Here is a 288,358-nt window from a genome sequence, read left to right as displayed (position 1 = left end):
CCAGGTACTTAGTTGAATTGACAGCCTTGAGAATTGTACTTACGAAGCTTTTTGCTTCAAATGATCATTCCTACCATATCCCTAATTTACATTTTTATTTACACTACTGGCCATTAAAATTGCTACACCACGAAGATGACGTGCTACAGACGCGAAATTTAACCGACAGGAAGAAGATGCTGTGATATGCAAATGATTAGCTTTTCAGAGCATTCACACAAGGTTGGCGCCGGTGGCGACACCTACAACGTGCTGACATGAGGGAAATTTCCAACCGACTTCTCATACACAAACAGCAGTTGACCGGCGTTGGCTCGTGAAACGTTGTTGTGATGCCTCGCGTAAGGAGGAGAAATGCGTACCATCACGTTTCCGACTTTGATAGAGATCGGATTGTAGCCTATCGCAATAGCGGTTTATCGTACCGCGACATTGCTGCTCGCGTTGGTCGAGATCCAATGACTGTTAGCAGAATATGGAATCGGTGGGTTCACGAGGGTAATACGGAACGCCGTGCTGGATCCCAACGGCCTCGTATCACCAGCAGTCGAGATGAGAGGCATCTTGTCCGCATGGCTGTAACGGATCGTGCAGCCACGTCTCGATCCCTGAGTCAACAGATGGGGACGTTTGCAAGACAACAACCATCTGTACGAACAGTTCGACGACGTCTGCAGCAGCATGGACTATCAGCTCGGAGACCGTGGCTGCGGTTACCCTTAACGCTGCATTACAGACAGGAGCGCCTGGGATGGTGTACTCAACGACGAACCTGGCGCCACGAATGGCAAAACGTAATTTTTTCGAATGAATCCAGGTTCTGTTTACAGCATCATGATGGTCGCATCCGTGTTTGGCGACATCGCGGTGAATGCACATTGGAAGCGTGTATTCGTTATCGCCATACTGGCGTATCACCTGGCGTGCTGGTATGGGGTGCCATTGGTTACGCGTCTCGGTCACCTCTTGTTCGCACTGACGGCACTTTGAACAGTGGACGTTACATTTCAGATGTGTTACGACCCGTGGCTCTACCCTTCATTCGATCCCTGCGAAACCCTACATTTCAGCAGGATAATGCACGACCGCATGTTGCAGGTCCTGTACGGGCATTTCTGGATACAGAAAATGTTCGACGGCTGCCTTGGCCAGCACATTCTCCAGCTCTTTCACCAACTGAAAACGTCTGGTCAATGGTGGCCGAGCAACTGGCTCGTCACAATACGCCAGTCACTACTCTTGATGAACTGTGGTATCATGTTGAAGCTGCATGGGCAGCTCTACCTGTACACGCCATCCAAGCTCTGTTTGACTCAATGCCCAGGCGTATCAAGGCCGTTATTACGGCCAGAGATGGTTGTTCTGGGTACTGATTTCTCAGGATCTATGCTCCTAAATTGCGCGAAAATGTAATCACATGCCAGTTCTAGTACAATATATTTGTCCAATGAATACCCGTTTATCATCTGCATTTCTTCTTGGTGTAGCAATTTTAACGGCCAGTAGCGTAGTTACATTTATCCGTTGCCGTAATTCATAGTGAACGAACGATATCTCCAGCCTCGGCGGCAGACTGGCTGCGGTGGGTCGCAGCGCACGCACGCGGACGCCTCAGAGCCGCGTGTCGCTGCTGCACTCGTCGGCGCAGCGCTTAATCGCTTCTAAAAGGCTTTCTCCCACAAGGCCGGAATTAAACTGCGCTGTGTACCTTGGCGCCGCGCCGCAGTCGGGCTAGTCCGCGACTGCCTCTGCTCAGATTACACCAAATTGCGAGTTCCTCGCGCGGATCCCTCTGATGGAACCATTTTACTGCCTACGGATTAGGCTTCTCCCCGAAGGCGGGCGCACTCGCCGAGAAAATACGTTTCAAACGAGCTTCTATTCCGAAAATAAATTGCTTCTAAACATCCTCCTCCAGGCGTTGCTGTCAGCGGACACACGTCAGTTAAGTTGCTGTGAACGCTAGAGGCTTGACACCTTCCGTCTTGCAATTTATTACATCTCAGGCAACATGATTAGTTCTGACTTAGAACTATTCTTCACCATGGGACATATTTGCTAAGTCGAAAAAATGGCAAACGAAGAATCACAGCTAGAGTTTCTCCAAAGAAATTGATGCGATTTAAACGAGTATAATATGGTTCAAATGGCTCTAAGCACTATGGGACTGAGGTCATTCGTCCCCTAGACTTAGAACTACTTAAACCTAACTAATCTAAGGACATCACACACATTCATGCAGGAGGCAGGATTCGATCCTGCGACTGTAGCAGCAGCGCGGTTCCCGACTGAAGCGCCTAGAACCGCTTGGCCACAACGGTCGGCTTAAACCAGTACATCCTGCACCCATGTGATGTCTGCTTATAGCGGCTGTCAAGAATGCTGCCCTTATTATTGTACAATCAAAGTGCTATGCTAATATCATATATAAATGATAAGATTTCTACGCTACAGGTATGGAATATAACCCGTTCTATTCGTCTCTGCTGGCTACTGTGGCCGAGCGGTTCTAGGCACTTCAGTCCGGAACCGCGCTTCTGCTACGGTCGCAGGTTCGAATCCTGCCTCGGGAATGGATGTGTCCTTAGATTAGTTAGGTTTAAGTAGTTCTAAGTCTCGGGGACTGATGACCTCAGATGTTAACTCCCAGCCGCCCGGTGTAGCCGAGGGGTTCTAGGCGCTTCAGTCTGGAACCGCGCGACCGCTACGGTCGCAGGTTCGAATCCTGCCTCGGGCATGGATGTGTGTGACGTCCTTAGGATAGTTAGGTTTAAGTAGTTCTAAGTTCTAGGGGACTGATGACCTCAGATGTTGAGTCCCATAGTGCTTAGACCGATTTGAACCATCTCCGTGACGCTGTTGTACTTACTAAACGAACCTGTAACAAAACTCGCGAATGAGTGTCATTTTATAGATTTCCTCCTCAATGTGTGCAACAGTTTTAGATATTTTATCCGCATTCGTTTGTTTTAATGTTTGTAAGGGCGCTGAGCTCCAAAGACACACACACACACACACACACACACACACACACACACACACACACACAAATACAGAACACGCTGCTCGTATTTGGAGCAGAGGAAATTCTGTACCACTCGTTGTACAAGGAATTACCATTGGAAGCTGTGATCACTGTTGCATGCTTTGGGACAGTAATTGACCCGGACATGAAATGTACTTATAATACCCCAAATTAAAAGTAGGATGGGCGCTAATGATCAAGTTTCTGAGCGCCACAAAGACAAAGTGAGGCAGATGTTGGCCTTGTTACGGCAAGGCTGTGGCTATATCATCGTCTAGACATGGTGGTGTAGGTTGTCCACGGTTCACCTCGATCGCCTGCAACAATTGCAGGGATGTTTGATCAAACAAATATACAGGCGTCTTTCTGTCCCGTGCTCTTCCAGTCCGCAATTGTGCTCCGATTTAAGTGACCACAACGTAGACCAGACATTAAACTCCAACCTTCCTTTCTAAACCTAAATCATCACTGCCACCACCACCCACCACAACCGAACTCCAGTATCTCGCCTACAACGTCGCCGCGGCGACCTGGATTCGAACCTGCGACCTTCCGCGAATGGGCGGCAGGGTGTGCTCGGCCTCCTTATCTAGGCCGTGGCCGCCACAGCGTTGCTGGATCGCTTCCAGGCGGATAATTATTAACCGGCGCGCCAGAATTTCCCGCTTACCGGCAGCTAAGTCGGTCCGCGCCCACGGCGGACCACGCCCGTCCGCTTTCTTTCTTTCCTCCTTTCTTCCCCCCCCCCCCTCCCCCCCCTCTCCCGGTCCAGCGCAAAACTTCTGAATACAACGCACGTCATCGGGACCTGCTCGCACGGCGGAAACTGCGGCCGATTCGCCTCAGTACGAACTTGGACGCAACTTGAGCCGACGCTGAATAAAACATTGACTTCGTCCGCATAAGACTGCCTGCAGAAAACTAGTAGAAACTGTGACGATTTACGCGAGCCGAGAGCCTTGACGGTGACGCCCATATCGCGGAAAACCAGTTTATAACTTCCTGTCAGTCGCGGTTATAACCGGACGCACAAAGGCATATATTTACGACAGTTGAAATCAAATATGTAAGTTCTTTCTTTATTTTCCCGCATTCATATTCCAAAGAAACAACAAAAGTTAAATTTATGGAATCTAATATATGCCTTTCCCTATATCTGCATTTCTATACCAAAAGCAAGAGCAAATTGGAACCATTTTACTCCTCTCTTTTTCTAGCACGTACGCTTCGGTGCACTCATTATTAATTCTCTGGCTATGGCTTTTGATCTGCCTGACATACTGATATTTTGATTGTAATTTTGCAGAATTTTCACGCCTCACGCCTCTCAGTACTACAAAACAAGTAAGCGAATACTTAATCGTAGGTGCTTCCCCTTTCAAAATGTCATGTCGGATATATTATTCTGATATAGAAGAAACGTACTCTTAATTCTACTCTTTGCTTATCACATCGGAAGTTAATAATATGGCGCAAAATAGAGTAAAGGTTAAATATTATTAAGCGGACATGTGCTTTTAGAAAAAGAAGATTATGCCGACGGTGATGGAAAGATTATTTATTTGAAAGTGATCTTTAGGAAAACAGGAACATATGTTTCAGAAACCAAGAAAGTAAAACTCATGTATATCTCAAACTGAACAAGGCAATTACTTTATAAAATATTTTAGTCGTGATGTTATAATCGGTAAGTACTAGTTCTGAATGTACAGTTAAAATTATTACTTTTTAGATAAATTTGAAATTAATAATTATTGACACACTCAAAATTTCTATTATTAATTATGCAAATCCTGTACTGTTTACTATGTTTATTTCTGGATTCATTTACGAAATATTAATCGAAATTAAAGCTAGTAGAAATTCATTTGTTAAGAAAAATTGTAAACCCTTTGGAATATGGTTATTTCCGCAGCGTGTAGGAGTCATAACCATGCCTCTGGCGTCATCGGACGTATTTTTGTGCTAACAAATGTTAATGTGAAAAATCAAAATGTTAATGTGAAAAATCAAAATACTGTATGATATACTAAAAATGTGAGAAAATATATTTACGTAAAAAAGCTGCAACAACAATCTTCAGATTTATTTAGTTCAAACCAACTGTGAGGACCTGATGTGACAATTTTCAGCTCCAAAAATCAGATCCCTAGACAAGAGGAACTGGAGCCAACTCAGCATGACAAGCTACGTAAACTGCAAAGTATACTGTACTCTTTGCTCCTCTCAAATGTTCATAAATGACTTTAATGTGGACAATAGATGGAATCAGGAAGGAGGGGGGAGATTACAAATTCCCTCCAGATGGTTATTCCTAGATCTTTTACGGTAGTCTGCAGGTCCAGCAGTTTGTCACCAACAACGTAATTGTAGAGCAGTAGCTTTCTTCTCCTAGATATACGCAGTATCTTATATTTATTTACGTCCAGGATCGACTACTTACCCCCGAAACCATTCGTCAATCGTCTGCAGGTCTTCCTCCAAGTCCTCCACGATAATCTGTTTTACGGATTCTAGCTCTCATCTGCAGCTACAACAGAAGTGCAGTTTGAAAAATGACGATTAGCTACACCGAACGCTCATTACCTTAAAACATTACTCAAATCGAACGACGTCTCCATTTCGATCAGATCTTGTGAATAGTGGCGGGTGTCATCGCGTCGCTCGTAGGGGACGAAAGAGACGAGGGGACGGAAGACGGACTTGGGTGTCCGTGATTTGGAGCGAAGCGGACACCACGCGGGCGACGTGTTGGGCTCGGCGGCCCGGGCTCCGCCGGACTCGGCAGACAATTTACAATGGAGAGCGCGGCCTGGCTGACTCGCTTCCGGTCGGCCACAGCCCGGGCTGCCGCTGTCGGAACTCCGCAGACGGTGGCGCAGCTGTCTCAGGTCTCTCGCTTCCTGCTACCGTCCGCTGTAAACGTGTCACACACAGCGAGTCTACACGGGACGTTCATGATTTGATTATTAATGTTAAAACATTTATTTGAAACAGTTATGGTAAAAAGTATTCACACACCCCTGTACATGTAGAGTAACTGTACTTACTGGTACTAAAGATCACAGCTAGAGACGTTATTTGGTAAACCAACATACGATTTGTCCTTTATAAAGTGTACATACACTGAAGAACCAAAGAAACTGGTACACCTGCGAGCACGCAGAAGTGTCGCAACACGACGTGGCATGGATTCGACTAATGTCTGAAGTAGTGCTGAAGGGAACTGACACCATGAATCCGTCAGCGTAGTACGAGAAGGTGGAGCTCTCTTCTGAAAAACGCATTGCAAGGCATCCCAGATCTGCTCAATAATGTTCATGTCTGGAGAGTTTGGTGGCCAGCGGAAGTATTTAAACTCAGAAGTGTGTTCCTGGAACCACTCTGTAGCAATTCTGGACGTGTGGAGTGTCGCATTGTCCTGCTGTAATTGCCCAAATCTGTCGGCATGCAACAATGGACATGAATGGAAGCAGGTAATCAGGCAGAATGCTTACGTACGTGCCTCCTGTCGGAGTCGATCTAGACGTATCAGGGCTGCCATTTCACACCATTGCAGAACTTGAACAGTCCCTTGCTGACATGCAGGATCCATGGATTCATGAGGTTGTCTCCATATCCGCACACGTCCATCCACTCGATACAATTTGAAACGAGACTCGTCCGACCAGGCAACATGTTTCCAGTCATCAACAGTCCAATATCGGTGTTGACGGGCACAGGCGAGGCGTAAGGCTTTGTGTCGTGCAGTCATCATGGGTACAAGAGTGTGCCTTCGGCTCCGAAAGCCCATATCGATGATGCTTCGTCGAATGGTTCGCACGCTGACACCTCTTGATGCCCCAGCATTGAAATCTACAGCAATTTACGGAAGGGTTGCACTTCTGTCACGTTGAACGATTCTAAAAAATGGCTCTAAGCACTATGGAGCTTAACATCTGAGGTCATCAGTCCCCTAGACTTAGAACTACTTAACCTAAGGACATCACACACATCCATGCCCGAGGCAGGATTCGAACCTCCGACCGTAGCAGCAGCGCGCTTCGGACTGAAGCGCCCAGAACCGGTCGGCCACAGCCGCCGGCTGGACGATTCTCTTCAGTCATCGTTTTTGGAGGATCTTCTTCGGGCTGCAACGATGTCAGAGATTTGGTGTTTCACCGGATTCCTGATATTCACGGTACACTCGTGAAATGGGCTAACGGGAATATCTCTACTTCATCGCTACCTCGGAGATGCTATGCCCCATCACTCCTGCGCCGACTATAAATATCGTTCAAAGTCACTTAAATCTTTATAACCTGCCATTGTAGCAGCAGTAACCGATCTAACAACTGCGCCAGACACTTATTGTCTTATATAGGCGTTGCCGACTGCAGCGCCCTATTCTGCCTGTTTCCATAGCTCTGTATTTGAATACTCATGCCTATACCAGTTTCTTTGACGCTACAGTGTATAAAAGGATGAACTGCATTAATCATTTGCAAATAATAATATTCTATACCGTCTGATGCAACACAGTGGGGAAAGAAGTATTCATACATACAATGTACACAAATGTAATGGCAATGTTAGTACTTCGTAGGCATTCCTCTTCTGTGTATCACTTCCGAAGCCTCTGTGGCACTGACTGGACCTGTTCCGGTAGTGTGTGAGGTAATATTTTGCCATTAGTGGTGCAGACGTTGTTTCAGAGCAGTCTTGCTTCATATTTCATGTTTTCTGTCCATTCTTTCAAGTGTACTCCAAAGATGTTCAGTGGATGAAATTCTGCTCTCTGTGCTGGAAGTTTGAGAACATGGGCAGTATGATACAACAACCATAAACGAAAAATTTCCGCTGTATGCTTAGGGTCATTTTCTAGTAATCTATGCCTGACCCCAAGCTACCAATACTTTTTGACAGATTTTTCCTTTAGGATATAAAATATTTATATCTAATCATGTTACGTTCAACAGAAACAGGTTGCTCAACACGAGATATAGAGTACATCTCCATTTTATGTTCAACAAAAACAGGTTGCCCAACACGAGTTATAGCAGTACATCCCCATACTACTCTGTTTTACTGTGGGTTGAATGTTTGTGGGATCCAACTCTGTACTTGATCCGCTCGGCACCAAAATTCTGCCATCATTTACTGCTATGTATTGATAAATGGCAACGACTATCAAAACAGGTTCAGCCCATGTCACAGTGGTTAACAGAAGTGGTATATAGAAGATTGCTGGCTGGAGACTCCCATGGAAGTACACGCATTATCATCATATCGACAGATATGCTCTATGGGTGACAAATCAAGGCCACTTCAGTGGCCTCTGTATTCTTAAGGCGTTTGTTGTGTGAACAGTATTGTGCTGTTGGCATATGGTCGGTCGTGAAGGATGTGAGAACAGGACTTCTTATTCTGGGCCTTCCTGCAACAATTACCAAACCAGTCCTGTTGTCATCTCCAATAGCTCCCCACACCACAATTTCAGACGTTGGAGCGGCATGGGCCATGGAAATCACTGATTCCTGTAACCTTCTACCATGTTCGTTCACGGACACGTTGGCATCGATCTGACCGCCATGAACAGAATGCTCTAGCCATCACTGAACACCACATAACAACAATGTCCCAGTTGACTCTGGCTTTAGCCTATGCAAGGTTCTATTGTCAGCAGACAGTTTCAGCGGTAAACGACGCAGAACAACTTGAGGTCTCAACCTATCTTCCAGTTATGTTTTCCTGACGGTTCGTGACGACACAATGCCCGTAACCTCTACCCGGGTTCAGCTGTTCTCATCCGCCTGTTCGTCTGAGCCAGTAAAACATGGTGAAGATGGGATGAACTAGACGTTTGCGTGACATCGGTACTCTTCGTAGCCATCTGCACTGAAAAGTTCCAGTTACATCATACATACTTAGTAACCTTTCTGAATTCGCGCCATTCCTTATCTGTAGGAATGACTTTTCGTATGCTGAAAATACTAGAGTTATCTCGCGAAAGGATGAAATTTTAATCAGACTATCCCACAGGACTGGATATACTGGACCTTCAGCGTAATAGCGTTCGGTCCAGGTTATCGTGGTTTAACGCTTTCCACTTGTCAGCGTACGTCCCACACAGAAATCCTCACGTAACTGTCAACAGAGAAGAATCTTCTCATAACAACGTAATACAAACGGCGAAGGCTACATATTTTCACGCAGCATTAGGCCAGGTTCTATCTGTCACCTATTGAAAATGACTTGCCAGTCGAAACTGGTATAGCCACTGAAAATTTTTAGCGAGTATTTAAATGCAATGTACGTTATTACCTAAGAAATGTGCTCTCTGTTGATATCCGTCAATAACGTGGCAAGCGTCTACTCTATAAGTTTACTTTGTCTTCCATAACCGTTACCATTTGGTGATTATAACATGGTTTAAGCCTTAGCGATGATTATAAGATGGTTTAAACCTTACTTAGTTGTGATTCACGATAAGGCACTGTTTTAAGTCACAAATAATGGGTGCACCGGGGGACGTGGCGCAGTGGTTAGCACACTGAACTCGCATTCGGGAGGACGACGGTTCAAGCCTGCGTCCGGCCATACTGATTTAGGTTTTCCGTGATTTCCCTAAATCACGTCAGTAGAATTCCGGAATGGTTCCTTTGAAAGGGCACGGCCGATTTCCTTCCCCTTCCTTCATTAATCCCAGCTTGTATTCCGTCTCTAACGACCTCGTTGTAGACGGGACGTTAAACCTTAATCTCCTCTTCCTCAATAATCGGTGCTGCTAATCTCCAAGTGTGCCGTGCAGTTTTGTTGCTGACAAATATTTAGTGTAGACAACGGTGCACAGGTTGATGCCGTGTCCCTTGACTTCCACAAGGCAGTCGTGCAGTTCCCTGCTGATGTTTGGTGAACAAAATACAAGCTTAGCGAGCATCGGACTAGTTCAGTGATTAGATTCAGGACTTGCCTCCAAACAGAGCTCAACATGCCTTTCTCAACTAAACAAAATCGACAAGTGACGGTACTTTCGGGAGTGCCTACATGATTGTGATACGCCTGTTACTGTTCACGAGTAATGGTCTGGTGGATATCGTGGGATGGTTTCTAAAGCTATTCGTGGACGATGCTGTTATCTGTAGGAAGGTTGGAACTTCAGAAGACTTTAACGAAATGGACGAAGATCCGTAGTGAGTCAGCGGTTGGTGCAGGAACGAGCACTTGACACTCATCGAAAATAAATGTAAGATACTGCACATACGAGTGTTGTTTGAAAAGTCTGGTTAAAAACAAAATTGTTTCGTTGACAACTCACCTGATCCCTCGACATAGCGTCTTTTGAAGGACATACACTTGGTTCAGCAATACTCCACCTTTTTCGTCTCATTGGAAAAATAGTTTCTATCAAACTCTGCAAGATACATGTTGACTGCAACTATCACTTCATTTAATGAAAATTTCTTCCCAGCGAGCCAATGTTTCAAGTTAGGGAAGAGGAGGAAGTCACTAGGGGCTAAGTCTGGTGAATAGGGTGGATCAGGAACAGACTCAAAGGTCAGTTCATGCACTTTCGCCGTTGTTATCGCTGATGTATGGGATGGTGCATTAACGTGGCGAGAGAGCACTTTTTCGTGCCAACCGTGGTCTTTTTCAGCCAACGCAAGTTTCAAAGAATCTAACAATGAAGCATAATAGGGTTCACTTATGGTTCTGGCTTTTTCCAAATAATTTATGAGGATTATTCCTTCCTAATCCCCAAAAACAACTGCCGTCATCTTACTTCCTAACAAAATGGTCTTTGCCTTCTTCGGTACACTTTCACCAGCCTTTGGCCGTCATATCTACATCATACCCCAAAAGCCACGTAATGGTGTGTGGCGGAGGGTACATTTTGTACCACTAACTGAGCCCTGTCCCACTCGCGAATAGCGCGTGGGAAGAATGATTATCGGTAAGCCTCTGTATTGGCACTAATTTCTCAAATTTTTTCCTCATGACCATAACGCGAGACTTATACAGAGGGAAGTAATATGTTGTCCGACTCTTCCCAGGAAGCGCTCTCTCGAAATTTCAGTAGTAAATCTCTCTTTTAAAGTCTGCCAATGGAGTTTGTTGAGCATCTCCGTCACGCTTTCGTGCTGGCTAAACAATCCCGTGACGAAACATGCCGCTCTTCGCTGGATCTTTTCTACCTCTTCTATCAAAACCTATCTGGTAGCGATCCCAGATAGACGAACAGTACTCAAGAATCGATCGAACAAACGCCGTATAAGCCATTTCTTTCGTGAATGAGTTACTTTTCCTTAAGATTCTTCTTATGAATCTGGCATCTGCTTTTCTCACTATTTGTTTTATATGGTCATTCCTCTTAAGGTCGCTCCGAATAATTGCTCCTAGATATCTTAAGGCAGATACTGTTTCCTGCAATTTTGACTCTGTTGTGTAATGATGGATTCAAGTTAAACCAACAGTCGCAAATCGGAGCAAATAGTCTTGCGGATTGCGGTTAAACGTCGCTAGACACTATGTTGAAACGTATCACAGGATGCGCTTTTGATCGACTGTGAGCAAATATCTATGCGGGATATTATACACTTGCTCAGTTGAGATGCCTACTGTTTCATCAGTCACACTAATTTTAATGTGGCGGTCTTGCATTATCGCATCAAGGTTTTTGTCAATGGTTTCCCTTGCGGTGGCCTCAATTGGGCGGCCGGAGCGCGCTTCGTCTTTGATGTTTGTCCGACCACGTTTAAAATCATTAACCCAAAGTAAATGGTCTTCAGTGATGGTGCAGAGTCCACGTGTAGTTCATCCACTCCTGTTTTGATTTATACGGCAGTCCAGATTTTCAATTGAAAATGTTTAATAACCACATGACACTCGGTTTCCTCCATTTTCAATCGCAGTTGACACACTGACCAATTCAGACGGCTGTCAACAATGAACTGTTCGCTGTACATTGTTGAAATTCTTTATACGATCCTTGGAATAAGCACGCTTATCAACCATGAAAAAAAAATTCACTTCTTTCATGGAAATTTACCAGACTTATCAAACCACACTCGTAAATAGTCGAAGAAATCACAAATTTTTGATTACACTATTGGCGACATATAACTGGAAACAGTAACTGTGGTAAAACACATTAAAGTAACTATCAAGTGATCTAAAATTGAATGCCCACGTAAAATAAATAGTAGGAGAAGCATACCCCAGGCTGTGATTCATTGGGATAATCTGAAAGAAAATAAATTCATTCACGTATGAAGTAGCTTACAAAACATTTATTTAATCGATTTTTGATCAGTGCTCATCAGTCAGGGATCATTGGCACGTTATACTAATAGAAGAGACAGAGAAGATCCCACGAAAAGCGGCATGTTTCGTCGCGTGTTGATTAGTCAAGTCGAGAGTGTTATGGACATACTCAACAAACTCCAGAGGCAGACGCTAGAAGAGAGGTGGTTTACATCACAGAGAGGTTTATTGTTGAAATTTCGGGAGCGAGGGTTGCAGGAGGAGTCGGGTAACGTATGACTTCCTCCGACATACGTCTTGTACCAGCACCCCTCCCGCAACACATCGGATGTTGCTTGAGGCGTATAGATTTAGACGCTGATGTATCCTTCGAATAACACGCTAACAAAGGATTGCTACTAATGTGATACCTGAGAGGCCGCAGCACTTCCTTCATGCGCATTCTGCGCCATACTGGAGCATTCTGCCCTTTGAGACTGCGACGACGGTTCGCTGTGGGTTACCGAAGAGCTTTGAAAGCTCGTCCCTTACTGACTCACTGTATTACGTCAGCCCCGACGGTGTCCAAATAACACATGCGAATGCGTTTGCGAAGTTTCTTGAGAATCGATTGACACTCGTTCCTTGAAAGGAAGCCACGTTATCGCCATCGGTTACAACTAGCTCCCGGAGATAATCAACTGTATTCTCGGAAATCATGTATATTTAACTTTCTCTTCCCGCAGCTTTGTACTTCAAGATCTGATGTCGCCATGCTTAACAAACGCTGCGGTTTTTAAGTTAGGCCAGCCAAGTTATTCCAAGAAAAAGGCGTCAATGATTCTAGCATGTCTACTTAGTCAAGAAAGTCTTTTGTCTGATGCAGCGTGGCTGATAGATAAACGATATAGCTTGTGATGTAAAAATGTATTTCAGAACCGCCTCTGCGGCCAGACATCATTTACTTAATGATGCTCACGGAATGATATTACAGGAGACTTCAGGCAAAATCGTCAACAAAAGGAAATTATTCCGTTGCTAGGTATACACAAAATGAGTCCTCTTGCATGGGCTATCCTGCCACGTTCCTATTTCTTTGCAGCTGACGGAATCAATTGTCCCTGAAAATAAGCCAGCCAGGGTGGCCGAGCGTTTCTAGGCGCTACAGTCTGGAACCGCGCGACCGCTACGGTCGCAGGTTCGAATCCTGCCTCGGGCATGGATGTGTGTGATGTCCTTAGGTTAGTTAGGTTTAAGTAGTTCTAAGTTCTAGGGGACTGATGACCTTAGAAGTTAAGTCCCATAGTGCCCAGAGTCATTTGAACCATTTTTGAACCCTGAAACTAAAGGGGGATAATACAGTGTATTTTTAGCTCAAATGAAAATGACGTTTCAGAAATCAATACTTCAATTACTCCATAAAATTTACACTGAAAATGGTATAAACTTCCTTTAAGTTTCAAATAAGTACTGCTTGCAGTCAATTTCATTACATCTCTCTTGCACACTGGCGCACCCCCACATATTTTTCAGTGACAAACAAAAGATTGCCTTTTCTGACTTGTCACTTTTCTGGCCCTGTTGCGATGTATTCATGTACTGATTTCGTTATGTTTTACAATTGTTGTTCACGCTAAATCGCTTGTATGAGATTTTAAAGAGCTCTGCTGCCACTTCCGAACGACGTATAGCCTATATCGTATTTCCTAACTAGTGAGTCCGCTAAAGATGGGAAACTGCCCATTTGTGTTCTGACAACATTTAAACTGGTTTAGTCGACATCGCTGCAGCTACTCTCTCTATTTTATTGACACAAAAGAATTTATTTTAACAATAGGCGTAGAACCTCTCAGCGAAATAGGTGGCACAGTGTTTGAGGCACTGAACTCCCTTTCTACAGGATCGGCGTTCAAATCCCAGACCAGCCACCACGTTTTAGATTTTCCATGGTTTCCTTAAATCACCTACAATGAATTATGGGATAATTCCTTTGAAAGACATAACCGCAGTCTGTCTCAAGAACTTTGTGTAGTTTAAGTTTGTTTTCAGTCTTTGAGGGCCTCGTCAGCTACGGGACCATAAATCCAATTACGAGGGTTGGAACTTTAATAGTGGCAACTATTTATTTACAGCTCGTACTAAATAGATACGTGTTTCAAAGTTTTTTTTTTTTTTTTGGTCATCAGTCTACTGACTGGTTTGATGCGGCCCGCCACGAATTCCTTTCCTGTGCTAACCTCTTCATCTCAGAGTAGCACTTGCAACCTACGTCCTCAATTATTTGCTTGACGTATTCTAATCTCTGTCTTCTTTTACAGTTTTTGCCCTCTACAGCTCCCTCTAGTACCATGGAAGTCATTCCCTCATGTCTTAGCAGATGTCCTATCATCCTGTCTCTTCTCCTTATCAGTGTTTTCCACATATTCCTTTCCTCTCCGATTCTGCGTAGAACCTCCTCATTCCTTACCTTATCAGTCCACCTAATTTTCAACATTCGTCTATAGCACCACATCTCAAATGCTTCGATTCTCTTCTGTTCCGGTTTTCCCACAGTCCATGTTTCACTACCATACAATGCTGTACGCCAGACGTACATCCTCAGAAATTTCTTCCTCAAATTAAGGCCGGTATTTGATATTAGTAGACTTCTCTTGGCCAGAAATGCCTTTTTTGCCATAGTGAGTCTGCTTTTGATGTCCTTCTTGCTCCGTCCGTCATTGGTTATTTTACTGCCTAGGTAGCAGAATTCCTTAACTTCATTGACTTCGTGACCATCAGTCCTGATGTTAAGTTTCTCGCTGTTCTCATTTCTACTACTTCTCATTACCTTTGTCTTTCTCCGATTCACTCTCAAACCATACTGTGTACTCATTAGACTGTTCATTCTGTTCAGCATATTATTTAATTCTTCTTCACTTTCACTCAGGATAGCAATGTCATCAGCGAATCGTATCATTGATATCCTTTCACCTTGTATTTTAATTCCACTCCTGAACCATTCTTTTATTTCCATCATTGCTTCCTCGATGTACAGATTGAAGAGTAGGGGCGAAAGGCTACAGCCTTGTCTTACACCCTTCTTAATACGAGCACTTCGTTGTTGATCGTCCACTCTTATTATTCCCTCTTGGTTGTTGTACATATTGTATATGACCCGTCTCTCCCTATAGCTTACCCCCAATTTTTTCAGAATCTCGAACAGCTTGCACCATTTTATATTGTCGAACGCTTTTTCCAGGTCGACAAATCCTACGAAAGTGTCTTGAATTTTCTTTAGCCTTGCTTCCATTATTAGCCGTAACGTCAGAGTTGCCTCTCTCGTCCCTTTACTTTTCCTAAAGCCAAACCGATCGTCACCTAGCGCATTCTCAAATTTCTTTTCCATTCTTCTGTATATTATTCTTGTAAGCAGCTTCGATGCATGAGCTGTTAAGCTGATTGTGCGATAATTCTCGCACTTGTCAGCTCTTGCCGTCTTGAAAGTTTTACTGACCTTCAAATAAGTCACTAGCATTGTGTATAACCCGTTGCCAGCGATGTGGAAGTCGTACGATACTCTTAGCAGTGCCAGTTGTGATGACAGTTCGAGCAGCGCGGTTTATTGTCCCACAAATTTGTAGCAGTTCTGAAGCGAATGCAGTGGAGTGTTTCCTTCAGTTTAGAAATCGAGTTCAATTCACGAGGGCTTAAGTCAAGGGAGTGCAGTAGGTGAAATGTGTTCGTGACTGAGGGCTGTGTTTTTGAAAATTTTGATCTAAATATATTTCCTGAATAAGTATATGAAGCTCAAGGTTTCTATTATTCTTTCTGTCCGATATTATTGTTGTTATTTGGCTACTGTTGCAATAGTATAATTGTCATAGACTCGATGTGCTGTTACACGTTACACAAGAAGCCAAGAAACAAGTAAGAGCTGGCGTTGTGCATAAGGCGACCGATATTTGTAAAGAGCAGTGTTCATATCCTCTATTCGAGTTACATAGTGTCCTGAGATCACTTTCTTTCTACGTCCTCACTCACTCTACACTAGTGCTTCATTTCTACTAATTTCGGCACAGAAAAGACGCTACCTTCATCTTCCTCCGTTTTGCCAACAAGGAAACGTAGAAGCTAGTAAACAGTCTTGACCAAACAGGAGATTCCCCTAATAGCTCCCGGTGTTAGGGAATACGGTGTGAGACTGTCTTCTTTCCAGCTCTGCGTCACGGAACGTCGCCTTGGATTAAAAAAAAAAAAAAAAAAAACGAGTTTTCACAGTATTTTCCATAAATTACGCTTAGTCTGTTGGAGGAAACCAGTACGAAATTGACCCAATCTGGCGACTGCCAGAAATGCTCATTATTGATGATTATATTGAATGTCTTACCGAGATATTGCGTATAACCTGTTTCGCCTGGTAGCCATCACCGCAGCAATGATGAGACATACATTACGCACAAATATCGATATATACTTCTACACAACAGTTTTCTGTGTCTATTTCATTGCCAAGCCGATTGAAAATAATTCGTATGACCTATCGCAACAAGTTTGTTTGAAACGAAATTCGCAAATTTGCTAAAGATGTCATCATTTCTCTCATCTCTTGAAATAACACGTAAAGTGAAAAATTTCTAGTTGTTCCACGATTCGGAGTCCGCATTAAATTGTCGGTGACTCTATGACTGGTTCGGTAAGTCGGTTCAAAGGTAGGGAAGCCAGGCAGTGGAAAACCACCTCTAACAGCCATGCCTATAGCGAAGCAGTGCATTGTCCAAACCCACCTCCGGGTTTGACGACAGCTTTAAGTTTTACAAGACGGATACAAAAATATTTATAACTGCTGGGAGAGGAATTACTGCAGAAAACTGACACACGCAGCATTTCGGTAGCACTATAACGACCCCAGAACTGGTAGAGCTCCGTAACGACCGCTGCCCGCCAAGTCTGAAGTATGCCGTAATGAACGGCGTCGTGGCCGCGGCCGGCAGCATGAATCTTCGTTTTCCCATAGAGGGGTGCACTGGCCGGCTGGCCAGGGAAAAACCACGGCTGTTGAATGGCCCGCCTGGCAAGAACTGAACAGTGCTGAATCAGCGCGGCGTTCCGGGAGCCATTAGCACGGCCAGACCGCTAGTCGGTCGCGAACCTAACGCCAGCCGCGAAAATCTCTCGTTTGCCGTGCAGCGTGGCCACGACGTGCATCTCCTGTGCAGCTTCGGATGACGTAGAGTTGCAGGACGTTACTAGCACAGAGCCTCCAATTCTTTTACGCTGTGTCCATCATTTCTGGCCACTTAAATAAGTTTGCACGCTCTGGACTCGAACTCGGACACACGCATTTTGGTAGCTCTCTATCATGTCAGTCACCAGGCCACGCCTCATAGCTTTAACTCATCACTAGCTCTGTTTAGTTCGCCAGGAATGGACAGGAGCTATTGGGGAGTGAAAGCTTGAAGTCGCTCCGGGAAGCTCGTTTAAGTCTTCGAGCTCTCCGCGAAACAGCTCGGCACACATTTATATAACCTGCCAAAAATTATCATCGCTCTGATAGTACAGAAATGTTTCCAGCTAATATCCGAGCAACATGGCGCAACGACTAAAATGTAGTGCAAAATGTAAACGACGTTAGGGACGTCGATGAGGCGTCATCCACTGAACAAGTTGGTATGTTCTGGAACGAAGTCCGTTTCTTCGCTGCCGCTCGAACCTCTCATTCGACGATGTATGAATGTGGCTGCAGGATGAATATGCCTGGTAGGTATAAAGTTCGCAGCCACTTTCTTGCTTTAAATGACGCAGAAGGTAATCCCGCCCTTTACTGAACTCGACTTTTTCTCCCCCAGTTCTCATACAGCGACGGCACCACGTATCCTAATTTGTGTAATGTGTGGTTCTGGTCCCGTGTTTACAATCTTACAGAGATAAAAATTCTAATTACTATACAGAAATTGGATAACTAAGACACTTAATATATTATACATCGTGTGTATTGGAAGTTGGTAGATTTTTTACGCCGGTTATATTGTAAACAAAGGATTAGTCCTAAATTATCTTTTATTTTTATTTTTTATCAAATCTGAATATGGGTGACGCTGTCCGGATAAAGTCGGTTTGGGAAAATAAAAACAGCGATCGGCACATATTAAATAGTTCCTCCTTTCAGGTAAAATTCAGGAAATCGTGCGAGAAATTGAAACACAAAAGCCAAGTGAAAGTTTTTATTACCACAGAGCAAGTCTCTGAGGACTGCATTCGAAAGTTTCTGTACGTTTGTACGATACCAAACTAATTACTGCCACTATTTCTGCCGTAACATGAGCAGCTGTCAGTGTTTAAGTACTCAAGGACATCTTAGCATGTGAAGTCATTAACAAGAGCGGCACGGCAGTAATAAACGGTGGAACATCTGGTTGAGAATAAGTTATGACGACAGGAGAGAAACAAAGGGAAGAAAAACTTGAACTAGAGGACGATGTGAGGCGGGGATGAAAGCGTGAGTTGTAATAAGAGGGGCAGGCGCCGCTAATGAGGAAGATGCCGCAATATAGACGACCTCGCGTGGCACGCCGCAAGCAGAGGGATAGCCGGCTGTCCGGCACGCCGCTCCATTCCGCTCCAAATCGCCGGCCATCTTCGCCAGTTACGTTCCTCACGGAAGTGTTACTCCTCGCCTGTACGTCCAAGCTCGGCGCCAGAAAGCACGTGAATGCCGGGAAATTTGCGCTGCTCCATCCACACTGACGGAAAAGAAATCACAACACCAGTAAAAATTAATTAATGTAGAATAATGACGTTTCGGGAATACATTTGTCTAGGTAACATACACTGCTGGCCATTAAAATTGCTACACCAAGAAGATATGCAGATGATAAACAGGTATTCATTGGACAAATATATTATACTAGAGCTGACATGTGATTACATTTCATGGAGTTTTGGTGCATAGATCCTGAGAAATCAGTACCCAGAACAACCACCTCTGGCCGTAATAACGGCCTTGATACGCCTGGGCATTGAGTCAAACAGAGCTTGGATGGCGTGTACAGGTACAACTGCCTATGCAGCGTCAACGCGGTACCACAGTTCATCAAGAGTAGTGACTGGCGTATTGTGACGAGCCCGTTGCTCGGCCACCATTGACCAGACGTTTTCAATTGGTGAGAGATCTGGAGAATGTGCTGGCCAGGGCAGCAGTCGAACATTTTCTGTATCCAGGAAGACCCTTACAGGACCTGCAACATGCGGTCGTGCATTATCCTGCTGAAATGTAGGGTTTCGCAGGGTAACCGCAGCCATGGTCTCCGGACTGATAGTACATGCTGCTGCAAACGTCGTGGAACTGTTCGTGCAGATGGTTGTTGTCTTGCAAACGTCCCCATCTGTTGACTCAGGGATCGAGACGTGGCCGCACGATCCGTTACTGCCATGCGGATAAGATGCCTGTCATCTCGACTGCTAGTGATACGAGGCCGTTGGGATCCAGCACGGCGTTCCGTATTACCCTCCTCATCCCACCGATTCCATATTCTACTAACAGTCATTGGATCTCGACCAACGCGAGCAGCAATGTCGCGATACGATAAACAGCAGCCGCGATAGGCTACAATACGTTTATCAAAGTCGGAAACTTGATGATACGCATTTCTCCTCCTTACACGAGGCATCACAACAACGTTTCACCGGGAAACGCCGTCAACTGCTGTTTGCTGATGAGAAATCGGTTGGAAACTTTCCTCATGTCAGCATGTTATAGGGGTCGCCACCGGCGCCAACCTTGTGTGAATGCTCTGAAAAGCTAATCATTTGCATATCACAGCATCTTCTTCCAGTCGCTTAAATTTCGCGTCTGTAGCACGTCATCTTCGTGGTGCATTAATTTCAATGGCTAGTAGTGTATTTAAGTGACTAACATTGCAAAACCACAGATTATTGTACGTCAATAACTGAAGTAACCGGCGGAATGTTGAATACAAGCACCCAAACGGGCATGCATTGTGTTGTACAAGTGCCGGATATCAGTTCGTGGGATGGAGTTCGTGTTTGCTACACTTGGTCTGTCAATACAGGGGCGGTTAATGCTATTTGTAGATGACGCTGGAGTTGTCCGATGATGTGCTCGATTGGAGACAAATATGGTGATGGAGTAGGCCAAGGCAACAAGTCGACACTCTGTAGAGCAAGTCGGGTTACAACAGTCGTACGTGGGCGAGCGTTATCTTATTGGAAAACACCTCACGGAATGCTGTTCATGAATGGCAGCACAACAGGTCGAATCACCTAATGACGTACAAATTTCTAATCAGGGTGCGTGGGATAGCCATAAGAGTGCTCCTGCTGAATTACGAAATGGCCCCCAGTTGTAGGTCCAGTGTGTCTACCACGCAGATAGGTTGACTGCAGGCCCTCAACTGGCCCGATGCTGGGACTCTAGCATACAGGTTTATCATAATACAGACATGGAATAATCAAATATACGGCACACGTTCTTATGTAGTGATTAACCATGAAGACTCTGTACAATAACAGTGCAAGAGATTTCAGCTTACAAATGCCTGTTTCGTTCCGTTTTATTATATTTACAGTCCATTGATACCTCCAATCTTACAACTTTATATCATCTTGAGTTTCTCGGTGGGTGTCATATTTCTTTTTGGATGATAGCTGAAGTCTGCGTAAAGCTTCTCGAGCAATTTCTAGATAAAAATATTCTTTGCGTGGCTTCAGTAGTGTTAACAGCTGATATCGAAAACTTTAAAGAAATTTGTTTTATTTTCATAAAACGAATGATTATGATGAGAGATAAGTACATTAAATAACGATAATTCATGTTTAGGCTGCTACTAAACGATTAACATAGAAAAGGAAGTAAACCCAAAGTTCGGCTTGAACAACACATGGCTTTCCTAGGCTTGGTCCTATCACGGATGGTACGCCGTTGTCATCCTCCGCCCCTTGATTGGACTTACCCACTCTGGTATTGAAGGACCGTTAGTTCGAAGTAGAACCAAATCTCTTGTGAAACTTGACAGTTTTCATGTATACGAAGCACTGCCACAGGAGGAAGAAGCGATAAATGACAGGAAAACTCCAAGGACCGACCGTGAAACAAACGCTGAACCTTTCGATTTCCAGTCTGATACCTACCCACTCATTGGTACAAAATGGTTCAAATGGCTCTGAGCACTATGGGACTTAACTTCAGAGGTCATCAGTCCCCTAGAACTTAGAACTACTTAAACCTAACTAAGCTAAGGTCATCACACACATCCAATCCGGGGGCAGAATTCGAACCTGCGACCGTAGCGGTCTCGCGGTTCCAGACTGTAGCGCCTAGAACCGGTCGGCCACTCCGGCCGGCCATTGGTACAAATAGCAGTAAATCTACAAACAGCATCTGGACTGAAATGTCAGTCGTGAAATGGTCCACCGTCGTACGAATTATCACAGGTTAGGTTGTGCAGTATCTGCGGCAACCCATGGTTCAGCCTTCGCCAGATACTAGTTTTTTCTGCAAGAAATACTTGAAATCGCCTATTCCTAAGCATGCTTCTATTAAATTAACAAGTATTTTGCGTGGTATGTTTTCTGTGAATTTAAGTAGCAAGCCATGGCGAATACGGTATCAAATGCGGCGGCCGTAAGATCAGGAAATGCTAATACAATCTTAAGTTTTCTTTGGTAACCTGCTTTGACAGAAGATGTTAATGTCAATACCTGATCACAGCAACTGCAATTCTTTCGAAAACCTTAACGTCACTACCTGATTATAGCAACTGCGATTCTTTTGAAAACCGGTTTGAACTTTGTAAGTTAATGGTTGGATTCGACATAGCAACATCCTCTCTAGAAATTCATAATCTAGAGTAAGCAGCGATGTAGATCCGTGATGTAATGCTTCGTTGTCGCGTTCACTATGTTTTTTTGGCAGCTGTTACCTCTGGAGCCGGCCATTGTGACCGAGCGGTGCTAGGCGCTTCAGTCTGGAACCGCGCGACCGCTACGGTCGCAGGTTCGAATCCTGCCTCGCGCATGGATGTGTGTGATGTCCTTAGGTTAGTTAGGTTTAAGTGGTTCTAAGTTCTAGGGGACTGATGACCTCAGAAGTTTAGTCCCATAGTGCTCAGAGCCATTTGAACCATTTTGTTACCTCTGCAGCACTGATTTTTGTTGGCAGTTTTCCAGTAATCAGATTCGTGCAGAACAGTTCTAACAACCCCTGCTGCTTCGTTTTCAGGTCCGCGTTGTCGAGGAACCCTAGATACATTTAATCGAAACCAGCTGCTTTTTTTTTACACGCGCACTTGCCGAAGCTTACTCAAGCTCATCGGCTGTGAACTCGCCCGAGAGCTATTGATAGTGAACTAGCAGAGATCGTTTCAGCCGCAGTTGTGTCTTTACAAGTTTAGTGCGGTTCTTGTACATAGCTGGTTTAAAGTTCTGCGGTAAACGTATCGTGACTTCGTATGGAGAGATGCTGTGTTGATATCTCTTAGGTTTAGAATCTGCACCCAGTTGCTTCATTAGGTACCACGCTCTGCGATTCGAATGGGTGAAATCGAGACTCTTTGTAGCTTATTTGGATATTTAGAGATTCAAGAAGTTCATCTGCTGTTTTATTGGAATGTGTAAGCTTCCTCGTACAGCTCATCACATTGATTAGACCATCCTGTATTATTTTGTTTCCTATTTCCTCTGGGATCGCTCTTTGCTACCTTTTCACTTTGTGGTTATGGATATTCTCGGTCTTAGAAAATTGTTCCCGGCAAACTGTCAAGGCAAATGAAAAATACTGGTAATTATCAAAACGGATGCACTAATAAGGAGATTAATGCCTCATTTGATGGCGCAATTGAAACCTCTGCGGGAGTCCTGCTCCCCTGGAGAGAGATAGAGGGAGAGAGAGAGAGAGAGAGAGAGAGAGAGAGAGAGAGAGAGAGAGAATTTCCGTCTGCAGTACTGGTGATTCAATCTGGAAAAGAACATAGACAGCAAGTCTCGGACAAGTTCGCCTCTGTTTCGCTTTCCGCTGTGGAGAAAGAGTGGCCGCGTAGCCCGGCCCGGAGGAAAGTTGGCTTCTCTCTTAAAGTAAAGTCTGTTCGCCAGCGAGCTAGCCGGTCGCCGAGCCCCTGCTCGGAGATCAGGCGCCGCTAATCAGATCAGAGTTAATCCGGGGCCCGCAACCGCGCTTTTGATTGCGCTGATAATGGAATCCGCGGAATGAATAAGCCGGCACCGCCCAACGCCCGAGGTCACGGCCAGAGTTCGCCCGCACTCCGCACCCCGACTAAATTTAACGCACTCTCTCCAACTTGCCCTCTGCGCTCAAAGAGAAAATTCTCCAGTACTGAAGCGGACTGAAAGTAATATTTGTTACTTGCTCGGTGACATCGCTATTCTGGGAATCAGCTCCGCGGTCGAAGTAATATTTTTCTGTCTGTGTTTCGTGTCCTGCTGCGGGAGACATCTTAGTAATGGAGATGCCGGTAGTTGATATCTAAGGTAAATTACTTTGAAAACAGATCAATGCACATTCTATAAGTCTAGCTAGCCGAAAATGTCGAATTTTCTTATCGTAAGCGCGCCATGGTCTAGTAGTGACGGCACCCACTCTCTGTCAAACATAGCAGAGTTTTGCCGACGTTCGTTATGGAGCCTGTACGGCACGCTGTTTGCTCATTTAGCGCAAAAAACCCACACATTGTCTAATTTCAGTTCTTGTTTTCTGTTAAGGTGGTGGTTGTTCTTACAATGAAGGCTTTCACCACCGGATGTTTCAGCTGCGGATTATTCTTCCGGGTTGCATGGCCGTGGTCCGTGGAACTCTTCTAACCGTGACGTCTCGTCCAAAGCTACGTTGGACATTTTCGGAGGTGCTCCTGCTTGTGCCGAGTCGTGCCGACTGATGAGTCGGACACCAAAGAATAGCCTAAATACCGTGGAAAGTGGGCGTGGTCTGAATTTCACGTGATAGCAGAGATGAACCTTGTCAAGGATAAAACATTGGAACTACAAAGAGAAGTTCACACGGTTGAAGGAACATAAAAGTCTTTGCCGACTAGGGAAAACAGACAAGTCAGCTGTGGCGGAACATGCTCTCCAGTCGGGTGATCACGTAGTGAAATTTTCGAAAACTGAAGTTTTATGTACTATGACGAACTATTATCCATGGCTATATAGAGAAGCCATCGAAATATATAAACATGGGGATAATTTTAACAGAAAAGAAGAAGCTATGAAACACAGCAATATATGGACAGTGGCGCTACAGAATCAATGAGAAGTTTTTATCTTTGACGTACTATGATAGATAGTTATATTTTATCCTCGACAAGGTTATCTCTGCTACCACGTGAAATCCAGACAACGCCCACTTTCCACGGTATTTAGGCCGTTCTTTGACGTCCAACGTCAGTCGGCAAGACTCAGCACAACCAGGAGCACCTCCGAAGATGTCCAATATAGCTTTGGGCGAAACGTCGGGGATAGAAGAGTTCCATGGGCCACGGCCATAGAACCCGGAAGAATTCTCGGCGGTTGTTGTTCTGTTTCTATAGGTCTCTATACACTGATCAAAAGGATTCAGACACACCTATGTAATACGGAATTGAGCATCAGATGTGACTATATGCGGGCCCGCGAGTATAAAACGAGGCTAGAAGCATTGTGTTATCAGTAGAGACGCAGAGTGCGCGCAGAATAACGTGGCAGGTAGAAGCGCGGTCCGTAGGGCACGCGTGGGTGAGGGGGGCAGGGGGGGGGGGGGGGAGCGATAGCGTTTTCTGTCTCCCATTCTATCCCAATCTAATCGCGCTTTTCTCCTTTCCTTACCAATTTCTTGCATTCCTCTTCAAACCACGGTTTCCTCCTGTTCGTCTTAATTGTACCTATTGTGACCTTCGCTGCCTCTTTGATCTTATTCCTCACAGTGATCCACTGTTTATTTACATCCTCGTCTTGATCTTCGTGTGTCCTGAGAGCATCAAACCTATTTGAAATTTCTATCATACCTTCTTGTAAAGTTTTTAGCATTTAGCTTGTCAGTGTCGAACCTAACAAGTTCTGCATTGTGACACCTTGATGTTGCTGTAGATAGCCGTTGGTGAACTTGGGCAACTACAAGAAAATGACCAGAATCGCAGTCTGCTCCCCTGAAAGTCCTAACACTTTCCATACTAGTGTGCCATCTCCGATCTACAAGAACGTGATCAATTTGGTTTCGGGTGTGTCCATCCGGAGAGACCCAAGTTGCTTTATGAATGTCCTTCCTTTTGAAATATGTGCTCTCAACAATCATGTCTTTTGAAACAGCAAAATTAACCACTCTTGTGCCATTATCATTCGAAATGTTATGCAAACTTTCTTTCCCAGTTGTAGGCCGGAGTGCTTTCTCCTTCCCTATCTTCGCATTAAAATCACCTATGATTAATTTTGTATCGTACGAGGAGAACTCATCCCACAGTTGATCTAGTTCTTCACAAAAGCCGTGTTTAACAACCTCTTCAGTGTCCTCAGCTGGTGCGTGTACATTAATTACTACTAGTCTATTCCACCTGCCGGACAACATTATAACTGACAGTCGGTCACTAATGAACCTTATATCTCTGATTGCGTGAAGCACTTTTCTCTGTACTACGAAACCTGTTCCGAAACTGTCAGCTTCCGCACCTCCGTAGAAAAATGTATTGTTACCCCTCCTTATGCTACTCTCCCCCTGCCACCGAGTTTCTTGAATAGCTGTAATGTCTACACCGTATCTATCTAATTCATCTAATAATGTCTCGAACGTTCCTGGCCTGTTCAAACTTTTAACGTTCCATGTTCCCAACCTGAAAGTTCCTTTCGGCGTGAATCTCTCCGAAGTAGGTTCCGCCCGGAGATCCGAATGGGAACCTAGTTTACCTCCGGAATAGCGACCCATGCCCATTAACGTTGCTGATTCTTGATGAATAGATTTGATAGTAAGAGAAGAAGAAACAGGGATGGTTCATCACGCCGAGCCCAATCAATCTATTCCTGCTCTTTCTGTTTTGGGACGGGATGGTTTGCGTTGAATTTGTATCGCCAAGGGGGCACATGGTAGCCCATTGCTTTCCAGAACTACACTTATTTTGGCATGAAAAGCCATTGCGCGTGAAATATGACAGAAGAAGATGTAGCAGTACTTCTTTGGGCTAATCGCCAAGAAGATCACAGTTCATAACCCGCCTGTTTCTGTTTCTGTTTGTTTCTCCTTCGAGCTGTAGCAGGACTACAGACGATTCCCTATCCTGGTAGTGCTACATTTAACGAATTCATACCTTTTAAGAAACTCTATGTCGCAACGACATGAAGGGAAATCGAATTTAAAGTTACAAAGATAAAATAAATTTTAAGACTTCACAGTTACTGGAGCAACCATTGACCTACCTTACAATTAGTGGTTACTTTTACGTTTGATTGTGGGAAAAAAGAATAAAAACAGTCGTACTTATCTTTCAACGTCTTTTCCACACTATCAAGAAACTTGGCAGACGAACCCAACAGTAATACAATCAATTCTGAATAGTAATATAATCAATTCTGAACAGCATTTAATTATATCAATATAATGTACGGAGCTATCGAATGCATGTAAAACCAAAACCAAAACATTTTAATTATGAAAATTATAAATAGTTAATAAATTCACTAAAGATTGCAAATGTTAAACAACAGTCCGATACACAGTTTCCTATCAGAGCCACCCGTATCTCTGGGGAGTTCTAGTGACAGAGCGCCGCTCGTGTTGTCAAATGATGATGGATCTTTTCGTCTATTTACGATCATTACATTACATTACATTCATACATACTCGGAGTCTGCAGCTGATCTATACTCGAGGCACTGATCATCTGCAAGTTTCTCTCTTTTTCGTAATAATTTCTAAAGCTGACACCTTCTTATACGCAACGTATACCGAGATGACGAAAGCCATGGGATAGCGATATGCACACGTATAGACGGTGGTAGTATCGTGTGCTGCAGGGCATAAAAGGGCGATGTACAGCCGGAGCCGCTATTTGTATTCAGGTGGTTCGTGTGAAAAGGTTTGCGACGTGATTATAGCCGCACGACAAGAATCTACTACATCTACATATATACTCCGCTAGCCACCAAGCGGTGTGTGGCGAAGGGCACAATTCGCACCAAAGTCATATCCCCGCCCTCTCTGTTCCACTCGCGTATCGCGCGAGGGAAAAACGACTGTCTGAACGCCTCAGTACGAGCTTTTATTTCCCTTATCTTTGAATGATGATCATTATGCGATTTGAAAGTTGGTTGTAATAATATATGCTCTACATCCTCGGTGAAGATTGGATTTCGGAATTTAGTGAGCAGCCCCTTATGTTTAGCACGTCGTCTGTCTGCAAGTGCGTCCCACTTCAAACTTTCTATGAGATTTGTAACGCTCTCGCGATGGCCAAATGTACCAGTCATGAATCTTGCCGCTCTTCTTTGGACCTTCTCAATCTCTTGAATCAGACCCAACTGGTAAGGGTCCCATACAGACGAACAATACTCCAAGACTGGACGAACTAACGTATTGTGAGCTATTTCCTTTGTTGAAGGAATGAACAAATGGTTCAAATGGCTCTGAGCACTATGGGACTCAACTGCTGAGGTCATTAGTCCCCTAGAACTTAGAACTAGTTAAACCTAACTAACCTAAGGACATCACAAACATCCATGCCCGAGGCAGGATTCGAACCCGCGACCGTAGCGGTCTTGCGGTTCCAGACTGCAGCGCCTTTAACCGCACGGCCACTTCGGCCGGCGAAGGAATGAACAGACTTTCGACGCGGATGGTAATTGGAACGTGACGCATGGAGCATTTCGGAAATCGTTAGGGAATTCAATCTTCCGAGATCCATAATGTCAAGAGAGTGGCGAGAATACTAAATTTCAGGCATTACCTCTCATCACGGACAACACAGCGGCCGACGGCCTTCATTTACCTGCGGCTCACGGATTCTTTGAGCCCGATGTACCAATGGCGGAAGTCCTCCTGTGTCCTGCTTGGGGTGATGGTTGGAATTTTTGTGAAAGTATTTTTCGATGTGAGTGAGCTTTCTGTAGTCATTGTGCTATTAAGCACGACAGCGCCTGCAGCGCCCCTCTTGGGCTCGTGACCGTATCAGCTGGACGCTAGACGACTGGAAAACAGTGTCCCGGTCGCCTGAGTCCTAATTCCAGTTACATGAAGGCCGTCGGCCGCTGTGCTGTCCGTGATGAGAGGTAATGCTTGAAATTTAGTATTCTCGACACACTCTTGCGCCTAGTTCCAATTATCATCCGCGTTCAAAGTCTCTTCATTCTTGTCGTGCGGCGTTTGCGGAGAATTGTGTCCTAACAGACAAGCTACGATGCGTGAAATAACCGCAGAGATCAGTGTGGGTCGTACGACGAACGTATGCGGTAGGACAGTGCGGCGAAATATGTCGTTGATTTGCTGTAGCAGCAGACGTCCGACGCGAGAGCCTTTGCTAACAGCGCCCCTCTCGGGCTCGTGACCATATCGGCTGGACGCTAGACGACTGGAAAACATTGTCTCGGTCACGTGAGTCCTAATTTCAGATGCTAAGAGCTGATGTTACGGTCCGAGGATGACGCAGACCGCATGACTTTATCGACCAAAGTTGTCTGTGCAAGCTGATGGTGGTTCCTAAATCATAATGGCTGTGTTTACGTGGAACGGACAGGTTGCTATGGTCCAACCGAATCAATCATTGACTACTTGGAGGCCATTGCGCCCATTCATTGACGTCATGCTCCCAAACAATGACAGAATGTTTATAGATGACAATGCGCCGTGACACGTGGCCACAATTGTTCGCTATTGGTCTGAAGAACATTCTGGACAGTTCGAGCGAATGATTGGGCCACTCAGATCGCCCGACATGGATCCCATCGACGATTTTTGGGACATAATCGAGAGGTCAGCTCGTGCACAAAATCCTGCACAGGCAACACTTTGGCCATTATGGACGGCTGTAGAGGCAGCATGGCGCAATATTTCTGCAAGGGACTTCCAGTGGCTTCTTGAGACCACGCCACATCGAGGTGCTGAACTACGTCGGGCAAAACTAGGTCTGACACGATATTAGGATATATCCCGTGACTCTTGTCACCTCAGTGTATTACAGTGGAGCCATTGAGTTATGCCACTACTCAACGAAGTTTGGCATTTTTGTATGTTTAGGCTGCTTTGAGTTTAACAAAAGATGTAAGGTATCTGAATGACGTTGTATAATCTGAATAGATAGTTACCCAACGTTCGAGGGCTATTCGGAAGGTAGGGAACGACAGGTCGCGAAATGGAAACCACAGTGAAAATCAAAGCTGTTCTATTTGCAACAGTTAGCTACAACTTCCAGCTACTTATCTCCATAGTTGCCGATCCTACTAAGACGTTTCTCGAAACATTGTACCAACTTTCCAATACCCTCGTTATAGAAGGGAGCCGCCAGTGCTTTCCGCTAGTTCTCTACTCTGCCCTACAGCTCGTTGTCTGCGCCAAAATGTTGTCTTCGTAACCAGCGGTTCATGTGAGCAGAGATGAAATTCAGAGGGAGACAATTACGGGCTGTATTGTGGGTAATCAAACATTTCCAATTGAAAACGATGCAGGAGCATCTTCATTGCCCTACCAGAATGCCGCTGAGAATTGTCTTGAAGAAGAAAACGCACGACAGTTATTTAATGTTGACTGCATAGCATCAGCAGACACTTTTTTCTCTTTATCTGCTCCCTGTGTGCTCAGAACTACACTACTGGCCATTAAAATTGCTACACCACGAAGATGACGTGCTACAGACGCGGAATTTAACCGATAGGAAGAAGATACTGTGATATGCAAATGAATAGCTTTTCAGAGCATTCACACAAGGTTGGCGCCGGTGGCGACACCTACAACGTCCTGACATAAGGAAAGTTTCCAACCGATTTCTCATACACAAGCAGCAGTTGACGGCGTTGCGTGGTGAAACGTTGTTGTGATGCCTCGTGTAAGGAGGAGAAATGCGTACCATCACGTTTCCGACTTTGATAAAGGTCGGATTGTAGCCTATCGCGATTGCGGTTTAGGGTACCACGACATTGCTGCTCGCGTTGGTCGAGATCCAATGACTGTTAGCAGGATGTGGAATCGGTGGGTTCAGGACGGTAATACGGAACGCCGTGCTGGATCCCAACGGCCTCGTATCACTAGCAGTCGAGATGACAGGCATCTTATCCGCATGGCTGTAACGGATCGTGCAGCCACGTCTCGATCCCTAACAGATGGGGACGTGTGCAAGACAACAACCATCTGCACGAACAGTTCGACAACGTCTGCAGCAGCATGGACTATCAGCTCGGAGACCATGTCTGATGTTACCCTTGACGCAGCATCAGAGACAGGAGCGCTTGCGATGGTGTACTCAACGACGAACCTAGGTGCACGAATGGCAAAACGTCATTTTTTGCGGATGATTCCAAGTCTTGTTTACAGCATCATGATAGTCGCATCCGCGTTTGGCGACATCGCGGTGAACGCAGATTGGAAGCCTGTATTCGTCATCGCCATAGTGTCGTATCACCCGGCGTGATGGTATGGGGTGCCATTGGTTACTCGTCTCGGTCACTTCTTGTTCGCATTGACGGTACTATGAACAGTGGACCCTCCATTCGATCCCTGCGAAACCCTACATTTCAGCAGGATAGTGCGCTACCGCATGTTGCAGGTCCTGTAAGGGCCTTTCTGGATACAGAAAATGTTCGACTGCTGCTCTGGCCAGCACATTCTCCAGATTTCTCACCAATTGATAATGTCCGGTCAATGGTGGGCGATCAACTGGCTCCTCAACAATACGCCAGTCACTACTGTTGATGAACTGTTGTATCGTGTTGAAGCTGCATGGGCAGCTGTACATGTACACGCCATCCAAGCTCTGTTTGACTCAATGCCTAGGCGTATTAAGGCCGTTATTACGGCCAGAGGTGGTTTTTCCGGTTACTGATTTCTCAGGATCTATGCACCCAAATTGCGTGAAAATGTAATCACATCTCTGTTGTAGTACAATATATTTGTCCAATGAATACCCCTTTATCATCTGCATTTCTTCTTGGTGTAACCATTTTAATGGCCAGTAGTGTAAAAAGAACGATGTAATGTGATCAACGGGCATACTAAGAAACACTGCTCAACACTTGTGCGAAACTTAATCGGATTTTCACTGTGATTTCCATTTCGCGACCGATCGTTCCTTACTTTTTGAATAACCATTGTTTATCTTTAAATTGCAGGCCGAAAGTACTAGTATATGATAAAATGCTACGCACTGCTACATTTTTACTCTCACACATGGATTACACACTTAGTAGAGGGGTTTCCCTTACCTGAAATATTAGATACTCTAACATTTTGGGGTCAAAATAATGTATATTTATGGCGCGTTCCTCGACCCAGTGCTACCATCCCTGTTTTTATCTCGAAACACACAGCCGTCACACTGGACCTCTGGCCCTCACGTTTTATTCGAAAGCATAGACTTCCTCGCCGAAACACTTGCGTAGGTGGTTGCATGTCCTTTCACTGCAACCTAGAAGCTGCGTGTCGCTTCCCCTCCCGCCGGCGAGAGCACAAAAAGGACTGTGCGAATCTTGGCGCGTCGGTAAATATCAGAAGGCGCTCTCACTGGGCTACCGCCGCCCTGAATGGTTTCTGCGCCTCTGCGCGCACCATTAGCGGAAGCGCGCCTCCAAAGGCTGTATGGAGTGGTGTGCAGCTTTTTGGCAGCTACTCCAGCGCGGCGTAGCGACTCCTCCGACTGCCCGCCGGCCTCGCTGCTGCGTCTCGTGTACTTCCGTGTCGGCACATTGGCCTCGCAGTCTGCATCCAGATAACTGGTGCCGCCGCGCTGTGGCTGCAGCGTAACGTCAGAACACAAGGCAATCATTTCTGACACAATACGACTCAACTTCTCTTGAGCACAATTTCCTCTATACTTCTTTCCCAATATGCGGCCAAAAGCTAATATGAAACAGCATGAAATCTGCACAAAAACGTCACGTCCACATTACAGTACAGTCTTCTAAGCTTTGTACTGCGTCTGAAATAGCCTCGCAATAATCGTCGATTTTAGCTGTTTCTCTGCGTAAAGCAGGCCGCTTGTTATTTCACCACGCAAAGCTTTCTTGTATGTTCACGATAACGCGAATATTAACTTCGCTAAGCCGGCCGGAGTGGCCGAGCGGTTCTAGGCGCTTCAGCCGGGAATCACGCGACCGCTACGGTCGCAGGTCCGAATCCTGCCTCGGGCATGGATGTGTGTGATGTCCTTAGGTTAATTAGGTTTAAGTAGTTCTAAGTTCTAGGGGACTGATGACCTCAGAAGTTAAGTCCCGTAGTGCTCAGAGCCAAGCATAGTATCTTACAAAACTAATAAAAACAGCATTATCAAAACCTGTATATTATTACCAACAGGCATTAGAAAAGGACACAAAGAAATTATTGTTTCCTGTGGCCCTTTAGCGAAAAACCGTAAAGAAAAAATGTTACACGTTATAGTCAAAACCCTTATTAGCCCAGGATATTAGATCGGAAAAGGCCGCGCTGCCTAATAAAAATGCACAAGATGGAAATAATTTTAGTCGACGTTAGGCATCCCAAACAAGAGTTTGGAGTTTGCGACAGTTTCTGACTGTGCTAAACTTTTGAGTGCCGAAAAACCACGACAATTTTGGACTTTCTTCAGCTCTTCTCTTATAAATCGAAAACATTGCATCCTATAGAAAATTTCACTGTACCAAAATCGAAGAATTTCGCTTAGAATGACCTACTTAAAAGTTAAAATAGTTTCAGCCGGTTGTCAACGATCGGCAATTTTTTACCAGCTGGCGCAAATGTGAGTCATTCTCATATTCCAACGCCTGTTACCTCTTAAACGCTACTCCAAATAAAAGAGTCGTACATGAGAGTTGTAGAGCATCAAATTCTGTTTAAAAAGAGTTCCTAAATTTTAAAATTCGCTCACTGCTGTGCAGAGGTGCCAATAAAAACAGAATAGTATTCGTACCGCTAAATTCCTGTTAATTATTTTTTTGTGAAGCCAAATTACTTTGGACCCCAAATCATCGACATTCGTCCAGATATTCAAATTTAAGAGCACTCTACGCGATCTATGGTGACTAAACGCGGCCGAACCGATTTTCAGTTTTAAGTACAGTATGTCGTTCTAAGCGAAATTTGGGATGTCTAACGTCGACTAAAATTATCTCCAGCATGTTAATATTTATTGGCCAGCAAAAGCCTCATGTCCCTACACTATACCGCTGGTATACGAATGTCTATGTTTTTGGTGGCTAGATGTAATAAACCATTCTCGTCTTCGTGATGTCTTATTGCGTCCAGCTCTATGTTCTTCGCCGCTCTTGAGTAACCAGCTATATGAAGAAAGACTGTAGGCGTTGTGGCAGTTCGACGTGCGTACCAATTAGTAGGTAATTCATTGCGCGGAGTAAATTAGCCAGTGCATCCTAAATTGCTCGTTAAGATCACTCCGATTCGACAGTAAAGACTGTGCTTCGTCGATATATTACGTTCTGTGACTAGATATATCACTAGGTAGTGAAAGGTATGTATAAATATTGGACAGTAAAATTATTAATATTGTGTTAATTAATTTTCCAATCAAATTATCTTTTATAGTTAATCATTGTTTGTTCATAGCATACTGTATATTTTACTTCATGCACCAGACATGATTGTCTATTGTGTCAGTTTTTTTTTAGTTCGGATTGGATCCTCACCGTAATGTCACCTAAAACGACATTTTACTTCATGCACCAAGGATGATTATCTATTGTGTCATTTTGTTTAGTTTGCACTCGGTCCTCACAATAATGCCCTCAAAAACGGCTATTTAGTAACATGGTACTACGTATTCTACTATGCATTTCACTGGAAAGGTGAGAAACTTATAATCCTCGAAAGGTAAACAAATAAAACGAAATAATTATCATGTAAAATCTATACACGTTATGAAAACAGTCTCTAGATAATTCAGTCATACACTTTTAATTGGGTGAACGGTATATTTAATAACCCTGGTTCTCATGAGACGACAGCAAAAGTGGAACCGATGTCGGAAAGGGAACTTCTGTGTTAACCACTGCTCGGACTCAAAGATTTTCGTTGTGGTCGCTTTAGTTACCACCTATTTTTCTTACGATTGGTAAGCTGTGGATCTGATTCTGCTTTATGTTGCAGTCGTCCATAATGCACTAGTTTCATAGCCATGATTACTCCAGTTACGTCTGTCAGTCGCTCTTCTTTGTTGATCAAATTAAACATTGACTGATGAGGAATTCTATCATCTAGGATTTCGCTTGAGATTATTGCTTGCTTGGGCAAATTGTCCACCGTCTCATTATGAGAAATTAATTACAGCCCAACTCTGCAGTTATCTTCGTTAATATCTCTGCTTTCTTATTTTTAACGACTTGTTTTACTATCATCTGGTACCAAAGCCGACACATTTTTTATTTTATTTGAAATTTTTGAGGCTCCGAATACGCCTTGAATGAAGTGAAGATTATTGTTGTATTTAATTTTTATTCGAAGTCCCTCATTTGACAATTTCATAACCAGCAGTTTTCTTCTGTGAAAATCGCAAAGTCTACCTGTGCTTGATACTTATTAGGTATTGTTCTGTTTCATCGTGTGTAGGATTCATTATAATAACGTGGTTCGAATGTATACTCTAATAAAACTATACTGAAGTCTGTATTGCTATTGATATTCTTGATATCGTAAAAATGCAGCCATAAGTCAAGATTAACATAATCATACCCCTGTACAAAATAAGTAGCTTTTGAGGTGCGCTTCGCAACGTGTGCCTGTCCAGATCGCAGAGTATAGTTCTTGTTTCTACATTAATATAAATATCATGTATATGAGCGCTCCACGCTAATGAAGTGTCAGTTTCATTCGTAGAAACTTATCATGGCTTCGGAGTGGGGTATCGGAGGCACAAAGCTACGTAATATTGGGGCACCTACGCGTGAAAATGACCTTCAATTACTGTTATGTCATGTGCTGTAGAAAGGTAAGAAATATTCATTAAACGAAAATATGAAATGTCAAATCGATTCCTCAGAAATAGATTACGTCGATCCCCATTACATAATCAAAGATTTGTTCTTATCTTTAACGGGAAAAGATGAGAACCGTGCGTTACTTTCAGACTACTACTTTTTTGTGAGGATGCTTTTATGACGTAAATTAGTGGGCGTATTGGGTCTTATTGCCTTCTGGATGGTCGAAAATCACTCGTGCAATAAAACTTCTCGCAACGGACACCTCTAAATAGCTGACACCTCCAAATTACGGACACCTTTAAATTCCGCAGTAGAAGTACTTGGGGTTTAGTGGCAATATTTCTTCTCAATAACGGACGTACTTAATAATGGACGAGAACACTGAAAACTGCTTCCATAATAAAAGGAAAACTACTTAACAACGGGCAGTCTGGTGGAAAACGGTTCAAACTCCTGGAATTTGAGGGAAGAATGGAGTGAACATTGGGCCTTCACGTATTGTTTTATGTTACTGCCAAACATATATTTCTTTTTAAAGTGTAGATGATAGACGGTATAGTTTGTGGTTATACCGTGAGAATTGTGTCTGAAGCGCCCCTCGCAAACGATTGACTTTAAAGGAAAAGCTTCACGTCGTAAGAAAGTAAAAGTAGCATTTGAGATATGGCAGTGCGATTTTCAGTGGGTAAATATCAGGTCTGTGACATTTCGAGAAATCAAACTGACATTATTTAACTATGGTCGGAAAGCGAAAACTTTTCTGCGAAATTCTCATTTCCCGTCACACACATGTTAGTACTGAAAGTTGAACTAGTACTTAGAGACAACATGCCTGTGAGTGGGTCATTTATTCTTGCAGAAGCACTCGAAAGCACCAAAGAATTTGTCGTGTCACGAGTATCAAGTACCTGTCGCTGGTTTGATAAGTTAACCACATTTTGAAACATGCGTGCTGAATACGATCCTGTTGACGAAAACATTGTGTATGGATGGGAAAAAGGAATACCTAGAATCTGCGAAGGTTATGAAAAGAAGATGTGTTCAGTTGTGAGGACACGTTTTTTTTTCTACTGAGCTCTATCGAGTTAGGTAATGTCCGTAAAACGTGAAAAATGCTCAGGAAAAATAAAGTTGGAAAGAAAGACTTGCGTAAATGTGGAAGGTGAATTTCAAAAACGTGTCGTTACAGGCGAGACTGCTTTACCTACATGTTTTTAGTGGACTACCTTGAGTAAATTGAACATGTAGTGGTATTCATACTACCGGGCTTATATCGCGAGCCCAATAATGACTGAGGTTAGTTGGTATTTGTTAGAAAAATGGGATGACAAAATAGGAAATTGATCTTGCTTTTGGACGATCCTCCATCATATTACACGTCATTCTAACGAATCTGAAAAAAAGAAAGAAAAAAAATCCTACTGAGGCACGTTCTGCCTCGAATGGATGATCTCGAATTTGCAGATGAACTAGCAAAATCCAGCAGTGCGTTGGATGCACACCCATGGATATGATCTGCTTTGAGACAAGTCTTTTTCGCTATAGTCAGAACAGCTGGATTTAACTGAAATAATGACTTACTTACTATCATTAGGGCAACCGAGGTGACATTCATGACTTATTACGTTTGAAGTGAAAATCTGATGGTTATTTCGTTATTTTACACAAATGATGTGTCAACTAATACCAATGAATTTGACAACATTTACGACAAAATGTGGTGATGAAGATAACAGTCAACCTTATGATGTTATTGAACAGAACTACTCTCCACTTACAAGTAACGAAGTTGTTGAAGTGGTTAGGAAATTAAATCATTACTTTTTAAGGAAGACAGATGTAGAAGGACACAGTTCAGAACCTGAACTTGAAGCACATATTGAAGAGGCGATTACGAAAACTTCAAAGTTCAGAAAAAGATAAATGATTACAGATAGAGAGTTGGTTTTGGACATTCTGGGTGTGGCTACTGATAGTTAGAATCTACTGGAAATGACAGAGCATTCTTAATCCAGTAACGTAACAAAAAATAACACTAATACACGCGTAGTACATTTTTTGGAAATTTTTGTGTAAGCAGTCTTTTGTGGCTTTAAATTCACCTAATATGTTTTGTCCCCGAATGTTGAAAAAACATACTGTACATGAAAATCGGAAAAGAAAAATATATTGCGGGATCCTGTCGTGTAACATCCAACATTTTTCTTTAATAGTGGCCTCTTCTTAACGAAAGACACATAGTTTTTCCCCTCGGGACTGTCCGTTTTTGAAAAGTTTCAGTGTAGTATGTTTTCCGTATTTTGCGCGCAAAGTCGAGAGTGCTGATTTCTTGGACTGGCATTGCTTGTTTCGCGACATAACGACCTAATTAATATGACTGAGCGATCTCGCGTTTACCTCTACAAATTTCACGCGTAGTCTGATATGAGTCCTAGTCGCGGATTATAAATGCGATGTGAAAACAGTTCTGACAAGAATAATTTTTCAGTTTATTAAATGAGAAGGCTAGTAGCCGTGTAACGATAATTCTCTTCTAATGTCCGACTTCTCATGCGCAAATAGCAGTGAACCCGTTTGTCATGTTTACGCCGTGCAGAAGGATATGAATATTAAGGCCAACAGCATTGAAAGTACCAAATTCAATGTTAAACAAGAATGCAAAAGGAAAATTAGTATTCATTAATTCGTCATCATCAAGATCTTTAGAAACAAATATCTACTGTAATTCAGCTGTACGTGGTCAAGAGGAACAGTCGGTCGTAATCAAACTAAAGAAAAAACCTCCAAGTATGCAGATTTAGACATGTAGTAAAAATATATTACGCAGTATAGTTTTATAGAGCTAAAAATGATGATAATAATAATAAACAAACAAGATAGTCGTGTAGCATAGGACACGCCATTCTTTATGAATGAAACTATATGGAAGCAGTAGTTATCTGGTGCACCACTGAAGAACCTCACATTCAAGGCTGCCTTTCCAAACAACTCCACAAAATTTCTCATTAGCACAGCGTTATGTTCAGCTCTGTAATATTATCGACAGCAGAATTTCCTTACAACAATAAATGTGTAGAATCAAATCGTAGTTTGTAATTAGGCTGTTGTTAACTATTTTTTTTGATTCCATCGCCTAATTATCTGATCTGTAGCTTTTTTATTATTATCACTATTCATTATCAGTATGTAGGGTGTATGGTATAATAAACACTGAATGAGAAATAAAAATGGTACTAAGCGTTAGCTCCACTAAAGTCTTGTAAACATCCTGAAATCAATTTTATAGTCTCCGAGATGCACTGTTTCTTGTTTATACTCAAGGATGGAAAGCGAAACCAAATTAAACTCTCGGTTCTTTATTCAAGTAAGTTCCAAAATGTAGCTGCGGCGACGCTTTTTTTTAAGTAAATATTAGAAAATTAAACGTTGAGAGAGTGCGATTGCTTGTGTCCGATCTGCATCGAATCTGTGTTTCTACTACTCCCACATTATAACTACCGGAGGCATATCTCACGAACCTGTTCTTTAGCTACTGTCCACTTGCATTCCTCTACATCTACAGACATACTCCGCGAGTGACAGTATGGTGTATGGCAGATCGTACGTTGTACCACTGTTATTATTTGATTTGCTGTTCCACTCGCAAATAAAGCAAGGGAAAAACGAGTGCCAATATCCCGCCGACGAGCCCAAATTTCTCTTATCTTCGTGGTCCTTATGCAAAATGTGCGTTAGCGGCAGAAGAAACGTTCTGCAATCAACGTCAAATCTCGGTTCCAAAATTTTCTCAGTAGTGTATCGGTAAAACAAAGCCACTTTCCTCCAGGAATTCCCATTTGATTTCATGAAACATCTCCGTAACACTCGTGTGTTAATCGAAGCTACCGCTAACAAATCTAGCAGGCCACTTCTGAAATTATTCGATGTCTTTCTTTAATCCGACCTGGTGGGGATTCCAAACACTCAAACTGTTATCAAGAATGGGTCGCACTAGTGTTGTATTTGCAGCCTCCTTTACAGATGAACCACCCTTTCCCAAAATTCTCCCAATAAACCGATTCCGACCGTTCACCTTCCCTACTACCGTCCTTAAGTGCTCATTCCATTTCATATCGCTCTCCAACGTTACGTCTAGATATTTAAAGGGCGTGACTGTGTCAACAGTGCACTAATAATGCTGTATTCGAACGTTACAGGATTGTTTTTCGTATTCATCAGCATTAACCTAAATTTTTCTAGATATAGAGGAAGCTGCCATTCATCACACCAACTAGAAATTTTGTCTAAGTCACTTGTATTCTCCTACAGTCACTAAACGATAGAAACCTTATCATATACCACAGACTCATCAGCAAATAGTCGCAGATTGCTGTTCAATAGCCGCCAGCTGTCACTGAGCGGTTCTAGGCGCTACAGTCCGGAATCGCGCTGCTGCTATGGTCGCAGGTTCGAATCCTGCCTTGAGCGTGGATGTGTGTGATGTCCTTTGGTTAGTTAGGTTTAAGTAGTTCTAGGAGACTGATGACCTCAGAAGTTAAGTCCCATAATGCTTAGAGCCATCTGATTATTTTTATTTTTTATTTTTTTGCTCTGTCGGTTAGGTCTCATATATATATATATATATATATATATATATATATATATATATATATATATATATATACTATAAAAGCGGCCCTATCACACTTCCTTACCTCTAATGATCACTCACCGTCGAGGATAACTTAGTGGGTTCTATTACTGAAAAAGTCTTCAAGCAGCCACTTACGTATCTGGGAACCTATTCAGTATGCATTGTTAGTTTATTCAGTCAAGTGAGGTCTTCATCAGGGGAGTTAATCTTTGATGCCAATTAATGAACACCATGGGTACCACACATTGATCTCACTGCACCTACAAGTATATAAGAATGAGTGTATTATCGACGTCTTGATAACACTGTAAACGCAAGAGAAGACAGAGACTGTAGTCAACATTACAGGTTGAAAGCAGCTGTTATAAAGATTTGCACAGATTCGTTAATGTTCACAGCGGTAGGTTCACGACTCGAAAGCAGTAATTCGTCAGTTGAATGAAGCTATGTTAGCGGTTCGTGTAGCAGGGTATGGATGGTTATTTGAAGATGCTACAGCCAGGTTCCCAGGGAACGAGTTCAGCTTCCGGTTTCTGAAAGACTACAGTTGAAGCTGCCTTGTGAAAGGCTTGTCACGGATCTTTCACTGATGACCTCTTTTACGGTGTGTCTCGGTATTTTCCCTCTCTGCTTCTGCATACTGTCATCGTTTGTTACTGGTTCTGTTCACATAATTAGTTTTATTTCTGTGCCTTGCATTATTATTATTATTATTATTATTCGACTATCCATATCCCTCTATTTAATGTCTTAAATATCTCCCGAAGTATTACTTCTTACTAAGTATCTCACGTATCTTTCCAACTATTTAAGTTTTTACAATTTGAGCCCCTCATGGCTCTTACCTTCTCTACTTTTATGTTCAGTTTTGTTTGTATACATTTTTTAAAACAAGGTGGAAAAATTTGTGTTGCTACCGTCATATACTGAATCCCATTGACCAACACTGTTCTGTCGTAATAGATTGATGCTATATAAGCTCCCCCCCCCCCCCCCCCTCCATCCCGTCAACTGTTTAAGAATAAATGCTTCAGCCAGACACTACTTCTCCGAATTTAAAATTGATTAACTGCCCATTTTCATACAGACCTTTTCGTCATGTTCATAAATGACAACATTCGCGTCACCTCCACTGGAACTGAGTGGCCGATCGAGATGGCGCGATAGTTAATAGACTGGGCTCGCATTAAGCAAGACGGCGGTTCAAACCCCTGTCCGGCCGTTCAGATTTATGTTCTCCCCTAAGTCACTTAAGGCAAAAGGCGGTATGGTTCTCTCAAAATAGATACCTATCCAACCTTTTGCTCTGTCTCTAATCACTTCGTCGTCGACGGAGAGTTAAAATTGTATTTTCTTTTGGATCTGCACATCAGAGTTTGGTACTATAACAGGTTTGCTTTAGCCTGTCCCTGTGTTCTATATAGTACTTAGGCAGCCCAAATTATTTGTATAGACTCTTATGAATCCCATTAAGTTTTTTTCAAAATGGTTCAAATCGCTCTGAGTGCTATGGGACTTAACATCTGAGGTCATCAGTCCCCTAGAACTTAGAACTACTTTAACCTAACCAACCTAAGGACATCACACACATCCATGTCCGAGGTAGGATCCGAACCTGCGAATGTTGCGGTCGCGCGGTTCCAGACTGAAGCTCCTAGATCCGCTTGGCCACAGCGGCCGGCTAAGTTTCTTTCAACTTTATTCTGTTTCGTTAAAGGTAAGGATGATAACAGAAATACACTTACACATATGTTCGTAAAACTAGTTACACGTACGTTATTGAATCTTTTTCTTTATCTTGAGTATGCCATCCATTCATATTTAACTCTAAATGCAAATCACCCTATTAAATATTATGGTAACACAAACAGTGTAACTTTGAATAAGAGTCCGACATATGCGATCTGCTAGAGCGACTTTGTGGCGAGTTGTGCGAAAAAGTCTCAGTATCGGAACAATATCATTCACATAATCAATATTAAAAACATGTATAACGCGTCTAAATACTGGGTCTTCTTTGTGTTGCTGGGTATTACCCCTTCCTAATGTCTGCATGACACAAGAAGATCAGCTCACAGATGTATGAAACTTTAAACTTCCTAGAAGTCAAGATGTAATCTTTACGTACTATACATAAAAAGTTCTCTTACGAAGCCCATGCATGACAGGGGGGGAGTAACTTTGAAAATAACCATAAAAGGTATTCAAGAAAGTTAGGCAGTCTCGGTGGCAAAATTGTTTTTTATTTATTTAATGTGTGACGGGTTCCACTCTCACGGGAGTATCATCAGACATCGGGTAAAAACACCGGAAGACCGCTGGAAAGCGTACAGAAAGCCCCGCAATCACCAAAAATGGTATCTTGTCCAATAAAATACATATAGGACGCATCCACCTGTGTTTACGCGTATTCGCTCTTCCCAACACAATGCTGGATATGTTTACAACATAGGTCAGGTAAGTGAAGCGTCCTAATGGCACACGTTTACGGCTCCTGCCTAGTAGGGTGCCACAAGGACGCTTTACTTACCTGGCCTCTGTCGTAAACATCTCCAGCGTTGTGCTGGGAAGAGCGGATACGCGTAAACACAGGTGGATGTGTCCTGTATAGTTTATTGGACAACGTACCATTTTTGGTGATTTGCGGAACGTTCTGTGGTCCTCGAGTATTCTTACGCGTTGTCTGATGACGCTACTGTAGAGTAAAATGCGTCTCAAATTAAATAAATAAAAACCATTTTGCAACCGAGACTGCCTATTCCTTCTTGAACTTCTCAATACGTTGCTGTACGGTTAGTCGAAAGATGGAGTGGTGTGCTTTTCATAAAAGATATTGATCAAGAAGGTAGGTATAATTTATTTGACATTTCAGCGAGTAAATTCTTGTTTCTTCACGAATCTGCAAGATTTTCCACGAACAATATAAAGAAGGTAACACAAGCGCCGACGGAAACTTCAGTTAATTTTTTATCCGCAGTATATCGGTCTATTCACTAAGACACTCGCGATCCGAAGCTTTGCTTGAAATTAAGATCGTCTCTCTTTCCCCAGTCATCTGTAGAACACAAACGAACATGCTTCGATATGGTGAAAAAAGGAATTTAAACTGGTCTCCCATTCAGGTGCTTACTTCATAAAGAGGAAACAAAATGTGTTCAACGTTTCCAGCTCCACAAACAGAATGTAAAATTCAACTGAAAAGAAAGTGCAAAGACCAAACGCAGTTTCAAATTGAGCACCTACAATTTTTCTACTAGCACTGACCTTTTGTTAACATCGATTTGACAGTTTACGATATAACAAAACTATTTCACATAACTGGATACAGGATGGAATCACATTAATGACCAAATTAGCAATTTACGGGAATCGAAGTGCATTACACTGTATTCCAACTAGATCAACAAAGATATTAAATACTGATATGTGACAAAGAAACTCGCATAATCTGGTGTTGGAGGCTCTTGCAACCAAATCAGGAACAAATAAATTTTACTAATATAGCTGTATGAACACCCATACTTACGTTCCGGAACACTGCAGTTTCGTGAGGCTGTAAGACTGAGAGTGTTGATCTTTTTATTGCCTTAGGTCATCGCCATACGGCCACCTACTACCCGATCTACACAGTATCATTGTTAACATAGATGCAGCTACGTATCAAACCAGCTAATCTGAAGAAGAATGAAAGAACAAATTGACCTTGGCCTCTTCAAAGTACTCAATCCAGTCCGCTAGAGTGATGTAGGGAAAACATGGAAAACTTAAATGTTAATATTCAGACGCAGGTTTCATGGTCAGTCCTACAGAAACACTTGGAATTTGTGCATTGCGACTATCGTTTGTTAAACAACAAAAATAGTTAGCCTGCGGTATGCTACACTATTTGTCTATTGTCTATGCAACCAACAAGAGGTAACACGGAAGAACACAAATACTTTCCGTGCGAATATATCCTTGGAAATCGGTTAACTGGAGAAAGCATACCACAGACAGGCAGTGTGAGAAGTGTCCCAGGACCAACACTGCTGACGAAAACAACTCGTATGACTACATTACCAACAAAGATTGGAGATACAATCCTCAGTCATTGGCGTACAGTGTAAAACTTAACAAATCCGAATTCAACAATAAAAGACGTGTGAAATGTTAAGTGTTAATATCTTTTCACTAAAGGATCATGAACAGAGTAACATCGGAAAAAAGCTGTGACAGGTTAAAGAATAATTGATCTGAAACCAAAACAAAGTATCAATACGGCGCGAAATATTGTAATGATCCACTGATGAGGGCATAGACGAGTCCAAATGTATTTCAGTAAAGGAACAAACAGTATTGTTTTACAGAACCGGTGGATACTATTAAGAACATACATGAGCAAAAGAACAAGCAGTATTATTTTGCGGAACAGGTGGATACTATTACTATAAATATGTCTGCATACATCGTTACTGCACAGTGCAACAACCAAAGGATGACGGTTTGATTCAATGCGTTACGAGTGACGCAAGATGACATTCTTCTTGGAAGTATCTTTGTATTTCTAAATATTGTAATTCAATTTTTTTGTTTTATTTTATTATTTTCTGTTTCTTAACTGAGCAGTTACGGTTACCTTCATAAGGCGCTGGTGGCCGTCTCGTTAAGAGCACTAAAGCGAACAACAACATCAACAGCAATACTCTCTCATCAAAAAGAAATTGTGATGGCAGTCAGAGACGATTTGTGTAGTAAGTAGATGATTGTAATCCAAAGACGAATTACAGAAAAAGATTACGTGGACGTTTTAAGTAGACAGCTGCTTCCCATGATTCACAGTTTTTAGTAAAGACGCCGTCACCCGAAATGTGGTTACACCCATTTGCAATAGTTGGCCAGTTCAGGAGGATTTAACGAATACGCGGACAAAGTTCGGCACGTAATCAGATTTCTCCAGTCATCCATGTTGAACACCGTCGAGTACTTGTGGCTTATTCTGAACAGGTAATCAACTGCCCAGATCTGCTCTTCCCATCATATCTACTGATATTAATATTCCTCAGAAAAAACTTACAATATTTATCCAGCCATTCTGCAACGACTCGCTCTGTAAGACAGGCTAAATACGGTTTTTCTGTTTCCATAGCTTTGCTTCATAGTTACAAAATACTAACAACGAATTATTGACGGACGAATAAAAAGTATGGTGGAAGTCGTCACGGAGAAGATCAGTTTCAGCTTGGGAGAAATGTAAGATCACGCGAAGCAGTAATGACTCTACGACGTACGATAGAAGGTAGAGTGAAGAAAGGCAAACATAAGTTTATGGCGTTTGTAGATTTAGAGAAAGGTTTCGACAGTATTGACCGCGATACACACTTCCAGGTTCTGAAGATCGCAGGAATACAATGCAGGAACGAGGAGTTGTCTACAAATTGTACAGAAACCGGCTACAGTCATCAGACTAGAAAGGACATGAACATGAAAACAGTAACTGAGAAGGACAGTCTTGCAGATTATCCACCACGTCACAGAATCTGTACATTCAGAAAACAGTACAGGAAAGCACGGAGGAATTTAGAAAGGGAATTAAAGCTCAGGGAGAAGAAATAAGGACTTGTAGGTTTTGCGATGACACTTCAGTTGTGTCAGAGACAGCAATGGACTTCGACATTCAGTTGAACAGTATAGATATTGTCTTGCACTGATATTATAAGATGAGCTTGAACGAAAGTAAGACATGGATAAAACAATGTAATCGAATTCAGTCAGGCGATTTTGACGGAATTATATTAGAAAATGAGACACACAAACGAACAAGTAAGTTGTGTTATTTCTTCTTCATCAGCATCATCTTCCTTTCATGGATTAGGCTCACTTTTTCGAGGTATTCCGATATCTCTTTTTCCACTCGGCTTGTAGTTCAGGATCTTCCTGGTACTTCTGTGACCTTGCATTCTCATGAGGTGGTGTTTCCAATCTTCACAATATTTTTGAATTTTTTCATTCGTGTTGAAAATATTTAATTATGTACTAATATCTTTAATTATAACCATGTCTCTTCTTGTGCATCCCATCGTCTTACGTATGAACCTCATCTCTGCTGTTTGATTTTTCTTTTTATTTCTTGTAACCCTGCTTTCGCTTCCATAGGATAACACAGGAAATGCCATCACTTTATAGTTTTTCATGATCTCTCTTTGCACTTTATGGCCCAATGTTCTGCTAATGATACCACAGTCAGCTTGGAATTGGTGTATTTTATTTTCAATATCTGAATCAAAATCAAAACTTATAGCGCACTCTGACAAGAGAACTGAGAGACTTGTTCTAAAACCGAATTCTCCAAACATTTTTGATCTGACTGAATATTTTCCTCGGAATGTCATTATTGTCGTTTTATTACTAGAACGTGATGACTGGGTGTTGTGTGCTGTCCTTAGGTTAGTTAGGTTTAAGTAGGTCTAAGTTCTAGGGGACTGATGACCAGAGATGTTAAGTCCCATAGTGCTCAGAGCCATTATTACCAGAAATCTTAAAGTTATATTTCTTGCATATATCATTCAGCTGGTAAACTGATCTTTGAATTTCATCTTCATTCTTGTAAATAATAACGAAGTCATCTGCAAACAAAAATACAGTCAGATATTCCTCATTCGTTATCATTAGTCGTTTGTTTACTTGACATTTGTATTTACAAAGAATGAAGAAATGGCTCTAAACACTGTAGAACTTAACATCTGAGGTCATCAGACCCCTAGACTTAGAACTATTTAAACCTAACTAACCTAAGGACATCACATACATCCTTGCCCGAGGCAGGATTCGAACCTACAAAGAATGAATTCAAAGTAAATGTTAAAAGGGGTAGGTGGTAGCCCATATCCTTTTCTAAAATCTTGGCTACTAATTACTTCGTTTAATCGATTCCAAGCAGTGTTTGTTAAAAACGCATATTTTTGTAATGATTTTCACTACCGCTATTAGGTGATAAGTTACATTCAGACATCATCTTCAATAGGCTACCACAGCTCACACGGTCAAAAGCCTTCTCAAATTAAAGGCAATATGCATTTCTATATTAAATTCTTTGTGTTTTCTATAATTTTTCTAATTACAAACACATTTTCTGTGCATGAACGACGTGCTATAAATCTATTTTGTTGTTCAGAAATGATAGCTTCTGTGATATTCTTCAAGCAGTTATTGATTGTTTTTGAATTTAGTTTGTAACCAGTGTTTAAAAGACTCCACACTCGCCGATTATGACGAGAGGACAATGGCAAACAAATCGTTTCTGAAAAAGGGAAATATTGCTAAGTGTTCAGGAAGTGTATCCTAAAAGTATTTGTGTGGAGCGTGACCTATTACAAAACTGAAACGATATGCAGTACAGACAAAAACACAATATAAGCTTTTGAAATCCGGTACCGAAGATTTGTATTGGGATTCAAGGTAAGGTGATAACATTTCTGTTAGTCTAAGATGGGACGATTTTTATAATTGTGCACTCCTTGTAAGGCAATAACACTCTGTAATTGTTACACATTGTTAAAGCTTACAACGAAGGGAATAATAGGCGCCATATGATAATATAACAAATATAATCTAAAGCATAGGCATATTCATAGTTACTGTATAATTATAATACACTTAAAAGTTTGTAAACAGATACAACACTTGCTTAGATACTTACACACAGCTATTAACACTCAGTTGTTCATATCCCCATACTTCCGTAATGAATGAATTCCTTCCATCAAACATTTGCTTCCCTTTAAGTTTAAGAAGTCAGAGAATCCCAGTTGACTTTCAAAGTTTTTACTTTCATTTGCGTTTTCTCTCCATATCTTAATCATGAAACAAAAGACAGGCTCAGCTGTTGCATTTGTACCGGGAAGACATAACAGAACTCCACAGTCTTCGAAATATTTTCATAAGATATATGTTTGGATGTGAAGTCCTGGAACATTTGTATCCAACGCATAGCAGTGACAGTTTTTTTCTATGCTCTGTTTCTCTGTTTCCTGTAATGTGACAAACTGCTGCATATTAACACACACTTAGAACAATCCGTTATCATTAATTTTTCAGTTTGGTAACGGATTTGTAAGAGACTCGAATCACTTTTTTACCTCACCCCACGTAGGTACATAAGTCAAAAGAAACCCATTTGTAGTCAAAAAAGATGTTAAAATGATCCGTCTATTGCTCATAGTATATTGATATTGAAATAAAGTATAGATATTTTCCCAACGCTATACATATTAAAAGTTATATATTGTATCCTTACATTATCGGGAGTTTGATTTGCTTTCCAAAAACCGGAATATTTAGGCGCACCGAAAGAACGCGTTGGGGACAAGCGGGCTGGATTCCAAAAATCGGAATTGTCGTGCACGAATCGGAATGCCTGGTCACTTTAGCCAAGACTTAACTACTGCAAGTACGTTCAAACGGTTGTAGCTTAAGTCAATCTGAGCTGCGCAAGCCTCTTCACCTCGGCATGACTACCGTAGAGAGCTGCACCAAACCAGTCTTCGCATATGTACGAGTATATGCATTGTGGAAGTAATAAGTTCCTTGTTCCGATTCCAGACTTGCTGGTCTAAAAGCATATTGATGGAGGATGGAACAGTTTATACTTTCGATGATCTTGATTTGTTGTACATGATGATGGTGTTTGGGTCGTGGGGCACTCAACTGCGCGGACATCAGCGCCCGTACAAAGTCCCAATTTTTACACAATCCACTTTCTTACGCAGTCCAATCTAGTAATTGCCACGAATGATGATGATGATGATGATGATGAAATGAGAAGTGCAACACAAGCATCCACTCTGAGGGCAGAGAAAATCCCCAACCCGGCCGGGAATCGAATCCGGGACCCCGTGATCCAGAGACGGCAGTGATAGCCACTAGATTACGAGCTGCGGACGTTCCTGGGGTAAATTGTTGTGACAATAAGTTTTTGATTTGAGATTACAGCTGGTCGTTTGAAAAGTTATTTAACAGCGAAATTTATTCTTACTAACGAGGAAAATAGAGCGAGTGCCGTAACCTGATTTCCCAGAAACTTCGGTCAGTGGAAGGGGAGTGAGAATAACCTAAGACATGTCTCGGCTTACCCGTAGATACTCCATCACTTCCGAAAAAATGACGGTCAAAGTTTACGAGGTATTTTCCAGGTGCTGCATATGTCTTTTACCGCGTAATATACGCAGACGAAATGGTGCACAGTGGTTAGCATTGCAGCTTTTTTTATTTTGCCCGCCATGTTCGAAACCTGAATACTACTTTTATTTTTGTTTTTCATTTATATGCCCATGTCTGTGGATGATTACTGCACGAATTTTTTCCGGTGTGTACTGACATATCATTGTCCTTATTCGTCTACTACCTATGTGTCGAATGAATCAATTTATGAATGAGAAAATTGTTTGAAATTGTTTTCGGTAAAATTCTTATAGTGCATCTTGATTCATAAATAATTGCAAGCGCCACTTTTGGGAAAAGTGCTCCGTTACACACGATTTGCGGCGAAATTATTGCCAACGCCCGAAATCTTCACCAATGTTAACAACGTTTCTTTTCCGTGCGACATTCATACGAAGAAATGTCACTGTGGCAAACCTGCCTGCGTGTAATGCTGGCGGTGGTCGGTATAACTGTGTTTTGAATCTTTCTACAATAGGTATCATCCAAGGGAATGCACCAAATCTTCCTGAAGAATAAAGATATAAATAAGATATAAAAGTTAATATAAGGATTGGTTATGAGTTCCAGATGCAATTTTACTATTACTATAACACACCCTTGTATCCCATAATTTGATATGAACCAGTCGTGTAGTAACCTTCTACCAACATGGGTGGATAAATGAAAAAAAATACATAAAAACAATAATCAGGTTTCGAAGAAGGTGACTCACTAACCAGTGAGTCACCATTGAGTCTGAAGCTATAGCACCAAAAAAGACACATAAAGTACCTCGAAAACGGAGAGGGGTGTTCGCTTATTTTTATCTCTCTTGCACTGAGCATAGTTCCTGCGAAATCGAATGATGGCAGTTGCCGTGTTCTCGCAAGTGAAAAAAATGGTTCAAATGGCTCTGAGCTGAGCACTATGGGACTTAACATCTGTGGTCATCAGTGCCCTAGAACTTAGAACAACTTAAACCTAACTAACCTAAGTACATCACACACATCGATGCCCGAGGCAGGATTCGAACCTGCGACCGTAGCGGTCACGCGGTTCCAGACTGAAGCGCCTAGAACCGCACGGCCACACCGGCCGGCTCTCGCAAGTGATTCTATTGTCTCGCCTAGGAGTAGCTCTGACTGAGTTGGTTTCCCCGCTTGTTGTGTTATATGATATTAGTGGACTCTGGGCAAATTTTTCGAAACCTTTTTACACCACCAATGTAGTGATTAAACTGTGTGCATTATGTTGCTGTACTGATTTGGCCTGTCGAGTTCAGTCATATAAACACGTGCACATGCTACAGTTTTTAAACGGAGTGCCGAAGAAGCGGTTTGTAACTGTTGAAGTCCACGCGGAAAAAGCCTTCCTCTTTTATATGTTTTGATGTCGGACTGGTTTGGAGGTGAGATGTAAACACGAAAGGAGGGCTACCGGTATAGTATCTCCTGCCCCCTCCCTTAGTTTTCGTCCTCCCCACCCGCCTCTCAGTAGTAACGCGACAGTAAAATTTAAAATTTCAGGCACGATATACATCGCAGTCTCTGAAAGAGCAGAAATGCCGCTCTCCTAGAGCCGGCGCCGATTCCGTACGGCTTATTAACAGCGAATGGCAGCGCCGTCTCGGAGAACCGAGGCGTACAGCGCGGGACAGGCAGATTAATAGCCGAACTTATCTGGCCATTAGGACGGATGAATACTGACTTTCAGGTCGCAGTTTGGGAGGGGAAGCGAGGTGGTCTGCCGGTGCTGGAAGCGAGCCAACGGTTGCCACGGGCGACTCGGAGGACCCGACGTTGACACGGCTGCTCTGACGCCGCGGAGGAGAAAGAAAAACAAGAAGGGCGTAAAGAGGGAGGAAGAGGAAGCGACGCAGAGCGAGGTGTGGTGGTGGTCCGGCCATTGGGCTGTGGGAACAGCGTCCACAAAGCGGGCCGGAATCTGGAAGGAAGGACCGCGAGGCGGGCTCGCCTGCGGGGTGACCGCGCCTGGACCGGAGTTTTCCCAGCGCCGGAGGCGGCCGTTACCGCGCGGATGCTGCGCCCGGCGGCCGCTACCTGTTTGAGCCGCTGGACCGCTTTTTCTGGTTATCTGATGCCCGCCGCCCTTACAAAACTGCATTTATACGCCATTGTATTGTGCCTCGCACTATTTAAAAAAAAGCGGCCCGCTTATTCTGGAGATCGCCTCGCCTCGCCACTGCTGGACGACGAGTCCGTTGCCCGGGCTCCGTGTGAGAGAGATATTTTTCTGTTCCTTCCTTTTTCAGCTTATCCGCTTCCTGTTTTACCGCGGCAGGAATTCATGGCTTAATCTTTCATCCGACGCTGTGTTTACATTTTGCGCTTCGCTTATACTTCTACATTCACGGACTCCAGCATGCGCCCGCGAGCGCGCGCGCACACACACACACACACACACACACACACACACACACACACACACACACACACATAGGCACGTGGTTATTACAAAATTATTCCTGCAATTCAACAGTAATACGAGAATCACTATTTGTACCGTTCCTACGGTCGCAGGTTCGAATCCTGCCTCGGGTATGGGTGTGTGTGATGTCCTTAGGTTAGTTAGGTTTAAGTAGTTCTAAGTCCTAGGGGACTGATGACCACAGCAGTTGAGTCCCATAGTGCTCAGAGCCATTTTTTTTGTACTGTTCCACATTCAGTACACCTCCTGCACATTGACAGGAAAATTGAATTATACAAACGGAACCACACTTTACGCACATTTCGTTCTAGACTGTATACAGTATTCCTACAGTTACAATAAAATTCCAGTCACATATTTCATTTTTTTATGATCACGTGTTTCACAGGGTACATGAGAGCCTGTATCCAATTTTCTGACGATGAATGAGAGTAATACCTGAGACACATTGTAGCCAACAGTCAACACAACTGACGGAGAATAATACACTTTGAATATAAAAGCTAATAACTACGACCCATCATTTATGAAATATCTGTTTACTTCCTTTAACTAGTTCATCTACATCTACATCCATACTCCGCAAGCCACCTGACGGTGTGTGGCGGGGAGGGTACCCTGAGTACCTCTATCGGTTCAACCTTCTATTCCAGTCTCGTATTGTTCGTGGAAAGAAGGATTGTCGGTATGCTTCTGTGTGGGCTCTAATCTCTCTGATTTTATCCTCATGGTCTCTTCGCGAGATATACGTAGGAGGGAGCAATATACTGCTTGTCTCTTCGGTGAAGTTATGTTCTCGAAACTTTAACAAAAGCCCGTGCCGAGCTACTGAGCGTCTCTCCTGCAGAGTCTTCCACTGGAGTTTATCTGTCATCTCCGTAAAGCTATCGCGATTACTAAATGATCCTGTAACGAAGCGCGCTGCTCTCCGTTGGATCTTCTCTATCTCTTCCATCAACCCTATCTGGTACGGATCCCAAACTGCTGAGTAGTATTCAAGCAGTGGGCGAACAAGCGTACTGTAACCTACTTCCTTTGTTTTCGGATTGCATTTCCTTAGTTTTCGAGTCATGTCCGGTTAGCTAACGGTAATAAATAAGTATTTCCTAAGTGAATTGTCGTAGTTATTAATATTTCTATTAAATTAATGTACAGTACTGGGTTCTACAATATCCGTAATGGGTAATCGCAAAGTAATGCTTTTTGACGAACTATAAATGGCCGCCGTACCAAGTTACGCTACCGTCAAAAAACTTTGATATTAACCTCGCATATGACAGATCCTTAAGGACCGGTAACAACGGAATCAAAAAGGTTAAAGTTGAACAATCCGACGACGTCAAGGTTATTTGGACACTACTATTACGAAAGAAATTTCGGCAGTGAGTTTGTTGAAAGAATTACTCCATCTTTCAATGTTTTAGCAAACCAAGAATCAGGATGGTTGGCTAAGGTTTTGAAGTCCGTTCCTCTGGAGTAAACTGACATGAAGCAGAATTTGATAACAGAACCGTTTCAAAACATAAATAAATGAAACTGATCCTCGGCATGAGATTTTATTTCTTCGAAGAATTACTTTGCACTAACAAATAAGACAGTGTCCGTAAATCGAAAGCATGAGTTTTTGACACAACAAACAATATTTCCCGTAATTTACTTTGCGTAAAACTACCAGAATGTTGAGCTTCTGTGAGGAACTGACGAGAATGATGTGACTTACGCTATTTTTAAGACTTAATTTGATCCATTGCCTTCTTATTTTAGATTTTCTCAAAGTGCCTTTACTATAATTAAGAACGCGTATTTTCTCACACAAAAAAATATTGCATTTAGTTGTCAGGTATGTGAGTTTATCGTGGCACTTCCCATTACAACCGAAAAAAAGGCGATGTCTTCTATATTTAGAACGGGAAGATAGTTATCGCTATAACAAACGTTCTGAATTATTTTTGGAACACTGTTGCCAACTACTTTCATCGGCATGCATGTAAGGGCACTAAATAAGTGTTAGGAGAGCTAAGAACGTGTTTTCGTGTAAGTAAAAATGTATTTAAGTTAATTTTACTTCAAGCTGTAGTTTCTTACCCTTTATGGGGAAATCCGAGTGTTTCATGCTTTCTTGATTTCCTTTATTTTTCACTTATTGGGAAACTGATGCCGCGGCAATACAGAACCCCACATACTTCAGCGTACTGGATTTTCCAAAATACAAGAAGTGGGGTAAAATTGTGTCAAAAAGTCTCATGGGCTGTCTCTTCAGGCAACTGATCAAATTAATGCGTAACGCACACCAATGAGCTACACGAAACCTAAAAGGATATTAGAAATGCCAAACCGACATACGTGGCGCAGTGATTAGATCGCACAACTCGGCATTCACGAGCACGGAGGTTCGAAACCTTGTAGGGCATCCAGATTTAGATTTTCTTGGTTTCCAAAAACAGCTTAATACAAATGCTGGGACATTGCCAATTTCTTTCCCCGTCATTCGCTAATCAGAGTTTGCGCTCCCTCTCTATCGACCTCCTGGTCGTTGAAAGGGCGCTAAACCTTAATGCTCCTTCCTTCCTTTCTCGGGAAGCGCCACATCTAAGCTTTTAGAACTCAACACAAGTAAAATGCAATTAAGTTTAATAGTAAATGGAAATATCCACAGTACTCGTAAGTTCTCACGTGACGATCCCAGCTACTGACAACTTCTTCCTTACTTTTCCTTCATTCGATTTCCTCCGTTACTAAGATTTGTGTACTTTTTACTCCGTAGGTCTACTATAACATTACAACACGATAATGAAACATCTCACTATAAAATACCCTTAGTGAATGGGAGAGGTGATTCTCATGGTCTGTAGTTAGGATGCGCGCCGTAGTCCTACTAGAATAATGTACAGAAACCCTCAGAAGACTGATAGGGCTAGATTACGTAATAAAACTGAGTCCTCGTCACAGCAGCAAGGTTCCCAGGTTCTTTTTTTTAAGTAAGTGACAGCAACAACAGTTAAATGGACATCAGGTATCCGTTGCAGAGAACTCTTAAGAATTTGCCCATTAGGGCTTGATATGTATATAATTTGTCGGAGATCACTGTGACCTCTTCTTTTTATTTTATTTAAATTTTTGAATTTCGATACGTAACATTACAGGCGGCTCATCGATGTTTTAAGTTTCAGCCAGCTAAAAGATATCACATGAATGGGCCATCTAAAAATCACTCGTCAGTGTGACCCACTTCTGTTAGGACTGTGGCTATGAAAAATAAAAGTCATGGATTATATTCACAAAATCACTGTATTTATTCAAAATAGCCTCCCTCTGAATCAAAACACAGCTGAAATCGTTTTAAACCTATTTTGAAACGGTCACTGTGGTTCTTTCTGGGAGCTTCGTTTAGTACTGCAGTACAGGTTTCTTTAATGTCCTCAGTTACTTGTGTCCTTTGACTGACAGCTTCAAATTCGGGGACAACGGGAAGTCGGCTGGCGCCATATCCGGTGAAAACGATTGGTGATCCAGGACTGTGATCCGTTTGCTGGCCAAAAGCTTGGGCACAGTCTTCGCTTTGTGGACTGGGATACCGTGAAGGAGGAGCAACCAGGAACCTGGATCTCGGTCTTCGTACTGAATCCAACGAATTGTTACCCACAAACGCTGGAGGACTCAACAAACTTGATGTTGCTTCCCTGTTTCACTGCCATTTTCCTACGAGGGTCAGACACATAGCCGGCCGCTGGTGGCCGAGCGGTTCTAGGCGCTTCAGTCTGGAACCGCGCGACCGCTACGGTCGCAGGTTCGAATACTGCCTCGGGCATGGATGGGTGTGATGTCCTTAGGTTAGTTAGGTTTATGTAGTTCTAAGTTCTAGGGGACTGATGTCCTCAGATGTTAAGTCCCATAGTGCTCAGAGCCATTCAGACAGATACTGTTACACTCGCGTCCAAGATGCCTGTTGCTTTGACGTTCTGCATAGCTCTTTTTTGTAACTTCAAGGATCGTAACGTCGCAATTCGCCACGAGATAGCATTGCAGTTTGTAAATCCACAAAATCAGCCCTAAATGAACTGGTACACACACTGTATACGCATCGGTGATACTTTTGCGTCTTTTCTAATGTCTCCTACACTTCCACCATCCGGTTGACGGCTGGGACTTAAGTCGCTTGGGTATTTCTAGGGACCCCTCTCATACAAGCAGAACTGTTTGGATTGTGCGGCGCTCAACTGCGCGGTTATCAGCGCCCGTACAAATTCCCAACTTTTTTCAGTCCAATTTTGCCACTTGCATGAATGATGATGAAATGATGAGGACAAAACAAACACCCAGTCATCTCGAGGCAGGTGAAAATCCCTGACCCCGCCGGGAACCGAACCCGAGACCCCGTGCTCGGGAAGCGAGAACGCAACTGCGAGACCACGAGCTGCGGACACAAGCAGAGCTGAAATCATCTTCCCGTCATCGTAGCAAAATGCAACGTAACGTCGCGTCGGGATTTCACATGACTGCTCTTTTCACCAGACATTTATGTTTTTCCTGGCTGCATATGTATTGGAAAGGGTCTTCTATTATTAGGAAAAGAAAAGGTCGCCTCCACTGAATTACTCCAAGATTACCTTGCCAAATCAGCTGTCTTTCAGTGCGGGAGTGATAGATACCGCTCGTGTTGCCGCCGCTCATCCGTCTGGTGTGTGTTCCACAGAGACCTGCGCACTGAAGCCGAGCCGGGTGGAAATTAATGAACCCGACTGCTCATCTCCGACACCGGTGAGGCCTCCCCCAGAGATCAGTAACGGCGAGGAACGCGAACACCGGTCGAGCCGCGAATGGACCACCGGACCCTACTGACCGGAATTAAGTTAAGACTGTAGCCCGGGGTCGTTACCGATTCAGCGCGCCGGGACCGGACGTCCGATTCTCATGTAAATCGGGGCGTCGCGCAATTATTTTTCCCACTTGTCGGCGGCGGCCGGGGGCAGGTCTCGCGGTGCGGTGGCATCCCCTCCCCGCGGCGGGCGCGTCAGTGCGTCCTCCTCGGTGCTCCCGTGGGATCTGGCCCGAGTAACCAGTGCCTAGCTGGCCGCGCGGCCGGTCAGTGATGCGCGCGTCGCCGCCTATGGATGGACCACTGGATAGCGTGCCAGTTCCTCGGCGGCGGGCAGGCCCAGCCGCAAGCGCATCGCCAGCCGCCTCCGCAGCAGCAGCAGCCGCCGCAGCACCACCACCCGCTGCAGCTGACGCCGCTGGCCGGACACGCGCACCGCCTCCTCCAGCCCCCGGGGGCGGCGCGACAACACGTGTCTGCGATGCTGCCGCCGCCGCTGCCGCCGCAGTTTCCCTGGCACGTGACCCAGCCGCCGCCCTGGCACTTCGTATACCAGGTTAGAGCGACGCCTCGCCGCGCATCTCCCTGGGGACTCCCTAACGGGCACAGCTCTCGAAGCTGCCTCATCGCCAACACGACCGTCACCTCCAGAAATCTTCAAATCGCGGCACTGTCAATGAAATTTGACGTTGTCAACATTTGCTTTGGAACACGCAATTTAGTTAGGAAAATAATGTTTTATTCGCAACTGTCTCGACCGCTTTCGACGGATTTACAACATTTTGACCGGATTCGAGTCTTATACCGGGTGATCATAAATTTGAAAAATTAATTAACCACAGAATAATGTAGATAGAGAGGTAAACATTGACACACATGCTTGGAATAACATGGGGTTTTATTAGAACAAAAAAAAGTTCACAAAATGTCCGACACATGGCGCTGGACAGCAAAACTACTACCGTGACAGCCGGCCGGTGTGGCCAAGCGGTTCTAGGTGCTTCAGTCTGGAACCGCGCGACCGCTACGGTCGCAAGTTCGAATCCTGCCTCGGGCATCGATGTGTGTGATGTCCTTAGGTTAGTTAGGTTTAAGTAGTTCTAAGTTCTAGAGGACTGATGACCTTAGATGTTGTAACCTCTGGCGTGCCACAGGGGAGTGTTATGGGACCATTGCTTTTCACAATATATATAAATAACCTAGTAGATAGTGTCGGAAGTTCCATGCGGCTTTTCGCGGATGATGCTGTAGTATACAGAGAAGTTGCAGCATTAGAAAATTGTAGCGAAATGCAGGAAGATCTACAAAATGGTTCAAATGGCTCTGAGCACTATGGGACTCAACTGCTGAGGTTATTAGTCCCCTAGAACTTAGAACTAGTTAAACCTAACTAACCTAAGGACATCACAAACATCCATGCCCGAGGCAGGATTCGAACCTGCGACCGTAGCGGTCTTGCGGTTCCAGACTGCAGCGCCTTTAACCGCACGGCCACTTCGGCCGGCTGAAGATCTACAGCGGATAGGCACTTGGTGCAGGGAGTGGCAACTGACTCTTAACATACACAAATGTATTGTATTGCGAATACATAGAAAGAAGGATCCTTTATTGTATGATTATATGATAGCGGAACAAACACTGGTAGCAGTTACTTCTGTAAAATATCTGGGAGTATGCGGGCGGAACGATTTGAAGTGGAATGATCATATAAAATTAATTGTTGGTAAGGCGGGTACCAGGTTGAGATTCATTGGGAGAGTCCTTAGAAAATGTAGTCCATCAACAAAGGAGGTGGCTTACAAAACACGCGTTCCACCTATACTTGAGTATTGCTCATCAGTGTGGGATCCGTACCAGATCGGGTTGACGGAGGATAGAGAAGATCCATAGAAGAGCGGCGCGTTTTGTCACAGGGTTATTTGGTAACCGTGATAGCGTTACGGAGATGTTTAGCAAACCCAAGTGGCAGACTCTGCAAGAGAGGCGCTCTGCATCGCGGTGTAGCTTGCTGTTCAGGTTTCGAGAGGGTGCGTTTCTGGATGAGGTATCGAATATATTGCTTCCCCCTACTTATACCTCCCGAGGAGATCACGAATGTAAAATTAGAGAGATTCGAGCGCGCACGGAGGCTTTCAGACAGTCGTTCTTCCCGCGAACCATACACGACTGGAACAGAAAAGGGAGGTAATGACAGTGGCACGTAAAGTGCCCTCCGCCACACACCGTTGGGTGGCATGCGGAGTATAAATGTAGATGTAGATGTTAAGTCCCATAGTGCTCAGAGCCATTTGCTACCGTGACGGGTGAGAAGTACGCCGATATGTTACAGAATCGCATCATCCCCGGCCTGGCTGAAAAACAGCTGCTGGAACGTACGATGTTTATGCAGGATGGCGCTCCACCCCATATTGCTAGACGCGTGGAAGACCTCTTATGCGCGTCGTTTGGTGATGATCGTGTGCTCAGCCGCCACTTTCGTCATACTGGGCCTCCCAGGTCCCCAGACCTCAGTCCGTGCGATTATTGGCTTTGGGCTTACCTGAAGTCGCAAATGTATCGTGATCGACCGACATCTCTAGGGATGCTGAAAGACAACATCCGACGCCAATGTCTCACCATAACTCCAGCCATGCTTTATAGTGCTGTTCACAACATTATTCCTCGACTACAGCTATTGATGAGTAATGATGGTGGACATATTGAGCATTTCCTGTAAAGATCATCATCTTGCTTTGTCTTATTTTGTTCTGCTACTTATTGCTATTCTGATCAGATGAAACGCCATCTGTCGGACACTTTTTGAACTTTTTTATTTTCTTGGTTCTAATAAAACCCCATGTCATTCCAAGCATGTGTGTCAATTTGTACCTCTCTATCTAAATTATTCCGTGATTTATTCAGTTTTCAAATTTATACTGACTTTTTGATCACCCGGTAGGTTGTCAGCAGAACCAGTGTCTTGTTGCAAAAGTATTAGGTTGGTGCATAAGTTAGTAGCGTTTTTCCGTAAGTTTAATGGACACAACAGATACACACAACAGAGACTTTGTTGTTGTTGTTGTTGTGCTCTTCAGTCCTGAGACTGGTTTGATGCAGCTCTCCATGCTACTCTATCCTGTGCAAGCTACTTCATCTCCCAGTACGTACTGCAGCCTACATCCTTCTGAACCTGCTTAGTGTAATCATCTCTTGGTCTCCCTCTACGATTTTTACCGTCCACGCTGCCCTCCAATGTTTAATTTGTCATCCCTTGATGCCTCAGAACATGTCCTACCAACCGATCCCTTCTTCATGTTAAGTTGTGCCACTAACTTCTCTTCTCCCCAGCCCTATTCAATACCTCCTCATTAGTTATGTGATCTACACATCTAATCTTCAGCTTTCTTCTGTAGCACCACATTGCGAAAGCTTCTATTCTCTTCTTGTCCAAACGATTTATCGTCCATGTTTCACTTCCATACATGGCTACACTCCATACAAACTCTTTCAGAAACGACTTCCTGACACTTAAATCTATACTCGATGCTAACAATTTTCTCTTCTTCATAAACGCTTTCCTTGCCATTGCCAGTCTACATTTTATATCCTCTCTACTTCGACCATCATCAGTTATTTTACTGCCCAAATGGAAAAACTCCTTTACTACTTTAAGTGTCCCATTTCCTAATCTAATTCCCTCAGCATCACCCGACTTAATTCGACTACATTCCCGTATCCTCGTTTTGCTTTTGTTGATGTTCATCTTATATCCTCCTTTCAAGACACTGTCCATCCCGTCCAACTGCTGTTCCAAGTCCTTTGCTGTCTCTGACAGAATTACAATGTTATCGGTGAACCTCAAAGTTTCTATTTCTTCTCCATGGATTTTAACACCTACTCCGAATTTTTCTTTTGTTTCCTTCACTGCTTGCTCAATATACAGATTGAATAACATCGGGGAGAGGCTTGAACCCTGTCTCACTCCCTTCCCAACCACTGCTTCCCTTTCATGTCCCTCGACTCTTATAACTGCCATCTGGTTTCTGCACAAATTGTAAATAGCCTTTCGCTCCCTGTATTTTACCCCTTACACCTTTAGAATTTGAAACAGAGTATTCCAGTCAACATTGTCAAAAGCTTTCTCTAAGTCTACAAATGCTAGAAACGTAGGTTTGCCGTTCCTTAATCTTTCTTCTAAGATAAGTCGTAAGGTCAGGATTGCCTCACGTGTTCTAACATTTCTACGGAATCCAAACTGATCTTCCCCGAGGTCAGACTTCAGTCATCAATAATATACTCTCCTTCACTATTTACAAGTCTGCCAACGCTGGGGTAACATCTCGATTCCGTGACTGTAGAAACCACGTGTTTTTGAGGCGACTAACTCGTCGAGCCATGTTCGCAGCGCATTTTCATCCTGAAAGGAAGTTCCTTTAAGGTTGTTCGATACAGAGCGGAAAAGATGAAAATCTGAGGGCGTGAGATCAGGTGCGGAACGACTTTCCAACCCAACTTCTGTTCAGTGTTTTTTGTCAGTCTAGCAGAATGCGGCCGGGCGTTATCGTGGAGTAACATTACTTCATTCAGTCTTCCTGATCGTTGTCGTTGGACTGCAAGGCGTCTCAGTTGCTGACAGAAAATGTCAGCAGTGTTCAAAAATCGTTCAAATGGCTCTGAGCACTATGGGACTTAACTTCTGAGGTCATCAGTCCCCTAGAACTTAGTACTTAAACCTAACTAACCTAAGGACATCACACACATCCATGCCCGAGGCAGGATTCGAACCGGCGACCGTAGCAGCAGCGTGGTTCCGGACTGTAGCGCCTTGAACCGCTCGGCCGCTTCGGACGGCTGTCAGCAGGGTTGGTTACACCTCGGGTAATTATGGATCCCCTGAAGTCTTTGTGCCGAGATTTGCTGCTTAGTTTGGGCTCAACCATTCCTTTCTTTTCCTTATGTTTGCATAAAGACACCGTTTCTCGTCAACAATAACGTTGTAGGATAGGAATGGTTTCGGTGTTGTTCAAGAGCCAGTCGATGACGAGTAAGCGGATACACACATAAGGCCATCCGCTGGTAGTTGTGATTTTGGCTCAGAGCAGGCGTTACCCACACAGCCAATTTTTTAACCTTCCCCATTGCTTGCAAATGTCTTCCAATGGTGGAATGATTACAGTTCATCACATTTGCCAGTTCTCGAGCCCACTGACGTACATCATTGTGGATGACTGCGTTTGAACGATCTTCATCAAACCTTGACGGTCTTTCTGAACGCGGAACTACACTTTCTAGCGTCCACAGCTCCAATCACTATTATAATATGTAAAATCAAACAACAACAGTGAAGCACGAATAAAATAGGCAATCCATAAATAAACCCATAGCAACCAGAATACCAACATGCAAAACAAAAAGCTATGAGCTTATGCACCGACCTAATAACATGTCAAACGGTCATCTAACATTCAACGTGGCCTCTTGAGTGACGTCGAGTGATCGAGGTCGGCGTAAGGTGACAGTTCAACCTTTGACAGTTATAGCAAGATCCTGGTTTTGATAATGATTCGTGCCGTTAGAAACCAGTCAACTATTGTAACTCCATACAACGAGATAAAGACAACTGAGATTAAAAAAATAGTTTTCATGGCACTGTCTCATTCGTAAACCAGACGCTTCATCGAGGTCAGGCTTCCCCTCGCCCACTCCAGTGACTACAACAATTTCACCAATACAAACCAGTGTATAGAGGGTACACAGCATACCAGTACCATTTTCCAGCTTCGTTTTGCAGATGGCGAGGCATAACAATTGTCGCTAACTCCCTGTGTAAGCCTGTGTTCCTCTAAATTTTTATTCTGCGTCGTTACACAGCTTGTAATTCTGTACGGACAGAAACCTTCAGACGTAAAAGTAACTTCAGTCGTACCCAAAAGAGTATTATAGGACCATCACTGTCCTTAATGCACACATAGTAAGTCGTTTAAAGCTGTACATACGATTTATTTTTGTGAACGATCCAAGATGAATGGCACCTTGCTCTAAATGTATAAAAAAATTATGTTAGTGTGGGCGAGTAGGAACAACAATCCTTTGATGTTCGAATACACTATTGTTGGTGTGCTGTTTGACGCAGTCACGTCGATTAAATATCTGTTAGTTCAGTTGCAAATCAATATGAAATGGAACGACCTCGTGAAGTCGGCAGTAGGGAAGGCGAATTGTCGACTTCGGTTTACTGAGATTTATCGGGAGAATCATACGTATGTGTTGCTCATCTATAAGGGAGGCTACCCAGAGAATACTAGTGTCGGTAGTAGGGAAGGCGAATTGTCGACTTCGGTTTACTGGGAGAATTATACGTATGTGTTGCTCATCTATAAGGGAGGCTACACAGAGAGTACTAGTGTTGACCAGCCTTGAGTACTGTTCGAGCGTTTAGGAGCCCTACCCGATCAGTTTAAAGGGAGACATCGAAGCAATTCAGAGGGCTGCTGCTAAATTTGTTGTAGACGACGTCCTTTTCGCGAAACGCTATTTAGGTAGTTTAGAGAACCGATGTTTACCTGAAGAACGATTCTACTGCCGCCATCACACATTGCGTGTAACGACCGCGAAGAGAAGATAAGAGAGAGTAAGGTTCGTACGTAGGCATATAGGCTGTCGTTTTCCCTCACTCCCTCTACGACTGGAATAGGAAAGGAGATGACTAGTAGTTGCAGAAGGTACCCTCCGCCACGCACCGTATGACGACTTACGAAGTATCTATGTAGATGTAGGATTACGGCAAATGACAGTACGCCAAGGGGCACATAAGTTTTTTGTATAGTTAATACTCTTTGTTTTCCATCAACCCAGATTATCAAGAACATTTTTTTTAAATACTATACAACTGTATAACAAGATTCGAAAGCTCTTGAAAAGACAAGTACTGTGACATAAAGCTTGTTGCGTTTTCACGAAAAGTTTCAGAGCCATCAGTGACAAGGGATATATCACTGTGAAAGTCTTTTCAAGAGCTTTCCAATGGCACGAAGAAAAACATAGCATTCTATTAAAGGACAGAAAAATCTTGGTTGATTTAAGAACTAAGAATATTAACCGTGCAACAAAATTACTTGTTCCTGTGCATACTATCATTTGCTGAAAATTTCGTTTCGATACCTTTACCCGGCTGCTATCATATACATAAACGCAAGGAAACTCTAGTGAAACGGAGAAAGACCTACAGAAGATAGACGTTTGGTGCAAGGATTGGCAGTAGATTAACAAAAATAAATTAACGTATTGCTTATAAACAGGCGGAAAGACCCTTCGTTGTATGATAACGCGATAGCCGAACAGTCACTAGAGGTAATAAATCCATTAAATACCTGCCAGTAAGCATACTGAGCAACAAAAGTGTAACGACGACATAAAAATAATCGTAGGAAAGCAGATGCCATACTAAGCTTCATTAAGAGAATCCTCAGGGAGTGTAGTCCATCCACAGAAGAGGTGGCTTACAAAACCCGTGTTCGATCAATACTTGAGTATTGCTGGTTAGTCTGGCACCATTAGCAGGTAGGACTGACTGAGGAAATACAAGAGATCCAAAGAGGAGCAATGCGTTTCGTCAAAGGTACGTTTAGTAATAGCGAAGGCGACAGAGATGCTTAACCAATTCCATTTTCAGAATAACAAGGGAAATGCTGTCCATCACGAGGTGGTTTACTTACAAAATTAAGAAAAGCGTACGTTCCTAGAAAAGTCAACCAATATATTGCTACGTAAATGTCCTAAAAAGATCATAATGGTAAAGTTTGAGAGATTCGTGCTCACACGGAGGCTTATCAACAATTTGTCTTCCCACGCACCATTCGCGGCTGGAAGACGGTGGGATGATAAAGTACACTCCGCCGTACACCACAAACTTGCATCTGGAGTAAATGTACGTCTGTCGAAAGACGAAATACTTTTCGTGACTGAACTGGAACATGGTCTCGGAATTTGGGAAGGAAGACTCTCCGCGGTGCATAATGACTTCCTTGTGGCGGCTCTCACTCCTATCCGTTGTGACGCTTTCGCCCTGGCTAAACAAACTGTGGTGAATTGCGTAGCTCTACTTACAATCTTATTTTTCTCTTCCATTAATCCGACTTGCTAAGGCACGACGACGACGACGACGAATAACATTCAAGTATTTTTCAAACGAGGGTTTGGTAAGAGACAATGTTCATAGGTGATTTACACTGACGAATGTCAGCCTGGGTTTGTCTTCCTGACAGCTAGGTTGATGTGATTGGTCCCAACGATAGCAAACGGTGTCAGTACTACAGTACTATATAAGTGCATTGTCTTACTTTTATTTATATAAAGATTAAGCTGCCAGTCTTTCAACGAAGTGTTGCTCTCTGAGTCTGTTTGCATACGACGGAGCTCTGTACAAGAGGGTAACGCGATTAGAAAATTTTTATGAAATGTAGGGAGACATGCGAATGATCATCAGGACGGTATTTACGCTTCAGAAGCGACGTCTTCCCTCGCAGGAAACGCAAAGAGTTTTATTCGTTGCGAAGTGTTTTGTCCAGTGGATCGCCTGACGTGGTATTCAATAAGCGCGTGTTTTTTTTTTTTTTTTTTTTTTTTTTTTTTTTTTTTTTTTTTTTTTTTTTTTTTTTTTTTTTCCCTAGGCAACGGTGCGGAACTGCATCGAAGCCTTTCCGGAACATAAGAAACACAGCATTAACCTAGGAAGCTACTGTCAAGCCTTTTCCAGGTCGGTGTTCGTGGAATCCGTGTTAATTTCCAGGACGCTTTTGCATTGGCTCTGCGAGCTCGATAGGAATCGCACAAGGCTTCGACCAGTACTGTACTGACTGTACTGAGTCCCATATATTGATTACGTGACAATTAACAATCTGTCAGACTACGACTATAGGAACTAATATTGAGTGTTTGCTTTCTGACGATAGAGCGAATATTCTCTTAACGGAGAAATTTTCTAGTACTCATTCGAAGGAGAAACTTGGCATCCAGCAACTAGTCGTAAAGAAGCCATTCCAGAAATCTTTTGTCTCGTAACATTGCAAAAAGTTTCCGACGATTTGGTTGTTGAGAACAGACAGTATCACATTTCCCTCTTTTATGTTTTTACAGTTGTTCTGGATGCCATCCTGAGAAAAAATAATCTGAAAACACGTGTCATCCATCGAGATACTGTATTTATTTATTTACATTTTTGTTGTTGTGTAGCACATATTTCCATTCAAGATACCGTCAGTTATCCCCACTTTCACGATTCTAGAAGTACTTACGGTGATTATTAAATCATTGGAAAACATAATAAAATCAAATTTCTAATGCCATAACTTCTAATGGAGTGAAAGAACAATCAAAATTGTGTATCTCGAATGATTGAGCCCAGTGGCACAATCACAGCAAATGAAGCGTGAGTTTCAAATTATGTTGACCAAACATTCATGGTGAGACGGTAGACTGATAACCGACGTTACTGTCCCCATAATATACAAATTTAGCTACGCTCTAATTTTTTCCTCGTGCTGGATTGCTTAAAGTATCAGTAGAGACAAATTTAAACGCTTTATCTATTTTCATTCATCTGTAAAAACGAAGCCTAACTTACCTGGCTGTAAATCGTAACTCACCATTTTTACTCCGACACTAACGCAAGTTTTCCTTTGGTTGCATGCGATCCTCTATCGCTTCCTGCCTTGTGTTCAATTCTTGCAATCTCTCGTGACACACAATATGTTTTACAAACTTGAAATATTATTTTCCCCTACAACTTTTCTCCTGTTCTACTTCTTTCAGCGTTAAGTTAATTACTCCTTGAAGTGTCAACTTATATCTCAAGAACAAGTACTATGATCTGATCAGAGATACCCATAGAAGTTTTGCTATTATTTAAATTACTTCGTCGATTCATACTCACCTACCTACTTAAAATCAGCTACATATTTTTGTAATTCCTAATTTCGAAATTGTAAAGTGTCTTCCTTCGTTCTACCACAGCTAACATTTTATTTAAAAATAGTTCTACTGGTCTAAAATTTTAGAAACTTCCCTAAATTCTATGTCAATATTTGGTACCAGCAAGCCACTTGTCTTCCAGAATTACGTCTTGCCAGCGAAAATTGTGTTGTGAATTACGTCTTGCCAGCGCAAATTGTGTTGCTGCTCTTGAACAATAGGCCAACCCCAGGACAATGTACATGTATATGTTACTGACACTTTGAGAATTACTAAAAAGTCGTTTGTAAACCTACACCTGCGTCACAATCCATCTTTCCTGTTAATTGTCGTTCCAGAAGGCTATGTAAATTAACCTCTTCCCGTTGCGGCCAACGCTGTATCACCGCGGTCTCTTGAATACTCACTCACTCATCCACTTTCTTCTACCACAGTCTTACGTGAGATTACTAGAATCATTATAAAGTAAAGATACGAATAAGCAATCGAAATGGGCGTTATTTCCACATGTACCACAATTTCGTAAGAAAGATAATCAAAAGGTGCCTAATTGAAAACGGTACGGTATAGCTGACGTACTGTTACTTCACTCCGGTCCACAAGCTTCGTATGGTTCACTCGTTTCACATGATGCCGAAATCGAGCGGTTCAAATAGACAGTTCAGTCGTATGTTGCCCACCTTAATTTTACATCTGTGCCCCATCATCAGTTTACACAATGACAGAGTTGCCTAAAACTGTGGCCTAAAAGGTGTCTTGACATCTTGATCAATGGATTTTCATCTACTTACGAGAAAGTAGAACTAAACAAGTATATAATGGAAATAAGTCTGAAATCATCTGCAGATCTTGTAAACGCCATAGATGTAACGATTTGACTTTCATGAGAGTATGGGTACAAACTCGATCCTCAACTAGTCTTCTAGTCTTGAACACTTTATAGTTTCTTGAATTTACTTTGTAACATCGTTAACTCTTTAGATGCAACAGATTCCTGTATATCTAACATCTTATCTGTGGTATAAACACCCAGTCAGGAAGAATCATTACAGCCATCAACGTTGTCTTGGTTTCTGACTCGGACGGAAAAAAAAATCTTTGTAAAGCGTTAAAAGCAGCGTGTGCGGATAGGCATAGAAGAAATAAGCTCTCTGTAAACGTATTTTATGTTTTAGTTACTCGAGACAAACGCATTTCTTTGTTTCTGTGTCTGCAGCTTTGGCCATTACTGACACACTGTGCTTCATTGTATTGTGCATCGTATATACTAGACCGACCAAGCTGTTTGCATTTTGATCAAGCGTATCACGCCAGTTTACATATGTTATGATGCATATGTATTAGCACCGTCATTACTGATGCAGATTTCTTGTCACTTGTACCGTACAAGACCGTTCATTCTATACAAGCATGTTGCTTTGCAGCCGGAGACATGTTCTGTAAAATTCTTCTGGACTTGAAACCGCATCGTATTGTAAAACGAATTCTGTGCTTCACTCACTGTTTCAGTCGCCTGTGATTATGGTGACTATATACGCATAGTTGCATTTATTTTGTACTTTAGTGTGACCACGTGACCGTAAGAATTAAACTGAAAATGAGCATTATAAATAGTATTTTCATTTTAATAACTGTCTGTTTTCCAAACGTAACGTTAATGTTGTTTAAAGTGACGCTATTAGGCTCTCAGTATTCATTAAATTCTGACAGTGGTAAAAGGACGTTCTTTTCACATTCTTATTTATTTAATAATCCTAAAATTATTACACAATGATGTAGAGAAGCCCTGTACATTTGATTAATGTTTGTAGTTTGAGATGTTGGGATATACAGCACAGTCAGCCAAAGTAGTCTCATTCCACGCAGGGGGCCCCTGTTCGATTCCCGACAGGGTCGTAGATTTAATCCACTCGGTGACTGGGTGTTGTCCTCATCATCATTTCATCATCATCGACGCACAAGTCGCCGAAGTGGCATCAGATAAAAAGACCTGCGCCAGGCGACCGAATATCCCAGGTAGGATATTCCGGCCAAAAATGCCATACGATCATTCATTCACCTCTTGGGATGGAAATACAAGCGTTCGAGACACCGTTCTAAAACCTAAATATTTTCAAAGACGCCACTTACTGACGAACACGGTGGTAGATATTCCTGTTGGATAAAGCTACTGCTGAAACAACTCGCTCTTCTGGATTAGTGGACGTGTTCTTTACGTTCCTGGAGCGTTTGCCATATATTTTAGCAGTAGCAGAGTACTGATTATCACCGTGCCTAAATTATTTGTGGATCCAGAAGCGCATTTAATTGTTATCATGTCGCAATGACCAGTTATCAGTTGGGTCAGTTAATTACAGTCCCAGCACGGGCACATTAAGTAGAGAGAGAACCTCGAGCCAAAGACACACTGGGATCGTAATCTGCATCCAGAGTTTTATCAGCTCAGTGATAGGTTGATAGGTTGTATTCTTCTATGATGTTTCTCCAGGTACGATGTTTATGCATTCGCGCCACACCCCAAACTACGTCACAATATGAAGAAGAGTAATCGCAACATTATCAACCCATTTAAAGATGAAGAAACATTTCACAAACCGCAACGCAGTTTTTCTGTGAATACCAAAAGGCATGAAAAACCCAAAACAGTTTCCATTTAGTATCACTACGGGTCCGGCAACAGGAATTCGTTCGTTAACAAATAATTCTGTAAAGGCTTTGTGTTGATTACAGTGTCTAAAAGTCTTGTAAATTATCTTGACATCCTGCAGTAGCTACAATGACACTGTTTGTGACTTCACATATTAGAAAATAAACATTTCTGCGTTTAATGCTGAAGGTGATGCTTCCATTGAGTTCAAGACTTCGTAGAAAATTTCCGAAACAATCACCTGCACGCTTTGTCAGAAAAACGAGAAATATATAAATAAATTTAAGGATTTTCCCGTATTAAATAGATTGAAAACGTCACCAGCAGAGACGTTTAACACGAATTCGGGCTAGTCTCATATTTGACACCAATTGTTCGACGTCTGCACATAGATGTTTCGTTAGTTCCTCGTTGTCTCTAAATGTAGGTCGTTTCTCATCTCGTGTTCGTGACTTGTTTTCCTCTAAATATTAAGGTTTCCAATGCTACACGCCTTATTTTCTTTGTAATTCAACTTCCATAGAGCTCTCATATGCTACCTGTGTTTCTAACGTTACTCTTCTTATTATTTCAAAATATAAGATTCAGAAATCGTTAGAGGTATATGAGAAGAACGCGAAATCAAGGTAAAGGTGTGGTGTCACCGCCAGACACCACAGTTGCTAGGTGGTAGCCTTTAAATCGGCCGCGGTCCGGTAGTATACGTCGGACCCGCATGTCGCCACTGTCAGTGATTGCAGACCGAGCGCCACCTCACGGCAGGTCTAGAGAGACTTCCTAGCACTCGCCCCAGTTGTACAGCCGACTTAGCCAGAGATGGATCACTGACAAGTACGCTCTCATTTGCCGAGACGATAGTTAGCATAGCCTTCAGCTACGTCATTTGCTACGACCTAGCAAGGCGCCATAGCATTTGATAATTAATATTGTGAAGCATGTATCGTAACGAGAGATGTTCTACAATTGTGGATTAAAGTTAAGTATTATATCAACTATGTACTTTATTTGCTACTATTAATTCCCTTAACTGTTCCAGACCTCACGCCAGTCAGCGTGTAATTAAACGCGTGCATTTCGGCCTCCTCTAGCAACACAGTGTTGGCTCTTCCAACAGTACAAAAGGTTCCCAAGAAAATTCTCCACAGGAGATTATATGTATCCTAAGAATTTTTGCAATAACCCCAACCCCCACTGCCAAGAATTACCCTTTTAATGATCTGATGACGATGACTAATGACTGTAAACGGCCGAATAACACTCGTCGATGATGTCAGGGGCGTTGTGGTTCCACTAAGAGATACCTCTCCCTGCAGTCAATTTTTGCGTTAGAAGCATTATAGAAGAAATTTGAGGTCTTAACTTACATAGTTTATGTCTGTGTTTGGTCTTTGTTATTGGGACGAAAAGACTGGTGATGCTGTATTGTAACATATCACAAAAAAAAAAAAAAACTTCCAGTCGTGATTCAGGTTGGATACTTCGGCGTTGGTATCTTAGTAGTTATCACCCCAGGATAGCTGGGAAGTTTTTGGTGTGCGTAGTCCTCTCGTGCCGGGCCCCTGGTTATGTTAGGCGGTTATTAAAAAAAAAGAAAAGAAAAAAAAAGTCTGAAGAAAGTATCCAGTCTGATTCGTGTTGTCAGGACGAACGAACTTTGAAGAATGACCTGGGATTGCACCCAGAAGAGATATGATCTGACTCTCGCTATTTTCAGTTTTTGCTTTCAAAATACCAGTTATGAAACAGACAAATCATTGGATAAATTTCAGTTCTGTAGTCACTTATCTATTACTGCATGTTTTACGGATCATGAAATGCTGTGCCTATAATTTGCTCGTAATCGGTAAAGTATAAGTAATAGAAAATTTATCGAAATCAGGTGACCTGTTTGTTGCAACAGTTGTAATATTTTCTACCGCATAAGTCGAGTGTTTACTTTATTTATGAATTAAAAATAATAGACGTGTTGCACATACACCACGTGGACAAAAAAATCGCTTATCATTGTAGATGTTTCCAGAATTAAGAGTTTGAAGACTATATTTATCACCACAAATACAAGCAAGAAGAAATTTCATTGTACTGAAGCTCATGTTCCACAGTAAAAGCATGTTACCGCATGTTTCTGTGAAAAGCAATTTTGCGGCGGCAACCAATAAATTAGGCGCTAATCTTTCCAACGCTTGGAATAACGTCGTACTCGTGATGCTGAGCACCTGCTTCGGAAACACACTTCTACGTATGCACCCTACACCACCCCCTAAATGCCAAGCTGTCCCATCTGCAACACCTACTTGCTATTCTAGATCAGGTTGCTCTAGTAACCGGTCTAGTAGCTTCCTAGTTGATCTCTAAAAGCTAGACCAGCACTGGTACTCAGAGTCCAGGGCAGGTACAATTACAAAGCAGCAAGTGCGTCGCCGAATTAATAAATAAATACAACTTTTGTCCTTCATAGATAAATAAATAGCTACGGCACTTCACAATGTAAGCCCTAAGCGTGTATGGCAGAGATAGGTATTACACCGCACTTAAGGTGTTGCGGTATGTCAATAAATAATATAGATACACGAAACATAACCGAAATTACATGCGTTCTTTTCATATCAACGTTAATTGCATTCACAATTACGGACTTTCGACGTGCCCTTAACACGAGCAATTCATTAAGGGTGGTCCATCGAAATATTGTTGTCTAAATGTGTTACCGAAAATACAACTGTGTTCCTACTCGGCTGATAAAGTACTATCTACATAACTGTATATTATATAGTCTCATGCTTCTTATTTTAACGAATCTAGATTTTATAGCAATTAAAATTACCTACGAAATTAGATTAACAATATGCTTTGAACGTATAATAATCAGACTCAAAAGACTTTGGATGGACAAAAGAGAAAAATTAAAAGAAATATACCATGCATGTGATAGCGAATCACGATCCGTTTGTAACTTGTAGGATTTCTGTTAGTCGATAAATCTCCAACAGCTTTTTCGCAGTACATTACGTCTCTTATATACTGTACGTGAAGTAACTGCAATTAAATTTACACATCTGAAAATTTATAGTTATGGTCACATAACTTCTTTGTTTCCCTAGACGCGTCTTTAGTTCGAGTGTTAACATAGTAACGGAAAAACATGTGTAAACTAAATCTCGTATTACAGTCAGTTGTGAAGAATAGGAACTTCGAGGCGTCGTCGGATTTTAACAAAAGTCCTACGTCGCGTAAGCTTGAGCAGACAGTAAATTCGCTTAACGATTGTCTTCAGTGATAGACAAATGAAAAACGGAAGCAACAATGAGAAGCAGAATTCGTTTCTTTTATTTCAATCTATGTTCTCATAACTGTTTTTGTGCTCAGACTTTTTTTATAGTACGAACTAGGCCACAGTGTCGGCAGTCATATTTTTGTTAAGTTCGACGATGCCTAGCTGATTTTATTTATATCTCTTGGTTATGCCATTCTGGCTTTAAAATGTGAGGATAAGTTTTAAACAGATCTGATGATGGTCACCACTGACCGAAATCAACACTCTGAGAACAAAAAGAAATTTTAGTGATAATAGACTGGAATAAGAGAAACAAATCGTACACTTTCTGACTACCTGCTTCTATTCGCGACAGTGTCGAAGCTTGCAAAAGAGAGGTAGTATGAGGATCACTCTCAGCTAGAAATAGAACTGAGAACTACAAAATGCAAGAACTGAAAGAATTTTGTAGTCTAGGAAGCAAGATGGAACCACAAGATGGCCGTCTCAGTAGGGATAGAAGGAGCCTAAAGACACAGCGTAAGAACGCTCTTTAGAAACTTTTCTGGCGTTCGTCATTGGTCTGACGTAACAGAAGTTACTTTTGAGCGATAGTACGCTATAGAAATGGAAGAGTTGAACTGTAATAAATACAAGGAAGCCAAACTGGAAGAATATACAGTATATGATAATGGTGCAATACAACATATGAATATTAGAAGTTTGGTTAACAACAAAATAGCCTAGGAAAGAATAGCGTTGAAACGCGTAGCACACCAAAGGGTAGGCTGGCTTGAGTACGCTCTGTTAACATATAACACCGACTGAAAACAAGGGCACAGGGTATTCAGTGATCAAGGTTGCTGTTAACAGTTACGAAGACAGGTAACAACTAAAGCTAGCACCATACTTTGTTATTCACACATTTTTGTTATGTTATGCATTTTAACTAACGTAAAAAATGAAATATACTGTGATACTGACTCAGCGCTCTAGTCACTGTATTGCTGAAAGCCCTGTACCACAATATGAAGATAATCTCATATCGTCAAGTGTAATTTATCTCACGAAAACTACAAATTTCGGATGCTGTAGATGTTAAAAGGTCCCTTGGAACATTCCAATCCATATAAGCTAGTGAACATATGTATTAGTAAACGATGACATGCCTCACTTTTCTGTGTGTTAAATAATTACACTTTATATTGTTTGCTTGTATCCTTTAAAGTTTCGTGTTCTTTAAACAATAAGATAAGTTTGAAAAAGGTCGCTCTTTCTCAGCATGGATTATTTGTAGTGAACAATGGGTAAATGGTGAATTGGTAAATCTGAAACGCCATTTTAAATTGGTAAATTTTATGTTCGAAGTTCCCACTTCGTTACTCTTTTTATCTGTCTTGGTACCTCTCGAGTGATAACGGATATAGTACTGGACTGGTATAAGTATTCGCTTAGCCGGAGACATGACTCTACATTTCTGTAACTAACTACCACCAATGCTATTTTTAATTCGACACAACTGACACGAGATTCGTCTCGTAATACCTGTTCCATATAAGAAACGGAAGATGTGAAGTTTTCTTGGTTAACCATGAAGTTTCCCAGTTACGTAAAAAGATGCTGACTGTGTGACATCTACTGTCCGCGCGAATTAAGTTGACAATGGGCGCGGCGGCAGATGGAAGTAACCGTAAAGGCGTTTCTCATTTACTGCGCCTTCCATCAGCCACCCCACCGAGTATCAATCTACTTTGCTTTTTGTAATATACGAAACACCATTTCCAAAATGCAGGCTATACCTACCAACAGCAAGGAATAATATACCGTAGACACCATAAATATTAAAAAGGTAGCTGGGATACCCGGCTACCCTCAGGGAGTTGATATGAGATGGTGTGGTAGTTGGAATGAAAGGACATTTTTGACTTTGCTGTCGGGGTGTATATGAACAAATTTTTCATAGTTACTATTCGAGAGCAAGCTATGTATAGCTGACCGGTTTCTCTGCTTCACACGGTGCTCATTCTCGTTCGTTGGGAACTTAAATGAGCTTCGCGCTATTCGTATGTTACGTTTCTCGCTTTGGTTTTTTGTTTCGCCGTTTTGCTTTAGAACTCGCAAGATCACCTCCTCTTTTACGTTTGAGCATTACCTAAAATACTGCATAAATCAAGTCAACCTTGTATTAACAAATACACTAAGTACACTTTATACATATCCACGCTTTATTTTCGATTTATTTTCAGTCACTGTGTCACTTTGGCGCCGGCCGGTGTGGCCGTGCGGTTCTAGGCGCTTCAGTGTGGAACCGCGTGACCGCTACGGTCGCAGGTTCGAATCCTGCCTCGGGCATGGATGTGTGTGATGTCCTTAGGTTAGTTAGGTTTAAGTAGTTCTAAGTTCTAGAGGACTGATGACGTCAGATGTTGAGTCCCATAGTGCTCAGAGCCATTTGAACCATCACTTTGGCTACTCACACACAAAAACAAACAGTGGATTGTTTTTATTCATTCACTACACTACTTTTTCCGTTCCTCCCTTGGTCACTGATAAGAAACTAACGTTCCAGCCCCCTACCAATCGGTAACACAACCAGTGGCGACTTCTGGAACATACCAAAAAGGCTTTGACTGGTCCACAATGTACCAGAACATTCCAGAACATTCGAAGAGTGTTTTGGAATGTTCCACAATGATCTGAGATGTTCCCGAACATTTTGGAATGTTCCTGATTTTTTCCGAACATTCCAGAACATCCTGGATCATTGTGGAACATTCCGAAACATTCTGGAATGTTGTGGAACGCTCTCGAATATTCTGGAATGTCCTAGACATTTCTAAAGGGCAAAACTTCCCAGCCCTTACATCTTCAAAAGCATGGCCTTCAGGTAAAAATGGTGGTGGTGGTAAGTGCCTATGGGACCTAACTCCTTAGGACATCGGTCCCTAGACTTCCACACTACGTAATCTAACTTAAACTTACTAACGCTAAGGACAACACACAAACTCATGCCCGAGAGAGGACTCGAACCTCCGAGGGGGGGAAACGCGCGAACCGTGGCAAGGCGCCCAGACCGCGCGGCTAGCGATAAATGGAAACCTTCTTCATGAATAGGGGATAGAGGGCTACCACTCCATGTAACTTCCTTGATCGTACCGGGACTTATTTCTGAGTATTAGCGGGACGCACGTTGTACACATATTTTTATAATATAAATTAACTGACGCTTTCAATAAATTAAAAAATTAGGAGGCCATTGTTGCATATAGAACTTATGAAATAGGAAGAATCAAATTAACATAGTTTTTTTCACTGCTTAAGATCTTGTTGGAAGAAAAAATTTCCGAAAGAATGGAAAAAAGACAATGCTCTACTAGTCTCGAAAAATAGCAGAAACGAGGATACCAATAATTACTGCCACGTACGTTTCTTGATTTCTGACTGGTTAATAAGTGTACGACTGTAATTAACAACAATACTATGTCTGAAAAAGAGCAAAACTATTTTCGTAAAGGCAAGTGATATATTTAGACGGCGAAAAATCATAGAAATGTGACAGGAACATTTTGTTAAAATATGCGTGTGGTGTCGGAGGAAGAAGTGGATCGGTGGACTGGATAAAGCAGCAGTGCGTCACCAGTGATTCGCGTTATGATAATTGACAAATGAAAGCAATTCTTTCTGTTCCATTATGCTAGCCGGTTTTCATCTCTACACTGGCACCCTCGGTGGTCTCATTACTAGCTATTAGCTGTGGTAGAAAGGTCTGAAACGGTTTCAGCCAGCCTCGTGACGCCAAATAAAATCTTCCTTAAACAAAATAAGAAATGAAACTCAAGTCGATTTTTGCAAATAAGACAACAGCAACTAGCCACTATTTATTTATACAAATAGCGTTGTTACAAGTTTCAAGGCAACGGGTTCATCTTCAGACGGCTGTTCACATTTAAATTACATTTGTTGTGATTTGCAGTAGTTGCTGGTTGTATTTTCCTCCTTCCCCCTTTCCCGCCGTTTCTCATGCCGTTCTTTCGCTGTCGATATAGTTACAGTTAAACAGGCCGTTTCTCACATCGTTCGTTGTTTTGTTTTTTATTTTATTTTTTAAAAATTGCTGTAGGGAAACATCACCCGAAGGAACTTTCGTCAAAAGCATGAAAAAACATCCTACAACTAATGAAAGCAGCAACAAATGTAATTTAAAACTGAGCAGCCGTCTGTTGATCAACCTGTCACACAGTGGGCCAGAATCCCAAAAATCAGGCAAAACCTTCAAAATTGTTCCAATTTCGCCAAAAATCGAGTTTACTGGGGTTTTTGATCCTTCCGATAACGATATTTCTATCAAAATTGAAGAATTCAAACTGACGGATCCAGTATGGCAAAAAGATTTGGAAAAATTAATGAAGCGGAAATTTTTTTTTCCGTGAACATTTATAATTTTAATGGTAGATTTCGTGACAAAACTGCCTCTATTACTATCTTTATTACAGAAAATATATATCAATACAAAAATTGAAAGTTTTGTAAGTCTTCTTAATGTTCCTCCACAAAACTTCTTGTTCTTTTATCTTCATTTCCTTCTTCATCTTCTTCCTCACAGACATTTGTATCCTCTTCATCATCCCCAGTATCTGATTCCTCGTGATCTTCTGCAGCAGGTACCAAAAGGGCAACAGATTCCGACGGCAAAACTTTCACTTTCCTCAGAGATGGTTTCCGCAAAGAAGAAATACAGGGATCAGTTGCCGATAGAAGGCTGATTCGCGAAGACAGTAGTACATACTTCAGGACAGAATGAAAAACAAAACGGAACGTCTTGGAATCTAAAACTTGCTTCTATTTGTCAAATGGCTCTGAGCACTATGGGACTTAACATCTGTGGTCATCAGTCCCCTAGAACTTAGAACTACTTAAACCTAGCCGGCCGCGGTGGTCTAGTGGTTCTAGGCTCGCAGTCCGGAACCGCGGGACTGCTACGGTCGCAGGTTCGAATCCTGCCTCGGGCATGGATGTGTGTGATGTCCTTAGGTTAGTTAGGTTTAAGTAGTTCTAAGTTCTAGGGGACTGATTACCAGTCCCATAGTGCTCAGAGCCATTTGAACCATTTGAACTTAAACCTAACTAAACTAGGGACATCACCCACATCCATGCCCGAGCCAGGATTCGAACCTGCGACCGTAGCAGTCGCGCGGTTCCGGACTGAGCGCCTAGAACCGCTAGACCATCGCGGCCGGTACTTCTATTTGTCACTCACGTTTGGGTGTTCGTAATTGAGTACATTTTTTTTTAATTTTTTAATGTTCAAATGTGTGTGAATTCTTAGGGGACTTAACTGCTAAGGTCATCAGTCTCTAAGCTTACACACTACTAAGCTAAATTATCCTAACACACACACACCCATGCCCGAGGGAGGACTCGAACCTTCGCCGGGACTAGCCGCACAGTCCATGACTGCAGCGCCTTAGACCGCTCGAATTGAGTACATACCTTCTGGAATAGCCTCAATTTAAAAATAAAATTAGTTCTGATTTCACTAAACAAAAATAGTTCATCCGAACGACACAGTACATTTCCAGCCCGTCTAAACTGCCCGGTTCTAAGACCGGGATTCAATTGCCCCATCATTACTGTAGCCAGCCTATTAAACCGGTAACGGCGGTATTTGTGTAAATAAACAGCGCTGTTGACAGTGGCTGGTTGCCATTATCTTCTCTGCAAGGGTCAGTTGTATGTTGAACACGACCACAGTCTGAAAATGTCACTTTCCGACAAAATACCAGGAAGCGAAATTGACGCGCAGGGCGCTCGAAGCGGCGTCGTATGGAAGTTTCGCATCAGGCTTTGAGCCACGCAACATTTTATTTCTGTCTCTACACTGACGCCACAACCCTACAAGTTCGCCACCAAACAGTGGTGGAGGATTCCCCCTCCCCGCGAAATCACCCATGACGCCCGCAGAGCGTGGACTGGCCCGGCGCGCTTTCTAGTCTAGCAGGCAGCCGGCAGCCACTTTCTCCGCCCTATCGCCACACCGCCAGATCGTGCAGATCCGTGTCACGCCGGCCCGCGCTTTCTACCTAATAGATTTGCCTTAGTGTCGGGGATAAGCGGCGGCGCCTCTTTTTCCTTCCCTCCTGCCTGATAACGCCGAGTCGACTAACCAGTCACAACTAACTAGCTTCGAGGTCGAGTCAGAAGGCTTCCCTGTCAGGCATCTCGTTTCTTGGCTCCAAGAATTTCTTTTTCTCGCCTTATAACGTGTCTGTACCCTGACATATAGCTGCGTTTATAATTCTCAGCTCCTGTCTAGTCAGAACTTCTCGTAAAATATAGGTTCTGAATCCGGGAAGAATGCCTTGGTACCCTTGACTTACAAGGAGGCGGCACGACCGTGGGGTCGGGGATTTGTCCGCAATTTTGTGTGGTGAAAGAGGACCCCTAACACCTCACGTGGTTAAAATATTAGGACGCACTACTCGGAAAATCCCGAGAAAAATCTATCCGAAGTTTCTTAGGTGCCTTATGAGTATAAAATGCTAGACCATTGCCGAACCGCCGTCTGGCCTACATGGTTAGTGCTCGCACCTTTACGCCAGAGGTCTCGGGTTCGATTCCTCCTCCGGCACTTTTTTTTTTTTCTTCTGTTGCTTGCAAAATTGCAGCGCATTGTTACAGGAGAATCGTGAAATCAATTACCGGGAAAATTTTATAATAATTCATTCTATAATTCACCATCAATATTCCGAGACATGATTCAATATGCCTGGTTTGCCTCAAAATTATCAGAAACTCGAAACATTTTCGTAAACGTTAATGGGGCATGTTTTTCTACAGATTCATTGCAAACGCCCTGTGATTGTAAAAAATCCGCTTTTATATGTTGCGCAAGTAGTCGCAAAAATTATTGCTTCGTTTGTTTTTACGATGATTACCACTGCAGTTCTTGTTTATAATTATTATATGTATAAAAATTGAATGTTTCCCAGTCGACTTTGTTATTCTGCTTAAAAAGGCAATGTTTCTCGTCATATACTTTACAATGAAAAATGGAAAACCCACCGCCATGAGTTGTGTTGTTGGACAAAAAGAAAATAATTTTTATTCAATACTGTAACTAATTTGTTAAAGATAATGTAGGTTTGGCAAACTTTCTGAATAATTGTTGGAATAACCAAAGAAAATGAAACAGAAGAAAAAAAATAGTGCAGGAGCAGGAATCGAACCCGAGACCTCTGGCGTAATAGTCGGAGCGCTAAACGTTTTTTTTTTTTTTTTTGTCACTTTAGCTCGTTGAATCTGCTCGGGGCGGACGTCGTAAGACATCCATTTAAGTTCGTTGCTGATCTGTTAACTCAGTTTTATTACGGAGGGCACATTACCCTCTGACCGAACACGCTGAGCTACCGTGCCGGCATAAACCTAGGCCAGACGGCGGCCCGGCAATGGACTAACATTTTACATTTATAAGGCACCTAAGAAACTTTGGATCGATTTTTCCCGGGATTTTCCGGGTAGTGAGTCGTAATATTTTAACCAGGTGAGGTGTTAGGGCTCCTCTTTCACCACACAAAATTTCGGACAAATCCCCGACCCCACGGTCGTGCCGTCTCCTTGTTAGATTTTCTGTGGCCTCCCTGGAAATCGTTTGTGACTGCCGTGACGAGTCCACCAGCGACGTATTACTTATTCCTCGCCCAACCGGCCTAGAGCTCTACCTCTAACGAACTCGACATCCGTGAACATAGGATCAAAAATTAAAGAATTCTAAGTAAGGCAGTGAGACGGAAGCGAAAGGGGAATCGCTACCAAGCATAATGCTATTTTTACAGTTCATTGGCTTTAGAGAGGTGCCCATTGAGCCAGCTCAATTGCGGAATCTCAATTATGGTGATATGAACATAGTGACACCAATTCCCCCCCCCCCCCCTTCCCCCGTGGCGAATAAAATCTCCGACCCGGTCAGTAATCGAACCCAGGCCCATCGTTTGGCAGTCAGCCGCGCTGACACCTAGGCGGACACACTAATGTCCAGGACATTAATTCTTTCATGTAAATTACTTGAATTTTTAGAGGTCTTATAGCGCTTTCTGATTTGATAAAAATCATGCATCTTACGTGTTGTAAGCAGACCAAATTCTCTTATGTAACTAAACAAGAAGGCCGGCCGGAGTGGCCGAGCGGTTCTAGGCGCTACAGTCCAGAACCGCGCGACCGCTACGGTCGCAGGTTCGAATCCTGCTTCGGGCATGGATGTGTGTGATGTCCTTAGGTTAGTTAGGTTTAAGTAGTTCTAAGTTCAAGGGGACTGATGACCTTAGAAGTTAAGTCCCATAGTGCTCAGAGCCATTTGAAACATTTTTTTAAAAAATAAATTGAGTTTCGTGCAGTATCTTCCTACACCATCGTAGCGTACACGTGCCATTTTTTCATGAGTATAGAATGTTTAACAAGTGTCACGTGTTCCGACGGGAGGTACTATTGGTCAAAAGTATAAAAAAGGTTCCTATAAGGGTATGTCCAGAAACCAGTACCTGTTGAGAGAAGGGTCATACACTTTACCACAAAAATTAATAGGTACTGTGTATCACCGATAAATTACCAGCTCTATTGGAGAGCATTATACTTAAAGAATGATAACGATTGTGGTTTACGCACGTGGGGGACCATCCCATTTTCTACGGATCGTTGGACGTGGCTCACCGCAACGTTTCATGGGCGATGAATTCCTCGAAAAGATCTGAAAGCATGGCCTACCCGTTTATGGGACCTGAATTCGGTGCATTTCTGGATATTGGGATATCTGAAGGCAATGATGTATGCCCAAACCATCGACAATGTGTAGACGTTAGAGGAGCGTGAGACCAGTGTTTGAGACACAATGCGAATGGAGCCAGGCTTATTTGAAAGAATGCGTGATTTGCTGCGAAGAAGAGCTGGGAGATGTGTCAGGATGCCTGCTAACAACGTGCGGCATTGGTCCCCATATCAACAGGTATTCATTTCCGAACGTATCATTGTAGCGTCTTTTCTTCTCGGTTTTTTTTATTATTAATGTGTGTTAAATCTTATGGGACTTAACTGCTAAGGTCATCAGTCCCTAGGCTTACGCACTGATTAACCTAAATTATCCTAAGGACAAACACACACACCCATGCCCGAGGGAGGACTCGAACCTCCGCCGGGACCAGCCGCACATCATCTCGTTTTCACCAGTACTACCTCCTGTTGGAATATATGACATTTTTTTTTTCTACACCCTGTATATATTAACCGGCAAAGCGAACTGAAGGCGTGGCCATGGTGGCAACACCATCGTGTTTGCAGCGGAGAGACAGAATCGGAGTTAACAGCGTACATTCTAGTATTCTTAAAAGTGCTGCACCGTCCCTCGCTAAACGTCTATACCCCCATGCTCAATATGTTAGCCGGCATTTTTATCTGACAGTACTGCTCGGATACAATGTAATTGCCTCAATATCACCTGATTCGACTACATTCCACTGTGCTTGTTTTGCTGCTGTTGATGTTCATCTTACATCTTCCTTACGAGACACTGTCCATTTCGTTAAAATGCTCTTCCAAGTCCTTTGTTGTCTCTGAGAGAATTACAGTGTCTCGGCAAACCTCAAAGTTTTTATTTCTTCTCCTTGAACTTAAATTACTACTCCAAAGTTTTCTTTGGTTTCCTTCACTGCTTGCTGAATGTACAGAGGCGGTTTATTTATTTATTTATTTTCAAGTACAAATGGTTTCATGTTTAAATACATACAGACAGATAAAGATAAAATCAAAATACATTATAACACATAAATAATGTCTCGTCTTATGGACATTCAGTTAAGGATAAAGTAGGCATACACATGTTGTTACAGTAAGGTATCTTGTCATAGATCAGATAAAATTATCATATAGAAATTGTTGCCATAAGGTCGTTCAGCAATCACATATATGGAATCTATAGTGTCTCTTTAGAGTTCCATGTCTAGGTTTTCCATCCACTCGACGGCTGCAGGGATGTTCTCGAATGGATCCTTTAAACGCACGTTTAGGGCATTCCTGAATGATGTGCTGGATCGTTTGCTCTGGATGTCCACAATCGCACTGTGGTGAATCTCGTATGCCCCATCTACAGAGCATCTCGCCACTTCTGCCATGACCAGCTCTGAGTCTATTGAGTATAACCCAAGCTCTTCTTGGCAGGTCTGTACCAGGTAGGTTTCCACCAGGTGATATTTCATTGCAGTTCTTGGATAGTCCAGTCTGAGACCATTCATTTTTCCATGAATCCATAGCATCGTAAGACGTAGCCATAAGGTTTTGAGCTGTTCTCCGTGGTGGTCTTCTATATCTTAGTCGGGAAAGATTTGGGGCAATGTCCTGATGGATTGGAAGGTTGGTATTGGAGGAGATTTTACGCTATTCATTAACTAAGGCGGTTTGCCGCCTAAGATGTGGTGGAGCTATACTGCAGAGAACAGGAAGCCAAGGTAGTGGGGTGGATTTAATGGCCCCAGTTGTGATTCTCATGATATTGCTTAGTTGAGTATCCACTTTATACGTGTGGCTGCTGTTAAGCCAAACAGGGCTGCAATATTCCGCAACAGAGTATACCAGTGCTACAGAAGAAATCTTCAGAGTACGTACATAGCTCCCCAGCTAGTATTGTACGTAGCTTAGCAGCAGTATCTATTAGGTGTGGTTTGAATATAAGCGATCCATCCAATTTAATACCAAGATATTTTGGGTTTGGGTTATGGTAACATGGGCGCTAGCTCCCTTCTCAAGCACTGCTCCCATTCCATGCCCCTCGCCTCTTATAACTATCTTCTGGTTTCTGTACAAGTTGTAAGTAGTGTTACGCTCTGTGTATTTTACCCTCACTATCTTCGAATCGTTAGTCTGAAAAGACGGACTGGAGGCGGGCTGTGACCGGCGAGGCGCGTCGAAGCCGCGACCTTCTGCCAGCAGGCTGGCGGGCCTTGAGCGCTGCCCAAATATTTACTGCCTAAGGTCGAGGTGCTACGGCGCGGCGCATCGACCTCGCCGGCGCGTTTTGGCGCTGCGTCCTCTTTCACTTTCGTTCGCCGTTGCGCTCTGTCTTCGACAGCCTGTCTGCCGAGCGCCGGCTGTTTTCGTTTTGCTTAAATTATCGGGACTCCAAGTCAAGGTGAGGCTTACTCTATCTTTACTTCGCGTCCTGCCAACTCATATGCGTTGTGTGCATACTGCTTGGAGCTTCACACCGTCAAAGAAGTAAAAAGCCGTCGGCCACACGGACTGTGCTTTCGGACGGCTGTGTTGAGATCAGCGTGCTACTGAACGCTCAGAAACGATGCGAATTCTGCATACGGAACGTGTGGCTCAACGAGGTACACGCTATCCGAGACCCACGAGAAAGACAGGTCGTGGTGCGTACGTCACGACACATGACAGTGGAGGTCTTCCGAATGTCTGCAGCTTCTCCGGCGGGGAGCGAGTAACTATATCAGATGAGTTTAATAATTTTCGATAGCACAAAGTTAAGACCTTTTCAATCACATATTGATTTCCTGTGGGCCCTACACGGAGCCGAACGTTTGCAAAGTGTGGCTGACAAGCCGGCTGGTGTGACGTCACAGGTTTGTAGCGCGGGGGGCGGGGGGGAGGGGGAGAAGACGTATTTGCCGAGGGCCCCGACGCGATCGACAGTTGGCTGTATCTGGCTCTCAGTTCACAAAATAGTTCAAATGTCTTGAGCACTATCGGACTTAACATCTGAGGTCATCAGTCCCCTAGAACTTAGAACTACTTAAACCTAACTAACCTAAGGACATCACACACATCCATGCCCGGGGGAGGATTCGAACCTGCGACCGTAGCAGTCGCGCGGTTCCAGACTGAAGCGCCTATAACCGCTCGGCCACAGTGGCCGGCTACTCAGGTCATACATTTTACGAAATGGACAGGCGTAAAATTCCCACGTTAGCTCAATGAAAACGCGCATTTCCTGCCTTGCCCATAAGCTGGTTATTTTATGCTGTCTGTAGTATGCACACATGAAAACTTCAGTATCCATGAACATGTTATAAGACATCCCATAGTGCTCAGAGGCATTTGAACCATTTTGTTATAAGACAAAAAAAAGTGCAATGTCCAGTCAATAGGGACATCGGCTTATAAACGTTCCAACTAAAACTGTGCGAATCCAACTTTACAATAGTTCTCCAGCTAAGATAAAAATTATTTTATCATTTTCACTTTTTAGTAAAATCCTAAAGTTATTCCTACTTGATCGCTGCTCCCATTAAGTAGCAGAATCTTTACAAATTATAAATTACAAGACTTGAAACAAGAAAGTGCAAAATACCTCGCTGCAAGTACACTCCTTGTCTTTTAGATAAAGACACTCGAGCAAACTCACTCCTCAAAATAAGCGCACACATATTTGGTTAATATCGAATATCATGGAATATACTTTTATTAAACTAATAAGGAAGTATCAGAATCTAGAAAAAACTGCGATAGGTTAACCAAAAAAAAAAAAAAAAAAAAAAAAAAAGAATTGGATCCAGTGAGACGTGATCCCGCAACACATCACCTGTTCCTTTACATTGCTGCATCACTACTCGTGACGCTACACCGACCATGAATGTTTTAAGACCATACTTTGCATGTTACCATCTCTTGAAACTTTTAATCTTAGATATGTTATTAACTGAAATTTAGTTATAACAAATTGTAACAAGAACAATGCGTTTTTGATAGATTCTCAATGTGCCGTTCCTTGAAGAGCCACACATTCATAATACGCGAGTTACAGTAATTCTTTAACGACCAATATGACGTTTCCCGGCGTCTTATTATATCAAGTCGTACAATTAAAGACGGGTTTTTGAGAGATTATCAGTTTCGTGGTATGTAGAAGCGGTATGTATACATATAAGCTTCAATTGGAAGCCAATATAGAGTTTCGCGACTTCTTTCATCTCATTGGTCTATCTTCAAATGCGTGTTCAGAATATCTGACATTCTAGATATTGCTCTGCGCGTTCAGAAAGACCTCAACGTGCTCTTTCCACGTTATGACATCAGAAACTTGGCACGCTACACTCTCGACGTTCGCGTGCACGGTCTATACACCGACGGCTTAAGGTTAATGGCTGTTCGCGGCAGATAAATATGTCACCTAGGAAAGGGGACTGCTCCCATGAAATCGAGACTCAGTGGGCAGAGACATTCATCCGTATGATCAGTTTGGAAAGAGAGAGAGAGAGAGAGAGAGAGAGAGAGAGAGAGAGAGAGAAGACGTCAACGGATTAGTCCAGTGTAGACTAACAATTTTCCTCAGACACACATTGCTGGAGGACACGGATCATGATGAAGGCAGGTGGTTAATGCATCTGAAATATGGCCTTGGTAACGTTTATGACAATGCTGTGGAGGTTGAGCTAGCTCAGAAATTATTTTCATGTACTTTAGTTAAATATCAGACTAAATTTAGCTTGCTTTGGCCACAGAATGATAATTGCCTTAATGGAAAAGGGTACTATCAAACATGAAAAAATTCGACTGTAAGGATACCAAAAAACTGGTTCAATGGTGGAATAAATGTAACACTAACAGGAACAATTACATAGCAAAATAGCGGAAGTAATGGTTTGTACTTTGTGTGTGTGTGTGTGTGTGTGTGTGTGTGTGTGTGTGTGTGTGTGTGTCCTTGTTTTTCTCTGTGTCTCCTACTTCGTCACAATATACTGTCCCACGTAAAATGAGATGTTTAAGGCTTTGCTTTTATCGCCATCCACTGAAGTATAGCTCCTTATTTATACGCATTCGGACGTAAAACTCTAACAATATCTAGTCTTATCCTGTACTAAGTTGACATGAATGAAGCTTTGCTACATATTAGCTTTATGAAACAAATCTTTTCGCAGCCCATTTGCTGCTAAACGCTCCTATCTACACATGTGGTGAGTAGTTTTCGAATATTGCAGGGCTTCTTGTTAAATAGCATGGCTCTCTTCACGTACCTGCAGAAAAGTGGTTTTACCGCAGCTACCGCAACTCAAGCTACGCTAACGTCGGTGCGAAGTCATGCCCACATGCAATTAACGCCATCAAGTGAAGTGAAAGGCTGTCAAAGTTCCTCTTCACATCTACTCACCACTAAATACACAATTAATTGTCCGCATAACACCTTGCGGACCCTCTCCCACATCCTCTATCAAGAAGCTTTGTCCTGAGTGCACACTTCCATATTAGCATCTCGACAGTTGGGCCTCTATTTCACGCTGATACACGTTACCCACAGACCAAACACTAAATGGAAAAACCTTACTAAATGCTAACATTATTTCTTGCACAATAATAAAGCAATGTCAACTTCATAAATAACTATAATCATCTATTAACTCTTTATTTTGCGCAATATGAGTATCCACCCAAAGATGCTTTGGAGCTGCTCAGCTCTAACTATACACTTCGCTTTAGTTACAAAATTTTTTCCCCATTAGCAGCTGTTCGGGGTGCACTCAGCCTCGTGATGCCAATTGGGGAGCTACTCGACCGAATAGTAGCGGCTCCGGTCAAAGAAAACCATCAAAACGACCGGGGGAGCGGTGTGCTGACCACACACCCCTCCTATCCACGTCCTCAACTGAGGATGACACGGCGGTCGGATGGTTCCGATGGGCCACTTGTGGCCTGAAGACGGAGTGCATTAGCAGCTGTGTTCTTGATTGTGTATATTGAAATGCGATCGATTTCGTGTCGCTAAATTTCCTCTTCAGGTCCCGCATCAGAGTCTAAGAAACCAGTGGAGCCAAGTACTTGCTCAGAAGCACGATCGTATGTACGATCCACTGTATTAAATTGCTGATTTAGTAATACCACATACGTCACAATACATATTAAGTTGAGCGCTTAAGTAGCTTTCTACCTCCTACTGAAGAGACCAACAAATCTGTACTGTGGCGTATGTAATATCACCGTGCTGACTGTCGCCATATTTAATACATTGTATGGTATATTCGAAAAGACCTGAACAACCCTTCGCAGTCTGGCACTCATGAATGTCGTACACATCTCCAGTTCTTCTGATACGTAAATTGAACGTCGGCGAGTTTGAAATTAGTTCAAGAATGCGTATTGCCTCTGCGAGGACTCTGGAATGCATCTCTGAGCCTGTCGGGCCGACGTCTGTTCTGTTCTCACGCTTTGTCAAGGGTTGCGGAGTGTCCGTTGCAGGAGACCGGCAACTCGCCGCACCTGCCCTTCTCGTCTTCGGCATGCAGAAACTGCTGCACATTGTCTGTCATCTGCATTCGTAACTCGAATTAGCTTCTATTCTGAAGTTGTGTACTCGCATTCTGAGTACTTATTGTTACACAGCAGCACTGGTACATGTCTATTTCACACATGTGAAACCTATGCATTCATTCGAGGAGTCCACGTCATTATAACTGGCCATATACCGCTGCCAACGCTGCACCCCCAAAGTTGAGAGGCCGACTGACGAGGGGCAGCATTCAGACACTGGACTGGTAAGAATATTTGGGAGGACCGGGGACCAAATCGACGTCCAGACAAGTTTCCCGTGGTTTCTCTAATCGTATAAGGCAAATTCTGGGTTGGTTACTTTAAGCAGAACCAATAAACGCGTCTTCCTGCCAAGAGGTTACACGATATTGAGCGAGTTAGCCGGAGTACAGATTCCTACAAAAGCTTCAAAAATTGTACTTTATTACACACTGACTCGATTCGAAGTAGCCCATGTACAAAGCCTGCAGGGGGAAGAGTGGAAAACTAGGTGGATTTCCGTCGAAGAACTGCATCAAGCGGACGGGCGAGAAACGCATTCATCAGGGCCGAACCAGTACGACCCAGTGAAGAATCCAGTACTCACTGCGCAAATGGGGAATCTATTACAATGCCTGTCGTGGCTGGGGCATCTCCAGAGCAAATAGGCAGTCACGTAGTTAATGGCCGCAAACACTATGGTGACCACTCCACCGAATTTTCAATCCATAATGGGACTACGACGGTGAATTACCGTATAAGCACATACAAAATCATGTTTCATTAAAATATACTACATTTACTAATTTCCTCATTCTTCAGTCACTTCTTTCTTCAATTTTATGATTGTTCCACTGTACTGTTTATTTTACAGTTATTAAATGGTCTTGTAGGTAAGTTATCGTCGGTATAATAAGAGTACAATTAATTACTGACTTTTGGAATGGGGAACGAATTCGCCACCTATCGTGTGGCGAATTTCAGAGCGAGCACATACCAGACTGCTTCTTCTACTTGCTCTTTATGTCATGAAACAATTGATATCATATATACAGCATACACACTCGCCTTTTCCTTGATTTACTTATTTTTTAACAATCATAAGCCCACTGGACTCAAAAACATTTCTCACACAGCACGACATTAAACGCCAAGCTGTAAAACTGGTAAATTCAGTTAATATATAAAAGGAGATATGTATTTTAGATTATTGGCTTGGCGCCTTATTTCATCATGATACATTATTACTGGCCACGGAGATCGATACAAATAATAGGCTTATTAAGATGTCCAACAGTTAATCTATCGGCCAGACCAGCTGTTTGTTTCATTTACTGGAGTTATCTATTTTGGTCTCACGTTAAAGCACCTTCTGCGCGAGAATCAGTATTTTGATTACTATCAAAACCGAATGGACGCGAAATAAAGCGTGTTCTAACCTGATGCATTAAAATTCATCACGACATGCGTGTAATCTTCTGAATATCAAAAGACCTATCTAATAGAATGCTTGCAGTGGCTGCTGCAATCTCAAGTGATACATTGCCAATATCTTCATTATCCCGCGCACAATCGCAGCGCTTCGGTGCCCTTTGTAAACTTTCAGCTTCCGCAATAAACTACTGCTGTAAGCCCAACGCTGGCAGCGCCTAGTCCCGTAGCCTGACAGAAAGGATGAGAACGGTTCTGGGTCCCAGATGCTCGGTTGCTTAGCAACGGTCAGCCAACCGCGCGCTCCCTTCTGGGAAGGCCTTGGCGGCAATGCACTCGCTGTGTTGCATCTCCGCGACGCAAGAGCTCCTAATCCCAGCAGCTGCAGTGCACCGAAAATACTTCTGCAACAACCCACTCACATACACCACAAGTAACAGGGTCACTTTTTTGTCACTTCTACATTCACTCCCCTCGAAAGTGTTAAGGCCGTTAAGCTGAAACTAAAACGCAGGGAATATTAAATATTTTGTCTCTCGGTCACGAGATGGCAGCATAGTCGAGTTGGCGGTGTGACGCAGCTGCGCAGGGCCTGTGAATTTCCAGACACAGCTACTCTACGTACAACCGCCATTTGCAACAGCAGATGTGTGTGGTGGATATATTTCAAGATGGAAACGTGGTAGTGTTTGATATTTGTCGAAAGAGATTAGACGAGATTTATGATTGAATACAAGTAGTGTTTGAGGGAGAGTTCTTCAGATGTAGCACTCTAATCAAGTGACATGCCGTTTTGAAGTGGCCTACACAGTACGGTGGATCTCCCTGGCCTGCTCAGCAGTCCGTAATGATGTCCGAAAACGTTGTTGAAGAATCCCCAAAAACATTCATGAAGGAGAACCGCGGCGTGAACATACATCCTCGATCAATTACTGAGAACATTATAGCGGGATCTACATACACAGCGCTGCGTAGAAATTTTGGGAGTATTGGAAAGTTGCGTTGCATGAGTACCTTGCCAGTTTCGCAATCCAGGCCAAAGAAGGGGCACTCCTCTTCTGTGGCTGGAAATGTAATTTTGAGTCTTTTCTTCAACATTCAGGGGTTATTGATTTTGGAGTTGATGTCCGTCAGGACTACAGTCAAGAATCGTCGCTCTTATGACGTCGAGGGGACGTTAAACACTTAACTAAGACTCACCGATGCTGACACATTTTCCGGAACCTTCAAAAGACGATTAAAAGCTCGTGTCCGAGCAAACTGTCAAAAGGTGTTCAAATAGTTCAAATGGCTCTGAGCACTATGGGACTCAACATCTTAGGTCATAAGTCCCCTATAACTTAGAACTACTTAAACCTAACTAACCTAAGGATATCACACACACCCATGCCCGAGGCAGGATTCGAACCTGCGACCGTAGCAGTCCCGCGGTTCCGGACTGCAGCGCCAGAACCGCACGGCCACCGCGGCCGGCTCAAAAGGTGTAATTTTACTTTATGGCAAGGCTGCATGCTAAATATGCAACACAGAGCACTGAATTCTTCCCCAATGGGTGGGTTGGAACAGCCGCTTTAAAGTTTGGATCTGTCACCATGCTACGGTCGCAGGTTCGAATCCTGCCTCGGGCATGGATGTGTGTGACGTCCTTAGGTTAGTTAGGTTTAAGTAGTTCTAAGTTCTAGGGGAATGATGACCACAGCTGTTAAGTCCCATAGTGCTCAGAGCCATTTGAACCATTTGGATCTGTCACCATACTATTACCACGTGTTTGTTCCTTCAAAAAAGTCTTTGAAAGGTAGGAGCCTTACCTGCGATATGGCGATAGCTGATGCTGTGGAACAGTGGCTTCGTCGTCTGCCTTCTTCCTTTGTTCTACAGGGTATAGGAAAAGACGAACAAATTGGAACTGATGTCTGAACAATGAAGATGATCTCTCGAACTGTCATTACAGTACTTCTCAATTCTGTGGTGTTCATTTCTCAATAACATATCTTTTGTGACTAAGACACCTGTCTACATTTCATGAGAACAGCCGTTATACACTAATTTTTGTGATAGTTGCGATATCCAGACTGAATGTCGTGAAGTATTCCAACCAGGAGAAAATGCAGAGCAAACAGATACAGAAGAGTCATATCCAGCGACGAGTAGGAACTGGGCCACGCAATGAGATAATAGTACAGGGTACGTACCATCTTCCTTCATGGCGTAACAAATTCGTCCACAGCGGTGGCTCTGCGCTGAAGCAGTACAAATTTGTGTATACCAGAATGCGTCGATGGTACAACACCATCTACTGCGGGCTCGAGTGGGTACTCGCATGTCATTGCCTTGGCTTACAGTATCCTGAAACCACAAACTCGTCGACTGCATTCGCCATCCCTTGTTTTAGTTTTCAAATCCTGTTTTGGTTTTTCTAATCTCCCATTTTTCAGCATATTTTCTTATTATTCACATAATATTGGACGCGGCCAACGGCTCCCGTCGGATCACCGAAGTTAAGCGCTGTCAGGCTGGGCTGGCACTTGGATGGGTGACCATACGGTCTGCCGAGCGCTGTTGGCAAGCGGGGTGCACTCAGCCCTTGTGAGGCAAACTGAGGAGCTACTTGATTGAGAAGTAGCGGCTCCCGTCTCGGAAACTGACATACGGCGGGGAGAGCGGTGTGCTGACAACATGCGCCTCCATATCCGCATCCAGTGACACCTGTGAGCTGAGGAGGAGACGGCGGCCAGTCGGTACCTTCGGGCCTTCATGGCCTGTGCGGGAGGCGTTTAGTTTAATATTGGACACTATTTTCATTCAAGAGCTCACTGAATTACTCTGCATTTCTATTAATCTACCGTCATCCGTCTTCTTACCTCGAATGCGAAACAAGCGTTACTACCTTGTCTATGAATCACCATTTCCATCTGTGCTTTTGTCACGAAGTAAGTACTGTTGTCTTGGTTTTAGAAAGGATCACTTTCGTTACGCTGAACTTACCCAGTTAACCACCTTTTCACCTGCATCTACATCTACATCACTATTCCTCAGTTATCATTCAAGTATCTGGCAGAGGGTTCATCGAGCAGCCTTCACACGATTTGTCTTTCATTCCACTCTCGAATACCGCATGGAGAAAATGACCACTTAAATCTTTCCGTACTACTTCTGAGATCTCTTATTTTATTAAGATGATCCTTTCTGTCTGTGTAGGTTGGCGCCAATAAAATATTTTCGTATTCAGAGAGAAAGTTGGTGATTGAAATTTCGTTAAGATGTCTCGACGAATCGACAAACGCCGATGTTTTAATGTTTGCAACCCCAACTCGCTTACATCCGTGACATTCTCTCCGCCGGGCGCTGGTGACCGAGCGGTTCTAGGCGCGTCAGTCTGGAACCGCGCTACGGTCGCAGGTTCGAATCCTGCCTCGGGCATGGATGTGTGTGATGTCCTTAGGTTAGTTAGGTTTAGGTAGTTCTAAGTTATAGGGGACTTATGACCTCAGAAGTTGAGTCCCATAGTGTTCAGAGCCATTTGAACCATTTTTTTGAACATTCTCTCCCCTATTTCGCGATAATACAAAAATGAGCCTTCCTTCTTTGTAGCCTGGAACCGAGCGACCGCTACGGTCGCAAGTTCGAATCCTGTCTCGGGCATGGATGTGTATGATGTCCTTACGTTAGTTAGGTTTAAGTAGTTCTAAGTTCTAGGGGACTGATGACCTCAGATTGTAAGTCTCATAGTGCTCAGAGCCGGGCCTTCTTTGTACTTTTTCGATGTCCTCCGTAAATCCTATCTCGTAAGGGTCCCATACTGGTCAGCAGTCCTCTAGCAGAGAACTGACAAGCGTAATGTAGGGGAACCTATTGCATCTTCTAAGCGTTCTGCCAGTAAAACGTACTCTTTGATTTTCCTTCGTCACTACGTTTCCAGTTTAAGTTGATCGTAGTGGTAATTCCTAGGTATTTAGTTGAAATGACAGGGTTTAGATTTAAGTGATTTATCGTGTAACCGAAATTTAAACGATCCCTTTTAGTGTGGGTGACATTACAGTTTACCTTATTTTTAGAGTCAGTTGAAACTTTTCGTATTATACAGATCTCTTGTCTAAATTATTTTGCACTGTCCTATCAGCTGCATTTTGCTAGGCAAACGCTCCCTGGCCACTGCGTGTGTCTGTGGGCTGTACAGTATGACGACACGGAGCCAGCTTTGAGCTGCCATTTCGATGTACTTTGGCTTCCAGCGTGCGCCTGAAGCGGCTAGTCCTTTGCGATTAAATTAATCAGAAGCTAGCGCCCGTACGGATCAAAGAATGTAATTAATACGTTGTAATTAAGAGCGGCGTGCTCACGACCCTGCCTGGGTAATCCTGCAACCACCTCGAGCGTTATTTGTGCGAGCGTTTTCGGAGGGTGCCTTAGGCAATGCTTTCGGTGCCCAGTAGTACGTCAAGCGTCGTGGCGGTTTTCGTATTCTGAAACCCGTACAGCGCGGTAAACATCCACGTTCCGCAGTTTGCACGAAGAGTAACTCTTTACCATGTAGCGAAGGACCGCCTCTTCGTTAGGGGTAGAGTCAAACAAAAACCTAAATAAGTCGGGGATGTTGACGCAGTTAACATGAACGTACACAAGACGTGCAAAACAATAGCGTTTATTGTACACGTAAGGCCTGTATGTAATTTGGACCTTCGTGCGACGGATGGTGGGCAGCAGAACAATCGGTAGAAGTCAGCGCGAACTGACTTGTTTGCACTTACAAGGGGACCTTCCATACTGAAAAACACGAATTTTGATGCGCTTCACATATGTTGTAGAGGCACTTACCCTGAGTACCTGGCTATCCGGTTTTTTAGCGACGGGCATTGGTTTTTGATAAAATCGATTTTGGAGTTCATTGCGCGCTTTGTGTAACCGTAACCTTACATATATTCCATGCAAGTCAGCGTAGCGTAGTGGTAAAGGTTCACCCCTACCGCTGTGGAGGTACCGTGTTCGAATCCTGGTCCCATATTTTTTTATTTATGGAAGAACCGTCCGGAAAATTTGGTCCTAACGTTCAAAAACGAGTTTACGAATTAACTGGGGAATACACAAACGTAGTCGTGTCCTGCACGAAATCCGAGAAGTTCGTGAAACTGGTGTATGAAGAATTTTTGCGTTCTGTAATTCTTCCGTATGTGGGATGGAAATTTTTTTTGTACATTATCGATTTGTGGGGAGGGCAAACCGATTCAGCTTTATACGATCATCTATTCACTGATGACAGGAAAGCGAGCACCTGCGCCCTAAAAGTGGTCCCACCAAAGTGCACTTCTTGTTGCCAGCCCTGAGATGTTTATTTTCACCGACAGGTGAAAATCTTCACGAAAATTATTCAGAATGCTCCCGACTTGATGAAAGACACTAGAGAGATCGTTTCTAGGGAAGATTCGAAAAAATTACATTCGCTAATCCTACATCAATTCAGCGCATCTAATTTTGAAAGCATGATTAGATACGCATGGTTCACATCGAAATTAGCGGATGAAAGAGAAATCTTTTTGAATGCAAAAGAATTTTGTTTTCCGGCATCGCTCATGAAGAAACCGTGCGCCTGCAAGACGGTTGCTTTTATAAGATGCGCTTGGTGCTACGAAAATTTTTGCTTCGGTTGTTTCTAATCACTCACAATATTGTTCTGGCACATCAAGCAATGTGGACGATGAAAAATAAGATTTTGTAATATTGTATGACAGAAAAAATTAGTAACTAAATATATCTTCATAATTTCGCACACCTTACATTGTGTTGATATTCTTTGAAATAAAACTGAAAAACTCGGCCGATTAAAAAAAAAAAAATTGGACTAGCAGGATGCGAACACGGTACCTCCAGCGTGGTAGCCGTGAACTTTCATCACTGTGCTACGCTGACTTGCTCTGAATACACCTAATGTTACACATATAAAAACCGCGCAATGAACTTCAAATCCGATTTTCTCAAAAACCAAGGCCCGACGCTAAAAACCGGATAGCCACGTACTCAGGGTAAGTGCCTCTGCAACATATTTGAAGCGCATCAAAATCCGTGATTTACAGTATGAAGGGTCCCCTTGTTAGTGGCGACTTTGCAAAAAATAGAGTTCATAATAATATTGAGTAGTAATATTTTGCGACTAGTAGTCACAAGATTTCAGTTTCGACTGCGTAAGCTCATTTAAACAATCGTTCCCGCCATATAGCACTTCTGCTTTAGTAGAAACACTGGCGCGTTTCTAGACAGCGTCGTGAATCGCAAATGGAGATAAGCGTACAGCCTGCATGTCTGTAGTGAAATTCCATAAAAGTTTGTTGTAGCTATCTCAATACCTCGTTTCAATCATCGTTTCGCCCAGTTGCTTCATTTACGTCACTTACCTTCTGACAGACAACGAAGAATTTTCGATGCCTTTCAGCATGAAATAAGCAGTGAAACAAGTTAATACACTTTACTCGCCGGCTGCGGTGGTCTAGCGGTTCTAGGCGCTCAGTCCGGAACCGCGCGACTGCTACGGTCGTAGGTTCGAATCCTGCCTCGGGCATGGATGTGTGTGATGTCCTTAGGTTAGTTAGGTTTAAGTAGTTCTAAGTTCTAGGGGACTGATGACCACAGATGTTAAGTCCCATAATGCTCAGAGCCATTTGAACACTTTACTCATACCAATATGTGCTTCTATGACTAAAACACCTGATAGCCATGATAGAGATTTTACAAACAACTTACAACTCCGTAACTGAACTGTTTGATTTCCACATGGAAAACCTACATTCGATGCCTGATAACACAAAATATTTTTTTGTCTTTCACTTCGCAAATGTATCACGCCGCTCTCAGCCCCGTAAGACCAACTGAGAACTAGCGGCGCGCGTTCGGCACTCGACATTAGTGGTCGGAGTAATTTTGTGCTGATCACATTTTACTCCAACACAGTCGTCTAAATACGCTTTAGGTCGGATACTGACGGTCGACATCGCACAATCCTCTACACCTGTGAATGGAATGCGTTAGTTAGTTTATGGACCATGTTAGTTAATTAATGGACCACGAATATTAATTGCAATTATCCTTACTGGTGTCATGTGAACGCTAAGTAATGGACGACTGCTTCTGGAATTTCACGACGGCTCTTTTACACAAAATGGTTCAAATTGTTCTGAGCACTATGGGACTTAAAATCTGAGGTCATCAGTCCCCTAGACTTATAACTACTTAAACCTAACGAACCTAAGGACATCACACACATCCATGCCCGAGGCAGGATTCGAACCTGCGACCGTAGCGGTCGCAGGTTCCAGACTGAAGCTCCTAGAACCGCTCAGTCACAACGGCCGGCCTCTTTCACACAGCTGACGTTTTTATACCACCACAAACCTCTTTTCAACGAAATCATATTGGCTTCATTTTAAAAAGAAAACTGTGGGAGAAATATATTTTACTAAAAACTCCGGCAATGGTGTTTTGTATGTCGGTTTTTCATTGACCTATTAGTATTTCAGAGCGAAAGCACCAGAATTCCGAAATGTAAATGAAGCTCTCAATCGTGACGTGGTGAATCAGTCGCCCCAAAAGAGATCACATCCGTATTTACAGCGAAATGCGAAAGACTTAAGAACCTAAATGTAAAACATACTATAGCGATATAGAATATCTACAAGGCGCGTCTGAAAGATTCGGCGTTTGGTATCAGAAAATAACTGAAACAAGAGTTACAAACAAAATACCTGTACTGGCCTTCACAGTAGTCACCATTAGCTACAACACACGTCTGACATTGGTTGTAAAGTTGTTGGAAACTGTTAGCAAACGCTTTTTGTGGAATCGCCCTAAGCATTGTGGTCATGCGGAACGTCTGCGAAGCGTAATCCTTTCAGGGCTAATTTAAGGCGGGAAAACGAAAAGAAGTCAGCCGGCGCTAAATCTCGACAATAAGGAGGGCATTGAAGAACGATCACGTTGCGTGGAGGCAGAAAGTTGAGCACGCAGAGGTTTTATGTTCAACAACACGTGATCACAGTGCTTCGAGCGATTACACAAGAAGCGTTCGCTGACAATTTGCAACAGTTTTACAACCGATTTCAGAAGCGTGTTGTAACTACTAGTGTTTGCTTTGAAGGCCAGTAAAGGTATTTTGTTTGTAACCCTTGTTTCCTTTATTTTCTGAGACCATTCACCATCTTCTCAAACATACTTTGTATATTTTATGGCCAGCTGGTGTGGCCGTGCGGTTCTAGGCGCTTCAGTCTGGAATCGCGTGACCGCTACGGTCGCAGGTTCGAATCCTGCCTCGGGCATGGATGTGTGTGATGTCCTTAAGTTAGTTAGGTTTAAGTAGTTCTAAGTTCTAGGGGATTGATGACCTCAGAAGTTAAGTCCCATAGTGCCTGTGGTGTCACCGCCAGACACCACACTTGCTAGGTGGTAGCCTTTAAATCGGCCGCGGTCCATTAGTATACGACGGACCCGCGTGTCGCCACTGTCAGTGATAGCAGACCGAGCGCCACCACACGGCAGGTCTAGAGAGACTTACTAGCACTCGCCCCAGTTGTACAGACGACTTTGCTAGCGATGCTACACTGACGAAGACTCGCTCATTTGCCGAGAAGATAGTTAGCATAGCCTTCAGCTAAGTCAATTGCTACGACCTAGCAAGGCGCCGTATTCAATTGATATTTATTATATGAAGCATGTATCATCAAGAGCGATGTTATACAATTATGGATTAAAGTTAAGTATTCCAGAAGCTATGTACTATTTTTGGCTACTATAATTCCTTGTCATTTTCCAGACCTCACGCCAGCCTGCGTGAGTTTAAGCGCGTGACTTTCGGCTTCCTGTCATTGTGTCTAGGCTGTCTTGTCTAGACACAACAGTGCTCAGAGCCATTTGAACCATTTTTTTATATTTTACGAAAATCTGTTGCGTTATTTATCTTTAATGCGTTTCTTTTATCCTTTTCATCCATTTTTGGTACACATATCCTGTCGCAACATATCGAAGCACGAAAATATGACATGATTATTTCTAAATGCGTTCCTCTAATGTCATCCTACCCTTTAGATGTACTACTGTACACCGCTCGTAGCGGCAAGAATTTTGTACATAAACTTCTGTCTGTCGGAAGCCCTCTGACTTCCAACGATTTAGAACCAGGAAACTGAGCACTCGAGAAAATTTCACTGTTCAAACTACAGTACTAAGCTATTTAGGCCGGTAACGTGACAAATTATTACGCAACTTCCATGTTTGGCAAGAAAAAGAACAACACTTCTTTTCTTCATATATGTCAAAGCTACAGCGTACTGAAAAATGATTAGTGTCTCTAAAAATAGACTCCACCGGTTCCTTCGTTCGTTAGAGAAGACAGTGTCTGGCATTTTAAGTGTAGGCTGCGAGATTGTCTCACTCAGAAGACTAGCAGAGCGCGGCGTTGTCAACTTTCACGCGACGTTCCCCGGAGACTCATTCATACCGTAATGCGTAAACGGAAGACTAGTGAATTCATTAGCGTCAGCGCTCCAATCTCAGGATTGCAATTTCTATGCAAATAGGCCGTGTCTAGTGGTAACAGATACTTAACAACGGAGTAGCGGGATTGTTCTGGATTATACAGCAAACTTATTCACCTTGTGGATTGCGACAAATTCAGCCAACTCATCAGAATGACATTACATTACGCAAATTACTGTTTACACGTTAAAACAACCAGTTTCCTACCCGGCTGGCGCTGGGAAACTTGAGGGTAAATTAAGGTTCATGAGTCTGCAGTGCAGTTTCTGTTTTCTCCGTTTTTGTCAGGCAGACTTAAACGTCAGCAGAATGTCAGTCTCAAAGGCGCAGAGACAGTGTGGACGACTTTAGACTTTCTTCACAATGCAGTTGGAAGTCATGCTGTCTTTGTGCCACGGTCGACAGGTACTCAGAATGAGAATTCATTCGTTTCGCTGTCCTAACGGGGAACAACTCTCTTTTCTTCTGTGGCGCTCCCGATTCATTGTCTAAAAGAACATGAATTACTTTTTGTGACTTATTTCTTTCAGTAATTTAACCTTTTTTTCCTCTTTAGCCTGGGCGAGTACATTCACCATGAAACGAGTGAGGTGGTGCAGCGGTAAGATACTAGACTCGTATCCGGAAGTATCGCCCCGTAGGATTAGATTTACCGCGGTTCCCTTAAATCGGTTACGGAGAATGCAGGATTGATTTTTGTGAAGGGCACGGCCGTTTCCCTTACTCTTCCCTGCCCTACCTGACAAGATGCTTCGTCTCTTCCTCCGTTCATGCGGACATTAGTGATGCAAACGGTATTCAAATGTGACAAATATTATTCAGAATTAAGTGAATGGTCTATATAACCAACGAATTCGCAAACAATAATAACAAAAAATTTTTTTGCTAATGTATTTTTTTTTAATTCAGAAAAAATATTTGAACTCTACTATGGTTGATTCTAGGGTTCTATGATCAAAATGCCTCTACAGAATCCAGAATGAGATTTTCACTCTGCAGCGGAGTGTGCGCTGATACGAAAATTCCTGGCAGATTAAAACTGTGTGCCGGACCGAGACTCGAACTCGGGACCTTTGCCTTTCGCGGGCAAGTGCTCTACCGACTGAGCTACCCAAGCACGACTACAATCTGCCAGGAAGTTTCATATCAGCGCACACTCCGCTGCAGAGTGAAAATTTCATTCTAGAAACATCCCCCAGGCTGTGGCTAAGCCGTGCCTCCGCAGTATCCTTTCTTCCAGGAGTGCTAGTTCTGCAAGGTTCGCAGGAGAGCTTCTGTAAAGTTTGGAAGGTAGGAGACGAGGTACTGGCGGAAGTAAAGCTGTGAGGACGGGGCGTGAGTCATGCTTGGGTAGCTCAGTCGGTAGAGCACTTGCCCGCGAAAGGTAAAGGTCCCGAGTTCGAGTCTCGGTCTGGCACACAGTTTTAATCTGCCAGGAAGTTTCGCCTCTGCAGAATATTAGCAAAAGTATTAAACAATGCAGGCGACGAAAAAAACAAAGATAAGGGTTTAACACCTCATCGACAACCCCATGCTTTTCAGAGGAACCACCCAAGCATTTGACTTAACCACTGAAGCACCTAATTCTGAATGGCCAGACGGGGATTTGAACCGATCTTCCCCAATGTGAGTAAGTGACTGAAACAACGTCATAGAAACAGCGGCTACGCGCATTGGCTCCTCTGAATTTGGTCTGATGATTATTATTAAATACCCAATACCTGTTACCACCAATAAAATACTCTTTATTTGTTACGCACATTCACTAACGTTTTATTCGTTCATTACATACAGCGTCCAAAAATATATATATATAATATTCCGTCGATTCTTCGAGGAACATAGACATGTTAATAACTTGAATACACAGTATTAAGTCCCACAGTAATATTTGATAGTTCGTTATGAACCGGCTTTCGGCTTCTTACGCCAACGTCAGATAACTTAATACTGAACAAATAGTTCACACAACTTCGGCCAAAACTCATAGCTTTACAAAGATACATGACATTTTACGACTATATCGATACAAAACTCAAGAATAATATAATACATAAAAAGGCTCTAACCAAATAAATCTTATCAGTTTCTTTGGGTATTACGTTGTCCTTATGTTTTGTATCTGCATAGTCATAAAATGTAACATCTCTTCGTACAACAATCTTTTTACAGATGTGGATATTCGCTGATGTTGTGTGGACTGTCTGTTTAGTATTAAGTTGTCTGACGAAGGCCTAAGAAGCCGAAAGGCGGTTGATAACGAATTATTAAATAAATATTATTGTCGAGCATTAAAACTGTATATTGAAATTATTAACCGTCCAAAAATTTCCGAGACTTATTTTGTTCCTGGCGTACAGCGAAATCAGCGCAGCTTGAACTAACAACTCTAAACAACTGATGAGCATTCCACCAGGCAATTATCAGCAGACATTGTTAAGTAGTGGACGTGTGCGAGTAATTGCCAACGTTGTTGTTGTCATAAATCTTAATGAAGTAACATCTCTAAATCAAGCGTTTAAGACATCTCCAAAACGTGTCGAAGAAGAGAAAAGTGCGTTTAAAGCTTGTCCCGCAGACTTTGACCACGGCATGAAATTTCCTGGCAGATCAAAATTAGGCAAGAAGAATGGTTTCACATTACAAATGAAGGAAAAACTCAGAAAATTATTATTGATTTATAGTTATATCAAATGAAAATATATTTCTTTTGTTATCCGACTTCAGAATTGAATTTACAACATTGTCGAAAGTCTTGGAATCTGTGGGATCGATATCTTGCCAGCATCATTATCGCCGGCCGTTGTGGTTCTAGACGCTTCAGTCCGGAACCGCGCTGCTGCTACGGTCGCAGGTTCGAACCCTGCCACGGGCATGGATGTGTGTGATGTCCTTAGGTTAGTTAGGTTTAAGTAGTTCTAAGTCTAGGGGACTGATGACCTCAAATGTTAAGTCCCATAGTGCGTAGAGCCATCTGAACCATCATTATCGACAACAGACAAAAATCGTCGAGATCCTCGATTCCCGGAATAGATTAACTGTCTAGACACATAATTGAGTTTGTACGGAAACCTCAGTGCGCGAGCCCTACCCACAGCTTCCAATTTATTTTATTTTATTTTTTTATTAATCCATATTCGAATCATTTGGACTGACAGGTTATCACCCAATGGTATTCAATAATTACAGAAGAGTGCAGTGTGAAGCGGCACGTAAGCAGTTTTGAGGCAGCAAAGCTACAAAGGGAACTCCTCCTTTTAATGTACTGCGTTTCTTCTCATTAGTATTTTCATTTACAGCCTATGGTATTATTTTTTGGGGTAATTCTTCTGATTCAAAAAGGGTATTTTTGGCTCAAAAACGGGCTATTCGAGCTATATGTGGTGTAAGTTCGAGAACGTCTTGTCGACCCCTATTCAAGAGTCTGGGAATTCTGACATTGCCCTCACAGTATGTATTTTCTTTAATGTCGTTTGTTGTTAGCAATATTGGTTTATTCCCAAGAGTTAGCAGCTTTCGCTCAGTTAATACTAGGCAGAAATCCAATCTGCATGTGGAATGCACTTCCTTGACTCTTGTGCAGAAAGGAGTGCACTATTCTGCTGCATCCATTTTCAATAAGCTACCACAAGAACTCAAAAATCTTAGCAGTAGCCCAAACGCTTTTAAGTCTAAACTGAAGAGTTTCCTCATGGCTCACTCCTTCTATTCTGTCGAGGAGCTCCTGGTCCTCATGGCTCACTCCTTCTATTCTGTCGAGGATCTCCTGGAAGAGCTGAAAAATTAAGCAAATTCCAGTGTTTCATTGTTAGATTTTCTTTATTTAAACTTACGAATTGTCGCCTGAATACGTTTCTTGTATTTCATTTTATCAGTTTCTACTGTCGTGTTATAATTTCATGTATTGACTCGTTCCATGACCATGGAGACTTCTCCTTAATTTGGTCCCACGGAACAATAAATAAATAAAACTGTTAAGTTAGTGAATGACTGAGAGCTGTATAATGAAATCCTCAGCTGGTGACTGGTGGCTCTGTAGCGGTCGTCAGACTGCTGGTATACCGGCGGCGCGCATTTTAGAGCAACTTCTGCAAGTGTAGCGCGCCAGCCTGAACAACAACAGGTAGTACAGCTTACAAGTCACGTGTGACCCTCGCGCGCCCCGGGAAATTAGTAGCGGCACATGTGCCTAATTTCGGCGGTCGTTGTTTAATATTCCGGAGCGGCGCGCTAATGGGGGTGATTTAGGGCCTCGGCCGACATCGGGGGGTCGTCCGGAAGCGTCTGGCGCGCGAGTGAAAAGTATCCGCCTGTTCCGTTCGTCGCTGCGAGTTAATGAAGGCAGCAGTAATTAGTGGCGAGGTCAGGAAGGGGCTCTAAGCTGCCCGCTCCTCATCGCGTGCTCGCTTGCCTGCCTGTTTTTAATCCGTGCATGGGTCAAGTGGATGGTACCGACGGGTTGCCTAGCGCCCGTGGCGGGCAGAGGAAAATTGGCTCCCTTGACCAGAGGAACAGGATTTTTAGAAGCGGTGCCCTAAAACTTCTGAAGTCTACTCCATGTAGACAAGCATGTGCGTACTTCAGACCTGTCCGCATACACTGAGGTGACAAAAGTTGTAGCATTCCTCTTAATATCGTGTCGGACCTCTTTTTTGCCCGGCATGTGCAGCAATTCGATGTGGCATGGACTTAAGCCGTTGGAAGTCCTCTGCAGATACACTGCTGGCCATTAAAATTGCAACACCACGAATTTGGCGTGCTACAGACGCGAAATTTAACCGACAGGAAGAAGATTCTGTGATATGCAAATGATTAGCATTCACACAAGGTTGGCGCCGGTGGCGATACCTACAACATGCTCACATGAGGAAAGTTTCCAACCGACTTCTCATACACAAACAGCAGTTGACCGACGTTGCCTGGTGAAACGTTGTTGTGATGCCTCGTGTAAGGGGCCGCCCAAAGTGGCCGTGCGGTTCTAGGCGCTGCAGTCTCGAACCGCGAGACAGCTACGTCGCAGGTTCGAATCCTGCCTCGGGCCCGGATGTGTGTGATGTCCTTAGGTTAGTTAGGTTTAACTAGTTCTAAGTTCTAGGGGACTAATGACCTCAGAAGTTGAGTCCCATAGTGCTCAGAGCAATTTGAACCATTTGAACCTCGTGTAACGAGGAGAAATGCGTACCATCACGTTTCCGACTTTGCTAAAAGTCGGATTGTAGCCTATCGCGATTGCGGTTTATCGTATCGCGACATTGCTGCTCGCGTTGGTCGAGATCCGATGACTGTTGGCAGAATATGATCGGTGGGTTCAGAAGGGTAATACGGAACGCCGTACTGGATCCCAACGGCCTCGTATCACTACCAGTCGAGATGACAGGCATCTTATTTGCATGGCTGTAACAGATCGTGCAGCCACGTCTCGATCCCTGAGTCAACAGATGGGGACGTTTGCACGACAACAACCATCTGCACGAACAGTTCGACGACGTTTGCAGCAGCAGGGACTATCAGCTCGGAGACCGTTGCTGCGGTTACCCTTGACGCTGCGTCTCAGATAGGAGCGCCTGCGATGGTGTACTCAACGACGAACCTCGGTGCACGAATGGCAAAACGTTATTTCTTCGGATGAATCCAGGTTCTTTCTACAGCATCATGATGGTCGCATCCGTGTTTGGCGACATCGCGGTGAGCGCACATTGGAAGCGTGTGTTCGTCATCCCCATACTGGCGTATCACCCGGCGTGATGGTAGGGGTGCCATTGGTTACACGTCTCGGTCACCTCTTGTTCGCATTGACGGCACTTTGAACAGTGGACGTTACATTTCAGATGTGTTACGACCCGTGGCTCTACCCTTAATTCGATCCCTGCGAAACCCTACATTTCAGCAGGATAATGCACGACCGCATGTTGCAGGTCCTGTACGGGCCTTTCTGGATACAGAAAATATTCGACTGCTGCCCTGGCCAGCACATTGTCCAGATCTCTCACCAATTGAAAACGTCTGGTCAATGGTGGCCGAGCAAATGGCTCGTCACAATACGCCAGTCACTACTCTTGATGAACTGTTGTATCGTGTTGAAGCTGCATGGGCAGCTGTACCTGTACACGCCATCCAAGCTCTGTTTGACTCAATGCCCAGGCGTATCAAAGCCGTTATTACGGCCAGAGGTGGTTGTTCTGGGTACTGATTTCTCAGGATCTATGCACCCAAATTGCGCGAAAATGTAATCACACGTCAGCTCTAGTATAATATATTTGTCCAATGAATACCCGTTTATCATCTGCATTTCTTCTGGGTGTAGCAATTTTAATGGCCAGTAGTGTATAGTGAGCCATGAAGTCTCTGTAGCCGTCCATAATTGCGAAAGTGTTGCCGAAGCTGGATTTTGTGCACTAACTGACCTCTGGATTATGTCCCATAAATGTTCGATGGATTTATGTCGGACGATTTGTGTGGCCAAATAATTTACTCCCATTGTTTAGAATGTTCTTCAAACCAATCGCGAATAAATTTGGCCCGGTGATATATTTGGGAACATGAAGTCCATTAATGGCTACAAATGGTCTCCAAGTAGTCGAACATAACCTTTCCATTTCGTGTACACAGACGACACCATTATGAAGCGACCAACAGCTCGTACATTGCCTTGTTGGACAATAGGTTCCGTGGCTTCGTGGGGTGCGCCACACTCGAATCCTAGCATCAGCTCTTAACAGACCGCTACTTTCGCATGTTCGAATCCTGCCTCGGGCATGGATGTGTGTAGTGTCCTTAGGTTAGTTAGGTTTAAGTAGTTCTAAGTTCTAGGGGACTGATGACCTCAGAAGTTAAGCCCCATAGTGGTCAGAGCCATTTGAACCATTTTTTTTTTTCTTCTCAAATTGCGATAGGTTATTTTTGACGAATTCCATTAGCGAATATATATGTTGTGACGGCGCAGTTAAAATGCCTATCCGCCTGACGTCTGTAGGTGAACACCACATATTATACTTCCTCTTCGCTTTTATGCAATCAATATTCCGTTTTAAGTGATTAGTTACCCCAGAAAACTATTCCGTACGACATAATTGAGTGGAAATACGCGAAGTATGTCAGAAGGCTGATACGTTTCTTTCCAAGATGAGAAATTGTACAAAGAGCAAACGTAGCTCAACTTAATTGTTTGACAAGTTCAGTAATATGCTTCTTCCAGTTGAAGTTTTCATCAGTATATACGCCCAAAAATTTGGAGCATTTTACCCTATTTACTGACTCCTGCTCATGTGCTACATCAATTGTTGTTCAGAACCGAATGGAATGTGTTTTTTTTCCAAAATTGGGGAAGAGTCCATTTTCAGAAAACCTCTTAATAGTTCTTTGGAAAATATCATTTGTCAACTCTTCTGTTGCTTTCTCTGTAATGGGATTTATTATAACACTAGTATTGTGTGGATAAAGTACCAATTTTGCTTTCTGAATGTTTACTGGGAGGTCTCATACACATATATAAGGGATAGGAGGAGACCCCAAATTTAACCCTGTGGGACTCTCTTTGTGATTTTTTTTTCCCAGCCACTAAAATTTTCTGAGTTTCCGAATACTCTGAATTATTCAGCACCACTCCTAACCACACATCCTCAGCTATCTTGAAGACGGTTGAGGACTCATATTTACAGGAACGTTCTTCAAATGGCTCTAAGCATTATGGGACTTAACATCTGAGGTCTTCAGTCCCCTAGACTTAGAACTACTTAAACCTAATGAAACATGCCCTTAGAAAATTTTTATAAATGACAGTGCTGGAAAACCTCTACGTTATTTGATTTTCAAACAGCTGAGAATAACTGAAAGTACTCCGACATTTCTCTCTTTACTTATTCTGATCATCACTAAACTGACACACAATATTTTTAGCGCAACGCTATCTGACTTTCAATAATCCCTAGAAAAGAATGGCCCTGACTAACAGTAACCTATACCTTTCAAGAATCACTTACCTCACAAAAATCTTCGTTACTCAAACTACTGCAATACAGCGTGCGCCAATACTGCCAGCTTAATAAAAGATTCTAACTACTGAAGGCACTAACTAGTGATAGGCATAGTTAGCAAATGAAAGATTTTGATAGATAACAAACAATGTATTTACCTTAATAATATTCAAAAGTCATTATATATATATATATATATATATATATATATATATATATATATATATATATATAATCAGTTCATGATATACAGTATTACAAATTTACTCTTTCTGATGGACACCACGTCCAGATCGCCCGCTCTCAAAATTTTGCCATCTCTCTCCCCACATCCACCACTGCTGGCGGCTCACTTCCAACTGCAACGCTACGCGCTGTTCACATCCTACTGCCCAGCACTACAGTAGCAAAAATTCCAACAGTGCAAACCAGCCACAGACTGCGCACAGCCCAGTCAGTGATTTTCGTACAGAGCGCTACGTGGCGTTACCTAAACAGCCTATCTACATAGGTCCCATGCTCCCCACAAAAAATTTTACAAATTGTTTTGGGCAGTGCCCCATAGAGATTTGAAAAATTTTTCATAATTACAATAACAAAGATATCAAATGCACACACTTATTGATATACTGTTGGTCAAAAGCAAAAATTGTTCTCATAAAGACAGTCCTGATGATTCATCACAGTAGTAATTGCATTGCACAAAGTCTGATCAGAAAAAGAAAATGGACGCGAAAGTAGTAGATTTCCATGCAGTCTAAATTCCAGCAATGCAAACCAGCCACAGACTGCACACAGCACAGTCACTGATTTTCATACAGAGCGCTACGTGGCGTTACCAACATAAAAACCTAAACAGCCTACCTACACTAACTAACCTAAGGACATCACACACATCCATGCCCAAGGCTGGATTCGAACCTGCGACCGTAGCAGCAGCGCGGTTCCAGACTGAAGCGCCTAGAACCGCTCGGCCAAAGCGGCCGGCGGGAAGGTTGTTATATAGTACCACCTGCGACGGTTTTCGCTGTTAATTAGAACACACCGTGTATATGGGCCGGCCGCTGTAGCCGAGCGGTTCTAGGCGCTTCAGTCTGGAACCGCGCTGCTGCTGCGGTCGCACGTTCGAATCCTGCCTCGGGCATGGATGTGTGTGATGTCCTTAGGATAGGTCTAAGTAGTTCTAAGTCTAGGGGACTGATGGCCTCAGATGTTAAGTCCCATAGTGCTCAGAGCCAGAGCCAACCCTGTATATGTGGACACACAAATGTGGAGTATCGCTTGAAGGAAAGATACTGATCATCTCCTTTTGGATGTGGACGTGTAATGGCGGCTGACTCGGGTAGTCAGCTAAGGAGGTATTGGGCAGGCCGCGACGCTCGGGTGGCGCCAAGGCGTGCATCTGATAAACGGTAGCAGGAGCGGCAGCAGTAGCAGGGGCCTGGCGGGAGCTGACCGCGGAGGTCCACGTGGAGCGATCACAGCAGAGGCGCCGCGCCCTCGCCAGCTATCTCTCAATCGGCGCACAAATTAAATTATTGGCCCCGCCGGAGCCGCGCTAAATGGCTGGCTTCCTGTTCCAGACACGATGTGGGCCAAATGCGGCTCGCTACGACGCCGGATAATGAGCGCTCCCGGCCACGATCGGTGCTACGACTTTTTTCCTTTCTCTGTAACTGTCGTGGCTCGGTGGCTTGGCACGAGTTCCTCAGTGTACGGGATCGATCGTGGTCGGGCGTAGGCTACATTTTTTCTAGCACATAACGTTGATTTCTAATATGCCAAAAAAATAGTGATTTGCTCAATAGGTCGGCCCTCAGTTCGACGAAAGACGAGGACGCAGGACATCTAATGGAAGACAATGCCGATAAGATGGGTGGTTGGTTGTTTGGGGAAGGAGACCAGACAGCGTGGTCATCGGTCTCATCGGATTAGGGAAGAATGGGGAAGGAAGTCGGCCGTGCCCTTTCAGAGGAACCATCCCGGCATTTGCCTGGAGTGATTTAGGGAAATCACGGAAAACCTAAATCAGGATGGGCGGACCCGGGAGTGAACCATCGTCCTCCCGAATGCGAGTCCAGTGTCTAACCACTGCGCCACCTCGCTCGGTGCCGATAAGAATATAACGCTCCGTCGTTATCGTAAAACGGAAGGAATGTAAGGCTTAAAGGCCCTGTCGAAGAGACGGAATGTCAGAAGGTAAAAATAAATTGATCACTCCCCTTTCAAAGAAAACATCTCGGAATTCATCTTAATCTATTTAAGAAAACTTCTCAAAACCTAAACCTGGATGACAAGGTGCATATTCGAACCCTAGTCCTTCTGAATGAAGATGTTGTGGGCAGAAGACCCAACACCGTGTTACGTAGGGAGGCCGAAATGCACGCGTTTTAGCTCACGCGGGCTGGCGTGAGGAGGGAAGGACTATACTGAGGCGAGGTCTGGAACATCACAAGGAATTAGAATTCAGAAAGCGGACGTAGCTACTTTGATACTTAACTTTAATCCATTAATGATGAACGTCGCTCTTGACGGTACATGATTCACAATATTATCTGTTCAGAATAGTAACAATATGGCGCCTTGCTAGGTCGTAGCAAATGACGTAGCTGAAGGCTATGCTAAACTGTCGTCTCGGCAAATGAGAGCGTATGTAGGCAGTGAACCATCGTTAGCAAAGCCGGCTGTACAACTGGGGCGAGTGCTAGGGAGTCTCACTAGACTAGAACTGCCGTGTGGCGGCGCTCGGTCTGCAATCGCTGATAGTGGCGACACGCGGGTCCGACGTATACTAACGGACCGCGGCCGATTTAAAGGCTACCACCTAGCAAGTGTGGTGTCTGGCGGTGACACCACAAAAGAGGCCTATTGTCTTTAGCCATGGTACACTTCACTCTGCACCATTTAAGTAAGTCAGTGTAGAACTATACATGTGAAGTAACACTGCTAACGGTAGAAGTTTATTGAAGCGCACGAGAGACCTGTAACGCCAGGAGGCATCTTTAAATCTTAACTGGCACAATATTGCAAATTTCGTGGTAACTTATCCTGCAGATGAGAAATTAAACACAGACGTAAGTCTATTTTTCCTAGTGCTTTGGTGACATACATCAGCGACTCGCTCTTGCTTACGCAAGAAGCTAAATACATTAGTATCGAAAATGAAAAAGATGTGACATATTTTAGGGACTCGCGCTTTTTACGTCGTCAATGTTCCATCTGGTTTTATGCAGTCCTGCATTCTTTTCTGCCTTGTTCTTTTTGTCTTTACGTGGCTGCTATATCTAACATCATCTGTATTCTGTTTTACGCATTCTAATTTTTTCCTGCCCTTGCTACGTGTCTCCTGTACTGATCATTCCAGCATGTTCATGTATAGAAGGACAAAACAAACGTTGACACGTCAAGAATGCTACGTGCTAATGCGTATTAGAAACCAGCATAAGTTACAATCAAACAACCTGACGGGGAGGCCATGCCAATCGCTCCAAAATGAGACTAAAAACAGCCATTACAACTGCGGGTGCGATGTGCAGTGTTGTAGCGAACTACGTAATGCACGTAATCTCAAAGGAACTTAACAACAGAAAGCATTCCGAACATTACTTTAAACGCCGAGCTAACGGTCCCCGTACACTACTTAGAACTGTCGGAGTCAATACAAGCTTGTACCTTTCGTCATAGAAACGATATAACAAGTCCTATTTAACAAGGTAATTCAGGCTAATCATTCAGCTTCAGACAATTTGAATGCAAAATGCGACTCGATATTCTATTCGTAGCACCCTGTGTTCTGACGATGTGTTCGGCAGAGAAGGCGCGACCAGCGGTTCAACTGAGAAATTGTGTCACTAGCATGTTCAAGTAGCGCCCGGTGATTACTTAATACAACGGTTCGGCGCGAGCTATATATAGCCCACCTCGCCGAAAACCCGTTTGCCGACTGGTTTGGGCAGGCCGCCTCACTCACCTAGAGTGGCGGCGGGTGGCCCTCGTTCGCAGCTGCTGGTGGGCGATCGGCTGCAGTAAAGTGCTCCATTTCCACTAGTATTATATACTAGCTGCTTACCAGGCGTCTCACGCTTACTGATTTATCCCTTCTCCCGACCCCTCGAAGCTCAGTTTATGTATGTATTGATAATTAAATCGACACCCTAGCTGCAAACAGGCGTTGATATGCATCATTGGGGACATGTTGAAAATGCGTGTCCCGACCGGGACTCGAACTTGGGATCTCCTGCTTACTTGGCAGGCGCTTTATCAATCTGAGCCGGCCGGAGTGGCCGAGCGGTTCTAGGCGCTTCAGTCTGGAACCGCGCGATCGCTACGGTCGCAGGTTCGAATCCTGCCTCGGGCATCGATGTGTGTGATGTCCTTAGGTTAGTTAGGTTTAAGTAGTTCTAAGTCTGGGGGACTGCGCTACGGTCGCAGGTTCGAATCCTGCCTCGGGCATCGATGTGTGTGATGTCCTTAGGTTAGTTAGGTTTAAGTAGTTCTAAGTCTGGGGGACTGATGACCTCAGATGTTAAGTCCCATAGTGCTCAGAGCCATTTTTGAATCAATCTGAGCCACCGAGCGCACAGAGGATAGAGCGCCTTCAGGGACTTATCCCTTGCACCTCCCCGTGAGACTCTAATTTCCAACATGTCCACACCACTACAATCGTAGTGCGCCTAACAGATGTTTGCCCATCACACTCATTACTCGTGGCAGATTAATCTACCAAGTCCCGTACGAGTTGGGGCATAGCGTGTGGGTTCGCATAAGGTCAATGGCCGGGTAGCCATATTTTAACTATATATGTGAAGGTAGAAACTGTTCCCGAAAGAACAGGTACCATTGAATGACTGTGCAGCTTCTCTAGAATGAAATGATAGTTAAATCGACACCCTAGCTGCAAACAGGCGTTGATATGCATCATTGGGGACATGCTGAAAATGTGTGCCGCGACTAGAGAAGCTGCACGGTCATTCAATGGTACCTGTTCTTTCGGGAACAGACACTACCTTCATATATATAGTTAAAATATGGCTACCCGGCCATTGGCCTTATGCGAACGCACACGCTATGCACCAACTCATACGGGACTTGGTAGATTAATCTGCCACGAGTAATGAGTCTGATGGGCAAACATCTATTAGGCGCACTAAGAATGTAGTGGTGTGGACATGTTGGGAATGTGGGTCTCACGGGAAGCGTGTAAGGGATAAGTCCCTGCAGGCGCACTATACTCTGTGCCCTTGGTAGTTCAGATGGATTAGCCGGCACGATAGCTCAGCGTGTTCGGTCAGCGAGCCGCTTGGCCTCTGTAATAATAACAATGATAAAAAAAACCTGAGTGGAAGGATCAACAAACGAGCTTGAACGGAAGTCATGTGACGTCCGCAAGGACCAAACTCAACGATCAACAACGAACAATGGATAGAGCGAATGCCATGTAAACGGGAGATCCCGGGCTCGAATCCAGGTGGGGGCACACATTTTCATGTCCCAAATAATGAATATCAACGCCTGTTCACAGCTAGGGTGTCGATTTAATTATCATTTCATTCTAGAGAAGCTGCACGATCATTCAATGGTCTGCTCTTTCGGGCGCACATACTACCTTATATATATATATATATATATATATATATATAGTTATAAATGTATGCTTATAGGAAGACTATTGGTCCTTCGGAACTTTGTAAAATAATCTCTAGTATTCTTACTTGTTTCTAGATGGCACCACAGAGCTCTGTTCGGTTAACTTGGACTGCAGTTCTCTTATCGGACAAAATATCAGTCATTCCTTTAAAAGAGTATACTGGACGGTTTGGGGAGCTGCAGTTGGTGTACAATGGTATCAGGCGGTCATGTGACCCTCCACTGTTGATGTGAGCCAAGGCAGTGTGATTCAGCTGCCCCTACCGACTGGTTTTATGCAACATGCACTACGTCTATATCAGGAAGGGTATGTGGACAGCCGACAGTAATATAATTGGTATAAGGACCCTCCTTTACTGCTTGCTCAATATACAGATTGAATAACATCGGGGAGAGGCTACAACCCTGTCTCACTCCTTTCCCAACCACTGCTTCCCTTTCATGCCCCTCGACTCTTATAACTGCCATCTGGTTTCTGTACAAATTTAAATAGCCTTTCGTTCCCTGTATTTGACCCCTGCCACCTTCAGAATTTGAAAGAGAGTATTCCAGTCAACATTGTCAAAAGCTTTCTCTAAGTCTACAAATGCTAGAAACGTAGGTTTGTCTTTCCTTAATCTTTCGTAAGGTCAGTATTGCCTCACGTGTTCCAATATTTGTATTGCTAGTATGTGAGAAATCGCGCTGCGAAGTCCGAGTGGGCGAACTTTGCTTCATCCTGTATATGAGTTAACAGCGTTTTCCGTGCAATAGAATCACGCGATCCTCTGTCCACTGTCATCTGCCGGAACTATCGTGTCGATAGCTTAAAACGTACACGGACGAAAGGGATGGTGCAAGTTGGAATGACCCACCCTGTGCAGTGGCCAGCACTCGTGCGCCGTCGGCTCTGGGGTGCGTGGCGGTCTACACGCACAGTAAGTGCAGGCGCCTCCGGGAGCTGGGCGATGCGCAATATCGGCGGCGCCAGCGGCCGCCATTTGCAGCCGGAGACGTTAATGGAGTTTGTTTGTCGGCCGCGGCGTGCCGATTGCCGCGCCGTAATTAAAATGCCCCAGCATTTTATTGGCTGCGAAGGGCGGCCACGCAGCGTACCGGACTAAAAGTTGCCTCCGCTCCGCGCCGCGCCGCTTTGTTTAAATTACAAGGCCGAGCGGAATTCTTCAGTCGAGGGGGCGGCTTTCGCACCTCCTCGCAACTCCCTAATTAAACTCGCTGCTGTAAATAATTAGCCGGCGCAGGAAGGAGCCGGGGATTCACCGCGCCTCAGCAGATAGCCCGCTTGCCCTGCTACGAACTCCCGAGCGAGGGTCCCAGCCAAGGCGGAGAGTAACACCCGCGCCAGGCCTCTGTGTCGAGGACGGGATACCGTCCAACCATCTGCTCCGTTCCCGACGGAAACGGGAGCATGGTCGGAACGGAAAATAGGACGGATTATCAGAGGAATACTTTTATTGACCCGAAACTTTCGCCGGCCGGGGTGGCCGAGCGGTTCTAGGCGCTACAGTCTGGAACCGCGTGACCGCTACGGTCGCAGGTTCGAATCCTGCCTCGGGCATGGATGTGTGTGATGTCCTTAGGTTAGTTAGGTTTAAGTAGTTCTAAGTTCTAGGGGACTGATGACCTCAGAAGTTAAGTCTCATAGTGCTCAGAGCTATTTGAACCATTTTTGAACCCAAACTTACAGGGTGACAATTATTGAGCTATATGAAAAAAAAATCCTGATCCTTCCGCAGGTTCACCTACGGAAATGAGACAGGCGAAATACGCTCAGACTTCAAGAAGAATATAATAATTCCAATCCCAAAGAAAGCAGGTGTTGACAGATGTGAAAATTACCGAACTATCAGTTTAATAAGTCACGGCTGCAAAATACTAATGCGAATTCTTTACAGACGAGTGGAAAAACTGGCGGAAGCTGACCACGGCAAAGAGCAGTTTGGATTCCGTAGAAATATTCGAACACGTGAGGCAATACTGATCCTACGACTTATCTTAGAGGAATGATTAAGGAAAGGCAAACCTACGTTTCTAGCATTTGTAGGCTTAGAGAAAGCTTTTGACAATGTGGACTGGAATACTCTCTTTCAAATTCTGAAGGTGGCAGAGGTAAAATACAGGGAGCCAAAGGCCATTTACAATTTGTACAGAAACCAGATGGCAGTTATAAGAGTCGAGGGGGATGAAAGGGAAGCAGTGGTTGGGAAGGGTGTGAGACAAGGTTGCAGCCTCTCCCCGATGTTATTCAATCTGTATATTGAGCAAGCAGTGAAGGAAACAAAAGAAAGCTTCGGAGTAGGTGTTAAAATCCATGGAGAAGAAATAAAAACTTTGAGGTTCGCCGATGACAGTGTATTTCTGTCTGAGAGAGCAAAGGACTTCGAAGAGCAGTTGAACGGAATGGACAGTGTCATGAAAGGAGGATATAAGATGAACATCAACAAAAGCAAAACGAGGATAATGGAATGTAGTCGAATTAAGTCGGGTGATGCTGAGGGAATTAGATTAGGAAATGAAACACTTAAAGTAATAGAGGAGTTTTGCTATTAGGGAAGCAAAATAACTGATTATGATCGAAGTAGAGAGGGTATATAATGTACACTGGCAATGGCAAGGAAAGCGTTTCTGAAGAAGAAAAATTTTTTAATATCGAGTATAGATTGAAGCGTCGGGAAGTCGTTTCTGAAAGTTAAAAATGTTCAAATGTGTGTGGGACTTAAGTGCTAAGGTCATCAGTCCCTAAGCTTACACACTACTTAACCTAAATTATCCTAAGGACAAACACAAACACCCATGCTCACGGGAAGACTCGAACCTCCGCCGGGACCAGCCGCACAGTCCATAACTGCAGCGGCCTAGACCGCTCGGCTAATCCCACGCGGCTTTCTGAAAGTATTTGTATGGAGTTTTGCCATGTACGGAAGTGAAACATGGACGATAAATACTTTGGACAAGAAGAGAATAGAAGCTTTCGAAATGTGGTGCTACAGAAGAATGTTGAAGATTAGATGGGTAGATCACATAACTAATCAGGAGGTACCGAATAGAATTGGGGATAAGAGGAGTTTGTGGCACAACTTGACTAGAAGAAGGGATCGGCTGGTACGACATGTTCTGAGGCATCAAGGGATCACAAATTTAGCATTAGAGGGCAGCGTGGAGGGTAAAAATCGTAGAGGGAGACCAAGAGATGGATACACTAAGCAGATTCAGAAGGATGTAGGTTGCAGTAGTTACTGGAAGATGAAGAAGCTTGCACACGATAGAGTAGCATGGAGAGCTGCATCAAACCAGTCTCAGGACGAAGACCACCACCACAACAACATGAAAACAAGAAAACACACTCACACTTTATTCAACACGTAAACGTCACTACACATATTCGAATTTGGGTTACGACATGTTCGATATGCCTGCCATCATTGGCGATGATGTGGAGCAGAAGAATAGCGAAATTCTGCATGACCCGCTGAAGTGTCGTAACATCGGTGCTGTCGATGACATCCTGAACGGCTTTTTCCAGCTCAACAATGATTTTGGGTTTATTGCTGTACATCTTGTCTATAATGTAGCCCCACAGAAAGGAGTAGCATGTGTTCAGATCCATACAATATGGCGGCCAATCGAGGCCAATGCCAGTGGCTTCTGGGTACCCCAGAGCCACAATGCGGTCACCAGATTGCTCACCCACGACGTCAAACACTCTACAGCTTCGATGAGGTCGAGTTCCGACTTGCTTCACCACACCTTGTCGAAATCAGGGTCACTTTGGATAAAGGGAATGAAATCACCTTCCAAAACCATCACGTACCGTTCAGAAGTCGCCGTGCCATCAAGGAATATCGCACCGATTATTCCGTGACTGGACATTGCACGTCGCACAGTCACCCGTTGAAGGTGAAGATACTTCTCGATCGTGCAATGCGGTTGGCTCTGAGCACTATAGGACTGAACTACTTAAACCAAAGTAACCTAAGGACATCACACACATCCATGCCCGAGGCAGGGTTCGAACCTGCGACCGTAGCGGTCGCGCGGTTCCAGACTGAAGCGTGTAGAACCGTTCGGCCACACCGGCCGCCCAATGCGGATTCTCAGTCCCCCAAATAAAGTCAACTTTGCTTACTGACGAACCCATCCAAATGAAAGATGGCTTCGTCGCTAAACCAAACAATGCATGCCCATACTAATTCCCATCATGTCCCGCGGCCAACCGTGCAGTTTGAACGTTCTGACTCAAACCGTTCAGAAGCGACGACGATTTTATTTCATATAGTTCAGTAATCGTCTCCCTGCAACAGTACAAAAAATGGTTCAAATGGCTCTGAGCACTATGGGACTTAACATCTATGGTCACCAGTCCCCTAGAACTTAGAACTACTTAAACCTAACCAACCTAGGGACATCACACAACACCCAGTCATCACGAGGCAGAGAAAATCCCTGACCCCGGCGGCAACAGTACAATATCTTGTGACTGCCATTAGCGTTACAATAGAGAGCAATAGCTATTCTATCTTCGGTAAGTTATATACAGCAATTGGGAGCATTTTGTAGTTTGTCAGACTTATCAGTGTGTTACACTCGATCAGGAGTGAAATTAAGCTCTTTAGATACGTTTTGAAATTTCAGAATAAATTCGTTGGCAGCTGTTTCGTCAGCAGACAGCTTTTCGCCGGAAATAATACAGTGCGACTGCCATGTCGTTTTCTCCATCGATATAATAAGCCATTTCTCGCTGAAAATTTTTCATTTTCATTGTTTCTTTCTAACTCTTCATACAAAATCAGTGCCTTTTCTTTTTATGACTGGCCCAGACAAGAGAGTTCCATTTCTTCTCTCCTGCTCAGACCACACCCACAAAACATTGTGTAAAATTTCATTTTTAAGCTTCTTCAAAGTCCTGCGTAATTTCATCCTTTCTCATAATCAGTCGTGACTGTATGACTTTCGAGAGTATCCTGTATTTTCTCCAGTCTTTCACAATTCTTATGCCAATCACAACCTCTCTTGCAATGTTTTGAAAAGACAAGCTTTTATTTAATCTTTTTTAGCCTTCCAGTTTCTTCGCTAAAGACAGCGTCACATGTTTACATTTTGAACAAAATGTCCAAATGTGTGTGAATTCATAAGGGACCAAACTGCTGAGGTCATCGGCCCCTAGACTTACATCCTACTTAAACTAACTTTAGGCTAAGGACAACACTCACACCCATACCCGAGGTAGGGCTTGAACCTCCTGCGGGAGGAGCCGCGCAATCCGTGACATGGCGCCTCAGACCGCGCGACCACTATGAACATCTTCAACACTAAAACATTATGACTAATGAAGTGGTAATCTATGTGACTTAAAAATACGTCGTTTTTGCTATTTTTGTTCGAGTTATTTTAGTTAAAACAGTAAAAACTCCCTTTTTGGACACCCTGTATGTAAGAAGTGCAGCTATTGCTGTATTTTGTAATATGAAACTTTGTAGGAAACCAGGTGAACGGTCTACAACTATAGGTAAATGTTTAAAAAACCTAGCTATTGTATGACATCCTCATCTGTTCACTGATAATGCTTTTGTATACGCGGTAGAAACTCGTTAATCTAACCTGGGATGATCCGACTCTAAGCTTAGATCGATCATTCAATTTCCAGTGTTTGTTTACGCGACATCGTCTGCGAGATGGATCATTAGGCAGCTGACAGTTGAGAGGTGAGGTTCTTCGATCAGTTTTAGTATGAAATAATTTGTTTTATAAATTAATAAGCGTTCTTTTTCCGTATTAAACTGTGTAAAATTAAGTTATGGGGAGATGAGACGAAATGTGGACAACACGAACACCCAGCCTCCGAGCGAAGAAAATCTCCGACGCGGCTGCGAATCGGACTGGGACTCCGCGATCTAAAGGTGACGACGGTAACCACTAGACCACGATCTACAGAGTGATTGTGTAACAAAAGGCTTTACGGCTAACGGTCTAAGCTCAAAATGCATGACCGGTAATAACCACGTGCGACGTATCTTATGCGTTTCGATAGCAGAATATCGTTCTTAATCTAACATTTACGATCGTATTTATAGCGCAATAAGGGACACACAACGAGGTCGTCTACTGAATTACACAGTGGACTCATAAGTCCCGTGCTGTCATCCAGAGTTAGTTTTTCAGTACTCTCCTTAAATCACTTCAGGCTAATGCTGGGGTCGATAATTCTAAAAGATCGTCAGCATTTCGCTACCATGTTTCACCTTTGAAGACTGTATTGCCGACAAATCGTTAACACGTTATCGAAATCTGAAACAGGCGGAAACAAAAAAATAAATAAACAGAGCAAATACCTTATGTGTGAGATTTTATTTTTCCTCCCTTCTTCCTTCTAGGAGTTTTCTACGCCATTTGGCGTCTCTTGCATGCAAGTTTTCGTCTCCTATTTCTCCAGTCCTCTTCTTGCATAGCCTTGTCCTGCGTCTCACGCCTCACTCCATCGTTCCAGAGTAACCGGGGTCTTCCTCTTTTTCTATTTTATGGAGGTCTCCAGTACCACACTTTACAGGGTCATCTTTCCTCTGGCATTCTTCTAAGATGTCTATACTACGTTAGCCGTTTATTTTCAGTTGTGTATTCTATATGTTTTATAACTCCCATCTGTGCTTGTAGCACTTCATTTCTCGTTTCTCTTATTGTTACTTCACGGCTTCGTCTCCAAAACTCCATTTCCATTGCCTTTAATTTCTTCTCGTCGACCCTTCCCAACGTTCAGCACCATACAGAGCAATGCTCTCAACTCAAGTTTCGTATATCCTTTTAAAATTTTTTGACGTCGTTTTATTCCAAATTATGGAGTGTAACTGCTTAATTTCCACCTTTCTCTTTCCTACTTTGTGCTTTATTTCCTCTTTACTTCCACCTTTATCCGAAATGGCTGTCCCTAAATATTTATATGAACGGTTATGTTTCACTATAGATCCGTCTTCCAAACAAGAGCCCTTTCCATACCTCCGACAACCAAGTATTCATCTTTGCAAAGTTAATTTTCACGCCCAACGGCTTTCTTAACGTATATGACACGTCCTCTTCTTCCTCGGCGAAGATAAGCTGATCGTCGGCGAAATTTACGGAGAACATGACGTAATCACATACTCTTAATTCTCACGTTTCTGCACTTCTTTTCCAATTTTCAATACTTAGTTCAAATTTAAATTAGTAAAAATATCGCTGTACGTATATTGTATTATAAAGAACCGCCTGAATGCAGTATCCAAGATGACCAACATACTACTTCCCTGAATCACTCTGCCCAGGATTACTCAGCTTCTACCCCAGTTTAATTATTAAGCAATCAAACTGTTTGTAATGTACATATGCTTCAGAGTGTCACTACAGTTTAAAATGAAATTATAGTCAACTTGATAATTTTGGAAATTATGGCAACAGTAAATGACAGCAAAATATTTGATTCCTTTCACCAAAGTGCGCAAACAACTTTGACGTCCTGATGTCGAATCATCATGAAATCACTTAAGTTACGGTACTTACTGTTGTTGAATGCCTCAAATCTGTACTGTTGCCTTCATGGTTTCTTCAGCTCTCACACGCTTCAGTTTACTCTGGTTACCAACACAATATTGTTGCAGCTACGGTGGCTCTCCATCTTGAAAAATTAATTCTTAGACTATTTCCAAATTTTCCTTTTCTGCCTTGCAGTGGATAAACGCACAGAGAAAGTACGACACACGTAAGCAATTCATCTGTTTCCAGAATGAAATTTTCACTCTGCAGCGGAGTGTGCGCTGATATGAAACTTCCTGGCACATTAAAACTGTGTGCCGGACCGAGACTCGAACACAGGACCTTTGCCTTTCGCGGGCAAGTGCTCTACCAACTGAGCTACCCAAGCACGACCCACGCCCCGTCCTCACAGCTTTACTTCTGCCAGTATCTCGTATCCTACCTTCCAAACTTTACAGAAGCTCTCCTGCGAACCTTGCAGAACTAGCACTCCTGAAAGAAAGGATATTGCGGAGACATGGCTTAGCCACAGCCTGGGGGATGTTTCCAGAATGAGATTTTCACTCTGCAGCGGAGTGTGCGCTGATATGATACTTCCTGGCAGATTAAAACTGTGTGGCGGACCGAGACTCGAACTCGGGACATTTGCCTTTCGCGGGCAAGTGTCTAGAGCTGGTGACTGTAGTGGCCAGGTGGAATGAGACAATTCTTTCTCGTGTTCACAAAACCAGTCCTGGATGATACGACCTGTACGAACTGAGGCCTGTTGTATTGGAACATAGCATCAGAACTGCATTGTACTGTGGGATAGACCTCGTCAGCCAAAAGGATCACATAATCCGTTGTAGTAAAGTGACCTGGCAGCGTAACCATAGGGTCCATGGAATACCACGACGTGACTACCCAAATCATCACCGAACCCTCGCAATGTTTCCCTCTTAGGATGTAAGCTCACCCAGCAGTTGGAAACCGTGTGAAACATGACTTATCCAACGGTATGACTTTTTTCCATTGCTCCACAGTCCAGGTTTTATGACCTCTGCTCCACGTTTTCCTGCTACTGGCATTTGCATCACTGATGAGTGGATTTGGATTTCCAGTTTACCCTGCAATTCCTTCCTTATGGATTTGCCTTCGTGTTGTTTTGGTGCTGACAGTGTTCGTACGACATTCAGTTTTGTAGCTGTCATTCTTTTACTTTTCGTCGCAATTCATTTCGATGACCGTTTATCACGATTACTCAAGACACACTTTCGCTCGCTTTGTGACTTAGCAGACGTTTTTTTCTTGCTTTCCCTGAAAGCGGTGCAAACCGTCGATAAGGTGGCTCTTGAAGCACCACACACTTCAGCTACATTGGTTTCGAAAGCAACCGGCACACGAGCACCAACAACTTGCCCAGGGTGGAATTCACTTAGCTCTGACTACACAGGACACGGTTCTTACCACGACTGTTGAAGACATTGTGCAGGTGCCATCTGTGGTCACAACAACAGCTCAACCTGCAGGCTCGATTAGAATCTAAATTTGTGTCCAAGCATGCATTTCTCGCAGTGGTTCCATACTTTTATCCAATTCCGGTACAGTAGGGAGATATTCGAAAGAACGAAGATAATACACGCAGAGAGAGCTTTCGTCGTATTTGGCGTGTATTAATGAAGGAAGCCCAGAAACAACCGTACAAACACCGACCACACATACACCATAGGAGAAGAGAAGATCTCAGAAATTATGGAAACAGCAAATCCAAACGTTCATCAGAAGAAAATGCAGGGACAAGACTGAAAGCATAGCTTCAAGCTCTGCTCACTCGAAACACGTTCTGTGGTGTCCAGAAACAATTTACTGTCACACTTAATAACGGATAGTAAAGTAGTATTACGATGCAGCAAGTTGTTCACAGCGACCATGAAGACACTAAATAACGTGAAAACTTAAGGGATTCTCACAACTGAAAAGCCTTAACGGTGGAACCAGGTACTTATCTTCGTTGCTAATAGCGTCTTCGTGCTGGTCTCGACTTAACCTACTTCAAAGCGCTAACGTTAATTACGGCTATAGCTGGAAAGCTATACAACGGGGTCGCTGTGTAACTATTCCAGATTCTTTCTTAAATGGAAATAGCCGTCATTGAAAGTAATCCAATAGCCAAAGGGCCTGCTTCTCCTTCATCGCTCTACAAGGAAGAGTATAACAGTTAATCTACGCCCACTTTCAATTAAAAGCTTCGTTTTTGTTTAAGTTTCTCGATCACAGTTGGTTACTGCGTGGCTTTCTATGGTACTATGCTTCGAAACGTGGATGCTTTATGGTCTTGAATTCAATTCTAAAGCAGTATTATTTTTTCTATAAGAATATTTTTGGTGCTAGCGCCTCGCATTCCAAGCATTTTGAGGGAGAAAGTGGAAATCTGTATTAATTAGTGGAAGTTACTGAACGGAAATGGTGCAAAGAGTAACGTATTTGACTCGCCAGATGAAGGAAATTACTATGTTAAATACTGTCATAACTTCCTAGCTAGTTTCAGCAAAGTGAGTCTGTTCTTCCACCCGTAACCTAGTTTAAAGAGAGAACCTTTTTGTATGGAAGACGCTCAACTCTCAGACTCAAGAACAATGAATCGGCTAAATCATTGACAAAGGTGTTTTTAATACGAAATACAACCCTCTTGATTGGTCTACTGCACCTATCAGAATCGTCAACTAATGGTGATCAGTGCGGTTTTATTATGGACATATTCATTTGTTCTCTGTAGCATGTGAAATCTCATTGTCATTGCTAAAAGGTCTCGATCGATTCGATAACATTCGCCTCATCGATAGTGAGTGACGAAGTCTGTGCGAAGTCGTACGTTCAAGAATGTCGGCCTTGAAATGCTCAGCGTACACTTAAATTGAAAGAACAAGCACGGGGACAGCTACTGGTCGCCAACAGAAGCAGTTCAGTCTCCGCCAAATTATAAGGGTGCCAGATGACAGCAAATACGTGTGGAGACAGACGTTTTTTATTTTATTTATTTATTTATTTATTGTTCCGTGGGACAAAATTAAGGAGAAGTCCCCATGGTCATGGAACGAGTCAATACATGAAATTATAACACGATATTAGAAACAGATAAACGGAAATACAAAAAAAACATATTCAGGTGACAAGTCGTAAATTTAAATAAAGAAAATCAATAATGTAACACAGGAATTTGCTTAATTTTTTAGCTCTTTCAGGAGCTCCTCGACAGAATAGAATAGACTTAAAAGAGTTTGGGCTACTGCTAAGATTTTTGAGTTCTTGTGGTAGCTTATTGAAAATGGATGCAGCAGAATACTGCACTCCTTTCTGCACAAGAGTCAAGGAAGTGCAGTCCACATGAAGATTGGATTTCTGCCTAGTATTAACTGACTGAAAGCTGCTAACTCTTGGGAATAGGCTAATATTGCTAACAACAAACGACATTAAAGAAAATATATACTGTGAGGGCAATTTCAGAATTCCCAGACTATTGCATAGGGGTTGACAAGAGGTTCTCGAACTTACACCACATATAGCTCGAACAGCCCGTTTTTGAGCCAAAAATACCCTTTTTGAATCAGAAGAATTACCCCAAAAAATAATACCATACGACATAAGCGTATGAAAATATGCGAAGTAGACTACTTTTCGTGTTGAACTGTCACTTATTTCAGATACTGTTCTAATGGTAAATAAAGCAGCATTTAGTTTCTGAACAAGATCCTGGACATGGACTTTCCACAACAGCTTACTGTCTATCCGAACGCCTAGGAACTTGAACTGTTCCGTCTCGCTTATAATATGCCAATTCTGTCTGATCAAAATATCGGTTCTTGTTGAATTGTGAGTTAGAAACTGCAAAAACTGAGTCTTACTGTGATTTAGCGTCAAATTATTTTCCACAAACCACGAATTTATTTCATGAACTACATTATTTGATACTGTTTCAATATTACACACAAGATCCTTCACTATCAAGCTGGTGTCATCAACAAACAGAAATATTTTTGAATCACCTGTAATACTAGAAGGCATATCATTTATATAAATAAGAAACAGCAGTGGCCCCAGCACCGACCCTTGGGGAACGCCCCACTTAACAGTGCCCCATTGGGACTGAACATCACTACCACTCTCAATATTGCGGAGAATTACCTTCTGCTTTCTGTTCTTAAAGTAAGAGGCGAACCAATTGTAAGCTACTCCCCTTACTCCATAATGCTCCAACTTCTGCAGTAATATATTGTGGTCAACACAGTCAAAAGCCTTCGTTAAATCAAAGAAAACACCTAGCGTTCGCAACCTTTTATTTAATCCGTCCAAAACCTCACAGAGAAAAGAGAATATAGCATTTTCAGTTGTTAAACCATTTCTAAAACCAAACAACATTTGACAGCAAATTATGTGAATTTAAATGCTCCAGTAACCTTGTATATACAACCTTCTCGATAACTTTAGCAAACACCGATGGCATAGAAATAGGTCTATAATTGTCAACATTATCCCTGTCTCCCTTTTTATAAAGTGGCTTCACTACCGAGTACTTTAATCGGTCAGGAAACCGACCACTCCTAAAGGAAAAGTTACAGATATGGCTAAGTACTGGGCTAACATACATAGAACAATACTTCAGTATTCTGCTAGATACCCCGTCATAAGCCGGCCGGTGTGGCCGTGCGGTTAAAGGCGCTTTAGTCTGGAACCGCGTGACCGCTACGGTCGCAGGTTCGAATCCTGCCTCGGGCATGGATGTGTGTGATGTCCTTAGGTTAGTTAGGTTTAATTAGTTCTAAGTGCTAGGCGACTGATGACCTCAGAAGTTAAGTCGCATAGTGCTCAGAGCCATTTGAACCATTTGAACCCCGTCATATCCATTAGAGTTCTTGGTGTTTAGTGATTTAATTATTAACTCAATCTCCTTTTGTCAGTATCATGGAGGAGCATTTCAGGTAACAGTCTCGGACCACTTTTTTCTAAGAGCGCTATATGATTCCCTGTTGGAACTAGGTTTCTATTTAGTTCACCTTCATATTCCCGTTCCCTGTAGCCATGGAGATTTCCAATGCTCTCCATAAATCATTAGACATGGATGCTGGATTGGTCCTTCAGCAAGCCATAGCAGATCTTTCTGCATGATGAATTAGTGCTGCTAATCAAAATAACTCAAAAAATGGTTCAAATGGCTCTGAGCACTATGGGACTCAACTGCTGAGGTCATTAGTCCCCTAGAACTTAGAACTAGTTAAACCTAACTAACCTAAGGACATCACAAACATCCATGCCCGAAGCAGGATTCCAACCTGCGACCGTAGCGGTCTTGCGGTTCCAGACTGCAGCGCTTTTAACCGCACGGCCACTTCGGCCGGCCAAATTAACTCTCATTTCTCGATAGAATGCTGAAAAAGACATATTACAATACTGGAGGAACCGAGCACAAAACGGAATGGAGGCAGTTTGCGGCAGCAACACGTGGTCTGCAGACCTTGTGGTCGCTAAATATGTATACATATATAGAATACAGCAGCGTAGGTGTTTGGAAAATAACATAGCCGAAATAGGGAGAACAGTTACCCATTATCCGTTCAAAAATAGTAATTAGTCGTAAATAGATAACTCCAGTTTGTGTAGTTTTCGAAGCAACATTTAGTTTTTTTACGTGTGAGTGCTGTGAACTCGGCGGCCGGCAGCGTGAGCTAAAAACTGTTGACTTATCCGTCGGCACAAATTGACCCAGTTCTGTTTGTTGTGTTTACATGCCGACTGGCAAATAGCCCCTGCCTCTCTGGAATTTTCTGTACCGCTCACACATGCGAAAAGCAAACAAAGTGCTTTTATTAAATTTACGCGCAACGTGTATTATTAGAAAGCGAAAGCAGTTTGAAAAATTCTCTTTCAGCACAGTTCCGCCGTGTTGCACTTTTAAAACATATTAGTTTCGCACATCGATTCATTTGATCCGTATTTTTACGTGGTAAGGAATACTTTAATGTATATTAATTAACGGCGACGTGGTGAAGAGGTACTCATGACATTTTTAGAAAGTTCTCTTTATATATATATATATATATATATATATATATATATATATATATATATATATATTCAATTTCACTGCTTTGTATCCAAAGTGTTGGAGTATGTAACCTGTAGTTGGGAATCATTTTGAAAAGAAATAGTTTTGGTTTTGAACCACCTTGTAAATAGGAGCGAAAAAAAGGAGAGAAGAAAAGAGTATTTGAAAATTACGTATGGTGTTGAGCACGAAACAGAAAATTCGGTTCTTAGTATTTTAGGCTCAGGAAAACACAAGAGAAGAAAATCTACAGAATGCATGGGTATGGGATGATCTGAGAGTAAAGTTTTGGAATTGCAGCGCTGCTTGATGAAAGTGTCAGGTTCCAGTTGAATAACAGCGTAATTTAGATATCATCTAACTATCGTTGTTAGTTCTTTTGTCTGTCATTTATTTCCTTCTTATATTTCTTTACTGTTGCTATCCAGTACTTAATGTACTTATTAAATTTTCTGGCCCTGCTGTTACCCTTCCTTTTTGTCCAGGAGAAAGGTATGTCCGCAATTTGAAATCTTCGTAGACATGCGTTTCATTTATACACATAGTATCTTGGAATAAAGAATTGCAAACGTCTTTTGTCTTCATTTCCTTAAAATCAAGTCGGTTTTGTGGCTGTTACTCTGAAACAGATTTGTGCCAATTTTGTAGTGTACCAAGCTAAGGTTAATTACTGTTTCATTTGCTAGACATTAAGAGTAATGTCGACAGTGTTGCATCTTATGGTGCGATTGGTAGTATGCGTCACCCATGTAGCAGCAGTAATCGATAAATTAATGTACTGAAAGCGGTTCATGTCTATATCTAATGTATACACAACCTTAGCTCATTTCCTGTAGCATAATTATTACATTTGCTGAAGTCATTACACGTCGACGTATTGGTGCACCTCTACGGCAATGTGTTCAGCCTTGTTCATAGCTGCTTCCTAACATGACGGTTTGAGTGCTAAAGACACACGAAAATTATTATGTAAGTTGCAGTCTGTTGTAGTGGTTCAAATGGCTCTGAGCACTATGGGACTTAACATCTGTGGTCGTAAGTCCCCTAGAACTTAGAACTACTTAAACCTAACAAACCTAAGGACATCACACACATCCACGCCCGAGGCAGGATTCGAACCTGCGACCGTAGCGGTCACGCGGTTCCAGACTGAAGCGCCTAGAACCACACGGCCACACCGGCCGGCTCAGTTGTAGTCCCAATATATCGAGTCATAGTTGCTTCCTGCATGTCCTGGATAATTTTAATGTAGCCATGTGTATTGATACTTCTTGATGTTCAGAGAAATTTGAAACTTTTGTTTTTTGCCTCTTCTTGATGTAACACCAGCAATAATTTCTTTGTAAATATAAGGAGCAGTCAAAAAGTTTCCGGTTGGGGGGCGTTGCTGTAGTGTATATGCAACGTAGCGGGACTCCGATGCAGCTACATGTAGTTAAGGGATTAGTGTTGCGTTCGTGTCTTTCCGACGTGCGTTTTGTAAATGTAGGAACGTGAACTATGGTTACGGTATTACCAAATGCATCCAAACAGGACCAACGTGGTGCTATTTTTATCTTGGTTGCCGAAGGACCAACACCGGTAGACATCTGTTGGAGAGTGAAGAATGTTTATGGGGCAGCATGTCTTGGAAAATCACCATTGTGGAATAGTGCGCCAAGGGGCGGTGCTGTGTCACGATAACTCACTTCCCCACATCACAAATGCCGTAACGCATAAGTTGGATCAATTCAAGTGGGACACACTTAGGTATCCGCCCTATAGTTTTACTCTCTCCCAGTGCGATTATTACACTTTCGGGCCCCTAAATAAGACCTTGGAGGATCGATGATTCCTGTCGGATGAGGATGTGCAGCAGGCAGTTACGGATTTGTCCTCGCAGCAGGACACGTGGCGTTTAACCAAACGGGTATCTTCAACCTGGTTTCTTTGGCGGAATGATTGTCTGAAAGTTCACGCGATTTTGCCCGATGAGCTTACCGGCTCTGGGCAGTGCAGCCGTTGAACAAAAACTTTTTGATTGTCCCTCATATATGCCATATTCTGTTTTCTCTCTCCTATCGCCAACGCTATAGTTATAATCAGTTTTTTAAGTGAGGCACAGAAAGTGGAATCACGTGTTTAAAGATACGTTAGATGTCAAAATAAGTTAGTTCTATACAGGGTGGTCCATTGATCGTGACCGGGCCAAATATCTCACGAAATAAGCGTCGAACGAAAAAACTACAAAGAAAGAAACTTGTCTAGCTTGAAAGGGGAAACCAGATGGCGCTATGGTTGGCCCGCTAGATGACGCTGCCGTAGGTCAAACTGACATCAACTGCGTTTTTTTTTTTTTTTTTTTTTTTTTAGTAGGAACCCCCATTTTTATTGCATATTCGTGTATTACGTAAAGAAATATGACTGTTTTAGTTGGACCATTTTTTTCGCTTTGTGATAGATGGCGCTGTAATAGTCACAAGCACATGGCTCACAGTTTTAGACGAACGGTTAGTAACTGGTAGGTTTTTTTAAATTAAAATACAGAACGTAGGTACGTTTGAAAATTTTATTTCGGTTGTTCCAATGTGATACATGTACCTTTGTGAACTTATCATTTCTGAGAACGCATGCTGTTACAGAGTGATTACCTGTAAATACCACATTAATGTAATAAATGCTTAAAATGATGTCCGTCAGCCTCAATGCATTTGGCAGTACGTGTAACGACATTCCTCTCAACAGCGAGTAGTTCGCCTTCCGTAATGTTCGCACATGCATTGACAATGCGCTGACGCATGTTGTCTGGCGTTTTCGGTGGATCGCGATAGCAAATATCCTTCAATTTTCCCCACAGAAAGAAATCCTGGGACGTCAGATCCGGTGAACGTGCGGCCCATGGTATGGTGCTTCGACGACCAAACCACCTGTCATGAAATGTTGGAAGTACATCGCCATTCTGTCATGCAGTGAAGCATCTTGTAGTAACGTCGGTAGAACATTACGTAGGAAATCAGCATACATTGCACCATTTAGATTGCCATCGACAAAATGGGGGCCAATTATCCTTCCTCCCATAATGCCGCACCGTACATTAACCCGCCAAGGTCGCTGATGTTCCATTTGTCGCGGCCATCGTGGATTTTCCGTTGCCCAATGGTGCATATTATGCCGGTTTACGTTGCCACTGTTGGTGAATGACGCTTCGTCGCTAAATAGAACGCGTGCAAAAAATCTGTCATCGTCCCGTAATTTCTCTTGTGCCCAGTGGCAGAACTGTACACGACGTTCAAAGTCGTCGCCATGCAATTCCTGGTGCATACAAATATGGTACGGGTGCAATCGATGTTGATGTAGCATTCTCAACACCGACGTTTTTGAGATTCCCGATTCTCGCGCAATTTGTCTGCTACTGATGTGCGGATTAGCCGCGACTGCAGCTAAAACACCTACTTGGGCATCATCATTTGTTGCAGGTCGTGGTGGACGTTTCACATGTGGCTGAACACTTCCTGTTTCCTTAAATAATGTGACTACCCGGCGAACGGTCCAGACACTTGGATACCGAGCAGCATACATAGCACACGCCCGTTGGGCATTTTGATCACAATAGCCATACATCAACACGATATCGACTTTTTTCCGCAATTGGTAAACGGTCCACTTTAACAGGGGTAATGTATCACGAAGCAAATACCGTCCGCACTGGCGGAATGTTACGTGATGCCACGTACTTATACGTTTGTGACTATTACAGCGCCATCCATCACAAAACGAAAAAAGTGGTCCAACTAAAACATTCATATTTCTTTACGTACTACACGAATTTGTAATAAAAAATGGAGGTTCCTATTTAAAAAAACGCAGTTGATATCCGTTTGACCTATGGCAGCGCCATCTAGCGGGCCAACCGTAGCTCCATCTGGTTTCCCCCTTCAAGCTAGACTCGTTCTTTGTAGTTTTTTCGTTTGACGCTTATTTCGTGAGATATTTGCCCCGGTCACGATCAATGGACCACCCTGTATATGCGATATTCTATTCTCTCTCCTATCGCCATCGTTCTAGTTATAATCAGTTTTTTAAGTGAGGCACAGAAAGTGGAATCACGTGTTTAAAGATTCGTTAGATGTCAAAATAGGTTAGTTCTATATATTTAGCTACCAGGTATTATATTGTGTCTAGCGGGCATATAATGAAACCGTTCCGTTCCGTGCGTACTACCTCTACGAGTAATTTCGGTAACGTACGGTGGAGTTAACAGATCGAAGCCTGATATTGGAAATAGTACTAGCCACTATTATTTACCCATCGACCAAAGGACAAACGGCAGTGAGCAGTTCCCCGACAGCTGGACTGTGCACCTACAACGTATGCTGAATTCGAAAGGTTCCTACAGGATAGTTTGAAGAGACAACATGAGGTAGTTTGCAGTGATCCGTCTGGGACGTTAAGCGCTTCAGCGACCTGGTATCTTCCGAGAGGAGCAAGGTATGTACAGGAAACGGCTTCGCCTTCTCCTGTGTCGATCAATCAGCAGCACAATACACTTTAACAAGCACTCACCGCAGCCAAGTGCTCAGCATAATTACAGGTAAGGCACATCAGTCATATCTCGCGGGAGGGAACTGCGAAAGGCACGAGTGATGAGAAACGCGTTTAATTCGGTGGGAGAAAACTGCCGTGAGTTCATTTTGCCCCCCTCTCCCCCTCCACACATACAGCTCTGCCAGTTGAACCCACGGTCAAAGCACTCATGTACACTTAATTGCACGTCTAGAGTAGGCCATCATCTTGCACCTTGACATATCTAGTCGCAGCTACGTGTGCTCATGGTAGCCTTACAGTTTTTCAAATGGGAATACTAGTGTCTTAGCAACAAACTAGAAATCCCCACCCCGGATTCATTAAGAACCAACCTCCCACATATAATGAGAACTTTTTACGTTTCTGTGAAATGCTCGTTTTTCTCTTAAGCTATTCGTCGTACAGCGACATAATTTTGTAGACATCTTCACTGGTATATGTAGATACTGTCTGCAAAATGAGAAGCGAAGGGAGTCAGTAGTAAAGAAATAATGAATTAAAACGGCAACCCTGTTGCTGAAGTTTTACCGCATGGACAACGTATTTTTAACAAGCGATAAACTGTTTCCTTTCACTGTTTTGTGGGGCTGTAAGCGAGACATATACACAGTCTCTAACTGTATGTGATTTATTGTGTTAAACCTTTAACGTAACATTACACTTCTTAATGAGTAGATTATGGAAGCATTTTAAATTTATAAAATCGGTCAATAATCGTTTGAAATACTTAGAATCAAGGTTTTGTTACCTTTAAAGCCGTTAGGTGGGCAGCCTGAAACAGGGAACGAGTTTTTCCAGATTAATATTCCTATCGCCCGGTTCCATCCAAAGTTTTCAGGAGACCTTCCGTGGTTGCAAGACACCTTCCAGAATGTATCCAACGGAGAAAACATCTGACACAATCCCAGTTCGCTGTGATCCTTCTGAAAAGATCTGAGCCGTCATCTTAACTTCCACTACAACAAAAAATATTTCTTAAACATCAAATCATTGCATTGGCGAGATCCTATTCTACTTTTACATCTTTCTCTATAAGCTACTGTGTATGTACTACAAGAAGGACGTATCGAAATAGAACTGTTCCATCACTGAAAGACACCTACCGGAAATGCAATAGCTGAATTGCATAGTAGATTTGCGGAATTAGCCCTAATTATACTAACAGTTGTCTGGATTCATATCTTGCTGTATACCGAAAAGCCGCTGATAGGATAATTAAGAAGATACGAAAACGTTTTTTGTGCATAAATGTTACTTACTGCCGTGGTTGTTAACTGCGAAAACTCTCTGTCTTATTGAAGTAATCCCACGAGCTCAAGGCACCAAACTGAGAAATGCAGCTAATTAACTGATAAACATACGTAGCAAGAATGGAATGGTAAATAAGACTTCTCACATATGCTTCCTAATTAATAAAGAGAAGCGATTGGTTATCGTAATTTGCAGTTCAGTTAACGAAAAGAATCTGGTTATCTTTCCCAGTTAAAAGGCACTGTCTTTGCGTGCCTGTAGACCTTCGTAATTACGGCTTTACGACATAGTCAGCTTTCTCCTGAACCAACATACGCTGCAGAAATTATTCTAGAAGACTCGTATCATTGAAAGCTATTCCTCCTATTAATCAAGTCCCTGTCCCTCTTACAAGGCAGATACGGAGTACTGAGACAGAGACGTGATAAACAGACAGCAAAGCACACTGCCAGATCGATTCTACGAAAACTAACCAACGCTCATAGTACTTTCTGAGAGTTGGGCTAAATGGTAGCTTATTGTCATCAAAGAATTGATCGCGTAGTAACAGAGTTCTCTGGCTAAATGACGAAGTTGAGTCCGTACATATGTGAGTGAAATTCAAGGCTGGAAATTGCTAATACCATAATAGAGCACAGCTCCAAGAAAACTTTCTCAAAGGCCATAGAATTCACCGCCTGTACAGTCACCATGGTTCAAATCCCCTTTCGGCCATCCAGATTTAGGTTCCTATTTTTCTTAAATCCCATCAGTCGAATGCGAGGATCGTTCCTTTGAAATGGCAGGGCGAGTCCCCTTCCGTCCTTATCAAATCCGAACTTTGCGCTCCGTCTTTGATGATCTTACCGTCAACGGGACGTTAAATAACAATCATCTTTTCTTTATCAGACTGCACTTCAGCATGAGTCCAAAGTAATACCGTTCTCAAAAAATATTTAAACACGAAAAAATCCCAAAAAATAAAGTAATAGTTAGTACTTAACCAGGAAAATAAAGGTGTTTAAAATTCGGTCGCACTATTTTACCACTAATCTTCAAGTGGACTCACGTTTAGATATTGTTTTTCTTTCATCCGGTTGCAGTGCGCGCCAGAAAACTGTGTGTTGTTGCATGCATATGTGTCCAAATCTACAGTTTTGTTAAAACCGAAGATGGAGTGTTTGCGGGGACAAAGCAGTAATTAATTACGTGAAAATGCTATATTTTTATATTCTCAGCTGCTCCGTATGCCTTCACAGAGTACTTTTAACTTGCGTTTAGAGGAATATGTGAACGGATTTCAGCATGCACAATACTACATTCACTAACGCCAAGCAGAAAGGCGTAAAGCATCTTCTTCGACCCCATTGTTAACGTCCCAATCTTAACAGAATATTTAAATAATGAGTGTTAGGAAATATATTAAAGCATGAATAAGCTGAACATTGTATTCATCTTCTGTTAACATAAAATTGCAGGACAATGGACGTCGCACTATTCGTAGAAACTATGTTTAAATCTAAATGCAGTTTGGACGTAGTGTTGTATTCACATCGGAGATGTTGCAGATTACTCTCACACAACTGAAATATATGTGTATATTGTTACCTATTAATGTAAGGCAAAGGACACATTTACTTCATTCATTTGACGTACAAAGTAACAGTTTTTGTTGCAACGACGTGTTTGTTTCTCCTCGTGTTATGATCTGAATTAAAGAAAACATAAATAAAAAGGAATAAAAAATGTTCAAATGTGTGTGAAATCTTATGGGACTTAACTGCTAAGGTCATCAATCCCTAAGCTAACACACTACTTAACCTAAATTATCCTAAGGACAAACACACACACCCATGACCGAGGGAGGACTCGAACCTCCGCCGGGACCAGCCGCATAGTCCATGACTGCAGCGCCCTAGACCGCTAGGTTAATCCCGCACGGCTAAAAAGGAATAAACAAAGGACTATTTTAAGCACTTTTGGCATAAAGCGTAAAATGTAGATACGTCCACCATGGAAATTTCAAAAATAAATTAACTAGGGAAAAGATACTGTTGGTAATGATGATGACAGGTACGATCTTGACGTCGGCGAAACTTTGTGTGAAAAACCAGTACCCATCCCCAGAATTTAGAATTAACATTTGAAGAAATGAAAATGAAATTTGTTATCTCACAAGAAATACACACTCAGTTTAACCTTCCTGACAATCTTACCCAGCCCAGGACACGAATCCAGACGTTTTACTTTCGTCCGTGCTTTTCCAGCAGAAGGAATGAACGCATCCACCAGCGAACAAAGTTCTGGACTCGAATCTGGGCCCAGAGCAAGGCGTAAATCTGTCAGATAGGGTGATTCCAAGAAATACATTTCGCGAAAGCGAATACGTGTGTCGTTCCTTGTCCGAAAGCACTACGACCGTTTGAATGGAGAACTTCGTTGGATGCTACCAGGGTACTTACACGTATTTACATCGCTGCACCACACTATTAAGTTTTTCTACAAGGCGGAAATGCATAATTCAGCAATACAATAGCAATCGTGCCGTCGGCTCGCCCCTCGACCCTGCAACTGACTGACTAATAAGTACCGGTCAGACTAATAGAGTCACGACTCAGATTCTTATTTAGATAGCCAGCTCGCGAGACAAGCTGGCGCGCCCGCTTTCTTTCCTCTCGTATCTAATTGCGCCACTACGTCTGCCGCGAATCGTGATCTTTACTCCAACAGAGAGACGTTTATCCGTCCACGAGGAAGTAACGTCTAATATCGTACACAAACAAACTGATTATCTTGTGAGCGGTAACTCATTCTTGACATAACGGTGCATGAAAGGCTGCTTTCTGTCGCTAGAGGTTTAACTTGCCTCAGCTCTGCTCTGATTTGTCGTTTCGGTATTCCCAGAGATTTTCAAAGCCTGTCCGCAGGAATAACGGGGGACGGTGCGTTATTTCATCTACGGGGTTGAGCTGAAAAGTAGTGCCTATGAATCCTCTAAGTTAAAACTGTTAAAGATTTTTAAACAAAACCAACTTTTTTAACATTCTACACTACTGGCCATTAAAATTGGTACACCACGAAGATGATGTGCTACAGACGCGAAATTTAACCGACAGGAAGAAGATGCTGTGATATGCAAATGAGTAGCTTTACAGAGCATTCACACAAGGTTGGCGCTGGTGGCGACACCTACAACATGAGGAAAGTTTCCAGCCGATATCTCATACACAAACAGCAGTTGACCGGCGTTGCCTCGTGTAAGGAGGAGAAATGCGTACCATCACGTTTCCGACTTTGAAAAAAGGTCGGATTGTAGCCTATCGCGATTGCGGTTTATTGTATCTCGACATTGCTGCTCGCGTTGGTCGAGATCCAATGACTGTTAGCAGAATATGGAATCGGTGGGTTCAGGAGGGTAATACGGAACGCGGTGCTGGATCCCAACGGCCTCGTATCACCAGCAGTCGAGATGACAGACATCTTATCCGCATGGCTGTAACGGATCGTACAGCCACGTCTCGATTCCTGAGTCAACAAATGGGGACGTTTGCAAGACAACAACGATCTGCACGAACAGTTCGACGACGTTTGCAACAGCATGGACTATCAGCTCAGAGACCATGGCTGCGGTTACCGTTGACGCTGCATCACAGAGCGCCTGCGATGGTGTACTCAACGACGAACCTGGGTGCACGAATGGCAAAACGTCATTTTTTCGGATGAATCCAGGTTCTGTTTACAGCATCATGATGGTCGCATCCGTGTTTGCCGACATCGCGGTGAACGCACATTGGAAGCGTGTATTCGTCATCGCCATACTGGCGTATCACTCGGCGTGATGGTATGGGGTGCCATTGGTTACACGTCTCGGTCACCTCTTGTTCGCATTGACGGCACTTTGAACAGTGGACGTTACATTTCATATGTGTTACGACCCGTGGCTCTACCCTTAATTCGATCCCTGCGAAACCTTACATTTCAGCAGGATAACGCACGACCGCATGTTGCAGGTCCTGTACGGGCCTTTCTGGATACAGAAAATGTTCGACTGCCGCTCTGGCCAGCACATTCTCCAGATCGGTCAGTGGCGGCCGAGCAACTGGCTCGTCACAACACGCCAGTCACTACTCTTGATGAACTGTGGTATCGTGTTGAAGCTGCATGGGCAGCTGTACCTGCACACACCATCGAAGCTCTGTTTGTCTCAATGCCCAGGCGTATCAAGGCCGTTATTGCGGCCTGAGGTGGTTGTTCTGGGTACTGATTTCTCAGGATCTATGCAGCCAAATTGGGTGAAAATGTAATCACATGTCAGTTCTAGTATATTATATTTGTCCAATGAATACCCGTTTATCATCTGCATTTCTTCTTCTTGTAGCAAATCGATCATTTCAGAAACCTGCTATTTTCAGCAGTTTCAACAGTCAGATTAAACTGGAGACGTAAGCAACCGGCATAGCCAGTTGTTTCAGCGATAGCAGCCATCCCTGCGGTGTACCTGCAGTCGGCAGAGCTGTGAGGCAGAGCTGGACACAGACGCTGTACGGACAGATAGGGCAGACGCAGATAGTGGCGTGTAACTGGCGCTAGCAGACAGGAGCTGCCGCGGGGGAATTAGCGCCCAATTGCCGGCTCCCCCGGGAACTTTATCTCGCGGTGGCAATGATGCTGTTTGACACGCTCCCGCGGGATACCGCCGCTCCCTGGATCAGGGGATCACAGCCGCCAGTAGACGCTGCACCGCCTGCTGCGCTCTACCGACTGCTCGGAAAACCGGGCCAGTTCCAGGACAAGGTTTCCCACAACATCGCAAGTCTTCCCGGAAGGAAAAGGGCTACAGACGAGGTGGTTCCAATCATCTTGGCTTCCTGTAGCTCCGTTTTGTTGTGCATGCTAAACAAGTCAGAAGTCTCTTCAAGCAAGACGCAACGAGACCGCACCATCTGGTCTTGTATTTTCTTCATACTTACGGTATTTGAAATTCAATGATTGGACAACAACTTCGTAAAACACTATGATTCTCTTCTCAAAAACACTCAAAAATGGACTCTGTACATATGAAGAACCGAACGCTTGTATCATTAAGAAACTTCGAGCTATATTTGTCGAGAGAAGTGTGTAGTAGCTATGTGCATAGTGTTCGAGGCTTCTAACCACAAGATCACTGTTTCTATTCTCGTTATTCTCATTTATATTTTCATTTCTGTTAATATAACTTAACTTTTAATTAACAACAATCTACTCATAATTTTCTAGTAAAAACGAAATCTCTTATTTTTAATTACAGATCACATGAAAAGGAGAGCCTTCATTGTAAACTAAAATTTGGTACAAAACGCGAAACATCATTTCTAGAGATTACGAATAAATGCAAACACAGTTCTAAAACGGTATTAATTCATGCAGATATATAATCTTTCATTGAACAATATGATATTTCGCATTTATATACAAAATTTTAATTTATATTAAATACTCGAATGTTTATACGTTAACCAATTAAAATAAAAATCTTTATTTTATTAAAACGTTGGTTCAATAATTGTTGATCAACATTTTAATTTGATACTAATATAGACTTTTAAAAAGATACGTCTAGCGATCTCGCAGATACAAAACTACAATTCCAAGTTTGCACTTTCAAATGACTTTGTTCATAGACTACTCAAGATGGTGTCTAGTTAGTAGTGCCTAGGTCTTCAAATCTTCAAAGTCGCCTTCTATCGAGTATGAAGAAAAATGCCGAGAATCAGTCAGTCACTCTCAGTAAGAAAGCTTTTCATTGTGCAAAAAGTTGTAGTTTTGGCGTGAGAAAGTTACAGAAACACGAGAACGTGCTAAAAAGGAATGCTTTCGAATTTTTTATGAGAAAACTCATAAAGCTTTTTAAATAAAAAAAGTTATTAACATTCTACATCTTTATTCTTCATGTCTTCATATTTGCACACCTCTGCAGCTAGGGAACTTCGAATTTTAGCGTGTAATATGGGGTTTTTTAACGTAACTATGTCGGTGTGTGACAAAAATCTGTAATCGGGTTTCGAATTGGAGGAGTTCGTCCACATATGGAACATGGCGGTGCCAGAGCTACCCGATCGCTGCATCTGCAACAATCGGACGCCTTGGATTCATTGTCATCGATCATCCTCCACACAGACTCTGCTGGCTCCATCCGGTTTTCGAAATTTAAAGATCACGTTAAGGACTTCTCTTTGATAGTGATGAGGCTGTGCAAGCAGAGGTGATGTGGCTGCGTCAACAGAGTCCAACCTTCTGCAGTGACTGTATTAACAAACTGGTCTCTCGTTGGGAGAAATGTGTTTGTCGCCAGGATGACTGTGTTGAGAGATATGTATGCAAACATGAAAAACAAAAATGTGGAATATTAATAATGTTTGTTTTGTATAAAAAGCTTTAAGAGTTTTAACACAGAAAATTTGCAGGCACTACTTTCCAGCATGCCATCGTAGTTCTCAGGCAATTGAAACAAGGAAATAAATCTTCAAATGCTGCCTGTCGCTAATCTAACGGAGATTTCTCAACATAGTTGAATATGTTTAGCAACTATGTGACTGTCGATTTGCTTCCTGGAGTGGTTCAGAATTACCTCATAAATTCACTCTACATTTTCTTGTCATTTAGATTACATATTGGCAATGATTCTCACTTAAGGAATGACACAGTGGCAGCAAATTTACGCTTTTGAGTCCAGGAAGCTCGTTGCAACAAAAACTGCGGCTTACTTCCCCATATAAGTTGCGAATTCTCCATCTAGCCATCATTGGAATATCAACGGAGTACTGTTTGCTCTGTACTCGTAGGCAAGTTTAGCGGTAAAGTGTTCACGTTTCGAGGGAGGACTGTGTTAGTTTTAGGATCTAGGCAAGATTTTTACCTCTTCTGTGAAAGATCTATACGCTGGTAGATCGACAATCTTGCTAATACACAAGAGCCTCAATTCCACATCTTTGGTGTGGTATGCGAAGCATTTTGTTGCTTAAAATGCTTTCAGAAACCGGCGCGTTCACTTTTTCATCGACTAAAATAATAGGTCCGAAATCAAACCCCAAAAAAGAACAATTTCAGACAATCATAATGCCATAAATGAATTTACTTTCATTGCAATACACCCCGTCAGGACCTCAGTTCAAAATATCACATCCCTGATTTCATCGTAGAGCAAAAAACTTCACATATCTCAATTATGCCCATAATTAGAATTTGTAATCTCTGTATGTCTTTGACACACTAAAAGACAAGCGAAAAGAATCAGAAAAACAACGGTAGCGTAATTATGACTCCCTGCTTACTGTGATAGCAAAAACTGGGTCGGTTTCAATATGCGCGGTTAAGGCTACTTGTACTGAGTACTTAAACAGGACTTCCGGTTTTATCGACTGCGTATCTTCAATAAGTTGTTACAAATTAAAGTTGTGTTTTACCTTAAATTATTACCAGTTAAAGATGTATTTTACCTGTAGTTTATTACTGACTTGTTATCGTTTTAGTCGCCCTCTCAATGGATATACGAAATTTGAAAAAGAAAAATTACAAAAGAGGAATCTGTAGTTCTGGAACAGCTCGCTAGTTTGTGTAGACGCTGCATCTTATACACTCTATTGTCTTCTCCGAACCCGTAGAAAGTTCTGAACCGACGACCCCCTAACAGGAAGTGAAAGCAAATCGTGGCAGTGGTGAAAGCTTCTCTACGTTCACCGAAAAACAAACCGATATGTATTGTTACCTGATTGAAAGGTATCAATGTCGTGTTATACAAGAAGCAAGAGATTTTGTTCGGGTATCTAAATATATATGGCGACAAAATCAAAGTATAAACTAAGCTAAAATTGTAATTATGAGATTTGTCGAGTAAAAATCTGAACCTGTATCCGCATTAACACAGTTTTCTGTAGCCAGCAGTATCCCGCACAAAACTGTTTTGCTTCTAGAGTCTCTGATTAGAATTTTATTGCAGAAGATAAAAAAGAATGAATTGGTAATCAAGCATTTATTTTTATACTGTGGGGAAATAATCTGTCATTATGAAACTACTCGTATTATATATCCTACGCCTCACATCGCGCTTCCTCAGACCACAAAAATGATTTTACGGAAAATACTGACGACAATAGTAAAAAGTCCTGTTTCTAGGCGATATCAGATGAACAGTTTGGTAAAATAAACAATACGCTGTTGCTAGTTAAACCAAGAATATTAATTCGCTACGTTTCTATTGAGACTCGCGTGGCACAGTTTTTACTGTTGTGCCTTCAGTCTCATAATCATGGAGATAGATTTACCTTGTAGTTTTTTAATTAGTTTGTTGCACACTAACACGTTACTGTGCCCAGTATTTAATAAGCGCAGCTTCGTTCAGCAGTGAGTTGATTTGTGTATGTCTTTGATACACGATATGTCAGTAAAAACACCAAAAGAAACATTTTTCCCCAGCGTGTCCCCTTCGTCGAGAATCGTCCTCACACATGAGCAGGTTTCTTAGCACCGAATTTCCGATTCTGATCCGTCAGTTGTTTCTGTTTCCTGGTAAATGAGCGCATTTCGGACGAAAGAACTGACCGATTCTGCCTCTCTGCTTCTTTACTCATAATGCTCCGCCCAAGGTATTCATTTCTAATTTTAATGCACTATCGGAGCCATCGTATGTAGTAGTAGCAGTTTAATGTATCCACTGAGTATTAGCACCATCGCATTGAATATGCCTGCTTCATAGGAAAGAAAGTTAACAGCTCACAGATGTACAATTACCTATTGATACACTATCTGATCAAAATATCTGTACACATGTTGTTGTTGTTGTCTTCAGTCCTGAGACTGGTTTGATGCAGCTCTCCAAGCTACTCTATCCTGTGCAAGCTTCTTCATCTCCCAGTAGGGCCTACCTACTGCAACCTACATTCTTATGAATCTGCTTAGTGTATTCATCTCTTGGTCTCCCTCTACTATTTTTACCCTCCAATACTAAATTGGTGATCCCTTTATGCCTCAGAACATGTCCTACCAACCGATCCCTTCTTCTAGTCAAGTTGTGCCACAAACTTCTCTTCTCCCCAATTTTATTCAATACCTCCTCATTAGTTATGTGATCTACCCATTTAATCTTCAGCATTATTCTGTAGCACCACATTTCGAAAGCTTCTATTCTCTTCCTGTCCAAACTATTTATCGTCCATGTTTCATTCCCATACAAATACTTTCAGAAACGACTTCCTGACACTTAAATCTATACTCGATGTTAACAAACTTCTCTTCTTGAGGAACACTTTCCTTGCCATTGCCAGTCTACATTATATATCCTCTCTACTTCGACCATCATCAGTTACTTTGCTCCCCAAATAGCAAAACTCCTTTACTACTTTAAGTTCAAATGGTTCAAATGGCTCTGAGTACTATGGGACTTAAACATCTGAGATTCTGAGATCATCAGTCCCCTAGAAGTTAGAACTACTTAAACCTAACTAGCCTAAGGACATCACACACATCCGCGCCCGAGCCAGGATTCGAACCTGCGACCGTAGCGGTCTTGCGGTTCCAAACTGTAGCGCCTAGAACCTCTCGGCCACTTCGGCGGGCCTACTTTAAGTGTCTCATTTCCTAATCTTATTGCCTCAGCATCACCCGATTTAATTCGACTGCATTCCATTATCCTCGTTTTGGTTGTTGATGTTCATCTTATATCCTGCTTTCAAAACACTGTCCATTCCGTTCAACTGCTCTTCCAAGTCCTTTGCTGTCTCTGACAGAATTACAATGTCATCGGCGAACCTCAAAGTTTTTATTTCTTCTCAATGGATTTTAAAACCTACTCTGAATTTTTCTTTTGTTTCCATTACTGCTTGCTCAATAAAGAGATTGAATAACATCGGGGAGAGGCTGCAACCCTGACTCACTCCCTTCCCAACCACTGCTTCCCTTTCATGTCCCTCGACCCTTATAACTGCCATCTGGTTTCTGTACAAATTGTAAATAGCCTTTCGCTCCCTGTATTTGACCCCTGCCATCTTCAAAATTTGAAAGAGAGTATTCCAGTCAACATTGGCAAAAGCTTTCTCTAAGTCTACAAATGCTAGAAACGTAGGTGTGGCTTTCCTTAATCTACCTTCTAAGGTAAGTCATAGGGTCAGTATTGTCTCGCGTGTTCCAATATTTCTATGGAATCCAAACTAATCTTCCCCGAGGTCAGCTTCTACCAGTCTTTCCATTCGTCTGTAAAGAATTCATGTTAGTATTTTGGAGTCGTGGCTTATTAAACTGATAGTTCGGTAATTTTCACATCTGTCAATACCTGCTTTCTTTGGGATTGGAATTATTATATTCTTCTTGAAGTCTGAGGGTATTTCGCCTGTCTCATACATTTTGCTCGCCAGATGGTAGAGTTTTGTCAGGACTGCCTCTCCCAAGGCTGTCAGTAGTTCTAATGGAATGTTGTCTACTCCCGGGGCCTTGTTTCGACTCAGGTCTTTCAGTGCTCTGTCAAACTCTTCACGCAGTATTATATCTCTCATTTCATCTTCATCCTCTTCCATTCCATAATATCGTCCTTGTATAGACCCTCTATATACTCCTTCCACCTTTCTGCTTTCCCTTCTTTGCTTAGAACTGGGTTTCCATCAGAGCTTTTGATATTCATACATTGATAAACTATCTGATCAAAAATATCAGTACACCTGTCAGTGGACATTAATATGGAATGTTCCACCCTTCACGTTTATGACGGATTGAACTCTTCTAAGGACGCTTTCAGTTATGTGTCTGAATGTCCGTGGACGAATGGCAGTCCATCCGTCCTAAAGAGCCGAAACCAGAGAAAGTTGTGATGTTGGTCGTTGGGGTCTGGAACGAAGTTTTAATTCATCCCACATGTGTTCCCCTGGGTTCAGGTCGGGATTCGGGGCAAGCCAGTCCATTACAGGAATGTTATATCCACAAACCCTTCTCTTACAGATGGTGCTTTATGATAGTGTAATACCGATACAATCAATCACCGTCCCCGAACTTTGTTATTGCATGCAGTGCACAATGCTCTAATATGCGTTCTTATCCTTTCACAAGTAGCCCTTTTCTTAAGTACAATAAGGGAACGACACACCAACAGCGAAAAACAGTCCCATACCGTAACACTTCCGCCTTCGTACTTCATTGTTGTCATTACACAAGAAGGCAGGTAATGTTGTCCAGGCATTCGCCAAACCCTAACCCTTCCATCGGTTTGCCACAAGGTGTGGTGTGATTCGCCACTGCAAATCACTCATGTCCACTCATCCACTGCCCAATGGCGGCAGTCTTTACACTACCTCAATCGTTGCTGCCTACGGAAATGTGTGAGTCGAACATTGCGCCCGATTATTTTACTCTCGTCACGAATTGGTAGCACTCTGGAACTCACGAGTGATTTTTTACAATCACCCTTCGCAGTCCTCGAGGTCCCTATACGTCAGTACATGATGTCTACCTGGCCTTTGTTTAGCTGCGGCTGTTGCTTCGCGTTTCCACTTCACAATCACATCACCAACAGTCGACTGGGACAGCTTGAGAAAGGTTGAAATATTCTGGTTGGACCTCTAACTCAGGCGACATCCAGTGACCAGTCACTGAGCTCTCTTGACCGTTCCTTTGTTTCGTTGCTTCCCTACTACCAACATAATACAGTACTTTACGTCTCCTTTTATACCGGTGGGTCTGCTCTCGCGAGATCTAATGATCAATACTGCACTACATAGAGGCTAACGGACACCTTTGACACCGAATGAGGTGGCGCTGTGGCTAGCACACTGGACTTGCATTCGGGAGGACGGTGGTTCAATCCCGCGTCCGGCCATCCTGATCTACACTACTGGCCATTAAAATTGTTACACCACGAAGATGACGTGCTACAGACGTGAAATTTAACCGAGCTTTTCAGAGCATTCACACAAGGTTCGCGCCGGTGGCGACACCTACAACGTGCTGACATGAGGAAAGTTTCCAACCGATTTCTCATACACAAACAGCAGTTGACCGGCGTTGCCTGGTGAAACGTTGTTGTGATGCCTCGTGTAAGGAGGAGAAATGCGTACCATCAAATTTCCGACTTTCATAAAGGTAGGATTGTAAAATGGTTCAAATGGCTCTGAGCACTATGGGACTTAACATCTATGGTCATCAGTCCCCTAGAACTTAGAACTACTTAAACCTAACTAACCTAAGGACAGCACACAACACCCAGCCATCACGAGGCAGAGAAAATCCCTGACCCCGCAGGGAATCGAACCCGGGAACCCGGGCGTGGGAAGCGAGAACGCTACCGCACGACCACGAGATGCGGGCAGGTAGGATTGTAGCCTTCGCGATTGGGTTTATCGTATAGCGACATTGCTGCTCGCGTTGGTCGAGACCCAATGACTGTTAGCAGAATATGGAATCGGTGGTTTCAGGAGAGTAACACGGAACGCCGTGCTGGATCCCAACAGCTTCGTATCACCAGCAGTCGAGATGACAGACATCTTATCCGCATGGCTGTAACGGATCGTGCAGCCACGTCCCGACCCCCGAGTCAACAGATGGGGACGTTTGCAAGACAACAACGATCTGCACGAACAGTTCGACGACGTTTGCAGCAGCAGGGACTGTCAGCTCGGAGACCGTGGCTGCGGTTACCCTTGATGCTGCGTCACAGATAGGAGCGCCTGCGATGGTGTACTCAACGACGAACCTGGGTGCACGAAAGGCAAAGCGTCATTTTTTCGGATGAATCCAGGTTCTGTTTACAGAATCATGATGGTCGCATCCGTGTTTGGAGACATCGCGGTGAATGCACGTTGGAAGCGTGTATTCGTCATCGCCATACTGGCGTATCACCTGGCGTGACGGTATGGGGTTCCACTGGTTACACGTCTCGGTCACCTCTTGTTCGCATTGACGGCACTTTGAACAGTGGACGTTACATTTCATATGTGTTACGACCCGTGGCTCTACCCTTCATGCGATCCCTGCGAAACCCTACATTTCAGCAGTATAATGCACGACTGCATGTTGCAGGTCCTGTACGGGCCTTTCTGGATACAGAAAATGTTCGACTGCTGCCCTGGCCAGCACATTCTCCAGATCTCTCACCAATTTAAAACGTCTGGTCAATGGTGGCCGAGCAACTGGCTCGTCGCAATATGCCAGTCACTACTCTTGATGAACTGTGGTATCGTGTTGAAGCAGTATGGGCAGCTGTACCTGTACACGCCATCCAAGCTCTGTTTGACTCAATGCCCAGGCGTATCAAGGCCGTTATTACGGCCAGAGGTGGTTGTCCTGGGTACTGATTTCTCAGGATCTATGCACCCAAATTGCGTGAAAATGTAATCACATGTCAGTTCTAGTATATTATATTTGTCCAATGAATACCCGTTCATCATCTGCATTTCTTCTTGGTGTAGAAATTTTAATGGCCAGTAGTGTACGTTTTCCGTGGTTTCCCTAAATCGCTCCGGGCAAATGCCGGGGTGGTCCCTTTGAAAGGGCAGAGCCGACGTCCTTCCCCGTCCTTCCCTAATCCGCTGAGTTTGATCTCTTCCCCCCAAAAACAACCCAACCCAGCACCTCTGACAATACAATGTATAGTTGCATAAGGATTTAGACAATGATCACTCTCGGAAACGGATCATCTGCCGAAACAAATTTTCTCATTATCCATTCATATCTGATCACACACACACACACACACACAAACACACACACACACACACACACACACACACACACGCACACAAACACAACACACATCTGGTTGTCAGGGCCACAACTGTATTTTTATGCATTTCCATAGCGACATCCGTTCATTCCCGTATGTTTGTCTGAAGAAATGACTATCCAGCCTTCTGCAATGAATTGGACGACGAGCGCAAGAAAAGCTGCGAGCGCCTGGAAACTCTAGTTTTTTCTCTGTCTCTCACTCTTTCACGGGAGCATTTCTCATATTTATAGCCTTTCAGAGCACCGTACGGTAACAATAGAGTATCTTGTATCACTGATCGCTTTCACGCACTTGAATTCAACTTATGATCCTCCCCGTTCACGCTCGTTAGGCATCTTTTGTTGGAGTATGAATTTATGACGATCTCTGCTGCGTCAGCGGCCAGCTAATTTGACGCTTATTACAACATGAATTTCTGCTTCGAAATGAAAATAAAATTTTATCCGCCCGGTCCACTCTCGCCTCGATCAGAATTTGCCAATAATGAATGCGAATCGACATTGATTTTTTCCATATCTAGGACACACCCAACGCAGTTACATTGAGTCACCAACCATCTCTCGTTGCTGACGTTTCATAATTTAAAAAAAATACGTAGTGTTTTTTAATATCCTTTGTCCGTGTTTGTAAGAATGCTAAATACTTTCGTCGGATAAAATACAGAGGTAGACAGTACGCTAAGGTAGAATAACTTGTAGTCTAAAGTCTTGCCTTTCGATTGAGGGCACAGGGACGTTTAATGAAAGTTTCATTGAAAAGGTGAGAGACTTAATATAACGACTATGAAATGACCGCTTATTTAGAGTTCTTCAAGGACTTAAGATTGTAAATAGGCGGGGAATACCCACGAAGTGGATGCTTCGTATCCGTTCGGTGACAGGTACTTGTGCTAGTAAAACACTAAAGACGCAAGCACGTTACGGTATATTTAGCTGTTACGCCTCCTATGCTAACAACGGAAAACATTTGGCTGTGACTATATTCGCTATCTGATAACAGCTGATCGCACGAATATCTAGTCAGTGCTGTCCTTAAACTCACTTGACTGAGAATAGAGAAATGCTTCTCTTTCACATGTTTCGGTCGTAGATTACAAACATTCTTAGCTTACGTGTCACGTACATTCAAGAAATGGAAACTTGCACCTTTTGGCAAAAGTTATGAAGACGAACCTGTCCACAGAGTATGTAATTCCGGAAATAAAACTATAGACAATTCTGCAAGGATCTCAAGGGCGACTGTTTCAGAAAGTTCTGTGAATAATAACGCTTTTAAATTTCAAAGACCTTTCTGTTGCTGTTGTGAACTTGTATTTGTGTTAGGACATCGTTCGGAAACATGTGACTGCAGACTACAAAGACAAGAAAACAGTATTATTTTTTCTTATACCCGTCCGCTGAAATTAAACTTTTTCTTGGTGTTGAGATCGGTGCCTGCTTTAGAGTGTGATATTTACATCGCCCTAACACCCTTTGGAAGTGATAAACACATAGCACATCGAAGAGATGGAAGGTAAGCTGCACACCAGAGAACAGTAAGACTGGTCCATGGGTTGCGGCCAGTTGCATGTATATAAGCTGAGTTACTATTCTTCAGTGATGCAGTTTTACGTATGACGTTGTGTAATACATGTCTCAGTACACACTGAGGTGACAAGTAATGGTATAGCGATATGCACATACACACATGGCGGTAGTATCGCCTACAAAAGGTGTAAAAGGGCAGTGCATTCGCGGAGATGTCGTATGTACTCAGGAGATTAATGTGGAAAGGTTTCCGACGTAACAGATTTTGAACGCGGAATGCTAGTTGGAGCTAGGAGGATGGGACATTCCGTTTCGGAAACCGTTCGGGAATTGAATATTCCGAGATCCACAGTGTCAAAAGTTTGCCGAGAATACCAAATTTCAGGCATCACCTCTCACCTTGGACAACGCAATGGACGCCATTGTGGGACATATAACAAACGTATCCGTTAGAACCGTGTGCCGAAATTTGACATTAATGGGCTACGGCAGCAGACGACACTGAAAAACCATGGGCTGTCAGATGAGTCTTGATTTCAGTTGGTAAGAGCGAAGGGTAGGGTTCGAGTGTGGGGCAGACCTCACGAAGCCACGGACCCCAGTTGTCAACAAGGCACAGTGCAAGCTAGTGGTGGCTCCATAATGGTGTGGGCTGTGTTTACATGGAGTGGACTGGGTCTTCTGGTTCAACTGAACCGATCATTGACTGGAATTGGTTATGTTCGGCTGCCTGGAGATCATTTACAGCTATTCATGGACTTCATGTTCCCAAACAACGATGGAACTTTTATAGATGACAATGCATCAAGTCACCGCGCCACAGTTGTTCGCGACTGGTTTGTAGGACGTTCTGGACAATTCGAGCGAATGATTTGGCCACCCAGATCACCCGTCATGAATCCCATCGAACAAAAAAATGGTTCAAATGGCTCTGAGCACATAACTTCTGAGGTCATCAGTCGCCTAGAACTTAGAATTAATTAAACCTAACTAACCTAAGGACATCACACACATCCATGCCCGAGGCAGGATTCGAACCTGCGACCGTAGCGGTCACGCGGTTCCAGACTGAAGCGCTTAGAACCGCACGGCCACACCGGCCGGCTCCCATCGAACATTTGTGGGACATGATCGAGAGGCCAGTTCGTGAACAAAATTCCTGCACCGGCATCAGTTTCTCTATTATTGACGTCTGTAGAGTCAGCGTGGCTCAGTATTTCTGTAGGGGATTTCCATCGACTTTTTGCGTCCACAAGTCTCATGCCACGTCGCGCTGCTGCATTTTGCCGGGTGAAGGGAAGTCCGGCACGATATTAGGACGTATCACATGACTTTTATCAAATGGTTCAAATGGCTCTGAGAACTATGGGACTTAACAGCTGAGGTCATCAGTCCTGTAGACTTAGAACTACTTAAACCTAACTAAGCTAAGGACATCACATACATCGATACCCGAGGCGGGATTCGAACCTGTGACCGTAGCAGCTGCGCGGTCCCGGACTGAAGTGCCTAGAACTGCTCGGCAACATCGGCCGCTAAACGTCACACAAATATGTCCGATGTCTAACATGACGGCCAGGCGCACACAGATGTGACTCCTGCATTGTTGGAACGTGCGGACACTCTCATTCGAGGAGCTATACGGATCACAGTCAAACACCTCGCTGCTTAAGTGGACATCGCTGTTGGTAGTGCTGACACGGTCGTCCATCGGTTGGGGCACTTAGAGGTGTGTGCCAGCCGGTTTCAAAAAATGGTTCAAATGGCTCTGAGCACTATGGGACTCAACTGCTGTGGTCATAAGTCCCCTAGAACTTAGAACTACTTAAACCTAACTAACCGAAGGACATCACACACATCCATGCCCGAGGCAGGATTCGAACCTGCGATCGTCGCGGTCGTGCGGTTCCAGACTGTAGCGCCTTTAACCGCTCGGCCAGCCGGTTTCCTTGCCGCCTAAGGAAAGACCATTAGAGCAACGCAAGACCACCTGTGCGGTATTATTTGCGCGTTAATGAGGGAGGTTACTGATGCAGCAAGACGCTGACTCCGACGTTCAAATGTTTGTGAAATCTTGTGCGACTTAACTGCTAAGGTCATCAGTCCCTAAGCTTACACACTACTTAAACTAAATTATCCTAAGGACAACGAGGGAGGACTCGAACCTCCGCCGGGACCAGCCGCACAGTCCATGACTGTAGCTCCTCAGACCGCACGCCTCATCCCGCGCGGCGGCTCCGACGTCAACCAGTGGAGTGGTACGATGCGGCCATACAGTCCACTCCAGTAAGATGGCCTAAGGCAGTCGCATTAAACGGAAATTATTTTGATAAACCCAACCTGCTTTCAGAATAAATGTGTTGTATTACTTATTAAATATCCCTCGTAATTTGTGAGAGAGCACATGAATTTAATGACTGGTGGCTTTAATTTTACCTGTATTTTACGATTTACTGTACTTGTCATAGAACCTCCAGTGGTGTAGTTCTTACGTAGCTTATTGTTAGAGTCAACTGTTGGTGTCATGGACAATTGGCGTGTTGTATCTCAAGGAAATGTAGCTCGTCTCTCGTCTTTCAAGCATATGCAGATAGGTAAGCCAGGATTAGACGAGGGGGTCAACACAGAATTCACCCAGACGTGTGAGGAAAGTCTTTATACAGATTCCGAACAAAACGTTGTTAGAGTACACCAGGGGTCTCCAAACTTTTTAGTCCGCGGGCCACATTGACTCCTCCACGAATCATAAGGGCCAAGATCTACCCAGTGGGAAAAATAAAGATGTTGTTGCTCTCCTTTCTGAGGCCGTAGAAAATGACGGTGGAACAAAACCATTAGTAGTGCATTGTATTATTCACCATGAGTGTTCGTGTGGAAAACATTGTCAGAAGTTTTAAAGCCAGTTATTTCAGTTGTTAATCATATAAGATCCCATGCACTCAGTCATCGCCTGTTCCGCGAGTTTCTTGAAGGTATTGAGGAAAGCGACTTGTCATATTATACTGCAGTGCATTGGCTTAGCTGCGGTAAAGTTCTGACCCGTTTTTTTGAACTCCGAACAGTAACTGAAATTTTTTTGAACTAAAGGAATCGCTCTCTGGCTAAGTTACGGAACGGTGAATGGTTATCGAAGCTAGCATTTTATACAGACTTAACCAAACATATGAATGACCTTAATTTAAAATTGCAAGGTGAAAACCAGTTTCTGCCTGATTTATAAACGCATGTTAAGTCCTTTCGACAAAATATTGCTTTGTTTCAATCTCAGTTGAACAAAGTATGCATCACGCATTTTAATACATGCAAAACATTCAGTCAGCAAACTGGGATTCTGTTTCCTCTAACTTTCGCAATTCAAGCTTTGGGCGTTTTAAAAATTAATTTTGAATCACGTTTTTCAGATATCGATGCAAATTTAAACGATGTCAAGATATTTCAAAATCCCTTTGACGTCGATATAGAAGCGTTACCCACAGAACTTCAGGTTGAAATTATTGATTTGCAATGTAGCGACTGTTTTAAAGAAAAACATTCAAAGTCAAGATTACTGGAATTTTATAAGTGTCTTCCATCCACACAGTTTCCAAATTTACATCAATTTGCCCATGGCTTTTTTTCGCTTTTGGCACTAAATATTTGTGTAAAAAGACTTTCTCCAAAATGAAACATGCAAAAAGTATTTACAGATCAAAATTAAGTGATGAGCGTTTGAAGTCGCTGATGATTATCTCTACCAGTAAACTTGATCTACAACTGGAGGTAATTATGAAAGGAAAGATACAGCTTCATAAAAGTCACCAATTATCACTAAGATGTTAAATCTCTTTACGTGAATACTCTAACACTGTGAGTTTTCAAGATATAAATTAATTACAGTTATTTTTATACATCAATTACAACTAAAGTATCCAATATCATATGTACACCAGGTATTGTACTTTCTTTAAATTGCGCTTAAATAAAATATTTTATACGGTTTACTAGCTATGTGCATTTTACAACGTAATCAAAAGAATGTGAATCCTCGCTTAAGAAGTATCTTCCATAATGATTGATTAATAATGCTAGTCGCCGAAGTGGCGTCAATTTGAAAGACTTGCACCAGACTTGTGAGTAGAATAAAATGCAAAGAATTCTTTTACTTAAAATGTTTTCGCCACACTAGTCTGTTAATCGTTCTTTTTTTTCACTATCGCACGGAGAATGGTCTGTCTGTTTATTGTGGATAGCCATGACCTTCCGCTTTGTGAAGATAGAGCTCCGACAATGTCGCGGTGTATTGGTCGCGATAGGCCTCGAAACTCAATTGTTGGCGGTGTAGGTACCACCTCAAATATTTGGCGCGCCGGATACCGGGGATGTCCGGCCAGCTAACGCAGGCCAGTTTCTCGGCCCGCGGGCAGTGGTTTTGGAGACCCCTGGAGTACACCAACTCTTGTGCAACTTCAGCTTTCAGTACGGTTTCGAGGAAAGTAATAGTCTTAATGGAAGCAGCCAAGTCCGCTACTCTAGCACTCTCCGCCAAGGTAAACGAGATGATCACTCTGTACAATGCGAGCCGCGGGTGGTAGAGGCGCGCAGCTGAGCTCGGGCGCAGGGGTCGGAGTGCGTGGCTGTGCTGGACGCGCACTGTTTCTTGTGTGGCCAGAGCTCGGGCGGCGGAGGTGGAGGCGGCACCGGCGGAGGCGGCGCGGGCGGCGGAGGCGGCGGCGGGCCGGGGGCGGCAGCGGGCCGCGCGCACCACGCGGGCCCGGACCCCAAGCCGGTCGAGTGCAACCTCTGCCACCGCAAGTTCAAGAACATCCCCGCGCTCAACGGCCACATGCGCCTCCACGGAGGATACTTCAAGAAGGTAGGCGCCCGCCGCGCCGCCGCTGTGTGTTGTGTGCTGTGTCCCCGTGTGTGTGCACGTCCCACGGCCGACCCCTACGCCCGAGACAATATGGGGCCGTTCTGTTCCGCCTGTCTCTGTTCTCTACCATGTAGGCTTTCCTGTCGCCGCGCCACTCGCACAGCGAGCAGCTGCCTCGGGAACGAAGCTGCTTCCACTGCACGCGAACAAACTTCGTCATTTAGCTAATATTTCCGTATTTTACGTTGTCGAAACTGAGGCGTCAAACGAGAGAGAAAGAGAAAAACTCTAGAACTGGATGAAATACATAATCTTCTGTTTTCCGTCACCTCTTGTCATTCCTGTACATTCTGCGAGTTAACAACAACACATATCTCGATACAATAAAATAAAAGTCGATAAAGGTTTGTTTCTAGGAGACACACATACAGTTAAGTTTATCCTATGTTGTTTTTCGAAGTAGAAAGAAATAAGTGTGACTGCCAAACCAAGTTCATTGAAAATGCTATATTCTCTTTTCTCTGTGAGGTTTTGGACGGATTAAATAAAAGGTTGCGAACGCTAGGTGTTTTCCTTGATTTAACGAAGGCTTTTGACTGTGTTGACCTCAAAATATTACTGCAGAAGTTGGACCATTATGGAGTAAGGGGAGTAACTTACAATTGGTTCGCCTCTTACTTTAAGAACAGAAAGCAGAAGGTAATTCTCCACAATATTGAGGGTGGTAGCGATGTTCAGTCCCAATGGGGCACTGTTAAGTGGGGCGTTCCCCAAGGGTCGGTGCTGGGGCCACTGCTGTTTCGTATTTATATAAATGATATGCCTTCTAGTATTACAGGTGATTCAAAAATATTTCTGTTTGCTGATGACACCAGCTCGGTAGTGAAGGATCTTGTGTGTAATATTGAAACATTATCAAATAATGTAGTTCATGAAATAAGTTCGTGGCTGGTGGAAAATAATTTGATGCTAAATCACCATAAGACTCAGTTTTTGCAGTTTCTAACTCACAATTCAACAAGAACCGATATTTTGATCAGACAGAATGGGCATATTATAAGCGGGACGGAAGAGTTCAAGTTCCTAGGCGTTCGGATAGATGGTAAGCTGTTGTGGAAAGCCCATGTTCAGGATCTTGTTCAGAAACTAAATGCTGCTTTATTTGCCATTAGAACAGTATCTGAAATAAGTGACAGTTCAACACGAAAAGTAGTCTACTTCTCATATTTTCATACGCTTATGTCATATGGTATTATTTTTTGGGGTAATTCTTCTGATTCAAAATGGGTATTTTTGGCTCAAAAACGGGCTGTTCGAGCTATATGTGGTGTAAGTTCGAGAACCTCTTGTCGACCCCTATTCAATAGTCTGGGAATTCTGACATTGCCCTCAAAGTATATATTTTCTTTAATTTCGTTTGTTGTTAGCAATATTAGCTTATTCCCAAGAGTTAGCAGCTGTCACTCAGTTAATACTACGCAGAAATCAAATCTGCATGTGGAATGCACTTCCTTGACTCTTGTGCGGAAAGGAGTGCACTATTTTGCTGCATCCACTTTCAATAAGCTACCACAAGAACTCAAAAATCTTAGCAGTAGCCCAAACGCTTTCAAGTCTAAACTGAAGAGTTTCTTCATGGCTCACTCCTTCTATTCTGTCGAGGAGCTCCTGGAAGAGCTGAAAAATTAAGCAAATTCCAGTGTTACAGTGTTGATTTTCTTTATTTAAACTTACGAATTGTCGCCTGAATACGTTTCTTGTATTTCATTTTATCTGCTTCTTCTATCGTGTTATAATTTCATGTATTGACTCGTTCCATGACCATGGAGACTTCTCCTTAATTTTGTCCCACGGAACAATAAATAAATAAATAAATAAATTAACCTACAGCAATCTCCCGATTATTCGGGACTGCATGGGTAACTGACAACCGTGGTTAATCCAAAGTACACAATTTTATAGGAAACTATTTACATTATTCACAGGAAGTGTTGCATGTCTTGTTTGAAACCCCACTAACTACTTACACGCAGGAAACTGACAACTGATTTAGCAAATTAGATTTAAAACACACAGTATTTCGGATATTTCCTTTCATTTCACTTTCTGTAAATAATGGTCCTTTTTGTTTCTATTTTTCATTCACTTTCTTCGTGTCGACGTTTCACGTTTTCAGATGAGTCAAAACTTCTGTATAGTCAACTGTGTTTTGTCTTGCATACTGTAATAGTAGATAAGCGCATTTCAGTTCCTTTGCACAATCCTGTATTCTAAACGAAATATATTCTTCCTATCATGAAAGTCTCTTCGGGTTTGCTGCCGGATCCTAAAATCAACTTGACTCCATATTCCGGCGATCCAACTGGTCGCCATCTTCAGGAAAATGCTGCTTCTGCTGATGAGTCCCGCTGAGAACTGACGCCAGGTTGCAAATCGACGTCCTATATAGGCCACCGTTCAGTACACGGCGCATGCACCGCCCATCACGGTTTCTGACTTCCAGAACAGGGAGGTGGCGCCGCCCTTAGTGAAACACTGCTGGCAACGATATATCGCAATCAAGGCCGCACCGAAGAACGTTCAGTTTTGATGCGAGATAACACAGGATTCCACGTTTTGCTAAAGAGGAAACCCATTGTGTGTGTTGATTAAATTATCAGCCAACCTAATTTCAATCGCCTCTTTATAGACACTGATCCAAAAACCGGAAATGTTGGCAACCACAACAAAGTTCAATTTTGTGTCCCTCATTTAGGCAGTGTTCTGCTACCGCCGATTTTTCCGGCTTGTAGCCTCGTGTGACGGCTATGTTCCACACACCTGTCATGCACTGTGCGAATAGAACGGCCAACGTAAGCTTTCCCACTTTGACACGGAATTGAAATTTGAGTAAACTGTTGTGGTTGCCAACATTTCCGGTTTTTGGATCAGTGTCTATAAAGAGGCGATTGAAATTAGGTTGGCTGATACTTTAATCAACAGAGACAATGGGTTTCCTCTTAGCAAAACGTGGAATCCTGTATTATCTCGCATCAAAACTGAACGTTCTTCGGTGCGGCCTTGATTGCGATATATCGTTGCCAGCAGTGTTTCACTAAGGGCGGCGCCACTTCCCTGTTTTGGAAGGCAGAACGTGATGACTCGGTGTTGTGTGATGTCCTTAGGTTAGTTAGGTTTAAGTAGTTCTAAGTTCTAGGGGACTGATGACCATAGATGTTAAGTCCCATAGTGCTCAGAGCCATTTGAACCATTTTTTTTTGGAAGGCAGAAACCGTGATGGGCGGCGCATGCGCCGTGTACTGAACGGTGACCTATATAGGACGTCGATTTGCAACCTGGCGTCAGTTCTCAGCGGGACTCATCAGCAGAAGCAGCATTTTCCTGAAGATGGCGACCAGTTGGATCGCCGGAATATCGAGTCAAGTTGATTTCAGGATCCGGCAGCAAACCTGAGGATACTTTCACGACTTATTACGCCGGGAAAGCCTACGTAATCATGTATTCTTTCTAGTTGTTACAGAAGGCTTCAAGCTTCATATTATTGTTAATCCACTTAATTCATCAAAAAGCGTAGGAAGTTGCACGGACGATCTAAATCCAAATACTCGGGAGCTGGCAGTATTTGAAGTCAACATGGAATGTATCCCGTAGACCCATGGCCTGTGACAACGTAAACGCAAACCGATACGTTCTCTCGTTGTCAATGCGTCCCAATGGTCGTGGATTTGCGCTGATTCTGTTCAGTGCTCACTTTCCCTTATGTACACTTCACATATGCGTCAATCACTCTTGCCAGTGATAGCACTTCGAATACACACTGTAGCTTTTCTTTAAATGTAAGACAGTTTGCGACGTCCTTCACAAAGTAATCGATACCGTACATAGCTTCTGCTGGGATCGATTATTTACCTGCCACGGGATGGGAGTGGGAGTTGGGGAAGGAGGAGGTTCTGAAACATCGTTCAGACTCACATCGGTTAAATTAGATGTCGCTATCAATGATCTACATCCGATAATAAGTTGTGCTAATTTTTATACTAGTTTCGCTACAACCCTAAAAAATTTAGCTGACACTAGTTTGCATTTCTCTATACTAGTCTGTCTCAACTTTCTGGATTGCAGTTTATTAAAAAATCATCAGTCACTTAAGAGCCTCAAAAATATCGGTACAGTACAGATGTTTAAGAAAAATAAATATTCTCTTCACCAGCTTCGCCTTCCTTAGAAAATGGTCTGTACACTGGAAGTGTAACGCCTTCCTAGGAGCGAAAGTGGAAGTTCATTCCCTTGAGAAAATGTAGAACCAAAGATTGGAGCAAACTTTCATGGAAGCTCAACTCTCTCGTTAGTCGTTTCAGCCATTGTTCTATTAGTGATCTGTGTTCGCATGGCCTAAATACGACATTGTGACTCATTCTCTGTACCTAAAATCTCAATAGCATGTTTTTCTGTGACCATATTGTATTTCGAAATCTGGCACAACTTTAACTTATTTGCATTGTAATTATAGTTAGTTACTCTTGAAATACGCTAGGGAAGAGATATACTATACCGTTTCAAAGTCTACACTCCGTCTGTCTCGTAATGTAATTGGTTTCGTGCTCGTTTGAGAGAAAAATAAAAGCTATGGCGCGGGCAGGTGCCACCGAACTTCCAGGGATTGGACAAATTGCAGGGCGAGCTGGAACTCCAAAACCACTCATCAGTGATACAAGCGCCCGTAACAGGAACAGGTCGAGGCGAAGCTTAAAACCTTGAATGCGGACCAATGGAAGAAAATCATTTGGTCGGATGAGTCTTCTTTCACACTGTTTCCGTCTACTTGCTGAGTTTACGCTCCAAGAGTGAAAAAGACATGACAGGGATTCGTTGATGATTTTGGCAGTCATATCGTTGTAACTCATGGGCCCCATGATTACTCTGCAAGGTCGTATTATTTCCAAAGAATATGTGTCCACTTTGGATAACCAGCTTCATCCCATGGCACAATGAGTGTTCCTTGAGAAATCTCAGTTAACTAGAACAAATAGAATCATTAACAAGTAGTTGAGGACGACTAATTTTGAGGTGACTCAGAAAACGCACCTCACTTTACCCACAGGGTGTTACAATCATGTTGAACTCATATGGGAAAGTTATTTTTTAGGCATGCAAGAAAAATTAACATTTATAGATATAATGGAATGAAATGATAATTAAATGGACACCCTAGCTGCAAACAGGCATTGATGTACTTCGTTGGGGACATGTTGAAAATGTGCGCCCCGACCGGGACTCGAACCCGGGATCTCCTGCTTACATGGCAGACTCTCTATCCATCTGAGCCACCGAGGGCACAGAGGATAGTGCTCCTGCAGGGACTTATCCCTTGCACGCTCCCCGTGAGACCCACATTCCCAACATGTCCACACCACTACATTCGTAGTGCGCCTCATAGATGTTTACCCATCATACTCATTACTCGTGACAGATTAATCTACCAAGTCCCGTCCGAGTTGGGGCGTAGCGTGTGGGTTCGCACAAGAAGGTTAATGGCCGGGAAGCCATATTTTAACTATATATGACGGTAGTATCTGTTGCCGAAAGAACGGATACCATTGAATGACTCTGCAGCTTCTCCAAAATGAACGCACGCGCTATGCCCGAACTCGTACGGGACTTGGTAGATTAATCTGCCACGAGTAATGAGTATGATGGGCAAACATCTATTAGGAGCACTACGAATGTAGTGGTGTGGACATTTTGGAAATGACGGTCTTACGGGGAGCGTGCAGGGGATAAATCCATGCAGGCGCACTATCCTCTGTGTCCTCGGTGGCTCAGATTCATAGAGCGTCTGCCATGTAAGCAGGAGATCATGGGTTCGAGTCCTTGTCGGGGCACACATATTCAACATGTCCCCAACGAAGTACATCAACGCCTATTTGCAGCTAGGGTATGCATTTAATTATCATTTCATTTCTAGCAAAGCTGCATGGTCATCAACTGTAACTGTTCTTTCGGGAACAGGTACTACCGTCATATATAGATATAATGGAAGTCATGGAGATGGATATGAAAAGAATACGGTGCTAGAGCGTAAGTAGTGTAAAGCAGGGAGGTAGTTCACTATGTATGAGAACGCACGTGGATGTGTCAGATCATTGAAATTAAGTACCGTGTCATTAGTAATTAACCTTGGTTGTTCATTAGAATAGTTAGTGAAAAAATTTTATTTTGCTTGTCAAATATATGTCTTGTAGCTATGAAACGTACCATTGTGTATTGGTATGCGTTGTTTTACTTTGTGCACGTTTTTATTTCTTTTGTACTAATATTTAAAAAAGTAGTTACGAAGGATTTGGAACGTAAGTTATCTCTATATATTCCTGTTATCACTATAATAAGTTCCCAGGTATCATCAATAGTAAACAAATTGGTGCATGAAACAGCACGAATCGATATTTCCAGAAATTTTCTGCCCGATTTTCGAGTAGACATAATGTCGTCGAGCTAGAGAAAGTTCCAACGTAATTGGGAACATCTCTCGTTACTTTTCTTGCCCTATTTGTGGGACCGGAATACAAAGAGATAATGTGTTCGTTTAGTTTGAGGAAACAGTACCTTTTGGTTATGTCTTCTCATCAAATAGATGGCTTATTTTAAGAAATGACTATTTGCAATCATCTTCTGTAAGATCTATATTTATACACAGTAAAAACAACAAAATCTTGCAGCATACAACTTTAAGAGGGTAATCAGTAGCACGAAACCAACATTCATGCTTTATTATTCCACAGTAACATCGCAGTTTTTTTCTTTATAGATTTACTGTATTATATAGCATTTCTACCTTTTTCAGTAGCTTGATTACATTTTCCGAATATCCGAAACATCTCAGAAAATCACACAAATAACTTATGTGACGTTAGCATGAATCCTGTTACCAGAACGAAATTTTCAATCTGCAGCGAAGTGTGCGCTGGTATGAAACTTCCTGGCAGTTAAAAACTGCATGCCGGACCCAGACTCGAACTCGTGACCGTTGCCTTTTGCGTGTTAGTGCTCTACCGACTGAGCTACAGAAGGCAGACTTGTGACTTCTCCTCACAGATGTACTTCTGAGACGAGGTACTGGCGGAAATGAAGCTGCGAGGAGGGGTCGTAATTCGCTAGTGCACTAGTTCGAATCTCGGTCCGGCGCACAGTTTTAATCTTCCAGGAAGTTTCATGAATTCTGTTAGCTGTCACAAGTTTTGTCCATTGCATGAGTTCAATACATGTCCATTATCTATGGAGTTTTGTGCGACATAAATAACCTAGTATTAACACGATCTACTTCGGAAATTATTTTAGAGTATTTAGCTAATTGAAACAATGCCGGTCATTAATTAACAAAGACCGTATTGGTTTCATTAGCCTATCGCTAAGGTGAGTGCGTGTATGTTAATTCACAATATGAATACCTGTCATTCGGCTGTCAGTATGCTTTACGCTGTAACAATTCTACCACTGATATTCTACCAATAACGGGCCTGTGTGGTTCTAAGTTTCAGGATTCTTCATTGATGGCAGCCTGAAGAATGTCACGGCCAAAAGTGTTAGACGATTTTTTCTTGTGTTGCTTCTTTGTGTTAGCATTCCGCGAGTAAAGAACAGTGTCAACCAATAATGCAGTCTGTAAGTATAAGTTTCAAACCGGTCTTGGTGTGTTGACTGTTTCTCGCGTTATGCAACACGCAGGTGGTTCGTAACATAGTTTAGAAATCGTGCGCAGTTCAGTAACCCTAACCGCGTAAGCACTCTCTTGTGAAATATGGAATTTTAAGTATCTGTATAGAAATGCCAAGTTGCAAAATTGTAACAAATCTTTAATTGTGCTCTGCACACTAAAGAAGGCAGGCAGGACAAAAAAGTTGTTGAGCTATTAGCCTCGTTTCCTCACTAAAATCATGGCAAACTGCGCAATAATAAAATGAATACAGAAGTCGTTTTTTAATGAATAGAGCATAATGTAATATTTGTAAGTGGTTTGCTAACGAGTACGAATGACCACTCTGCATGGTATTTATATATTTTAAGAAAACCTTTTAACTCAGTTTCAATAATAACCATACTAACTGTCCTTGAGAAACACAGCATTTATTCAAACTATTTTGGTACCCTAAGGAATGTCTATGTCACTGCTACAGTTTCTATCGGACTCCACCAGAATAGTGAGAGGTTCAGATTTGAACGCGGTGTCGGACAAGAATGTCCCACATACCCACGGTTATTCTCAGCAGTCCTGACCTCCAGATCCCCAGACTGGGAACACGAAGAAGTAATACGTGTTGATGGAGCAAAGATCAACCACTTTCGTTTTGCTGATGAAAATTTTTCTTTTTGCCTTTAGCGTATATACACATCAACAACTATTGGAGGAATTTGACAGTAATAATAAGACTAAAAATAATTGATAATCTACACATCAAAAATTGTAGAATTTAAGAATGAATTCATAAGATCAACTGATAAACTTTTGTATTAAGAGAACTTTAATCAGCGAATGATTTGAGGGGACAAAATGCACTAAGTGATAGATGAAACAAAGTTTTCAAAACCAGTTTTTTCATTTGTCTGGGAAGTTTACAATATCTTTGGCGTCATGGCAGTGAGACTTGGATTTTAATGCCCAAATCATCACAGACAAATTCAGGGTTGATCAGGAAGCAGTGGAGAGGTGTGTGTTGGGAATTATTAGGAGAGACAGAAGAACTATGAAATTACTTAGGGCACAAATTGGAGCGGAAAATGTAATAATGATTTTAATGAACATAAAATGGAGGTGGGCGGTGTCATCAAATCGAAGTCTGGTTTGAATTCCGGTGTTTTACCAAGCATCATCATTGCAGTAACACAGTCAGAGCAGAATAGCGTTTGTAGTTTCTCTAATGTCTTACGATGAAAGTAATTTGTCATCGTCGACCAGAGCACTCTACACAGATATAACTCAATAGACCTGCATAAGCGACTGAAACAGCAATACTAGTAGAAAAGCGCAGAGATATTACTGCGAAAATAGTGACTGTCTAACGTCCCCCGACCCATATACCAGCCCTTTCCAGGTGATATCAAATCAGGCAATTGGATGGCAGATGAATAAACGAAGTTCTTCGATGGATTCAATAAAATACACGTCTAGTGATTAAAATTCTTCCGGGTATTATGCCGCGTCATTGCTAAAAACTAACAAAATGGCTCTGAGCACTATGGGACTTAACATCTATGGTCATCAGTCCCCTATAACTTAGAACTACTTAAACCTAACTAACTTAAGGACATCACACAACACCCAGTCATCACGAGGCAGAGAAAATCCCTGACCCCGCGGGAATCGAACCCGGGAACCCGGGCGTGGGAAGCGAGAACGCTACCGCACGACCACGAGCTGCGGACTAAAAACTAACAACAATAATAAACTAAAACCGACGTTTCGGCCGAATTGCAACGGCCTTCCTCAAACCAAGACTGGTTTTGCATGGGGATAGGTGCTTCTATTTATTACAGACTATCTATGTCTGATGTCAGTATTGTAAAACTTTTAATTGGCCCTCTAATATGATTGGCTAGTCATGACGTAAGGGAAAATGGAAGGAAAGAGGGTTTTCGTGGATGTCCATGTCGTCAACGATTGGTAGCTGTCCGCCAATCAGCGTTCGGCTTCTGGTCGGCAAGTTTTTTTCCTGGTGTGCACGGAAGTGGACTGACAGTTGCTCTACAGCTGTTTGTGCAGATACGTCCGTGTCTCATGTAACTTCTGCCCCGCGACCGCTCGCGGCCCATTGGACTGGGATGGTCGACAGCCAGGACGCCGGGAGTTTGTAGCCATCTTCTCTGTTGATGTTGTCAGGGTGCTCAATAATTTCGATCGCCTCCCATATTTTGCGCTCTCGCATCCACGATTCTTTCGCCAGTACTCGGGCTTCCTGGAACCTGATAGGTTCTCCACAATCACGGTGGTGTTCCACTATCGCCGATTTATTATGTTGTTATAACCGTACATAGCGTTCGTGTTCTGCTACTCGTAAGCTGACAGGTCTCCCTGTTTCTCCCATGTAGGTCGCTCCACACTCACACCGTAGTTCGTAAACACCTGCAGTGCTAAGATTGTTGACTACATCCTTGGTGGAATCTATCATTTCGTGGATCCTGTGACTGCTTCAAAAAATCAGTTTGAAACCTCGTCGGCGGAGGACGTTGCCTAGCCGTTCATTGACGCCTTTTACATATGGTAAGTGTAGCAATCGTTGACGACATGGACATCCACGAAAAGCCTCTTTCCTTCCATCTTCCCTTACGTCATGACTAGCTAATCATATTAGAGGGCCAATTAACAGTTTTACAATAGTGACGTCAGACATCGATAGTCTGTAATAAATAGAAGCACCTATCCACATGCAAAACCAGTCGTGCCCTGAGGAAGGCCGTTGCAATTCGGCCGAAACATCGGTTCTGGTTTATTATTGTTGTTAGTTTTTAGTATAATACCCAGAAGAATTTTAATCACTATGACACCGGCCGCGGAAGCCTACGTTCTTATAAAATATACTTCTGTTTGTGAAAATTGCAACACCAAGAAGGAGACATGCGATTAGAATAAAATTTGTATCATAGATTAGTGACATGACAAGGCACAAACGATTATAATTACAGAGCTGTGCATGCGCTTTGGCCGTGAGAATTCAGTACGGTATGAGGCCGCTACGTGCTGGAAGTTGTGGGATGGAATGAAAGAGAGCCTGGATATGCTACTGGGGAACACGCTGCCACGGTTCGTGGGTGCGTCCGCAAAGCATCGACAGTGGTTGCAAGAAGACCAGAACGAACAAGTTGCTGGCCGACCATATCCCAGACATATTCGATGGGCGACGTGTCAGACAAACGGGCACTCCAGGAAAGGAGCACTACTCGTTCTTCGAAAAAGGCTTGCGCATTCCTCGTCACATGTGACCGGGCATTGTCCAGCTAAAATATGGCAGTAGGACGCGAGATCGTATGTTAAGCCAGTGGGGCACCAGTGCCACTCAGGGATGCATTTTGCCCGATTGCCTTCACCTCTGTAGTGCCTAACACACACAAGGCCTTAGTGGAAGCCGACATATTCCCATGCGTCCCATCGGCACAGCCCTTTAGCAGATGGTGTATGACTGTCGAGGCAGACACGTCCGCATCCATTGCAATTTGCTCCAACGACAGTGGGCAAAGCTGTTCTGTGGGTAACGGCTATGCGAACAAGGTGGCTGTCATCCCATGCTGTGGCCACATTGTGCTTCACAGTACCCGAGCGTCGCTCTATACGATCCTCTTCTATCCACGCGTTCCACACACGCATCACTGTAGTAGCAGTGTGATCAGTACGAGCGGTGTCACAAACCTGTTGCACTGATACCAAATCACATGCCCCGTTCGATCTAACTGAAATGATCGTATGGCATTGTTGGCCGGGAGGCCCCATGCGGGGAAGTTCGGCCGCCGTATTGCAAGTCCTTTTTAGGTGACGTCACATCGGCGACTTGCGAGTCAATGATGATGAAATGCACACAACACCCAGTCATCACGAGGCAGAGAAAATCCCTGACCCCGCCGGGAATCGAACCCGGGACCCCGTGCGCCGGAAGCGAGAACGCTACCGCAAGACCACGAGCTGCGGACGTTCGAACTGATATCCTGATACTGCGCCCTTTGTCGTTTAGGAGGTATATGGGCTCTTACTTGCACGTTTCCACTTCGTTTGACGGTTTTGCATCTTCTTAGCGTGTCGTAACACTGACCTGTCCGATCTCAGAAAAGAGAGCGCTTCTGGGCCTATGTGCACACCCCCTCACAGCAATCTTAATCACGTAACATCGTTCCACTGTTCTACACATCCTCCGATTTTGGAGTGATTCACACTTTTCCTTCTGGGTGTTGCAATTTTCACAGTGGTGTACGTTCGAGGCCTTGATATACTGGAAAATCGAGAGAAAACATTAGGAAACGCGGAAGCGTATGGCTAAAGGGTATAACGCTTGGAAAACCTGGACAAGGTCTGTACTCACAAGGGAACCTCCCCATCGCACCTCCCTCAGATTTAGTTATAAGCTGGCACAGTGGATAGGCCTTGAAAAACTGAACACAGATCGATCGAGAAAACAGGAAGAAGTTGTGTGGAACTATGAAAAAACAAGCAAAATGTACAAACTGAGTAATCCATGCGCAAGATATGCAACATCAAGGATAGTACGATCTCAAGAGCGCTGTGGTCCCGTGGTTAGCGTGTGCAGCTGCGGAACGAGAGGTCCTAGGTTCAATTCTTCCCTCGAGTGAAAAGTTTACTCTCTTTATTTTCGCAAGGTTATGATCTGTCCGTTCGTTCATTGACGTCTCTGTTCACTGTAATAAGTTTAGTGTCTGTGTTTTGCGACCGCACCGGAAAACCGTGCGATTAGTAGACGAAAGGACGTGCCTCTCTAATGGGAACCGAAAACATTTCATCGCAAAGTCATAGGTCAACAGATTACTCCACAGAAAAACACGTCTGATATATTCTATACGACACTGGCGACGGCATGTGCGCCATATGACAGGACTATGTTGTCAACCCACCTAACTTGTACACTTCGCGAATGGGTAAAAAGATTCTTCTACCTTGCCCGATTTTGTCACATAAACTGCAACAAATGAATGCAACAGTTTCACAGTCGCATAGTTTTCCCTGTGCTCTGCCAAAACATATGTTTTTAACGTTTTCAAATTTTTCCGTTTAGGTGTAGCGCCCCCATACTACGCCGCAGTTACCTCGCATCGGACGGACAGATAATAATGGTTTGAAAATAAAAAATTAAACTTTTCACTCGAGGGAAGACTTGAACCAAGGACCTCTCGCTCCGCAGCTGATCACGCTAACCACTAGACCTCGGCGCTCCTTGGCTCACATTATCCTTGAAGTTGTTTATCTTGCGCATGGACTACTCAGTTTTTATAATTTGCTTATTTTTTTCATAGTTCCACACAACTTCTTCCTGTTTTCTCGATTGATCTGTGTTCCGTTTTTCAAGGCCTATCCACTGTGCCAACTTATAACTAAATCTGAGGGGGGTGCGATGGGGAGATTCCCTTGTCAACAGTGAATTTCGAATGGCTGATGATAATGAAATTTAATTTGAGCAGTACGTAATGTTCTCGGTTGTTGACCTTATCTCAGACGTTCTCCGAATGGTCTTGATCGTTAGCGTTGTGATTTGTCAAAGACGAGTAGCGCTTGCGGAGACACAGAACAGGGGTCAGCAGACGCGGCTGGCAGCTGGGACGAGCAGAACGGGGTCGGCGGTCGCGGTAGCTGCAGCGGTCACAGCCCGCCCGCCATTAGCGCTAATGATGACAGCACGCGCACACGCCACGCACAGATACAATATCGGACTGGACCGGACCGGGTCCGCCCCCGCCCTGTACTCACCCCTAATGACACTCCCATCGTTATTGCTGACGCTCTCTGACGCGTTATTCACCCGTTGTTTTTAACAGCCTAATTGTCACTGACATCCTAGGCGACAGAGATTGCGCGCGCAAGAAAATGCGTCTCTAGTAATTACGCTGCATAGCGGTCGGGCATAGGTTTTACTTCCGCTGCCTTCGAACACTGCCGGCCGGGGTGGCCGAGCGGTTCTAGGCGCCTCAGTCCGGAACCGCGCTGCTGCTACGGTCGCAGGTTCGAATCCTGCCTCAGCCATGGATGTGTGTGATGTCCTTCGGTTAGTTACGTTTAAGTAGTTGTAACAAGGGAACCTCTCTGTCCGTTCGTTCACTGACGTCTCTGTTCGCTGTAAGAAGTTTAGTGTCTGTGTTTTGCGACCGCAACGCAAAACGGTGCGATTAGTAGACGAAAGGACGGGCCTCTCCAATGGGAACCGAAAACATTTGATTGCAAAGTCATAGGTCAACCGATTCCTCCATAGGAAAACACGCCTGATATATTCTATACGACACTGGTGACGGCATGTGCGTCACATGACAGGAATATGTTGTCGACGCACCTAACTTGTACACTTGACGATTGGGTAAAAAGATTCTTCTACCTTGCCCGATTTAGGTTTTCTTGTGGATGTGATAATCACTCCCAAAAAAGTGTTGAAAACATAAGAGTTTGTCACATAAACTGCAACAAACGAATGCAACAGTTTCACAGTCGCACAGTTTTCCCTGTGCTCTGTCAAAACATATGTTTTTAACGTTTTCAAATTTTTCCGTGTGTAGACCGTCAAATCCTGCATATGTCCAAGCATATCTGGACATGTCCTGGAATTTTGGAGAGCTAAGTTGATTATGTGTGAGTGCCTGAACTTTGATAGTTGTCTGAAAATAAAAAATTAAACTTCTCACTCAAGGGAAGACTTGAACCAAGGACCTCTCGTTCCGCAGCTACTCACGCTAACCGCGGGACCAAGGCGCTCAGGAGCCTGTCTTGCGCATGGACTACTCAGTTTGTATATTTTGCTTATTTTTTTTTCATAGTTCTACACAACTTCTTCCTGTTTTCTCGATTGATCTGTGTTCAGTTTTTCAAGGCCTATCCACTGTGCCAACTTATAACTAAATCTGAGGGGGATGCGATGGGGAGGTTTCCTTGTTGGCGTTCGGCGCGATCGATTGCTCACTTGGTTCTCAGTAACCGTCGCTGGTAAGCAGTTTTGCTGATCAGATACACTCAAAGCTACTTCGCTCCGAATGCTAAACATACAAGGCGTTTCAGGAGGAACAGTATATACCCTGACGCAGCACCAAAACCTAATTAATGTAGAATAATGAAATTTTGGGAATACATTTGTCTAAGTGGCACATTTGAATGTTTAACAATGCAGAATCACAGGTTCATGAAAGCATGAGACAAGCCATTGCGAGTGTGAAATACTTGCCCCTCAATAACCCTGTGTAAACGCAAGAATGTTGAATGCAGGTATGCAGACGTGCATGGATTGTGTTGTACAGGTGCCGAATGTCAGTTTGTGGGATGTAGTTCCATGCCGGTTGCACTTGGTCGGTCAATACTGGGACAGTTAAAATTTGCTCTTTGGGGATGACGCTGGAGCAGTCGCCCCACGATATCCCATATGTGCTCGATTGGTGACAGATCTGGTGATCGAGCAGGCCACGGCATGCCGACGCTTTGTAGATCAAGTTACAACAGCGGCATGTACGGGAGCGTTATCCTGTTGTAAAACAAGTCGAATCACCAGATGGATGTACAAATTTGCAGTCAGGGTGCGTGTGGTAACCACACCCGCCAGGGTAGCCGAGAGCGCTAACGCGCTGCTTCCTGGACTCGGGTAGGCGCGCCGGCCGCGGATCGAATCCGCCCGGCGGGTTAACGACGACGGTCGGTGTGTCGGCCAGCCTGGGTGCGGTTTTTAGGTGGTTTTCCACATCCTACTAGGTGAATACCGGGCTGGTCCCCACGTCCCGCCTCCGTTACACGACTCGCAGACATTTGAAACACATTCACACTGTTTCACGATTTACACTAGACGCAGACAGCTGGGGTACACTACTTCCGTCCCAGGGGGTATGGGGTGGCGGCAGGAAGGGCATCCGGCCACCCCTTAAAATTAACCATGCCAATTCCGTACTTCACCCTGCCGACCTTGAGCACAATGCGGGATAAAGGCAGTAGCAAAAGAAAGAAAGAAAGGTGCGTGTGATAACTACGGGAGTTGTCCTGTTGCCATATGAAATAGCACTACAGACCATAACTGCAGCTGGAGGTCCAGTGTTCAAAATGGTTCAAATGGCTCTGAGCAATATGGGACTTAACATCTGGGGTCATCAATCCCCTAGAACTTAGAACTACTTAAACCTAACTAACCTAAGGACATCACACACATCCATGCCCGAGGCAGGATTCGGACCTGCGACCGTAGCAGTCGCGCGGTTCCGGACTGAAGCGCCTAGAACCGCTCGGCCACCGCGGCCGGCGAGGTCCAGTATGTCTAGCATGCAGACAGTTTGGTTGCAGGCCCTCAGCTGACCTCCTAACCAGTACACTACCATCACTGGCCCCGAGACAAAACCAGCTTTCATCAGAAAACAACAGACTTCCACCCTGCCTTCCCGTGAGGTCTCGCTTGACACAACTGAAGCCGCAAGTTGCGGTGGTTGGGGGTATGCACGCTACGAGGCGTCTTTCTCGAAGCTGTCCTTGAAGTAATCGATGTGTAACAGTTCGTTGTGCCACTGTGGTGCCAACTGCTGCTGAAATTGCTGCTGCGGATGCGCCAGAGCGTACGTCGAACACGATAATTCCTTCTCGGTAAAGCCACGTGGCCGCCCGGAGCCGGTATTCTAGCGATCGTACACTGTCGTTAGCAACATTGTCAGCAGTGATGTACAGTGGCTACATTCCTGCCTAGTCTTCCTGCAGTATCGCAGAAGGAACATCCAGCTTCTCGTTGCCCTATTACACTACTTCGCTCAGACATAATGAGGTGATGATTCTTGGTACAAATGGCTCTGAGCACTATGGGACTTAACTGCTGTGGTCATCAGTCCCCATAGAACTTAGAACTACGTAAATCTAACTAACCTAAGGACATCACACACGTACATGCCCGAGGCAGGATTAGAACCTGCGACCGTAGCGATAGCGCAGTTCCAGACGATGATTCTTGACTAACATCCACTCAACTAGACAACTAACGCTCACGACCGTTACAGCGTGTATTTAAAGCGAACCAGATTTGCGTTCTCATAGTGGCGCTGCTAGCGCTGCTCTGACGCAACTGGCGCGAAATTCGAATAGACACCATCCTCCAGATGTAGAAAGACGCCTGACAACTTTTTCTCGTTTTTGTCGCACAACTCCTTCTTGGCATTGCGACGTTTTTGTTTCAGCGTGTATTTTAGGACGAGTCACTATGGACTAATTCAAATAAAACATTCCGTATGGCGTTTATCCTATTTTTATTGGTTACAGAGATACAACTGTTAGAACATAACCCAAAAAAATACTTAAGCTCAAAGTTATTATTCATAATTTCTACCTCCGATTTCAATGCAGTTTCAGATTGACAACGTCCCGTGTAGGTCGTCTTGACTTTCTTTTTTGTGGGCAGCACTAATGATAAACCGAAAGATCAATTCGCCTCTTGTGTTTTGGCCGGCCGTGGTGGTCTCGCGGTTCTAGGCGCGCAGTCCGGAACCGCGCGACTGCAACGGTCGCAGGTTCGAATCCTGCCTCGGGCATGGATGTGTGTGATGTCCTTAGGTTAGTTAGGTTTAAGTAGTTCTAAGTTCTAGGGGACTGATGACCACAGCTGTTAAATCCCATAGTGCTCAGAGCCATTTGAACCTCTTGTGTTTTGTTTTTTTTGTTTTTTTTTCAGTCTGGCCTTCCAACCAACCACACGGGCAAAAATCTAAAGGAGGTAAGCTCGTGGGATCCTGATGATAAAATCCGTGAGCGTTTCTGCTGGTCCGTGTTCCGGGGAATGTTAGGTTTGGTCAGCTGACATCTAGAATATGCAGGCGGCCGGTGATGCTGGAACAGTATAATCATCCTTGTGGCTAAATAATCTTCTTCCAATAACGCTGGAAGCTCGTTTTCAAGGAAGTCTAGATACTGCCTCCCTGTTAGATGGTACAACAAGACGACAAAAAATGGTTCAAATGGCTCTGAGCACTATGGGACTTAACTGCTGAGCTCACAGTCCTCTAGAACTTAGAACTGCTTAAACCTAACTAACCTAAGGACATCACACACATCCATGCCCGAGGCAGGATCAAATCTGCGACCGCAGCGGTCGCGTGGTTCCAGATGTAGCGCCTAGAACCGCTCGGCCACTCCGGCCGGCCAACAAGACAACAGGTACAATCAACTTGATTATCTACCATGCCACACCACACATTTACAGAGAAACGTTTTCGAAATTATACGAATGCGTAGTTTCCGTCGAGCTTGCAGTCGCCTCCAGTGATTTAAAGTCCATGAGCTTTCGGCCGAGCACTCCCTAAGTAGATTAATTCTATGTCAGACAGATTCTGCGTACTGTTGAAGAGAGATGTTTCCGCCTTCGGTACCCTGAGAGATAAGCGATAGCAGGGCATGCCCTAAAAAATGACTTCGTATTGCATCTGAAGAGACATTTGTTATTAGATGGACTAACAGTTTCAGGGGATAGCATAATAAAAGAAGCAACTGAGATAAAAATTTACTACGACACCATTAATAAAGACGGCGGCCTGCAACTAAGCACGGCTTAGGACCCGTATAGGGGAAGACTGAAATGGGTGCGCGACCTAAACATTAAATTACACTCCTGGAAATGGAAAAAAGAACACATTGACACCGGTGTGTCAGACCCACCATACTTGCTCTGGACACTGCGGGAGGGCTGTACAAGCAATGATCACACGCACGGCACAGCGGACACACCAGGAACCGCGGTGTTAGCCGTCGAATGGCGCTAGCTGCGCAGCATTTGTGCACCGCCGCCGTCAGTGTCAGCCAGTTTGCCGTGGCATACGGAGCTCCATCGCAGTCTTTAACACTGGTAGCATGCCGCGACAGCGTGGACGTGAACCGTATGTGCAGTTGACGGACTTTGAGCGAGGGCGTATAGTGGGCATGCGGGAGGCCGGGTGGACGTACCGCCGAATTGCTCAACACGTGGGGCGTGAGGTCTCCACAGTACATCGATGTTGTCGCCAGTGGTCGGCGGAAGGTGCACGTGCCCGTCGACCTGGGACCGGACCGCAGCGACGCACGGATGCACGCCAAGACCGTAGGATCCTACGCAGTGCCGTAGGGGACCGCACCGCCACTTCCCAGCAAATTAGGGACACTGTTGCTCCTGGGGTATCGGTGAGGACCATTCGCAACCGTCTCCATGAAGCTGGGCTACGGTCCCGCACACCGTTAGGCCGTCTTCCGCTCACGCCCCAACATCGTGCAGCCCGCCTCCAGTGGTGTCGCGACAGGCGTGAATGGAGGGACGAATGGAGACGTGTCGTCTTCAGCGATGAGAGTCGCTTCTGCCTTGGTGCCAATTGTGGTCGTATGCGTGTTTGGCGCCGTGCAGGTGAGCGCCACAATCAGGACTGCATACGACCGAGGCACACAGGGCCAACACCCGGCATCATGGTGTGGGGAGCGATCTCCTACACTGGCCGTACACCACTGGTGATCGTCGAGGGGACACTGAATAGTGCACGGTACATCCAAACCGTCATCGAACCCATCGTTCTACCATTCCTAGACCGGCAAGGGAACTTGCTGTTCCAACAGGACAATGCACGTCCGCATGTATCCCGTGCCACCCAACGTGCTCTAGAAGGTGTAAGTCAACTACCCTGGCCAGCAAGATCTCCGGATCTGTCCCCCATTGAGCATGTTTGGGACTGGATGAAGCGTCGTCTCACGCGGTCTGCACGTCCAGCACGAACGCTGGTCCAACTGAGGCGCCAGGTGGAAATGGCATGGCAAGCCGTTCCACAGGACTACATCCAGCATCTCTACGATCGTCTCCATGGGAGAATAGCAGCCTGCATTGCTGCGAAAGGTGGATATACACCGTACTAGTGCCGACATTGTGCATGCTCTGTTGCCTGTGTCTATGTGCCTGTTGTTCTGTCAGTGTGATCATGTGATGTATCTGACCCCAGGAATGTGTCAATAAAGTTTCCCCTTCCTGGGACAATGAATTCACGGTGTTCTTATTTCAATTTCCAGGAGTGTATATGGCACTGGAGCGAGCACCAGTGACATCACAGTAGGCAGCGAAAGGACGGTAGCATCAACCCAAAGACGGTCACCACTTGAAAATAACCGTGGAGTACTCGGCCGAAAGCTCGTGGATTTTAAATCACTTGACGCTGCTGGAAGCTCGAGAGAATTTTATCAGTTCTTGAAATTGTCTCTCCACATTGACAACGGTGTTCTCTGTGCCCCATTGACGTGAGTTACGAACATTGTTGGTACCATCACGAGTGAAAGTGGTTTCATCAGTAGACTACGCTATGTGATCAAAAGTATCCGGACACCCCAAAAACACATTTTTTTCATATTAGGTGCATGGTGCTGCCACCTACTGCCAGGTACTCCATATCAGCGACCTCAGTAGTCATTAGAAATCGTGAGAAATCAAAATGGGGCGCTCCGCGAAACTCACGGACTTCGAACGTGGTCAGGTGATTGTGTCACGCGTCTGTACGCGAGATTTCGACACTCGTAAACATCACTATGTCCACCGTTCAAACAAATTTCGGGCTTGCCGCCAGCCGTCGTTCAATACTTCGCACGATATTTCAACTGCGCACCTGCCAGTCATCTTCAGTGCCCAGTTGAAATATCGTGCGAAGTATTGAACGACGACCAGCTGCAAGCCCGAAATTTGTTTGAACAGTCAATTCGCCGGGAAAATTTTAAAATTCACACTATGTCCACAGTTTCCGATGTGATAGTGAAGTGGAAACGTGAAGAGACACGTACAGCACAAAAGCGTACAGGCCGATCTCGTCTGTTGACTGCCAGAGACCGCCGACAGTTGAGGAGGGTCGTAATGTTTAATAGGCAGACATCTATCCAGACCATCACACAGGAATTCCAAACTGCATCAGGATCCACTGCAAGTACTATGACAGTTACGCGGGAGGTAAGAAAACTTGGATTTCATTGTCATAAGCCGCACATGACGCCGGTAAATGCCAAACGACGCCTCGCTTGTTGTAAGGAGCGTAAACATTGGACGATTGAACAGTGTAAAAACATGTGGAGTGACGAATCGCGGTACACCATGTGGCGATTCGATGTCAGGGTGTGGGTATGGCGAATGTCCGGTGAACGTCATCTGCCAGAACAATACTGGGATGACGATTGCATCTCTCAACACGATCGAGCAAAAACGGTTCAAATGGTTCTAAGCACTATGGGACTTAACATCTGAGGTCATCAGTCCCCTAGACTTAGAAATACTTAAACATAACTAACCTAAGGACATCACACACAACCATGCCCGAGGCAGGATTCGAGCCTGCGACTGTAGCAGCAGCAGCGCGGTTCCGGGCTGAAGCACCTAGAACCGCTCGGCCACAGCGGCCGGCACCTGTTCATAATGCACGGCCTGTGGCAAAGTGGTTGCACGACAATAACATCCTTGTAACGCACTGGCCCGCACAGAGTCCTGACATGAATCCTATGAGCTCCTTTGGAATGTTTTGGAACGCCGACTTCGTGCCAGGACTCACCGACCGACATCGATACCTCCCCTCAGTGCAGCACTCCGTGAAGAATGGGCTGCCATTCCCCAAGAAACCTTTCAGCACCTGACTGACCGTATGCCTGCGAGAGTAGAAGCCAAGGGCAGGCCAACATCCTATTGAATTCCAGCATTACCGATGGAGGGCGCCACGAACTTGTAAGTCATTTTCGGCCAGGTGTCCGGATACTTTTGGTCACATAGTGTGTATTAAAGGGATTACTTGCCGATTGCAATTAGCCAACAACAAACTTCAAATCGTTCATCTTCACCTCCTTTTTGGAAGGTATTGAGTATGACTCTGCTCTAACTGATGCAGATAGAGCCCACGCATACCTAATGTCCATTATGTTATTATCTGTGGGGCACTGAAACCTATAGACATTTTGCGTGCAATTGTTTTAGGACTACGTTCCACCAATTGAATAATGTCGTATGCTTCATTCACACTCTCTTCATTTCCGCTTTCAAATGAGATGTGAGGCTGGTGCAACATGACAAGTGGACACTGCACCAGTCTCACTCAGCTAGGTAAAAATACTCGTAAACACTCTTGAATCTGCTACCCTGCAGTTAGGAATGCCTATACGATATTCTTTGCAAGCATCAGCGCCGTTTTCGTAACAAAACCAGTACGCGAATTCTCACAATCTGAACTTCACAAGACAAAAATAACAAACGATAAACAGACCCGTGGCTATTGGACTACCAACTGACGAAATGAAAACGTAGAGTTTAACCGGAAAACTGAATATACATCGAGTTGCAGCAAAGTTTGTTTATTAAAAAAAAAGCAGTACAGGAGTACGGAGTTTCCATGTGCAACACTGAGGTACAATAATCTCCACACACCGATTTTAGAAACATGTGTACAGTATTTTGAGAGATGAATGAAATTGTTCATTTCGAATATTTACGTCAAGATCAGACGATCAACGCTATTTACAATGCATAATCATTTTTAAACTATTACGCGAGAAATTTCGTCCCTGCTTTACTCTGTAATTTCGTGAACCTTTAGCAGATATCAGTTGACTGCCCTGCTCCCGAGACCTTACATCGCGTGAATTTTCCACAGTCATTAAGCAAACTTGATTTGACATCTTGCTATCCACTGTAGAAGGCGAAACGTTCAACGGAGGTGCTCCCAGTACGCCCTTAACACAGGGCTTGAAGAATACTGAATTTTCGAACAACTTCCGGAACGGAATGGGTTTTGTTTTCCGTTCAAGTACCATATGGCGCACAACTTTCGACAATTATTCTCGGGGTGTAGCCAGAATGAAGTTTGAATACGCTACACAATACGTAGAAGGGTCCAGTTGATGGAAATGACAACACACTGATTCCTAATGAAAACTACAAGTTTTCCAGTCAAAATTTATTTTATTTCCACGACGCGTTTCTGAGGTTATTTTTAGTGTATTTCAGTATCGTGTTGCTGATACAAATACTTTGCGCATACTTTCGGCAAAGACCGTGGACATTAGGGTGAAACAGAAGTGCAAGACAAACAGACAGGAACGCAAAATGTATCTGTGCATGTAGGCAGCATAAGTATTTTATGCATGGACAAGGGTAACAAGTATTACAGAGTCTCTATAAATTAATACGCAAAAGAAAATCAGGCGGATTTATGCAAATTAATACATGTGCTGTGCGTACGGTTTTGAGGCAGCCTTTGATACTGTTTAGTAGCCTAAGAAAAAAGCAAAATCCTGGCATGGATCAACGTTTTGTGGAGGCCTGTTTCTGTAGTGTTACGTCACAGACAATATCAAATACACTGTGTAAGTACCGAAGTAAGCAGAGATAGCGTCTAGAATGTGATAAGTACAAAGAATGTACAAAATAATAATTTTGACTACAGTGGCATAAACAAAACTCTATCTTCTACATCCACATCTACATACATACTCCGCAATCCACCATACGGTGCGTGGCGAAGGGTACCTCGTACCACAACTAGCATCTTCTCTCCCTGTTCCACTCCCAAACAGAACGAGGGAAAAATGACTGCCTATATGCCTCTGTACGAGCCCTAATCTCTCTTATCTTTGGGGTCTTTCGGCGAAATGTAAGTTGGCGGCAGTAAAATTGTACTGCAGTCAGCCTCAAATCCTGGTTCTCTAAATTTCCTCAGTAGAGATTCACGAAAAGAACGCCTCCTTTCCTCTACCCGAGTTCCTGAAGCATTTCCGTAACTCTCGTGATGATCAAACCTACCAGTAACAAATCTAGCAGCCCGCCTCTGAATTGCGTCTATGTCCTCCTTCAATCCGACCTGATAGGGATCCCAAACGCTCGAGCAGTACTCAAGAATAGGTCGAATTAGTGTTTTATAAGCGGTCTCCTTTACAGATGAACCACATCTTCCCAAAATTCTACCAGTGAACCGAAGACGACTATCCGCTTCCCTACAACTGCCATTACATGCTTGTCCCGCTCTGCAATGTTACGCCCAAATATTTAATCGACGTGACTGTCAAGCCCTACACTACTAATGGAGTATTCAAACATTACAGGATTGTTTTTCCTATTCATCTGCATTAATTTACATTTATCTATTTTTAGACAAATGATTGCCTTACCGACCAAATTCGTATTACGAAACTGCTATCCCGGAACCCAGTTGCCAATTGCAGGCTGCCTATCTAATTGCTTCCATGAGCAACAAAAATTTCATTTTCAATCTTTCGCCCAATTTAAAAATTTAAAATTCTATCATAATCTACTCATTAAGAATTATAATCTCACGTTAAAAGTATAACACGATAAGACAAGAATTATAACTGCAAACTGTGTGTTTGTCTTGAGACAGCCGGCCGATGTGGCCGAGCGGTTCTAGGCACTTCAGTCTGGAACCACGCGACCGCTACGGTATATGTACTTATAAAAAAATAGGAGACTTTACTTTTGGGATTACCCTCGTAATATTTAATCGATATCAGTAACAGACGTGGTAAAGCCTTACAAAAACGTTCGCATCTAAAACTCTTTGACTATTCATATATCTTTGGCTTGACGCAAGAGCCGCATGACTACCAACAAATTCCTGACGGCATCTCTGACTCCCAGGTGCAAATTTTATTACGCAGTTTGCGTTTTTTGTTAAGAATACAGCAACGTTCTTGTATTCTTGACCTGGTAACTATGGTCCTCCACTCTCTAAAGACCTTGACGATGATGGGACGTTAAACTCTAACCTTTCTTTCTGTTGCCTTTGCTTGGAGCAAAACACAAAGTTACATACTTTCCCCACCTCCATCCCCTCCTCCCAGCCACTTCTCTAGAAGAAAGAGTTCTTGTAAAGACCATGAGTCAACAACATATTTCCCGATCCACTGTGAAAATTGGTTCATTATAGCGAGATGCTAATTCAAAAGTTCATTGTGAATTTGATCGTCCGTGAACAGACACTGGCAATTAAGCGCCAGAAGATAATTACCAGATGAAAAGAATCAAGCTTCAAACAGCAATCTAAAAATACTTTCAGCTGCCTGTATGCCTCACGTATTTAATAATCTCGATAAATGAGCTACAGCGGTTAGAAGCTTTTCATAGGGTACCATCCGTTAATTCAGCTGGCACAAGTAATAGGCCTGTGCATTTCTTGTTACGTTATTTGTAGTGCATTTGAGAATCTTTGTTCCAATATAAATATTTAGCGCACACTTTCGACAAAAACCGTGACAAATTAGAATGAAACTGAAATGTAAGACTAGTATACACGCTAAATTGGTTTGTGTGCTTGGGCGCCTAGGTATGTATAGACAGGGGTGGAACGTATTACGTGCTCTCCATACATTAATACGAAAACGAAATTCGCATTAAAGGATAAAAAATATGTATTGGAGACTTCGTGGTTTACATACAATTGAATATACTTCATTTGTTGGCGAAAAGAGCGAAATGAAATTACATTTTATTATAAAACTATATTTTACCTATCTCCAAAAATGTCAACAGAGCAACGCCGAGCAAGACGGCACAGAGGTGAGACACTGGACTCGTGTTCGGGAGGATAGTGATTCCCATCCCCGTCTAGCTATCCTGATATATGTTTTCCGTGATTTCCTTGAATCATTAAAGGCAAATGACGGGATGGTTCCTTTGGAGCTTTTGACTGTTTCCCTTCTCCATCCTTCCCTAATACGAGCTTTTGCTCCGTCTCTAATAACCTCGGCGGCGGCGGCACATTAAACACTAATAATTCTTCAATGTAGATCCGAACAGTTGTAATCTGTTTTGATATCGAATACAAACATCAGCTCACCAATTTCGGTGATCTCTTTTTCTTCAAAACTCTCAGGTCGATTGTTTTGTTGGATCAAAGTAGTCTACTTCTAGTATGCATTAAAAGCGCCACTCCTCACACACTTTGTTCATTCTCTACTACAACAGTTATGTCGATAGTAAACTGTATTATGTTCCATGTCTTTTACATCCCCCCCTCCGACGTACCCAAGCTTCAGTATCAACGAATTACCTCATTTCCGCCTTTGTAAATGTTTTATGTGATGCTAAGCATATAAGACGTCGAAGGACAGATAGTGCATTAGCGCTGATGTTCACCTTCTTACTTTCTTTTATTCCATATGCATCCACAGACTCACATGCAGCCGAAGTGTCGCTCAGTCGAAAGACACGCATCGTGCTGTGAACGACACAGTAAATAAGCAGCTCAGTTTCTACCGCGCCTTTTCTCTACTCTTTCTTCTCTTTTTAAAGCGACATACTTGTAATATAAATGAATATACATCTGATTTGGAGAGTAGGATGGTGAACCAGAGGGTTACCTGGTTGGTTAATTACACAGAGCCTCAAACAATGTCAAATAAGAGCGAGTCTTTGGACTTTTTTGTATTCTTGTAAGACGAATATATGGCCTTATCCAACAATTCGCACTCTGAAAAAAATCTGTAGCATATATATATATATATATATATATATATATATATATATATATATATATATATATATATATATATATCCTGTGTTTCCTACAAAGACAAGTGAAGGTAATGTAAGTTCTTACATTATACTGCTGTAGTAAGCAGCGACAACAGCAGACATAGGCTGAAAGTAGATAGGAAATGCAAGAGGGCTATTTTTAGTAACAGATGAAAAGCAGATTGGCAGTCTTTCACCGAACTGTGTGTGTATTTAGAGCACTGTATTGTGGAGATGACTCTGTATAGCCTTCTGTTTGTCTTCCACAGGACTCGGACTCCAAGAAGTGCGAGAAGAAGGAGATTCCGGGTCCTCCCTTGCAAACAGCTAGCATGAGTGTGAGGGCGCTGATTGAAGAGAAGATAATTCAGAAGAGAATAGTGCAGCCACCTAATAACGCAACGCAGCAGCAGCAGCAGCAGCAACAACAGCAACAGCAGCAGCAGCAACAACAGAATCAACAACAGCAACAACAACAACAACTGCAGCAACAACAGCACCAACAACAGCAGCAGCAACAGCACCAACAACAGCAGCAACAGCAGAAACAGCAGCAACAATCGCCCTCCACAGGCTACACAAGTAAGTTCGTGATATCTCTTGTATAACTTAATTGTAGAGTTAATGAAATTTCCCAACTTCGCTTGTTATACCATATAAAAAAAACATTCACTTTCTATGAGACACGTCTGCCTTTACACTCTCTGGGACATCGTGAATTTGCCTAGTAAAAATTAGAAAAATGACACAAATCACAGCCGCCAGCAAAACGACTAACATAAATGTTCTAACTTGTGATGACACACAAACTGACAACTAATTTCCGCTATGGTAAAATTTCGGTGGTTTTTATTTGTCGACGTATTAAAACAACTGCACTTCCTAACAAAATAAAAACCTGAACACCCCTTTCTGGTCTGATGTCACTGTAACCTCGTAAACACACACACTGTCGGTGGGCATGTAATGAGTAGAAGTGCTTCTCTGTGACAACGAGAAAGGCCACCAGAGGGCTCATGTTTAGTTCTGTTACCAGGGTACATAAGGGACGCGAACAGCGTCAGATGTTGGGTAATCACTGTAAACGACACGTAGATGCTGCATACTCGTGTAACACAGCGTTGACAGCACCTGACTGTGTTTGAAAGAGGCATCATTGTGGGCCTCCATTTGGCCGGCTGGTCGAATCGTACACTCATGCTCATAAATTAAGGATAATTGCAGAATGTGGTGCCACACAATGTGGCACTACACAAAACTGGCGCTAATAGTATAGTCAAATAGGGAACACACATGACACAGATCTGTAAGTCCACGGTATTGCTGATAAGTTAAGGAAACCGTCCCGAAACACATGTGCTACAAAACACCACTGTTTCCTGCACATGTACCCCAACATCAGTATGGGATATGATCACTATGCACATGTACACAGGCCGCAAAACGGGTTGGCATACTTTTGATCAGGTGGTCAAGCAGCTGCTGGGGTATAGCCTCCCATTCTTGCACCAGTGCCTGTCGGAGCTCCTGAAGTGTCCTAGGGGGTGTGAAGACGTGCAGCGATACGTCGACCGAGAGCATCCCAGACGTGCTCGATGGGGTGTAGGTCTGGAGAACAGGCAGGCCACTCCATTCGCCTGATATCTTCTGTTTCAAGGTACTCCTCCACGATGGCAGCTCGGTGGGGCAGTGCGTTATCATCCATCAGGAGGAAGGTGGGACCCACTGCACCCCTGAAAAGGCGGACATACTGGTGCAAAATGACGTCCCGATACACCTGACCTGTTACAGTTCATCTGTCAAAGACATGTAGGGGTGTACGTGCACCAATCATAGTCCCACCCCACACCATCAAACCACGACCTCCATACAGGTCCCTTTCAAGGACATTAAGGGGTTGGTATCTGGTTCCTGGTTCATGCCAGATGAAAACCCGGTTAGAATCACTGTTCAGACTGCACCTGGACTCGTCTCTGAACATAACCTGGGACCACTGTTCCAATGACAAATGTTCTGTGTTCTTGACACCAGCCTTTACGGGCTCTCCTGTGACCAGGGATCAGTGGAATGCACCTTGCAGGTCTCCAGGCTAATAAACCATGTCTGTTCAGTCGTCTGTAGACTGTGTGTATTCAGAAAACTCTTCCAATGGCTGCAGTAAGGTCCCGAGCAAGGCTACCTGCAGTACTCCGTGGCCGTCTGCGGGCACTGAAAGTGAGATATCGGTCTTCTTGTGGTGTTGTACACTGTGGACGTCCCGTAGTGTAGCGCCTGGACACGTTCCCTGTCTGCTGGAATCGTTGCCATAATCTTCACACTTTGTGGCAGACGGAGGGCCCGTGCTACGACCTGCTGTGTTTGACCAGCCTCCAGTCGCCATGGTATTCTACCCCTCGTAACGTCATCAATATGTGTTATTTGAGCTACTTTCAACACACAGTCACCATTAGCACGTCTAAAAACATCTGCACACTTACTCGCTGCACCGTACAGTGGCCCAATGTTAGACTGCATGGGAGCATTAGGGCAGACTTATCCATCAAGGTTCTGGTCGACCACGTCTGATCACCAAGGAGGGGGAGGGGGGGGGGACTGCCATATCGTGCATCAAGCACATCACAATCCCTTCACATGTGCGCTCGCGATCAGAGAACAACCACCGAGGACACAGATGAATAGCGCGACTGCAGGGACTTATCCCTTGGGTCTCACGGGAAGCGTGCTAGGGATAAGTCCCTGCAGTCGCGCTATTCATCTGTGTCCTCGGTGGCTCAGAAGGATAGAGCGTCTGCCATGTAAGCAGGAGGTCCCGGGTTCAAGTCCCGGTCGGGGCACACATTTTTAGCTGTCCACATCAAGATATGTCAACAACATCTGTCGGCAGGTGAGGGTTTCAATTAATTATCATTCATCGAACATTTATGAGACATAATCGACACGTCGTTTCGTGCCCAACTTCCTACACCGGCAACACTTTCGCAATTCTGGAAGACTATGGAGACAGCTTGGATAAGTATTTCTGCAGAGAACTTCCAACGACTTATTGAGTGCATGTGACGTCGAGTTGCTGCACTACGCCGGGCGAAAGGCGGTCAGACACGATATTAGGAGATATACCGTGAATTTTGTCATCTCATTGTACTGGGTGTGTGTCTGCACTCCTGAGACGTACGTTAGCATCCTGTTTGGTCACATGCATCCAGTCATGTCCATTGGGCATTCCGACGGACTTGGGCAATTCCAGCAGGAAAATACGACACCCCAGACGTCCAGAATTGATACACAGTGGCTCCAGGGACAATCTTCTGAGTTTAAAAATTTCCGCTGGCCACCAAACATTATTGAGCATATATGGGATGCCTTGCAATGTGCTGTTCATAAGAGATTTCTACCCCCTCGTAATCTTACGGATTTATGGACAGCCCTGCAGGATTCATGGTGTCAATTCCCTCCAGCACTACTTCAGACATTAGTCAAGTCCATGCCACGTCGTGTGCGGCATTTCTGCGTGCTCGCGGGGGCCCTTCGCGATATTAGGCAGTTGTACCAGTTTCTTTGGCTCTTCAGTGTAGAAATACAAGAATGGATGCGGCATTTCACTACCAGTGAATAGCTGGTTAAGATTCTCTAACAGTGAATAGATCGAATCATAAATTCTACAAATTTTACTAGTCATTTTTGAAATGAGTTTACAACTCCCTTGGGCACTGATCCTCAAGTAGGTTGCATAGTATTATTAGCTCAGCCAGACTGAGCGACTGTAAATGGGAAATGCCTTTGCAGTCGCTCCCATCAGCCTCCGCGCTGAGTGTCAGCTATGACTGCGCTAACAGTACGCGACACGATAGAACCCTCAAAGAAAGAACTGTGATTAAGAATTGTGATTAATGATATTATCTCGGCAAATATTACCGATCTCCAACTAGGTACTCGGGTAGCGGGATTGTCGTCTTAAGCCCCCCTGTCTTGCCGTTTTATGTCGGGGGGGGGGGGGGAGGAGGGGGGGTCTGTCCCAGCCAGGGTGCCTTCCCTTTAATACGCCACGGATTGGCCTTTCACCCTCTCCCGTTAGCCGCATTTTATATGGAGCACCCAGGAAGCACAACGTGGACGTGGGAGAAGGATTTGCTGCAACAGTCGCTAAGAAGTCGTAGAGGGTTTGTTCTCCCAACCCACGTGAAATGAGTGGGAATTCTTGTAACCGTACGAGCCTTCGGGCCCCTACATCTACATCTTCATGATTACTCTGCAATTCACATTTAAGTGCTTGGCAGAGGGTACATCGAACCATAATCATACTATCTCCCTACCATTCCACTCCCGAACAGCGCGCGGGAAAGACGAACACCTAAACCTTTCTGCTCGAGCTCTGATTTCTCTTATTTTATTTTGATGATCATTCCTATCTATGTAGGTTGGGCTCAACAAAATATTTTCGCATTCGGAAGAGAAGGTTGGTGACTGAAATTTCGTAAATAGATCTTGCCGCGACGAAAAACGTCTTTGCTTTAATGACTTCCATCCCTACTCGCGTATCATATCTGCCATACTCTCTCCCCTATTACGTGATAATACAAAACGAGCTGCCCTTTTTTGCACCCTTTCGATGTCCTCCGTCAATCCCACCTGGTAAGGATCCCACCCCGCGCAGCAATATTGTAACAGAGGACGAACGAGTGTAGTGTAAGCTGTCTCTTTAGTGGACTTCTTGCATCTTCTAAGTGTCCTGATAATGAAACGCAACCTTTGCCTCGCCTTCCCCACAATATTATCTATGTGGTCTTTCCAACTGAAGTTGTTCGTAATTTTTACACCCAGGTACTTAGTTGAATTGACAGCCTTGAGAATTGTACTATTTATCGAGTAATGGAATTCCAACGGATTTCTTTTGGAACTCATGTGGATCAACTCACACTTTTCGTTATTTAGCGTCAACTGCCACCTGCCACACCATACAGCAATCTTTTCTAAATCACTTTGCAACTGATACTGGTCTTCGGATGACCTTACTAGACGGTAAATTACAGCATCATCTGCGAACAACTTAAGAGAAGTGCTCAGATTGTCACCCAAGTCATTTATATAGATCAGGAACAGCAGAGGTTCCAGGACGCTTCCCTGGGGAACACCTGATATCACTTCAGTTTTACTCGATGATTTGCGGTCTATTACTACGAACTGCGACCTTCCTGACAGGAAATCACGAATCCAGTCGCACGACTGAGACGATACCCCATAGGCCCACAGCTTGATTAGAAGTTGCTTGTGAGGAACGGTGTCAAAGGCTTTCCGGAAATCTAGAAATACGGAATCAACTTGAGAGCCCCTGTCGATAAGCGGCCATTACTTCGTGCGAGTAAAGAGCTAGCTGCGTTGCACAAGAACGATGTTTTCTGAAACCATGCTGATTACGTATCAATAGATCGTTCCCTTCGAGGTGATTCATAATGTTTGAATACAGTATATGCTAAGAACAGTGATCCCACGGCAATTCGTTTCCCTCGAGACATCTTCTCCTGGTGTCGCCACAATAGTCGATACGGTACAGGTAGCGGCGCGGGTTCCGGGACGGAGGCCATGAGCGGTTCGCAGCAGCAGCAGCAGCAACAGCTGGCGGCAGCTTCTCCGGCCGCCTCTCCCTCGGCCGGCGCTAAAGACGGCGGCGACCTGGCCAAGCAGCTGACGGCGTCGTTCGCGGTGCCGGCGCCGCCGCTGCAGCCGTCTGCCGCCCCCGCACCGGTCGCCAGCGCCGCCTCCGACAAGCTGTCCCGCCGGCACTCCGACTCCGAGCACTTCGTTACGCTTCACCAGCAGCATGACGCCAACGCGGAGAATGCGGCGCTGGCCGAACTGCTGCTGCAAAGGCGGTCGTCCGGAACCCCTACCTCCAAGGTACGTGGCCTACCTATCTTCCTTCTGCACTGTCATAGCGAATACGTGACGGTTTTTACTAAACTGTTCGTCCTCTAACACGTTTGCTCGCATGTGTCTGTCGTAAAAAGGCGTCGTGTTCTGGATGCTAAATTACGGCGTCCGGTCTAAACATTCCCAGGATCAGTTTACACACTAAATTTAATAATAGCCAAAAAAGTAATGTTGAAGTATACTAACATTACGAGGGTGGTTTAATAACTACACTACTGGCCATTACAATTGCTACACCACGAAGATGTGCTACAGACGCGAAATTTAACCGACTGGAAGAAGATGCTGTGATATGCAAATGATTAGCTTTTCAGAGCATTCGCACACCGGTGGCGACACCTACAACGAGCTGACATGAGGAAAGTTTTCAACCGATTTCTCGTACACAAACAGCAGTTGACCGGCGTTGCCTGGTGAAACGTTGTTGTGATGCCTCGTGTAAGGAGGAGAAATGCGTACCATCACGTTTCCGACTTTGATAAACGTCGGATTGTAGCCTTCGCGATTGCGGTTTATCGTGTCGCGACATTGCTGCTCGCGTTGGTCGAGATCCAATGACTGTTAGCAGAATATGGAATCGGTGGGTTCAGGAGGTATGAAACGTACCCTTAGAACAATTATACATGACTGTGCTTAAACTGTCACACAATATTTTTAGCGCAACGCAATCTGACTTTCAATCATCCCTACAAAAGAATGGCCCTGACTAACATTAACCTATACCTTTCACAAATCACTTACCTCACAAACATCTTCGTTACTCGAACTACTGCAATATAGCGAGCGCCACTACTGCCAGCTAAATAAAAGATTCTAACTACTGAAGGCACTAATTACTGATAAGCATAGTTAGCAAATGAAAGAATACGGAACGCCGTGCTGGATCCCAACGACCTCGTACCACTAGCAGTCGAGATGACAGGCATCTTATCCGCATTGCTGTAACGGATCGTGCAGCCACGTCTCGATCCCTGAGTCAACAGATGGGGACGTTTGCAAGACAACAACCATCTGCACGAACAGTTCGACGACGTTTGCAGTAGCATGGACTATCAGCTCGGAGACCATGGCTGCGATTTCCCTTGACGCTGCATCACTCAGCGATGGTGTACTCAACGACGAACCTGGGTGCACGAATGGCAAAACGTCATTTTTTCGAATGAATCCAGGTTCTGTTTACAGCATCATGATGGTCACATCCGTGTTTGGCGACATCGCGGTGAACGCTCATTGGAAGCGTGTATTCGTCATCGCCATACTGGCGTATCAGCCAGCGTGATGGTATGGGGTGCCATTGGTTACACGTCTCGGTCACCTCTTGTTTGCATTGACTGCACTTTGAGTAGTGGACGTTACATTTCAGATGTGTTACGACCCGTGGCTCCACCCTTCATTCGATCCCTGTGAAACTCTACATTTCAGTAGGATAATACACAATCGCATGTTGCAGGTCCTGTACGGGCCTTTCTGGATACAGAAAATGTTCGGCTGCTGCCCTGGCCGGCACATTCTCCAGATCTGTCGCCAATTGAAAACGTCTGGTCAATGGTGGGCGAGCAACTGGCTCGTCACAACTCGCCAGTCACTACTCTTGATGAACTGTGGTATCGAGTTGAAGCTGCATTGGCAGCTGTACCTGTACACGCCATCCAAGCTCTGTTTGACTCAATGCCCAGGCGTACCAAGGCCGTTATTACGGCCAGAGGTGATTGTTCTGGGTACTGATTTCTCAGATCTATGCACCCATATCGCGTGAAAATATAATCACATGTCAGTTCTAGTATAATATATTTGTGCAATGAATACCCGTTTATCATCTGCATTTCTTCTTGGTGTAGCAATTTTAATGGCCAGTACCGTATCTCCACCTACAAGTGAGCGTACTCCCCTAGGTAGCCATTCGCGGCTGTGTGTCCATATTACCACTTCGTTTGCTTCTTATCCTCTGAGGGATCATTTCCTGCAGTTCGTGTTCCCATTTAGAAAAATCGTCCTATACAAACTCTCGCGAGGAGCGGCGAAGGTTAGCACTATACGGTGAAATCCGAAATAAATGCAGTGGTTAGAAGTGGCAACAACTATGTAATGCGTTGCAATACATCGGTAAGAGTAATGTATAACATTTATAGCTGTTTCTCCACTTGGTTACACGGACAACATCTAAGTGAGAATCAATTTCGCGCCATACATACTGAAGCATATATTCAGTAGCTGACGCGAGCGCGTTAGAAAGGCGCGTTTTGAGTTCTGGAATTGTTTTCGGCAGGTGAGGCACATACACAAGACCTATCATATAGAAATCCTTGCATGTTAGGTCGGACGTCTAGGTGGTCAGGGGCAGAACATAGTGTCGTCATGTCTAGTACAACTGGTTAAGGTGATCTGTATCCGTTGACGGCAGCAATTCCAGTCGGGTTTGAAATTGATTATTATTTATAAGGCATGACACCCCTCTCTGTTACCTTCGGTTAGGATCTTTTACGACCACTGTTCTTATGCTGTGTTGTATGAATGCGACTAATACGCAGTTCCCCGTACATCTGTTGGAAAATCCGTTTTGATAGTCAACAAATCGGGGAACTGCACTGACGGCGTCGTCATGTGCATGTCCAAACACGGTACTTCCTGTCTGACGTTGTACCATGTCGAGCCACCTTACTGCATTGACTCCATACAACCGACTGACACATGAGCCCCACTTAATTGCCATGATTTGAGTTAGTGGCCTGGTGCTATTTATACACCGTTTAAAACACGCCAAAGTGACCAGTGATCTCTTTTTTAAGGTGAAAAATATTTAGCCCGTTGAGCTTGCGTTTCTCCTTTTTTTCAAATGGACAAGTTTACTTTCATGGACATTGAAAATAAATTCTGTCTTTGTAGCACTTCGAAATCTCAACATCTCTATCCTTATCCAAGTACGAGGCGTGTTTTTTAAGTAATTACCGTTTTGAAATTAAAAAAGACTTGCTAAGATATATCAATAATTTTATTTTTACATGAAAGCCTGTACCTTAATCTACTTTTCTACATAATTTCCATCAATATTGAGGCACTTATCACCACTGTTTTGACTTCGTCATCGTCTTGAAGACGCTGACCGCCCAGGTGTTTTTTCAAGTGCAGGAACAGATGGTAATCACTGAGCGCAAGATAGAGGCTGTACGGAGGATGATCTAGAGTTTCCTATCGAAAAGATGTGATGAGATCTTTGGTCTGATTCGTCACTTGCGGACGGGCATTGTCTTGCACCAAAACGATGCCCCTGCTCAACTTCCATGGAGTGTTTCATTGATTCTGGAGTGACGTAGGCCACCCATGTTTCATCGCCCGTAACAATTTGGCTTAAGAAATCATCACCGTCGTTGTGGTACCGCTCAAGGATAGTCAATGCACTGTCTAAACGTTTCGTTTTGTGCACATCCGTCAACATTTTCGGTACCCAACGGGCGCCTCATTTTTGGTAATTCAAGTGCTCGGTCGCAATGCCATACAAAACACTACGAGAAACATTAGGAAAGTCGTCCCGCAAGGAGGAAATCGTAAAGCGTCTGTTTTCTCTCACCTTATCGTCCACTTCCTGCATCAAACTTTCGTTAATAACCGAAGGACGCCCACTCCGTTGTTCATCATGCACGTCTGTGCGGCCATCTTTAAATGCTCTCACCCAATTTCTTACCGCCGACTGGAGTGGCCGTGCGGTTCTAGGCGCTACAGTCTGGAACCGCGAGGCCGCTACGGTCGCAGGTTCGAATCCTGCCTCGGGCATGGATGTGTGTGATGTCCTTAGGTTAGTTAGGTTTAAGTAGTTCTAAGTTCTAGGGGACTGATGACCTTAGGAGTTGAGTCCTATAGTGCTCAGAGCCATTTGAGCCAGCCAATTTCTTACCATTCCATCACTGATAATGTTTTCTCCGTATACTGCACAGATCTCACGATGAATATCGATCGCTTTTAGTCCTTTAGCACTAAGTAATCTTATAACAGCCCGTACTTCCCAGTCGGCGGGACTCACGATTATCGGAGGCATCTTAAACACACAGTACACAACGTAAACAAGGAATAATCAGACTGTAATAGCGTCAGTGCGTAGATTAAGGTGCAGGCTTTCATGTAAAAATAAAATTATTGAGATATCTTAGCACGTCTTTTTTTTTTTAATTTCAAAACGGTATTTACTTAAACACGCCTCGCTTAAGTTTGAGCTATCATGACCACGCTGCCTGCGAAACGTTAAACCCTAAGCTTCCTGCCTTCGTGAATGGCACTTGAACTTAGTGTCTTACTAGAATTGTGACTAACTCTGCGACAGGCGACAGTGAAGCGCGCTGCGTCGGATCCGGGGCAGACGTTACAACTGACGTTCCAAGAGGGTGGCAACTGCAACTACCTGGCGTACGACGCCACATCCGCCGGCGCCGACGACGCCGGATACTTCTCACCTTCGCTGCAGGACGACATGTTCCAGCACGTCTCCGTCAACGACACCATGCTGTTGCAAGGTGTCGACACGGCGCATCTGGCGGACACTATACAGGTGCGTGCACTGTCTCCAGAAATTACTCAGATCACCGCCTGATGAATGCATCCTCGCGAAGGGACTGTGTGACAAATGAGGGTGATACTGTTGCCTTCCTTTTGAGACCGAGGGGTTGGTACGATCCTCTCTGACATCACACTGGTGGTGGGTGCTGGTTGGTTAAAGCTATGTGCATCAGGCTGTTGTATACTCTAGGAATGTTGGCTTCAATGCGACTGAAATTAAGGTTCATATTTGGCCGTGACACTAATTCTTGGAGAGATGGCAAATGACTTGTAAGAGCAGTTGAATGTAATGAATAGTGCTCTTAAACTAGGTTGTAAGATGTAGTCAGAAAAAGTAAAACAAGGATAATCGAAAGTATCGAATTAAATCATCTGATACTGAAGGAATTACACTCCTGGAAATTGAAATAAGAACACCGTGAATTCATTGTCCCAGGAAGGGGAAACTTTATTGACACATTCCTGGGGTCAGATACATCACATGATCACACTGACAGAACCACAGGCACATAGACACAGGCAACAGAGCATGCACAATGTCGGCACTAGTACAGTGTATATCCACCTTTCGCAGCAATGCAGGCTGCTATTCTCCCATGGATACGATCGTAGAGATGCTGGATGTAGTCCTGTGGAACGGCTTGCCATGCCATTTCCACCTGGCGCCTCAGTTGGACCAGCGTTCGTGCTGGACGTGCAGACCGCGTGAGACGACGCTTCATCCAGTCCCAAACATGCTCAATGGGGGACAGATCCGGAGATCTTGCTGGCCAGGGTAGTTGACTTACACCTTCTAGAGCACGTTGGGTGGCACGGGATACATGCGGACGTGCATTGTCCTGTTGGAACAGCAAGTTCCCTTGCCGGTCTAGCAATGGTAGAACGATGGGTTCGATGACGGTTTGGATGTACCGTGCACTATTCAGTGTCCCCTCGACGATCACCAGTGGTGTACGGCCAGTGTAGGAGATCGCTCCCCACACCATGATGCCGGGTGTTGGCCCTGTGTGCCTCGGTCGTATGCAGTCCTGATTGTGGCGCTCACCTGCACGGCGCCAAACACGCGTACGACCATCATTGGCACCAAGGCAGAAGCGACTCTCATCGCTGAAGACGACACGTCTCCATTCGTCCCTCCATTCACGCCTGTCGCGACACCACTGGAGGCGGGCTGCACGATGTTGGGGCGTGAGCGGAAGACGGCCTAACGGTGTGCGGGACCGTAGCCCAGCTTCATGGAGACGGTTGCGAATGGTCCTCGCCGATACCCCAGGAGCAACAGTGTCCCTAATTTGCTGGGAAGTGGCGGTGCGGTCCCCTACGGCACTGCGTAAGATCCTACGGTCTTGGCGTGCATTCGTGCGTCGCTGCGGTCTGGTCCCAGGTCGACGGGCACGTGCACCTTCCGCCGACCACTGGCGACAACATCGATGTACTGTGGAGACCTCACGCCCCACGTGTTGAGCAATTCGGCGGTACGTCCACCCGGCCTCCCGCATGCCCACTATACGCCCTCGCTCAAAGTCCGTCAACTGCACATACGGTTCACGTCCACGCTGTCGCGGCATGCTACCAGTGTTAAAGACTGCGATGGAGCTCCGTATGCCACGGCAAACTGGCTGACACGGCCAACACCGCTGTTCCTGGTGTGTCCGCTGTGCCGTGCGTGTGATCATTGCTTGTACAGCCCTCTCGCAGTGTCCGGAGCAAGTATGGTGGGTCTGACACACCGGTGTCAATGTGTTCTTTTTTCCATTTCCAGGAGTGTAGATTAGTACATGAGAAGCTGAAAACAGGCGTCAACTTTTGTTGTCTGGGGAGCAGCGCGGTTTGAGGCGCCATGTTACGGACTGGGCAGCCCTCACTTCTGGTAGCTCGCTTTCGTCCATTTCGCGGCAATATGGCCCGGAAATGTATTGGCGGCAACGTTGCTGGGATACAATCGCTGGCAATATTCTCAGTATCTGTGGTCTTTGTAAACGTAGCTTTACGAAACCACAAAAACCCTATCCAACAGAAGCGAGCCAAGAGTAGGGTGACCATATTTTCCTCGGACAAAAGTGGGACTTTCATACATTTTCTTGGCCAAAAAGTGGGACAATTTTTATTTCTCGTTAAATATCACTTTTAATGCTAACATTTTTCTTCCTCTGCAAATATAGCCTTCACTGATATATATATATATATATATATATATATATATATATGTGTGTGTGTGTGTGTGTGTGTGTGTGTGTGTGTGTGTGTGTGTGTGTGTACAAAACCAAACAAAGAATGGAAAGAAGTACATTTCAAGTTTTCAGAAATTTACTTATTAAGATATGTAACATCTATAACACAGAATGTAGAAAGACAGCCGGCCGAAGTGGCCGTGCGGTTAAAGGCGCTGCAGTCTGGAACCGCAAGACCGCTACGGTCGCAGGTTCGAATCCTGCCTCGGGCATGGATGTTTGTGATGTCCTTAGGTTAGTTAGGTTTAACTAGTTCTAAGTTCTAGGGGACTAATGACCTCAGCAGTTGAGTCCCATAGTGCTCAGAGCCATTTGAGCCATTTAGAAAGACATACAGTAATAATCACTACAAAAAAAAGTTCTTAGGGATCACAAGGAATTTATGGTTTTGTGGATTCCACACTGCAATAATATTTCTTCGAAGATGAAATTTCATTCAGCAACTCAGGTTTGCCTAATAGGTATGAATAGAAGTCAGTGCAACTGTATTTACTGAAGTTTAAACACGTCAGTAAAATACACTTAACGCTCCTCACGGTAAATCTATTCCTCTCATCTGTCCACTGTGACGATAGTAAGCTGAAAACTCTTTGAACATTTGCATCGTGCGTAGGCAGTGAAAAGAAGTACTGCGCTATATTTGGCGATTCTCTGAACTGTTCATTACACTGGCAAGATCTGAAAAACCTACACCATTTTTCATGTGCCATCAACTGATTCCATTGTTCACTGTCTGTTTCCACTTGTTGTTTTACAAATGACAGTATATGAACTATTTCATCAAATAAGAGGCTGTCATTTACTAGAATGCCCTTTTCATTTAGCCACATTAAAGTATTTTCATCTACTGACCATTCTGGTGGTTCTGTGAGCATCATCCATGAGAATACAGAAAACTCAGCTATTCCCTATAACCATGAGGATAAATAGTCTACTGAAGCATCATAAAACGTTGATACTGCTATGTCAAATTTCTTAACAGACTGGTCATCACAATCAATCAGCAGTTTTTTTTACATTTAGTGGTACAAAATGTTCATGTTTCCTTGAATTTAGACTTGTCAAAGCTTTATTTAAGGCTGCTAATACTTCACATATGGAATTATTCTGTTTCTCAGTGCTCAGAATGGATTGTTGGAAAACACTCATTTGTGAATGTACAAAAAGTAAATAACATTCATTTATAGGATCACTGAAAAACTCTTTAAGATTGCAGGGCACTTTGAGTTAGACTGTGACAAAAAGTAGGATTTCAAAGGTTCATACATTTTCAAGATACTTTCTATGGCTGGCAACAATGAAAGCCACCTTGTTTTGGAAAAGGAAAGTAAATTTTTGTAAGTGACACCAACAAATTCACAGAATTCAGTGAGTTCTGCAACACGAATAGAAAAAATATGGAAATGGTTGGACAACTTCATGACAATGCAGTCAATGACAACAGGTAAAACATCACAAGCACTTTGAAGTGTGTTATGAACAACATCTACTGGACAACCTATGCCAACAATGTTAGAGTTTTTTAAATTTTTCTTTCAGATGTGTGAAAACATTATTACCCTCTTTCTTCATTAACCCCCCAAAAATTACAATTAGTATTGTCTGCACCAAATGCAACACACTTTGAGATGATACTGAATGACTGTATAACATGAAAAAGATAATTGGAAATTGTTTCGGACTTTTCGTTCTGCAATTCATCAAGATAGGCTATTTCGTCTGCAGTCCACCCTCACTTACAGAAAAATACTTAACTATCACAGGAAAAATTGTCTGATGCCCATGGTTGCTAGCATCAGTAGATACTGAAAAGTATTTTGCACTGTTTACAGCAGCTGTTACCTGTTTCTGGGAATGCGGAGCTATAACATTGTTGATAATTGCTTCACACTTTGTTCTTCCACACGAAACATTTTCTGCAATCTTAGAATTAGGAATTTTTTTTTTTTTGTTTAGTTGAACACTGCAGTCATTAGAACGATAGCTTTGGTGGAGTTTAACAACATGGAATGACAGGGTTCCTTCTGCTACAACTACGTTTTTCTGTTCCTGTGTATTTGAAGTTACAAAATATCTCATTTTTTGCGAGGAACCTGCCGATCGAAGATTCTTCCTGTGTTTCTCTCATTCCATATGATCCTTGAGATCTGCAGCACCACCATGAGACACGGATACACCACAGTTACATTTTGCTGAACAGTCATTGTCTGTAGCAGTGAAGCAAGGAAATTTACTCTGAAGCTCTTCCGAAAACTTTGATTTTCGTTTCGGCATCGCCACGACATGATAGCACTTCACGAAACTGATGCTGATTGCTGACAACAATGGCAAGCAAAAGCAAAGAAAATAAGATTACGCAACAATTAGTGCTTAAGCTGTACATTATCAGGGGGTACCAACGTACGGAATGTCAGTTTCAATTGATTGTTTATAAAATCGATACTCAGAAAATATTTTAACCACTTTGTAAATGTCTGAAAATAACCCTTGAAAATCGGGAAAAACTGCTTGTTTTAAAAAAAAAAAAGCCGGGACAAATTTTTGAGCCTCAAAAAACGGGACAGTCCCGATTAATCGGGACGTGTGGTCACCCCAGCCAAGAGCGATCATTAACCGTAGCTTTTAGTGCTATAACAAGAAATTAGTTCTGGCTTTTGTTACCTGGAATACCGTTAGCAGGGAGTTTATAAACAAACGCACTAATTTTAGTACCGTATAGCTTCTTGTTAACTAAATTGAACTACGATACTTATCATCGGAAGCGCTTTAAAATATGGCTGTTGATATACTTTCCGGGATGTGAGGTCGTGGTCCAAGAACTTTTCTGCTCGTTACATTTCGTCCAGAACTGCGCTGGACTTCCTCATAGGCGCTGCTCCGCTGAGTCTTGCCGACTGACTGACTGAGTCAGGAGCAGAAAAGTTCTTGGACCACGACCTCACATCCCGGAAAGTATATCAACAGCCATGTCACCCGGTCGTGAAAGCCTTCATTCGCTTTAAAATAAATTGTTCGAAGGTGTCGTGTCGTGAATTCCCGTAGCCATCTTACCAACAGATATCTTCAATTTATTTCAGGAATTTCATTGGATGCAAGTAATTCACGCACTTACAGGCGGCCCATGTAGATGAATCAACATCTCTGTGAATATCCCAAGGTTACTACAGCACATCAGATGACAAAAGGTTTATCTTTGATGATGCATTGATTATCACCCATTCGACTTATATTCTTGTACAAATATTTGAACCCGAATGCAATTGTATCAAGTTGTAAAATGCTAAGAAGAATGCATATGCAGCATCCTTTGCCCTGTAAACAGTTATTTCCCACGCAACTTCGTAAACAATGACTAATTACTAGGATATTGTTACGGATTGCTACGGGCACAAAGGTTTAATTGTTTATTATGAATTAATAAGTAGATTTGTAAACGCTCAGTACCTTTCGTCGTTCTGTTCAAGACACTCTAGATGAACTTCCAGCAATTTAGCAAACGATAAATTGTAGACATTTGTTATTGAGGGGCAGGGTGATTCTGTCAAAAAGAAGCAAAAGGAGAGCAAATGTCACTGTATGTTAGGGTTAATAACCGACATTATGTTGGCACAGGAGGAGAAAAAGGACTACAACACTAAGAATTAAGGCATTGTTGAAGAGGCTGCACTTCTACGAGGGCACTCCAAAAGAAATACACACTATTTTTGTAAAAATACAGTTTTCTGCATTTGTGAAAGTTTTACAGTGTGTAGATACATCCTTCCCGCTCGTTTTCAAACGTAGTTCCACCTGTTCCCGTGAGTGGAACCGTCACAGCATGTCTTCAAAATGGCTGCTACACTTGACGTTCGTCAGAAGCAACGTGCTGTCATAGAATTCCCGTGCTGTGAGAACGAGACAATGGGAAACATCCACAAGAGGTTGTAAAGGGTATATGGAGATGCTGCTGTCGATAGCAGTACAGTTAGTCGGTGGGCAAGCAGGTTACGTGATGAAAGCGGGCACGGCGATATTGAGGATTGTCCTCGCAGCGGCAGGCCTCGTACTGCACACACTCCAGACAATGTGCAGAGTGTTAACGAATTGGTGACTGCTGACAGACGCATCACAGTGAAAGAATTGTCACACTACGTTGGGATAGGGGAAGGAAGTGTTTGCAGAATACTGAAAGTGTTGGCGTTAAAAAAGGTTTGTGCCAGGTGGGTTCTCAGGATGTTGACAGTGGCTCACAAAGAAACAAGGTATGTAGTGAACATTTGGAACAGTACGAGAATGGTGGGGATGAATTTCTTGGAAGAATTGTGACAGGCTCCATCATTTTTCACCAGAGACGAAGAGGCAATCAATGGAGTGGCATCATGCAAATTCACCCAAGGGAAATAAAAAAAAATCAAAACCACACCTTCTGCTGGAAAAGTTATGGCTATGGTGTTCTTCGATTCCGAAGGACTCTTGCTTGTGGACATCATGCCAATTGGAACCACCATAAATTCTGATGCATATGTAACGACACCGAAGAAACTTCAAGCTCGACTGAGTTGTGTTCGACCACATCGGCAAAAGCAGGATGTTTTGCTGTTGCACGACAATGCACGGCCACATGTCAGTCAAAAAACCGTGGAAGCCATCACAAAACTCGGATGTTCAAATGGCTCTGAGCACTATGCGACTTAGCTTCTGAGGTCATCAGTCGCATAGAACTTAGAACTAGTTAAACCTAACTAACATAAGGACATCACACACATCCATGCCCGAGACAAGATTCGAATCTGCGACCGGAGCTGTCGTTCGGCTCCAGACTGTAGCGCCTAGAACCGCTGGGCCACTCCGGTCGGCACAAAACTCGGATGGACAACACTGAATGACCTGCCTTACAGCCTGGCTCCATGTGACTATCATCTCTCTGGGAAACTGAAAGACACTCTTCGTGGAACAAGGTTTGAAGATGATGACTCCCTTGTGCACGCTGCCAAACAGTGTCTCCAACAGGTTGGTCCAGAATTTTACCGTGCGGGTATACAGGCTGGTTCCAAGTGGCGTAAGGCAGTTGAGAGGGATGGAAATTATGTGGAGAAATGAAAATATTGCTCCTAAAGGTCCTAAATGATGTATCTACACACTCTAAAACTTTCAAACGTGTAGAATAAAAGATGGATTTAAAAAAAAAATAGTGTGCATTTCTTTTGGAGTAACTTTCGTATCTGGACTGCCACTGGACTTGTATACTGTAATCTTACTTGTCCGATAATCTCTGATTGTTAGGGGATGGTTTTTGATAAATTTTTTTGATAAATTAATGGCTATAGATTTCTACTGAAGCCCAAAGCGCAGACAGGCGGGAGGTGGGGTGTGTGCATTTCTTTTGGAGTAACTTTCGTATCTGGACTGCCACTGGACTTGTATACTGTAATCTTACTTGTCCGATAATCTCTGATTGTTAGGGGATGGTTTTTGATAAATTAATGGCTATAGATTTCTACTGAAGCCCAAAGCGCAGACAGGCGGGAGGTGGGGTGTGAGTGGATGTGCTGGCGAAACAAAGTGTGCATTCGTCACGAAGATCTGGCTATAGACGAGTGCTTAAAGATCTGGCACGATTCGATAACTTTGTAACAGCAACGCTGCAAACAGATAATATATTTCTAGATTGCCGATGTTGGCAGCGGCAGGATACCAAACACTACTGATGATATTATTACCTCGACGATAAGCGGAGAAAATAGGCACAATTATAGGTGCAAGATATTCAGTTGTTTTGGAGCGTTGCCAATATTAAGGTGCCTCTTGACGCGAAGTATTATTGTGCTCATTGTTACGGGTAACGGTGTCAAGTCTGCGACAAGCAGTCCACACTGTCTTCGTCCGCATTCGTAATGCAAATTTTGTGCAGTTCCTGGCTCAACTGCGATCATGCGAAGTAGTGTGGCCAGATATTTTCTACCATGTAAGGGACAAATGTTCAGTTGGGCAAAAAAAAAAGCAGTATTTCATTTTTTGCCCGGGACAAATGAAAAAAATGATTTATTGGTTTTTATTGTATTTTAGTGAACAAAAAAGTTTTAACAAGCTTTTGCTCGATTTTACATATTTAAAAAAATCAGTTTAGTTGTAATCATACTTGAAAATTGTTATTAATTCATTTTTCATCGAATTTGGGGTACATGTATTTCGCACTTCAGTCCCTTCCAGGCGTCTTTTAATTATTTTAAATTCTTCGTGTAAGGAGTCCATGTTCAGTTGATGAATCCTAAGAAGTTCCGCAGCTTTTAGAAAATTGACATTATTTATTGGTGGTGTTAAGTTTAAAAACAGCATTGTAAAAAGGATATTGTTTTCTGAGAAATCATATCGAGGTAACAAATAGCCTACAAAATTGGTGTAGAACTGTAGAAAATCGTTCCGAATAGATTCTTTTAGTCTCTGCTCAATCTTTTTGCGAATCCTGTGCATTTCAGCATGCCTCTCAACTGACAAAGAATCTAATTCAATCTTGTTCATTGTTGTTTCTGCTGAAAACGTTACGCTATGCAGACAAATACGCCAAAATCCCCCCCCCCCCCCCCCCCCCCCACACACACACACACACTCTTCTTCTTCACATGTAATTATATTTTCTAATAGGTGAGGACGTTCATTGCGGAATTCCAGGGAATGAAATTTTAGTGCAGGTCATATTTTTAATTTCGACAGCAGGACCAACAGATATGACAACATGTTTTATAATTTCTTCCCATCGCATCTCAATCGTCTCAAATTGGAGTTGCAAATCCACTCTTCGTTTTGCAGATCTACTTAAGTGCCTGCACCATTTCAGTATCAAACTTTCTACATCCACTTTCATTTTATCAGTACTGTATTCGCAGCATCATGGAGAATACGGACGGGGGGACGGGGCAACCAACTTTGGCAATTATATCATTTTCATCTAAAAGAAGTGTATAAACGGGGTGCTTTCTGCCGAAGTTTACATTAGCGAATGCCGAAACTTTAAATAAAGACATTCCATGCTTCTCCAATGAGTCAATTAATAACTTCTACAGCCCCAGAGTCATAATTAAAGAATCGTAAGAAAATGGAAAAAAATCCAATTTTCTTACTACTTGCCTCTGTTGCTATAGGAAAGTGCAGATATTTTTCCTGGATGGTCTCTAAAATATTTTTAACAGAGTTTTTGGCCAATATTACGCATACAGTAGCTTCCGTTTTTGTTCTTCGCCAGCTAAAACTTCGAGCGATTTTTGAATAACTGCAGATATATGGTAATAATTTGTGTGAACAATCACTACCATTACAACTAAGAGACTGGTTTACCGTGTAATAAACAAATGCTAGTTGTCCAGCAGTAATCTTGCCCGCTTGCGAGGCAGATGGTTCAAGCTTCGAGAAATATTTGGATAAGCTACTTGATGCTCCATTGCTAACAACAGTCGTGAGATTTAGTAGATGCATATTGTTTTACGTCAGCAGTGCCTCCGTTAGCAAACGAGAAATCCTTATTGCACAGGTGACAGTTCACCTTGCACGACTTTTCTTTTACTTTTCTTATCCAGGAAAAAAATTCCCAGTCCTGATTATACCCAGTAAGCTTTTTGGCTTTCTTAGAAGGGATACCAACACTTCTAGGCGAATTACCAGTGTCGCTCTCACATAACTCACTCATTTCGTCCACAGTTTTAAAAATATTTCACATGCGTTAACTCGTTCATAACTCGACAGCTCTCGCAAAACAGTGAACGAAGTAAAAATCTAGGATGAGAATCAAGAATGGAATTAAAAAATCCTTCCAGTACCGCTAACACACGTTGACACAGCATTTAAACGAAGTAGCAAGCGAAATAAAATGTTAAACAAAAATTGTAGAAAGAAAGTGAGATGAATAATCAACAAACAGAGAATCAAACAAACAGGCAGAGGCACAGACGCGCGGCTCCGCGCGACGATGTAAGAATCAGTGAATATCGGTAGCCGAAGATCTTACACCTGATCCGAGCTAGCAGTCTTCATGCGTTACAGGTACTTGCTAGCTGTAGCGCGAAAGATTTCGCACTAATAACCAAACAAGGTTGAAGTACGAGACAAAGCCTTTCCCGGCGGAACATTTAAAATTATGCCGAAAACAAGCGACGTCCCCGGAAATAACGGGACGTCTGGCAACATTGTAGTGCGAATTGACAACTTAACCGATCTCTACCGGCTACGGTACAGTCAGTCCAACTACTGTGGATTAACAATATTAGGATTTTTTTCTCGTTTCATCCTTCTATGGATCGTGAACAGAATGATTGCTTAAATGCTATAGGGTGCGCAGCAGTTAGTGTAATCAGTGTTATGACAAGTACTTGTACCACCAATATACAGAAAACTGTCCAATTTCTGCTTATTTCGAGAAAGGAACTAGGATGCCTTGTCACTGAAATTCAAAGCGCCGAAACTACAGACATGTGTAACAATACCTTTGTTATTTATCTCATACTATGCATTATCTCACTGCGCAATGTGGCATCCTTTAGTGGGGTAATTCTGCAGGGACCAAAAAAAATTTCATGTCGCCGAAAGAGGCTATCGGGTTTATTTCTGGAGATAAAAACTCTAAATCCACCTGAGGATCACTTTTTAAAGACTTAATAAAAGATTAAAGAATATTTAAACAACTGTACACCAATATAAAACTAGGCAAATGATACAGATAGATACACCCACAGCTAAATTAAAGAGACACAATATATTTATGAATGCCTGGACATAAAATTATTTAATATTTTACCTTTACAAATGCATCATATATCACTTAATGACAAAAAAAAGAACTGAAAAATGGTCGGAAGAATAGGCTTTTACAATGTTTAAGACTATCAAAACCTGTCTAAGGATGACCTAAGATACTAAATTATTTCTAACTGTTAACTATTTTGTATTTACCTTAGTATGTCAGTTTATTTTATACTTCTGTATATTAATTTCTATGTACTATAAAATTAAGGAATTGTTCTGTGGTGTATGCTGTATGTGCTTTGTATTATGATTTGTATGTGCACTGTAACTATGCATAAGTACAATATATATAAACTCCCTATGATGACAATGATTGCATAAAAATGCTCAAAGATGTATGAGAATAAATAAATAAATGAAACAGAAACTGTTTATAACGGTCAGCTGGAATCAGGGAGAAGCCACTTTTTGTTGTTTGTCATTTGATTTCTACTTGAAAAGCAGACATTGATATGCTGTATGTATGAAATGAAAGTTTACTGTACTGTTACAGTTACTATTCTGGATTATGAGCACAAATTGTTATTTGAACATACACTGTGATGTTACAATTTATAATGGTTCATGAATGAAGTCAGCTGGTATTATTTATTAAGTTAGAAAGTAACTACATCTTGGAATTTTGGGCATGATCTGAAATTGACCCAAAATAAGGCATACAAGTAGGCTATTGGAGTAACAAACATATATCTCAGTTGTTTGCTTCATGCTGTGATAATGCTAATAATACCATGTTTATATCTTATAAATTTAAAATCTTTATCCAACACAAATACCACTGTAATACCACATATATATATTCAAAGCATCATATCTAATAGAGAATATTTTGAGGTGGGGAGTAATGCCACTAGGGTACAGTTAGTAGACATATGCAGTATGTCAAATGTTATACTTACATCACTGATATTGCATACATTTATTATAAATGTGCAGGTTTTGAGGTAGAGGAGTATATTCCCACATGATTGACATCTCAGATCTTGATTGTCCTTAAATGTCCAGTTCCAGGCAGCATCTCTGCTCCAAGAGCAGACAACAGCAGAGCAGTTGCAGGACATTGCATCCCTTGAGGACTACCAGGCAGCCGTCCAAAACCCTGCACATTTCCATCAGCAAAGTCAGCACTCTGTCCATTCAGCTGATCTACAGGTGAATAGATAGAACACATACTATACATAGATTTAAAAAGAAATGAAAATATCCACTTCACAAACTGAAATTCCAATAGTGTTTTAGAATTTGAATTCATTTCCATGATAATCTGAAAATGACACATGCACTACATAAGTACCATCCTTTATTTTTCTAGTATTTCAGTATCAAGCTTATTTTTAGGGGAATGTTGAGTGGTCATTCAGTGTCAGTTCAATCAGAAAAAAGCATTTCGTCACTTACCGTCTGGGATTTGAATTGAACTTGGCTTATTTATTCTCCCTAAGGGAATAAGTAACCACATTTTTAAGTAATCACACCAATTTCTCTCTGTTTTCATTGTATAGCACTTCAAAGTTTAGACATTTTATTGTTTTAACATTGTTATGGCACAAAACAATAATTGCTAATGTTTTGTAAATAAATTAGTAATGTTTTATTCATTATGCAATCTATTTGAAATTTGGAGGCTATATACTCTGTAGTATCTCTCATCTTTATGTAAAACTGTCAGTACTGGAAAAAATAACCCTATACTTATATTTTTATATTTTATGGATTAAAATTATTCTGAATATCACATAAAGAGAAAGGTATAATTCTTAAAAAATCTTTGTGAAATAATCTCTAAAGCATTTAGCATTTAGAACAATAAAATTAATGGGGTTTTGTTCCCCCACCCTTTTTTTTTTGTGAGACATCTGAAGTATAAGAAATGGGCTCAACCAACAGTATTTTAAAATCAAAGCTGAAGTTAATTCACTTTTTTAAACAGTTCTAGGTACAGCAGGCTTAATGTATAACACTGACATTGTTTTTCTGAATAGAGCAGATAAACACCCAAACACCTCTCAAAATTAATAAGTTGTTCCAGTTGATGTTTTAGGATGATCAAGCACATAAGGAATGGGAAAATATCCTTTTGTGTGGTCTAATGTAATGAAGCGAAGGTTCTAAAACATGCACAAATTGCATTGTGTTCTGTTGTATTTAGCTCAGTGGTTATCCTGAAATATCTCAGATTGAAATATGTACAAACTGTACATCTTGATACGATCAAATTTCCTTTTCTGGCAAAGGATGCCAATTTAGCCCTTAAATTATATTTCAAGTTGAGCTTCACGTCACTACTGATCCTCCTTGCTTCCATCTTCACTAAACAATCTAATTGCTTAAAATTATGGAAACTTCTGGTTGTAGGAAGTGTGTCAGCATGTGTCTGATTTCCAGACTCTGCAGAAATAAAATAAGAGTTTGCTTTGGTGTCATTAATATTAGGAAACTGAAGCAAACCTGATGCAGAAATCACTTGTTTTCCTAGGGGCCTTCCTAAAACTTTAATTTGTGCTAATATTTTAACTGCCCCTCCTATGCCATCACACTCTGTTTTTCTATGGCTGGTTGTAAAGGGTGACCACTCAGCACTAATATTAAAAGCCTGTGAAATTGGTTTATAAGACTGAATTTAATTTCTCGTTGGCCTGCTACAACATTTGACATTGAACAGTCTCTCACATTTTGTGGGCCATACTGAAATGTTTCATATCATCAGATATAACAAAAAGCAATTTAACTAAACTGTTATTGTCAGTATTTCTTTAGATTAATTGTCAGAGGATTTCAAATAATGGAAAGTCCAGGTTGGAACTTCGACATTCGTGGAAAGGATAGATTGCTACTCACCGTGATGATATGTTGAGTTAGCATTAGGCACAACAAAAAGTCTGTTACACATAAGCTTCCAGCTGAAACTATCGTGTCACCATTGACACGGTAGAGTCTTGTACCGTGGGAAGCAAGTGGAGGATGTTGTTTGGTGGCCGCTATCCTCATTCTACAACAGAACCGCACAAATGCTTTAATAGGGTTCTTTATTTAGCAGAACAGAAAGATTCTTATCTTTAAGCTAGTCCATGAGTTGTGGTACAAGCTCTTGCACAATGGTCCACGTTAGCCTCACTGATGGTGAAGTACAAGTTCCACTATAAACACTATTCTCTCATAGCTGGTGACACGAACTGACAGATGCCAACTAGAATAATGACTGAGCTAGTAACTGCGACTGACTCTGTCTGCAATTGGGCTGACTGACTGTGAATGACTGGGCCCTCTGTTCCGCAGTGGCGATGTAAATACTGGCGGTCGAGAGGGCATTGGCAGTGCGTTGCTTGTGAGTCTGTCTTTGGCCTTTCTCCTGATAGGCATGCTTGATTCAGCACCTATTGTCGATCTTTTTGCAACCTCTTTGCCAACCAGTGTCCTGCCGACAGCTTATGCCATCACCCACACACATTCACACAAGAAGAAAGAGCACTCCACATACACAATCGCTATCTGTGGGTGCTCAGGTCAGACTCAGACCCTTTGTGATATTTGAGGTGATGATGGACCCTTTTTTTTTTGTTCAAAATAAAATACAAACATGTCCTGATGCTTTTACTTAAATGTATGAGATATTCTTTTTCTGTGATACTTGTAATACATACAAGGGTTGACTGAGAAGTAATGCCTCCACTACTGTAACTCTTCAACAGTTGCCAACTGCATTGGTATGCAGCAGGTACTGACTTGTTCCGTAGCCTCTTCTGTACAGCTCTAGTTGGCGGGAAGCCTTAGCATTGAACGGTTGTGTTGTTGCAGTGTAAAGCGTGGAACCCTGTGCAGACGGTTGGTCGATGTGATGTGATTTAAGCAACGTGCAGTCATTGAATTCTTGACAGTAGAAGGTGCCACCCCAAAGGAGATTCATCAGAGAATAAAAACAGTTTATGGTGATTGTGTTGATGTGAGTACTGTGCGTCATTGGGCGAGTAAGTTTGAAGGTACTGAGGTGGGAACATCTGACCTACACGACAAACAAAGAGTTGGACATCCTGTGACAGCAACCATCAAGTTTCACAAGCAAAATGTTGACAGATTGATTCAGGACGATCATTGTATCACTCAGAGAGAAATTGCAAGCACAATCGGCATTTCCCTGCAGCATGACAATGCCAAACCACACACTTCACGTGCCACCACAGCAGAAGAGACTGAATCTCATCACCATATGGCATTCTCCATGCAGACCAGATTTAGCACTGTCTGACTTCCATCTGTTCCCAATAATGAAAGACAATCTGCAGGGACATCATTATGCTTCTGATGAAGACATTGAGAGAACTGTGAGACTGTGGCTGCAGAAACAGAGTGTCGACTTCTGCCACGACGGCTTCAGAAAACTTGTTCATCGTTGGCAGAAATGTATCCAGTTGGCTGGTGATTATATGGAAATGTGAATATTGGTAATTAAAGATCACATTCTAAGGATTATTTCTGCATTTGAATTATTACAATATTCCCATTGAAACCCAATTAACAAAGGTGGAGGCATTACTTTTCATTCAGCCCTCATACAGAGTGTAAAACCACTAAATTTCACATAGATTGGATCATAAATAAAAAAACGTAATTTATTTTCAAAATGTTAGCAAATACCCTTCGTCCCAACAGTCTTCCAAATTATGAAGTGGAACAAAACAGAAACAGAGAGAGATTAAATGCCAAAGTTTGGGATGGTTATACTCAGTACAGTCATTCATTGTTGTCTGTAAATAGTTGTCTGAAATAAAAGCAATGTATCTTGACACTTTGTGTTTCTATTTTTGCAGTCAATTTATTTTTAGGCTCTCACTATTCTGTCTCTACTATAGTCGTTAGTGAACTTTACTTTCTCAATGTATAGTAGAGCATCAATTATCTGAAACAGTTTGAGATGGAGAGGTGTTTGGATGACTGATCTTTCAGATAACCAATTCTTCACAAAAAGAAGTACGACTGTTGTAGAAGCAAAATGAAAAAAAGGACGAGATATATGTACTAAACACAAAACTGCATATATTTTATACATTTTTTCTATTAAAGTAGACCTGTAGTTTATGAAGCCCAAAACCTGAATTATTTTTTCATGCCCTTCCTCATTCAGAACCACACATGGCTATGCCTTTCTATAAATGTATACTTGCCATTCTCTTTCCATTCAAAGGTTTAAGGGGTGACTTGTGGTGTTGTCAGTCAACAACAAAACAGTTCCAAAATTACCAGTAGTATGCTGATGCCTTTTTACTTCAGGGATAAATAAGGTGTCATACCAACCTGTAAAAATGCTTGTTTCCATGCATGTTTTCTTTTGATTCTTGTAAATGTCCATCAGTTTTTGTAGTCCCGTAAAGCACTGCAAATTCTTAGCCTTTCCTATGATCAGCAAGGGCAATCTATGTGTTCCAGTAGCATTTCTGCATATCAGAACAGTGATACAAGATTTGCTTGTTTTATAACTAACTGCTGACATGTCTTCATTGGAAACTAGGTATGTTGTTGGCATTTACTTCCAGTACAAACCACTTTTGTCTGCACAGACATTGGTTTTACTACAGCACTCCTTATCAATCAATTTATTAAAGAATATCAATCAGTTTATTAAAAGATTCTTCAAGATGGTCAGCTGATTCAGTATCACCCTATGGTTTTTCACATTGAATGTCCACTTTCCTAGATTTGAAATGTGTAAGCCAGCCAGTAGTCACTTTAAAATCAGCATTGACCTGAAGTATTTCATTCATTTTAAGCACTTTCTCACAGATCAAAGGACTACTTATTGGCTGTCCTCAATGAACTAAGTGTGAACTGCGGTGTCTAACTCCCGATATTTTTTCTGCAGTTTTCAATCTTTTTCTGTGTAACGTTCTGTCTTCACTGTCAAACAGACTAGCAAATTTTGTAATGTTATCACTGTTCTTTTTAATACCTGATATTGTGGCATGCTCAAATTCATATTTCCAAGCTAAACATGACCCATTAGTATCGTTTGCCAATTGGGCTATTATTTTAAGTTTATGAGAAAGTCTGAGAACAATGCATTTAAATTTATTCACCACTGTGAACAGTTCAACTACAGCACGATTTTACAAGTGAAAGCTTGAGAATCAAGGTCAAGCAAGTGATTGCTCATTAATGACAGGGAGAGGAAAAGAGCTGTGGTGGAAACAAACTAGCAGCTGCTAGCAGAAGTTTATGGCCTACAAATTTAAATTTACTGACTGGAATCCTTTTGATTAACCAATGTTTCGGCCGATCAATATTTGGATAATTGTTGCTCTACTGTACCACTTTGCTTAAATGAAATCTGACGCTATAGAATGGGACGGTGTTATGTGGTACTAAAACTACTTTCTAAGCTATTTAAAGTAAAATCCCAACTTCCACATGATAGTTGTTCATTTATTTACTCTGCGTGTAAATGCAGCTCCCTAAATTTTCTATAGTTGTTAGTAAACATGTGATGTTATTGCTGACCATTTGTGACCACATGATCTCACAAATAACCACATTGCTGTACCTTCTAGTTTAAACTCCATAAGAATAACCACTAATTTAAATCATCAAGCTTCTACCAACCAAAATTTATTTCCTTCTTGTAAGTAATTTTTTTCCATTCACTGCCATCTCAAACTGATGACTCAGCTTTTTGTATTGCACCCATGTTGAGTCATACAGATACTGTCCGGGCCCTGTTTGTATTTTGACTACAGATAAGTGGGAAAAGGAGAAAATTTAAAGAGGAGTATTGTAACCTGAGGCTACTGGATTTTTAATTCATGAGGCATGGAGTTCAAACTCTTATCCAGCCATCCAAATTAAAGTTCATGTGATTCCCTTAAATTGCCGAAGGTAATGCCATGATTGTTACTTTGAGAAGATCAACACCACTTTTACTCCCCATCCTTTTCCAAACTGAGCTTCCTCATTCTCTACATGTACATCCATACCCTGCAAACCATTGTGAAGTGCATGGTTGTGGGTACTTCCCACTATGCCACGTATTAGGGTTCTTCCTGTTCCATCCACATATGGAGTACAGTTAGAATGACTTCTAAAATGACTTGTGCATTCTATAACAACTTAATCTTTACTTTGCACTTTTCTCACATAATATACTGAAAGCTTTGGATCAAGGCAGTAAGGTAGATCCAATATTTCTTGATTTCCAAAAAGCATTTCACCCAGTACCACTCCTATGCTTACTGTCAAAAGTACAGACATATGGGGCATCAAGTGAAATTTGTGGCTGTATTGAGGACTTTGTTGTAGGGAGGATGCAGCATGTTATCTTGGATGGAGCATCATCGTCAGATGTAGAAGTAACTTCGAGTATGCCCCAGGGAAGTGTGTTGGGACCTTTCATGTTCATGTTGTGTATTAATGACCATGCAGACAATATTAATAGTAACCTCAGACTTCTGCAGATGAAGCAGTTATCTATAATTAAGTACTATCTGAGAGAAGCTGCATAAATATTCAGTCAGGTCTTGATAAGATTTCAAAGTGATGCAAAGATTAATAACTTTCTTTAAATGTTCAGAAATGTAAAGTTGTGCGCATCACAAAATGAAAATATTTTAGTATCCTGTCACTATAATATCAGAGTCACTGTTGGAATTGGCCAGCTCATACAAATACCTGGGTGCCACACTCAGATGGTAAAGCAGATGACAGACTTCGGTTTTTTGGTAGAATACTGGGCAAGTGCAATCAGTCCTCAAAGGAGATTGCTTACAAATTACTAGTGTGACCAGTTCTAGAATATTGCTCAAGTGTTTGGGACCTGTAACATATGGGACTAACAGGGGATATTGAACATATACAGAGAAGGGCAGCATGAATGGTCACACGTTTATTTGATCTGTGGGAGAGTGTCACTGAGATACTGAAGGAAGTGAACTGGAAGACTCTTGAAGATAGATGTAAACTATCCTGAGAAAGTCTACTAACAAAGTTTCAAGAACAGGCTTCGAATGATGATTCTAGGAATATACTAGTACCTCCTACGTGTCGATCACATAGGAATTGTGATTAGAATAATTACTGCAAGCACAGAGGCATTCAAACAATCATTCTTTGTGCTCTCCACACATGAATGGAATGAGAACAAATCCTAATAATTGGTTCAGTTGGATGTACCCTCTGCCATGCACCTCAGGGTGGTTTGCAGAGAAGAGATGTAGATATTATTGTGGTATGTAGGGCGATGTAGTATATTTGTAGATTTTTCACTTAATATTGGCTCTTGAAACATTGTAAGTAGACTTTTATGGGTTAGTTGCAGAATGTCTTCAAGCATTTGCAAGTTCAATATTTTTACTGTTTTCGTGACACACTGCCATGAGTCAATCAAAACTGGATTGTCCAATGCATGGATGTCAGTGATATTGTATGGCTGTGTCCAGGAACACCTATGAAACACTTTTTGTGGATGGGTGTGACCTGTTCTTTTTTCTGACTGTGGGGCACAGTTTTTGCCCAAGGGGCTGGTTGAGACCCATTTCCAACAAACTCCTCAATGATAATACTCTAAACCCTTATCTTCATTGCTTCCTCTCTCCATTCCTTTCTTTTAGAGGAAAGAAGGAAGTAATGGAAACTTGCATAAAAAGTCAGTCTAAATGAGGAAAATAGGCTGTAGAGAAATGGAAGCAGAGGAATAAATGAAACTTTGCATGTTAAGAATTGTGTTAAAGCAGAATATTTGGCATTTGGTGATACAAAGATTCAATTGAATCACACTATAGTAAAAAAAAAAAAAAAAATTCTGACAATGCAAAATGAATGAATATTTGTATGGTCAGTAGATAACAATAACACAGAAAAATCTCCTTCATCCTGTCAAAATTATGTTCAAAAACTTAATCGTCCCATAGTACACTGTTTTTGGCATTTTATTACATACACTTTTGGACAGCTGGCTAAGCAAGTACAATGCACTGCTTGTTTCCCTGCATACATGCTGGTGCATATCCTTGGTGGATTTTCCAGGCTGTTCTCAATTCTCCTCTGCCTGTGAGCCTTGCTGACTTTGGTGCTTACAGTCAGCAGGCGATAGTGACATCATGCTCCCCATTGCCGAAGGATCTTTCATACCACGGTAGCACAGGATCAGCGTCAGCAGCACAGTCACCTCTGCATCATCCTCATAGTGGTGGCGGCGGCAATGGAACCGGGCCAGCTGGTACTGGGTGTGGCTCATCCCAGTATGCTAGCTCTCCTCTAGCAGCAGCAGGTGCAGGCACTGTGCATTCACCACTACCATCTCCTCTCACGCAGCATGATTCCCCGAGCTTCACATATCCGACTCCACCTGCCAGCCAGGAGGGGCAATCGCCATCTTTCGGCCACAGGTACAAACTGCTGAATCTTTAACATAATTACTGCACTCTTATCTGTTAAAGAGTATAGAAATAAACTGTTTCCCATTGTTACTTAGTCACACATGACACTGTTACTGGTTACAGAACACGGTTTGTTGTTATACTTTTGTCTCAAAAAGTCAAAGCCTAACCATAAAAAGCCTGTTTCAAAACCACTGCTTTTGCTGTTGTTGTTCAAATGGTTCAGATGGCTCCAAGCACTATGCGACTTAACGCTGTTGTTGTTGTAATAATAATTAATATTATTATTATTATTATTATTATTATTATTATTATTATTATTATTTGCGTTATGTTGAATTGTGAATCTATATATAGAATTTTGTTTTACTTCATATTGGATGTAATTGATTTCATCAGTGTAACTGGAGACATTTGAACATCAATGCTGACAGACATGTATAAAAGTAGAAGTAATTATTTTAGTTTACTTATTTTGAAAAGCAAGGTGCAATCTGTGATAATATATTGGAGATGAACTTCTGTGCCAAGATATTGTGTTAAATAACCTACTGTATATTAGTTTGCAGTAACTGCACCAAATATAAATTCAGCTTCTACAAGGGTACCTTGAATAATTAATGGTGTAAGAATTATTTTTTAGAGTCTGCCTTAATTATTAATCAGTAATAATTTTGTAAACACGTTTTTTTTATTTATGTTCATCCATGTTTTAACTAGCACACTATAATGTAATCACATAAATGATTTTAAGTATGAAATACATGTTACACTAGTGACACCTGTAGGATTGTTTGTAAACACCTGTCTTTTACTGGCCATCGCTTGCCAGCTGTAGGATTGTTTGTAAACACCTGTCTTTTACTGGTCATCACTTGCCAGTCTAGTGGTGCCCTGGCTGCAGTGATGTACTCTGCTGTAAGAGACATAAGACAGATTTATGTGGTGAACAGATGTCTCTATAGTTATTTTAATTTTGATATACTGATGCATCAGTCTTCCAGTCTGTTACGCACCTGCCAATTAATGATAAAGAGTACTTTTGCTGCTATTTTGAAACCTACACAATAACCTGTCTGTCAAGGTATTTGTTTCTCTGCTTTCGTACGTTACAATTGTTTGTGTATAGTCGCACTGTATAAATGCTTTCCAGATCTGATGACAGTAACTTTGATTACCGAAACTGGTCTTCGAGAATGAGGTTATTATTAGCAGTCTTGGCAAATAAGTTTATCTTCAGTAATGTAAAAGTTATGACATCATCCTAGCTTTAGAACAATTAGTTTCTTCCTCAGGAAGGAGAGAGGGATGGAGTGGGAAGGGTTAAAAATGGAGGGCAGGTCCTGTAGACCCCAGGATGAGAGGGACCCTTGTCCTCGTCATGCCTGGGTCTCATAGAACTGAGGATGTGAGGATTTAGGTTTCTTTGATATTAATGAATATTCTGACTAACCTATTAAGACGTCTCCCAGAACGAGGATGTAAGAACAACAGTCTCCATCATCCTGGACTCTATGGGACCTGCTCTTCCTTTTTAACCTTCCACACTTTATCCGTGGAATGAACTAATTGTTCCAGAAGCTAGGATACTGTCAACACGTTTATTTTTATACTAGCCTGTCATCATTACTAAACATTTCACCCCCTGGGCATAAGCACTGGTCAACAATTCTGTCTCATATTCATAAATACAATAATTTATTCATTAAACAATGGAAACTCCGGGTAGGAATATCAACAATATAGGAAAAGATAGATTGCTACTTATCGTAAAGAAGACACATAAGTTGTAGACATGCCTGATTAAAAGTGTCTTTTAATTGTGCCTATCTCAACTTGACATATCTTCTTTACAATAAGTAGCAATCTATCTTCTCCTACATTGTTGTTTATTTATTGATTTTTATTTATTTATTGTAGTCCAATTTCTTGAAAATAAAAATGGTCTGTTACAATTCAGCTGTAAAATTATTGAACAAGTTAGTGCTGCATTTGCAGTTTTATGTGAGTTTCCTCTGCAGGAAGTCCTAATCTAAATTTGTAAAAAGTAACTTACTTTAGTTACATATTTCATGTATAAATTTGAGATGAATTGTCAGTCTGTTTCTTTCCACAGTCACGGGTCGCTGGTAACGAGCTCATTGCCACTCTCTTCACCTCACCAACAACAGACATCTGACTTTGTACAGTCAGTCATTGCACATGGAGGTCACGTTCCTCGGGTTTCGTCACCACTTTCGGCAGCTTTCTACACATCTACTATGTCGAGCTCAGCTGCTGTTGAAGCTGCTCTTTCAGAAGTATTGCCTGGTGAAAGTGTGCAACAAGGAGCTTGCCTAACAAGTGGTACTTCATTGCGCACATCTTCCCTCGGGCTGTATCAGTCTCTCGTTAACCCATCACCTCCGCCACAATCTCCTCTGTCAGCGACTACACCTGTTCCGTCCCCACTTTCTCTTTCCAGTGTGCCCGCATCATCATCATCAGTATCATCTCCACTGCCTCCTTCCGCATACACTCCCACCCAAAATACACAGATATCTTTCCCCTTATCACCTCATCATACCCTTCAGTCGCAGATGATGCCAAACTCTGAAGATCCACTTCTCTCCAGCAGCCCAAAAGACTTTGGGAGTAGAAAGAGGTTTGAATTTGTCAGTGGTGGTCTGCATCATTCAGCCAAACTTGTCAGCAATGGTACTTCAGATTTTACCACGGGGAATCCTTCCAATGGACAAGTGACAGGAATTGTGGTGGACAGTAACGGTGAACTTAGATTTGTACAAACTTCAGGTGGTCAGTATCACAGCCAAACAAAGTGTGGGACAATAACTGGAAGTGGTGCTGTAGTTAATACAAACATGACTGTGATGGGTAATGGTGGAACAACTACAGTGTACAGGAAGACAGAGTTGGAAGTGAATAAAGTGCGAGTGCCAACAAAGTGTGCTAGTGTCTCGAACATGGGTCATCAAAATCACTATCAAGCGCGTACCAATGCTCAAAGATCTAGACTGCATGTTGCACTTGATGCTGTTAAGGAAGAAGTAGACGATGATGTTTTTCTTAGCCCCACTAGGTAAGTTTCTGTGAGAATGTTATACCAGCCTCAATTATATTTAAATTGAAACATGCTACTGTTGCTATATAACATTCCCTTTTTTGAATATTCTGACTAGCCAGTTATGACTCTCTTTAAAGTATTATTATGATTTGAATATTTCCATGTAGTAATATTCGAGAGAACTAACTCATATCTTGTCAATACTGCCAGAAAGAAGTCTCAGACTAGTTGTTTTTCTGTTGTTCAATTTGTTTCACTTATTTTTTGTAAGAAAGACATCAACATAGCAGTAGGGTAGTCGTTAGTAATCTTTTTTAACAAAAATTTTTTCTAACTACTTAATCTCATCAGCAAAATATAAGTTCAACTAGGAACCACAGGACAAGGCAAAAGAAATTTGACTAAGCAGTGACTTTCTCTGATTTTTGCTTTTGATTTCTTTCTTTTTTTATCTAATCTTATATTTTCAAGAATTACTAAGTCATCAGCAATCTTATTGTTTTATACCGTAAAGTATTTATTTCACTTTTCATGTTTGTTATTGTGTACAGACTGAACAACGTGCAGGATAAGCTAAACCACTGTCTTACTCCCATTTGAACCACTTCCTCCCCTGCATCACCTTCATCTCTTGTGAATACAGTTTGGTATTAATTGTAGATGGCCTTTCACTCCTTGTTTGCTATCATTTCCATCTTCAAAACTCCAAAAAATGTATTCTTCAAAACTTTTTCTTAACTTACAAATGATATAAATGTAGGTTTTGTTTCTCTTGAATCTATCTTCTAAGATAAGTCATGAATGTTCCTACATTTCTCCGGAACCCTAATTGATCTTCCGTTAGTCAGATTTCCACCATTCGTTCCATCCTTCTGTAGATCACTAATGCTAATATTTTGCAACCAAGACTTATTAAACTGATGATTTGACAATGTACCTCTCAGTTCCTGTCTTCTTTGGTCTTGTAATTATTAGATTCCTCATGAAGTCTGAGGATATTTGCCTCTGTCATAATCCCACATACCAGGTGGAACCCCTTTTCCACAGTTTGTTCACCCTATATCTGAATAATTCTGCAGAAATATCATCTACTCAAAATCTGAATAATTCTGCAGAAATATCATCTACTTAAAATGTCTTGTTACAGCATAGATGTTTCAGTGAAGCACTGTTTACTGAGCGTCTCTTAAACCTACAGTTGTCTGTTGTGTACGGACAAGACTATTGAACTGAAGCACTGCATTTAGTACTTTTGCACAGCACTAATGTCAAAACAACACACTTAGGTTTTGTGTTAAGGGTTTTATGTTTTCTCTGCCTATTTCAATTTTTTTCTGGTTTTTATTTATGTATAACTATGTATTCGAAGAATTTGCTTATAGAAAATTTGTGTGTGTGTTGTGTGTGTGTGTGTGTGTGTGTGTGTGTGTGTGTGTGTGTGTGTGTTTTGCACTATAAATGTACCTACGTATGATTACTAATGCTTGAAAGTGTCTATGTTTATGGGAGAAGCAGGAAGACAATTTCATAATTGTGTCCTACATCCAGCCAAATTCCTGCAACAGAATAAATATGCTGCATAAAATGCTTCTTCTTTTGTTTTTGTTGGGCTCCACCTTTTCCTGTTCAATGTACATTGGAAAGTAAGAAGTGAATGTTCATATGGAAGTTGGCCACATCAGTTTCATGAATTCTGCAAAGAGCATATTTTCATTGGTAATGCAGAAGTTTATGCTTGTTATAAAATTCCATAATGATGTTACAAAACTCATTGACTGCAGTCATACGGTGTAGAGCCACAGTGTTGGCAATGACACTGGAGAAATGGCATAAGAGAGTACATGGAGTGGAATAGGATGATTTTAAATGGTAATGCTTTTCAATAAAATAGTAATTAATTTACCAAGAAAAATCAGGACTTCCCTTAAAAATACTACAAACATCAAAGAGGTAAAATGTTTTAATATTTGACTTCTGTTGCTGCCAATGCAAAACTGTTACAGCTGTCATTTAGTTTAATACTGAGGCTGATAACATTTACTAGTGATGAATAGTGACACAGATGTGCTACACAGTGTTCCAGCAAGTCCAGTTCGTATGGTTCGTAAACGGATGCGACCAGAAGCACTTGTGCAAAATAGTCCACCGATTCATATGCCATTGTCAACTTACCAATCGCGGCTGAGGGCACCACGGGTGTCGCAGTGTGGGAATTCACCATCATCGGCTCCTTCGTCTCTGCCATACACTCCTGCACCCATGCTCAGCCCAACACGACCTGGCCAGGGTCTGTACTGGCAGATTACTGCAGCATCTGCATGGCCTTCTTCAACAACACTTGGTAGTACTAAAAGTAAGATTTTTTTCAAACTGAATCTTTCTGTTTCTTAGTTAAACATTTATTTTTGTTTATTTTGAACAAAGTTTTCGTATTTGTTTAAAAAAAGTGTTATTTTAGTTGTAACTTATGTGATGACTTATATATTTAAAGGTTGCTTCTTGTATTTATTGTCCATCCAACAGTAACTGAAAACATACTTAACAAGTTTCAGTAAAAAGATATGTAAAAGTTCTTAATTGCAGTACCTCTCTTTATGTTTCACATTTGCAAAGTCAGCAAACAGTATTTTGACACTTGACCTAAGGCAGGTGCTGCAGTGGAATAAATACGAAGCCATAGAAATATTGTACACACAAACTGAGTCATCAGCTGGATAGACCTTCAGAAATATAGTTTCAAGGATATTTCAGTCTGGTAATTAACCTATGCAGAGAGAGTTTTATTTTTGTTAGGCACATATTGTTAAACATTCATTTCTGAACAGTATGAAAATTCCAATATTAAAATTATAAAATAATTTTTGAAAAATAAGTTGAGTTTTTCTCTATTAGTATGCAAATAAATGAGCTTAAAGTCAGAAAGAATTAGAGGTGACATGATATAGACTTAACAGATTCCACATAAATGAGATACTTCAGTAAATACTTGTACAATACTGGTAGTGTAATTAACTATAACAAAACCATTATGAAAAGGACAGATTGATGCTCACCATATAGAGGAGACATTGAGTCACAGACGAAAAGACTGCTACATGTTTTAGCTTTCAGCCAAAAGGCCTTCTTCTGAAGCAGAAAACACACACATGTCCACATAAGAACAACCCACACACAAATGAACCCTGTCTCTGTGTGCTGTGGCCAGAGACAGTGATTTTATGTGTGTATGTGTTTTCTACTTCAGAAGGAAGTCTTCTATTCTAAAGCTAAAATGTATAGCAGTCTTTTCATTTTGCCTATCTGTGAGTCAACAACTTCTCTATATGTTGAATAGCAGTTTGTGCTTTTCATAATATTGTTGTCATTCCATTCTAGGCTTTCTGTTATCTGTCGCAAAACAAATTAACAGTTCACATAGTGCAATCTCTTTTGTTACCTGTGAAACATGTATCGGGTGGTAGTTGTCATAAGGGATGCAATACTTTAGCCACAAGCAGCTGTATTAGCATTAATTACACACACAGATATACTAAATATTATCAGGAATGTCAATGGGAAGTGATTTTAAATCTGTGATATCAAGGGCTCTTCCATATTCTAAGTTTGTAACCATTTATTTTGTACCAAAAGCAAGATTCACATTAGAAAACTGTACGGTTGCAAGGAGGAAAATGACTGGCCAGTACATATTTTCAGGATGCAAAATGCTAAGCGCTGCCAATAGACACATATAAGAAGTAGAAAAGGTGGCCTAGCTTTTGAAATTGTTAGTCCCTTCTCCTTTAAGGAAAGAGGACTGAGTGTTTGACTACATTATCTACAGCATGCGTATTTTAATATAAGAAAGGTCAGCTTAATTTGATTGTGTAAAATACTTAGCCAGTATATTACAATTTAAAACAAAAAATTTGCAAATGTGAGGGTGGTTTCAAAAGTTCTCGGAATCACCACAATAGGTGTCCAGCAGTAGCGCAACGAGTTGTTCACGCGATATTCATTGGACTGTTTCCTGTAAACATGTGCCGTGTCAGTGCTCTTGGAAGAGAACTGTGACAGTGACATGGCTCTGTTGCTGTTCCTACATAATGATTTGTGAAGATGGAAAAAAACTGAGATTCTGGCAGTGGTTAAGTATTTCGTAAAGAAAGGTACAGAAGCAAAGGGCATTCATGCTGATTTCCAGAATACACTGGAGGACTTCATATTCAACTGCTGCCAAGTGGACAAATGAATTTAAATTTGGTTGGGAGAGGTTAGATGATGATCTGCAGAGTGGTCAGCCAAGATGTGTCACTACTCCAGAAATCTGTGCAAAAGTGCACAAAATGGTCATTGAGGATCACCAATTGAAAGTGCATGAAATTGCTCATGCTTGCCAGATGTCATCTGAAAGGGTATATCACATTTTAACTGAAGAATTGGAAATGAAAAAATTGTCTGCAAGATGGGTGCCATGAGTCTTGACACTGGATCAAAAAACACGTGAGAATGGACATAGTGGAACAATGTTTGGCCCATTTTAGGAGAAACAAACAAGATTTTTTGCACCAGTTTGTGACCACAGATGAAATTTGGGTGCACTACTATATGCCAGACACAAAACAACAGTCAAAACAGTGGAAACATGCTGATTCTCTGCCACCAAAAAAGCAAAGACAATTCCTTTGGTGGGAAAGGTCATGGCACCAGTGTTCTAGGATGCAAAGGGGATTCTCTTTGTAGATTATTTCATCTCTGGGTGAACAATTACTGGAGAATACTATGCTAACCTTCTGGGCAAGTTGCAATAAAAGATACGAGAAAAAAGGCCAGGTTTAGCGAGGAAGAAAGTCATGTGCTGTGATGAAAGGTCAGGTTTAGCAAGGGAGAAAGTCATGTGCTGTCACCATTGCAGAATTACATGAACTAAGGTATGAATAGTTGCCATACCACCTTATTCAGCAGATATGTCTCTGTTACACTTCCATCTCTTCCCAAATCTGAAAATTTCTCTTGGGGGACAAAGATTCATTTCAGATAAAGAACTTATAGCCAGAGTTGACAATGATTTTGCATGCCTGGAGGAAACTCATTTTCGAGATGGGATCAAGGAACTGGATCACCGTTAAACCAAGTGCATTAATCTACAAGGAGACTACATTGAAAAATTAAAAAAGTTTCAGTGGTGTTAGCACTTTTTTTTCTATTACATTCCAAGAACTTTTGAAACCACCCTCATATGACAGTAATATTGGATAGTCTGGGGGGAGGCTACAAAGGAGGGCATATCACTCAGACCATAGACTGAGAGGAACCCACTCATTGTGAGGACGAGGAGAGATAAGGATCATTTAATCTGATAAGAATGAAATCTGAGGTATATAACCTTATCTCTTGTTATTTCTAAGAATGTGTTATTTTTGGCTTCATTTTTCAATTTGTGTTCACTATCTTTTTTTAAAACAGTAGGGTAGGAACCACACACCGTATGTTTTCCTTATTGTAGTGATGTGGTCCTTACAGTGTTCCACCTTTGTAATTTTATGGATAACACTACATTGGCTTTGCAGGTGGCAGTGGTGGAGACTCGCAGAGCTCAGAGGAAAGTCAGCAGGGACTGCCAGCAGTCAGTAGTGACAATGCCCCAGAATCTGATGTCACTCCCCATATTAACATTGGTTCACAGTTCCAATGCACTATTCCTTCATGGAATCCTGACAGGGAAAAAGCAAGCAGTGAACCTTCCCATGAACATTTGTTATGGGATCCTGGAATCAGTTCAGTCTGTACTGATGCAGAAGGTATGTACTGATTGGTTAGCATTTCTTTTATTTGTGCAGTCCAAATCAGAATAATACAAAAAACTCAAGCACAGATTATACTAAGATAATTGAAATGATTTAACTTATTAAAGAAATAAATTTTTGTAGAGCAAATGTCTTAGGTATATGAAGTATATGTTTGTTTTTGAAAAAATTGCATAGAAAGAGAACAGTGGAAAGGTACTAGAATATCTAAAAACTGACAAAAATAATTTGGTGCCAAAGAGAATGGATTATTGTAGCAGCACATTTTGAATTCCCTTTAACCTAATAAAGTGCTGTTGAAGATTTGATAGTCTGCATTTTGGACAACAGAGATGCCTTTCTTGTTATACCCTTTTCATTAACAGCAAAGCCATTAAAAACTTGTGTAAGATCAGAGTACACATATTTTCCATGGGTTGGTCCAGACAAGTATCAAAACAGTACCTCCAGAAAATCCGTGGCTAATGTGGACATACTCTCTCTATTGGGCAAGCCATTAAACCCATTCACAACTGGGCCTGCCGTATGTGCCATTCATTGTTGTATATCCAATAGCCCTTCAACAAATTTCCTAGAATTCAGATTTCAGTTGCTGATTCCATTATTTTCACTACTTACTTTACTTCTGTTTGTTACATGCATGGAATTATCACCTTCGTCACTTTGCTGTGTATGTGACACCTATGAAATTTGTTATTTTTTTGTTCTGTTTGTTCCTAAAATTGGTATGAATGACTAATGTAATCCAGAAATTTCTATTATTGTTATCCAATACACATGGTAGATGCTACTTTGTTAAGAAGAGTTGTTGGGTTCACTATACTGAGTTTGGTTCCCAGGTAGATTTCTCTGAACTTGGAGTAAATGCTGTAAGTTTATTTTCAACTGCTTCCATCCATTGTGCATTTATTTTTAATTTTATGAATTTGTCAGCTGTTACCTGTGCTTGTGCTTGCACATCAGTAGAACGAAATGAAAGTTGTATATGGCTTTATTGGTTGGGAGACCACATTTGGGATGTTGGCCACATGGCATCAGCACTTCTCTTTGAAGCTTCCTTAGCAACTTACATGTTGATGATGATGAGACCACCACAGCCAGTTCTGAGAGGAAGGAATCTAACCTAGTTGGGAATCGAACCTGGGACTCCATGATCAAGAGTCATCAATGTAATCACTTACCTCAATTCTGGATATTAAATCTCTTTATGCTGAAAATGGAAAAAAATAAAAGAAACAAAAAGACCCTGTCCTTGAGATTCCGATGTTCATTCAGGACCAGTAAAGATCATTAGCTTTCCATCAGCATTGTTGGTCCTCATTGAATTCTAACTTACATAATTCATCAAGGAAAACCAAGAGAATTGATTAAAAACTTGTGAAACTCCTCAACACATCTTCTGGTGAACCTTTGTCGCATAATCCAATGTTGCTGTTGCAGATAAGATTGGTAGTGTAATATATCCAGAGTAGCTGTGGTAACTGAGTAGTGAATGAATTGCCCCTGAGAACATGGCCAGTCTGGATGGACTTGTTCTGATAATTGAAGCCAATTTGTTCCTTGTCTACAACCAAATTACATTTTCATCCGAACTAACAAATTTAAGTGTGAGGCTTCTCTGTAAGTGACACCTTCTGCAGAGAGAATTTTGTGTTAGACTGATGTTGTGCAACTTCACTCTAGTTAGAACCTTTCCTTAGATTACGTCCTTCCAAGTGGATTTGATATCTGACAGCAGGAATTTTTGATGAACAAGTCCGTCTGCTTAGCTGGGTGGGAACATGCTTGCCTCCCATGCAAGTGGACCCGGGTTCGATTCCCAGCCAGGTTGGAGGTTTTCTCTGCTCGGGGACTGGGTTTTGTGTTGTTCTCATCATCATTTCATCCTTATCACCAGTGCACAAGTCGCCCAACGTGACGTCGACTGAAGTAAGACTTGCACTTGGTGGCCGAACTTCCCCGCATGGAGCCTCCTGGCCAACTATGCCATATGCTCTTCTCCTTCTTCTTCTTCTTCTTTTTCTTTTTTTTAAATGCAGACTGCATCAAAATTTTCTCCATTTTGTAAATTTTCTCAATGGGTAACTACTATAAAGTGAGTGTTCTGCTAGATGTTGAAACACTTTTTGGTATAATAAGGCAGTGGAAGGGTGGAGGGATTCCGCCCCCATGTAACTTGCCATAATGAAATATGACTGCATATAACAGGGTGTGTCCTGTTACAGGCATGAGTATTAACATTAACTGGACCATAAGAACATGAGCTGTGATGATTTGTTTTTTTTTTTTTCTGTTCTTTACTTTTCTTATGATGAGTGATGGTGGCAGCTCTATGATAAAATGTAGAGTTTCTAAAATTACTAAATAGCTAAAACTGATGAAGAACAAAAATAAATAATTTGTAGTTTGGTGCAGTGCAAATTTTACAATATTTATCCAGGGAATAACATCAACTGTGTCTGCATGTTACTCACAACTGCACTTGCATATAGTAATTAAAGGCAGCCTCAATAAAAGCCTCGCACATTCTACATGTAAAGGCATGACATCTCTGTTTATCATGCAGCACTAAAATTACACTCTCATGAGTCTTCAAGTGCCTCGGGAGCTATAACAGGAGTGTGATGCTCAGCGGCTGCAGTGCAATGGGCTTGTGTCTGATATTACGTTGTATTCTTCAAATCAGTAAACATATTTACTACATAGTTTCTAAACTGACCTGAAGTATTTCTCATCATTCAAGCTACCTCCATACCAAATTTCATCAAAATCAGACCAGCAGTTTAATTGTGAAAGTGTAACAGACAGAGTTACTTGTGCATTTATAATATTAATTTGGATGATACAAGTGCTTTGAAGTTACTCATATGAAATTGACAAAATGTGTTGTCAGCTAAAAGCAGATAATAGACAAATAACTGAAATTTGTATTTTTGCTCTTAATGATCATTAAAAGAATAGCTACATCAGAATATTTATTCTCTTCAGAGGCTTTAGTAAGTCTAGGTAAGGTTTATGAGTTGTGATAATTTTCTGTTTCTTTCTTTGGCAGTTGAAATGTACCTTGAATTTGCCTGCTGTGCTGCAGTGCCAGGTGGTGGTCGTAATAAGGAGTATGCACTTCATTTGCTTCATATGTGTAATGGAAATATCCATGTAAGTTGTGGTTTGAATCTATTATTTTACTGGCATTTGTTTTACTTGTCATTCCCCTAAGTCTTGTGCAAGTACTAAGGAGAAATTATTTGGGATATTGTGCCTGTATGTTCATTGTGCAACTTGCACCAACACCTCATTCATGTTGTACTAGATGTATTGAAATGTTCATGGAATCACTTGCTGATAATGGACAAGTCACAATGAAAACCTTGTGAGTGTACCATATTACAGCTCTTAAGTATGGTGTCATTTCATCTCAGCTAATTAATATAATTTTACAGAGTTACACAGTTGTATACATATGAAATGCTTTATCACTGTAAAAATCCATTTTGCATGGAGATTTAGAGCACAAAATGGAAAGGCTGAACAAGTGACATCACTTCACAAAATCCTCTGTGTTCATATATATATATCACATTTTTAAATATATAAAATTAAGGAAAGGCAACTGCTCACATACAGCAGATCAATGCATGGAGCACATAAACACATAACAGAAAACACCATTCACACTAGTGTTCTAGCAACACACATTTACTTATACAGCCACACAGACATCCAAACACATGCTCCTGTTGCCACTGCAAGACTTACTGATACTCGAGTGTTGATAGCAGTTGCCTGAGTTGATGGAGATGGGGAAGCGGTAGTGAGAAAGAGGTAGGTCTGTGGGTGGTCGACTTCATGGCTGCATAACAAGATGAAAAGAGTACAGAGGCTACAATAAAAATACATGTAAGAAGAGGGAGGATGAGCAACTTAGTGGGGAAAAGGGTAGGGGAAAAAGGAGGGAGAGGTGAAGATGAAGAGAGAGAAAGGAAAGTGTTAGGAAAGGCAGAGGGATTGAAAAAGAGGAAAGAGTAGAGAGGGAGAGAGAAAGTGAGAGGGAGAGAGAAAGGGAGAGGGAGAGTGCCTGCATGGGAGGGCGGGGAGGGGAGGTGAAAATCGTAACTCACGACTTACCCTCACAGCTTCAGTTCTGCTATAACATCTCTCTTACTCTCTAAACTTCACAGAAGCTTTCCTAGTTTTGTAGACTAGCACCCATGACAGAAATGACATAGCAGAGACATATCTAAGCAGAGGGAGAGCGCCGGCATGGTGTGGACAGAGGAAAAGCGGTGTTGACAGAAGAGAGTAGAGAAAAGGCAAGGTGAGGCAGTGAGAGCAGATTAGCAGAGATTTGGGCCAGGGGGATTGTGAGAGCACATGATGTGTTGGAGAGGCATTTCCCATCTGCATAGTTCAGAGAAACTTGTGTTGGAAGGGAGTATCCAAACAGCCCTCGTAGTAGAGCAGCTGTTGCAGTCATTCATGTTGTGGTGTGCAGCATATTCAGCAACTGTACGCTCAAGCTTTTTCGCCAAGTTTGGCGGCGGCCAGTCATGTGAGTGTACAGTTGGCTTCTTGTCATGCCAGCATGGAATGCTGTCTAGTAATCGAAGCATAGCTAATATATAATGTGGCTGCTTTCACACATGGCCCTGTCTTTTATCAGGTAGGAAATGTCTGTGACTGGATCATGGTAGGAGGTGTTTGGGACAGATCTTGCATGTGAGCCAACCACAAGGGCATGACCCAGGGTGTGCAGAATTGGGAATGGGGTTGGAATAGGAATGGACAGAGACATTTTGTAGGTTGAGTGGGCAGCCTAACACTGCCATCCCTTGTCTCAGGGGATAGTCGAAGCCCTGATGGAAGATGTGGTTGAGTTTTGCAAGGTTAGGGCAATAATGGGTATTAGAGGAGTGCTGATCAGTGGCTGGTTATGTTTACTAGGTCTGAGAATCTGATGGTACAAGAGACTTGTTTGTTTATCCGCATGAGTTGGATAGGACACTGCCTGTCAGTAAAGGTTCTGGTAAGGTTATTGGTATATTTTGACAACTCCTGCTTTCCATCATAGATGTGGCATCCACGCATAGTGGAGTATAAGTCTGGACACATGGCAGGACTTGCTTTCTCTTTCCTCCATAACCGCAGTGCCTGTTCCCAAATCCTCTTCACCTGGTCCCTCTAACCTCATAAAGCTGCCTTTCTATCTAAGGTGAGAATACCAAGTTAAGATATGGAGGCATACAGACAGTTGTTTCCCCCTTGCTGTATTTGCAAGTGGAACAGAGAAGGAAATGACCTCCGCTATGCACTGTACGGTGGCTTGTTGAGTGTGTAGATGTAGATGTGTGTCGACATCACATCTTAGATGGCTCCATAAATACATCTGCCCATATCAAGTGCACCAGCTACAAAAAGTACATCCACTTTGGTAACTGTCCCCCACTCCAGGTCAAAAAGTCTCTTCCTTACAGCCTCGCCATCTGTGGATGTCGCATCTGCAGTGGAAAGCAGGAGTTGTCAAAATATATCAAAAACCTTATCAGAGCTTTTACTGACACACTGTATCCTATCCTGCTCATCCATAAACAAACAAGTCTCCCATGACAAATGTTCCTGTGACACCAGTAAACCTGTTAACCATCCACTGACCAGCTCTCTTCTGATCCTCAGTATCATACTGGCCTTGGAAACCTCAACCATGTCCTTCACCAGAGTTTCAACTACCTCTCGTCATGTCCTGATATGAGGGATAGTAGCGTTCTGCCACCCACCAAGCCTACACAATATCCTTGTCCACCCTTATTCCAATCCTCCCAATCCTGCACACCATGGGTCATTCCCTTGTGGTCAGCCCAGATGCAAGACCTGTCCCAAAGACCCACCCACCACCTGCTATACTGTCCAATCACAGGCATTTCCTACCCAATAAGAGGTGGAGCTATGTGTGAAAACAGCCAAGCTATATTTCAAACAATGGAAAATACATGATGGAATATTGACAATATAATGAAAAGGAATCCCAAAACACACACACACAGGCTGGAATTACAGTCCAGCCTCAGTGGCCATGTGTGTCTGAGTTGTGCTTGCATGAATGTGTGTGTGTGTGTTGTGTGTGTGTGTGTGTGTGTGTGTGTGTGTCTGTGTCTGTGTGTATGTTGTCTACTTTAGAAGAAGGCCTCTCAACCAAATGTCCACAAGTCCACTTGTTTAGCAGGCCTTTTGTTGTGCCAATCTGCAACTGAACATCTCCATTATATGGTGAATAGCAGTCTGTCCCTTTCATAATATTGTCATGTTATATATCACCTATGCTGCGATTACTATACAGCCTTCCCTGTTGGCATGACAAGTAATCAGCTGTCAACTCACATAGATGGTCATTGTCAAACTGTGGCAAACTGGGGATTTGACAATCTAGTTGCCAGATTTGACCATGCAGTTGCCAGACATGCTGCACACCACATCACAAATGACTGCAACAGCTGCTTCATTACATGGGCTGTTCGGATACTCTCTTCCAATACAAGTTTCTCTGAACTACACAGATGGGAATCATCTCTCCAACACATTATCCACTCTCACAATCCCCCTGGCCTAAAACTTCGTGATAACCTTACCTCTTCCCTACTCTCTTCTGTCCATGCCACTCCTTCTCTGTTCAGATTGTTCACTGACTTCTCATACCATGCTTCCTCTCCCTTTCACCCCCCTCCCTCCCCCAATCTGGGAATCTGGGCGTTCTCTCTTTCCCTCTCCCTCTCTCCGCTCGCTGTCCCCCCCCCCCCCCTCTCCTTTTCAACTGGTCTTTCTTGTATCAGTTTCACCCTCTTTGTCTTCACCTGTCTCCCCTTCCCCCCACACTTCGAGTTCACCCCTCTATCCCTCTTCCTCTCCCTACATCCCTTTCTGTTGTGTCCTCTGGACTCTTTACATCTTGTTGTACGACCATGAAGAAATCTGTTTCAAAACCTGCCTTTTTCCGAGTATCCCCTCCTTGCATCCTTCCTCACTCTCTCTTCACCTCCATCAGCTCAGGAAAATGTTATCAATAACTGTGTATCAATAATTAGTCTTGCTCTGGCATTGAGAGTGTGCATTTGCAGGTATGTGTCGTTGTGTGTGTGTGTGTGTGTGTGTGTGTGTGTCTGACTGTGTGTGTACTATTGCTAGAAAAAGTGCTAGTGCTCAAAAGCTTGTGTGAATGCCGCTTTCTGTTATGCATTTCTGTGCTCCATGCATCGATCTGCTCTAGGTAAGTGGTTGCCTTTTCTTAATTTTACATATTGCTCCATCTAGGAATTACCATTATTGTTATAAATTTTTAAATATATATTAGTTGACTAACCTGAACTGTGTAGTCATAAATTCAACATGTACAGAATGTAAAAAGGCCTAGAATCTTCACATAAATTATTGATTTTTTGAGAACACAAAGAAGAAAAACGAGTGGTAGAGAGTTTATATTTTAGTGTACGCAACTGCAGCAGAATTGCGCATGCAGACACCACACAGTAATCACACTGAGAGATACGGGTTACAAAGATTCATAAGTGTGTAGCCATTAGTGTAGCAGTTGCAAGAACAAAATATGTCATTCTGGTATCAGTACTTCAACTTTCTCCTGATGAGAGCTCTTGCCTTTCTCTCCCTCTGATACATGCTTTCATGCTTTATTAACTTTGTCATCTCACATTACTGCACTCAGCAATCTACTACAATAGACCTCCCTACCCCCCACCACCCGCCAGTTTATTTGGCTAATTAGCATTTTTGTCATTATGTTTCATCATCGTATCAATATATTCAGGATCTTCTCTGTTAACCAACCAGTACCTTTCTTATTTTTATCAACTCTCCACACCTCTTCTATTACTTCTGACCAATTCATTCCATTATGCTGCATTACTTGCCAGTGATAGTTTTAACTTTCACACTTTGAAAGATCTTGCCTCCTATTATTTACTTGTTTACATTCAACTTCTGTGTATATGGAATATGATAATTATGTTTAAATAAAATAAGTGTCTTAGACTTATGCAGGCTGAGTAGGCTCCTGAAATTTCTGACTCCCACTAGCTAAATTGTGTACTGTTATTATATTAGAAGCTAGAGAGGTAGCTTGTTTATTTTGTCATCTCTTTTGTTTAATATTTTGTTCATGTGTATGCATGGGAGAGGAGTATTTTTAAAAGCAATGGAGATATTATTGCACATATGGTTTTATAAAATTAGTATTTCAAAAATTTGGAAAGAAGTTTTAATGGTTTGTTATGCTGTTCACATTTGTATATTTTTGAAACATGATTTTCTGTACCACACCAATACATACTTCATTTTGTTGTATGAAACAAAAATGAATTCCATGTAAGTAAACCAGTACTCAGCTCAGTTTCCTTACACACTTGGATTTTTTAGTAATAATATTCTTCCTATATCACTTTCAGTTCACAGTTACAAAAAAGCAATTTTAGCTTTTGTAAATATACTGTTTCTTTTTGATAAGAAAGGAAAAACATACTTCATTTCTTTCTTGATGATATCTTCCAACGTCTACACAGAAACTTATTTACCTCACAATTAAAACTTAATTTATGTGAGGAAAATGGTTGTGATTCAAGTGAAATACTAATGCGGCTTCTACTTACAACATTATTAGGAGGCAATGCTGAAACTAATGCAGCCAACACCAGCCTTACCTTCTGGACACCCACTTCTTGCATACGATTACAATGAAAGTGACCGATGGAGTGCAGAAGAACTTGATATGTTCCATCAAGGACTGATTAAGTATGACAAGGACTTCAGAAGCATAGCAAATGAGGTAACATTAAATATATGGGCATTTCCTTCATGTTCATACAGGAATAATAATGCAATTATTATCATTGTGTGTTCTGTGTCTGCAGATTGGCTCAAAATCTTTAAAACAGTGTATCCAGTTTTACTATTTGTGGAAGAAGGTGTGCCCTGAAGAGTACAAACGGATGCGCCTAGCAAGGCGTAGACAAAATTCGGATTACAATGGACGAGTTGATATGGAGTTTGAAGATATTAGGGCGGAAGACTCGCGGAACAGTATTCCTGTGAGCTTATATTTTTTCTGTAGTTTTTATATGTAAGAGCATGATACAACAAAACTTCATAAGTTGTTTTTTTGCTGTATGTACCTTAGATTTTGTGATTTCTTGCCTTTTTTCTCACTTAGATTTTCTATTGCACTTGCCCTTTTTGCTTATCTTAACCTAGAACACTGGGAATACTTTCCATCAGTATTTCACTGATCCTTGAACTAGTAACTTCTAAATAATCTAACACTTTTACCATACATTATCCAGTAATTGGTAAAAAGTTTACATGTGATTAAAGCTGCATTTGAAAGATAAAATTTAAATCATTTTTGTGAGTAATCTAACCTGTATTTCTGAACAGAGACTCTTTATGGCAGATTCTTAATGGAAGTTTATGTAGTGACGCAGGAAACTAATTATACCTTAAAATTTTTTTCCTGTTGCTGTTTAATAGCAGAATACTTCCAGGTGCTTAAAAAGGGCACATAAAATCATATTGTAATAGAGGGTTCATGTACAACAGATACTTTAAAAAAAATCTCTTGTGCAAATTCAGAAAAGTGCAAAATTAAATTGATTCATGTATACATCGTGTCAGAATGTTCACAAGAAAACTATCAGGATTTCTCAAAATGACACTTCTTAATTTCATGATCCCAAACCACAGAGTGATACTGCTGCATAAATCTTACCACCTTACAACTTTTCCTTTGTGGTGGGACCACAGTCATGTAGAAGTTTCTGAAAGAAATGTTCGCAATTTGACTGTAGATTTTTATTCATTCGTTTCACATGATCTCAAACAGTGATTTCAAACAATGAAAAATCTAGGATGGAGTAATAGCAGTATTATGAGAAGGATGGTTGCTATTATCTCTATAGCGGAGATGACACACACATGACCACAGTCTCTGGCTGCAGTGGTCATGATTTTCAGCTTTATAGCCATCCTCAAGCATAATTCGAAATCACAAAAAATGTCCGACCTGCCTAAAATGACATGTCATCATCAAAATAACACTTACCTTGTTTTATTAACCAATCATTATATTAAATGATATGGAACATATCAGAGATGGATATCACTGAAACTGTGCATAGCAAATACATATTAATGAAGTGTAATGAATATTTAACAGCCTATACATTGCTGTGACCTGCATTCATAATGTCCATACATCTTTGATGTGTACTCATATCCTTTAATGTGATGGCTGGTTTATAAGATCAGATAAATGTTATTTTGGCAGTGACATCTCATTTTAAGCAGGTTAGCCATTTTTTGAGATTTCAAGTTGCACTTGAGAAGGCTATAAAGCCAGAATCATGACTGCATGAAATAGATAAATACAAATCTACAGTCAAACAGCAGAAATTATCTGATTATTATGGGCAACAAGGAATGGATGCATGATGTCAAAAATCTTTTAGCTTGTAATGATAATACAATTGAACACTAAATGGAAACCTTGACCCTGTAAGTCTAGATGTGTGTGTAGTGCTATGGTCAGAGTCCTTATCAGCCTTGGCAGTGAGCCAGGCACAATGGTGCTTTGCAACAGCTTACTCAATCAAACCACTATTACATCCTCAGAGGCCAATGCCCCGCGCAGCATAGACAACTGGGATGGTTTGAAATGCACCTCTATCCATGGTACAGTCAAAAGGATTTTTTCTTTTTACCATTCTCCTGTATATGAGTGAGCACTCTTTGTGATCAAAAGTAAAGCTAACAATAGCAATGAATTTAATGTGCTGTAGATTGTTAAATGTAGCAGCTATAAAAAGAAGCTAAAGAAATAAAATAATCACACATTTATTCATAGAAACTGTCAGTAATACTCAGTAATATAATAACACTCATTAATACATGAAGTACTATTGTAATAGATCATATCACCAACCAAAAAAAACTTCATTTGTGTTCTGTGTCCTCTTAGAAACACAGTAACAGAATCATCTTCAGTTTACACATACTATGAGTGCACACACATATAAATTTATCAACAAACGAAGTACCAGAAATATCACCACCTAATTTAACTTCAGCCTGAGTTATCATCAAAATCTTATAAGCCAAAATGTCACAAGGAGGATAATTTCCCAACTGGTAAGTAATGATCATAGAACTCCATCTACACTAACAGTAACAACAGTAAGCCATGCTTCACCAGGAATAACATCTATATTCGCTAATTTCTGTACTCTAGCATAAAATATATGCCTATTTAAAGAAAACACTGTTTGTGATCAGAAGTAATGCCAATAATAGTGATGAATTTTCTGTTCTGCAGATTGTTAAATGCAATACCTACAAACTGAAACTAAGGGAAAAAATATTAACACATTTATTCATAGGAATTGCCATAATTATTAAGGTCCCTTTTCAGTCTTAAGAAAATGGTACTTACCTTCTTCTTTACATTGTATTGTGTTACACAATCGTCTCATTTCCTGAGACAATTTTAACTTATTGTCATCACCAAAATCAGTATTCACATTAGGAACAGTATGCTCCATGTTAATATAAAAATAGTCGATGGAGTTTGTTTCTTAAAATAAATCATCAACAGTGAATGCTTTAGATTTTTTTGTGCCTGTAGCAATATCAGAATGGGCATGTTAAAGAATGCACTGAATTTTTTACTCAAAATCATATTTATAGAATTCAGAAATCAATGCACATGCACATGAAACTGATGTAATACTGTATCTAAAATTACAAAATATTCAACTGCTTGATAAAGTAAGATGGTGAATTGTTTTATTCTTCATTCATTCCTTCACTCACTCATTCATACATTGTGTTCTATTTGACCACTCATGAAGAAGAACATTCAGGGACAATTAACAAGTCAGGTTATGCATTTTAGCAGGCGGAAATGAGCACTGTTGGCTACTAGTGTAAAGTGCACCAAGAACAGATCACAACTAGCACTAATTTACTCAAACTGATAATTATGATAATTACATTTAAATTACTTCATATATGCATATTAGGAGAAACAGCTACCATCCCCATGTACTACTCAGTTGCCATTTTCAACTAATACTTAAACAATGCATTTATATTACTGTGCACACTATCAGCTGTGCATATACTGGCAAATATTAGAGTTATGTGGAATATACATTCCTGAATCCAAGATAAATTCTGATCAGTTTTAGAAAGAGTGGCTAATAAGGTATTCTTTTACTTTATTTTTAAATATTTGGGGATTTTTTAATTTCCTGTCTAATTTCCAACAGCAGCCTACTATATGCTCTCGTGCCAGAATATGAAGATTCATACTGAATGCTTGAAATGGATGCATAGTCTATATGGATATAATTTTGACATTGAATATTGTGATTATGAGGCACTGAGTTCATCCTAAATTCACTTTTGTTAGCAACCACTTATACCATTAGGAAGTAGGTCTGTTGTGTCCTTGGGGTTTTTCGCAGTGACATTCCTGAGTAAAATCTTCTCAGTTTTTGAGCTTTGTCATATTTTGCTGTGATTGCAGTCAAGGATGCTCATACAGTAGTTTGCAGGAGTGCCCAGACCTGGGAGCTTGAAGTATTTTTAATATCTTGGAAAATGAATGGTGACCTGTAAATATCCACAGCAAAATTCCAGTTCTGACACTGTTAAAAACCTACATAATACCGAATTTAAAATCATTTTCTGAAAGAAAAACACCTGACTGCACTATTTTTTTCGCCTTTCCTTGAGAGCTGGTGGGGGGTGGACTACAGCCTCCCCTTGCCCACCGGTCATGGACACTCTTCTTTGCTGCATCTTGCACCAATCAGAGAAGGCCAAAATGATGTGTGTACGAAAGGTGAGGCGGACTGCTCACTGCACCGCCCAGTGCACCATGGGACCACTGACGTCAAGTAGTGTGAGGGACTGGCATCATGTTTGTAACTGCTGCTCCCATTCCCCTACGATCGCCATGGATATCAACAGAAAACAAAGGTGGATGCTTGGCACTTGCATGGAGACAGGAGCAGCAGTTTCAAATGTGATGCCAGCCACTCGTGCCATGTGACGTCCCTGTTCCTGCAGCAGACTGAAGCTGCTGTGAACTGCGAAACTTGTCATCCGTGGACTTGCCATTTCAGCCCTCTCTGATTGGTGCCAGATGCTGCAAATATGCCTATAAGTAGAAACTGTAGCAGACCCAACAGTCAGTGGCTTTTTTTACTCCTGATGAGAATGGCAGAGGTAGCCATCACAAACTTGAGTGTTTTCTTCGAAATGATGCAGCCTTAAAACAGAGATTTTACTGGCACATAGGTATAAGTTTCTGAAGAAGCTTCTGCGAGTTGTTACATTGTCATTTTTATGCTCTATTCTTGTTGTACATTTCTGTAGAATAAATAATTTTTCAGCCTTAACTGCAGCTCCCCAGAAGATTATACCACAGGACAGAACTTAATTAAAGTATGCAAAATATGCTAGCAATGCTATCTGTGGGTCAACACAGCGAGAGAGAGTTCTGAGTGCAAAACAGGCAGAATTGAGCTTCTTGGTTAAATAAATGTATATAGGATACATGAATTCTTTCTTGTTCTTGTTCTTCTTTCTTGTTCTTGCTCTTCTTTCTTTTGCGTTTCCCTGTCCTTATCCTGTATCTTCATGGAGCTGCCTTGTTGTTCTGAATTAGCAGTGTTATTAGTGGAGGGTGCCTGGCTACCCTTCTTGTAACTGTTGTTAGCCCCGCTCCCCCACTTTCCCACTCCCCTGAACAAGAGCACCCCAACTGTCTGGACTTAGTATCACCCCACGTAAAGCTGTGAGATGTGTTCAAAATGTTCGAAAATTGTCTAACTGAAGTAGGACGTAGGTCCCACTCATTAGTCACATGTGGGAAACTGCCTACAAATTTCATCCAAACTGGCTGGCACATTGGCCCTTTTCGTTAATCTTGCTGGGCAGATTCAATGTGGGGTCGGTGTGCTTCCATGAAACCTGGAAGCAGTGTGATAATGCACACAGCTGAACAAGTAGGTCAGAGAGGATACACTGCTACTCACCACATAGATGAGGCGGTGAGTTGCAGACAGGCAAAGTGAAAATGAATGCCACTACTATTCACATATCATGCCAAGTCCTTCATCAAGATTTCCTGAAAGACTTAGTCCAAAACCTGCATATTTCTAGCATTCTTTTTCATTGTGCCTTTCTCTCTTAGGTATTAAGCCTCTGGCTTTTTCTTTTTTCTTTTTATTTAACTATGTGTTTTGTCTCTTTTCACATTGCATGTGTTCTTGTCCACAATTTTTTCTTTGCTTCATCAATCACAATTTCTGTGAGGTGAGTAGCAAGCAATCCTTTCCATTGTCATTCTATCCTGGACTTTTCATTATGTAGTAAATAAATTTATCCACATGCTAGTGCCACTTCAGCACCAATATGTAATTGTATACATTGTTATGTTTTTACCGTTTGCATATGGTATCAATAATACATATTTAAAACTATACTGTTGTAATCAGACATAGGCCACTAACTGCTGCCCATGTGGAGATAGATGCATCGTTGTGTTTTTCTAACTGCTCTTCATGTGGAGATTTCTTTAGCTTCATAATAAAACCTATAGTTCTTGAGCACTTTGTAACACAGCAGAAATAATATCAGTATCTTGATTCATTACCATAAATATGTTGGTTCCTGCCAAGACATGATACTTGATAAATGTCACTTTTGTCTTCAAAAATATTATATGTAAAATCTACAACTCTCGAATCTTTGCAATATTGTGGTCTTACTGGTTTCTTCTTTTTCCAAGGTTATCCACATTTTTATTTTCTCTCTTAGGTATTAAGCCTCTGGCTTTTTCTTTTTTTCTTCAACTATGTGTCTTGTCTCTTTTCACATTGCACGTCTTCTTGTCCACAATTTTTTCTTTGCTTCATGAATCACAATTTCTCAATCATCAACTCAAATGTTAAGACTGTGAGATAGTGTCTCTGCACCACGCGAAACACTGTTGTTAACTCTAACTTTAAAGTTCTTATTTTGTAAGAACTGATACTTAGTTGTAGCAATACATACTATTAGAAACTTGAATCAGTTCATATGTTAGTTTCAATAAGACAACATGAACATTTCAGATTTCCATTGTTATTCTATCCTGGACTTTCCATTATGTAGTAAATAAATTTATCCACATGGTAGTGCCACTTCAGCACCAATATGTAATTGTATGCATTGTTATGTTTTTACTGTTTGCATATGGTATCAATAATAACCTTTTGCACTAGTAGGGCTATACTCCAAGTACAGACGATACATAATATTTCTCTTATTGCATCCATAATATTGCCCTTCTGTCCACTCTCAGTGACACTCTTAGTATACTTGCTTCCTTATTCTCCTCTCAAGGCACAAAATGAAATTACATAATTATTGCTGCCTATTATGCTCATACTTAGTTTTTGATAATTTTTGCCTGTAAAGTGTTCCCTCCCCCTTTTGTGCACTCTTCTTTGCTAGATTCCCACCCTCCCATTCTTTCTGCAGATACCATGGCTGCCGCCTGCTATATGTAATCCCATTCTCTTACTTTTTAAGCCTTCCTTTAAACCTATTTTCCTGACGTATATCATTCATTACATAGTTCTGTGGCCACAATATAGACAAATATTTGTATTTCTATTACTGTCTTTAAGTTCTATTAAAGTTCTCGTTCCATTTATTTTTAAAGTTCTGCTATTGCCCATGCCAGTTTGTTTAGAATGAGTACTAATCTGTCATTATTAGAAATGCATAAGTTATATCTTAAAAGAGACGTAATGTTGCCCACTATGTATGCTGACAAAATACATCTACATCTTAAATGTATATTAATGTTAATAATTTGAACTAATTTAAAAAATATTATGTCATATATAAAACATTGCATTATGTAAGTGAAATAACATGCAGACTGAATAAATGGTCAGTGCATACCTTCAGGAACAGATGCAGAAGTGTATGATTGAATAATAATAACAATAAAATATATAAAATGTTTTAATATGGTAAAAGTAATTCAATTTAATAAAAGTAATTTGTTCACATTGTCAGTTTTAGCATAACATCCAAGAAATTCCAATTCAGAAAAATATAGCCTTTGAAAAACATGTCCAAAAATTTGAGAAGTACACGTGTCATAAAATTAATTTATGAACAACAAAATATTAATGTATAAGTTGCAGAATATAAAATCAAAATGTTCACTCACAGTTATAAAAATGTAAGTCAAGACTGCAGTAGTGAATACCGGTCTTCAAACTATGCCTATTTGGAAATGAGGAGAATGCTGTTTCTTTTAGCTGTTTCCAGCTAAGAGTGGGAAGTCAGTTTTTCTGTTATTTTTTGTTCTTGGTGGAGAGTTTCCTCTTTCTATCTTTCTTTCTTTCTTTATCTTCCTGTGGCTTACTAGTTCTACCTGTGGACTCACGACCTGTGTCAGATTTTTTTGTCAGTAGATACAGTCAGCTAGTGAAGCACACCTCTACCCATTCAGGCTGCAACCCATCCATGTGGGCCAGCCCTCTCACAATCAACTGAAAAAGGTGTTGTATTAAATGTAGCATGTAAGTTCCAGAATCCTTGCAATTTTTGAGGCTCTTAGTTTTCATACTATTTTTCTGAAAGTTAGATGAAAAATTTGGAAATTGATATATGTAAAAATATAAATACTTTTTGGCAGCTCATTTTGAAGGAGATGAAACTTCAAGAACTGCCTTGTATAAAAGTACAAAGAATTATCCTACCTTGCACCAGAACTGTCAGTTCCTTCCTCAAGAAACAATGAGGTATATGCTGGAGAAAGTTGGAGTCAGGAGAAAGGTCACGTAGATCCCAGGATGGGAGAGACCATTTATAGTGAGGACAAGGGGAGACAGAAATTTGGATTTCATCTAACTAGCTTCTTGGAAGAAGTAATTATTTGTTGAAAAGCGTGTATCATTTATAGAAAGACAGCATAATTTTCTTGTTTTTAATTCCTTTACAGCCTAGTTTCATATACTTTTCCTACAGTAAGTTTAATTGAGATACATACCCCTTTCTGCATTTTATAATGTAGCAAGCTGGAATACTCCACCTGCCGCTATTGCACTCCAGCTAATAATTAATATTTTTATTTTTACTCATTTTTTTCTTTTCCTCCATGTAAATACATAGCACATATCTTGTGTGTACTTCAGTCTACCAAAAGTATTAATCAGACTTTGCCTCACTTAGATTTATTATTCATAGTATTAGTTTTGGTGGCAGATCACATTATTGTATTTAGTTTTACTGGAAACCAGGTTAATTAAAAGATATTAGAACTGAACTCTTATACTACCATGCACATTAACATAATTGAGTGAGTAAATATGTTTTTTTCCCTTTCTTCTTTTTGGATGTATTGACACATTCATTAGAAAGACAGGCATCAAGACTCTATGGTAAAGTTTTCTGACTTTCCCTAAACTAATTAACTTAAAAGATAATTAATGCTACATTTCAGAAAAACCTTGATTTTCCATTTCAGATTTAGACATTCTACTGTTAGATTCCAACTTTTACAATTGTATTTTATTTGCTCTAATTGTTAGGAACTGAATGACTCCCTTCAGTAAGTAAGCCTTAGATAGAAAATTGCATAAGTCATCACAAATTTTTATATGGTGTCTGTACTCACAAAGGGGTTATTGCCAATGATGCAGGCATACAAAATGGTTCCATGAAATTTTACATTTTATTATTCTTATGTCCGAATATGCCGTCATACCAACTGACTGCCGTGTCACCCTTGGCTGACAGGTGCCATTGGATGTGGATATGAGGCATGTGGTCAGCACACAACTTTCTCAGTTGTTGTCGGTTTCTGTGATCAGAGCTGCTACTTCTCAGTCAAGTAGCTCCTCAATTGGTCTCACAACAACTGAGTGCACCCGACTTGCCAACAGCACTCAGGAGACCCTGACACTCACCCATCCAAGTGTTAACCAAGCTCAACAGTGCTTAACTTTGGTGATCTACAGAAACCACTGTTATCACTGCGGCAAGGCCGTTGGCTTGTATTTTGTTAACTATCCACATATTTGGTAAACTAAATTACTGTTGTTACATATAGCTCATTCAAACTAGCAAAAGCTAACATAGCAATTTTGCAAATCATTATGTAGTTTCCGAAGTATGAGGGTAGTCTGAAAGGTTTCAGACAGAACAAAGAGCTAAGACATTTTTTCTTCAATTTTTTTTTTTATTTGCAACATAATCTGTTTGCAATGGTCCCATCTCTTTAACCCATCCAAACAATGATTAGTGTCTTTCTCAGCAAAATAGTTGTTCACGAAAGTGATGGCCTCTCATTCAATGAAAATTTCTGTCCTGTGAGCTCAACTTTTAGCCAAGGGAACAAAAATACTCGCTTATGCTAGATCTAGTGAGTAAGGAGCATATTCGAGCAGTTGAAACCATAGTTTGTGGACTTTCGCCATGGCAGCCGCTGAGGTTTGAGATGGCACAGAGTGAGCAGTCACAGCACCCAGTGTGTGGTCAGCTTTCTCATCCCTAAATTTTTGATCAGTATGTGAGAAACACATCCTTTAGATGTACTTATAGCCTCTGATACCTCTCTCACCTTCATTTGACATTTTTCTCACAATGTTTTCATGAGTGGTTGCAATTTTTGACCATCCCAAATGTTCATAATCACCCCAGCTGGTATGACCACATTTAAATTTAGCTGCCCAAAATTTCATGGTAGTAAATGATGATCAGTATCCTCACACACAGTGTCCAAATCATGTTTAATTTATGTAGGTGCATTGCCCTTCAAAAACAAAAATCTATTGACAGCTTGATAATACATTTTGTCAATTTTCACACAAATACTCAAATGGAATCATTAAAACGACTGTCAAACAACAACTGCACGTCCAGAATGGGAGAAATTTTGAAAGTGCCTCACTGTGCATGTGCAAATGAATTCTGCATCTTTCGTTGACAAGTGCTGTGTTTGCATGTTGAGGTCAGAACATAGCAGGCTACACTCATACTAAAATGTTCGCATGCCTTTCTTTATAAGGCCAGCCCCACTCAAAAATTTGCAGTCTCTGTGTCCTCTGTCTAGTAAAAAATCTGTGACTGGCAAATAATTGCGTAACATCATATAACAAATTAGCACAGTAAATTCCTTGGTTAACTATCACCAGGCCCACATCTCCATGAGGATCAGCATGTGATTATTGTACGAGCAACACCAATGTGAAATGTCAAGAGATTAGAACTTTTTTGTGTAATGTTAAAATCATTTCCAAGTCTGCTCCCAATTGGTACTCATGTAATACCATTTAGAGAAGTCAGTTGCCATCACTCGTATTTCAAGTGCATCCATGTGACTCATAATGTGAACTTAAACCAGTTACTTATGTTATCTTTCATGGATTTCTCTTTCGTGTCTATTTCTGAGTTACTGACTGGGCATTTTCTGTATGTGCACCCTGAATATTTCTTATTTGTGTTGTGACATCAAGGACCAAACATGCGCCATTTTTCATAAAGCAAAGCGACTGTTGTGACATTATAAGGTTAGTGCTGGGTACTGAGAATGCTCTATAATTTTGTTGTATATGACATTCAGTTAAAGGAGATGATGAAAGAACCTACATGTAAAGGATATTTTTTATGAGAATTGGAATAGGTCATCGGCACTTGATAGAGACAATGAATGTGGAAAAAGTTGAGGGTAATGAAAAAGTGTGCACATTATGAGAGCAGTTCCTGAAAACCAATTTTTAGTAATTTGGTAAACTTTCTTCAAGGAGACTCCATGCTTAGTAGGGACATTGCAGGTAAGTGCACTTCCATGTGGTGCTTTTCAGACATGAGGACATATCCCAGTTTTTGCATGGTGTAAAGAGCTCACACATTTAAAGGCAATTATATGTGGGAGAGCTTGTGAAATTGGGGACTGTGACATTTAGGTTAAAAGTGATTTGATGTGAGAACAATGCATTAAGAATGACAGTGGCAGTGAACCATGTATAAAGGAGAATTCAAGTGGCATAATAATGACAAAAAATGTTACAACAGTGCACAGTATGCTAATGACAAATACAAAATTTACCGGACTAGTTGTGGACAACACAGAAGGAAGCTGATATGGGATTTGGCCAATGGAAAATTCAGAAGCAGCTCCCATTTTTAAGTTCATATTGGCCAATAGGAAACCAGGAGTGGAGCAGCAAGTCCTTATACATTGCAGCCAGTTGGAATGGAGCCTAACAGTAAACAATGCTGAAGACTGATGTGGGTTTGCAGAAAGAGCTAGCAAGCACACAAAAGTGGGCGAAATGATGAAAGCAGCTGACATTGGAGAAAAATCAAGGTAAAATTTTTTATATTAATCAGTATATAGATAATATTGACAAGATGGATGACAGTAAGGGTCACAGTGATTGTACATGCAATGAAAATCGTAAGAAAAAATTCATAACATTAACAGGAATGAAGGAGAACATGTGTAGAAAAAGAAAGTCACATTGATAAGAGCTAACTGTAGAGATAGTGGAAAAATTTAGTAATGAGCCTAAGAGTAAAATTCAGAATTTATTTATGGATTGACAGTGTGAATGGCCACTTAGATTCAATACAAAATGGCATAGAGAAGAAAATATATCAGGTAACAACAAAAGTGGGGTTGAAATTAGGTGCTTAATGTCAGGATATTTGGTCTAGCAGAGATGAAATTGAGAACCAAAATGTTATAAAAATAATTGTTGTGTGTTTCATTGGACTGACAAATGATTTGTAATATTTATCCCAGTGTTGCGAAACTATATGAATGAGAAGGGGATCAGAATAATTACCAACCCATGAATAGATAGACGTTCACTAAACTTTAGTGAACACATTAGTTGATGAGGGTTGGTTAGGTGTGCCATGCCCAGGTGAATGAATTCATATTTCCTTTCTTGATTCACTCCCAACACTGGCTATTCTAGTTTGTAAGAGAAAAGGCTAATCATCTTCTACTACGTTCAGTTCAAATCTCTGTAAATGTATGCTATGTATTTGAAAATGTCAATAATTAGAGTTTTGTGTATTAATATATACTGATAGACTCTAAGATAATGGAAGCATATGTGGAAAATATTTTGTCCATGTCTGGAGTTAATAATGATTACTAGAGACCAGATTATATGCATTTACATATTTGGCTCCTTTTCACCAGTTATTGCATATTTTAACTATAAACTAGTGATGGTGCAGATTTTTGCTCTATTTTTACAATTTTTTTAAAAATTTAGATGGGTGGTCTCTAACCCAATCTAGATTTGATGTCTCACATGTTGACCACAACCTAGAACTGCATGCGATTATTAACCAAGGGGCTACTGCGTAATGAAATCATTACAGAAGAGGAACAGGAACATGCAGACAAAGTCAATGCTCCTGTTGAAAAATATTTCCAGAATCTCCTGCAGATGAAAGGGCGTTTGTGTTTATTTCAGATGCTGCTCCCTATATGATCAAAGCAGAAAAAGCCTCCCGAGTATTTTATTCCAACTTGATTCATGTGACGTGCTTTGCTCATGGAGTACATCGCTTTGCTGAAGAAGTATGTTTCACGTTTGTGAATGTAAATAAACTGATTTCATCCACAAAGAAAATGTTTCTAAAGGCTCCTGCTCGCATCAAGTCCTACAAAGAAAAGCTACTAAATATGCCTTTACCTCCCGAACCAGTGGTAACCTTTTGGGGTACGTAGGTCGAAGCTGTGTTGTTTTTCGATGAGCATTTTGAGGCCATTAGAGGGGTTGTAAACGATTTCGATAGTGCAGCAGCTTTGGCAGTTTTCCAGTACAAAGAATCTTTTAATGATTCCAGCATTAAAAAAGACTTTTGCTGTGATTAGCACTCATTTTTCCCATATATCTGCAAGTACTTAAAAGCTCGAATCGGAAGATTTGGCATCGAATGAATCTATTCAGTTAATGAATAAAATTATTATAGTGAACTCCTCATTGCCAGTGGTATTCCCAAGAAAACTTAAAGAAAAGTTTGAAAACATTTTAAACAGTAACCCAGGCCACCCTTGTGCCAGATTGATAGTTTTACTAATAGGGCAGGTGAACTTTTACCAGAAACAATAAGTGTCTACGTAGCACCCAAATTCAAATACTGCCCAAATTACCTCAGTTGATGTGGAATGGTCCTTTTGTTCTGTGCTTATAAAAATGTTTTGATTCACTGAAGACACAATCTTACTACCGAACATTTAGAACAGAACTTGATTGTTGATGTTTACAATAGTAGAAAATGTAAAATAAATTGTAAATGATGCTTTTGTCCAATAATATTAATTAAAAGTTAATGCTGTTCAAAAAATGTATGATTTTATGTTATTTTTAAATAAAATATTACAGAGTTTTTGAGTATGGCCATCTGCATGCAATATATCTCAAACTTGGTCATGTACATATTGATTGTTTCGCTGCGACTCACTCCCATCATATCCGTTTGTTACTGACAACAGCAAGGAAGGAACAATTCTTGAAACATGGTATGCATCCCCATTTCGCAAATTTTTAGAAAATAATCCCAGAAAGACCCCCTTCCTAACCTCTACTAGAAAGTATTCAGAAAATGATATCAGCGTTCTAAATGTACTGATTTTTCGTGTGTCTGGCGCTCTTCCTTGTAAGTGATATGCACAGGATCGACTTTGAGATATAATGTGTGCAGTAATTACCATGTTTTTTATTATTTGATCTTACATATTTTGACACTTTTCATGCATATTTTAAGATTTTTATGGTGCATATAATCCGGTCTCTAATGATTATATTACTGCCAAGTATTTCCAAATCTCTTTCATAGTAATAATCTATGGAGTGAAGAGTGGAATAAGACAGAAATACAGCAATAGGAAAAGTAAATTTAGAGTCATTTATTTAAATTAAAATATTGGAGCAGTTTACTATCATAGTGCCCTTCGGGCCACATTAAAGGAAACTGAAGTAAAATCAATAATGTTGCCTCTAGTAAGATAAGGATAAACTTTTGTTATTGTATGACCCTGCAGACAAGTGGTAACAACTGAATGATTTAGAAGTAGAATTATATTCTCATATGAACGTACAGATGCAGAAAAATTATACATGAATTGAACTGACATCTTATCATGTTTTGTAGTAGCTCGTTGCTGTGGTTTGGCATAGAGTAGTATCATTTGTAAAAGAAGCAAAGCATGGTACTCATTTTTAATAATGAAATATCTGATGCATGAACAATAGAAAGTAATAGGAATGGGGTAATAATCAAACAGCAAATGAAATGACAAGTGTAATGAGGTATTTGTAGGTGTGAAATGATACTGATGTGTCCACCAAAGATGGTACAGGAAAAATATCCAGGTATAAAATTATTATGAAGTTTATTGTAACACATATAAACAACCTTCTCTGAAGGAGTTAGTATGGAACACAATAACTGAAAACAAGTCATATCTTGAATATTGAAAGAACACTAATTATGTGACTTTTCAGTCTTTTCCTATGGATCAGTTGTGAATACACTTCTTGGGTTTACAACAACAATAAAATCTGAAGGCTGAAGGCCTGAAAATGTCTTAGTAAACTGAAAGTTCCAAAACCCTATGTACACACACTAAGTATTCCACAGTCAAAATCTGGAAAGGACATGCAAAAGTTAAAGTCACAAGAGGATGAGCAAAAATTAGAGTCCCAAACGGAACCACACAACAATATTACAAAGTCCAATTACTGGTGACAGCATCAGAGGCAATGTCTTTTCGGCGTAAGCAAAGTGGCTGAGTGCAGCCCCAGAGCCGACCTCAATACTGCCCTCACATCAGGATACTGCAGGTAATACTTCTGATTATTGGCCTGTGGAGGAGGAAAGGTCTACAGGGCCAGTGAGTTCTGGCAGCACTTGGGTTGCCAGCTGATGGCCAGGTGGAGTGCAGCCATCCCTTGTCTGTCATCTGAAGTGCTGTTCCTAGCAAGATCTGTTCATGCATAATCCGTCTGTGTTGCTGGTTACTGGCAGAGAGGTCCAAGGCCTCGACACAACATTCCTCCCTGCCCTCCTGAAGGGCAGGAGAGGTGGTAGCATCTTGATATACCTGGGTGTGGATCCTTGCTGATGTCTGAGAGCTGCAGTCCATCTCCATTGTTGTTGGTGCTAGTGTGACATGTGGAATAGCTGATGTCCCCTCCAGGGAGTTGGCTGCAGGCGGAAGCTGAGAATGGTTGGTGGGGTCCAAGATGAGCATAGTGGAATACTCTACCTCTGGAACAAAAGATGATGGTAGACTACTGGACCCAGGAAGAATACCATGGCAAGACTACAATTAATATGCTTGCAGCACACTGTGTCATCGTGAAGCATCACCGTGGCCATGGCCTCTCCCAGAATGTTGGAAATGACCACAGGAAACCAATTCTGGTGGTTTTTGGTGAAGACAAGGGCCTACACAGTATGTTGGAGGGAGAAACGGAGGATCACTTGTCTGCTTAGAAGAGGGGTATGATATAGTGACAAAGGCCACCATCCGCAGTCCTCACAACATTTATGATACTTGGTTCAAAGTAGGCAATGCTTGCACACTCCATAGCAGTCATGCATGAACATAAAGTATAGACCCAGGCCATCAGGAGGCTCACTGAGAATTATGGAGTTCTGTGTATCTTGTCTATATCAGCAAGAGATCACTGGCTGCACCATAGAACCATGCCATCTTTCAGTCATGAGTGACTAGACGGCAATGTATCTCCTGAAGTGTCACTATTTAAGCCAACCCAGTGACCACTGCAGCCAGTTTCAATTGGTGAGGGATGGCCGAGTCATGCACTAACTGCATGCAATACATCACTTAAGCGTCATCAAAGTGCCATCATCAAGTGCCAAAGTGCTCACATCGAAAAGCTAGGCTTCATAATAGGCAAAGTACTTAGAGTGCTAGTTTTTCCTGTTTTACTTCCATCTCCAGGAAATTATTTGGATTCTATAGCTCAGAATCGTATTTAGTTGGAACCGTTGTAGAGGTGAAGTTAATTTCTTGTTTCTTGTAGTTTTTCGCAAGCTAGTAAAAAAGCTGTTTGCAACATCTGCCCGGGTTCTCCTCAATTAATAACAAAAAGTAGGATATTTCAGGGTATGCACAGGTGGGAAGGGCAGTAGATAATCACAACCGGTGTGGTCAGCCATGGAGTTTTTGTGCTGTGGTTGACATGACCTGGGGATTGGATCGATAAGAAGCCACAAAGAGTATAAGGGCCTCATCTAAAGAGTGATGGCAGTGGAGCTCGGAAAGCCGGGATTTAAAGGTCTGGATGAAGCATTCAGCGAGACCATTAGAATCAGAATGGAAGGGTGCAGAATGTATTAGTGGCATGCTATTTGCTTCGCAGAAAACAGAGAATTCTGTGGAAGCAAACTGATAGCCATTTAATGATGACAATATTTTCTGGGAGTCCTCCAATTGGAAAAATGCAGGACAGGAAACTGTATAATAATTTGTTTTGATTTTCCTAGAAACTAATGAACTTAACAGAGAATTAATGTTAAATTTCGAAATACCATGATTTTTGATTGCAGCTTTAGAAATTGTAGTTGTTAGATTACAACTTTTACCACTGTACTTCTGTTACCCTAATTGTTATGAACTGAATGATCCCCGTCACTAAGTAATTAAGCCATTAATTAGGAAATTGCATAAATCATTAAAAATTTGAGGAGGGTATCTGTACTCATTTATGAGTTATTCCCAGTGCAGGCATACAAAGGGGTTCCATGAACCATTATTAACCCTCCACATATTTAGTAAACAAAATTACTGTCATAACATATAGCTTACCCAAATTAGTAAAAGCTATCCTAACAATTTTTCAAATCGTAATGTAGTTTCTGAAGTGAAAATGTTCTCTTTCCTTTCTTTGTAAGGCCACCACCCCTCCCCCCCCCCCCCACCCCACCCCCCCCCCCCAAAAAAAATATAAAAAAAATTTAAAAAAAAAATTAAAAAAAATAAAAAAAATTCCTTCAGTCTGCGAACTGGTCTTACCATGTTCACATCTCCTCATCACTCAGAGTAGTAAAAAGTCTGTGACTGCTTCTTAGTCAGCTTCCTATCAGTATATGTGTGATACCATGTAAAGAAGTCATTGCCATCACTCATACTATCATTGTATCCATGTGATTCTATTAACATGGGAATTTAAACCAAGGACACATGTTATCCTTTCTCTTTTGAGTATATTCATGAATGACTGACACTTAGGCCATTTACTGTGTCTATACACAGAATATATATTATTTGTGTTTTTACATCAGTGACCGAAGGTATGAACTACTATATATATATATATAAAACCCACTATTGGGGCATTGTAAGGTTAGAGCTGGGTAGTGAGAATGCTTTATGGTTTTTTTGTATATGAAGAGGATGATGAAAGAACCTACTCATAAATGATATATTTTGTGAGATCTGGAACTGGTCATTGAGAGTTTGATAGAGACAGTAAATGTGAAGAAAGGCAGCATTAATCAAAATATGTGTGGTATACATTGTTAGAGCAATTACTGAAAGCCAGTTTTTAGCAATTTGATGAACTTCCTTCAGGGAGACTCTGAGTGCAGTATGGACATTGCAAGTATGTAATTTTTCAATTTTAATACAGAAATTTCTTGCGCCTTTTGTCCCAGCAATTGACTATGTGTTATTTCTCATTGTCCAGCGTGTAAGTGCCATGTTCACTTACAAACTCTTGTGGTTATGGTTTCCTATCCTTGCTGGTCTATTAGTAAATTGCTCTAAAAAGGTGGACCATGTGCCTAAACCTCGTGCAAGTGCTTCACCTGAAACAGCTCTATATGCAGTACTCTATTACTGGCCACAGCAGACTATTGACAGATCATTCTTGTCCCCTTATATTTCTCAGTAGTTGCATGAGGTTCCCATTTTTTTATCATCAAAATCATACTGTCTCTAAATAAGTCCCAGTGCAGTTGAATTTCCTTTTGTTTCATTTTTTCCTCCTTTCTGTTATGAAAACATGTACTGTCCTTTTATTACGATATCAAATAAATACAACTGTAAGAGATCAAACCATGAAAATACTTCAATGTAAAAATTTGGAGGGATATGAACTGGAAAAATCATGTAGGCTCAGTCAGTAAAGGAAGTTTGTTGGTAGACTGCTAGAGAAATGTAAGTCAATTTGCAAAGGAGACTGTTTACAAAACATTCGTGTGACTCCTAAATATAATACTGCTCAAGTGTGTGGAACCCATACCAAATAGGTTTAACAGATGACATTAACTGTGCATGTTTAAGGGCAGCACAAATGGTCATGGGTTTCTTTGGCCCATGGGAGAGTCACATAGAGATGCTGAAGATATTGAGCTGGCAGGCACCTGGAGATGGATGAAAACTATCCTGAGATATCCTATTTACAATGTTTCAAGAACCGCCTTTAAATCGTGAATCTAGAAACGTACTACAACCCCCAATGTATAGTGCCCATAGGAAGTGCAAGGACAAGATTAAACTAATCGCAGTGTGCACAGAGATATTTAAACAGTCACTCTTCCTGCACTTCATGTAATGGGAAGAAGTAGTAACTGACCCTCTCCCTTGCACTTCAGTCATTAGTAGATTATGAATGTAGATGTAGGTATATTGCTTGGTCAGCCACTTTCTGTTCATCAAATGTTTTAGAGTACACATTTCTATTAATCACATGCTTGTAGACTATTAAAACCATGTTAAAATCACATTTTCACTTTATAATAATGTCACAGCAGTTGCCAGCTGTGGCTGCCCATCCACGTGACAAATGGCCCAGACTTCCTGGTAATAATCAGTGACAATGCTTAGATGCACATAACTCAAAAAGTACATAAGTAAGATTACATTGGATTGACAGTTTGCTTACAAGCACAAGTATCATTGTGGAACATAAGATACTATACAATTACAACTCCTTTTTGGAGTGTCTTGAAATTACTTTTTACAACACATATACTTGAACTCTTATGTTTAGAAATTTATACTGTTTACATTTAAAAGAGCAACACTTGATTCATTATGAGTTACACTGATTCAAACTTTTGGGAGTTACTAAAATACAAAATGGGAATTTCTGTTCTCATATAAAAAATCTGACTGTGGAATATCAGTTTCTAGTTTTGTGCTTAGTACCCTAATGTCTTGAGTTTGTTTTTCCTTATTTTTTAGCAGCATTACCAGCAGTCAATCATCTCTTTTCTTGTTTTCCTTTCCTTTCTTTTCTTCTCTCTTTTTCTTTCTTATTTCCTTAAATAATATTTTGTTTTAGTAATGAACAAGTTTATTAGTCTTAGCTTGTTACTCCAATTACATTCATTAGCTGTCATTAGTGACATATGGCTGGAGCACTGAAAGCTTATTATGTATTAAAAAAACATAGCGTGCACAGGCTGACATATTAGAACTGTGACGATTTCAGTTGCCTATATCATAGACTATATTATGCACTTGGTTAATATACATTTGAGTTTAGTGGAATATTTTTCACATGTATAAGCAAGCAAGTTCAAAAGGCTTTAATTGCATTGACTTATAATTCCTGTATCAATGCTTTAAGAATATTACAGTTAACTTTCACCAAGACTACTAAAAACTTGGATCCTTTCCAAATAATTGGATGTGCAGGTTTAGTGACAATAATTATTAGCATATAAGGAAGTCCATAAACAGTAAAAATTTAATTTATCATTGAGGATGGAATATATCATATTTTATTGTAGAAATGATATGGGTATTTGTGTTCTGAGTAAGTTGACAAATTTTATGCTGCCACATGCCAAATGTACACATACATGAAGACATTACCTTTCAGAGTCCAACATGAAAGACAACAGTCAGATATGTACAAAATAGTATGAACACTAACTTAAAAGATACCACTTCTTCATTAGCCTATCTTTACAGGACATTTCCAAAACTAACGAAACATGCCCTGCCATTCTGCATGAACTTATAGGAGTCATATTTGAAGGTGGTACAGTCGGAAAATGCTTCTGTATATAAACTGAGTGCTTGGTCATACCATTACTGATTCCCGTGAAACACACTGTATTGGGTCTCATGTTATCAGACCAACAACAACCTCTAATATCACATCAGTGCTTAAGCCAATCAGACGTAAAATTCAATTTGTGTACCAAAGCAATTTTGACACAAAAAGAGACTTTTGTATCTACAAAGAACATGGCAATGAAACCAGAGAGCTGAGTCTGAAAACCATGTACAGATGAGTGTGGATAAACACAAAACATGAACAGCACAAATGACTGAACACTAGAATGCAGAAACAGAGCACAGCGTGAAGTGATGGCCAGATCTAATATATATTTAAATCAGTGTAAGAACTGACAGGCCCTGGCCTATTACCAGTTACAGATTAAAATGTGTGTCAATGTTTCTGCATATACAACACTTCATGTGTGCCACCTGTGACAGATTGCTGCACTATTCTCCCACAAGACTCATGTCACCTCATTTGTGTCCACATCATAATCTACTAGTGGGGGTACTAAATCCCCCCTGAGAAGGCTGAAGAGGGCACAAGATACTCTGGCAGTGGATCTACCACACAGTAGGCAACACCAGTGCAGTGGCGGAAGATTGCAAAGGCTGCCTTAATGGCAAGGACTCATCTGTGGGTGAGTGGGGAAAGATGGAACTGTTTCCAAGATCATGGGCTCTGTGGTGGGAGCCTGTGAGCCCATTCTCTAGGCGAAAGTATGATGCTGGAGGGTGCAGTGGGAGTGGGGGTGGCTGTGAATGTGCATGCTGCTGCAGCTGGTAGCTTCCTACCAGGAAAATGCTGCAACAGATCCCATCACTCTCCAGGCATGGAGACAGTGGTGTTGCAGATCCAACAGATTGTGGGCAAAAATGATTGGAATGACAGGTCAGCTACTCCGGACCAATATCCACCACATACAGATGTCATCAACCTTTGTAGGCCACCATTACCCCAGCTGCCATCCCTGATACTGACCAGAAGCTTGGACCCAAATAGTAGCTCTTTGGGGAAAGAATGGGAGGCCATGATGGTCCAGGGCACGTGACTCAGAGTGCATGAAATCCAACGAACACTGTGGCTGACATCCATGCAAATGTTCTGCCAGACTGCACCTGTTAACTGATGTTGCCCAGCACAGGACGAGAAAACTGGACAGTGCATTATCACGGAATGAGGCAGTCAGGGGCTTATTCATTTGTACCTTGAACATTTACATGAAACACTCTACCTTGGAGTTAAGACAGGTGAAACTTGGTGGTACTCAGATGGTGGATACCATTGCAAATGCAAAAACCTTCAAATTCCCACAACACACATTGCCAACCATTATTGGGTACATGCATCAAACAGAAGAACTCAGTAGCAAAAATGACAGACAATGTATGAATAGCAGCTATTGATGTTGTGGAGAACAGTTTGGTAACATATGGAAATTGGACAATGCATCCACTACCAACAATGACATACTTCACAAAAAAGAGCCTGCAAAGTTGATGTGCGTACTGTCCTAAGGGTGCTCTAGGACTGGCCAATGGGAAAACTTACACAGTGGCTGTCTGGTTCTGTGGCAATGTTCAATATCACTATTGATTGCTGGCCAGTAAACATAATGTCTATGCCAAAACCTTCATAACAGACATACTACAGTGCAACGCATGCAGCTGGAGTATGCAGGGATGCAGTGCTGGAGGGATGACTACTCAACAGCCTTACTCCTCTGTGGCAAGCACGAGGACCCCTGGACCAAGTTGAAGTGTTCACATGGGAGAAAAATATACAGAATGCCAATTCTGCTCCCAAAGGAGTGCACTCAGGCCATCCCATCTGGACTACTGAAACATTTTCTAAAAAAATGGATCGGTGGCCATGGTGGCTGCAGACTCCCACAGCATCAACAGGAAATCTAGCAATGTCTGCTGCAAGACGTCATCCAACACAAAGATGAGAGCCTCCTATTGGTTGAACTCTGGATATGGACCCTCCGGCAATTGCGATAGTGCATGTGCATTAGCATGCTGGGCATTTGACCAGTAACAAATCACAGCAATAATTACTGAGAAAGAGCACCCACTCCTGCGATCGGCGGGCAGTCATATCTGGTAGCTTAGAATGAGGGCGGAATAAGGAAACCAGTGGTTTGTGGTTGGTGATAAGTTGGAACTTTGCACCATACAAGAAAAAACATGAAACTTCTTAATTTCAAAAATGATAGCCAGTGCATCATTTCCACTTGTGAATAATTACAGTGCACTACTGAAAATGCCTTTTTGATGCATAAGGCATGGGCTGTTCAGAGCCATCTGGATTCCAATGCAACAGGACTGCATAGGACCACACCTATGTCATACTGGAATGTGTCAGCAGCCAGGGTTAATGTTTTACGCAGCATAAAGGAAGCTAAATAGGGAGTGGAGCAAAGGACTGGAGCACCTTCAGGTTCTTGGGTGCCGGTAGGTTGACAATGGCTTTGATGTGCTCATCCTTAGGGACGTGACCATCCTTGCTAAGCAGGTGACTGCGAAGATGCACCCTTGGCAAATAAAACTATGTTTTCATTGTTTTCAATTAACTCAGTTCTCCAGCAGAAGCTGGAAAATCTGCAGATTTCATAAGTGCTCTCACATGAAACCCATGACCTAGAAGTAGTTGACACAACAGTAAATGTCCTTATTCAGTTGTTCCAAATATTGTTGATAAATTGATAAATTTCTGGCACAGGTGGGATTCTAGTGGACAAATGATTAAACTGGTGAAGCTCAAAGGGGGATGTTAAGCACGAAGAAGGTCTGAAAAGTGATGTTGACTGGTAGTTGCAGGTGTGTTGGTGTTGTGTTGTGACCTTCAGTCGGAAGATTGGTTTGATGCAGTTCTCCATGACTGTATAGTAGAGCTACATGCCCTCAGGAAATGGCAAAGTCCATGGCTTATTGGGAGGGGGAGGCGGCAATTTCTGGTACGCTCTATGAAATTTGATGGCGTGAAAAATACTGGCCCCTGACAGCTTCACCAAAAACTCCTCCTGCCACAGAGTTAGATGTGAGTCCATGACACAGTGTGCATTGACCATTTGTTTAAAATTGGCACAAGGCACCACTCAGCTCTTGAATCACCTCCAAAATGGTGGCCCACTGATTTGACAAAGAAGGGGAGAAACAACGCGGATGTCTTGGCAATGCTACAACTCAGCCTTGAATTTGTCAAGTATGGTGAAGGGAATGTGGCGAAGGTGACAAAACTTAGGTATTGATGATGGATAAGTGAAATGTGTGCTTCAAAATTTTCCACCCAACCCAAGGTAGTCTCAAACAGCTGCTCATACAGCTGTAGTAAAGAAACCAAATCTTGAAAGAGGACCGAACGAGACACGAAATTTACTTCGCCCATTACGTGGAAGGCAAAAACAGAAAAAGTGTGAAACCCAAAACTGGGTAATTAATCACTAACCATATAAGTGGCTGTTCCACATTCTTATAACGTTCTGAAATGGAGAATTGCCCCCTCAAAGGAATTCATTTTTACGACAAGACACAATTTGACATAGTGTCTGTTTCAACGCAGAGCAACCCAAGAGGCTGTTAGTGAAACTAACCCTTGCTCCCATATTTATCTGAAACTCAATCACTCAGCCATCCATGACCAACATTAGCGGAATACATTGGGGCAATGCCTGTGAGGTGTTGGAAACAGTGTTCAAGTCCAGGGAAAGCACTGGGGCCTCCAATGGCCACCCTGCGGCTTTCCGACTATCACGAACTGATGTCAAATGGTCTGTTCTTTGCCGGTCCCCTCACATTGCATGTACATATGGCCAATCCCATGCTTGTTGCCAGTTTTGTATATGTGTGGGGTGTGCCAATGCTGTGAAAACCTCACTGTCAGCACAAATGTAACTACACTAGCTAATGGTGGCTTGACTACAAAGCCAGGGAGCTGAACCACAGAAGCAGCAATGGAATTTGACATGTAAGTCAATCTATGAGGCAGCAGACAGTCCAAACACTGCATAGAGACAAGTACGGAGATAAACACAAAATGTGTCTTGGGTTTGAGGTAGTTGAAACCTGTGACAGCTTGCTGCACTACTCCCCCACGGGACATGCACTTGCTTATCTATGTCCCTATCAAAATCTGCTGTCAGGGATACTGAAGAGACAATGCAGGATTGAGCAAACTCATTAAATAAATTTACAAAATTTCATTGTGTTATGTATCCACCATTTTTGTAGGAATGAATTGAAAATTTGACATTGTTTTAGTGTTGTTGGCTCTCCAATTCCTTCATAAATCAGCTAAATTTCATTTTAACTGTTTGTTGATTTACATTGTTCTCTCCAAAACTTGTAAGACAGAACTGAGCTATGTATTGTAGCTGTACTTGCATGGATACACATATATTTATCTAATGAGGAACGATGACACACAAATGAGTTTATTGTTTATGCTTGATTATCAAGCTACGTTAATAGTGTTGAATAATATCACCACCAATATTTATATTAAGTTCCACATCCTTTAACAGAGTTTTATGAGTAGTGATTACGGCATTATTACCTAGATCACATTTCTCTCATATCTAATCCACTGTAATTGCACTCCCAGTTTTCATTACCCATTTGACCTGTGCCTTTGTTCTATCTGCATCTGAAAAGATAGTATCTAAAGTAGTGCATAAAACTGGGCTAGTTTTCCTGTCTGACACTATCCAGGTTGGATTACTTCCTCTCTTCTATAAATAGATTATTTATAAAAACACTGCTATGAAGTTAACAGTTCTGTGCGGGTACTAATATGAAGCATTTTAAGGAAATGAATGCACAAGTGCCACAGTAAAATTAAATTATTATTAATGTCTGTGGAGGAGTTACTGTTAAATTTTATTGTCTTGATTAAAGTCATCAGAATTAGATTATCAATTTTACTGATTCCTTCCACAGAACAAGCTGCTCAAAAATGTTCACTTAGCCATACTGGAATTATTTCTAAGATAAATAGTCAGAATTTCTCATCAAGACTAACCAAAAGAAATTACTTGGCACCCAGCACACTATGATCTTGATTTAAAACAATTCCTAAATGTGATATCAAGGGACATCTGCCACACTTTTAATAATTCCTACAGGCCCTACTGAAATAAAACGAATGTCTTTGTCTGCCTTTTGTAATGTGTATGGGTAGAAACATGGCTGCACATATTTTTATCCTTTTGCATCAACGAGAAGCATGCTGTTCTACTCTTAATGTTTGTAATATTGATTTTTGTTGTTAGATATGTATATGGAACACAAAGTGTATAATTTTGATATGCCTACTGAGATGTGAGCTGATTTTCCTCTCATGATTGTATTTGGTGTAGTTACAATATCTTCAGTGAGAAGGACTTCATTACTTGTGTTTCTTATTTTAAGTTTTCGAGCTTGATGCACACTTCAGGATCATTTACCATTGACAAACTGTTTGTACTGGTGTATTGTTTTAATAAGAAATATTGAGGATCATTTTGCAGCATTTACATCCATCATGTCTGTGCTGTCAAAATGAATCATTTTTGTCAGAAGTCTGACTTCTTATCGTTTTTTATGGACACTGAAAAATTTGTGTTTCCAGCTACTATTTTACTTGCAGCTATCTATATTAGTTACATGTTCATTAGCACACGCAACCAAGAAATAGCATCTGATTCCATGTTTTTAATATATGATATGCCAGAATGTTATGAACATACAGTATTTGTGTGAAATGTTTAAAATTTACTGTATTCAAACTTACTTCTCGAATTTATGTGCCCCATAAGATGACAGATTTTATGTAAAATACTGCCATTTGCATGTGGTCATATCATGTCATTACCTAAATACATATGTTTTGTAAACATACATGTTCTACCTCATGTTAGTGAAATTTACTTTTTGCTTCCATAGCCTATTTTCAAAGAAACAGCATGTACAGTTACAATTAGGTTTAATTTGAGAATTTGTCCTATTTACATCTGTTTGCAGTTTGCTGCAAGCATAAATATTACTTATATTTATCTGTCACATCATAGTCATTACATTGCTTTATTTCAGTAACTACTCACAATTTAGTTGTTTCATTATTTTATCTTTTGTTGCATATAATATCATTATCTTCACATGGAGCATTCTTGTATGAATAGTATTGGGAAAGCTCTACAGTATCACTGCATTCATTTGCATTTCGAAAATAATTTTTGACACATTCCGATAAAATTCCTTTGTCCTTGTCAGCAGTGTTTCTGAGAATCAAGTACCATGCATTTCAACTTTGCCTGCACAGGTAGGAAAACAATGATAATTTCTTTTTGCATTCCAAGATTTTCAATCTTGACAGGTGTTCCATCATCTTAAAAACATGCATGTCTTGTTTGCTGTCATGATTATAAAATTGTACTGATGTTATGCACTTAGCATAATGTCACCTCACAGAATTTTCTGAAATACAGGGACAATGAGACTCCGTGATTGCTCTTCTGGTAAAACAACATTCACTGTTCTTCCTGCTATCAGCTTCTACTACAACCTTTTTTGAAGGGTCTGTAGAAATTATCAGTCTGCTTGAAACTGCTCTTGAATGCTGAAGCCGCCGCGGTGGTCTAGCGGTTCTAGGCACTCAGTCCGGAACCGCGGGACTGCTACGGTCGCAGGTTCGAATCCTGCCTCGGGCATGGATGTGTGTGATGTCCTTAGGTTAGTTAGGTTTAAGTAGTTCTAAGTTCTAGGGGACTGATTACCACAGATGTTAAGTCCCATAGTGCTCAGAGCCATTTGAACTATTTTTTTTGAATGCTGAAGTTATCTTCCGACATTCTCTAAACATACTCCAGTTACACTATTTTCTTAAGCATACTGAGTATGTTCAAGTAACACAGACAATCTTCTTCAAGCACTGGAGTCAATACCTTGAAGAGTTGGAATTTCCCTTGTCAGCCCTCAGGAATAGGTATATTGTACTGTACTTTTTTCTGTAGTGTGACATTTTGTTTTGGTAAATGATGGGGAAGTATAGCAAAACTGAAGAGGAAAGCTCAAGCACTAGGCCACTGAGGATCTATAGGCAGGTTTAAACATGCATAGAAGACGTTATGACTAGTCTGATAACAGTATAACATTATAACATTGCAAAACATACTTTGTGTACCTCACAATTGGGTGCCAACATTGTGTCACACATGACTCCTTGCAACAAACCTTTTCATTTAGTGTCACTTTAGTTAAGGAAACTGCTTGTAAACAGAAGCAGCTTTTCATTTCATCTAACAACGCAAAGTCAACTCCTGAAGTACATGAAGCAGTTACTATAAAATGCACCCATACTACACATTTATTACCCCTGCACCCCGAAAACATTTTATTTCTCTCTGGAGAGTAACTTTTGAGAAAAGACTGACATCGTACTATTACAAGAGCACAGTTTGCCCTAGCTTTTTGTTGCAGTGACCACAACTGAGTTGAAACTTGAGCAGCATTAAGTCTGTTCACAATATATCTGATGAATGCAGTTAAGCATATAAAACTGTTGAATGATAACTCTAATTATTTTCAACATGCACTTCTAATTTCTGTAAGCACTTGCCAATGATATACCTGGAAAAAAAATCAACCTTTGAATGAATTACATTGATATTCTGTGGGTTGCAAAGAAAAATGTGGATGGCCCCTTCTTTTATTTTTCTTCTTGATTTCCAATATTGAATCATTTTCATACTCAATTTGAGAAATAAGGTGGGCTGTTGAATATTTATAATATACATATTTTGATAAAAACATATGTCCTGTGACACCTTGTATCCTTATATAGGGTGTCACAGGACATGCCCAGTTTTCAGGGATATGACAGGAACACTCATTTGAAGGAGAAAATTTTGAGTGGATGTATTTGCTCTTCCAAGTGGTTTCTGAAGTAGTACACATTTACCGCACATGTGAGGGACATCTCAATTGTACACACTATAATCGCAGCATTGGTCATGGTAGTACAAGTAAATGGCCACCAAGATTGCTAGACTTCACCTATGTCATTACATGTTTATTTATGGGGTTTCATGAAGTCTGAGGTGTACAAATGAAAGGTGAAGACACATCATGGACACTGCTATCCTCATTAGAGAATGTGCAGAGTCACTCAGACAAGCAACACAACACATTCTCCCAAGATTGCATAAATGCACTGAAGTTGACGGTGGGGTGTTCAGACATTTACTGTAAACTGTACAACAACTCTAATGTAGCATGTATGATAATACTTAGAGGTGAATTTGTTTAAAATATGTATTTTTCAATTGATAATTTTTAAAATACATGTTGTAATGTTTACTAACTGTTTTCCATGTGTAAACCTGACATTGTATTAATTAATACAGAAAATAAATAACCAAGTATATTAAATGTGTTCTGTCACGGAAACCATTCAGAATAGGGCATCTGTCCATATAAGGTTTTCTTCTTCAAATGATCATGCCTGTCATATCTCTAAATATTGACCATTCGTCCCGACGCACCTTGTATAAATTTGTATCAGATGCAGTATGACAGATGTCTGTGCAAGTAATGGATAACAGATTTTTTTCCAAACATTCCCACTTCAACTAGGCATGTCATACTGATGTTATCTCACTAGACTAATGATGTTTTCATGTTATTATTAAATAATAAATAAATTGTAATAGATAGGCCTGGAATTAAAAAAATTGTTTCCACAGCTTCCGAATGTGAGTTTCATTCAAAAATTTGAGCAAAATTGGGTTATAATGACTGCACCAAAATAAAATGTGTGAATTTGTTGACAGGATTATTCATTAATAGATCTTAAAAATGTTTTATGTTGTTCTTATCACTGCAATTTTTTCTTATGTATAACAATAACATTTAACAGTCTGTTGTAAGTGCCATAAGTTGATGTGCCACTCATGATGCTACGTTTCATTCCAGGCCAATGATGTAGAGTTAGTATCAACAAGTTCTGAAAGTCGGCTATTTGTCTGTGAATATCCTGATTGTTCAGCTGTAAGTTTCAATGTACCTATCGAATTTTTAATACATTTGGCATTTACATCCATGTAGTATTTTTTTAAAATTTGTTCTAATTAAAGTACATAATTTGAAGTCTTCACACCCTTTAGTCATGATGTCAGCCTGAATATTTCTACATTGATAGGAAGAAGTGTATTATCAGCATATTCTTCTAATTAAATATGGATACCAATCAGATTTGAGAGCCCAGTGCAGATAATTGACAAAGGCAAAAATATGTTGATGTGAAAGTGCAGAGTAAGGTTCACAGCAGTTGAGTAGCTACTACACCTTAAATTTTCAGAATGTAATCATTTGTCAATGATACACCTGGGGTTGGGTGGGTGGAATTTTTCCTTCAATGAAATATGTACGTACTCTGTTGGGTGCTAAGAAAGATCTGAATTCCTTACTATTTTCTCCCCATTAGTTTCTCTTATTGTCCACTTGCCTTATAAAGTTCCTTCTTGAGTTTTTACATTAATTTTATTGTCATTGTATAACTGTTGCCTGTTCTTCAACATGGTAACAGATCTGCCAGAATCGTTATGCGGGGTCTCACACTATACTAATTGTGACTGCATAATGTTTCAAGAGAGAAAGAAATCAAAATACTGCACAGATCATAATAGTGCCTGTGTTTCTTAAGTTTTACATATGTTATGAGTAATATCATCTTTGATCATTTTCCTTTGGTGGTCTTGTATTAAGGAAATTTTGGAATCGTATATCAAAAATCATGCTTTGATTCATACTGCATTAAATAGAACTACGTTTTGATGATAACTTAACTAATCCCATTGATTTAATCATTATTGCACATCTGAGACTGAGGAACAATAGTTCAGTGAGAATAAAAATGTGTACATAATGTATTAAGCTATCTTCCATCTTAAGGGAGGTAATAAGAGTCAAGAGATGGAGAGGAGGGAAGGGGTCAATGAGGTCATACATATGTCAGTAATAAAACCACCACACAGATAAAATGAGAAATAAAATTAAGTATAAGAACATAAAAGTAGCTCAGATGCAAAGAGTGTAAGTTCAGAAACAATGATTAGAGCTGCAGCTGAGAGGTGTACAAAGTCTTCCATTGTTAGTACTCAGAATTTATACATATTGTTGAAATTTCTATGTAAGCTTCCATTTAATGAACAGTGCCATTGTAACCTTTGATATATGTACCCTGATAAATAATAAATGGAAAAACTACCCTCTGTGTTTTTGCTGAGAAGAGAAAAGTCAGCATTCATCATATAAAATATCACTATTCTTCAATGAAGAAGTACATTTCACAAGTGTCTCAATTGCAATGCTCATTTTGATCTTCTTTTACTGCTAGTAAACATCTGATTAACAGCACAGTTACTGGAAGAATTGAGTTTTCTTAGATGTTATACAAGGCTGAGTGTGATGTGGGCATGCCTTTCCTTGAAGAAAAATGTTTTCCGTTATTAAATGCATGTAAGGTGTTTGGATAAGTAAAGAGAATGTGAATTAGGTTGGGAGAAGTACCAGAGTAGAAGGGAACAAGCTTTCAAGAATTATAAGAATATGCTCCAATGATTAAAGGAAATACCAACTACTAACCTCTATCTCCCACAATTTCTCATTTTAAGCTCATGCACATTAATCAAAATGATTTTGCTGTAGTATGTAATGAGAACAGGTTTCATGGGTTAAAGAAAGTGCCATCAAAATAACTGACGTCACTGGCATAGTCATATTTGACACAGATGAGTCTGAAATGTAAGACCTGCACAGAAAATCTGAAAGTTGAAAATCATATGAATTATTCCCAATTCTTAACAAACACATGCTTCATGATTCAAGTTGGAGATTTGTAAAGTTGATCTTTTGTATATTTTTTCAATAATAGAACTGTAGTTTAAATCTCTGAAGAATATTCCTTGTGGTTCATCATTTTACCATCATTAAATCTATTAATCAGACTTGTCATCAGAAATATTGTTTTCTTTGATCATTTCTTCTGCTGACAAGAGTAAATGTTCGTTTCGCATTATACAGGGTGTCTCTCCTAAGAGTCACCAGTTGCATTTTCTATGGTGTTTCAAAAGGTATTTCCAATTTCCTTTTTTGCAATGTGCAGCTGGAGTCAGCCCAAAGAAATACTGTTCATCACTTTGTTCATGTGTCACACAGTGTAAATGGAAAGCATCAGTTTGTGTCTCATTTGAAAAAAAATTATTTTTGAAGTGGAATTTTATGTGCTCTTTCTCTAGAGCTGTCCAAAATTTGTCTAGTGTCATGTTTGTTTTATTGACATGTATTAACAGAGACAGTAAAACACAAAGAATAACCAGCAGCGACTGAGCAGCACTACTGCATGGTGGTAGCAGTCACCACAAGCCAGGGCGCTCCTGTAGCTACTAGAGTACTCGTTATTCTTAGTGTTTTACTGCTCTTTAATACATATTGATAAAAAAATTATTGCAGTAGACCTCTTTAAGACCACTCTACTGAATGAGTGCATAAAACTCTGTTTTAAAAATCCTTTTGCTTGTAAAGGGAAATGAACTGACATTTTCTGTCAATGTTGAGCATCAAGTTAAAGAGATGATGATAAATATTTGTTTGGTCTGACTCCAGCTACACACTGCAAAAACGGAACTGGAGATATCTGCCGAACACCACAGAAAATGCACCTAATGAGTCTTAGGAGGAACACCTGTTATAGTTGCAGTGCATTTGCTATTACACTGCATTTATTTTTATTTGATGATACCTGTCTTGATTATCATTACAAAATATGTCTTAACTGACAGTTTGGTGCTTTACATCTCCAACAATGTTAATCATCTGTAAAACTGTATTTCCAGTTATGTTGTTTTTATGCAAATGAACACACCGTGATTAACATTGTACCTTGTCATGACTATCAATAGCTTTCTCATAATAATAACAAAACGAATAGCTGGCTGTATGTAATCCAATTAGTGATACACAATACTCTGTCTGAATTGACTGTACTGTCAACAGAACATTGAAGTCTAATCTTTCTTCCTTTTGATATGCAATACTTCTGTCACACAATCTGTAATATTACATTCATACTTTGATAACCCTTTTGTTTTAATGTCAGCAAATAAGTTATAAAACATTACGGTAGCTGTGTAATTAATTATTTTTTAGACCCAGTAGAGCTTTTTGCCAAAATGCTAAAGATTATTTATCGCCCTAGAATTGCTTTCATTAATATTTGTTTCAAACAGTGTTAGATTATGTATAGCAGATTTGATAAGCAAATAATTGTTGGTGAAGGTTTTGTAGATGCCTGCAGGTTGACACTAAGATTGTTGAGATGCATGAATAGTTTTAAATGCATTGTTTGTTAAACCATTTTGGGAATGGAAGTCAATAACAAAAGTAGAAAGATTGTCAACAGTTGTCCTGTTATCTTTCTTATCATATTATTTAACAAAGATAATTTTTGTAGTCTGACTGATACAATGTGTAAGATTTGCTGATGACATGGTATTAGTGGCAGAAAGTGAGCGGACAGTGAATAACATGCTGAAAGATCTGAATGAAGCTTGTGTGGAATATGGGATGCAAATAAACACAGCAAAAACAAAGAGTATGGTCATCAGTACAAGACGCAGACTGTCCAATGTTAAAATAGGATAATCTACCATTAGCCAAGTAAGTGCATTTAAATATCTAGGAAGCACAATAACTGAAGACTTGAGACGTCACCATGAGGTGAAAGCTTGAATTGCGATAGTGAAGGAGGCAGAAAGAGGAAGGTCTAAGGAAAAGGTGTGGCAAATGTTTTGTCTGGAGTGTGGCACTATATGGGGCAGAAACATGGACGCTGAAATGAGAGGATGTAAAAAGATTAGATGGGTTTGCGATGTGGATGTGGAGGAGAATGGAGAGAATGAGCTGGACGGAAAGAGTGAGTAATGAAAGAGTATTGGAAAGGGTTGGCGAGAGAAGATGTCTGCTGAAGGTTGTAAGAGAAAGAAAAAGAACTGGTTGGGACATTCATCGAGAAGGGAGTGCTTGCTAGCAGATGCTTTGGAAGGATTGGTTTGTGGGAGAAGACTGAGAGGAAGAAGGAGATAAAAGATGATAGACGACATAAAAGGAGGAGGAAATTATGCAGACCTGAAGATGATGGCAGAAGAACGAACAGCCTGGAGAACTACCATGTGAAAACCTACCTTTTGGCAGAACACTGATGATGATGATGATGATGATGATGATGATGATGATGATGATGACTGATACAAAACATCAGCAGTAATGAATGACATTAGCTGCTTGGCCTAGTCTTGAAACATGATCCCAATATAAATTTTTGTTATGAGGAAACTAAGGCTATAATTAAATATAGAAAGGAAAGGGGGGCAGAGTTCACAGGGATTAACTTTTTAGAAAGTATTTAGATATCTCTAATTCATTTTATTCCTTTTTCTGTTGAACTTACTGTACCTATTTTTTTAACATTCTTACAAAATAATGACAGGGAGTGCGAGTGGCATGCATCTGCTGCTCCCTCCTCCCGCATTCGTACACTGTACTCTTGGTACTTCCGTCTGAGCTATTAGCTACGTATCTGATCTGCAAACACCCCCCCCCCCCCAAATCATGCTCCCTACCCCTTTCTCCCTCCACCCATAACACCTGATACATCCCTTCACCTCATTTCATCTGTCGAATTGCAATCGCAGCATTGTGTCCAACCAGCACAATGTATGTGCACATGTGTGTGTGTGTGTGTGTGTGTGTGTGTGTGTGTTCTACCTCATTAAAGATTACTTCCAGAAGCTAGCAAAGTTATGGTTCTTTTCTGTGTGCCCATCAATGACATTGTACAGTAATTATAGTATTAAATTTCTTAAGGAGAAGAGAACTTATTTATTCTTATAAGTTCACAATACTTATCCAGTGTTAAACAATTGGGTTGAGAAGAAGAATAGATTTGATAACATGAATATGAGTTAGAGCATATATTGAGACAGTATTAGTACTATTCCATTTCACCTAAGGGAGACAGCACAGTGGTCAAGGCAGTGGATACACATTTGGGAGAGTTAGCGGTCAGATTCCTTTCTAACCATTCACCTTCAGGTTTTCTGTGGTTTCTCTAAATTAATTGAAGAAAATGGCAGTATGGTTTCTCTGAAAAAACAACAGCTGATTTCCAGTTCAATGCTTGTTCAATCTGAACTAGTTCTCCATTGATAATTGGTTCATCATTGACAATTCATGGAATCCTAATCTTGCATACTTCTTTACTTTTCCCTGTTTTCTGTTGCACTTATGTTTTTTTTTTAATTGTTCATATTCATGTAAGCTTTAGTGACTGGTTTCCTTTGATAATAAAGAAATTGTATACACATGTCATTCTCATGAAGCAGTTCAGACGTTACAACTCTGATTTCCTGCCCATCATATTATAGCACATTTCTTACCACAAAATTCTGTTCCAGCACAAGATAGAAAACTAATGTGGCATGACAATTGAAATAGCTTGTCTTAGTTCAGAATCATCTTTTTTGTATTACAGCATGAATACATTTTATGTTTGTATGAAGAAGAATTGTAATTCTGAGTTACATGAATGTCTCCTACACCATTCCATGGAAGACCTCTGTCCTCCCCATTTTCCCACGTGGGATACCCCCACCCCTCATTGACTACTGCAATCGCCAGTTTGTAAATTCCTGAACTAAGACATGTAATTGTAGAGGCCTGAACAGTTAAACAAGACCTTTATACAGAAAAAAATATTTTAACCTCTTTATTTTCAATTTCTGTGGAGGGGTGGGCATTTTACAACTCCGGGTCACAGGCACCACCTTTTTGTACTTGTAGGCACTGATGATTTTTGTTCTCTAGTTTCTAACTATCAGCATTCATTCAATGTAAACTTACAAATTGTTTTGAGAGACGAAGAAAATAAAGTATTTGCAAAAGTAACAGGTGCCAGCAATACAGTAAATAAATAAAATAACTAGTCAACTTGAAGGCTAGTTTTAACATGGACTTCATGTCTGTTCATTTCTTTTTCAGGTCTATCAGCTCAGTCATGGCCTATAGTTGCAGTATAATTTTAAATGTGCTACAGCTTTGAATTTCTGATATACAAAAAAAAAACTGCCCTTCGGTAGCAGAAAAAAATTATATGAATGACAAAGGACTGACTTACAGTCCTATGTATTGCTAGTCAAACACTTTCCCATATAAAATACCAGCCTGTAACAGACACATGCAAAAGACATAAAAAGTAAATCTTTCAGAAGCTAATGTTTTTTAAGTTATAGATAGAGGGATTGGATAGAAAACTGTGAAAGATATTAGAAAATAAGGTATAAGTAATTGATTCAGGACTGTCTGAGATATAGAGAAAAATGCTGTACGGAAGGTTGCCACTGGCTTACTGACTTTTTTATTTTCTAGTTGCTTTTGCCTACCACTGCTGAATCCAAGAGCTTAAGCACTTCCTATCTTATGCACATGTGTGTTGCACTACTACCTCTGATGATTCCAAAAAATGTTTTAATTTATTTTAAGTAGTGTGACTTTCTATTTTGGCTCCTTTTTCAGGTTTTATTTATAGTTCGATTGTATAATGAATGTTTAAAACCCTTACTAGTAAGGTGAGCTCTTAACATTTTATGAACTTGTATTATTATTATTATTATTATTATATTATTAATGTAAGAGCACTCACTAATGGGTAAGTACCCTGCAAACCACTGACTGAAACTGGAATAGTTTCTGTATTCAAACTACTACTTTCTGTTTTTGAATTTGGTGTATATGTGTATTAGTATTTATTAGTGATAAAAGTCAAAACTGAATACTAATAAAACTTGTGAATAGAGGAGACTCAAGGGAAAAATATGTTTGATAATACAGTTAAGTCTCTTCCATTTAGAATTTTATTAGTTTCTGTCATGAGTATAAATATTGGTAGGCCTAACAAGGAATGGGAAGGGTTATATATGAATGCGCAGAAAGTATGGAAAAGTTTATCAAAACACAGGAGTAATGTAAATGAGGGAATGACTAGGAAGTAACAATGTCATTTCATAAGTCATGGTTTGGAGTGATGTTTCCTTGTCTTCAGAATCTGTATAGATACTTTTCCTTTCCCATGTTTGTTCCTTATCTTCATCCTGTTGAAAGTGTTTTAGAAAATTCTGAATCTTCTTAAAACATTAAAAAAAAATTGTGTGTTGGTGAATTATCATCGTATTATAAATCCTTCAGTTTACACCTCTTATCAAGTGAAGAATACTGTGATAAACTTTCCATATTCAAAATTTAAAAACTTTATTACTTTCATTTATTTGTGTATGGTATGCATGTTAACCTAACATTTTTTGAGACTAGAAGATACTCGTAGCTTGTGCTATGGAATAACTGTTCCATCACTAATTATTTTTAGAGTGCAGACTAAAAATCATAATAATGATTATAAGAACTTAAACAGAAATGTGAACATTAAATATCCTCAGAAGTACTTATATTGTGAATATTCCCTTGTGTTTATTATATAATTTAAATGAACTCTTGTGACATGTTCATCTAATATATGATATGAAAAAACACAGTTTAAGGGAAAGAATTATGTCACTGATAAGCAACCATTGCGTGAAACTAAAGTTGTTACTTTTAATTGTTGTAACATATTTATGTACCACGAATATTTATTTATCAAGATAAAAATTTACTCCATTAATGAGTAATTCTCCACCCTGTCTTTCCTACTGAATAAAATTTGATAACTTAGAAACTGAGTAATCAAATTTAATTGAAGAGTGCTGAATATGGAAACATATGCAATACATTTGTTTACGCTTATGCAGAAATCAGTACTCCTGTATTTTTCTGATGGCCAAAGATGTAGAGAAATTTTATGGATTGGTACATATAATAAGATCTTGTATTCTCAGTGTTTTTTATAAAAATCTCAGCACAGTCTTTACTGTTTTGGGGAAAGTGATTAAAAGTGAAAAGTGCTGAGTAATTTTTGCTGATACATAGTTTTGAAAATTATACTTTTTTTGTCTGTAAGTGAAAGCTTATCTGCGGAAGTATGGGAGGGATTTTGATACAGTTTTTACTAATAGACAAACTGATGCATGTGGAGGAATGTTTGTGGGTGCACAAGATAAGCGTAAGGCTGGCCAACAGCAATGCCAGGGAGGTGCAGTGAAAGTTTCCGCTGACATCCTAAATGACCTGCAATGCAGGATGTATTGAATATTAACATGAGAACGGAGTGTTTCATAGAGAGTTAATGTTTAAGGAGTGTGTAGCAAAGTGCAGGAAAGGATCACACAAAAATTGTAGATTTTGTGGGGTTGGCATTGGAGTTGGACAGCCTGGTCGGATGGAATGTGTCACATTAGCAATACAGTTTGGCAGTTGGCACTCGGCTTTAGCTTGCACCAAACTGTCAAGTTGGGTGGATTGGACAACGCTGTAGCTCGCAACTCCCATCATTGCCACAAGATGTCACACTGAGCACCAATTAAATATGGAACATACAACATTTGTGCCTCCTGAGAACTTTCCTGGTGTGTGTTGCTTGAATTATTCTATGAAAATGATGATGTTCAGTTATCTAATGCTGTCCTCTGAATTTTAATCATGACTCTACACAGTGGGCCATAAACTTAATTACTGATACAGCAGACATGTCATGTAGCCCTACGTACTTAATGCTATGTGTTGCAAAGCTAAGATGGGTCGCTAGTTTGTTTATAAATTAAAAATCTTTTTTGTGCTCTAATATTACTATTTAATTTTACAGATGTGTTTCATCATTTACAGAAAAGTCACCTCCAGGGGAATTTTATTTATTTCCTGCCTGTCCTGACAGTTTCTACATTTTCTCTCAGAGCATCAAAGGTTAAAAGATGCATTTCCACTTCATTTTAAAAAATCTACTTGGAATAAACTTTAAAAAATTTACATCGAAATTTTTGGTTACTTTGTTTTTGTCTTCTAATCTCTGACCCGTTGAGAAGAAATGGAAACATTGTCAAGAAAGCAGAAAGTAAATAAAAAATTCACTGAAGATGCCTTTAATGTCATGTGTCAAAAAAAATGTTTAATTTATAAAGGAATGTTTATATGGCTGTTGTGGAAAATAGTCATGTCAAGAAACTTGCTAATAAACACATTTTTAATAAATTATGGGATAGAGCTAAAAGGAAGGGCAGATCACACCCACTGCTGGAGGAAAGTGAAGGCAGACAAATATAAAAGGGGAGCTATCACAGATGGTAGACAAAAACAATAGATCAGAGGTGATACATTGATAAGCCCTAGGTTGCAATCCAGAGATAATAAGGACAGAGTGAGAAGTAATGATAGATTAGGGGAACAGAAATTAATAGTTCAGGTAAGACTTAGGATAGAAAAAAATAGGTAAAAAGGGTCATAACAACTAAAAATATATATAATATAAGTACGATGTAAAAGAGAAGGGGAGAGGGTTAACAAAGATTAAGTCTAGCTAAGGTGCAGATTTTCTCAAATCAAGGCTTGAAATGAAATCCTCTGTCTCTGATATCAACCACACACCACTCACTGTTACCTTCTGTCCCTCTCCTAACCTCAGTAACATTCTAGTCAATCCTTATGACATTCCTAAACCATTAACCATACGCCAAGGTTTTCTCAACTGAATTTTTTTTTGGTGCAATAAACAGTTTTCATCAGATAATAAATGCAATGTGTAATGACAAGGGATATTTCTGGATGGAATGATACATAAATATGAATCTCACTGTGGCCAGGGGCAAGTGCATTGAGGTGTGTGTGTGTGTGTGTGTGTGTGTGTGTGTGTGTGTGTGCGTGTGCGTGTGCGTGTGTGTACTTCCACTAGAGAAAGAGTTGAAGTTCGAAAGCCAGTACAAATAGTTTTCTGTTGCATGTTTGTATGAGCTACAAATCATTCAACTGTACGTGAGTGGTTGCTTTACATATTATTCCACTTACAGCAATGTTACACTAATTGTAGAGCCTCAAATGGTTTCTCATTTGTAACACAAATATTGATCAATAGGTGCATAAATCATCATAGTGTTATGTGATTATGAAAATTAAAATAAGGATTTAAGCTCAGGGTTTAAAATCCCACTGGTTATATACTCATTAGAGTTGAAGCTGTAGTTCTGATTTGACAAGGACAGGGAAGTGCGATTAAGGGAAAACTTAGTCTAGGTGGGACTTTGAACCCTGCTCCTGTAGAGAAAAAGGCCCATGTTTTAACCACTGCACTATCTTTTTTCATGATGAAAAAAGAGCTTACTTGGCTTATCTGTTCACTGATAATGTGTTTACAATCAGTCAGGGAATGTGAGAGGATATTAAAGAATAGTTGATTCTTTCAAAGAAAAAGACAGCAACCAGCCACTGTTAACATTGCCATTTATTGAAGTAGATATCACTGTAACTGGATCTGAAATGACAGGTTCATCTCCATATGGCTGTAAACATAAAATAAATGTGCATCTTGCGAACGGCCATCTGAAGATGAACTTGTCAATTCAAAACCAGTTACAACACTATTTGCTTAAATAAATAACATTTTTAAGAATGGCTGGTTGTTGTGTTTCTCTTTGAAAGAATGAACCTACATTTTGTACACAGCCACAGTATCAAGATGTCCATGTTCAAAAAAGTAGCTTACAGTTTTGTTTTCTGTATTTTTTTACCCCTCTTGACCAAGATTTTCTTTCTGCTCTCTTTGATTAATTTTCTATTTTTCTTACTCTCTATTATGAATGGTTTACCTTTCGTTAAATTTGTAAATTTGATGTTATGGTGCTTCTGTTATGATACATATTGATAAGAGGTAGCACAGTTTAATTTAAAATATGAAATTTGGTGTTCCAGAGCTTCAACTCTCGTGCAGCACTGAATGGCCACATTAGAATACACGGCGGTGGAGTCTGTGGACGTTCTCCTACACCAGACAAACGACCATCTGCCAGCACCCCTCCTACACTTGCAGATATACTTGAGGAATTTCCCTGCAAGATTTGTGGGAAGTAAGTGAAAGCCTACCAATGTTAACCACATCTCTCTAAAAGATCGGCACAAGGTAAATTTTATCTACAATCTTTTGCCTGGTGTGCACACTCCCACCTGCACCAAACTCCATGAAATTTAACTACGACCCCATTTGTTTTGTTGACATTTGTTGTTTTTCATGTGAATAGTGTAAATGTGCAATCAGAATGGATCATGATTCAGCATCTCATTTTTGCACATTTCACTCACACTTTTGGATTTTTTCCCTTGGTGGTATATTGCCACAAAATGACAAGACAACAAAGTTATTAACCATCTGCGAGATTTCTAATTTCCCTTTAACGAAGTAAAATGTCATGCAAATGTGTGATAACTTTTCCTAATCCCAATTTAGCATGACCAAAACAGAGCCTATGGAGATATTAACAGATTTGTGAGGACTGGCCATATGCTCTTGTTTTTGTTAACTTTACAAAGCAATATGTGCAGTTAAGAATTATCATGCGCCACTAAAATAGAAATAATGTAAACTGATGTTTTGTCGTTGTTCCTTCTTTTCTTATTCTTCTTTTAAAGCTGGTGTGCATGGGTGACATGTCAAGAACTGGTGGTAGTTATATAGCACCAAGATTGATTACATATGACAGTATCCTCTTCTCTGTGTCAGTGATAGCCAGATCATGACGAATTGAACTTTTTTGTAGAACAGTAATATTATATGCACATTGCAAATTATTAATTTCAGTAATACTTTTAATGATGTGTTGAAGTAGTAGTATGAATCTGGCCTCAAAGCTATGGGTGGTAACGTCTTAGATTTGGTTTTGTGTGTGTGTGAATGAAAGAAGCATTACTTGTAAGTCTCCTGGCTCTCTCTCTCTCTTTTCTGTTTTTAACCAAAGAAAGAAAGCTAGAAAATGCTACGAAATGAAACAGAACATTTCAGATCATTCATGTTTTACAACTTGCAGTCTGGAGTTGGAGCTCCTTAATGAATGACAACTTTGTGTACTCTGCAAAATACACATAGGAGAAAACCAAAAGAAAACCAAAATACAAAGAAAGAAATAAGAGTGCATTAAAACCCATGAAATATCTGAATTATGCTGAATTTGCTTTAGGAAGCAAAATGTCATAGCAGTTAACTGCATATATAATGAAGACACAATGTCATTACAATATTAAGAAAAATATCTGAAAAGATGGGAATGCCAACAGTGTGACTCCTTATTACCATACATTTTGTGTGCTTATTGTGGTTAATCTTGTATGTGACCGTACATCTTAAAATGAATATAGCTCTTAATAAATATAGTCTAAAATCATGTGGCAAATATTTTGCGACAAGCTGTAATACATCTACATCTACATATACACTCCACAAGTCACCGTGGGGTGCATGGTGGAGGGTACCATGTACCATTACTATTTATTTCTCTTCCTGTTCTGCTCACAAATAAAGCGAGGGAAAAACACCTGTCTAAGCATCAGTATGAACCCTAATTTCTCACGTCTTATTTTCAATCAGCTATACTGAAACCAAATTTAATTTCTTTTCAACAGACTATCCAGAAACCTGAATCATAAGGTATTCAAATTACGTTGTGTACTAAAATACAGTGCAAGCCTGCTTTTTTCAAAAGTGTCATCAGCTCATGGAGGAAGCTGCATGTCGCAAAGCATATCCTATTTTTATTTCTGTCAAGATGGCTTCTCTCAATGTTAGTTCTTAAAGAGCTTTCATCAAAGGAACAGTTCATTGTCTTTCTCTTTTTGCTTCACATTTTCCAGTAATGCATTCTTACACCAAAACATGGTACTTCCACTTGAAATGATCTACAAAGATTTGGACCCTGTGTCAGCTAGATTATTCCTTGTCTCCTAATAAAAGCCAGTTCCCAGCAGGTCAATGCCTCCTTTAGAGGATTTTGTTCATGCTGAATGGTGTACTAAAAATGTGAGCAACTCTATGCTCGATGCATTTCTTATTGTGCTTGATAAAGACTGAGAGTACTGAAGCAGATGAGCAATTATTCATTGCGATGGTCCCTTGTGGTGTCATTGTCTTTAGGATTACCTGTACGTCTAGTTTTGCATCATACATTATGAATGTGATGGAGAAGAATTCTGAAAATAGGCGAAAACTAGGAGAATCAAGGATATCTTCTGTACTACAAACAAGGCAGTGCAGTGGTAAGGCTCTGGACTCGCATTTGGAGGATGGTATTTCAATTCCCTGGCCACTCCTCCAGATTTATGTTTTCCATAATTTTTCTAAATCAGTTACAGCAAATGCCTGAATGGGCCCTTCTGTAAAGACAGAACTAATTTCCGTCGTCAGAGTCCCCAATCTGAGCTTGTGCTCCACCTCTAATGACCTCATTGTTGACAGGAAGTAAATCCTAACCACCCTTTCTCCCTTCTTCGACGTCAACCTCCTCATCTGCTCCTCTCCCCCCTCCAACACATTTTTGGGTAGGTGTTAGTAAACATTGGTGAATGGGAAACACCTGCTCAATTTGCTCTGTTTGTTACTTTTCACTGTTTTTAAGTCATATATTCTCAACATGCATTCTATCCTTACAGACATTGACATTCTTAAATGAGATCAAATATACCTTTGCTATTGCAGATAAGTTTTGTGTTGTTGAATTTGTTCTGTTACAATTACTCTTCAGTAAAATGTTCCCAACAACAAATTAGGAAGTTTAACAGTGTAGGAAAACATAGATTGTTGTTTGCCATAAAGACAACACATTAAGTTGCAGACAGGTACAACTCAACAACACTTACACAAAGTTTTTGGCTGCAGCCTTCATCAGCAAAAGAGAAGGAGAAACAGTGACACACACGATTCATACATATAAGCAAGCACACCTCATGCACACCTGATCGCCAGCTCCAGCAGCTCAGGTTTGAATGCAAGTATCACGTGGGATGTCAGCAGCAATCTGGAGGGGGAGGACAGTAGTGTACAGGTGGTCAACAGGCACAGCATGTGGTGCTGAGTGAAGAAGGGTGGTTGTGGGGTATGAATGTGGGGGAAAGAAGGAGTGAAAAGGAAAGGAGTGGGGAAAGATGGGAGGGTGTATTGGCACAGAGTGGCAAACAAAGAAGCTGGGAGATGAGAACAGGTAGGAGATGTTAGGACACATTGGATGGAAACTGTTGGGTGGAGATATGGAGCAGTATGTTATTGTGGGCTGAGACCAGTATAATTATGGGAGCAGTGAATGTGTTGTAAAGTTAGCTCCAATCTTCACATTTCAGAAAAGCTGGTGGTGAGGTCCAGATGGCTTGGGCATTGAAACAACCATTGAAATCAATCGTGTTATGCTCAGCTGCATATTGTTCCACAGGATATCTACTTTGCTCTTGGCCACCGTTCGGTGGTGGCCATTCATCCTGGCGAGCAGCTGGTTGTACTCATATCAGTACAATGGCTGCTTTCACAGGTGCCTTGACCTCTGCTGGGGTAGGGCAATCCTCTGAATAGGAAGTGCTGGGTGGGTGGATTGGGCAGGTCTTGCGGCTGGGTCTTCCACAGGGATATGATCCTTGTGGTAAGTGGTTGGGATTGGGAGTGGCGTAGGAATGGATTAGAATGTTGTGGAAGTTGGGTGGGTGACAGAGCACCATTTTAGGAAGGGTGTGAAGGATTTCAGGTATGATGATAGGTAATCAAATCCCTGATGAAGTATATGGTTCAGTTGTTCCAGTCCTGAGTGGTGCTGAGTGACGAAAGGAGAACTCCTTTGTGACTGATTCTTGGTGGTGGTGGTGGTGGAAGGATTGGAAAGCGAGGGGAAATGGCATTGGGGGGGGGGAGAGTGTTTGATGGCCTTGTTGAGACCTTCCGCATACTGAGTGAGGGAGTTCTTGTCACTGCAAATATGTCATCCCCGGGTTGGGAGGGTTCTTTTTTTTTTTTTTTTTTTTTTTTTTTTAAAAAAGGGATGATAGCAATCAAAATGCAGGCACTGTTGGTGGTTTGTGGGTTTAACATGGACAGAGGTGTGGACAGCCCATCAAAGAGGAGGAGGTCAATGTCTAGGAAAGTGGCACACTGGGTTGAGGATAACCAAATGAAGCAGATGGGAGAGAAGGTGTTGAGGTTGTGAAGGAATGAAGATAGTGTCTTGGCCTTGAGTCCCAATCATGAAGATATCATCAATGAAACCGAACTAGAATAAGGGGGCAGGCAAGGAAGGGCTCCTTTAGATGACCCATAAACAGGCTGGCATAGAAGGGTGATATGTGGGTAGGCAAGGAAGGGCTCCTCTAGATGACCCATAAACAGGTTGGCATGGGAGGGTGCTATGTGGGTGCCCATGACTGTGCCACAGATTTGTTTGTATAGCTTTCCTTCAAAGGATAAGAAGTTATGAGATAGCCGTCATCCGTTTCACACCAAAAAATCCACCCCATACAGTGTGGCCTCCCAGGAACAGCATATCTGCAGTGACAAGAACTCCCTTGCTCAGCATGCTGAGGGTCTCACCAAGGTCTTCACAGATGGGCACTACCCCCCAGGCCTAATCTACAAACACATCTCCTGTGCCATTTTCTATCATGCCCCCAATCCTCCCATCACTGCCAAGAACAGACCACAAAGGAGTGCTCCCTTTGTTACCCAGTACCACCGCAGACTGGAACAGAGTGAGATAATGTTACGTGTTAGGAAATAACATCTATTGCAGTTGCTCACCTGAAATTTCTGCATAATCCTTGCCCATGATGCAGCCCTGCAAATTAATAAAAGGCCAGAAAAACACCACTAATGTTGTATTCAAACATTACAGGATTGTTTTTCCTATTCATGTACTCCCAACCATTTGTCATTTGTCATGCTAGGTTTTTTCTTTGCAGGCACTGTATAATTTTGAATTACTGCAGATTTGTACTAATTTTGATTGCTGTTGCTGCACTAACTATGGACATGCATGTCATCTTTCAGTTGTTAATGCATAGTCTGCTTTCATATGTTTGTGTTCCATTACTAGTGATCTTCTTGGAAAGCAGCAAATAGTACCACTGAAGCAATCAGAACGTTTTTAAAGCCAAAAGTATTATCCATTTTCAGTATCGCCTAAGCATGTTGCGAGCAAAATATTGACTATTTCACTCATTTTCTTATTTCATTCTTTGTTTCTCCTTCTTCTTCTTCTCAGTTTTTGACTCAGTGATAACACTATGAAATCAGTCCCAGATTAAATCATTGTTATTTACCTTTATAATTTCTCATTGTATTTGTGATTATTGTATCCTTGAATCTTATAGTCTAAACTAAAAGCTTAAAACAAATATAAATGGGAAGATCCTTTAACCAACATAATAAATGCTGATTCATCAGTGTCAGAAATCAGAAAATATAAAATTCTGTTAATATTTTACAGAGTAATATAATGTCATTGCTTCTAAGAGAGACATCATACCAAATCCAGTTTGGTATATTTGTGATCACGTCTGTGTATGAAACATGCACCTCTGGATAGTCAACTTGAACTGAGGCATTGAGAAACATAAGATCCTCAAGCACAGTATATGTGAATATTCACAAAAAGTTGTTTCATCGATTTCTCTGATATTCATTTCCATATGGGTTTGACAATGATGTGTTATAGACCCTTAAGATTCTAAACACAGTATACCAGCTTTATATTTGTTTTGCATTGTATTCTAATTTTTTTTTGTCACTGATAATGGCAATGGATTTTTGTCTGCTTAACTACTACTCAATTTTTTTTCTTTTCAAAGTGAGTAAGAGCCTGTTCCCTTAACAGTTCTGCATTTTGTGTGCAGAAATGAATATGTTCCATTAAACACTGGTGCAAGATTCCACAGAAATTCTTTCTACACTTGGAAGTTTTGGCAGGTGCACACATTTTAAAAATATTGAACAGACCAATGTGTTTAAATAACTTAATCTCTTTTACCAGTCTCCAAAATGGAACATCGAGAGCAGGGCCTGCAGACAAACAAAAATGCATTCAAATCTCCTGTGTTTGGAATTTTAAAATAATTATTTCATCAACAGAAAGGGAAAATTATGAAATAAGATGAAAAGTAAGATGTGAAGGTGCTTAAGGAAAGGAAATAAGATTCCAAACCATAAATTGAGAAACATATGAAGTTCTGGAAAGCAATTAGATGCAATAGTACTTCTAAAAGCTTTCTTGCAACTTGTGACTCTTATACACTGATGAAACAAAACATTATGACAACTGCCCACCAAGAGACTGAATGCCACCTGGTGGCACTGCAGTCACGTGACTCAGTAAGGAAAGTATATAAGCAGAGCAGAGACAAACATGAATCATTCTAATGATGATAAATGCTGCGAATCAAGAAATCCACAGATATAGATTACTTTGATAATGTGCGGATTGTTATCTACATCTACATCCATACTCCGCAAGCCACCTGACAGTGTGTGGCGGAGGGTACCTTGAGTACCTTTATCGGTTCTCCCTTCTATTCCAGTCTCGTATTGTTCATGGAAAGAAGGATTGTCAGTATGCCTCTGTGCGGGCTTTAATCTCTCTTATTTTATCCTCATGGTCTCTTCGCGAGATATACATAGGAGGGAGCAATATACTGCCAATATACTGCTTGACTCCTCGGTGAAGGTATGTTCTCGAAACTTCAACAAAAGCCCGTACCGAGCTACTGAGTGTCTCTCCTGCAGAGTCTTCCACTGGAGTTTATCTATCATCGCTTTCGCGATTACTAAATGATCCTGTAATGAAGCGCGCTGCTCCCTGTTGGATCTTCTCTCTCTCTTCTATCAACCATATCTGGTATGGATCCCATACTGCTGAGCAGTATTCAAGCAGTGGGTGAACAAGCGTACTGTAAACTACTTCCTTTGTTTTCGGATTGCATTTCCTTAGGATTCTTCCAATGAGTCTCAGTCTGGCATCTGCTTTGCCGACGATCAACTTTATATGATCATTCCATTTTAAATCACTCCTAATGCGTACTCCCAGATAATTTATGGAATTAACTGCTTCCAGTTGCTGACCTGCTATATTGTAGCTAAATGATAAGGGATCTTTCTTTCTATGTATTCGAAGCACATTACACTTGTCTACATTGACATTCAATTGCCATTCCCTACACAATGCGTCAGTTCGCTGCAGATCCTCCTGCATTTCAGTACAACCTCTCGATATACCACAGCATCATCCGCAAAAAGCCTCAGTGAACTTCCAATGTCATCCACAAGGTCATTTATGTATATTGTGAATAACAACGGTCCTACGACACTCCCCTGCGGCACACCTGAAATCACTCTTACTTCGGAAGACTTCTTTCCGTTGAGAATGACATGCTGCATTATGTTATCTAGGAACTCTTCAATCCAATCACACAATTGGTCTGATAGTCCATATGCTCTTACTTTGTTCATTAAACGACTGTGGGAAACTGTATCAAACGCTTTGCGGAAGTCAAGAAACACGGCATCTACCTGGGAACCCGTGTCTATGGCCCTCTGAGTCTCGTGGCCGAATAGCGCGAGCTGGGTTTCACACGACCGTCTTTATCGAACCCCATGCTGATTCCTACAGAGTAGATTTCTAGTCTCCAGAAAAGTCATTATGTTCACATAATATGTGTAGATTTCTAGTCTCCAGAAAAGTCATTAGAGATATAGGTCTATAGTTCTGCACATCTGTTCGACGTCCCTTCTTGAAAACGGGGATGACCTGTGCCCTTTCCAATTCTTTGGAACGCTACGCTCTTCTAGAGACCTAATGTACACCGCTGCAAGAAGGGGGGCAAGTTCCTTCGCGTACTCTGTGTAAAATTGAACTGGTATCCCATCAGGTCCAGCGGCCTTTCCTCTTTTGAGCGATTTTAGTTGTTTCTCTATCCCTCTGTCGTCTATTTCGATATCTACCATTTTGTCATCTGTGTGACAATCTAGAGAAGGAACTACAGTGCAGTCTTCCTCTGTGAAACAGCTTTGGAAAAAGATGTTTAGTATTTTGGCCTTTAGTCTGTCATCCTCTGTTTCAGTACCAGTTTGGTTACAAAGTGTCTGGACATTTTGTTTTGATCCACCTAACACTTTGACATAAAATTCGCTTCGCATAATTTTTGTTTGTCTGCAAGGCTTTGGCTATGTTTATGTTTGCTGTGAAGTTCTCTTTGCTTCTACAGCAGTTTTCAAACTCAGTTGTTGTACCACGGTGGCTCTTTTCCATCTCTTATGATCTTGCTTGGCACATACTCATCTAACGCATATTGTACAATGGTATTGAACTTTGTCCACTGATCCTCAACACTCTCTGTACTTGAGACAAAACTTTGGTGTTGAGCCATCAGGTACTCTGAAATCTGCTTTTTGTCACTTTTGCTAAACAGAAAAATCTTGCTACCTTTTTTAATATTTCTATTTATGGCTGAAATCATCGATGCAGTAACCACTTTATGATTGCTGATTCCCTGTTCTGCATATTTCGGGTCTGTTTGTCACCAGAAGGTCTAATTTGTTATCACCACGAGTCGGTTCTCTGTTTAACTGCTCAAGGTAGTTTTCAGATAACGCACTTTAAAAAATTTCACTGGATTCTTTGTCCTTGCCACCTGTTATGAATGTTTGAGTCTCCCAGTCTATATCCGGCAAATTAAAATCTCCATCCAGAACTATAACATGGGAACAAGCATCTCAGAAACAGGAATTTTCGAATCCATGCCATGTTGAATCACTGCTGTATTATATTTCAAAGGGGACTAACCCACAATTAAGGAGGTTGTCATAATATTTGGTTCATCGGTATAAATCTGAAGATAGCTTGGTGTATCCTTCTTTTTCAGTAACTGCAAATCTTACCATATCTCCTATTTTCTGTGCTTTTCTTACTCTTGTGAAGAAACCGTTGTAAAAGTTGTATAAAGATGTATCTATGATTTTTATTTGTGACCCTTTTAGTCCTTTCCAGTTGCTTCTTTCTTAGCAGATACTCAATACGCATTACTCTTATGTTTGAAATATTGCCAAGATTCATTCCTGATGATCATTGAGAATGAGATAATCACTGTATAAGACACTGGGAATGCCTCAAATTTCATACGTCTACACATACTTGAACCCTCAAGTGTAACAAGAAGGTACATTCTGAATCATCCAGAAACTACATTCAGGAAAGACATATGTTGTTGAGGATGTAGAAATTCTAAGATACTTAATGATATAGTTAACTGTGAACAGCACTCAAAGAATATGCAGTTTTTATCTGTACAAATGAGATAAAATATCAGTGAGACAGTCTCAAGAAAAATATAGCAGCTGTTTTTAACCCACTAATTAAAATCAGAGTACTTCTTAATGAAATTTTTGTCACTTATATTAGAAATTACTTTGCATGTTGTGCGAGTTTTAAGTGGGTACTTGCAAAGTAAATGTGTATTTTGTCCACATGACGTATGAATAACAATCAAAATGAAAATTGCCCAGATCAACAGCAATGCTTTTCAATGTAGTAGATTCAATAAAACTGTATTCCATAATATATTTTATCAAAATTGTTGTTGTGGCATTTACGTAAAGGATTTGTGTGCATCTAGAAGGTTTTGTTAACATAAAAACATCAGTAATATTTATGTTTTAGTATTCTGGTGAATATGGATCTTCCATTGCTTTCATAAATTCCTTCAGTTCTTGAGACACTTACTGTAATCGTGAGGCTAAGTTTTTTTAAGGTTAGCGTAGTATAAGTTTACTGCCAGTTATGAAACTAATTTCATGAAATATCTGGAAATTTAGTTAGTAATGTCATCAAGTTGAACTATCTGTTCTCTCTAATCACTGGATCAAAAATTTCTAACATTCCTCATTCCATTTTGAAAGTAACCAATTTTTCACATCACAAGTGACAGCTGTTTCTATTATGTATGTCTCCATAAACAACTGTTATTGCCTGCACCAGTTACACAACAAGATATGTTTTGGTGTACACATGCAGCGAAAACAACAAACTTTGATTTATGTAGTCCCAAATTGGCAGTAGACCTCCTGTGTTGTCAGACTTCATGAATAGGACTTCTTTTCTGGCTGAACTTTTTGAGATAAATCCTTTGTAAGAATGAACTCCTTTAAGATACATTAATCTGGTTGAACCTGTAACATACTGGGTACAAACAACATACAGTTGCCTCTAAAAATCGAAAGTAACAATGAATTTCTAACCTGAATAGTGAGTGTACTTTATGTGATGAGTCACTATCAATCCCCCCCATGTTTTGCCTACTCCTCTCCACACTACTCCTTCCCTCCCCACTCCCCTCCCTATGTCTCTTTTCCTTGCCTTCCACAGTTGGCCACAAATATTGTGTGTTTGACAGTGTCATGTCAATAACAACAATATAATCACCTGCTTAATGAAAGTAAGAGATTTGCAATGACTATGCATATAATTATAACTGTATCCTAAGTATTTAACTTTGGAGAATTCCAAAGAGAGAGTAATCTCCACGTGGTTTACTATATTCATTTCCAGTTTCTTTGAGCGAATCCATAAGGCAGTTAAGTTGTGTATCTGAGTGGTCTTGGCCTTTACTGATCATGTCTTTTCAGTGTCCTTCATGTGGGCTCAACATGACATGTATGATCCTTATGTTTATTCTTATTTTTTTTTTAAAGTATTATGATCATACAGTACATTTTTTAGTTTCATCAAGTAATTTTGTAAAAGGAGAGATGAAACTGAAGTTAGTGCTTTGTAACTGCAAAATAGTAATGGAGCTCTTTCTTCTCAGTATAAATGTGCACCATTGGGAATGTCTTGTGCTCTTGGAAAACAGTTGGTGAAAACTGACAGTAGTAAATTGTTAAGCACTGCATGATTAGAGATCTGTGAAATGTCTTATAGAGTAATGCACTTTACTGAACTTCAGTTTCATTCATTACGTACTAAGTATATTTGCATTTAGTAAATAGGATAGAGAGCACACACACACACACACACACACACACACACACACACACACACACACACACACACACACACACACACACACCTATATATATATGCATGTTACATACAACTTATTACACCGTTATATTTTGCAGAGTTTTCAATAAAGTCAAAAGTCGTAGTGCTCACATGAAGTCTCATCGTCCTCCGGATGCTGAGCCGAAGAAGCCTAAGCTAGATACTAACAAGATGGAAGCTGCTGAACATCTTTTAGTTCGGTCACTGGGAGTAACTACATCAATTGCTCTTGGGAGACACACCTGAGCCGTAACTGTTATGCAGTACAATCATGAGGTGTCAAACAGAAGAAATAATAGTTCACCCACAAGTAATTTTCAACAATTGTATATGGATTGAACAGTATCATCATGTAACAAATGTTAAAATTCTTGTATATATATCTTTCAGATACTTTTATACAGCTGAATGAATACACTCTCTTGCAAACACACACACACACACACACACACACACACACATTTCTAAATAAATTATGTTTCATGCTTTACAGGTTTTCCAGATCCATTGTTTAAATCCTTCCCACTAACTGTAAATAAACTATGTTATTTGTAAAGAGTCTTATCTTGTTTTTAAAATGGATAGTCAGATTTTCTGCAGCTGGCAAAGTAATAATTACCACACAAGCTTAAGGTAAATACTTAATTACTTTGTGGGTGAGCTAATCTACAGTAATATTTTGCATAATATGAACTGGAGCAATAGTGAATGGTTTATCTTCTGTAAATATTATTTATTATTGTGCTTAATATTGATATATTGTTGAAAAGATAAATGTAAAATTGATGTTTTATTGGATTTCATGGTACACATCAGGGTTATATTCATGCAACTAGCATTAAGTAACATATCAACAAAAAAGCAATTGAAGTGACATTCCTAGAAGTGTACTTAGGAAATAATGTATTGTGCCATTTTGGGATTGGCAGTGCTGTGAAGTGTCCACTTCTGAAACAAAACTCGAAAGTGAGTGGTCAAATACATAGTTCTGTTTTCCTAAACAAACCAGTATAGAGCAAGGGAGAAGGCTCCAAGTGGAACATCGTATAGTGAGTGGAATTACATAACATAAAATGTGCTCAATGATCGATAATCTTTTTGTCTTTCTTCTTCATTGTCTGCTTTGTTTCCATTAGAATTTTGTATGCCAAAATAAGACAAATAATGTACAATGTGTCTTGCCTTGTCACTGTGTTCTCATGTTTTTGGCATTTATTTCTAAGTTCTCTGTATTCAGTGTGTGAAGACCAATACTCATGCATTACATAAAGTATAGTAGCAAAAAAAAAAAAAAAAAAAGAAAGAAAGAAAGAAAGAAAATTAAAACTGTGAAGCCTCAGTACATACATCAGTGTGCTTCAATTCTGTATAAATGCATAAGAGACGATATTATTTCACAGGACCGCTGAAAGAAATGGCCAATAAGCCAAACATAATTTATTAACTCCGGTGCAAGGCACGTGAAGCCTTGAATGACAGTATTATCTTTAAAAACTAGTGTAGTGTTTGGGTTCTTAATACTCTTCGCCTAATCTGCTTTGTTTGAAATTATGGCAGCTAGTTCTGATTACTGAACTTGTGTGTGTTGTTCTGTTGTTACAGTTGGAAAGGAAAGTGAAGATAACATGATCATTGTTCTGTTCTTATGTTCACTATTTTTTAATCTTTTATATACTAAAGTGCAGAGCAATTTGCTGTACTGTGTAAAGAAAAGTGCCTTGTGACTGGGGAAATGCAATCACAGAGAGGGGATAAGGTACAAGGTTATTGTCATAAAATGTTTTCCACACATGGCAGCAGGTAATTGTACTTACGAAAGCAATAGACTATATAATATGTATGTGTGTTCTGAATGCATGGTTGTTAGAATATATGTGTGTGTTTTTATATTCAGTATGTTCCACAAGTTCCTTAACTTTCAAACTGCAGATGTTTAAGAAATATTAAATAATGACCTATGGTATTCTTCTGTTTTATACATGTGTTTATCAAGAGGTTTATTCCCAGTTTGGACGTTTCTAATCACTTTTTAACTATGTTATACATCATGATGTATTAAAGTTTTAAAATAATCATCACTGTACTATTTCATCCAAAATATCCTACACAGGTATTGTTTTGAGCTGGGTAAGGCTGATGGACACAGACAAAGGTGGTAATACACGATAAACTCTAAATAAATTAAATTAAATGAGATGGAAGCTGGGGTAAATACAATGTGCTGTGTATCATAGAACCAACCACTGCAGACACCAAACAAACAAAACGTACTGTACACAATAAGGAACTCCATGGCATTACTTAAGCTACAGTATTTTCTACTCAAAATATAATGATCTTTGGTATTTGATATTATTTTAGTGGCAGGTTATTTTCACAGTATGAATACCTTTTGCTGTGTAACTCTGTTCATTTGTAAATAATACAACTGGAGTATGAATGTCAGGGTAAGATACATGTTGTTGAAAATAATTCACCTAAATTCCTTACAAAATTTGCAGAATTTCAAAAATAGGATGGATCACAACTTGTTAAACCATGACACATTGAAGTTCCTTGGATTTTGTTTTTCCTAAATTTTTATAAAATTAAAAAAGTGTTCAGGTATAGTGAACAACTGATCCAACGAAGTTAAAATTCATGTTTAACATATTCACCAAATACTTTATTATTGAATTTTTCTTTTAAAATGCAAAAAAAGGAAAGAAAGATAGAACATCGTGTTTAAGAACAATTTAAAACCAATGGTATTTGTGATACAACTAAACAATTGTTTTCTGATATTCCATTAGATAACTCTTACTACTGCTTGACACATGACTATAAATCTATTTGATGTTCTTTAGAGCCCTACTCATTCTGTAATCATCACTCTCCAAACTAAGTTTCTGTTTCTAGTCAATAAACAGATTTTATTCTCGTGATTCTTTTCAAATAACTGCAAAATTCGAACAAGATCAAAATATCAGTATGTTCACATGCTCCCTTGGAAACTAATTTCATTGAGGGAGACTATAAAAATAAATTCCCATAAGTTATAGAATGCCTTGCTTCAGTAAATATTGCATTGTATAACTATTTCATTGTCAATACGAAAACTTGTGATTCATCAGAGGAGTAGTAGTGTGTGACTAAATTACATTTATGTCTGAGTTGTGTCATTGGAGCAGTGAAACACTTGCAGTATTCTGAAGAGTCGCATTGATCTGAAAATTTATGAGTAGAATTTTTGTAAACAATATTTTCTCCATCAGTTTATCTCCCATTTCTTTAATGTCAATCGAAAATTAAACTGTGCTGCACCTATAATTTTAGTTTATTTATTTGCTTTATTATCTGACATATTTTTGAAAAATATTCTGAATCTCATGTTTGATTTGAGTTGCTACATGTATTATCTGATGTTGCATATTTCAGGAGAAATATGATCATTTCCCGTGCTTTAATGTTAACATAATTCATCTTTCATGAAGCTAACTACTGATTTAAAAAACCATTATTCACACAGTCAATAGTATGTTTAAAATGTAACAGAATTCAGTTTCACTATGAAACAGCAAATACTACAGCTAGTAAAAGAAGTTTCTTTACTGGCAAGAATGATGATATTTGTAAATGCTGAACATAATTAATGAGCCTTTTTTGTCTATAAAGATTTTACCATTGACATATCCAGATTTCTTGTACATTAACAGCAATGTGGAAAGGATAAATTGTTACTCGCACACAGAGGAAACATTGACTTGCAGACAGCCATAGTGAAAAAACCTGCTAAATAATTCGACTTTTGGACAAAGCACAACTCACACACATGGCCACTAGCTACAGGTGCTGGGAGAGAGTGGCAGTGTGTGTGTGTGTGTGTGTGTGTGTGTGTGTGTGTGTGTGTGCATATGTGTGTGTTTTCTTTTTTTGGGATAAGGACTTTGTCCAAAATTGTAATTATTTTAGTAATATTTTTCATTGTACCTGTCTGTGACTCAGTGCCTCCTCTATGTGGTGAGCAGCCATCTGTTAATGTTGTTGTTGTTCCATCATGAACTTTCTTAGGCATTAGGTGGTGTAACAAAGTAGGTAGACAATAGCTCACTGTTGTTGACTGAACAAGATGCTGGGCTGAGTGATGAAGGGGTAACAAGAAGGGCGTGAGGAAATTTATCATCTCTTATCAGATTTTCATGGCAGCAATGTTATTGTTTTCTGTTGTGCTGTGCATTAACATAATTGCAGTCAGCAGCAATAGAAGTTGTACTGATTGGTAAGAAGTTTGTAGGAGAGCAAAGAGTAACAGTGGTCAAGAGAACCTATCATATACTGCTTTAAATAAATACGAAGTTAAATAAATGATCAGGTTTTTGTTTCAGGAAAGAAATAATGTTTTAAAACAAAATATAAAACACCTTAAATTTGAATAGAAATGTTTACCATGTCATTTACATGTGTGTAGGTCTACAGTGGAAATTAATTATTTTTTGCTGGTCAATTTCTCACAAGGCATGTCATACATTTATGTGAGTGTAGACTCAAGAACATAAGAGAAGAAAGTTGTACATTTATGTATTTGATTTCTAAAATGAACTAATATGTTCATAATGGTTGTCCAGTATGAAAATTACATGCAATTGGAAACAGCACTCAAAGATAGAGGATTTCACCATCAGGTATTTTGTGCTCAAAAATGTAAGTATCAAGGATGTCAGTTCATATATCTAAAATCTTTTGCCCATGACTTACTCCTTTTTTAAATAACCCAATAATATCTTGGTTTTCTGCCCTTTCGTAATGAGTCTGATGAAAATAATGATTTTTATACAAATCAGTTATAAATTTATTCTGATTACAACTTTCATCAGTGGTAGACTGTTGTGACAAAAACATTGAAAATGTTTGCTACAGTAATTATATCAAAGCACACTGACTTAGGTCCTCCAAATCAGGAAGAGCAGTAATTGAAATCAATCTGACAACTGTAGAAAAATGTTTAAACAGCCAAAAAATTGTTGGTTTAAACGAGGAGCAGGAACAAAATGGTGCAGTTAAAGTGAAACATTATTACCAGAGCCAAACGTTTGAGGAACGATTTTTTTAAATCTCTACTGTGTCCATGAGCCAAAAATATTTAGTGAAAGACCAATCATGCAGCTGAAGTCACCATAGTATGACACAATCATATTTTGACAATATGTGCTTTGTATTTAAGTAATTTGTATGAAGAGGAAAATAACAATATGCAGAGAACAATTGTCAACCCTTATTGTGTTCATTCTTCACTGATAAAAATTAAATACATTCATTTATTCTGATTTCAGTAAATATTCATATATTAATGTGTGAGACTGCATTAGAGCAATAAAAAGCATAGCTTACAAAGTTGCTTCAATAAACATTTACACACATTCTACAGGCTATAAAAGTAAGAAGTCAAAAGTATTTAAACAACAGAAGTTCTCATTATGAAGTAAATTTTAACACTTCCTGCTTCAGAGGAATGTGTTGACTACCAGTATAGTCTGATTAAAATAATGTATTACTTTTTAAACTTAAAATATCATTGCAGAAGAGGTTTATTTCCAAGTGACTACCAGTATAGTCTGATTAAAATAATGTATTACTTTTTAAACTTAAAATATCATTGCAGAAGATATATGTAACACTTGAGAATACAGAAAAGACAAATCATTCTTAATTTGAAAGTTTTAGTGTCCTTTACCTGTAACTGCAAATTATTATCAAGAACATTTAAAAAAATTTTGTACGTAGTTTAACGTATAATTTACCTTTCAATATAGTCCTCCATACTGTAATGACTGCCACACTCAACTGTTTATGACAAGTGGTCATGATAACACTAATTAAGCATCTGAGGCATGTTGTTTTAACAATAAAAATTAATTACAACTTCATACTTTATTATTGTTGTAGAATGTCATGCATATAACATGTAAATTTCACACTAATCTTGTTACTTATAGTTGATAATTCTCCAGAAATTTAAAATTATTTTTGTAAAACAGAAGAGAACTCAGAGTGTCAAGAGATTTTGTTTTAGTAAATGAGTAGTTATGATGCTGGAAATTGAGTTTTAGTTTCATTACAGGTTATTCTTTTCTATATAGGTGAAAGTACACCTTAAATATGGTAGTGGAAAGTGCAGGTATGATGTAATTTAAGGAGAAGGGGGGGGGGGGGGGGAGGGGAGAGAGTTAACTAAAACAAAAAAAGAATGATTCTCAAGCTGGTAAAGGTCTCAATCTCATTTTTGCACCATTCAGAGACTGAACACCATTACGATTTGCTGACTTTTTACCTTTACTCCATAAGTTATTTACAAAGTACAACTTAGTTATAATTAATGCAAGTATGAGAAAATAATACCGTACATTTCATCTACATCTATATCAAACAATGGAAAATTCAGGATGGAATGCAACAATATTATGAAAACATACTCCACAAGCCACCAGTGTTGAATGGTGGAGGGTACCCTGTACCATTACTGGTCATTTCCTTTTATGTTCCAGTCGAAAAAGGAATGAGAGAAAAATGGTGGCCTGTATACATCTGCACAAGCCCTAATTTCTCTAATCTTATCTTCATGGTTCTTATTCAAAATGTACATTGGCGACAGTAGATCGATCTGCCGTCAGCTTCAAATGTCAGTTCCTTAAATTTTCTCAATAGTGCTCCCTCCAATGATTCCCATTTCAGTTCCCAAAGCGTCTCCATAATACTTGTGTGCTGTTCGAACATACCAGTAACAAATCTAGCAGCCCTCCTCTGAATTGCTTTGATGTCTTCCCTTGATCTGACATGGTGCAGATCCCATACACTTGAATAGTGCTGAACAGTGGGTCACACTTGTGTCCTATATCCAGTCTCCTTCACAGATGAACCACATTCTCGAAAATTTTCCAAATAAACTGAAGTTGACTATTTGCCTTCCTTACTACAGTTCTTACATGTTCACTCCATTTCATATTGCTTTGAAACAGTATGCCTAGATATTTAATCAATTGGACTGTGTCAAGCAGCACACTTCTAATACTGTATTTGAACACTATGCTTTTTTTTTTTTTTGTACTCGTCTGCATTAACTTACGTTCTCCCACATTTAGAGCTAGCTGCCGTTCATCACACCAGCTAGAAATTTAATCTAAGCCATCCTGTATTCTCCTACAGTCACTCAATGAGGAGACATTCCCATTTACCACAGCATCATCAGCAAACAGCCACAGACAGCTGCTTTCCCTATCTGCCAGATCATTTGTGTGTATTGAAAGTAACAGCAGTCCTATCACACTTCCCTTCGGCACTCCTGTCAATAAGCACAATCCAAGTTCATTGCACGGATTATAATGATTAATGAAAACCACTTCATTAAGCATTAAAATTAGTGTCAGTTTAGCTGTGAAACTTCCTGGCAGATTAAAACTGTGCAGGACCGAGACCCGGATTTGCCGGCTGGAGTGGCCGAGCGGTTAAAGGCGCTACAGTCTGGAACTGCACGACCGCTACGGTCGCAGGTTCGAATCCTGCCTCGGGCATGGATGTGTGTGATGTCCTTAGGTTAGTTAGGTTTAAGTAGTTCTAAGTTCTAGGGGACTTATGACCACAGCAGTTGAGTCCCATAGTGCTCAGAGCCATTTTTTGAGACCCGGATTTGGGACCTTTACCTTTTGCAGGCAAGTGATCTACCATCTGAGCTACCCAAGTATGACTCACAATCCACCCGCACAACAGGAGGGGTTGTGAGTCATGCTTAAGTAGCTCAGATGGTAGAGCGCTTGCCCGCAGAAGGCAAAGGTCCTGAGTTTGAGTCTCGGTCCGGCAAACAGTTTTAATCTGCCAGGAAGTTTCATATCAGTGCACACTCTGCTGCAGAGTGGAAATTTCATTGCAGTTTAGCTGTGTTCCTTTACATGATCAAGACAAGTTTATGGCAGTTTCCCTTTCCTGTTAAATCAATTCTTTACCTGGGGTCCATGTGAGAACTTGTCCTCTGCACTTTTATGCCAATATTGTTATGTTCTCTGATGGGTAATCAGAATTTATAAATAACTCATAGAGTTCTGGTAGCACAAATATTTAATGAAAATACTATTCTACTTGTGACATTCTTGCTTGAACTTATTTTATTTTTTTCTGATGCAGTCACCTAGTCGTTGCACATACACATTTCACATTTCAAAAGAAAGCTCCATTCATTTTATATTACTAACTTGCCACAGTTGCTTCAGCACTAATATTGAAACATTCATTTAACACATTAAGGTTTGTTGGTGCTGAAAATCATATTCCTAGTATTCTGCATGCATTCTTGTGCTTTTAGTATTTTGATCAATTGGGTGAGCAATCTCCCACAAAAGGTGGATGTCCCAGTTTTGAGTCCTGGTCCAGCACACAGTCTTAATCTACCAAGTAGTTTGATGTTGTATACTAATTTTGCTTCACTCATTTGACTGTCTACATCCATTTGTTTGAATCAGATGCCTTTTCTTAATAATGTTGGACATATGCCTTAAATAAATTGTAAAACAGCTACCAGTTTAATAACTAGGTTAAAATAATTAAGGTAAATTTACGATGTAAGCTTTAATGGCATTAACACACCAGTTTATTTGAAAGCCACCTTTCGATAGAGAAATAGTGGTTATTACTTAACACCATAAACTACACCAATTGACAATAAACACTATTACCTTTCATTTCTGGTCTGAATCATTGTTATTCTTTACATACTAACTGGCGCTGCTTAGCCTTCCTAATGGTATCTCTGCCTGTTTCATACAACTTAATGTATCTCATGTTTCACATGGCCTGTGAGACACCTAAGTAAAATTCCAAAAGTTCAAAAATCTGAAAATTGATTCACTTTGTTGACATCTAATTTCTTCATGTTCAGATGCCGAATATAAAACATAGCAAAAGAAGAAAAGTGCATAGCATATGTAACAAAAATTCTCCACAGTTTGTTCATCTCAGGCTCTCACTGCAACTGTCGCAAATTTAAATTCCTAAGCTCAAGGAATAAAAGTTTAACGTGGCTCTATGTACTTGTCTCATCAGACAAAAGATCACATTAAAAAAGATCATAATTTATCTAAATACAGTTAGTGTACTACTATTTTGAAAAAAAAAAAACACTATCATTTCCTCTTGTAAACACTAAAAAAGAAAAGAATAAGTATGGACTGCAGGTGAATCAAGGCAAACCTTCTACATTAAACATTTTCAAGATATAACACATCTGAATGCAGTTATGTTTGTACTCAGTTTTGTAAGTTATTTCTGTTTTTAAATTTTTGTTAGAACAAAAAGTTGTTTTCAGAAATATACGAACAAGCACATTGAGGTAGAATGCAACTCTGTAATGATCTCCTTGTATTCTTTGATATCCTAAGCATATCAAATTGAATTATCCCCCCTCTCCCTTTTTCTCTCTGTGTCTACTACTCCTTCTTTATCTCTCTCTCTCTCTCTCTCTCTCTCTCTCTCTCTCTCTCTCTCTCTCTCTCTCTCTCTCTCTCTCTCTCTCTCTCACCCACCCACACACACACACACACTTACAAAAGGGTGACAGAAAAACTTAATCGTTTGGAAGCTGTTAACTGCATTGCAAGTAATGCATGTTAATATCACAGTAAAAAAAGAACTGTCCATACTTCCTATGTTAAACACAAAATGAGAGTGCAAGCATTCCAAACAGATTATTAATAATCCATGATGTTATCAGAAAAGAACTTGTGGAACATATTCATGCACATGACTGTCCAGAATCTATGGTGGACATACATGCTCGATACTAATAACAAAGCTTGTTTGTTGTGTTCAAAAATAGTGTTTCGAGTGTAAAACTGGAAGTCTTTCTTTCAATTTATACTGCCACATGCTGTACTTTTCCCTGTGTTGTGATGTATTCTGCCAATTCTTATTTGAAAATTTTGAAGGTCAGCTGACAACGGAAATGCTAACATAAAGCTTTTATCAAACATGTAAGGTAAAAGTATGATTTCTTGTGACATGTGAAGGAAGTAATACACAAGTACTGAGTGTTGCTAAGATGACTTGGGCAGAATTATGAATTTTTTATCAGCAGTAATTTACTCGCATGGAAGTCATTATTCAAGTTTACAAGAATATCATACCCATCAGTTATGAGCAAATTCCAACTTGTCAGTTGACTACTTCTGATATTTGTTAAAAATCAGGTGCTAAAGTCACTTTATCAGTATAAGAAATGTATAAATCAGTAATTAAATGCAGTTGTGTAAATGTTGCTGTACATCAGATGTTCAAAGAAATTACTCACTGTGGTATGAAAACAGAAACAATCGTAATGTTGCTGTGGTCTTTCAAAAAAAAATATAAAAAATATATAAAAAACAAAAAATAAAAAAACTTATATAAAAAGGTGACTATCTGAAATGTCAAAATAGTGTTTCAATTGTACAAGTAGATTTTTATCAGTCAATAGTATTTATCTATTGTTCATGTGCCTGGATTTGTATTCTTGTGCCAACAAATATTGGAGTGTGGAAAAAATCACACTACAAATATGATCTCATAATCCTAATGCACTGTGGTACTCACTCCACTCTTTCTAACAGAGTTTTATAGCCATAAAACATTGAAATATAGCAATTAAGTTTTCTGTCAAAAGTGTACACTCAAAAGTAAAAGGAAAGCAGCTAGTGTG

The 288,358-nt window shown here is 41.5% G+C and overlaps 1 protein-coding gene and 1 non-coding gene across 2 annotated transcripts; both read left to right on the top strand.

Moving 5' to 3' along the window:
- The first annotated feature begins 56,167 nt into the window (after positions 1–56,167).
- On the top strand, positions 56,168–278,982 carry LOC124616273 (uncharacterized protein PB18E9.04c-like). The gene is made up of 15 exons (XM_047144614.1): positions 56,168–56,956; positions 178,052–178,278; positions 181,165–181,180; positions 188,080–188,244; positions 200,261–200,407; positions 208,262–208,623; positions 210,731–211,693; positions 213,754–214,031; positions 217,228–217,458; positions 220,517–220,620; positions 226,124–226,288; positions 226,374–226,550; positions 255,557–255,631; positions 266,525–266,679; positions 277,740–278,982. The coding sequence occupies exons 1-15, from the start codon at positions 56,696–56,698 to the stop codon at positions 277,906–277,908; spliced, it is 3,495 nt and encodes a 1,164-aa protein (XP_047000570.1). The 5' UTR covers positions 56,168–56,695; the 3' UTR covers positions 277,909–278,982.
- On the top strand, positions 180,543–180,616 carry Trnat-ugu. Its single transcript has one exon. It is a non-coding gene; the product is annotated as a tRNA-Thr (tRNA).
- Positions 278,983–288,358: the final 9,376 nt, after the last annotated feature.

The sequence above is a fragment of the Schistocerca americana genome, chromosome 1 (genome assembly GCF_021461395.2).
Source record: "Schistocerca americana isolate TAMUIC-IGC-003095 chromosome 1, iqSchAmer2.1, whole genome shotgun sequence".
NCBI classification, from domain to species: domain Eukaryota; kingdom Metazoa; phylum Arthropoda; class Insecta; order Orthoptera; family Acrididae; genus Schistocerca; species Schistocerca americana.
Note: the sequence above shows the minus strand (reverse complement) of the source record. Positions and strands in the feature narration are given on the sequence as shown.

What these genes read in the sequence shown, in the direction of transcription:
- LOC124616273 (XM_047144614.1), top strand. Translation starts at nt 56,696, where the DNA reads ATGGACCACTGGATAGCGTGCCAGTTCCTCGGCGGCGGGCAGGCCCAG. An exon ending in TCGCCATCTTTCGGCCACAG is followed by an intron (nt 208,624 to 210,730) that starts GTACAAACTGCT and finishes TTCTTTCCACAG; the next exon opens with TCACGGGTCGCTGGTAACGA. An exon ending in AGTCTGTACTGATGCAGAAG is followed by an intron (nt 217,459 to 220,516) that starts GTATGTACTGAT and finishes TTTCTTTGGCAG; the next exon opens with TTGAAATGTACCTTGAATTT.